Source organism: Rhea pennata, chromosome 14 (assembly GCF_028389875.1).
Source record: "Rhea pennata isolate bPtePen1 chromosome 14, bPtePen1.pri, whole genome shotgun sequence".
NCBI classification, from domain to species: domain Eukaryota; kingdom Metazoa; phylum Chordata; class Aves; order Rheiformes; family Rheidae; genus Rhea; species Rhea pennata.
The window spans coordinates 1,417,878-1,699,606 of NC_084676.1; the positions used below are offsets into that span (position 1 = coordinate 1,417,878).

General features: G+C 48.9%; 16 protein-coding genes and 2 pseudogenes across 20 annotated transcripts in view; all 18 read left to right on the forward strand.

The window, feature by feature from the left end:
• Window positions 1-3,012: 3,012 nt before the first annotated feature.
• Window positions 3,013-5,664, forward strand: LOC134146665 (protocadherin alpha-8-like). Its single transcript, XM_062587103.1, has one exon. It carries the CDS (start codon window positions 3,075-3,077, stop codon window positions 5,574-5,576), a length of 2,502 nt encoding a protein of 833 aa, XP_062443087.1. The 5' UTR covers window positions 3,013-3,074; the 3' UTR covers window positions 5,577-5,664.
• Window positions 5,665-11,246: 5,582 nt separating this feature from the next.
• On the forward strand, window positions 11,247-140,328 carry LOC134146759 (protocadherin alpha-C2-like). 5 transcript variants are annotated; one of them, XM_062587275.1, is made up of 5 exons: window positions 46,747-49,302; window positions 101,902-101,960; window positions 104,223-104,311; window positions 138,418-138,519; window positions 138,959-140,328. In XM_062587275.1, exons 1-5 carry the CDS (start codon window positions 46,753-46,755, stop codon window positions 139,027-139,029), a joined length of 2,871 nt encoding a protein of 956 aa, XP_062443259.1. In that variant the 5' UTR covers window positions 46,747-46,752; the 3' UTR covers window positions 139,030-140,328. The 5 variants fall into 5 exon arrangements, with proteins under 5 accessions (XP_062443258.1, XP_062443259.1, XP_062443257.1 ...); XM_062587274.1 differs by lacking the exon at window positions 46,747-49,302 and adding an exon at window positions 11,247-13,754 and having other exon boundaries at window positions 138,418-140,328; XM_062587273.1 differs by having other exon boundaries at window positions 138,418-140,328.
• Window positions 26,749-29,326, forward strand: LOC134146767 (protocadherin alpha-3-like). Its single transcript, XM_062587293.1, has one exon. The coding sequence runs from the start codon at window positions 26,813-26,815 to the stop codon at window positions 29,324-29,326; it is 2,514 nt and encodes an 837-aa protein (XP_062443277.1). The 5' UTR covers window positions 26,749-26,812.
• On the forward strand, window positions 40,188-43,092 carry LOC134146979 (protocadherin alpha-6-like). Its single transcript, XM_062587675.1, has 2 exons — window positions 40,188-42,860; window positions 43,070-43,092. Exons 1-2 carry the CDS (start codon window positions 40,250-40,252, stop codon window positions 43,090-43,092), a joined length of 2,634 nt encoding a protein of 877 aa, XP_062443659.1. The 5' UTR covers window positions 40,188-40,249.
• Window positions 140,329-184,942: 44,614 nt separating the features above from the next.
• On the forward strand, window positions 184,943-192,175 carry LOC134147055 (protocadherin beta-16-like). The gene is made up of 2 exons (XM_062587794.1): window positions 184,943-187,403; window positions 191,214-192,175. Exons 1-2 carry the CDS (start codon window positions 184,974-184,976, stop codon window positions 191,331-191,333), a joined length of 2,550 nt encoding a protein of 849 aa, XP_062443778.1. The 5' UTR covers window positions 184,943-184,973; the 3' UTR covers window positions 191,334-192,175.
• Window positions 192,176-193,472: 1,297 nt separating this feature from the next.
• On the forward strand, window positions 193,473-195,449 carry LOC134147059 (protocadherin beta-8-like; annotated as a pseudogene).
• Window positions 195,450-197,156: 1,707 nt separating this feature from the next.
• LOC134146650 (protocadherin beta-4-like) lies at window positions 197,157-200,666 on the forward strand. Its single transcript, XM_062587080.1, has one exon. It carries the CDS (start codon window positions 197,329-197,331, stop codon window positions 199,768-199,770), a length of 2,442 nt encoding a protein of 813 aa, XP_062443064.1. The 5' UTR covers window positions 197,157-197,328; the 3' UTR covers window positions 199,771-200,666.
• A 1,033-nt stretch (window positions 200,667-201,699) lies between these two features.
• On the forward strand, window positions 201,700-204,514 carry LOC134146991 (protocadherin gamma-A12-like). The gene has a single exon (XM_062587688.1). The coding sequence runs from the start codon at window positions 202,013-202,015 to the stop codon at window positions 204,512-204,514; it is 2,502 nt and encodes an 833-aa protein (XP_062443672.1). The 5' UTR covers window positions 201,700-202,012.
• An 8,504-nt stretch (window positions 204,515-213,018) lies between these two features.
• On the forward strand, window positions 213,019-216,556 carry LOC134146631 (protocadherin beta-15-like). Its single transcript, XM_062587019.1, has one exon. The coding sequence runs from the start codon at window positions 213,191-213,193 to the stop codon at window positions 215,630-215,632; it is 2,442 nt and encodes an 813-aa protein (XP_062443003.1). The 5' UTR covers window positions 213,019-213,190; the 3' UTR covers window positions 215,633-216,556.
• Window positions 216,557-217,589: 1,033 nt separating this feature from the next.
• On the forward strand, window positions 217,590-228,428 carry LOC134146992 (protocadherin gamma-A12-like). The gene is made up of 2 exons (XM_062587689.1): window positions 217,590-220,344; window positions 228,249-228,428. Exons 1-2 carry the CDS (start codon window positions 217,903-217,905, stop codon window positions 228,426-228,428), a joined length of 2,622 nt encoding a protein of 873 aa, XP_062443673.1. The 5' UTR covers window positions 217,590-217,902.
• Window positions 228,429-228,908: 480 nt separating this feature from the next.
• On the forward strand, window positions 228,909-232,444 carry LOC134146886 (protocadherin beta-15-like). Its single transcript, XM_062587492.1, has one exon. The coding sequence runs from the start codon at window positions 229,081-229,083 to the stop codon at window positions 231,520-231,522; it is 2,442 nt and encodes an 813-aa protein (XP_062443476.1). The 5' UTR covers window positions 228,909-229,080; the 3' UTR covers window positions 231,523-232,444.
• A 689-nt stretch (window positions 232,445-233,133) lies between these two features.
• On the forward strand, window positions 233,134-236,369 carry LOC134146993 (protocadherin gamma-A12-like). The gene has a single exon (XM_062587690.1). The coding sequence runs from the start codon at window positions 233,868-233,870 to the stop codon at window positions 236,367-236,369; it is 2,502 nt and encodes an 833-aa protein (XP_062443674.1). The 5' UTR covers window positions 233,134-233,867.
• Window positions 236,370-244,659: 8,290 nt separating this feature from the next.
• Window positions 244,660-248,194, forward strand: LOC134146649 (protocadherin beta-15-like). Its single transcript, XM_062587079.1, has one exon. It carries the CDS (start codon window positions 244,832-244,834, stop codon window positions 247,271-247,273), a length of 2,442 nt encoding a protein of 813 aa, XP_062443063.1. The 5' UTR covers window positions 244,660-244,831; the 3' UTR covers window positions 247,274-248,194.
• A 781-nt stretch (window positions 248,195-248,975) lies between these two features.
• On the forward strand, window positions 248,976-252,119 carry LOC134146994 (protocadherin gamma-A12-like). The gene has a single exon (XM_062587692.1). It carries the CDS (start codon window positions 249,618-249,620, stop codon window positions 252,117-252,119), a length of 2,502 nt encoding a protein of 833 aa, XP_062443676.1. The 5' UTR covers window positions 248,976-249,617.
• A 6,734-nt stretch (window positions 252,120-258,853) lies between these two features.
• LOC134146677 (protocadherin beta-15-like) lies at window positions 258,854-262,293 on the forward strand (annotated as a pseudogene).
• A 781-nt stretch (window positions 262,294-263,074) lies between these two features.
• On the forward strand, window positions 263,075-276,972 carry LOC134147057 (protocadherin gamma-A12-like). Its single transcript, XM_062587796.1, has 2 exons — window positions 263,075-266,161; window positions 276,917-276,972. Exons 1-2 carry the CDS (start codon window positions 263,717-263,719, stop codon window positions 276,962-276,964), a joined length of 2,493 nt encoding a protein of 830 aa, XP_062443780.1. The 5' UTR covers window positions 263,075-263,716; the 3' UTR covers window positions 276,965-276,972.
• LOC134146980 (protocadherin gamma-B1-like) lies at window positions 271,438-273,945 on the forward strand. The gene has a single exon (XM_062587676.1). It carries the CDS (start codon window positions 271,438-271,440, stop codon window positions 273,943-273,945), a length of 2,508 nt encoding a protein of 835 aa, XP_062443660.1.
• A 4,375-nt stretch (window positions 276,973-281,347) lies between the features above and the next one.
• The window catches only part of LOC134146995 (protocadherin gamma-B5-like), a 2,821-nt gene continuing 2,439 nt past the window's right edge, over window positions 281,348-281,729 (forward strand). Inside the window, exon 1 of the mRNA XM_062587693.1 lies at window positions 281,348-281,729. This exon is cut by the window's right edge and continues 2,439 nt beyond it. Within this exon, the coding sequence (XP_062443677.1) occupies window positions 281,649-281,729 (81 nt within the window). The 5' untranslated portion in view covers window positions 281,348-281,648.

A 281,729-nucleotide genomic window follows, 5' to 3' on the forward strand; every position in this document is an offset into this window, starting at 1 on the left:
TATTAGCTGGGATGTATTGGTTGAGGACCTGCCTTCAGTCACCAGGAGCCCTGCTGAAAGCTTGTCGCTCATGGTTGCTGAGTGGGCCGGTTCCATGTGTCCCATGGTGGTGGGCCATGCTTGTTTTGTGAGCGTGCAGATAAACATGCTGTGATGGTGCCACGGTGCCTGATGGTGAGCACGTGGGTTCCAGCTGGGACAGCATTTCCCCCCAGTGGAACCAGCCCCTTTCCCCATCACCAGCGTGACTTGGGAGATATCTCAGTATTGTGTGCAAGATGCAGACTGCTTCATTCTGATGTCTGTGGGATGCGCAAACCGGGGATGCGTGCCGTCCGTTGGGCACTTCTTTTCTTCTTTATGGAGATGATCTCGAGAGAATGGCGTGCATGTCCAGCTTTCTGTTCTGCTTCTGAATTGCACAGAAGTGGCTATAGGGACGAGTCATTGATTTCAGAGCTTTGAGAAGACATGCACAGTTTGTGCAAATCCCACTTCCACGGAAGTTATCCTTGTTATTGATCACTGGAGAATTCCCTTAGAATGCCTTCTGGAGGAATAATCTGATTTATTTTTCTGAAGAGGCAGCCACTGGCAGAATGTCCAGGTGCCTCCAACTACAAGGGAGGAAGATGTGCCTGACAGGCAGATGTCTCTGTGTTCCCCTTCAGTCATGATATGATTGTTAGGATCGATGTAATGTTGCCCAGGTCATGGCTGTAAGCTTATCCCAGCCGGCAGCACTTGTGAGTGACCTCGTGCCTTCCACGTTGCTTCCTGGCAGTGTGTGAGGGGGTGGTAGGAAGCCCGTGTGATTTAGTGTGGGAGGCTGCCTGGTGTGTTAATCTCAGTGGATGTGGGGGGATTGTGTGTGGATGTTTTGCATGAAAATGCAGATGTGTAACCTTCACGGCTTCTGTTTTGTTGCTTAACAGATGGCTGGTACTAATGGGTGTGAGGCAATGTGTGGGGACACATTGCTGTGGGCAGAGAAATTCCTATTTTGTTGTTGTGGGAGTACTTGCCTTCTTGGAACGATAAGGAGAAGCTGGACAAGCAAAATGCACCTGCAAATGGAAAACGAGGCAAAGGGAAATACCACCTTCCTTGGGGGTGGGGGGAGAGAGAGACCACCAAAAAGAGCTGTGCTTCTCCTCTATGTTTTCACCCTTCTCTGAAGGTCAGCATGCCAAGATATGCTCACATTGTCCTCCTGAAGTAAGCAGTTGTCAGATCTCTTTGGAGTGTCTGTGTGCTCACCCTGTCTCAGGGATGGCTTGCATTTGAAAGGGTGGACAATGCTGTCATGGTCCAGTGGAGACGTTCTTTGTAACATGATCTCCTTGCTCTGTGCTGTGCTTTCTGGTGAAGACGGAGAGTACGTGAAACCGTGGAGCCACATGTGTGTGTCAAATGCAACCTTGCAAGAAGAAGAATTGGTGCCTGCTGCTAGCAGTGATCTTTCAGAAATCAGTCCCATGTGGCTACAGTTGTGGTATAAGCCTCGGTCTGTGCAGTGGATGGAAGTCTTCTCCCAGAGAGGGGGAGTGCCTGCTTTGTGCAGCCTGGAAGCAGGCGGGAGCCCTTTTATTCCTGCTGAGCACAGAGAAGTGAGGACGGGTCAAAGAGGACAGAGCTGAGGGCAGTGTGGTGTCACTGAAGGCCTTCCCAGGCGTGCTCCGTGGTTCTGAATCCAGTGGCAGATGGGGAGAGATTGAGGAGACCGAGGGTCTTCCCTAGAAAAGCAGTTTCCCAAGAGCCCTTTGGAATCCTCAGTACTCAGGGACCTCGTGCAAGCCAAGGTGGGAAAGAGTTAAGAAGAGGCAGGAGAGGTTTTGCCCCAAGTCATGCATGAGCCTCATGTCGAGAATGGCACAGACATTCAGAAAACGCTTTGGAAAAGGGAAGAAAAGAGAAGAGAAATGGAGGGAAGAAGAGAACACAAAGAGGTCGAAAGCGTTTTGAAGAGGCTAGAAGAGAAGGAGTTTTAAGCAGAGGGAAAGGCAGGAGAGGGAAGGAGGAAAAAAGAATTCGCCAACATTAGCGAGCATGATGGCTCTCTGCTGAATACCGCTAGTCACGAAGGAGCTTACCCACCATTCAGAGCAATCGCACTGTGCCAGGGAAGTGATGCCCCGTGGTAAGCGGTGACCCGGAGTTCCCCCGCAGAGGGAAGCAAGACGGAAGTGGGCGATTTCTCACGAGCTCCGTTTTCCTCCTGCATCCCTTCTGGATTTCGCCTCATGGCCCCCTCCTCGCCAAAGGAAGCGGGGGGAGCTCATCGGTCCTCCACAGAGCCTATCACACCATTTAGCAGAAGAACGTTGTTCCGGTGCAGCAGAGCTCGTTGCCGTTCCCTTTGCATCCTCTGCTGTTTTGTTGCAGATCCTGCCCCTTGCCCACGTTTTCCTGCACCGCGTTTGTGCAGCTCCCGCAGGTCTCCGCTTACCGGGAAACGCGGGACTCATGCAGGGTGTACGCCACTGCCGAGCGCTCCTGGCCGGGCTCGAGGCAAAAGGAGCAGGACGCCCGTGGCGCTCGCTGTGCTTCGACTGCATGGGTGCAACGGGCCAGCGCTCGGCCTACGGCGGGGGCGGCAGCACGGAGTGCGCTGTGGGAGGCGAAGGCTGCGGTTAAGGAAGCCTCGCTGGGCGGGAGGCGGCTCAGCGCGGGAAGAGGTGCGCGGGCGGCGGTGGCGTGTCCGCGCCTGGGCAGGCGCGTGGAGCGTCGGGCAGCGGAAGCGGCGGCGCCTGAGCGGAGAGGGGAGGCGGAGGTGCGGTGTGGGGCGTGTGCGGGAGAGGCCGCGGGTGCCGGGGCGCGAGTCGGCGGTGTGGGGCGTTAGGGCCGCAGGCGGTGGCTTTGCCGGCGCACGTTTGGCGTCGGGGCACACGGTGTCGCTGCAGGCTCAGGAACGGCGGCGGCGGCGGCGCGGCGGCTCCGCCCCGGCGCGGCGGAAAGCCCGGCTGTGAGCACGGGGGGAGCGGCAGGGCGCGGGCGGCGGTGCCGGGGAGCCGCGGCGAGCGGCGGCGGTGCCGGGGAGCCGCGCGGGGCCCGTGCGAGTGCCGGCGCCGGCCATGGGCGTGTGCATGCGTGCTGTGCTGCGGGTGCTGGTGCTGCAGGCGGCCTGGGCTCTGGGCGGCGGCCAGCTGCGCTACTCGGTGCCGGAGGAGGCCGAGGGCGGCACGGTGGTGGGTCGCCTGGCGCAGGACCTGGGCCTGGAGGCGGGCGAGCTGGAGGCGCGTCGGCTGCGGCTGGCGGCGAAGGGCCGGCGGGCGAGCGTGGAGGTGAGCGGGGCGAGCGGGGCGCTGGTGGTGAGCTCGCGGCTGGACCGGGAGGAGCTGTGCGGGAAGAGCGCGCCGTGCGCCCTGCGCCTGGAGGTGCTGCTGGAGCGGCCGCTGCGCGTCTTTCACGTGGAGCTGGAGGTCACCGACATCAACGACAACGCGCCGCTCTTCCCCGCCGCCCGCAAAAACCTCAGTGTCGCGGAATTAACAACGCTGCCGGGCTCGCGCTTCCCGCTGGAGGGCGCGTCGGACGCAGATATCGGAGCCAACGCGCAGCTCTCCTACAAACTCAGCCCGAGCGAGCATTTCGCTCTGGATTTACAGAAAATGAATGACGGAAATATGCTACCCGAACTCGTGTTAACGAAAGCTCTGGACCGGGAGGCGATGCCTGTGCACCGGCTGCTGCTGACGGCGAGTGACGGGGGCAGACCGTCGCTGTCGGGCACCATGGAGCTGGTGGTCTCGGTGCTGGATGTGAACGACAACGCGCCCGAGTTCAACCAGTCGGTCTATAAAGTGCAGCTGGCAGAGAACGCTGCAGAGGGGACGCTGGTTTTGCGCTTGAGCGCCACGGATCCTGACGGGGGAACGAACAGCGCGATGACTTACACAGCCACCCACTTCCTGCCACTCCTTGGGAAAGATGTCATTAGCGTGAATCCAAACACGGGAGAGATCAGACTGACGGCGCCCCTGGATTTTGAAGAAGTCAAAGTATTTGACTTCCGCATAGAGGCGAGAGACAAGGGTTCGCCTCCGTTGTCGGGACACTGCAGAGTGGAGCTGGAGGTGCTGGACGTGAACGACAACGCGCCGGAGGTGTGGGTGACGTCGCTGTCGGTGCCGGTGCCGGAGGACGCGGCCCTAGGCACGGTGGTGGCGCTGCTGAGCGTGTCGGACCGGGACTCGGGGGCGAACGGGCGCGTGCGGTGCGCGGTGTGGCCGGCGGCGCCGTTCGGGCTGGTGGCGACGTTCGAGGGCTCGTACTCGCTGGTGCTGCGGGAGGCGCTGGACCGCGAGCGGGTGGCGGAGTACGAGGTGGAGGTGCGGGCGGAGGACGGCGGGGCGCCGCCGCTGCGCGCCAGGCGCGGGCTGCGGGTGCCGGTGTCGGACGTGAACGACAACGCGCCGGCGTTCGCGCAGGCCGTGTACACGGTGCTGGCGCGGGAGAACAACGCGGCGGGCGCGGAGCTGGCGCGGCTGTGGGCGCGGGACCCGGACGAGGCGGGCAACGGGCGCGTGAACTACTCGCTGGCGGAGGGCATGGCCGGGGGGGCGTCGCGCTCGGCGTCGAGCTACGTGTCGGTGGAGGCGGAGAGCGGGCGTCTGTGGGCGCTGCAGCCCTTGGACTACGAGGAGGTGCAGGTGCTGCAGTTCGAGGTGCGCGCGGTGGACGCGGGGGAGCCGGCGCTGTGCGGCAATGCCACGGTGCAGCTCTTCGTCGTGGACGAGAACGACAACGCGCCGGCGCTGCTGCCGCCGGCGGGCGGCGGCGCGGGGCCCTGGGCGGGCGGCGCGTCGGGGTCGGCGTCGGCGGGGCCGTCGGCGTCGGCGTCGCTATGGGCGTGGGCGGCGTCGGGGTGGCCGGCGGGGCAGGTGGTGGCGAAGATCCGCGCGGTGGACGCGGACTCGGGCTACAACGCGTGGCTGCGCTACGAGCTGCGGGAGCCGCGGGGCAAGGGCGCGTTCCGCGTGGGGCTGTACAGCGGCGAGGTGAGCACGGCGCGGGCGCTGGAGGAGGCGGACGGCCCGGGGCAGACGCTGCTCATCGTGGTGCGGGACCACGGCGAGCCGGCGCGCTCGGCCACGGCCACGCTGAGCGTGTCGCTGGGCGAGGGCGGCGAGGCGGCGCTGGCGGCGGCGGGCTCGCCGTCGCCGGGGCTGCGGCCGGCGGCGGGCGCCGAGGGCGGCGGCGGTGGGGCGGCGGCGGCGGCGACGAACGTGTGGCTGGTGGTGGCCATCTGCGCGGTGTCGAGCCTCTTCCTGCTGGCGCTGGTGCTGTACGGGGCGTGGCGGTGGGCGCCGCGGGCGGCCGTGCTCTCGGGGCCCGGGCCGGCGACGCGGGTGTGCGCCAGCGAAGTGGGCAGCTGGTCGTACTCGCAGCGGCAGAGCCGGAGCCTGTGCGTGGCGGACGGCGCGGGCAAGAGCGACCTCATGGTTTTCAGCCCCAACTTCCCGCCGCCCGCCGGCGGCGCGGCGAAGGAGACGCCGCAGGATCTGCCCGCTCTGCTGGACACGGTCAGTGGCACTTTCTTTTCTCCTCCCCTCCCACCCTTCCGCCTGCCCTGACGCTCCTTGCCCGCTTTTGCCTCTGCCTTTCGGCCGGTACTTGGCAGCCTTTTGGTCTGAGCCTCTTGGCACTGCGATGCCCGCTGTGTCTCCCTTCGCTTGCAAAAGCTCTCGGCGTTCAGAGCCGGTGCGTGCTTGGAGAAGGAGTCCGCGCTCTGGAGCGTGGGGCTTGGTGGGATCCCTTCTGCAGAGGTCTTCCCGAGGGTTCTCCCCGGAACGCTTTCTCCTGAGCGTTTCCCATTTCCCGTTCCTGGGAACGGTGCTGCGGGAGGGTGTTCTCGTGGCGTGCGGCGCCGGGAGCTTGCCTCGGCCTCCGGAGGTGTTGGGGTTGTGATGCTGGGGCCTTATCCTTCTCAGAGATGGTTTCCAGCGAGGCATGAGGAGGAGTGTGCCCCTCGGCTCTTTGGTCTGCTGGCTTTCAAATCTGCTGCCTGGTAGCTGTCGCTCACTCTTCCCGAGTTGGGTAGTCGTCTCAGAGAATGAAGTGAGAGCCGCTTGTGGTTGGAGCTGTCTCGGCAGCACCTTCACAAATGTTATTGCCTCCAGTGTGTGGAGTTCCCAGCAACCGTTTGCTGCTTCGATGCCCGTCGTGTAGGTTCTGGCTGAGATGCTCTGCCTATTTGGCACAATCCGTATATTCCTTCAGTAATAGTGTGGCTGTTAGGGTAAGGATCTGCATTAGGCCCAGTCGTGCTGGGAGTGGGAAGCAGAACTGTGGGAGCTGGTTGGTGTTCAGCAATTTCCTGGCACCGTGGCACTGGCGCCGAGTGAGGCCTGGCCATGTGCTGGTTTGAAGGTTGCTCTGAGCAGTGCAGAGCCTTGCCTGAGGGATGTGGAGATGAGTGTGTGTGCGGTAATGTTGGGGGGCAGAAGGTGTCATAACCCAAGAAGGACAGAAAGCCTACTTGTCGTGAGAACCTGTATCCCGGGGTGGGGTGTCGAGGATGCCCAGAGAAGGGCCTAACTCAAGAGAGCTGCTTAGTGATGCTTGCCCAAGACCGTTTTGCAGGCTGCACGAGCCTGGAGAGGCAGCCTGAAAAGGATGCCTGACCTTCATCCTTCAGCTGCAAGTGGGAGACACAACGGAAGTTTTCTTTGGCGGGATTGGCGGGGGGCGGGGGGAGAGAGATCATTGGAGAGCTGTGTCTCCCCTATTGAAGTCCATCTTTCGCTGGGCGTTTTCTTGCTGGGCTTTGTTCAGTGGGACTTGCCAACGAAAGCGTGCCTGGAGTTGTCAGGTGTCTCTGGAGTCTGTCCACACCGACCGTATCTTCGGCTGGTCTCGTATGTCGGGAGGTGGAGTACCCTGTCACGGCATAACAGGGGTGGTGTTTGTAAAAGGATTACCTTGCTCTATTATCCGCTATTCGGTAAGGAAGGAGAGCGCCTGAAACCGCTGAGCTACATCAGTGTCTCAAAGGCAGCCTTACAAAAGGGAAGAGTCTGCGCCTGTGCCTTTTGATCATGGTGAATCAGGAGCCGTGAGTCGTTCCCACGCAAACAGCTTCGTTGTGGAGGCCTCGGCCTTTGCGAAGGTTCGGTGGGAATCAAGAAGGCAGAGGCCTGAGGGCTTTTTCCTGAAGTGCTGCGCGTACTTGGTGCAGGAGTGGAGTCGACATGTAGAAAGCACTAGTAGAAAAGGCGGGATTGGAGACGAGGAAGCGAGAAGTGGGTGTTGTGGACAGGAATGTAACGGCAGGGGATGTTGCGACAAAGAAGGGAAAGGGAGGAAAGGGAAGGGTGGAGAAGAAACTCAGGAGATTGACGTCGTTAACCGACATCACATCCACGTAGTGCCTGCAGTCAGTGCCTAACGAGCTTAGCCTTCATTAGGTGTGAATGGACAATGCCAGGCAGCTGGTGGCCGTAATTAGCGCTGATGGCTCCGTCTTTGATGGTCTGAGGGGGCGGGGAGTGGGGGTGAGGCCCCTGAAGGGCTCCTCGCGGAGGAAAGTTGAGAAAGGGGCGGGTGACTTCTCTCCCTCATTTTCTTTCTTCTTTGCCTTTGCTCGTTCTTCCTTCTGGATTTGTGTTCCCCACCTTCTTAGTCCCCGTCCGCGAGAAGCGGGAGAGAACGAGAACCTCAGCTGTGCCCCACCCAGTGTCTTCTTGCAGCAGACGTGGTTCCCGTTCGCTCCGCATCCCTGGTTGTCATCTTGATGGTTTCATTCCTTGTGTGTGTTTTCCTGTGTGCCGTTTGCGCGGCTGTAGTGCAGGTTTCCCCCCTGTGGGGTTCCATGTTGTTACATACTCATGCGTAGCTCTGCCAGAAAGTGTAGTTCTACAGCAGCTTGCACTCGTGTTCGGCTGTGACTCAGTGCTGCAGAATACTTGCACAGTGTCTCGGGACGGACTGCTTTCGACTGCCTGTGTCTGAGTGCCAGGCAAAGCGGAAGTAATTGCGTGCTGCGGCATGCTGCATTGCTTCGACTCTGCAGGCGCACGAAGCCACTCTGCAGTCTACAGAAGGAGTAACAGCTTGAGTTCTATCCTGGGAGGTGAATCTTGTCGTTGAAAAAGCCTCGATTCAAGGACGTTGTTAACATACTTAGTAGTTTATAGGGTGCAGGTGGAAGAGCAAATCTCGAGGTAGGTGGAAGACATGGAAAAGTGTGTTGCTCAATAAGCCAGGGCGTATATGTCAAGGAGCTGCTTTTGGTCAGCAGGAGCCCTGGTGAAAGCTTGTCACTCATGGTTGCTGAGTGGGCCAGTTCCATGTGTCCCATGGTGGTGGGCCGTGCTTGTTTTGTGAGAGTGCAGATAAACATGCTGTGATGGTGCCACGGTGCCTGATGGTGAGCATGTGGGTACCAGCTGGGACAGCATTTCCCCCCAGTGGAACCAGCCCCTTTCCCCATCGCCAGCGTGACTTGGGAGATATCTCAATATTTGAGTGCAAGATGCAGAGACTGCCTCATTCTGGTGTCCGTGTGATGTGCAAACTGGGGCCGTGTGCCATCGGTGTGGGCACTTCTTTTCTCCTGTACGGAGGCGCATTTGACCTCGAGGGAATGACATCAGATGACAAACTTCCTTTCTGCTGCTACCCTTCTCATGGAAGTGGACATAGTGCATACATTTATCGCAGCTCATGAAGAGGGAGCGTGTGGGTATGTTCTGCGGGAAAACACAGGGAGTAACTGTCACGTCTGTTCACATCATCACACACCTGTCACATAAGTCAATGGTTGTGAGGCAATGTGTGGGATCTCATTACTGTGCGTAATGAACTTCTGGCTCTGTTGTTCTGCAAGTGCTTGCCTGTCTGGAAAGACAAGCAGGAACTGGACATGCATCATGCAGCTGCTGTGCAAAAATGAGGAAGAGGAACATGTCTTGCTTGAGGGAGAGAGAGACCACCAAAGAGAGAGACCACTTTTCTTCTTTATGGAGATGACCTCGAGAGAATGGCGTGCATGTCCAGCTTTCTGTTCTGCTTCTGAATTGCACAGAAGTGGCTATAGGGATGAGTCAGTGATGCAGTGATTTCAGAGCTTTGAGAAGACATGCACAGTTTGTGCAAATCACACTTCCACGGAAGTTATCCTTGTTATTGGTCACTGGAGAATTCGCTTAGAATGCCTTCTGGAGGAATAATCTGATTTATTTTTCTGAAGAAGCAGGCAGTGGCAGAACATCCAGGGGCACATTGCTGTGCATACAGAAATTCCTATTTTTTTATTGTGTGAGTACTTGCCTTCTTGGAACGATAAGGAGAAGCTGGACAAGCAAAATGCACCTGCAAATGAAAAACGAGGCAAAGGGAAATACCACCTTCCTTGGGGGAGAGAGAGACCACCAAAAAGAGCCGTGCTTCTCCTCTATGTTTTCACTCTTCTCTGAAGGTCAGCATGCCAAGATATGCTCACATTGTCCTGCTGAAGTAAGTAGTTGTCAGATCTCTTTGGAGTGTCTGTGTGCTCACCCTGTCTCAGGGATGGCTTGCATTTGAAAGGGTGGACAATGCTGTCATGGTCCAGTAGAGACGTTCTTTGTAACATGATCTCCTTGCTCTGTGCTGTGCTTTCTGGTGAAGACGGAGAGTACGTGAAACCGTGGAGCCACATGTGTGTGTCAAATGCAACCTTGCAAGAAGAAGAATTGGTGCCTGCTGCTAGCAGTGATCTTTCAGAAATCAGTCCCATGTGGCTACAGTTGTGGTATAAGCCTCGGTCTGTGCAGTGGATGGAAGTCTTCTCCCAGAGAGGGGGAGTGCCTGCTTTGTGCAGCCTGGAAGCAGGCGGGAGCCCTTTTATTCCTGCTGAGCACAGAGAAGTGAGGGCGGGTCAAAGAGGACAGAGCTGAGGGCAGTGTGGTGTCACTGAAGGCCTTCCCAGGCGTGCTCCGTGGCTCTGAATCCAGTGGCAGATGGGGAGAGATTGAGGAGATCGAGGGACTTCCCTAGAAAAGCAGTTTCCCAAGAGCCCTTTGGAATCCTCAGTACTCAGGGACCTCGTGCAAGCCAAGATGGGAAAGAGTTAAGAAGAGGCAGGAGAGGTTTTGCCCCAAGTCATGCATGAGCCTCATGTCGAGAGCGGCACAGACATTCAGAAAACGCTTTAGAAAAGGGAAGAAAGAAGAGAAATGGAGGGAAGAAGAGAACACGAAGAGGTGGAAAGCGTTTTGAAGAGGCTAGAAGAGAAGGAGTTTTAAGCAGAGGGAAAGGCAGGAGAGGGAAGGAGGAAAAAAGAATTCGATAACATTAGCGAGCATGATGGCTCTCTGCTGAATACCGCTAGTCACGAGGGAGCTTACCCACCATTCAGAGCAATCGCACCGTGCCAGGGAAGTGATGCCCCGTGGTAAGCGGTGACCCGGAGTTCCCCCGCAGAGGGAAGCAAGACGGAAGTGGGCGATTTCTCACGAGCTCCGTTTTCCTCCTGCATTCCTTCTGGATTTCGCCTCATGGCCCCCTCCTCGCCAAAGGAAGCGGGGGGAGCTCATCGGTCCTCCACAGAGCCTATCACACCATTTAGCAGAAGAACGTTGTTCCGGTGCAGCAGAGCTTGTTGCCGTTCCCTTTGCATCCTCTGCTGTTTTGTTGCAGATCCTGCCCCTTGCCCACGTTTTCCTGCACCGCGTTTGTGCAGCTCCCGCAGGTCTCCGCTTACCGGGATACGCGGGACTCATGCAGGGTGTACGCCACTGCCGAGCGCTCCTGGCCGGGCTCGAGGCAAAAGGAGCAGGACGCCCGTGGCGCTCGCTGTGCTTCGACTGCATGGGTGCAACGGGCCAGCGCTCGGCCTACGGCGGGGGCGGCAGCACGGAGTGCGCTGTGGGAGGCGAAGGCTGCGGTTAAGGAAGCCTCGCTGGGCGGGAGGCGGCTCAGCGCGGGAAGAGGTGCGCGGGCGGCGGTGGCGTGTCCGCGCCTGGGCAGGCGCGTGGAGCGTCGGGCAGCGGAAGCGGCGGCACCTGAGCGGAGAGGGGAGGCGGAGGTGCGGTGTGGGGCGTGTGCGGGAGAGGCCGCGGGTGCCGGGGCGCGAGTCGGCGGTGTGGGGCGTGAGGGCCGCAGGCGGCGGCTTTGCCGGCGCGCGTTTGGCGTCGGGGCACACGGTGTCGCTGCAGGCTCAGGAACGGCGGCGGCGGCGGCGCGGCGGCTCCGCCCCGGCGCGGCGGAAAGCCCGGCTGTGAGCACGGGGGGAGCGGCAGGGCGCGGGCGGCGGTGCCGGGGAGCCGCGGCGAGCGGCGGCGGTGCCGGGGAGCCGCGCGGGGCCCGTGCGAGTGCCGGCCATGGGCGTGTGCGTGCGTGCGGTGCTGCGGGTGCTGGTGCTGCAGGCGGCCTGGGCTCTGGGCGGCGGCCAGCTGCGCTACTCGGTGCCGGAGGAGGCCGAGGGCGGCACGGTGGTGGGTCGCCTGGCGCAGGACCTGGGCCTGGAGGCGGGCGAGCTGGAGGCGCGTCGGCTGCGGCTGGTGGCGAAGGGCCGGCGGGCGAGCGTGGAGGTGAGCAGGGCGAGCGGGGCGCTGGTGGTGAGCTCGCGGCTGGACCGGGAGGAGCTGTGCGGGAAGAGCGCGCCGTGCGCCCTGCGCCTGGAGGTGCTGCTGGAGCGGCCGCTGCGCGTCTTTCACGTGGAGCTGGAGGTCACCGACATCAACGACAACGCGCCGCTCTTCCCCGCCGCCCGCAAAAACCTCAGTGTCGCGGAGTCCTTAATGCTGCCGGGATCGCGCTTCCCGCTGGAGGGCGCGTCGGACGCAGATATCGGAGCCAACGCGCAGCTCTCCTACAAACTCAGCCCGAGCGAGCATTTCGCTCTGGATTTACAGAAAATGAATGACGGAAATATGCTACCCGAACTCGTGTTAACGAAGGCTCTGGACCGGGAGGCGATGCCTGTGCACCGGCTGCTGCTGACGGCGAGTGACGGGGGCAGACCGTCGCTGTCGGGCACCATGGAGCTGGTGGTCTCGGTGCTGGATGTGAACGACAACGCGCCCGAGTTCAACCAGTCGGTCTATAAAGTGCAGCTGGCAGAGAACGCTGCAGAGGGGACGCTGGTTTTGCGCTTGAGCGCCACGGATCCTGACGAGGGATCGAACCGCGCAGTGACCTACACAGCCACCCACTTCCTGCCACTCCTTGGGAAAGATGTCATTAGCGTGAATCCAAACACGGGAGAGATCAGACTGACGGCGCCCCTGGATTTTGAAGAAGTCAAAGTATTTGACTTCCGCATAGAGGCGAGAGACAAGGGTTCGCCTCCGTTGTCGGGACACTGCAGAGTGGAGCTGGAGGTGCTGGACGTGAACGACAACGCGCCGGAGGTGTGGGTGACGTCGCTGTCGGTGCCGGTGCCGGAGGACGCGGCCCTAGGCACGGTGGTGGCGCTGCTGAGCGTGTCGGACCGGGACTCGGGGGCGAACGGGCGCGTGCGGTGCGCGGTGTGGCCGGCGGCGCCGTTCGGGCTGGTGGCGACGTTCGAGGGCTCGTACTCGCTGGTGCTGCGGGAGGCGCTGGACCGCGAGCGGGTGGCGGAGTACGAGGTGGAGGTGCGGGCGGAGGACGGCGGGGCGCCGCCGCTGCGCGCCAGGCGCGGGCTGCGGGTGCCGGTGTCGGACGTGAACGACAACGCGCCGGCGTTCGCGCAGGCCGTGTACACGGTGCTGGCGCGGGAGAACAACGCGGCGGGCGCGGAGCTGGCGCGGCTGTGGGCGCGGGATCCGGACGAGGCGGGCAACGGGCGCGTGAGCTACTCGCTGGCGGAGGGCATGGCCGGGGGGGCGTCGCGCTCGGCGTCGAGCTACGTGTCGGTGGAGGCGGAGAGCGGGCGTCTGTGGGCGCTGCAGCCCTTGGACTACGAGGAGGTGCAGGTGCTGCAGTTCGAGGTGCGCGCGGTGGACGCGGGGGAGCCGGCGCTGTGCGGCAACGCCACGGTGCAGCTCTTCGTCGTGGACGAGAACGACAACGCGCCGGCGCTGCTGCCGCCGGCGGGCGGCGGCGCGGGGCCCTGGGCGGGCGGCGCGTCGGGGTCGGCGTCGGCGGGGCCGTCGGCGTCGGCGTCGCTGTGGGCGTGGGCGGCGTGGGGGTCGCCGGCGGGGCAGGTGGTGGCGAAGATCCGCGCGGTGGACGCGGACTCGGGCTACAACGCGTGGCTGCGCTACGAGCTGCGGGAGCCGCGGGGCAAGGGCGCGTTCCGCGTGGGGCTGTACAGCGGCGAGGTGAGCACGGCGCGGGCGCTGGAGGAGGCGGACGGCCCGGGGCAGACGCTGCTCATCGTGGTGCGGGACCACGGCGAGCCGGCGCGCTCGGCCACGGCCACGCTGAGCGTGTCGCTGGGCGAGGGCGGCGAGGCGGCGCTGGCGGCGGCGGGCTCGTCGTCGCCGGGGCTGCGGCCGGCGGCGGGCGCCGAGGGCGGCGGCGGCGGTGGGGCGGCGGCGACGAACGTGTGGCTGGTGGTGGCCATCTGCGCGGTGTCGAGCCTCTTCCTGCTGGCGCTGGTGCTGTACGGGGCGTGGCGGTGGGCGCCGCGGGCGGCCGTGCTCTCGGGGCCCGGGCCGGCGACGCTGGTGTGCGCCAGCGAAGTGGGCAGCTGGTCGTACTCGCAGCGGCAGAGCCGGAGCCTGTGCGTGGCGGACGGCGCGGGCAAGAGCGACCTCATGGTTTTCAGCCCCAACTTCCCGCCGCCCGCCGGCGGCGCGGCGAAGGAGACGCCGCAGGATCTGCCCGCTCTGCTGGACACGGTCAGTGGCACTTTCTTTTCTCCTCCCCTCCCACCCTTCCGCCTGCCCTGACGCTCCTTGCCCGCTTTTGCCTCTGCCTTTCGGCCGGTACTTGGCAGCCTTTTGGTCTGCGCCTCTTGGCACTGCGATGCCCGCTGTGTCTCCCTTCGCTTGCAAAAGCTCTCGGCGTTCAGAGCCGGTGCGTGCTTGGAGAAGGAGTCCGCGCTCTGGAGCGTGGGGCTTGGTGGGATCCCTTCTGCAGAGGTCTTCCCGAGGGTTCTCCCCGGAACGCTTTCTCCTGAGCGTTTCCCATTTCCCGTTCCTGGGAACGGTGCTGCGGGAGGGTGTTCTCGTGGCGTGCGGCGCCGGGAGCTTGCCTCGGCCTCCGGAGGTGTTGGGGTTGTGATGCTGGGGCCTTATCCTTCTCAGAGATGGTTTCCAGCGAGGCATGAGGAGGAGTGTGCCCCTCGGCTCTTTGGTCTGCTGGCTTTCAAATCTGCTGCCTGGTAGCTGTCGCTCACTCTTCCCGAGTTGGGTAGTCGTCTCAGAGAATGAAGTGAGAGCCGCTTGTGGTTGGAGCTGTCTCGGCAGCACCTTCACAAATGTTATTGCCTCCAGTGTGTGGAGTTCCCAGCAACCGTTTGCTGCTTCGATGCCCGTCGTGTAGGTTCTGGCTGAGATGCTCTGCCTATTTGGCACAATCCGTATATTCCTTCAGTAATAGTGTGGCTGTTAGGGTAAGGATCTGCATTAGGCCCAGTCGTGCTGGGAGTGGGAAGCAGAACTGTGGGAGCTGGTTGGTGTTCAGCAATTTCCTGGCACCGTGGCACTGGCGCCGAGAATGCGTAGAGAAGTGCCTAAGTCAAGAGAGCTGCTTAGTGATGCTTTCCCAAGACCGTTTTGCAGGCTGCACGAGCCTGGAGAGGCAGCCTGAAAAGGATGCCTGACCTTCATCCTTCAGCTGCAAGTGGAGAACGAGATACAACGGAAGTTTTGTTTGGCGGGATTGGCGGGATTGACGGGGGGCGGGGGGAGAGAGATCACTGGAGAGCTGTGTCTCCCCTATTGAAATTCATCTTTCGCTGGGCGTTTTCTTGCTGGGCTTTGTTCAGTGGGACTTGCCAACGAAAGCGTGCCTGGAGTTGTCAGGTGTCTCTGGAGTCTGTCCACACCGACCGTATCTTCGGCTGGTCTCGTATGTCGGGAGGTGGAGTACCCTGTCACGGCGTAACAGAGGTGTTGTTTGTAAAAGGATTACCCTGCTCTATTATCCGCTCTTCGGTAAGGAAGGAGAGCGCCTGAAACCGCTGAGCTACATCAGTGTCTCAAAGGCAGCCTTGCAAAAGGGAAGAGTCTGCGCCTGTGCCTGTTGATCATGGTGAATCAGGAGCTTCGTTCCCACGCAAACAGCTTCGTTGTGGAGGCCTCGGTGTTTGCGATGGCTCGGTGGGAATCAAGAAGGCAGAGGCCTGAGGGCTTTTTCCTGAAGTGCTGCGCGTACTTGTTGCAGGAGTGGAGTCGACATGTAGAAAGCACTACAGTGGAAAAGGCGGGATTGGAGACGAGGAAGCGAGAAGAGGGTGTTGTGGACAGGAATGTAACGGCAGGGGATGTTGCGGCCAAAGAGAGGAAAGGAAGGAAAGGGAAGGGAAGGGTGGAAAAGAAACTCAGGAGATTGCCGTCATTAACCGACATCACCTCCATATAGTGCCTGCAGTCAGTGCCTAACGAGCTTAGCCTTCATTAGGTGTGAATGGACAATGCCAGGCAGCTGGTGGCCGTAATTAGCGCTGATGGCTCCGTCTTTGATGGTCTGAGGGGGCGGGGAGTGGGGGTGAGGCCCCTGAAGGGCTCCTCGCGGAGGAAAGTTGAGAAGGGGGTGGGTGACTTCTCTCCCTCATTTTCTTTCTTCTTTGCCTTTGCTCGTTCTTCCTTCTGGATTTGTGTTCCCCACCTTCTTAGTCCCCGTCCGCGAGAAGCGGGAGAGAACGAGAACCTCAGCTGTGCCCCACCCAGTGTCTTCTTGCAGCAGACATGGTTCCCGTTCGCTCCGCATCCCTGGTTGTCATCTTGATGGTTTCATTCCTTGTGTGTTTTTTCCTGTGTGCCGTTTGCGCGGTTGTAGTGCAGGTTTCCCCCCTGTGGGGTTCCATGTTGTTACATACTCATGCGTAGCTCTGCCAGAAAGTGTAGTTCTACCGCAGCTGGCACTCGTGTTCGGCTGTGACTCAGTGCTGCAGAATACTTGCACAGTGTCTCGGGACGGACTGCTTTCGACTGCCTGTGTCTGAGTGCCAGGCAAAGCGGAAGTAATTGCGTGCTGCGGCATGCTGCGTTGCTTCGACTCTGCAGGCGCACGAAGCCACTCTGCAGTCTACAGAAGGAGTAACAGCTTGAGTTCTATCCTGGGAGGTGAATCTTGTCGTTGAAAAAGCCTCGATTCAAGGACGTTGTTAACATGCTTAGTACTTCAAAGGGCGCAGGTGCAAGAGCAAATCTCGAGGTAGGTGGAAGACATGGAAAAGTGTGTTGCTCAGTAAGCGAGGGCATATATGTCGAGGACCTGCCTTTGGTCAGCAGGAGCCCTGGTGAAAGCTTGTCACTCATGGTTGCTGAGTGGGCCAGTTCCAGGTGTCCCGTGGTGGTGGGCCGTGCTTGTTTTGTGAGAGTGCAGATAAACATGCTGTGATGGTGCCACGGTGCCTGGTGGTGAGCATGTGGGTTCCAGCTGGGACAGCATTTCCCCCCAGTGGAACCAGCCCCTTTCCCCATCACCAGCGTGACTTGGGAGATATCTCAGTATTGTGTGCAAGATGCAGACTGCTTCATTCTGATGTCCGTGTGATGTGCAAACTGGGGCCGTGTGCCATCGGTGTGGGCACTTCTTTTCTCCTGTACGGAGGTGCGTTTGACCTCGAGGGAATGACATCAGATGACAAACTTCCTTTCTGCTGCTACCCTTCTCATGGAAGTGGACATAGTGCATACATTTATCGCAGCTCATGAAGTGGGAGCGTGTGGGTATGTTCTGCGGGAAAATGCAGGGGGATAACTGTCACGACTTATGTTAACATCATCACACACCTGTCACAGAAGTGAACGGGTGTGAGGCAATGTGTGGGATCTCATTACTGTGCGTACTGAACCTCTGTCTCTGTTGCTCTGCAAGTGCTTGCCTGTCTGGAAAGATAGGCAGGAACTGGACATGCATCATGCAGCCGCAATCAGAAAATGAGGAAGAGGAACACGTCTTGCCTGAGGGAGAGAGAGACCACTAAAGAGCTGTGGCTGTCCTAATTTTTCACCCTTGTCTGAGCATTTGCACGTCAAATGCCAAATATCTCCAAGGATGGCAATTTGACACCCTCTCTGGGCCCCTGCTCAGCTACCTAGCCACTCTCACCTCAGAGGTTAGTTTCTGTTTACCCAGTCTTTTATCCAGTGCTCCATCACTCTCACAGTAAAGAAGTTCATCCCTATATACAGACAGAGCTTCGTCTGGTTCAGTTTGTGACCGTTCCCTCCTGTCCTGTTGAATGTCACCACTGAGAACAGTTTGGCCCCATCCCCTTGACACCCTCCCTTGAGGTATTTGTAGACATTGATAAGACCCCCTCTCAGTCTTCTCTTCTGCAGGCAAAACAGCCCCAGCTCTTGCAGCCTTTCCTCATAGGGAACATGCTCCACTCCTCTGATCATCTTTGTAGCCCTATGCTGGGCACTCTCTGGGGACTCCATGTCTCTCTTGCTCTGGGGAGCCCAGAACTGGACACAGGACTCGAGATGAGGCCTCACCAAGGCTGGGTAGAGCAGCAGGATCCCCTCCCTCAACCTGATGGTAACACTCTTCATCGTACACCCCAGGATCCCATTGGCCTTCCTGGCCACAAGGGCACATTACTGGCTCATAGTCACCCACCAGGCCTCCCAGGTCCTCCTCTGCAGAGCTGTTTTCCAGCAGGTCAGCCCCCAGCCTGTACTGGTGAATAACTGAAAGGGTTATTCCTCCCTAGCTGCAAAGCCCTGCACTTGCCCTTGTTGAACTTCCTGAGGGTCTTTTCTGCCTAACTGTCCAGATCTCTCTGAATGGCAGCACTGCCTTCTGGTGTATCAGCCACTCCTCCCAGCTTGGTATCCTCAGCAAACTTGCTGAGGAGGCGCTCTGTCCCTTTGTCCATGTCATTGACGAATAAGTTGAAGAAGACTGGCCCCAGTACTGAGCCCTGGGGAACTCCATTAACTACAGGCCTCCAGCTAGACTGTGTGCCAGTGATGACAACCCTCTCAGCTCTACCTTTCAGCCAGTTCTCAATCCACTTCGCTGTCCACTCATGTAACCTTCACTTCTTGAGTTTACCTAAGAGGATGTTATGGGAGACAACGTAAAAAGGCTTGCTGAAGTCGAGGTAGACAACATCAACTGCTCTCCCTTCATCTACACAACCAGTCATTCCGTCGTGGAAGGCTGTCAGATTGGTCAAGTGTGGTTTGCCCTTGACGAATCCATGCTGATTCCTCCCGATCACCTTCTTTACCTCCGTCTGCTTGGAGATGATGTCCAGAACGAGCTGTTCCATCACCTTTGCAGGGATGGAGGTGAGGCTGAGCAGCCGTTTTTTCGTGGGTTCTCCTTCTTGCGCTTTTTGAAGATGGGAGTAACACTGGCTTTCTTCCAGTCCTCGGGCACCTCTCCAGTTCTCCATGACCCTTCAAGGATGATGGAGAGTGGCCTAGCAACAACATCCACCAGCTCCCTCAGTACTCGTGGGTGCATCCCATCAGGGCCCATGGATCTGCAGATGTCAAGTTTGCCCAAAAGATCTCTAACCCGATCCTCCTTGAGCAGAGGAAAGTCTTCCTTTCTCCAGACTTTCTCTCTCCTCTCATGGCTCTGGGATTGGTGAGGGCTACCCTTAGCAGTGAAGACTGAAGCAAAGAAGGCATTGAGTAACTCTGCCTTCTCTGCATCGTTCATCACCAGGGCTCCCACCCCATTCAGGAGCAGGCCCACATTTTCCCCAGTCTTCCTCTTGCTACTGATGTGTCTGAGGAAGCCCTTCTTGTTGTCCTTGACATGCCTTGCCAGGCTTAAATCCAAATGGGCCTTGGCCTTCCTCATTGAATCTCTGCATACTCTGACAACATACTTAGAATCCTCCCAAGTGGCCTGTCCCCTCTTCCACATTCTGTGTACTTTCCTCTTCCATTGGAGTTTTGGCAGGAGCTCCTTGCTCATCCATGCAGGTCTCCTGCCCCCTTTGCTGGACTTGTTTCTCCTTCGGATGCATGCTCTTGAGCTTGGAGGAAGTGATGCTTGAATACTCGCCAGCTCTCCCGGACCCCCCTTCCTCCTGGGGCCTTAAGCCATGGGACTTCTCCCGGTAGGCCTCTGAAGAGGCCAAAGTTGGATCTGCTGAAGTCCAGGGTTGCGATCCTGCTTATTGGCTTGCTTCCTCCATGCAGGATCCTGAATTCCACCATCTCATGGTCACTGCAGCCAAGGCTGCCCCCAACCTTCACATCTGCAACCAGTCCTTCTTTGTGGGTTAGGACAACGTCCATCAGGACACCCCTCCTCATGGCTCCTCCACCACCTGTGTCAAAAAGTCCTAACTGATGCTCTGCAGGAGCCTGCGGGTCTGGCTGTGCCTAGCTGTGTAGTCCTTCCAGCAGATATCGGGGTGGGTGAAATCCCCCATGAGAAGCAGGGCCTGTGATTGTGAGGCTACTTCCAGCTGTCTGTAGAAGGCCTCCTCGACTTCCTCTTCCTGATCAGGTGGCCTGTAGTAGGCACCTGTCGGAGGCGGGCTTGTGGAATCATAAGACGACTCAATATGAGCTAGCAATATGATCCGTTTATTTCAGCAACTTAACCTGCTTATATACCATCGTATGCAGTTCACACGCTCAAGCATCCTGCTGGTTATATCTAATTGGCTTACTACTATAGTTCACGCCGCAAAGCTCTGTGCTATTGGCTATCCACATATTCACTGTCCCATCTCACCAGCCCCTTCATCCTGTTTTTACATAGCATTCATTCTTATTCCCTCATTACTTGTCCTTCAAGGTGTCTCCAAGATTACTCCATATCAGCAAGTCAGGGTTGCTCATTTGTATGGCCTGATATCCATGCTCGTCCAGCCAATTCTCTGCAATTCCCCCATTTTTCTTTTGAGCAACCCAAACTTGTTTAAGAGCCTTGGGAACATCCGCTTAACACAGCTAAATGTAATACAGAGGAATACACCCAGCAAGCACAGCACAACTGCTATCCACAATAGTTCTTTGATCAAACTTAACAACCATCGAGGCAAAGGGCCAAACAAACCCTGTAGCCATCTGTCCAAAAGTCCCTGCTCTTGTTGTATTTTCTTCGTATGATCTTGTAGCCACCGAATCTTCTTGTGGATAGATTCACTGTGATCTGACAGGTTCAAGCAACACATTCCCTCAAAGTCCTCACATCCATGTCCTTGTGCCAATAGGAAAAAATCAATTGCTGCACAATGGCTTACGTTTAGGGATTGATTACAATTGTGAATGCTAAACGGCTTAAAATACTTGATCCAAAAAGTGGGAACTTCTACCAGACACGTCCAAATCTGCTTGTGCCATTGGTATGTGAATTGCATCGGGCTCCTGGCCGGTGATGGCCACCAGCCTATCCTGTCCTTTTCTAATTACTTCCTCTACTTGCTCCAGGCGCGTAACAATACTACACTTCGGTTGGAGAGGGAGAAATATCCATTGCAAAACCGCTATCACATCTCTCCCTCCCCCCCCTTTTCTTTTTGCCACTGCATGATGACTGCACACACTTATGGCCAGATAACAGTACGACAAGCCTATATGGCTCGTCTTCAAACCGACAAGATGCCCACCGTGATGTGACTAAATCCGTTAAGTGCTGTAAACAAGCCTGTTGTGCTGTAGACAAATGGACAGGGGTAGCTGGATCCGAGCCCTTTAATAAGGGGCGAAGAGGCTCCAGCTCCTCGTTTCGAATGCCTACTATGGCCCTGATCCATTGTAAATCTCCCATAAGTTTCTATGCATCCCGTAGGGTGTGGATGGCAGTTGTCAGTGTAACCTTTTGTGGTCTGACCATAGTATCACTGATGTGCCATGCCAAATATTTCCATGGGCTGGTAACCTGTATCTTTTCTGGAGCAACCTGTAATCCTCTGGCCAGTATCGTATCATGCAAATATTTGCTTTGATGGTGTGAAAAGGGAGCAGCCTGGGCTACTAAAATGTCATCCATATAATGATAAATGATTGCTTGTGGCCATGCTTGACGGATGGGCTGCAAGGCGGCCGCTACGAGTAACTGACACATGGTGGAGCTGTTACGCATCCCTCGAGGGAGCACGACCCATTCAAATCACTGACTCGGGGCGGCCTTATTAAGCGCTGGAAGGGAAAAGGCAAATCGAGGTGCATCAACCGGGTGAAGTGGAATTGTGAAAAAAACAATCCTTAAGGTCTACAATCAGAATGTGCCATTCACGTGGAATCATTGTAGGTGCTGGCAGCCCTGGCTGCAGCGCCCCCATTGGCAGCGTTTGCTTGTTTACCTTTCTTAGGTCATGTAACAAATGCCACTTCCCTGATTTTTTTTGGAATAACAAATATAGGTGTGTTCCAAGGACTTGTTGAAGGTTGAATATGCCTGACACATAACTGTTCAGCAACTAATTCATGCGCCCGTTGCAACTGTTCCTGTGTCAGCGGCCACTACTCCACCCACACTGGTTCATTAGTGAGCCAAGTGAGCTTCAGGGGTGTCGGTTGCTTCACAGCGGCCACTGAGAAAAAAACCGAGTCAGGGGTTGCTAAAACAACTCCCCATTGTGTGAGGCACTCCCGTCCCACCAACCCATTGACCCCTTCAGGTAGTGGCAGGATAGTAAGGAGTACCCGGGGCTGCGTTGCTCAAGGATCAGCTCCGCAGGCTGCAAAGTTACCATGGCTTGAGCTGATCCCCCCACACCCGCAACTGCATCTGGAGACGGACGAACTGGCCAGAGTGTGGGCCAAACCGTGGCTGACATGATCGTAACATCAGCTCCTGTGTCCAACAGCAAGCAGAAGTACCGCTGCTCACCGGCATAATTTACTTGCACCGAGACCATCGGTCTACGGTTCATGTTTAGAGTTAGACAAGCCAGCGGGTCGGTACTTCCAAACCCAGCATTCCCCCACTGGGGCAACTCTCGAAGCTGAGCAGGATTGGTCAATTCTGCTAATAACTGTGGAAATGGGATGATCTGGGCAATTTTACTTCCCCTTGGTATAAAAATGGGAGGAGTTAGAGTATATGCTACTATCCAAACTTCACCTGTATAATCAGCATCAAGAACCCCAGGGCATACAATGATGCCCTTCAAGCCGGCCGAGGAGTGGCCTAACAAAAGGCCCCCACTCGATCAGGTGGCTTGTGCCACCCTGTTGGAATTTTTTGTGGCCTGGTGTCAATCAGGGTGATTTCTACTGCTGTTGCCAGGTCGAACCCCAAGCTCCCGGCAGTGGCTGGAGTCCCCCAACCACCGGAGCCAGAGGAGGGGTTATTGTTGTCTGCATGCAACCCCCTTTCGCGCTCCACAAGCCGTTTCCCGACCGCCAACATGCAGCAGAGGCGTGAGTGTCTCTTTGACAGTTCTCACACCACACTTGTGCCTCCCTGCATTATTTCCAGGTGTGGCCCGGTTTCCCACAGCGGAAGCAAGCCCCTAAGTTACGAGGTCTCTTCTGCTGGGTCGGGCCCTGTAAGGCAGCGGCAAGCGCCTGTGTCTGCTGTGCCACTGCTTCTGCAAGCGATTTGCTTTGCTGTTTAACAGCAGCGGCAACCGCCTCAGACACAAACGCAGCTTGCTGCTGGAGGCCAGAATTAGCTGCTCTCTCCAGCATCTGAGAGAGCGTGGCACTCCTAGGCAAGGTGCTTAGCAACATTTTCATTTTCGCATTTGCATTCTCAAACGCAAAAGCACGCAACAACTATTCCTTGACCCCCTCCCCGATCTCGTGAGACGCCTCAATAGACACCACAAGCTTATTGACAAAGGAGTCAAAGGGCTCCTGGACTCCTTGACACAACGTAGCCCAACTGGGTGGCTTCTTTTCCATCGGCACTCTCCACAGCGCGTTTTTAGCTGCTTCAGCAGAGGCGTTGTGGAAATCCACCGGAAACTGCAGTTGTTGAGCAGCGGCAGCATAAATTCCTTTGCCCATCAGCATATCCAAGGTGACATCTCGCAGGGGATCAGTTTATGGCCTCGGCACGTTGACCACCTTGCGACAGCCCTCCTCCCAATATCGTTCCCACAGGAGAAACTGCGCCGGGGTCAACACCAGTTTTGCCACTGAAACACAGTCATCCGGTGTCATGACATTTGATGCAAACAAATACGTAATCATTTGTCATGACGGCTCTCCGTGTAATCCATAGGTAGCAACTGTATTGCGAATTTGCTGCATCAACTTCCACTCGAAAGGGTGATATCTAGCAGTGGCTTGGCCACCTGCATTCGTACCAGTCACAGGGAAGGCAGAGGGAGGAGAGGCAGCGGCGGCCTGCCACTCACCCTCCAAAAGGGCATCGCAGATCACCCCTGACCACCGATGTTGTGTATTCAAGGGCTTTAATTGCACTCCGCCAGAAGAGATAACAAGCACATCACCCACTTCTCCAGCTTGCAAATTGCTCATGTGCCGAGTAACTTCCTCCAACAGATGGTCTGAAGGCCGAGGCCCTGAGCGGCGTGACCGCAGCGAAGGAGGGGGGTCAAGGAAGCGGCCCTCCTCCTCAGGTTCCGCATGCGCACTCCTTGCCCCAGCTGTTTTCCCTTTGTTATCACTATTCTCGTTCTCTGGCAGAGGCGGTGCAGAGGGACGGCAACAAGGGCCCCCTTGGCCTTCGTCCAAACGAGAAGTCTGCCCCTCCTGCTCTGCCTGGCTCTGAGCCGCTTTTGCCCTTATCTCTGCTGCGCTCTCAGCCACAGGAACCTCCATTCCTCCTGCGGAGGACTGGCTCGCAAAAAGCCGTGAGGGAGTAACTGCGGGAGAGGTTTCCGAGGGGCGATCCCCCAGCATTGCCGATGCGGCACATGCGACCCTTTTTTCTGACTGATATTTCTACAGGGCATTAATCACTTCCCGCCAGGTTGCACTCAATTCCTTCGTGATTTTGCTACCATCCAGAGTCTTGTCCCATAGGGTACTGCCAACCTCCTGCCATTCGTCGACACTAAATACCAAGGTGGGTGTCACTTAAATGTCCATGCCCCCTCGCCCACTCACAGAGGGCAAGTAACTTCTTAGTAGAGACGGGCGCCTCTTGCTTAGCGAGGAATTCCATCAATAACTGTATTGCTGCTTCTCGTTCCATCTCTATGGCAAGGATCAGCGGTCTTACTGGCATTCGGAGGGCAGCTGCACGAATTCCTCTTTAGTGCGCACAGGGCCTTTCCTCCAGCTTTCATAGAAAGCAGGTTCACTTATGTCTTCGGGGTCCCTGTTCGGGTGCCACTTGTTGGAGGCGGGCTTGTGGAATCATAAGACGACTCAATATGAGCTAGCAATATGATCTGTTTATTTCAGCAACTTAACCTGCTTATATACCATCGTATGCTGTTCACACGCTCAAGCATCCTGCTGGCTATATCTAATTGGCTTAGTACTATAGTTCACACCGCAAAGCTCTGTGCTATTGGCTATCCACATATTCACTGTCCCATCTCACCAGCCCCTTCATCCTGTTTTTGCATAGCATTCATTCTTATTCCCTCATTACTTGTCCTTCAAGGTGTCTCCAAGGTTACTCCATATCAGCAAGTCAGGGTTGCTCATTTGCATGGCCTGATATCCATGCTTGTCCAGCCAATTCTCTAAAGGCACCCACAACAGTGTCCCCCATGTGAGCCTGCCCTTTAATCCTTACCCATAAGCTCTCTGCTCACTCTTCATCCACCCCTAGGCAGAGCTCGATACATTCCAGTTGCTCTTTCACATGAAGAGCAACTCCACCACCTCACCTGCCTGGCCTGTCTTTCCTAGAAAAGCACGTAACCATCCATGACAAAATTCCCATCATGTGAGCTATCCCACCATGTCTCTGTAACTGCAATGAGACTGTGGCCCTGTGACTGCACACAGATCTCCAGTTCCTCCTGTTTATTCCCCATGCTGCGTTCCTTGGTGTACAGGCATTTCAGAGAGGTAGTTGTGGACACAGGTTTCCCAGAAGGGGTGCAAGGGGATCCCCCATAGCCATGTCTCATATGCCCATCCCCAGCTGCACAGACCCTCTGGAGGCCTCCTGACTTGAGCTCTGTTTTGTTGACTACCCTGTCTTTATAACTGTCCCGTTCCCCCGTCCTACCTAGTTTAAAGCCCTCTTTACCCCACAGGCCAACCTGTTGGCCAAGACATGTATGCCCCACTAAGTGAGGTAGATCCCATCTCTCCCCATCAGCTGTTGATCTTCATCTTCTGAAGAAGAAGGGGAGTGCATGAAGCCATGGAGCCACATGTGTTTTTGTCTCAAGCCCAGCCTTGGGAGAGGGACTAATCTGTGCCTGCTGTTAGCAGTGATCATTCAAAATCAGACCCGTGTGATGACAGTTGTTATGCAAGCCTCAGTAGTTGCAATGGATGGAGGTCTTCTCCCCAAAAGGGAGCAGAAGTACTGGGGGAGATTGCCTGCTGTGCCCAGTCTGCAAGTAGCCAAGAGACCTGTATTGCCTGGTGAGCAGAGAGAAGTGAGGACAAGCCCAGGGGGAGAGAGGCGGGGGCAGGGTCCTGTTGTGAATGGCCTTCCCAGGTGTGCTCTGTGGCTCCGAGTCCACAGGCATATGGTGGGGGAGTGGGGGGATTCTCAGAAACTGCTTTTCGGGGTAATCCTACAGAATCCTCAGTACTCAGGCACCTCGTGCAAGCCAGGATGGGAAGGAATCAGGAAGTGCTAGAGTAGGCTGTGCCTGAAATCTTGCCCAAGCCTCATGTCAAGAATGGCACAGACGTTCGGAAAATGCTTTGGAAAATGGAAGAGAGGAGAAGAGAAATGGAGGGAAGAAGAGAACCCGAAGAGGCAGAAAGCGTTTTGAAGAGGCTAGGAGAGAAGGAGTAGGAAGCAGAGGGAAAGGCAGGAGTTGGAAGGGAGGGGAAACAAATTCACCCACAGGAACAAGCTTGATGGCACTTTGCTGAATACTGTTAATCAGTAAGGAGCTTGCCTCTCGTTTGGAGTGCATGTGCCATGCCAGGGAGCTGATGCCCCGTAGTAAGTGCTGATGGCTCCGTCTGTGATGGTCTTAGCAGCGGAGTGGCAGTGGTCCAAAGTGGTCCGTGGTAAGCAGTGATCCGGAGTTCCCCCGCAGAGGGAAGCAAGACGGAAGTGGGCGATTTCTCACGAGCTCCGTTTTCCTCCTGCATCCCTTCAGGATTTCGCCTCATGGCCCCCTCCTTCGCAAGGAAGCAGGGGGAGATCATCGGTCCCCTACAGAGCCTGTTACACCGTTTAGCAAAGAACGTTATTCCGGATGCAGCAGAGCTCGTTGCCGTTCCCTTTGCATCCTCTGCTGTTTTGTTGCAGATCCTGCCCCTTGCCCACGTTTTCCTGCACCGCGTTTGTGCAGCTCCCGCAGGTCTCCGCTTACCGGGATACGCAGGACTCATGCAGGGTGTACGCCACTGCCGAGCGCTCCTGGCAGGCAGCCGGAGGGCTCGAGGGCTCGAGGCAAAAGGAGCAGGACGCCCGTGGCGCTCGCTGTGCTTCGACTGCATGGGTGCAACGGGCCAGCGCTCGGCCTACGGCGGGGGCGGCAGCACGGAGTGCGCTGTGGGAAGCGAAGGCTGCGGTTAAGGAAGCCTCGCGTTTGGCGTCGGGGCACACGGTGTCGCTGCAGGCTCAGGAACGGCGGCGGCGGCGGCGCGGCGGCTCCGCCCCGGCGCGGCGGAAAGCCCGGCTGTGAGCGCGGGGGGAGCGGCAGGGCGCGGGCGGCGGTGCCGGGGAGCCGCGGCGAGCGGCGGCGGTGCCGGGGAGCCGCGCGGGGCCCGTGCGAGTGCCGGCGCCGGCCATGGGCGTGTGCGTGCGTGCTGTGCTGCGGGTGCTGGTGCTGCAGGCGGCCTGGGCTCTGGGCGGCGGCCAGCTGCGCTACTCGGTGCCGGAGGAGGCCGAGGGCGGCACGGTGGTGGGTCGCCTGGCGCAGGACCTGGGCCTGGAGGCGGGCGAGCTGGAGGCGCGTCGGCTGCGGCTGGTGGCGAAGGGCCGGCGGGCGAGCGTGGAGGTGAGCGGGGCGAGCGGGGCGCTGGTGGTGAGCTCGCGGCTGGACCGGGAGGAGCTGTGCGGGAAGAGCGCGCCGTGCGCCCTGCGCCTGGAGGTGCTGCTGGAGCGGCCGCTGCGCGTCTTTCACGTGGAGCTGGAGGTCACCGACATCAACGACAACGCGCCGCTCTTCCCCGCCGCCCGCAAAAACCTCAGCGTATCGGAGAATTCCCCTCCCGGCTCGCGCTTCCCGCTGGAGGGCGCGTCGGACGCAGATATCGGAGCCAACGCGCAGCTCTCCTACAAACTCAGCCCGAGCGAGCATTTCGCTCTAGAAGTGAAATCCGCGGATGAAAACAGGAAATCGTTATTTCTGGTGCTGTCGAAGGCTCTGGACCGGGAGGCGATGCCTGTGCACCGGCTGCTGCTGACGGCGAGTGACGGGGGCAGACCGTCGCTGTCGGGCACCATGGAGCTGGTGGTCTCGGTGCTGGATGTGAACGACAACGCGCCCGAGTTCAACCAGTCGGTCTATAAAGTGCAGCTGTCAGAGAACGCTGCAGAGGGGACGCTGGTTTTGCGCGTGAGTGCCACGGATCCGGACGAGGGAATGAACAGCGAAGTGACATATACAGTCACTAACGTAATCCCTGGTAGAGGAAAAAACCTGTTCTTGCTAGATCCAAGCACAGGGCAGATGAGGCTCGCGGGTCCCCTGGATTTTGAGGACGTTCGTCTATACGAGATACAAGTGGAAGCGAAAGACAAGGGTTCGCCTCCATTGTCTGGACACTGCAGTGTGGAGCTGGAGGTGCTGGACGTGAACGACAACGCGCCGGAGGTGTGGGTGACGTCGCTGTCGGTGCCGGTGCCGGAGGACGCGGCGCTGGGCACGGTGGTGGCGCTGCTGAGCGTGTCGGACCGGGACTCGGGGGCGAACGGGCGCGTGCGGTGCGCGGTGTGGCCGGCGGCGCCGTTCGGGCTGGTGGCGACGTTCGAGGGCTCGTACTCGCTGGTGCTGCGGGAGGCGCTGGACCGCGAGCGGGTGGCGGAGTACGAGGTGGAGGTGCGGGCGGAGGACGGCGGGGCGCCGCCGCTGCGCGCCAGGCGCGGGCTGCGGGTGCCGGTGTCGGACGTGAACGACAACGCGCCGGCATTCGCGCAGGCCGTGTACACGGTGCTGGCGCGGGAGAACAACGCGGCGGGCGCGGAGCTGGCGCGGCTGTGGGCGCGGGATCCGGACGAGGCGGGCAACGGGCGCGTGAGCTACTCGCTGGCGGAGGGCGTGGCGGGGGGGGCGTCGCGCTCGGCGTCGAGCTACGTGTCGGTGGAGGCAGAGAGCGGGCGTCTGTGGGCGCTGCAGCCCTTGGACTACGAGGAGGTGCAGGTGCTGCAGTTCGAGGTGCGCGCGGTGGACGCGGGGGAGCCGGCGCTGTGCGGCAACGCCACGGTGCAGCTCTTCGTCGTGGACGAGAACGACAACGCGCCGGCGCTGCTGCCGCCGGCGGGCGGCGGCGCGGGGCCCTGGGCGGGCGGCGCGTCGGGGTCGGCGTCGGCGGGGCCGTCGGCGTCGGCGTCGCTGTGGGCGTGGGCGGCGTGGGGGTGGCCGGCGGGGCAGGTGGTGGCGAAGATCCGCGCGGTGGACGCGGACTCGGGCTACAACGCGTGGCTGCGCTACGAGCTGCGGGAGCCGCGGGGCAAGGGCGCGTTCCGCGTGGGGCTGTACAGCGGCGAGGTGAGCACGGCGCGGGCGCTGGAGGAGGCGGACGGCCCGGGGCAGACGCTGCTCATCGTGGTGCGGGACCACGGCGAGCCGGCGCGCTCGGCCACGGCCACGCTGAGCGTGTCGCTGGGCGAGGGCGGCGAGGCGGCGCTGGCGGCGGCGGCGGCGGGCGCGGGCTCATCGTCGTCGGGGCTGCGGCCGGCGGCGGGCGCCGAGGGCGGCGGCGGCGGCGGCGCGGCGGCGACGGCGACGAACGTGTGGCTGGTGGTGGCCATCTGCGCGGTGTCGAGCCTCTTTCTGCTGGCGCTGGTGCTGTACGGGGCGTGGCGGTGTGCGCCGCGGGCGGCCGTGCTCTCGGGGCCCGGGCCGGCGACACTGGTGTGCGCCAGCGAAGTGGGCAGCTGGTCGTACTCGCAGCGGCAGAGCCGGAGCCTGTGCGTGGCGGACGGCGCGGGCAAGAGCGACCTCATGGTTTTCAGCCCCAACTTCCCGCCGCCCGCCGGCGGCGCGGCGAAGGAGACGCCGCAGGATCCGCCCGCTCTGCTGGACACGGTCAGTGGCACTTTCTTTTCTCCTCCCATCCCACCCTTCCGCCTGCCCTGACGCTCCTTGCCCGCTTTTGCCTCTGCCTTTCGGCCGGTACTTGGCAGCTCTTTGGTCTGCGCCTCTTGGCACTGCGATACCCGCTGTGTTTCCCTTCGCTTGCAAACGCTCTCGGCGTTCAGAGCCGGTGCGTGCTTGGAGAAGGAGTCCGTGCTCTGGAGCGTGGGGCTTGGTGGGATCCCTTCTGCAGAGGTCTTCCCGAGGGTTCTCCCCAGAACGCTTTCTCCTGAGCGTTTCCCGTTTCGTTCCTGGGAACGGTGCTGCGGGAGGGTGTTCTCGTGGCGTGCGGCGCCGGGAGCTTGCCTCGGCCTCCGGAGGTGTTGGGGCTGCGATGCTGGGGCCTTATCCTTCTCAGAGATGGTTTCCAGCGAGGCATGAGGAGGAGGGTGCCCCTCGGCTCTTTGAAAGCCAGCAGACCAAATCTGCTGCCTGGTAGCTGTTGCTCGCTCTTCCCGAGTTGGGTAGTCGTCTCAGAGAATGAAATGAGAGCCGCTTGTGGTTGGAGCTGTCTCGGCAGCACCTTCACAAATGTTATTGCCTCCAGTGTGTGGAGTTCCCAGCAACCGTTTGCTGCTTCGATGCCCGTCGTGTAGGTTCTGGCTGAGACGCTCTGCCAGAAGCTGCCTATTTGGCACAATCCGTATATTCCTTTAGTAATAGTGTGGCTGTTAGGGTAAGGATCTGCATTAGGCCCAGTCGTGCTGGGAGTGGGAAGCAGAACTGTGGGAGCTGGTTGGTGTTCAGCAATTTCCTGGCACCGTGGCACTGGCGCCGAGAATGCGTAGAGAAGTGCCTAAGTCAAGAGAGCTGCTTAGTGATGCTTTCCCAAGACCGTTTTGCAGGCTGCACGAGCCTGAAGAGGCAGCCTGAAAAGGATGCCTGACCTTCATCCTTCAGCTGCAAGTGGAGAACGAGATACAACGGAAGTTTTCTTTGGCGGGATTGGCGGGGGGCGGGGGGAGAGAGATCACTGGAGAGCTGTGTCTCCCGTATTGAAATTCATCTTTCGCTGGGCGTTTTCTTGCTGGGCTTTGTTCAGTGGGACTTGCCAACGAAAGCGTGCCTGGAATTGTCAGGTGTCTCTGGAGTCTGTCCACACCGACCGTATCTTCGGCTGGTCTCGTATGTCGGGAGGTGGAGTACCCTGTCACGGCGTAACAGAGGTGTTGTTTGTAAAAGGATTACCCTGCTCTATTATCCGCTCTTCGGTAAGGAAGGAGAGCGCCTGAAACCGCTGAGCTACATCAGTGTCTCAAAGGCAGCCTTGCAAAAGGGAAGAGTCTGCGCCTGTGCCTGTTGATCATGGTGAATCAGGAGCTTCGTTCCCACGCAAACAGCTTCGTTGTGGAGGCCTCGGCGTTTGCGATGGCTCGGTGGGAATCAAGAAGGCAGAGGCCTGAGGGCTTTTTCCTGAAGTGCTGCGCGTACTTGTTGCAGGAGTGGAGTCGACATGTAAAAAGCACTACAGTGGAAAAGGCGGGATTGGAGACGAGGAAGCGAGAAGAGGGTGTTGTGGACAGGAATGTAACGGCAGGGGATGTTGCGGCCAAAGAGAGGAAAGGAAGGAAAGGGAAGGGAAGGGTGGAAAAGAAACTCAGGAGATTGCCGTCATTAACCGACATCACCTCCATATAGTGCCTGCAGTCAGTGCCTAACGAGCTTAGCCTTCATTAGGTGTGAATGGACAATGCCAGGCAGCTGGTGGCCGTAATTAGCGCTGATGGCTCCGTCTTTGATGGTCTGAGGGGGCGGGGAGTGGGGGTGAGGCCCCTGAAGGGCTCCTCGCGGAGGAAAGTTGAGAAGGGGGTGGGTGACTTCTCTCCCTCATTTTCTTTCTTCTTTGCCTTTGCTCGTTCTTCCTTCTGGATTTGTGTTCCCCACCTTCTTAGTCCCCGTCCGCGAGAAGCGGGAGAGAACGAGAACCTCAGCTGTGCCCCACCCAGTGTCTTCTTGCAGCAGACATGGTTCCCGTTCGCTCCGCATCCCTGGTTGTCATCTTGATGGTTTCATTCCATGTGTGTTTTTTCCTGTGTGCCGTTTGCGCGGCTGTAGTGCAGGTTTCCCCCCTGTGGGATTCCATGTTGTTACATACTCATGCGTAGCTCTGCCAGAAAGTGTAGTTCTACCGCAGCTGGCACTCGTGTTCGGCTGTGACTCAGTGCTGCAGAATACTTGCACAGTGTCTCGGGACGGACTGCTTTCGACTGCCTGTGTCTGAGTGCCAGGCAAAGCGGAAGTAATTGCATGCTGCCACATGCTGCATTGCTTCGACTCTGCAGGCACACGAAGCCACTCTGCTGTCTACAGAAGGAGTAACAGCTTGAGTTCTATCCTGGGAGGTGAATCTTGTCGTTGAAAAAGCCTCGATTCAAGGACGTTGTTAACATACTTAGTAGTTTATAGGGTGCAGGTGGAAGAGCAAATTTCGAGGTAGGTGAAAGACACAGGGAAAATGTGTTCCTCAATAAGCCAGGGCGTATGAGTCGAGGAGCTGCCTTTGGTCCCCTTGAGCCCTGGTGAAAGCTGGTCACTCATGGTTGCTGTTCAGCTACATAGCCACTCTCACCTCAGAGGTTTTTTTCTGTTTACCCAGTCCCTTATCCTTGGTCTCACTGTTGCACACTGTAGCCCTAGTTTTGAAGAGAGCTGCCATGCGGCCCTGCAGTCCTCTCTTGCTGAGTATGGAGAGCTGCTGCTCCAACAGAAGCTGTTCCAGACTCTGATCATGCTGCCAGCTGAAACAAACCTCTTCCAATTCTTCTCCCTGCAATTTCAAATTTTTTACCTAGGGAAGAGAAGTGTCCTCACCATTCAGGCTGTTGGTGAACCTTGCATTCAGATAATGCAAAATCAAGTCCTTTCTTTCCTTTCCTTTTTTCCCCCTCTCTCAATATTCTTGGAATCTGTAGCACTTTGGTGGCCTCTGAACCCTAAGGGGATGTGTGCATGGAGTTATCAGACATAGGCCAGATCATGTTTCAGAATGACAACTGCGTAGTTGAGAGACTATACAAAAACTTTGCAAACTTCATGTTTGTTTCTGTCCACACTCACCTTGTCTCAGGCTGGGCTTGTCTTTCAAAGGGTGGATCAATCAAAGCCTAGTAGGGATGTTCTTTGCAGTGTGACTTCCTTGCCTTGTGCTAAACTTTCTGATCACAGAATCACAGGATGGCAGAAGTTGGAAGGGACCTCTGGAGATCACCTAGTCCTACCTGCTTGCTCAAGCAGGGTCACCGAGAGAATGTTAGACAGGATTGCATCCAGGCAGCTTTTGAATATCTCCAGAGAAGGAGGCTCCACAACCTCTCCGGGCATCCTGTTCCAGTGCTCCAGCACTCTCATGGTAAAGAAGTTCTTCCTCATGGTCAGGCAGAACTCCCTGTGGTTCAAGTTTGTGCCTGTTGCCTCTTGTCCTGTTGAATGTCTCCACTGAAAATAGTTTAGCCCTATGCTGGGCACTCTCTGGGAGCTCCATGTCTCTCTTGCTCTGGGGAGCCCAGAACTGGACACAGGACTCGAGGTGAGGCCTCACCAAGGCTGCGTAGAGCGGCAGGATCCCCTCCCTCCACCTGCTGGCAACACTCTTCATCGTACACCCCAGGATCCCATTGGCCTTCCTGGCCACAAGGGCACATTACCGGCTCATGGTCAACTTGTCCACCAGGCCTCCCAGGTGCTTCTCTGCAGAGCTGCTTTCCAGCAGGTCAGCCCCCAGCCTGTACTGGTGAATAACTGAAAGCGTTATTCCTCCCTAGCTGCAAAGCCCTGCACTTGCCCTTGTTGAACGTCATGAACTTCTCCTCTGACCAAATGTCCAGCCTGTCCAGATCTCTCTGAATGGCAGCACTGCCTTCTGGTGTATCAGCCACTCCTCCCAGCTTGGTATGCTCAGCAAACTTGCTGAGGAGGCGCTCTGTCCCTTTGTCCATGTCATTGATGAATAAGTTGAAGAATACTGGCCCCAGTACTGAGCCCTGGGGAACTCCATTAACTACAGGCCTCCAGCTAGACTGTGTGCCAGTGATGACAACCCTCTGAGCTCTACCTTTCAGGAAGTTCTCAATCCACCTCACTGTCCACTCATGTAACCTGCACTTCTTGAGCTTGCCTAGGAGGATGTTATGGGAGACAACGTAAAAAGGCTTGCTGAAGTCGAGGTAGACAACATCAACTGCTCTCCCTTCATCTACACAACCAGTCATTCCGTCGTGGAAGGCTGTCAGATTGGTTAAGTGTGGTTTGCCCTTGGTGAATCCATGCTGATTCCTCCCGATCACCTTCTTTACCTCCGTCTGCTTGGAGATGATGTCCAGAACGAGCTGTTCCATCACCTTTGCAGGGATGGAGGTGAGGCTGACCAGCCGTTTTTTCGTGGGTTCTCCTTCTTGCGCTTTTTGAAGATGGGAGTAACACTGGCTTTCTTCCAGTCCTCGGGCACCTCTCCAGTTCTCCACGACCTTTCAAGGATGATGGAGAGTGGCCTAGCAACAACATCCACCAGCTCCCTCAGTACTCGTGGGTGCATCCATCAGGGCCCATGGATCTGCAGATGTCAAGTTTGCCCAAAAGATCTCTAACCCGATCCTCCTTGAGCAGAGGAAAGTCTTCCTTTCTCCAGACTTTCTCTCTCCTCTCACAGCTCTGGGATTGGTGAGGGCTACCCTTAGCAGTGAAGACTGAAGCAAAGAAGGCATTGAGTAACTCTGCCTTCTCTGCATCGTTCATCACCAGGGCTCCCACCCCATTCAGGAGCAGGCCCACATTTTCCCCAGTCTTCCTCTTGCTACTGATGTGTCTGAGGAAGCCCTTCTTGTTGTCCTTGACATGCCTTGCCAGGCTTAATTCCAAATGGGCCTTGGCCTTCCTCGTTGAATCTCTGCATACTCTGACAGCATTCTCAGAATCCTCCCAAGTGACCTGTCCCCTCTTCCACATTCTTTCCTCTTCTGTTGGAGTTTTGGCAGGAGCTCCTTGCTCATCCATGCAGGTCTCCTGCCCCCTTTGCTGGACTTGTTTCTCCTTCGGATGCATGCTCTTGAGCTTGGAGGAAGTGATGCTTGAATACTCGCCAGCTCTCCCGGACCCCCCTTCCTCCTGGGGCCTTAAGCCGTGGGACTCCTCCCGGTAGGCCTCTGAAGAGGCCAAAGTCCGATCTCCTCAAGTCCAGGGTTGCAATACTGCTTATTGGCTTGCTTCCTCCATGCAGGATCCTGAATTCCACTATCTCATGGTCAGCGCAGCCAAGGCTGCCCCTAACCTTCACATCTCCAACCAGTCCTTCTTTGGTAATACAAGGTCCATCAGGACACCCCTCCTCATGGCTCCTCCACCACCTGTGTCAAAAAGTCCTAATTGATGCTCTGCAGGAGCCTGCGGGACTGTCTGTGCCTAGCTGTGTAGTCCTTCCAGCAGATATCGGGGTGGTTGAAGTCCCCCATGAGAAGCAGGGCCTGTGATTGTGAGGCTACTTCCAGCTGTGTGTAGAAGGCCTCCTCGACTTCCTCTTCCTGATCAGGTGGCCTGTAGTAGGCACCCACAACAGTGTCCCCCATGTGAGCCTGCCCTTTAATCCTTACCCATAAGCTCTCTGCTCACTCTTCATCCACCCCTAGGCAGAGCTCGATACATTCCAGTTGCTCTTTCACATGAAGAGCAACTCCACCACCTCATCTTCCTGGCCTGTCTTTCCTAAAGCATGTAGCCATCCATGACAAAATTCCCATCATGCGAGCTATCCCACCATGTCTCTGTAACTGCAATGAGATTGTGGCCCTGTGACTGCACACAGATCTCCAGTTCCTCCTGTTTATTCCCCATGGTGCATTTGTTGGTGTACAGGCATTTCAGAGAGGTAGTTGTGGACACAGGTTTCCCAGGAGGGGTGCAAGGGGATCCCCCATAGCCATGTCTCATATGCCCATCCCCGGCTGCACAGACCCTCTGGAGGCCTCCTGACTTGAGCTCTGTTTTGTTGACTACCCTGTCTTTATAACTGTCCCGTTCCCCCGTCCCACCTAGTTTAAAGCCCTCTTTACCCCACAGGCCAACCTGTTGGCCAAGACATGTATGCCCCACTAAGTGAGGTAGATCCCATCTCTCCCCATCAGCTGTTGATCTTCATCTTCTGAAGAAGAAGGGGAGTGCATGAAGCCACGGAGCCACATGTGTTTTTGTCTCAAGCCCAGCCTTGGGAGAGGGACTAATCTGTGCCTGCTGTTAGCAGTGATCATTCAGAAATCAGTCTCGTGTGATGACAGTTGTTATGCAAGCCTCAGTAGTTGCAATGGATGGAGGTCTTCTCCCCAAAAGGGAGCAGAAGTACTGGGGGAGATTGCCTGCTGTGCCCAGTCTGCAAGTAGCCAAGAGACCTGTATTGCCTGGTGAGCAGAGAGAAGTGAGGACAAGCCCAGGAGGGGAGAGGCGGGGGCAGGGTCCTGTTGTGAATGGCCTTCCCAGGTGTGCTCTGTGGCTCCGAGTCCACAGGCACATGGTGGGGGAGTGGGGGGATTGCCCCGAAAAGCAGTTTCTGAGAGTCCTCCAGAATCCTCAGTACTCACGCACCTCGTGCAAGACATGATGGGAAGGAGTCAGGAAGAGGCAGGGACTGCAGGGGTTTCCTCAAGTCATGTGTGAGTCTTAGGTGAGGAGTGGTGCAGACGAAAGAAAGAGGAGGAGGAATGGAGGGAAGAGGAGAATGTGGAGGGGTGGAAAGCATTTGGAAGAGGTTTAGAAGGGAAGGAATAGGAAGGTGAGGGAAAGGGGAAAAACATATTCGCCCACATGCACAAACATGATGGCTTGCTCTAGTCCCAAATGACCTTACCCTTCATCACATGTGAGTGTGCCATGCCAGGGAGCTGATCCCCCATAGTAAGTGGTGATGGTTCTGCCTGTGATGGTGTCAGCCATTGAGGTGGAGGCAATCTGAGAGCTCCTCACAGAGGGTAGGTGAGTATGAAGTGAGCTATTTCTCATGGGCTCTGCTATGCTCCTGCATCCCTTCTGGTTTTTGACTTATGTCCCCCTCCTCACCAAAGGAAGCAGGTGAAGCACGTTTTTTCACTGCAGAATCCATTGTATCATTCAGGAGCAGAAGGTAACCTCCTGTGCTTGTTACTCATGGTGGAGCATGAGCTATGAATCCTTCCCATGCAAACATCCTAGTTGTGGAAGCATCAGTCATTGCCAAGGCTCAATGAATTTCAAAGAGGAAGATTCCTGGGAGCTTTTCCCTGAAGTCCTGCTCATACTTCTTAGTCCCCATCCATGAGAACTGGGAGAGAACCTCAGGTCTTCCCTCCAGAGTCTGTTGTTCCAGCAGACATTGTTCACATTTGTGCTACATGCTTGGTTGTTCTCTTGACGATTTTATTTCTTGCATGTGTTTTCCTGCATGCTGTTTGTGTGACTGTGCCAGAAGTTTCCCGCTCTCGAGTTACATACTGCTATATACTCATGCGTAACTGTGTCACAAGATGTAGTTCTACTGCAGCTGGCACTCATGTTCAGCTATATTTTAGTGGTAAAGGACACTGTCTCGAGACATACTGTTTCCAGTGCCTCTGTGTGGGTTCCAGGCAAAGCAGAAGTAATCATGTGCTGTTACATACTGCCTTACCTTGACTCTGCAGGTGCAAGATGTCACTCCTCCATCTGCATAAAGAGCAACAGATTGACTTTTATCTTGAGAGGTGAATCTTGTCATTGAAAAAGCCCCGACTCAATGATGCTGTTAACATGCTCTTGTAGTTTACAGGGTGCCAGTGGAATAGCCAATCTCAAGGTAGGTGGAAGGCACAGGGAAAGTATGTTGATCTATTAGCTGGGATGTATTGGTTGAGGACCTCCCTTCAGTCACCAGGAGCCCTGCTGAAAGCTTGTCACTCATGGTTGCTGAGTGGGCCAGTTCCATGTGTCCCGTGGTGGTGGGCCGTGCTTGTTTTGTGAGAGTGCAGATAAACATGCTGTGATGGTGCCACGGTGCCTGATGGTGAGCATGTGGGTTCCAGCTGGGACAGCATTTCCCCCCAGTGGAACCAGCCCCTTTCCCCATCACCAGCGTGACTTGGGAGATATCTCAGTATTGTGTGCAAGATGCAGACTGCTTCATTCTGATGTCTGTGGGATGTGCAAACCGGGGATGCGTGCCGTCCGTTGGGCACTTCTTTTCTTCTTTATGGAGATGACCTCGAGAGAAGAGAGAATGGCATGCATGCTCAGCTTTCTGTTCTGCTTCTGAATTGCACAGAAGTGGCTATAGGAACAAGTCAGGGATGCAGTGATTTCAGAGCTTTGAGAAGACATGCACAGTTTGTGCAAATCCCACTTCCACGGAAGTTATCCTTGTTATTGATCACTGGAGAATTCCCTTAGAATGCCTTCTGGAGGAATAATCTGTTTTATTTTTCTGAAGAAGCAGGCAGTGGCAGAATGTCCAGGTGCCTCCAACTACAAGGGAGGAAGATGTGCCCGACAGGCAGATGTCTCTGTGTTCCCGTTCAGTCGTGATATGATTGTTAGGATCGATGTAATGTTGCCCAGGTCATGGCTGTAAGCTTATCCCAGCCGGCAGAACTTGTGAGTGACCTCGTGCCTTCCACGTCGCTTCCCGGCAGAATGTGAGGGGGTGGTAGGAAGCCCGTGTGATTTAGTGTGGGAGGCTGCCTGGTGTGTTAATCTCAGTGGATGTGGGGGGAGTGTGTGTGGATGTTTTGCATGAAAATGCAGGCGTGTAACCTTCACGGCTTCTGTTTTGTTGCTTAACAGATAGCAGGTACTAATGGGTGTGAGGCAATGTGTGGGGACACATTGCTGTGGGCAGAGAAATTCCTATATTGTTGTTGTGGGAGTACTTGCCTTCTTGGAATGATAAGGAGAAGCTGGACAAGCAAAATGCACCTGCAAATGGAAAACGAGGCAAAGGGAAATACCACCTTCCTTGGGGGTGGGGGGAGAGAGAGACCACCAAAAAGAGCCGTGCTTCTCCTCTATGTTTTCACCCTTCTCTGAAGGTCAGCATGCCAAGATATGCTCACATTGTCCTGCTGAAGTAAGCAGTTGTCAGATCTCTTTGGAGTGTCTGTGTGCTCACCCTGTCTCAGGGATGGCTTGTATTTGAAAGGGTGGACAATGCTGTCATGGTCCAGTGGAGACGTTCTTTGTAACATGATCTCCTTGCTCTGTGCTGTGCTTTCTGGTGAAGACGGAGAGTACGTGAAACCGTGGAACCACATGTGTGTGTCAAATGCAACCTTGCAAGAAGAAGAATTGGTGCCTGCTGCTAGCAGTGATCTTTCAGAAATCAGTCCCATGTGGCTACAGTTGTGGTATAAGCCTCGGTCTGTGCAGTGGATGGAAGTCTTCTCCCAGAGAGGGGGAGTGCCTGCTTTGTGCAGCCTGGAAGCAGGCGGGAGCCCTTTTATTCCTGCTGAGCACAGAGAAGTGAGGGCGGGTCAAAGAGGACAGAGCTGAGGGCAGTGTGGTGTCACTGAAGGCCTTCCCAGGCGTGCTCCGTGGCTCTGAATCCAGTGGCAGATGGGGAGAGATTGAGGAGACCGAGGGACTTCCCCAGAAAAGCAGTTTCCCGAGAGCCCTTCGGAATCCTCAGTACTCAGGGACCTCGTGCAAGCCAAGATGGGAAAGAGTTAAGAAGAGGCAGGAGAGGTTTTGCCCCAAGTCATGCATGAGCCTCATGTCGAGAGTGGCACAGACATTCAGAAAACGCTTTGGAAAAGGGAAGAAAGGAGAAGAGAAATGGAGGGAAGAAGAGAACACAAAGAGGTGGAAAGCGTTTTGAAGAAGCTAGAAGAGAAGGAGTAGGAAGCAGAGGGAAAGGCAGGAGAGGGAAGGAGGAAAAAAGAATTCGCCAACATTAGCGAGCATGATGGCTCTCTGCTGAATACCGCTAGTCACGAAGGAGCTTACCCACCATTCAGAGCAATCGCACCGTGCCAGGGAAGTGATGCCCCGTGGTAAGCGGTGATCCGGAGTTCCCCCGCAGAGGAAAGCAAGACGGAAGTGGGCGATTTCTCACGAACTCCGTTTTCCTCCTGCATCCCTTCTGGATTTCGCCTCATGGCCCCCTCCTCGCCAAAGGAAGCGGGGGGAGCTCATCGGTCCTCCACAGAGCCTATCACACCATTTAGCAGAAGAACGTTGTTCCGGTGCAGCAGAGCTCGTTGCCGTTCCCTTTGCATCCTCTGCTGTTTTGTTGCAGATCCTGCCCCTTGCCCACGTTTTCCTGCACCGCGTTTGTGCAGCTCCCGCAGGTCTCCGCTTACCGGGATACGCGGGACTCATGCAGGGTGTACGCCACTGCCGAGTGCTCCTGGCAGGCAGCCGGAGGGCTCGAGGGCTCGAGGCAAAAGGAGCAGGACGCCCATGGCGCTCGCTGTGCTTCGACTGCATGGGTGCAACGGGCCAGCGCTCGGCCTACGGCGGGGGCGGCAGCACGGAGTGCGCTGTGGGAGGCGAAGGCTGCGGTTAAGGAAGCCTCGCTGGGCGGGAGGCGGCTCAGCGCGGGAAGAGGTGCGCGGGCGGCGGTGGCGTGTCCGCGCCTGGGCAGGCGCGTGGAGCGTCGGGCAGCGGAAGCGGCGGCGCCTGAGCGGAGAGGGGAAGTGGAGGTGCGGTGTGGGGCGTGTGCGGGAGAGGCCGCGGGTGCCGGGGCGCGAGTCGGCGGTGTGGGGCGTGAGGGCCGCAGGCGGCGGCTTTGCCGGCGCGCGTTTGGCGTCGGGGCACACGGTGTCGCTGCAGGCTCAGGAACGGCGGCGGCGGCGGCGCGGCTCCGCCCCGGCGCGGCGGAAAGCCCGGCTGTGAGCGCCGGGGGAGCGGCAGGGCGCGGGCGGCGGTGCCGGGGAGCCGCGGCGAGCGGCGGCGGTGCCGGGGAGCCGCGCGGGGCCCGTGCGAGTGCCGGCGCCGGCCATGGGCGTGTGCGTGCGTGCGGTGCTGCGGGTGCTGGTGCTGCAGGCGGCCTGGGCGCTGGGAGGCGGCCAGCTGCGCTACTCGGTGCCGGAGGAGGCCGAGGGCGGCACGGTGGTGGGTCGCCTGGCGCAGGACCTGGGCCTGGAGGCGGGCGAGCTGGAGGCGCGTCGGCTGCGGCTGGCGGCGAAGGGCCGGCGGGCGAGCGTGGAGGTGAGCGGGGCGAGCGGGGCGCTGGTGGTGAGCTCGCGGCTGGACCGGGAGGAGCTGTGCGGGAAGAGCGCGCCGTGCGCCCTGCGCCTGGAGGTGCTGCTGGAGCGGCCGCTGCGCGTCTTTCACGTGGAGCTGGAGGTCACCGACATCAACGACAACGCGCCGCTCTTCCCCGCCGCCCGCAAAAACCTCAGTGTCGCGGAGTCCTTAACGTTGCCGGGCTCGCGCTTCCCGCTGGAGGGCGCGTCGGACGCAGATATCGGAGCCAACGCGCAGCTCTCCTACAAACTCAGCCCGAGCGAGCATTTCGCTCTGGAGAGGCAGAAAACCGAAGAGGACGGTGAATCGTTATTTCTGGTGCTGTCGAAGGCTCTGGACCGGGAGGCGATGCCTGTGCACCGGCTGCTGCTGACGGCGAGTGACGGGGGCAGACCGTCGCTGTCGGGCACCATGGAGCTGGTGGTCTCGGTGCTGGATGTGAACGACAACGCACCCGAGTTCAACCAGTCGGTCTATAAAGTGCAGCTGGTGGAAAACAGGGAAGCGGGAACGTTAGTGATGAGAGTGGAAGCCACGGATCGCGATGAGGGAACGAACAGCGATATTTCATATGTCCTCCGAAGTATTTTTCCTGTGGACAGGAGGGACGTGTTCAGAGTCGACAGGAACAGTGGGGAGATCAGTCTTAGAGAACAGCTGGATTTTGAAGACGTTCCCCTCTATCGTCTGCAAGTGGATGCAGAGGACAGGGGAAACCCCCCGCTGTCCGGTCACTGCAAAGTAGTGGTGGAGGTGCTGGACGTGAACGACAACGCGCCGGAGGTGTGGGTGACGTCGCTGTCGGTGCCGGTGCCGGAGGACGCGGCGCTGGGCACGGTGGTTGCGCTGTTGAGCGTGTCGGACCGGGACTCGGGGGCGAACGGGCGCGTGCGGTGCGCGGTGTGGCCGGCGGCGCCGTTCGGGCTGGTGGCGACGTTCGAGGGCTCGTACTCGCTGGTGCTGCGGGAGGCGCTGGACCGTGAGCGGGTGGCGGAGTACGAGGTGGAGGTGCGGGCGGAGGACGGCGGGGCGCCGCCGCTGCGGGCGAGGCGCGGGCTGCGGGTGCCGGTGTCGGACGTGAACGACAACGCGCCGGCGTTCGCGCAGGCCGTGTACACGGTGCTGGCGCGGGAGAACAACGCGGCGGGCGCGGAGCTGGCGCGGCTGTGGGCGCGGGACCCGGACGAGGCGGGCAACGGGCGCGTGAGCTACTCGCTGGCGGAGGGCGTGGCGGGGGGGGCGTCGCGCTCGGCGTCGAGCTACGTGTCGGTGGAGGCGGAGAGCGGGCGTCTGTGGGCGCTGCAGCCCTTGGACTACGAGGAGGTGCAGGTGCTGCAGTTCGAGGTGCGCGCGGTGGACGCGGGGGAGCCGGCGCTGTGCGGCAACGCCACGGTGCAGCTCTTCGTCGTGGACGAGAACGACAACGCGCCGGCGCTGCTGCCGCCGGCGGGCGGCGGCGCGGGGCCCTGGGCGGGCGGCGCGTCGGGGTCGGCGTCGGCGGGGCCGTCGGCGTCGGCGTCGCTGTGGGCGTGGGCGGCGTGGGGGTGGCCGGCGGGGCAGGTGGTGGCGAAGATCCGCGCGGTGGACGCGGACTCGGGCTACAACGCGTGGCTGCGCTACGAGCTGCGGGAGCCGCGGGGCAAGGGCGCGTTCCGCGTGGGGCTGTACAGCGGCGAGGTGAGCACGGCGCGGGCGCTGGAGGAGGCGGACGGCCCGGGGCAGACGCTGCTCATCGTGGTGCGGGACCACGGCGAGCCGGCGCGCTCGGCCACGGCCACGCTGAGCGTGTCGCTGGGCGAGGGCGGCGAGGCGGCGCTGGCGGCGGCGGCGGCGGGCGCGGGCTCGTCGTCGTCGGGGCTGCGGCCGGCGGCGGGCGCCGAGGGCGGCGGCGGCGGCGCGGCGGCGACGGCGACGAACGTGTGGCTGGTGGTGGCCATCTGCGCGGTGTCGAGCCTCTTCCTGCTGGCGCTGGTGCTGTACGGGGCGTGGCGGTGTGCGCCGCGGGCGGCCGTGCTCTCGGGGCCCGGGCCGGCGACGCTGGTGTGCGCCAGCGAAGTGGGCAGCTGGTCGTACTCGCAGCGGCAGAGCCGGAGCCTGTGCGTGGCGGACGGCGCGGGCAAGAGCGACCTCATGGTTTTCAGCCCCAACTTCCCGCCGCCCGCCGGCGGCGCGGCGAAGGAGACGCCGCAGGATCCGCCCGCTCTGCTGGACACGGTCAGTGGCACTTTCTTTTCTGCTGCTTCTCACCTCTGCGTCTCCCGGAAGCTCCTTCTTATTTCTTGGCTCTGCCTTTCGGCAGCGCCTCTCGGAGCCGCGGTCGGCCCCCGGCGCCTGCGGGGGGCCAGTACTTGGCAGCTCTTTGGTCTGCGCCTCTTGGCACTGCGATGCCCGCTGTGTCTCCCTTCGCTTGCAAACGCTCTCGGCGTTCAGAGCCGGTGCGCGCTTGTAGAAGGAGTCCGCACTCTGGAGCGTGGGGCTTGGTGGGATTTTTTTTTTTTTTTTTTTTTTTTACAAAATTTCTATACCGTGAAGTGTTTCGCATGACGGTTTCCCTTTCTGTTCTTGACTAAGATGTTATTGGAAAGCAGGCGTAGGCTCCTACGGCCTGTAGAATCTCCTAGGGATTTTTTTGTTTTGTTTTTGTTTGCTTTTGCTTTTGCTTTTCTTGGTGGAAGACCTATAAGTGAACCGAGATCTGGAGCATGATCTGGGATGAAAAGGGCGTTTGGAAGCCTCCGGTGCTATCCCCGTGCTTAAAGTGGATCTAACTTTGAAGTTGGATGAGGTTGCTGAGGATGTTGTCCATTCTAGTTCTGCATATCATGTCTCACTGTCATTCTCCATCTACCCCTGCTTGTGAAGAGCTCTGCCGTGTGCCCTCCTCAGTCATTTCTTTTTGAATATGAGGAATTATTCCTCAAAGAGAAGTTCCCCCCTTTAGTGTTTTGATCAGTTTGATGGCCATCTCTGAAAGCACTATTCTTGCTCTTCTCTTTATCGTATTTAGAAGATGATGAACTGCACGCACAATTCAAACTCTCGTTGAACCTTGAATTTGCCTCATGTGGAATGAAACTCTTTGTTTTCTTCTCTCCGTTCTCAGAAAGCTTACTCTTTTGATGTTCTCTGAGGACTGAGGTGACATACCTATGTTGCTGTCTTTCCTATGCAAAAGATGTAATTTCAGAGTGGTATAGGCTTAGCTCAGAGCTCGTGTTAAATTCTGTAGATGACAGATTCTTTTCCTCATTCACTCGTTTTTACACTGTCTTTCATGGAAAATCATGTACCATTTTCCCACTCAGTACTTCAGTGTTGTAAATCTTTTTTTTTTTTGCAGTTTTTCACAGAAGACCCCCCTTATAACGCTACTCAGTGAGGTAATATCTGCTGAAATCTTCCTCACGTTGCTCTCCATGCCTTTTCTAGATCTTTTCCTGGAGACATTATATGACAGAAGCCCGAGAAAAAAAGTCTCAACCAAACTCCAGTGATGACTTTCTGATTTTGCTCAAGTGACCAGCCTCGGTCTTTCTGCCACCTGTGTTGTTATATTATACTTCCTAGTGCCTCTTTTAGCCTCCTTTCATTTTGTGTGGAGTGCCTTCATTTGTATACATTCTCCTGTTTTGCAAGTAGGCCAGTTCTAATGGATATTTTATTTTTGGCTGATGATGCTCCCACAGAATGCCTATTTCCGGTCTTCTTGCTTACTGAGAGCATCATACTCCTCCTCTTGTTTCATTCCCTCTTTCATTCATGCAATGTGCCCTCTGTTGTTACTTTATGCTTTTATTCCTCCCCTTGCACGGCATGTATGTGTTCTTGACACACTACACAATTACTTTGTAGGTGGAACAGGTAATGGGACTATTTCATATTTCCAAGTATGAAGTTCATGTACTTTGTAATACAAAGTGGTTCTACCAGAAGAGTGCAAACCAAGAGAAGTGTAAGAGACCCGTAGCTGTATTGCCATATTAAGCAGGATGTATTGCTAGAGGACTTGTTCCTAGTGAAGGAATTCCTTTATAGAGACACTTCACTCATATTTCTTGACTGAATTCTTTCCAAGTAACCTGCTATGGTAGTCATTGTATTTTCTTTTCCTGAGAGTTATTAAAAAAATCGGTATTTTTTAAATCTGTGCCTTATGTTGATCATGTAGACATCAGCTTGGACAACACTTGAAACTCCCCATTCCCCTGTAAAGAGCATGACTTAACTTTCCTCTCTGAGGACATAGGTGAGTAATTGTGAGGTGCGAGCCAATGTTGCGAAGCATTGTTGGCTGTTTGATTTCAGAATTTGTGCCTCTCATCATCCTTGTGGGTAGTTGTCTTCTAGGCTCTTGAGCTGAGGTTTACCCGTTGAGAATGTCTTGAGTTTTCAGGTTTTATTGTGATTGCTGTTATTGTGGAAGTGGATATAGGATTACTGGCAATAATGCAAAGAACTGAGCCCATTGACAAAAACTGCTTTTTTTTCTAGATGCACTTCCTTGGAAATCATTGACAACTATCACTGATAATTGCCCTTTGAACTTTTTATATGGCTGAGACCTGGAAATAAACCAAGACTACTGTTAGAACAGCTGTATGGATAAAAGTGTAATTAGAGATAATCTGTTTGTCAGACAGACATGTTTGTGTTAGCATTTAGTATCTTTATTTTTGTGCAACCTCATGTTGCATGGCTAATGTTTCTTTGCTAGAACGAGCAAGTAATTTGTGTATGAAATCATCCATCTCGTGTTTCTGCCTGGCCTATGTGGCAGGGTGGCAGCAAGCTTGCACAGTAGTGTAGAGAAAGGGTTGGAAGGGGCTCTGATGTCTTTATCTCGGGGGGTGTGGTGGGAGTTTGGGGAGATGTTTTCAGACAAGCAATACCTTGCCTAAGCAGTGGTGTAACCTTTGGGGGGTTCTGCTTGGTTATGTGGTGTGTGGATCGCTTTAATGAATGAGGGGCATCCGGCAAGGACTAATTTCCACTAGAAATAGAAATAATCTTGCTTTGTTGTATGATGCATGCATGCTTACCTAGAAAGGTAAGAACTTCACTTTTATTGTGCAACTACAAGTGGGAAACAAAACTCGTAGGAAGTACTTCATTGAGGCACATAAAGATTAGTAGAGAGCTGTGGTTCTACTTTGTTATTTCACTCTTCAAGGATGTGTGCAATCTGGGCTATGTTAAGTTAAGGAGATCCTGCTGGAGTTGAGACACTGAAGTAGTGTATGTACAGATGGTGTTTGAGCATCATAAAATACTGTGCATACAATATTTCAAAGACTGAAACCACTGTTACAGTCTTAGAGAGATATTATTTGTAATAGGATGTCCTTGCTCTGTTATTTGGTGTTTGAAAAGCAGGGGGAGTGTATAGAATCGCTTGACGTCACCACTGGCACTAAGTAATAAGAAAGTAAACAATTTATTCTTGTTTTTAGCGACAAACCCTAGGTACAAATCATCTTCTGAAGACCTTGGTCCTTGTATGGATGGAGACCCCAAAGTGTGATCTTCAACAGTACAGGAAGCAGAGATGCAGGGGGAACCTGTATGCTTTGCAAAGAATGACAGAAGCCAGAACACTTTGTTACACTGCCAGAGGAATGTGCAGTGAAGACAAAGTCAAGGGGAGCAGAAGTGGTGGAGGCTGTTTTCAGTGAAGGCCGCCTCAGGTTCAATCCCTTGCACAGTATCTCTGAGTGCACAGGCATCTGGAAGAAGAGAACTTACAGGAAAAGGAGCTCCTAAGAGAGCACCAGACTTCAGAAATGACCTTATGGAAGGCTTGATGGAGAACAGGAACTATCAGGGATGAGGTCTTCTGTCTGAAACCACGGACATGCTTCATGTCAAGAGAGCTGTAGGCAGTTAGTAAACATTTGGTAAGTACTGGTCAATGATGCACCATTTAAGAAAAGAAAAGGAAAGAAGGGGAAAGAAAAAGACGTAAGATCTGCAGACTCGTGTTCGGCAGAGGGAGAAGTTCTGAAGGGAGATAGAGGAGCTCCCCGGCCCGAGCGGGCACGGCAACATCCTGTCCTTCCTCAGTGTGGGCTCAGCTTCGGAAGAGCAGGAAGCCGGCGGGAGAGTCCTCTTGCAGGAGGCGGAGCCGGTGTCGGACACAGAGTGTCGCTGTCGCCCGCGAAAGCGCCGCGAGCCGTGTGGAAGGAGGCGGCTCCTCCCGAGCCGCTAACACCGCTGCCCGTCAGCGGCCGGGGCCGGCGGAGCACGGATGAGGCGGCATGGGGTGGCGTAGGCGCCTGCGGCGGGGAGCCGCGGCGCCGGTGCCAGGGAGCCGCGCGGGGCCTGTGCGAGTGCCGGCGCCGGCCATGGGCGTGTGCGTGCGTGCGGTGCTGCGGGTGCTGGTGCTGCAGGCGGCCTGGGCGCTGGGAGGCGGCCAGCTGCGCTACTCGGTGCCGGAGGAGGCCGAGGGCGGCACGGTGGTGGGTCGCCTGGCGCAGGACCTGGGCCTGGAGGCGGGCGAGCTGGAGGCGCGTCGGCTGCGGCTGGCGGCGAAGGGCCGGCGGGCGAGCGTGGAGGTGAGCGGGGCGAGCGGGGCGCTGGTGGTGAGCTCGCGGCTGGACCGGGAGGAGCTGTGCGGGAAGAGCGCGCCGTGCGCCCTGCGCCTGGAGGTGCTGCTGGAGCGGCCGCTGCGCGTCTTTCACGTGGAGCTGGAGGTCACCGACATCAACGACAACGCGCCGCTCTTCCCCGCCGCCCGCAAAAACCTCAGTGTCGCGGAGTCCTTAACGTTGCCGGGCTCGCGCTTCCCGCTGGAGGGCGCGTCGGACGCAGATATCGGAGCCAACGCGCAGCTCTCCTACAAACTCAGCCCGAGCGAGCATTTCGCTCTGGAGCTGCAAAAGAACGAGAAGTACAGTGAATCGTTATTTCTGGTGCTGTCGAAGGCTCTGGACCGGGAGGCGATGCCTGTGCACCGGCTGCTGCTGACGGCGAGTGACGGGGGCAGACCGTCGCTGTCGGGCACCATGGAGCTGGTGGTCTTGGTGCTGGATGTGAACGACAACGCACCCGAGTTCAACCAGTCGGTCTATAGTGCGCATTTATCAGAAGATGCCTCAGAGGGGACACTGGTGTTGTGCGTGAGCGCCACGGATCCGGATGAGGGAATTAACCATGAAATGGCGTACACAGTCAAAAACGTAAATCCTGAAAGTGGAATGGACCTGTTCGCATTAGATCCGAGCACAGGGCAGATGAGGCTCGCGGGTCCCCTGGATTTTGAGGACATTCGTCTGTACGAGATACAAGTGGAAGCGAAAGACCGGGGTTCGCCTCCGTTGTCGGGACACTGCAAGGCGGTGGTGGAGGTGCTGGACGTGAACGACAACGCGCCGGAGGTGTGGGTGACGTCGCTGTCGGTGCCGGTGCCGGAGGACGCGGCGCTGGGCACGGTGGTGGCGCTGCTGAGCGTGTCGGACCGGGACTCGGGGGCGAACGGGCGCGTGCGGTGCGCGGTGTGGCCGGCGGCGCCGTTCGGGCTGGTGGCGACGTTCGAGGGCTCGTACTCGCTGGTGCTGCGGGAGGCGCTGGACCGTGAGCGGGTGGCGGAGTACGAGGTGGAGGTGCGGGCGGAGGACGGCGGGGCGCCGCCGCTGCGGGCGAGGCGCGGGCTGCGGGTGCCGGTGTCGGACGTGAACGACAACGCGCCGGCGTTCGCGCAGGCCGTGTACACGGTGCTGGCGCGGGAGAACAACGCGGCGGGCGCGGAGCTGGCGCGGCTGTGGGCGCGGGACCCGGACGAGGCGGGCAACGGGCGCGTGAGCTACTCGCTGGCGGAGGGCGTGGCGGGGGGGGCGTCGCGCTCGGCGTCGAGCTACGTGTCGGTGGAGGCGGAGAGCGGGCGTCTGTGGGCGCTGCAGCCCTTGGACTACGAGGAGGTGCAGGTGCTGCAGTTCGAGGTGCGCGCGGTGGACGCGGGGGAGCCGGCGCTGTGCGGCAACGCCACGGTGCAGCTCTTCGTCGTGGACGAGAACGACAACGCGCCGGCGCTGCTGCCGCCGGCGGGCGGCGGCGCGGGGCCCTGGGCGGGCGGCGCGTCGGGGTCGGCGTCGGCGGGGCCGTCGGCGTCGGCGTCGCTGTGGGCGTGGGCGGCGTGGGGGTGGCCGGCGGGGCAGGTGGTGGCGAAGATCCGCGCGGTGGACGCGGACTCGGGCTACAACGCGTGGCTGCGCTACGAGCTGCGGGAGCCGCGGGGCAAGGGCGCGTTCCGCGTGGGGCTGTACAGCGGCGAGGTGAGCACGGCGCGGGCGCTGGAGGAGGCGGACGGCCCGGGGCAGACGCTGCTCATCGTGGTGCGGGACCACGGCGAGCCGGCGCGCTCGGCCACGGCCACGCTGAGCGTGTCGCTGGGCGAGGGCGGCGAGGCGGCGCTGGCGGCGGCGGCGGCGGGCGCGGGCTCGTCGTCGTCGGGGCTGCGGCCGGCGGCGGGCGCCGAGGGCGGCGGCGGCGGCGCGGCGGCGACGGCGACGAACGTGTGGCTGGTGGTGGCCATCTGCGCGGTGTCGAGCCTCTTCCTGCTGGCGCTGGTGCTGTACGGGGCGTGGCGGTGGGCGCCGCGGGCGGCCGTGCTCTCGGGGCCCGGGCCGGCGACGCTGGTGTGCGCCAGCGAAGTGGGCAGCTGGTCGTACTCGCAGCGGCAGAGCCGGAGCCTGTGCGTGGCGGACGGCGCGGGCAAGAGCGACCTCATGGTTTTCAGCCCCAACTTCCCGCCGCCCGCCGGCGGCGCGGCGAAGGAGACGCCGCAGGATCCGCCCGCTCTGCTGGACACGGTCAGTGGCACTTTCTTTTCTGCTGCTTCTCACCTCCGCGTCTCCCGGAAGCTCCTTCTTATTTCTTGGCTCTGCCTTTCGGCAGCGCCTCTCGGAGCCGCGGTCGGCCCCCGGCGCCTGCGGGGGGCCAGTACTTGGCAGCTCTTTGGTCTGCGCCTCTTGGCACTGCGATGCCCGCTGTGTCTCCCTTCGCTTGCAAACGCTCTCGGCGTTCTGAGCCGGTGCGCGCTTGTAGAAGGAGTCCGCACTCTGGAGCGTGGGGCTTGGTGGGATTTTTTTTTTTTTTTTTTTTTTTTTTACAAAATTTCTATACCGTGAAGTGTTTCGCATGACGGTTTCCCTTTCTGTTCTTGACTAAGATGTTATTGGAAAGCAGGCGTAGGCTCCTACGGCCTGTAGAATCTCCTAGGGATTTTTTTGTTTTGTTTTTGTTTGCTTTTGCTTTTGCTTTTCTTGGTGGAAGACCTATAAGTGAACCGAGATCTGGAGCATGATCTGGGATGAAAAGGGCGTTTGGAAGCCTCCGGTGCTATCCCCGTGCTTAAAGTGGATCTAACTTTGAAGTTGGATGAGGTTGCTGAGGATGTTGTCCATTCTAGTTCTGCATATCATGTCTCACTGTCATTCTCCATCTACCCCTGCTTGTGAAGAGCTCTGCCGTGTGCCCTCCTCAGTCATTTCTTTTTGAATATGAGGAATTATTCCTCAAAGAGAAGTTCCCCCCTTTAGTGTTTTGATCAGTTTGATGGCCATCTCTGAAAGCACTATTCTTGCTCTTCTCTTTATCGTATTTAGAAGATGATGAACTGCACGCACAATTCAAACTCTCGTTGAACCTTGAATTTGCCTCATGTGGAATGAAACTCTTTGTTTTCTTCTCTCCGTTCTCAGAAAGCTTACTCTTTTGATGTTCTCTGAGGACTGAGGTGACATACCTATGTTGCTGTCTTTCCTATGCAAAAGATGTAATTTCAGAGTGGTATAGGCTTAGCTCAGAGCTCGTGTTAAATTCTGTAGATGACAGATTCTTTTCCTCATTCACTCGTTTTTACACTGTCTTTCATGGAAAATCATGTACCATTTTCCCACTCAGTACTTCAGTGTTGTAAATCTTTTTTTTTTTTGCAGTTTTTCACAGAAGACCCCCCTTATAACGCTACTCAGTGAGGTAATATCTGCTGAAATCTTCCTCACGTTGCTCTCCATGCCTTTTCTAGATCTTTTCCTGGAGACATTATATGACAGAAGCCCGAGAAAAAAAGTCTCAACCAAACTCCAGTGATGACTTTCTGATTTTGCTCAAGTGACCAGCCTCGGTCTTTCTGCCACCTGTGTTGTTATATTATACTTCCTAGTGCCTCTTTTAGCCTCCTTTCATTTTGTGTGGAGTGCCTTCATTTGTATACATTCTCCTGTTTTGCATGTAGGCCAGTTCTAATGGATATTTTATTTTTGGCTGATGATGCTCCCACAGAATGCCGATTTCCGGTCTTCTTGCTTACTGAGAGCATCATACTCCTCCTCTTGTTTCATTCCCTCTTTCATTCATGCAATGTGCCCTCTGTTGTTACTTTATGCTTTTTATGCGACCTCATGGTTTTCAACCCCAACTTCCCGCCTCCATCAGGGAATGGTGTTACTGGGAAAGAGCAATCACTATTCCCACATTCGTCAGGCGTGGTAAGTGCGCTCGTTTGTTTTTCTGGTCCAGAGTGTTTTCTTTCCTAGCAGTTTTTTTTTCTCATTACGAGTCTTTTGGGAAGAAAAGCATCTTTGATGATGTATATTTTTTTGAAAGTGTAGTCCGACCCCGTTTTTGCTGTTGTATGTAGTTGGAGTGGTCCAAATTTATAACCCTGTTTTTGGTCTTAGAACTGCCCCCTTTTCCGGTTTCTCGTGTTGTAAAACATTTTTCTTTGACATTTAATAGTTCGGAAGACGTTACTGTTTATTCTTTTTTGACGCACTATGTTTTCGGGAAGCATCGCTCTTTCTAAGTCTTATTTGCTATGGTGTATTTGGTGAAATGTGTGTTTAGCGTTTTAAGGTTTTTATCTTGTACACGGTATTGAGTGCCCATGGAGTAAGGTTAGTCAGTCTGTTATTTTACCTTATTAGTGTCTACTCTGTTGGCCTTGCTCTCAAGCTGACCCCACTCGTCAGGCTGATCAAAGATAGGTTATTTATTATGTTCGAATCCACTGTGATTGCGATAGGTTTTAATGACGAATGTGCCTATATGCGTCACCGTTTATTCTTATCTTACTGGTTGAGAAACTCGCTGGGTGGTTTACCTTGCTAATCTCATGGAGGTGGAACACCTTGAAATACTATTATGGTCTGAAGTGAGGGGAAGAAGTGTTGAAGGTCCTTAATGGTGTGTTGTCCTTGGAAAGATCTCGTATAACTGATGTAATTCTCGTTGCAACGCTAAGAAACGGAGATCGTGTGACTTCCGGAGAGGTCAACACTGTCAGTACTTTTATATGATCGATTTTCGCGGCTCGTGTTCAAGTCGCGAAAGTCATGCGTTTAGATAACTACCACAGTTTTGGGAAAACGTGATCCTGACCACTCATATTTCTCTTGAGAACACTTATTTTGCTGGTTCTTATAGCAACAGATCTCACTTAGGTAAAGAACATAGCTTAAAAATCAAAGTCACATATCGATAATTCCAAATTGACAGGAATGTTGCTTATAGGTAAACCAAAATTCAGGTAAAGAAGGTGGATGTCAGCTTTATATAAATTCTCAGGGACCAGATATCTCCTGTGGATCCATAGAAAATGTCAGTGCGTCCCATCAGTTTAATTTTCATTCTTGAGTTTCTTTTACATCACTTTAAAAAGACTTAAAGTTCGACTTCTTTGTATATTTGTTGGAAATTTTATTCGAAGACTCCTCTGACCACATCCGATAGGTGATGTGCATACGGAGAGAGATGCTGATCGCTTTTTAATTAGGTGTGAATCACTTGTCTGTGAGCAGCAAGGGTTATCACAGTGCTGTAGAAGTGTTAGGATGTTTTTTTTAATTCGTAAGGCTCCGACAGAAGGCAGGGAAAAAAAATGAGATTTCAGACTTGGTGGAGATTGTTTTTCCCTGATTTAAGAAGGTTTTACTAACTCTAGAAAAGGTTGCCGAACCAATTCCCGTCCGAGAGAGCCTCACAGCTAGTGCGGAAATGAAGAAAACGCGATCCGCCACCGCGGAGGTGGTGGGGAGTCACTTGTTTCCGCGGGCTGAGATTAAAAGAGATGATATGGAATCTCTTAATGCCGATCAATTAGGGGTAAGAAAAGATTTGTGTTGTCTGAAGAGACTCGCGTAATTCCACATATTTCTTTGGTTTCACTATGACCACTAGAATAAACTGAGGATCGGAGGAGACCCTACAGTGATACGAAATATTGCTGCATGTTTCTAAAAGAAACCCGGAAGCATTAACTTCAGAAATAAACTTCATGAATGCTTTACTTCGTAGTATATTCTGGGAAGAAGTCGTTAACAGAAGATAGAAGAGACTGGCGCAAGATCGTCAGTCTCTGCCAGACCAGGCTCTCTTCATTTCAGAGGCTGTCACCGTTGCCGCATGTGGTTTTGGAAAATGATTCTGATTAATGACGACTGACGCACGATGTAGTCGTGTTGTTGGGAGTCATGGGTTTTTGACAGGGGTAGCTAATGTCGGGGCTTAGAGCTCGAGCTGCGGCTATTGCTGGGCGCGCTGTAGCCGTTCATCAGTAGGTGGCTCCTTGAGCCGGAAAATTGGAGCGGAACTGGCCGTAGAGAGCGGCTGCTGCAGCGCTCCGCACCGATTTGCAGGCAGGAGGCTGTTTCGCAGCTGCGGAAGCGGGAATTTTGCAGGGAAATGCCGAGCGCCGCTGCGGGAAGATACCGCCACTGGGTGCGCAGCTTGGAGCCGCGCTTTTGCACACGTAGTACCTGTCATTCGTACCCTCTGTCGCTGGTGTCCCCCGGCATCTCCCACAAAGCTCGGTGGTCTCTGAGAGGGGTAAATAGACCAGTCGCAGACCTCAGGGGGAATAGACGCGTGTTCTTGCCTGAAATTTAGTGGATGGCACGGTGCTAGTGTTTCTATTGCTTGATGTAGGTCATGAAGATCTTTAGGAGGATGCTGAAATCTAAAAATCCTCTGCGTGCGAGACTTATTCTCACGGGCTTATTATAGTAACCTCAGTTCCTACTGTGCCCACGTCGCAACTCCAAGCTCTCATGATTTGCCGAAGGGCATTCTGGCATCGGTACCCGCTCTGCCAGCAGTCACAGTCTGCCTGCGCGGAAGGGGGAGGTTGGCTCGGAGCCTCCTGCTGCGGTGACAGCAGCAGATCAGCCCCAGCCCTGCAATCAACACGGAGGGAAGCGCGAGGCGGTGGGGCTGAGCGTTGCACGGGAGACGCAGCCGGGCGCGGGAGATGGCTCAGTCCCACTGGCTGCAGCCCGGGGGAAGCAGCGGGTGCTACAGCCACGCCGAGTCCCGAGCGAAAGAGCCCAGTGTTCCGGGGCGCTCGGGTTGTCGTCACCTTTGCGTTCACTGTTGTCCGAGGGAGCCCATGTGGGGAAGGCGATAGCGGGGTCCCTGTACCTCCATCGGCAGCTATTAAACCCTTTCTCCGCGCCGGCATTTCGGGCTCGGTCCTAGGAGGAGCCCCTGCACTTGCCCCAGTCGTCTTCAGACCGCAGGCAGATCCCGTTTTCTGACGGACCCCTGTGACACCGTCAGTATGCAAACTGTTTTTATGCACCTTTCCGGGTGGAGATCAAAGCTGGGGCTCCCTGCTTGTCCGGGAACAGCTGTCCATGCCGCCGCGGAGTGCTCATCCATTCACCTCAACGGAGAAACTGCAGGGCTGTTGCTGCATCTGCTTTCCCGGGCGGATCTAGCTTCTTCTGATGTCTCACCTCTCCCGGGAGACACTCTGCTGCCGCGGAAGCGCCCTGTTTCTGGTTTAGCATCAACGGGGGCCCTCCGTTGTGGTGGGGACCCTCGGAGAAACGGGGCAAGTTCTGTTGCTCGCATTTTCCCTAACCTCAATACAGATCTAGAGATGTCTGTGATCTGCAGACCTCCCCCAGAGATGCCGATCCGCGTTTGCGTGGCCTTCGATGGCCATGAGGATAATGAGGCGTTAAAATAATAACGTAAATGATGGTATTCAAACACGTGGGACCCTTCGTATGGTGCAGCCATGTCCTTCAGAGCCCCGAGATAATCCGGTTTGATCATTCCTCTTTGTTTTCTGCCTTTGATCGCCTACCAGCTTCTTCGGGCCGCTGCCATTGATTCAAGCACAGTGCGCACGGCTGGAGAAATGACGTCTTACAGCTGAAAACAGGGATGATTGGCTGAGAATGTAAGACGGGGCGGGAGAAAAGAGGACGTAGGAGATTCTCAGGGCTCAGAGGCAGTGTAATTGCAACGATGCAATAGCCTATTGGGTGGGAGCACAGGGAAGAACCGCTCTGTGAGCACGTCGAGGAGCAGAAGATTATAGAGGGATTGTGTAGCGGTGGGTGAGACCGCGGAGGTCCCGGAACACGCCCTCGGAGTCGCAAAAAGTTTGATTCCTCGGCGACTCGGGCCAAAATAGCCTGGTGGGTGGGTAAACTGGAGGGAAGGGAATAGGAAACGTTTCAGAGAGGGCAAATTGAAGGCAAAGGCGACATCAGAGATAAGAGATTTTAAAAAGTGGTTACAATATCCGCTGTGATGAGTTACCAAGGGAGGCGTCTATGTTTAAAGGTATTTGATATGGCTCGTGCAGATAACCTAATTAGGGAAAGAGACTGGGCATGGCAAGGAGATCCCTAAGGTTTTGGACCATGAAGTGACAGGACCTGTAAGTGGTGACACGGAAGAGCGGCCGAACAAGAGCGAGAGCGGACATCCTTGAGGCACTGGGCATCTGAGTGTGAGAGGCGAGACGCCGGGCAGCTGGATGTTGGAGACTGAGAGCAAACTATATATGCGTGTGTGTGTGAGGGGGAAATTGCTCTGTGGTGCACGAACAGGCCCGGGAGTCTCCCGGGCACAGCAGGCACTTCACGCACGGAGCAAGGCTGGGGTCTGCACTCGTCTACCTCCATTGGATAGCGGCGTCACTCTCTTCAGAGCACGAGTGGCTGAGTTGTAATTGGCCGTAGATATTAATATTGCTAAGAGTTTTATTTTTGTGTGACCCAGAATTTTCCCGTGAGCAGGGAACCCGTGCAGTCAACCCGTGCAGACACTCGTCCGGTCTGAACCGGAAAGGAAGCGTGGCGGGAATGGGAGGAGTGGTTGTGTACTAAAACAGTGTTGGCAATACTTATGTTCCAGTGATCAATAGCTTATGACTTCCGGGGATATCACTCTCTTTCAACAGCAGAGAGTGGAAGGAAACAACAGGACAAAAGATGTCAAAATTTAAAAGCAGGACTGTAACGTTATGAAAAAGAGAATTGTAGGCAGGACTCATTAGACAGATGTCAGGCAACACTACAGAAGAAAAGGAGGAGATGTAGTGGAAAGCTGAAGAAATTATCTCATATGATAAATGAGTAGTAAATGAGCAAATTAACAAGTAAAAAATCGGTGAAGGTTGCCAAATACTTCTAAAAGATTAGTAAATCTTGTAGAGAGGCAAATGTACAATCACTTTAACTGTTTGTAGCCTTTGTTCACTGATCATCCAGCCAATGTTTCAGGTACTAGTGTGCATAACCACAGCCTTTTAATTCAAATATTAGGATTAAAAAAAATCTACCTTTGAAGTGAGTCTGTCCCTTCGATGAGAGGAACTTGGGCCCAAGATTCCTGGGTGAGTAGAGCGTGTGTATTATAGCTGTATATGCATCTAGGTATAATAACACTGCTCCAGTTTTCCCAGAAGGATATATTTATCTTTGCTATTGGCCAAGGCTAAGGAAAAACTTTAGGTGTCTTCCCTTTGACTTCAGTAAGTGATATTATGTTGGTCCAGCATGTTTATAGTAGCTGCACATCATTATAGAGAAGTAAGAACAGTGTCTTTTTCCATATTATAGAGGACATTACATTCTGATAGATGGGAAGTCTGGGGGAATTTAGGGCAGGGGGGTCTAGATGGTAATTTTATGGTGACTAAGTGGGAAGTGAGAATTAGGATTTCTACAGTTAGTGTGTGGGGGGGGAAGTCCAGGTAAACAGCATGCTGTAAATATGGTATATATGTTATATACTGCATCCAACGGCCCACTGGCCAAATTTACAAGGTCTTTGAGTTAAGTCAGAGACAAACCACCCACGCAGCTCTTACAGGTGCTGTAGCATCAATGCAATAAGTGGAAAATACAACCTTCAAATATTTCCAGGAGAGCTGAGAATCTTAATAATCTCAAACACTTGTGCTGCGGTGGACCAAGGCTTGCTCTAGTGCCGATAGGATAGGAACCTCTCTTGGAGGTTTTGCTGAGTTAAGGATACAGACAGATGTATCGAATTTTTATTTAATGAATCATTTCTGGCTGTGCTCCTAGTTTTCTCCTATTTTTAGAAGCACTGACAGTTTGTGTAATTGAAATGCTCTTTTTTCACTGGCCTGGAAATTTTCAGCTGCATGAAATAAGTAGAAGCAGCCAGTGTGAGAATGGTTAAGGTCTGCCTTTGCAGCATGTTTATACCCTCTTCCTTTTGATTGATCAGGATCTCATGATAATAGGCTATCATAGGCAATCGGGAAGTTTTCATGGGCTGAAAGAAAACACTAAAAATTGCTGCGGGAAGGAAGTGACCCATTCTTTTAAGAAAGGTATTTTTGAAATGCATTCTGCCTTCTCCCACACCGTCAGCGAGCAGTGGCTATCTACACCTTCGGTGCAGGAAGTCGGGGGAGTTGGAGAGCTTTGATCTCCACGCCCGGTCTGTTATATCTTGGTGGTTTCTGCTTGTTTCTCGTCAGTATTCCTGAGCGAGAAATCTAAACCTAATCCTAAATACCAGACCTCCCTGACTTTGGTACCTACTTCTGTGCAAGTAACTCGACTGCTGCAGCTTCCCAGTTTCTCCCTGCTTACCCAAGCTGTCCCAGTCCTGCTCTGGCGCGTTGGATGGGAGCTCTTCTGTGGTTGCAGGTGATCACATTGGGGCAGTCAGACGAGAGACACTTTTTCTGCAATAATCGGAGTTATTTTATCTTGTGCAGAAAGAGAACCAGGCAAGAGTTTTATTATATTGTTGTCATCTTTATTATTTTTATTATCTGCATTATTTTTAATATTTTTGCTTAAAAGAGCAGGCACGACTGCCTGCTTTAATCGTGCTCTTAAACCCCCTCTGGGAGATCTTGTGCTCAGCCGGAGTGTGCTGGGACTGCGCTGACCCCTGTTTAGCCGATGCCTGTCACTTCTCATAAGCGTTTCCCTTCCACCCCGGTACTCCGACAGCGTGAGACGGGCGCATCCTCTCGCTGGCTCTTCTGCGAATATGCAAAGACCCACGAGAGGGGGGGAGCGCGTCTTCTCTGCATCTCTCGCTCACGGAAACACGTTCATGCTGCAGACTTGGGGGCCGAGAGGCCCCTCGCACCTCCCTAGGGGCCTTAAAGAGAAAGGAGAAGGGGAGGGGGGAAGAAAGCCGAGAAGCCGGCCGGCGTTTTTCTCAGGCGCGTGGGCTCCGCAGCCCCTTCCCCGCGGCGCGGTGCAGCTCGCAGCGCGGCCTCTGGGTGGCGCCGCCGCCGCGGGCCGCCGCGGCGTGTAGCCGGCGCGCTCGGCCGCCGGGCCGGCACAGCGAGCGGCGGCGGCGGGCGCAGCGGAGCTGCCGGCTCTCCGCGCTCGGCTGCCGGCGGCGCGGGGGAGCCGCGGCGGGGCTGGGGCGCTCCCTTTACCTGCGGCGAACTTTTTCGCCTTTCCGTCGGTGCACCCTCGCGCCAGTTCCTTTTGCACTGGAAACTTCAGGTCTTCGCTGAAATATTGGATTATGTTACTGCTGAGACGGTCTGCAGGGAGCTGAGCCAGGGGAGGAAGAATGCGGGTCTATTTAATGGTCTTCTGCCTTATTTCCTGCACTGTGAACGGGCAAATAGTGTATTCCATCACCGAGGAAACGGAACGTGGAGTGTCTGTTGGAAATATAGCAAAAGATTTAGGAATAAATGCGGCTACACTTTCATCCAGGAAATTTCGCATGATCTCCGGTTCAAGTAAGCAATATTTTAATATAGATGTAAGCACTGGGGCTCTATCTATTAAGGAGCCCATAGATAGAGAGCAGGTTTGCGAATTAAAGTCTACCTGTTTTCTGAATTATGAACTTGTGCTAGAAAACCCTCTAGAGCTTTATAGGATGGAATTTAAAGTCCTGGACATAAATGACAACTCCCCCAGCTTTCCCTTAAGTGAATATCACGTAAATGTGGCTGAGTTCCTCTCACCTGGGGCACGGTTTACACTCCCCACTGCTCAAGATTCTGATGAAGGTTCCAACAGTGTCCAGAATTATACTCTGAGCCCTGATGAACATTTCTATTTGGAAATGCAGACACACGGGGATGGGAGTAAGTATCCTGAACTGGTGCTGGACAAAGCTTTAGACAGGGAGCAGCAAGCCACTCACAGACTTACCCTTACAGCCAAAGATGGTGGGAATCCCCCAAAGTCTGGTGACGTCCAGGTCATTGTGACTGTGCTGGATACCAATGACAATGCACCGGAATTTGAACACTCTGTCTACAGGGCGAGTATCTTGGAAAACTCCCCCAATGGCACTTTGGTAGTCCGAGTTCATGCCACAGACTTGGACGAAGGTCCAAATGGAGAAGTCAGGTATTTATTTAGCAATAGCACTGCTGCTGATCTACAGCAAATGTTCTTAATTCACCCTCACACCGGCGAGGTGACAGTCAATGGCATTTTAGCTGTTCAGAGACCTCTTCTTGAGATGCTTATTGAGGCAAGGGATAAAGGGACATTTGGCATGTCCAGCACAGCTAAGCTGCTGGTGGAAATCACTGATGTGAACAATCATGCCCCAGAGATAACAATTGCATCCCTTTCTAGTCCCATCCCCGAAGATGCTGTGCCTGGCACTGTGATAGCTCTTCTGAGTATTATGGATAAAGACCCTGGGGAGAATGGGAAGATAACCTGCCAGATCCCTGATAACCTTCCCTTCCAGCTAAAACCTTCCCTTGAAAACTACTACAGCTTGGTCACTAGTGGGCTTCTGGACCGAGAGGTGATTAGTGAGTACAACATCACTGTTACTGCCACAGACCTGGGATCCCCTCCCATTACCACTCAGAAGATCCTTTTGGTGCAGATTTCTGATGTGAATGACAACCCCCCTGTCTTCACTGCTGACACATGTGACATTTCTGTGGAGGAGAACAATCCACTTGGTGCTTTTCTCTACCAGGTTTCAGCATCTGACCCTGATGTGGGGGAAAATGGACGGGTCTCTTATGCACTCAGGAACTCCACAGTTGCAGGCAGTGCCCTGACCAGTTTTTTATCTGTGAGCTTGGTCAATGGTAGCATCTATGCAAAGCGTGCCTTTGATTTTGAGCAGCTTAGGAGCTTCCATTTCCAAGTGGAAGCCAAGGACAATGGGTCACCAGCCTTGAGCACTGCCATAACTGTGAATGTTTACATCTCAGACCAAAATGACAATGCTCCAGCCATCCTGTATCCCACCAGCCAGAACGGCTCAGTGGCTGTGGAAATTGTGCCGCGCCTGGCTGATGAGGATTACCTGGTGACCAAAGTGGTGGCAGATGATGATGACAATGCACAGAATGCCTGGCTTTCCTATCACCTTGCCCAGTCCTCTGATTCCACACTGTTCCGCTTGGTACCTCACTCTGGTGAGCTGCGCACTACACGCTCCATGCGCTCCACTGACTTTCTCAAGCACAAGGTGGTTGTAGTAGTGCAGGACCATGGGGACCCACCACTCTCTTCTACTGTGACTGTGGGCATCCTGCTGGCTGACTCCCTGCCCCAGGCACTGCCTGACTTTGATGACAGTGGGGAGCCACCACCACTGCTCAACACCACAAACCTCTACTTGATTGTTTCCATTGCCTGTGTCTCCTGTGTCTTTGCAGCATTCCTCCTCTTCCTTGCTTTGGCACGGTTGTGCCACTGCCGGACTTCCCACCACCATGGATGCTGCAGCTGCTGCCACTGCTGCCCAGTGGATGAGTATGAGAAGTATTGCTACAATGTGCGCATGCTTCCCAGCTCTCACCTCACAACAGATATGCTGGAATTTGCTGGTGTGGGCAAACTGACTCATACCTACTTGTACAGGGCGTCTGTAGGCTTTGGACCTGATAATGGCAGCATCCCAAATGGTGATACTGGGAACCTCCCCAGTGGCTCAGAGTTAAAAATGCCAGGACCTTCCATCCAAGTGCAGCAGGTCCAAAGTGATCACTTGAGTGCTGTTCTTGTGGTAAGTATTTACTGCTTTTTTGCTCCCTGGCACATGACCCCAAGTCTACACTGGACTGATGTCAGTGTGGAAGAAGGTACGGACACTATTTGTTGGCAGGAGAGCAGGTGGCATTTCATGGCATCTAAAGGAAACTTCAGGACCCTTTAATATATTTTCTAAAGCTGAGAACTGACTCAGAAACTGTAGGCAGAGCATGCACATGGGTTGGCAAAAGAAAATTTCTCTCATCAGCATTTAGGATATGCAGACATAGCTGGAAGGTGTAAGTGAAAGTTAAATACCTTGTAAGTTCATCTGTCCTATTCAGACAGCTAGGTAGGGGTGGCATAAGAGTCCCCTCTAGCTTCTGATTCATGTGAAGCTTACACACTGTATGGAGACTATGATTTTCTACTTAATGAGATTTTTCCAATGAGAGGTGAGTAGTCCGCTAAGCCAAGATGTTGTTCTACAGTGCCTAGGCTAGGCCTTGTGGTGGAATAGCAGGAATTCAATATTTAGCACCAATTTTGGAAAATGTTGAAATGTTCCTTGCAGTTCTCATCTTTCCCTTTCAAAGCAACCTGCAGGCTTTGTGAAACTAAAAAGAAAAGTCTGTTCTGCTCCTCTGACTAAGCTGGTTTATTCCTAATAGTCTGATGGATGACTTTGCATGAAAAAATGTCCCAGTGTACTCATACTGCAGGACTACAAGGTAGGATATGTGTGTAGTTCTCATCTGCTGGGTGTCACTGGGTCATTTCTCCAAAATTCAATTTTCCTATACACATAATAACATTGGTGATACTTTTTTAATGCATGTTGTGAGTCTTGTTTGCATTTTTGTGAAATTTGTAGGTGCTTTGTGTGTGGACTACCCAAGTTCACAAGTATGCATAAGGGTAGTTGTGTAATCAGTGGTTATGTGCCTGAAAAACACCACTGTGAATGTGAGCTGGATATATAGCTCAGGTAATGCTGTTCCTTTGATTTGGCTTATATCATAAGTTTTTGTGACTTTTCTAAAAGAGCATGATTTTTCTCAGTTACACCAACTTTGGATGCCACAGTTTAAGCCATTTTGAAAGACCTTGAACATCAGGGAACAACTTCTGAAACCAGATGTTTTGGTATGTATCAAGTTCCAATCCCCCAAGTTAGGGATAATCGGATGCTGGCACTTCTAGGTCTATGGAATTGTGACCAATGCAGGCTTTGTCAAGGCCAGTACTCTGTAGTAATAGCTAAAGCAGATGTTTTCAAGGCAAATGTAAGAACCCATAGTAGATATCTGTTCCCCACTGTTGTTCTTATGCTAATTTATAATCATTAAAGATTGTCCTAATCCTATAATCTTGAGGTTTATTTTTATCTGAGATCATTATAATTAGTTTTTTTTATAGTTGAGGGTTCTTAATACATGGAAATGCCCAGTTCCCCTTTGAACTTTGATGTATGGGTAGCTTCAGTGATTTCTTTGGATAATCAAATACGTATTCAACTATACAGTATCTGGAAAAAAATAAACAGACTTCCTTTTTACTTATCAATTTCCAGGTCATAATTTCATTACCTTTTCCCTTCTTGAAAAGATTCTTGATCCAGTCTCAACTACACAGTTGTTTTACTGCGATTTCTCTTATTTTTCTGATGGCCAGGTGAATGTGGCTTTTTGGTCTCTCTTTCTACCCTTTTCTGAACCCCTTCCAATTCTACAGATAAATTGTAGTGACAGGCAAAGATCCTCTCTCAAACATTTACAATTTGATTTATTCATTGTGGTCTATATAGTATTTAATCAAGGTCATAATCAGTCTCAAGTTCTGCAGTGACAGAGGGTTGCATGTTTCATAGGTACCTCGCTATGCAAAGGGGAGCATGCAGCAAATCAAGGTCAAAAAAGCAGAATTTTCAATGCCTCTTGGTCAGAAATTGTAGCCTTCAAGAAAATAGCATTTGGCAGTATCAGAAGAAGAATTTTGGTCAAGTGCATTTGGCAATATAATTGTTTGTTTATTTTGAGGACCTAAAAAATATCCAACTCTACACCTTCAAAATGGGACATTAAAAGCCTTTTTAGCCCTCTTAACTTGGAGAGTGTCTGCAAGAACGTTGGTAATATCTTAGAGCCACTTCCTTGGCTGGAGAGCAGTACATAGCTGGAAAACGTGTATGAAAACAGAGGTGGCATAAAAAACTGGAACAACAAAATTTTATGTTTCTATGATCAAGATCTTGACACTCAGGTTGTTAGGACATTATTGGATTAAACAAGAACAAAAATGGAAATTTATCCCTGATCTCTATAACTGGAACAACCAAAATGTGTCCCATTGAATCTCATTGTATTTCCTTGGTGGTGGGGGAGACAAATCCCAGAAATCACCTTTCACAATTCTTTCTGCTCGAACAGAGATGGGGTAAGCATAGGTGTAACCCTCATGGAAAGTCCAAAGGCCATGCATTAGCTAAGCAGAAGAGTGCAAAGGAACACAGGCAGAGACTGTGAGGCTTTATTTATCCTTAGAGACAAAGTGATGTTAGTTATCATTAGTTTGGTGCTGATGATCACAAGGGTTAGTTTGCTGAAAGATCAACTATATGTGTGTTGTAAGTTATATATTTCTAGAATTTGCAAGTCATTAAAGGGTGCTTATATTAAAATAACCAGAAGAGGACAGAAGCAGTAGTTTGTGCACTTTCATTTCTACACATGCTTTAGATTTGCTAATGCTTTATATAAAATAAAGTAGAATCATGTTAAAGACATACCAGGGAATTGTCTCCTGTGATTGGAAGTTGGAAAGAAAACTATCATTCATTCCTGAAAAATATTCCTTAGTCCAAATTCCTGTGGACTTAGATGTGATTTCTATGTAGAAAGTTCAATAATTTCATTAATGAGGAAATGTGTACTCATTGTATATTAAAATGGGAGGATTATCATTTTTGGATATTTATCAATAGACATTTCAGAAAAAAATAAAAAATATAAGCTTGATTATAAAATAAATTTTGACTTCAAGTGCTTTCACACTGACTTATTCAGTGTTACAAAAAGATAAACATGTATCACCCTCTGAACTTCTGATGGGGTTCATTGTACGGCTCCCTGAAAATATACATGTAACAAAAATAAAGCATGAAATATTTAAAACCTACTGGGAGCAGCTCCATAATTACAATTTGAGCAGAACTTAAATCCCTGACTTTTACAATATATTTAGTATTACAGTTTTTAGTACCCAGAAAATATTAAAAAAGAATTACATATAATAGGAGTTAATTGAAGTTCCACGAATGAAAATTAAATGTATTTTTAAGATTCAGGTTGGTTTCTTTATTGATGATTCTCTGTTGCTACTGAATTAAATGCTAGGCTTGAATGGTATTTACTCAGAAAAAAGAGACTTCTGTGCTTTTGCATTTTCTGTTTAGGTTAGAGCTAAAAATAGAACTATGTATGGCTGTATTAGCAGTATAGTAAACTGTAACTGTATATATTTCAGTGTCTTGCTGCATTTTTATGTGATGTAACATATGTGACAGCTAACTGAAAAATATATTACACTGCTATGCTACTACGCTGTGTTACAGACAAGGCATTAGTGGGATTACACATTGAAGTATGGATAAGTTCACTGAGTAAATGTTTCCATGATCTTGGGGTAACCGCAGCTTTTTACAGCCTTTTCTTTTGTATGCTCATTTTTTGTCCATTGTGCTAGACAAGACTTGCAAGATATTTGCACATTCAAAGTGTAGTGACCTCTCTGTGCTTTTACATACCATATTTAGGTTACATCCAAAAATAGAGACAACCCTAGCGACAGAGAATATTTCTTGCTAAACTGCAATAAGAGTGGAATCATTTTATTCAATGTGGCATGCATGTCAAGACAAAAACGGATGCACTTTCATTTTGACAGTGGCATGTGATCTAGGCTGAACTGCTGTAGGCAAAGCATCGATGGCTTACTCACGCAAGTAAAGATCCAGCATGTGAGTATAGTCTCCCTATATCTGGTTCTGATGAGAATGTGCTAAATGTAATGGTAAAGCACCTTCCCACCTTCTTCTGTCTGCAGTGCTAAGAACCTTTCCTAAGACTGTGGTCTTATGCCCACATTGTAAGACTTCAGATGAGTAAGCAGATTTCCTGGCTACTGAAATTACTCTCTGACCGCTGCCAAGAAAACCCTAGAAAGAGTAATGGTCAAAGAAAATTTAACAAGGGAAAACACTGTAGATTTCTTTCTTTTTGACTGCTCCAATTACCTTTTGCAAAGAAAGGTCCTGCATCAGTGTTCATTTAGTGAACAGAGTGTCTAGGAAGGCTTCAAATGCCTAAGTTGAAACCTTGCGTGTCTGATGTCTGCCTCTGAGTACTATTTTTAGAATTAGCAAAAGGGAAAGTGACAGAAAGAATAGCTTGAGACAAAGGGCTTCAGGGAATGTGGAGAGTAATGTAACTGTATTTAGAGATGCATGATAGCAAAGGGAAATCATGAGCTGGATAGACTAAAGTTTAGATGAGGAGCTGGGCTGAGGGAAGGGAAGAGAGGGACTGACTGGGCAATCAGACTTGGGATTTTGTTAAAAACCGTGTAGGAAAAGCCCACAGTAAGTGCATGTGTGAGCAGTAATTCTTTTTAACAATAGACCATAGGACAAGAAAACAGCTTTTTGTGTATCAGATAACATTCTTAAATCTTTAAATCCTTAAACTTTTATTCTTAAACTCCTTTTAACTGTAAAATTCACCGACAGTTTTGTGCTCACTGTTCCTTTTGGAAAACTGTTCCTCTAAGGCTTTGAAGAGTTCTTCTAACATCCTTTCATCTTCTAGCATCTTTATTTGCTATTTGTATTTGTATTTTATCACCCTCTTTGGTGCTTGCTTTCTTCATAAAGTTTCGAAAGCAACCACATCCTTTTTTTCAGTCTTTGTTTGACTAAGTTAAACAAATCATTTTAGTCTTTTTTCTAAGGTATCTCTGCACTTGCCTGATCATGCTAATATTCCTTCTCTGCATCTGTTCTTGCTTTGCAGACATGTATTTCTTGCAAATACGTGACCAGAATCATACGCAATATTTCAGACAAAGTGCTTTGTACAAAGTGATGTGAGTGCTTCCCTATCTCTGCTAGAAATATGAGGGCAGTTACCTTCTCCATAGTTGTAACACATAGATTGCTCAGAAGATTATTGCAAGACTTTTTTTAGGGGGAGCACAAAGGGCAGGGAGGTGGTTCCTAAGATAGTGGTTCTTCTGCCTACCTTCAGTCACCTAAATATTTGTTGGCTGAACTTTAGATATTAAAAAATCATTGCCACCTGCTGAGATCAACTCATCTGTCTGTCTTACACATAAAATAAATGGTCTCTTTTCGCTAAGTATTGAGAAGATTTACAAATGGCACTCAGATTACAGGCCTGATTTCTAAAAGGTTACGTTGTATGAGTAGCATCCTATGGGACTTCCAACTTTGAGTTGTTAGATGCCATCTATTTCTGTGACAGACCTCAAGTTGTTCTTCCAGTGAATGATGCCATCCAACTTGTGTATTCCACAAATGTTATTAGAACAGCCCAACTTCTTCTGCCATCATTACAGTTTTCAATGTAGCAGTGTATTGAATGTTTTACTGGTTACAGAATAAATGAGATTGATTTTTTAATATTCATTAAAGAGATTCTAAGATCAGCCTAGTAAATATTTGTCTTTGACTAATCTATAAAAATTTAGTTCCTTTTCAATGTACTTTCATCTCTTATTTATTCTTTCTTTTCAAATTCATTCCGAATCTATGTGAATTTTAGTTCCTTTTCAGCATACTTACATCTTGTATTTGTTCTTTTCCACAAAATTTGTTCTAAACAGGCAGGCTAATAGGCTTGTAGACATGTAAGTTGAATTTTAACTTTCTTAATTATGTGCATTGTATTTATTTCTTTCCAATCTGATTATTTTACTCCAGACTCAATAGTTTTATTGGGGAAAACAAACAAACAAAAAACCCCCCAAAACTTCAATCCCATGGTTTCCTGGTTTCATTCCCCCCCTCCCCCTTTTTTTTCCTAATCTCAAATAGAGGTAGTGGAGATTTCAGGATACTGACATTTCAGCGTTTTGCTTCTACCTTGGTGATAACAGTTTCCATTTCCTAAGAGTCATCATTTATAGCTACTTTGCTGTGTAGTCACAATCATATTGAAAATGGAGGAAAATACACATTTATTGTCATAAGTTAGGATGATGTCTCAAGAGAAAGATTTCTTTCTCTTCTTCCTTTCTCTTTCCTCTCCCTCTCTCTCTCCCTCTCTCTCTCTCTTTCTCTCTCTCTCTCTCTCACACACACACACTTTTTATGTAGTAGAGAAAGCTTTGCTACTATCTTCCATTTCTTTGTACATTTTGACTTTTCTTTTGAGTTTTCTTTGCCAGTGAAAATTTTCTTTTCCTTCCCCTGCCCCCCATCTTACTGGCTTCTTTGCTTATTTGTGTTATAACTATTGCAGAAGCAGTGTATCCTGTTTTCTCTAATACTCTTTACAAAGATTTTGCTTTGCAGTGAAAGCTCCAGAACTTTTGCATTGACTTAGAGACAGCAGACATTCTCCATGTTCATACTCTTAAATGTTTCACTTCTCTGTTTCAGTAATAAGTGGCCACTCTTTTATTTATTATTTTGCTTAATTTAAATGGAATTAACCTCTTCTGCATTTAATCTGAGATTTGTTTTCTGTGACTATATTTGTTCCTTCTTTCCCTATTTCATGTACATTGTATGGTCTTTACACACACTTTTTCTTTTTTCTTCTTCCCTGATGTGGTATCATTACCCTATTCAGTACTAAGATGTCTTGTGATACAGTGAGAAAGTGGAGTTACATGGTGAAGGAACCTTGTGTTCAAAAGATAGCTTGTTCGATTATTGCAGAAGTTGAATATGTGCACTAGATGAACTACAGGACCACAGGAGGGAAGGGAAGGTCTTCCGCTGGGTGAGAAGAGCTGAGGTCTACTCTAGAGAACTAGGTTACAAATCTTATGCTGACATTTGGTTTCAGTATGCTGAATGAGTTAAGGTAGCTCCAAATTGTGCTTCATATTCTAGATTCCTAGTTTGAGACCTTGAAATTTGCCCTGTAAACGTACTGAACACTGACAATGACATCTAATGTCAACTGGCATTACATTTTGAATGCATAAAATACATTATAAAACTAATTCATTTGAAAAAGGTAGGCATTACAAATGTAGACAAAATTTTGTATGGATTATTGACCTTAATAGCTCCGTGCCTCAGTTTCCCATTTTAAAATGGAAGTAATAATATTCCAGAAAAGCATTGTGAGAATAAATTCACTGACATGGTGGAGTAAATCTTACAGCAGATCCTTTCATTTCTACAATGAAGCTTTCCAGGTGATATTTAACACAGTTCCAGTCCATCAAGTTGAACAAAACTAAAATCTGTGAAAACTGGAAACTTCACAGGTAAGAGACTCCTGTAAAACTTTCACTTGGAGCTTTTTATAGCTAATAGTCTGCATTTGATCCATCTTTCTCTGCTGTGTCAGTATTGATTGCAACAGACAGGCAGCATTCTGATTTAGACGTGGCCTGGGAGGGACATGCCTTTGGAAAAAGAAGGATATTTCCACATCTGAGAAGCAGAAATTTATAGGAGACTCTGTTACCTGAAGAGTGGAGGGGATCATCTTGCCAATGAGACTAGTTAGATTATCTATGTTTAACAGTGGGCAAATGGTGCTACAATATTGGTCAATGTCCTGCGGGAATTTTGGAAGAAAAATAAAGTAAACAGATGAGGTATTTCCTTCCATGGAGTAGACTGTGTTTGACAATATTGCGTTCCTACCAGTGTGGTGCAAGTCAAAGTATCTTTGTTGGAGATATTGTTAGCTTACTCAGAGAGAGTAAGAGTTAACAGCAGTGTGAACAAATATATAATTTTCCAAGGTTTTATATCTCTGGATTTTTTGAAGACAACATTGTGGAAGCACAGACATTCATGCAAAATATAAATATATAACACTTCATATTATATATCATTCAATTTTAAATGAAAGTTTCTAGGAGAGATTGATATATTTGTATATGCTCCTTAATACTGTACTGTAAAATCTGCTAATATTTTCAGCAAATTGTAAACTACATTTATTTGAATAGAATTCTAACGCTTTTTCATTTGCTCTTTGAAAGGTCTGTTTGAATATTTTAATAGGGCAGGATGATTTGGCAGAACACTGAAAGTTCCTGGAAGAATAATTTCTTAACAAATCTCCAAAAAATCATGCCAAAAATATTTTTGAGGACATTTTGGAATAGTAATTATGAAAAATTTATTGCCATATTTGAGAGGGAGCAGCTATATGAAGACCATTTGACTTTCATAGGCAGTTTCACAGCTTTAACGTGGTATTTCAAGGGGGCAGTTACAGAAGAGATTTTTTTTTTGAACAATTCAGAGGCTGAAATTTGCTCACACAGATTTGAAACTATATTTCCAAGTAGCTAGCAAATTAATACATAAGCATGTTCACAGAGAATTCATAAAAGAAAAAAATGTTACATTTACTGTGTATATGCGACAGATATTTCACTGGGAATGAAAATTAAAAAGAAATCTTGTATGGAAGGATCAAGTCAATTCATATCACAGAGCTTCAAAAATCCCTTGTCTTTTTTTCCCTCAGGGGACTGACTGAATTGATGATCTGAGTAGCATTCACTGCCCAGCAAGAATCTTTCATACTGTGTCAGAAATAGATGCTTTGTGGCTAATAGCAGTAATATTGCATTGTACGCAAACAGCCTTAGCAAAACCTTTGGAGACCCTGTCCTCTTCACAGGCTACTTCTGGGCATCCACTTTCTCCTGTCACAGCAGTAACAGGCTGCTAGGCTTTTTGAACCCTTCTATAACTGGATGTCCTTCTTCATCTCTCTAGTTCTACCCTAGGTACAGTTCTGCTGAACCTGGTAAAAGTTTAATCTAGATCACATGTGAAGTTAAGCTTGCCTTGTTACTACAAAAGGCCTGGCTACTTTTTGTAGCTCCCCAGTCCTCTACAGCTTAGGTTCAGCTTTGCTGCAAAATTTCTGACCCAAAAGCAGAATAATAATTCATTTGTCTCATTTTTCTACCGAATGATAACTTATAAACCTCTGTGACAGTTAGTTATGCTTTGAGTTAAAAAAAAATTTTTTTTGAAAACATTTAAAGTAGTTGTCTTTCAATTTTATATGAAAGTCTTTGGTTTGTGCAGTCAGCTCTCCAGTGTTAAGGAGATGGGGCTTCCCACATATATAGGTAATATAAACATTATAGGACATCTTAGGCTGTGCAGTATAAAGGAATAAAGGCACTTGTATCCACAGCCAGCATAGCAGATTGGCAAGGCTGTTCTAGAGCTTGAGCTGAGACAGGTCTGAAATCCCTGCTCTGAGCTCATCTGTGCTCCAGTCTTCAGAAGCCATCTGAGTCCAGGGCTCCCTGTATGTAGCTGTATCTGAGCCAATGAATCCTGCTGGACCAAACTCTCTGTGCAAACTGAAGCCTGGTTTCTACAACAGTGACAAAGTTCACTTCCCGGTGAATAAATCATGTGTCCATAAAGAAGAATACATTGTGAAGACTATATCAAAGAACTTGCTCTGCCTCCTTGATGCTCCTCATTAATGTGCGTGCTTCTAAAACATCTTCTCTTATCACAGGGAAAATCCTTTGCAGAAGGTAGTTAATTGTGTCAAACTGGTTTCAATGAATGATATCAATTTATACAAACTAAGATACTTGCCTCCTAATATATGACTAGAATACTCTGTACATCTTAATACCTTCTGATAATTGAAGTGCCTCCATGTTTATAACTGTTACCATCTGCTGATTTTTGGTAACTGTTACAATTTTGCTGGAGCTGTCTTTAAAGTGGATAATCTAAAACAAATAAGAGTATTACAGACTTGGATAGTATATTCTATGGATACACTGGAAGTGTACTAGTACAGGAGGATGTTTATTGGTAAAGACTGGGTATTTAGTTCTGGTACAACGAGTTAACCTTTAAAAGGATTATTACAAAGATACTAGACTTGTAATTTGTTGAGATCTAAGAAAGTGAGGGTGGGAGGGAAACCCAGTACTGTGAATCAGGTAGTTGAGGGAATGCTAGAAGATACCCCTATTCAATACATTATCTTTATAGCAAATTTGTGCTTTTCTTTTTGAGGAAATTATTACTGATTCATGAAACAATACAGGCCCAATGTAATGAAAGAAATACTACTAAGAGCGCAGTTTTTTGAGGACTCTCTGAAATCTGTGGTTAATCAAAAGAATCAGAATGAAGTCCAACAGTAGATCTGAAAGGTGTGGGAAGAAAGCCCATAGGAATTAAGACATTCAATTTAGACTTGTAAGGCAAAGAAAATGGCAGCAGAACAGCAGAAAGACTTGATGTTAGCAGAGGCATTTGGAGAATAAAAGTAGATCTGAAAAATGTAGCCAGTGGAAAATGAATATCTGAGAAAGAAGGTGGATTAAGAAAAAAGTTTGTACTTTCCAGTCTTTGAGCAGTCTCTGTAAGACACCCTAATGCATTCTTGTTCCTTCAGTCCTTCTCCAAATTCATCTCTGTTTTGACCTGTTACCTCTTCCATTCTTTCTTGGGCTTTGCTCAGCCTGACGGTTATTTTCTCCTGGAAACCTTGTTTAGTGACTTTTCATTTTCTTTCTTTTTCTATCAAATCTAACTTTTAGAAATCAAACACCTTTGTGTTACTATTTTGCAAAATCAAGGTTTATGATGGTCATTTAAGAACCTTGAGGCTGGTGTTTCCAAGAGGTCTTTTGTTGTTGCTCATGCTTTGCCAGTTCCTTGCTAGGAGACAGAACTGAGCAAGGTAGTTTCTCAGCTGAATGGGCTCTTCACCTTTTGAACTGTACAAATTTCCTGCCTCAGGAATGTATTTGAAATAGGTATTAGACTCAGTTTTCTACCAAACAGCTGTATGGCAATTGGTGCAATATCCTTAAGATTATAGCTGTTTGTACCGCGCACTGTTAAATTCACAGAAACGTGATCAGACCTATATAAATGAAGCATGAGGATATTTCAATATAAGCCAAATTTCAGACTTTTTATCTTATGAGACCTCACACATCCATTCCTTTAGTAGAGGAATGTGCTGGCTGTGCCCTGCTCTGCAGAGGTATGTGATGAAGAGGGAGAAATTGTTCCCTATGGGATTCCTGGTGGGTAAAATACTCTTGGGCCTTCCCTCCATACTTATGATCTGTCTGTGTTCCCCGATACCAGTGGCTTGAGGCCAACTGACTGCGTTGCACAAGTGGGAGAGAGTGCAGAGCTGGGTTGCAAAAGTGAGAAACGTGGTGCTGAAATGTAGGCAGAAGCTTGAGGATTGCACAGAGGGAGTTAAAATTTTATGAACGTTTGTTTTGTTGTGACTTGACAAGTTTAAGCCTGTCATTTATCCTAATCAAGAAAATAACTGTAAAACAGAAAAACATTATGAAGTTATGGGTTTTAGCAAAACCAATAGCTTTCATGTTAGTCCCTAAAGTGTGGACCAAATGTGCAGGTCTATACAAAACAATGCTCCTGGTAATTGTTGCTCAAACAATAGTAGTGCACTAGAGATTTTAAGGCAAATGAGACTGGAAAAATGGGTTAACATGATAAAAGTTTTCAACCACTGGATACTCCGAGAGTATGTTCTATCTTCAGGATCTGTGGGGTCAAGAAACTTCTATATGAAAATCTACACACCATAGATTTTTACCAGAGTTAATTGATGTTTGTATGTATTCTGTGTGTGTGTCTTTTTTGAGGAGAAAAGAAAAAAGTATAAAGCTTGATTAGCTGTTTGCTCAGACAAACTTTTCTGTATTTTCTGTAGTTACATGACTGAAGATTAGTAATAAGAGCTCAAAATAGCTGGCATTTGGTTCGACCTAGAGCTACAGAATATGATGAACTTTGTTTAATACAAAATAGGAAACCAATGAACATTAATAAGCACCAGTAAAGATGCTGTTCAAGGTAAATGTTAACTGTTTGGTGACCGAATCTTGTGAAAAGGCATGGATCTTGCAAAGAGCATCAGGACGTTAATTGATGAAACAGGGCTTCTAACCATTTTGTACTCTAAGCTTGGATAATTCCTTGAACAATGCAGGCTGAGCGTTTTTTTGTTGACAGTTTTCAGATTTAGTAGCCAGAATACCATTGGCTTTCATTATCCATCTCCTCATCCAAAAATGGGACAAAAAAAGGATAGCTAAAATTTGTTCAAATAATCTTAATTCTGCTCTATATCTTAGTCTGCTCTCTATCTCAAAATAGGTTTAGATCATGAGAAAACTGGTAATATTTCAGGAATCATTTATTAAAAAGCAATGTTTTAAGTATATTTCCTCATGTTGACTTATTTTTTTTCTTTATAAAGTCCTAGTCTCATGGAGCATGATCTATACCAATTATATCATCTATATATTCCTTCAAGTAAATCTTTTAAAGGGCTTTTTTTTGGGGGGGGGGTTAGAGGGGTATTGGGTGACTCTGCATACCCTAAAGATATTACAACTTTAAAAGTGTTGTTTTCAAAGTAATATTGCTGGGAAGGAAACCTGGTGTAAAATGTTTCCTCCTCAGATCAGAGAAGCTATGACTACCTTCCTGTCTTGCCTTTTTGGGGCTGGTGAGGTAAAATTATCCTAGTAAAAGATTTGTCTAATCTGAGTTGCCTGTTGGAATTCCTTTAAAGGATTTAGGGTAATTGGTTTAGGATTGCTATTTGCACTTTCCTCTTTCTTTCCTCTTTGTTTTAGTTTTATTATGTATTTTCTAGGGGTTAGAGTTAGTGAATTCCTATCTCCTCTTTAATGACCCCACACTTCTCTGTAGGACATTCAGTCTCTTTAATGCATCTCACCTTATCTGTAAAACTACAAGAAAAATTAACTTGAGCTAATGCAGAACATGGAGAGATGCCAGTTTTATCAGGGTCAGAAAGGAGCTGTAGAGTACAGGTCAGCACTGAAGAATATCATTTTGGAGTTCTTAGTGACAACTTTTTATATTGCAACCATGTATTTCAGGGAAAAGCTTTTCTTCACTTGAGTTGCTGAAAGAGGAACCAGATATTTTTGGATAAAATCTGAACTGAAGCATGAGGCACTGGAGCTGTAACTTCCCACTGTATGAATGAATAGTTTATAACTAGGTAGATCTCTTCTGTGTTTTTTATATTATCATCTTGGAAATGGGTCATTATTCTTTAATTTAGGTAATTTAGATTCTTGGAAAAAGTCAGAAGACATCTAATAGCAGAATTAAACTAGATAAAACAACAACAACAACAACAAACACTGGGGGGGGGGGGGAATCTAACAGCAATTTTCCACTACCTAAAAGGCATTGCAGAGGTGACAGAGCCAGAATCTTTGTAGAGGTGCACTGTAAGAGACTGTGAGGAAGTGGTCACAAAGTGCCACAAGGGAAATTCTCTCTGGCCAAGAGGAAGAAATTCTTCCTTGTGAGAATGGTGCAGCCCAGAGAGGGGACCCAGAGAGGTGATGGCCTCTCCATCCCTGAAGATACTCAAAGCTTGATTGGATACCTAGAAGAACTAGAGACATGTTCAGGTCCTTTCCACATTTTTTGTTTGTTTGTTTTTTGTTTTTTGTTTTTTGTTTTTTGTTTTTTGTTTTTTTGGTGTGTGTGTGATTCTGTGAATTATGACAAAATACAGTTAAAGTTATAACCTTTCAGAAAATAATGCGTTATTCCATTCTCAAAAATTCTATTGAGATGTTTACAGTGGCTCCTACACTATGGTATATTTCCTATAATATGGGATATTTCCCATACTAAAGCCCTGCTTGGCCATGCAATAAATACCATACAGACTATACCTACCCAGCTTCACCTGAAGCTTTGGTATCTCAATCAGCTTCATACTTTTAACTGTAATCTTAAGTTCTTTACTGAAAAAATCTTTTACAATAGCATAGACATTTTCCTTTACTAGAAGACTTTTTTTTTCCCAATAGCTCAGTCCCCACAAGAAGATATATATTTTTTAACCTGTATCTTCAGATACATGTAATTGAGATGTATAGCAAATATCTATATTTTCTCCCATTTCTCCTTATAATATGAGGGTTCCCTGGATGAAACAGCACTATATAAATGTTGAACCTAGTTGTATAGTTGAAAAAGCTGTTGACTGTGTCCACTTGGGGTTCTAGGATACTTGGAAAGAAGAAAAGAGGAGAGGTGCTTCAAGGTCTAGTGTCCTAATTCAGTGGGAAGTTGTGGAAATTGCTTTACTCCAACTATTGATTACTGGTTTACTATATAAGAATCTCTAGCTCATATGCACCTTTTACAAGGAAATCTTAGTCTCAAGTATATTTAAATGTATTTTCTGCCTGGAAATTCATAGGTTCTATTACTCTGTCTTGAACTAGTTGTTAACTCTGTCCAAGCAAAGCCTCAATACAAAGGAGTTAGAGGCAATCATTGTAACATAGTAGCTTTTTATATGCACTGTTTGAAAAAACAATGATGAATCTCGTCAGGAAACTGATTAAAGAAAATGTCTGTTTTCATACATAATATATACTGAATAATTTCATCTTTTAAATATGGCCTGATTTGAATGGATATGTTCTGTTATTGGTTTTTGCTTCTACTGGATGACATTTTGTGAAAACGCTGAAAGCAGTGCTCCAGAGGGAGACAAATTAATGGGATAGAGATTCCTGACAGATTATAAATACCAGTAAGACAGAAGAACAAAGGAGTGTGTGTGTGTGTGTGTGTGTGTGTGTTTCTTTTTTCTTTGTGCATTTAGATTAAATGTCATTCTAATTTAATGTAAAATTCAGTTTACTGGAAAGAATTACTAATACTCCAAAATGAGCCTGTATCTACCTAGAGCCAAGCCCCTATTGTATCATTGAGACTAGCTGGGAGGTAGCTTTGTTGGTATCAACTACATCTGTCCTTCCAAACTGAAGTTATTAAGGAGTGTTTTAACTTCTTTTCACTTCTGCCAGATAGCAAGGATGTTTTTGGAATAATTCACAAATATCTCATTTGAAATACGTAAATTATATATTTCCTTTTTAATGATTTTCTGATTGCTTGTCTATTGCAATCAACATTCTAATTAATTTCACTAGAATTTCTTCACACGTGGTAGTCTAAACAATCTTTTAGTCACTAGTAAAAGGTGGGGAAAGAAAGAAAAGTTTGAACACTTGCAAACATATTTCACCTCACTTCATAGCCTAGGAGTTTTCATCTGAGATTACACTGTCCTAAGACCCATGGAGAAGTTTAGCTTTTCAACAGAGCCAGCATTCAAGGTAAAAGAGCTTGCAGCTTGTCAGGACTGTCATCAGTGTTCTTCTCCCATTAGAAAAGGAAGATGGTCTTTTGTTTAATGGCACAGAACTTGCTTCTGAACTTGAACGTGAAGCATTTGGCTTTCCATCTCATGAGTCTAAAGCATCAGAAAAGGCAAAACTACTATATTTCAGCAAACTTTAAATGCTCCTATTTCTTTCTAACTGGTCTTTTAGAACAAAAGGCAAGTTAGAACAAAAGTAGCAGAAAACTAGATTTACAATAGCTATTATTCTGTTCTGAAAACATTGCCACATTTTTTTTCCTCATTTGTATAAAATGTATTGGATCTAAATATATTGTAATCTGGACATAAGGAATTTTGGTGTGCATTCTGGTAAATCTTCATAACTTTTTGCCATTTAAAATGCACTAAAAATCCCCCCAAAAGCATATGTTATACTACCTCTTATACTTCCTCTCTGTATATCAAGGGTTTCCAGTCAGCTTCACTGAACTAGGAAAATTATCCTTTTTATCAGCCAGATTACTATAAAAATAGACTGTTCTAAGTATGTGTTTGGCTGCTAATACATATGGCCAAGTTCATCTCCAATAAAGCTGGGAGAAGTTTTTGTCTGTCTGAAAGATGGTATTTACTAACTATTATAAATAGTGTCTGATCACTCAATACCTCACATTTTAATGTAATTTTAATTCTTTAGAAAAGGATGTTTTTCAAAACACTTTCACAGAGAGAAACTGGACAGTAGTAATCACTGTATGTAATAGCATCTTGTGTTTGACATGAATTTTCTTCTAATAGCAAACCTATATTATATCTATGGATGAAATTTTGCTCCAAGCAGAGGCTAAACCAATGTGCCATTCTGCAACTCTGTCCCTTTATATGGAATGGAGTAACAGATGGGAGGAGTTTCAAAAATGTGAGCAACTTCCCAATTATTCTTCTCTGTTTAATGAAAACAATTACATGTTTTTAACTAGAAGCTGTGAACTCTTCCGTGTTTCCCGTTCTACCCATTACTGACTGAATGAAACCCTTCCAGTGTTTCTGTTGTGTTCATACTACTGCTTGCTGTTAAAGTTGCCTGGTGCTATTCTGTATAAAACCCTCTAGCCAATTGTGGTGATACTGTATGTGATGTATGTGAGCTATGGATTGTCTGTTAGACAAGTTCAGCTGAACAGTTTGGTGATTCCTCAGACTGAGGGTAGTGAAAATTTTGTCTTGCTACAATAAAAAAGAGACTGATTTCTTACTTTAAAAAGCCTTACTAAGCCATCCTTTGGAAAAGACACTTGGTATTTGTTATGAAGTGGTCTCTGTGTGATGTTTGATCACTATTAAATCTGTCCAAGTTGGCTGAGTTGTAAGCATTTGAGAATTCTTGTTCATTGTACTTGGTAGATATTTGCAAGAACTGGAAAGCTCACTCTGAGCCCTGCCAGCACAGAGGCATGTTTAGCCAAGAGCTGGCAGGACCTTCCTGCAATTTCAGTTGTATATGATTGTGATCTAGACCACAGTTGGGGGTGGAGTTGAGGATGGAGACTGAGGACAGACAGAATGGGAACAATGAAAAATCAATGACCAGCTTAGGACCTGGTTTCAGGGAAGGGGAGGATCTCTAATTTCAATCAAGAAAGTATAAACACTGGACAGAAAGAGCCCAAAGGTCTTCACATGCAGGGCACTAAGCTGAGTCCTGGAAGACAGGATCAGTTCTTTGTTCTTCTGCATGGTTTTGACATATCTCTGCAAGTTATTGTCACAATGTAAACTGATGTCTTTAGAAGAAAGACCATTCATTTCGGCATCAGCAAAGAACTTGATAACACATAGGAAACTATTAAAGAAGCTAAAGATGATGGTGATTAATAAAGAAATTGAAGATGCTAAAGAGTTGACTTTAAATTGCTGTGGTTGATGCAAGAATGGAAACTTTTTATCCAGAGGGATATTTTGAAAGCGGATACTTACAAAAAACCATGGCAGAAAAAGCATGTGTTCTGTTTAGCACAGAGTTTAAAAGTGCAGTTGTGACATGTGAAAGGCTGGCATGTCCTGCAGAAAGAAATACACGGCTTTGAGGATTCAGATGAAAAGGAGTACAATGATGGGGGCAGATTTTTTTTTTTTTTTTTTTTAATCTTCTGTATGTGGGAACTCATAAGTGGACATGAGTTCATGACTTGGGGAGGAAAACACAAAAAAAAGAACTTCTGGTTGCAAGATTGCTCATTAACTGTCAGTAAGAGACCTCCATCAGTAAGAAGGTGTATCAGTCAAGATAATTTTAATGGACCTTGGGGAGTATTGGCAACAATTATACAATGAATGGCAAGACCTGTTCTTTCTACCTGTGCTCAGAAAGGATAGACTGAATTATTAGAGATACTGAGAAGGGTCATGTGAGTGAGGAAAGAAGAATGTGTCATGTGAGTGTGCATTAAAAGGGCTAGAGCTGTTTAGCAAATACTGTTTTATTCTCTAGGAGGAACTCCTTTAGCTACTTAAGCTTAAGGCCAATGCTTCTCAGAAATAGGCATAAAATAACCATGATACATGTAGAATGAAAAGAGAAAAAAGATCCTAATAACTTGAGCCTTACATTGGGGTTCAGAATTTGTGTGTTTGGGTTATATAGCCTTAGATTTTTATTTTAGGATAATTGCTAAACAAATACCCAATAATTAGAAACATATAAAGGGAATATTTGCACCTGGAGTGGAGACAGTATTTTAGAGAGATTCTAGCAAGACTGAAAGGTGTAAAGGCTTTTGTATTGCAGAAGTGTAAACAAACAAAACCTCAAAAATATTAACATTTGGCAGCATGCTCAGTGTGGGTTGTTTATGTGCCAGAATTCTTGCACAAAAGATTGAAAAAGAACTGCTAGTCTTTGGTGAAGATCAAATGTCAAGCTTACTCCTAGTGTATTTACAGTATGGCGATAACATGGTGGTATTTTTGAAGGGTTAGGTACCTAAATGGTAGAAATGCAGATTAAGTTGTCCCTAGTTGTCCCTCTCTGTCTTACCAAGCTTCTATTTGGCTCTTTCTCCTTTCATCTTGTCCCTCTCAGTCCTTATACCTCTCATCTTACCGTTTGTTCAGATCTAGTTCCTACTACTGGAAATGCTTGCATATTTTAACCCTTAACTATTTGTTTTAAAATGTATAAAACCGTAGGAAAGGGATCAGAATCAGGGTCTCCTGTTCCTAGGTATGTGCACTTACCAGGGCACAACACTAGGCTGCCTTTCTGATATCATGAATAGAATTTGTTGCCTGGAGACTGGCTCTGCTGATGGTTGGGGAATGTGGCCTTCTTCTCAGTGGAATGGACTTGATGGCTTCTAAGCTCTGTGCCTTCCACCACTGTTCAGTGTGTCATAGAAAACCAGAAAGGGGCACTGGTGCTTCTGCTGGACATTGTTTCCGGTAAAACCTGAAGTTAAAATGTTATTCCTAACTCTGTGGCCAGTATTAGTTTGTATTCCAAATGCTCATTCCTGAAATCTGTTTCCAAATTATGACAGTTCGAAAACATTAAATGAGAAGGATCATACTGAGATGTTTCAAGTGTGTCAGGTTGTTGAGAACAATATTTTGACTAGTATTATGATAGGGGATTGAATTTACCGGTTACGCTTAATATCATTATCTCCTCTTAATACTCTAATTCTCACATGTCCTACTTCGGTATCTCTGTTCAAGGATGGAAGAAATACACTGAATTTTGTTCAGTTGTTTAAAGCTAGATGTCTGGTGTTATTTGAGATGTACAACGGCTACTGAGCCCTTAGGCTCAACCTGTAAGGTTGGCAAATGTGACACAGGACCTATGGGAGATCTGTGCCCTTCTAGAAGGGCAGATGAGCACCAGGCAGGATATGCAGCATCAGAAAATTGTTGTTTGCTGTTGGAGGAACATATACATATGATATGGAGTTTTCCTCAGCACAAAAGAATTAGTTTGTAAATGCATAATGCAAATCTGCATTAATAATGTAGTGCTATGTGGTGCTAAACATCAAATATGTTATAGCTTTCACAAGGATATTTTATTATGTCAACCACTTTGACCTATTCAGTTCCAACTTCTATACTGAGGAAAGAAATGCTGAAATCTTACTAAAGTCAAAACATGAATATTTGGTGTTGCCTAAGTTTTAAGAAACTTGGAGATAAGTTTGAAAACAGATTTGCTTGGTGTACACTTTAAAAAAGTTTTATCCCTTTAGCACCCATTACAAGTAATAAATTATACATTGCATTGCATGTACTTTCTTCCTTGATAATATCCAAGTATACTTTGCAGTAGTGCTTTAAACCTCACCATAGCCATTTGAGCCAGATATTGCTGACTTCTTAGGGACAAATCAAGAGACATGCAAAAAATTATGAAGCCCTTGATGTAACAGTGAATAGGACCTGGTTCTCCTGACTTCTGGCTTCTATAACATGATCAGTTGCTTCTATCACCATCCCCCTTTTGTCTTGCCTCATAATTTGAAAAGCCTCAACTCAGGTCCAGGGAGCTTTCTTCCTTTTGTTGCTACATGAGACCAACTGCTTCTCATTCCTTCCTTTGGGCTTCTGGATTATAATCTCCTCTCCCCCTATCTTCTTTCTGCCCTTCTCTCTGCTGCCCCCTTTAGACATTCTGTCATAGATGCTCTCACTTACTAGAAATCAGAGGTGAACTTGTTGCACTGATGAAGCTGAAAAGAGCTATCTCACCATTTCTGAACCTTGGCATACAGGGCATAACAGGGCAGCTGCAGTCAGTAGCTTTCTGTTGTTATTCTTACTAATTTGATAACTGTTGCACCTATAGGCGGGCCTGTCAGCCTGTAAACAGAGGACTTCTCATGTCACATTGGCAAATTCTTTATCAATACCGTATGTGATATTGTGGCTTTCATATTTCCATTGGCCACTGCCTCTTTCTCTGCTGCTGTTCTCATTCTGGTAGTGAGCTGAGAGGCATTGCAAGCTACTCACATCCATCTCCCTCCTGCTCTGTTCCTTGCAATACATCCAGCCATCTGCATCCAGTCCTCTACTCCAGCAGCAACAGCAACAGTGAATGCTGGAGACTGTGAGAAACTGTGGAGAACAGAGCAGGAGCTGGTGTTGATGTCTGTATGTGGGTAGAGAAGCAGATCTGGGGTAGAGTTGGCATTGGTTTTGCCCTTTGAACCTTTCTCAAAGCCTGTCTGGGCTGCAAAAGTTACTGCTGCCTGTTCTTCTTTAGGCCTCTCCACAGCCTTTCTTTTCTGGTTCCTCCCAGCATCTTCTGCACGTTGTTATGTCTCATCCTTTCAGGCTGAACACTTAGCCTCTCAAAATCTGGCCTACTTGTGTACAAACACTGTCTCATAAAGAAAATTTTCAAATTTATATGCAGGAAATGGGTATAACAAGACTGAATGCAAGATCTTATGGAAGGGAAAACTGATATTATTCTGCAGGTTTCCTCACTCTCACTCATTCTCTCATAAATTTTGCTAACTTGCACTTACATACTCCCAGGGACCAACTCATGTGCCCCATAGCCTGACCAGTATCACCAGATACTGGTGATATGTGACAGAGAAGACAAGGGACAATGGTTATTGTGTTTCTTGGGTTCTTCTTCACTGATGACAGTGGACTGATTTGGGACTTGCCTTTGATACTCTTTAGGAATGGGATGTTTGGGAATTTTTGCCCCCCCCCCTTGCCCCATTTTTTTGTCTAATCACCTCACAAGTATTAGGAAAAGTTTTTGAATTTCACAGTTTTCCCAATATCCTCCTCTGGATACTTTTAATGCTCCAGTCCTTTTCTCCATCTTCTTGATACTTTTTCTTAAGTCATTTTGTTCCGCTTCTTCGTCTGAATGAAAATCAGTTAATGCATACCTTTGTTCTTATTCCTTTTTTTTTGCTGTTTTTGTGTGCTTTCACACACACTCACACACACACACACACTTGCATTCGTATTTCATTTATACTCATTTTAATATTTTTCTGAAAAATCTTTACATGTTGAAAGATACATGGGCACAGATAACATGAACTACAGAAAGGAAAGACTTGGATTAGTTATGGGCAATGCATTCAAGCTATTGGTACAGTGTTAGCAAGAAGGGAGAAGCAAAATTGTTCCTGGGTTTATGTATAGACATTATTGATAGATCATATTCTGGCAGTTTATCAGGTACTACTTGTAAGTGTGTAGTTAGAGTTCTGTTCTCTATGCCATTCTGGTAACCTTATTAAAGGGAAAACATAACTGAGACTGTAAAGGAGCAGTGAAGGGCATAAAATGGCTGGAACATAAATTACAAGTAAAAGTTAAAAAAAAATAGTGTTGGCATGTCTCTTCAAAAAAGAGAGGTGAGGGGCAAGGCATAAGGTGTGGGATGCCCCAAAAGAAATGCAAAGGTATAATGAAGTCATTGGCAATTGGCAGAGGATATTATTCAGAGTCAAATGCTGCTCCTGGTTCTGCTGAGTAGGGAGATCGATGGGACTCGTCCTGAGGTCAGAGAGTATCATCAAAAGCTAGGGTAGTAGAATTTTGCTCATCGTGTATGTGGTTATACGCTAAAAATAGTCCAAACAACACAGTTTGGGCAGATGGATTTTTTATGAGGATTTGAAGTAAAATCTTCTAAGCTCAGAAATGCCTGCTGAGAATTAGCAAACAAAATAAAATATTTGCCTGCCCTACTTTTCCTGCTCAACCATTTCTGTACGGATATATTAGATACAGAAAGCAGTGGAGCAGCAGCCATTACACTACTGTTCTCATAAAAATCCTCAAAGAATTAGTGTCTTTTATGTGGCCTATGCTCTTATCTACTCCTTCCTTTTTTATGGCTCTTCTCAGTTGCTTTTTAGAATAGTTTAAAAGTTTTCATTTTCTGTCCGTGCGTTAAGACCATAGTACATGTATAAGAACTGAAGGCAAAGACCTGCAGCTGAGAGTGTAGTAACAGGGCTGACAAGAGAATGGAGGACAACTGGCAAAGTTGCAGGGCAAAATTGTTCCCATCTATGCTAAAAGCTGGGCAGATTCGGGAACAGAATTTTCATCAATCATTTGATCATGAGATGGAGCTAAACACGCAGAGGTTCCCTCCACACCACATCTGTCTCTTCTACTGTGGAAGATGTGCTAAATGCAAACTGTACACAACTTGTTTTTTTTTGTGGCAAACTCTGGAAGCCCAGAGCAACACCTTTTTAACTCTTTGGATTGTCCATCCTTTCTGTAGCCAAGAACCTACATGATATATAAGCAATTCTGCCTACTTTGGGCTGGAGAAGGTATCACGATGGTGGCGGAGCCTCTAGCTGTGGAAGGCGTGGGAGTTGTGTTTATGAGCACAACAGCCAGAGGTAATGATTTCACTCAGTTTTGTGTCTCAAAAAGCATAGCTCAAATAATTTATTTTCATGGCAAATTTGACATTGGCTTTTTCCAACATCAAGAAAACAGCAATTAAGTAACTAATTCTAAAATGCAACCCTGAAAAGGAAAATAATTCCTACACTGTTAAACTCTACTTAGTTATAATTTATTTTATTAATTTGAGAAATTGCTGACATTTAGGGCAGCTCTATAGAAATCAGTACTGTAATATTTTGGGTCTGATTTTTGTATTCATAAAATCTGTCTTTCATCACTTCAGTGCTGCTTTACATAGTTAGCTTCAAGAGCAAGTTGTGACTTGCTACTATGTTAGAATATCATGGTCATTTTGAATAGACATTTTTAGCTCAGTGCTAACCTCCCATACAGCCTTGTAGTAGAGATACGCCGTGGAGGAAGAAAGGACAGAACTGTGATTCTCAGCAGTTGGGGAAATCTAGACCAATCTGAAGGCTGCTTTGTTATAAGCACTGGCTGATCCATGTCTACGTTGTGCAAGTTGGATCTCTACTTGTGTCTTGGGCTGTCTAGAGTGGCTGCAGGCTGTATATTGAATGTATATTTAAATTCATCCTTTTATAGAGAATAAGCACAAAACATTTAAGCAACATTTAAGCTGTCAAAATGGTACTGAGGTTGCGTGTAGGTCTGCTTTGCAGAGAAAATCCATCTGGTATTAGGAGCCCAGTTCAATAGGTTAATGCATGTTTCAGAGTTGTAAAAAGTACAGTTCTTTAAAACATCAGAAAGTGGAATGGCAGCAGGTGTGAGGGATGACTCTGCTTTTTCTCTTTTTGGGGGAAGGGTGGCTTTATTCAGCAGATTTACTACATTTTAGGTAGCCTGAAGATGTGTTAAGAGTTGATAAGCTATGCATTTCAGTGACAGATTCTCTGAATATCAAAAGCATGAGTTAAATCGCCATTGTGAGTGTTTATCCTGTCATTCAATGCATTAACATGGCAGCTCTCAAGAAGAAAGGAGATCTTCACAATGTCTTTTTGTACAGTTTGGTATCTCCAAATTGAATATGATATTATCTAGATATAGGACTCAAGAAATTAAATGCAAGCAAACATTAAGCTTAATTTCAGTATGACTTGAATTTATCTCTTTTTAATATACTTCCATGAATTAGGATAACTCATGGAAATAACTGCCCTTAGGAAATGCAACAAACACAGAGAAGTTGTTAGATAAGCAGTAGACCAAGAATGAAAAATGCAAAGGAAGGAGAAAGCATTGACATTCCAAAAAAGCAAAATTTGATCTCGCACTAGAGTACAGTTTGTAGTTAGGGCATGGAGAGATGATACTTTTAACATGCTCAAAGGCAAACTAAGGTCATTGTTAAAACAATGTAACCGCAAGGCCTAGAAAACCTACAATGTTGCCAGCTCTTGTTTTAGGTGCGGAATATGAAGTTTCAGATTTAGGTAGTCAACCAGTAAGATACTTTGGAGTAAGCAGGGAGTAGAAGTAAAGTTAATATATGTAACTCATACTGTTTTTAAAACTTTCAGGCAGTGGCTATACAGCACTTATCTGCTTGGATAGATAGACTCTTTTATGATGTATCTCTAAACTCTTTTGCTAACTAATGAGGCACTGATAGGCTTTAAAGAAAATGCTCTCAATCTTTCTCACTAAAGAAGGTGACTGTTCCTCATATTACTCCTTGCCTGTACTTTAGTCTCTAGGTATCTATTTTTATGCCTAGGTCTCTGTTTCCATTGGTTCAGTGCCACTGTTTGGTGCTTGGCTTTCTACTTTACTTGAGATGTGTAGACAAAATGAAGGAAAAAAGAGACAGCAGCAGCCCTTACCAGCAACATTTTGGAACACTGTAAATTTCTTTTTCATCCAGAAGGACACACACAAAAGTCCTAGAATACTGAGAGAGAAGAAATGTGGTAAAGCAGCATAATGAGAGGAATTGAGAGGATGCCTGAATAAAAATAGAGAGATGATTGAAAGTGGAGTAAGAAATGGACTAACAGTAGAAGATGCAAGAGAAGGAAGAGTGTAAGAGAGAAAGAAGCTGAGAAACAGAGCAAGGAAGATAGTGAACAAAAGGGAAACATAAGGAATATTCACTGGAAAGAGAGGAGCTGGAGAAAGGGGTGGACCAAAATGAAGTAAAAGAGGATAGTACAAATAAAACTTGGAAAGCTGATGTTAAGCTGTGATTAGAAGTAGAAAAAGAAACACATATGGAACAGATACTTAGGAAGATGAATAGAGAGACAAGAAGAGAAAGACAGATTTAACAGTCATACTGTGAACAACAGAGAACATAGGCAATTTTATAGCTGTCAGTCCAATAGGATGTCCAACTGGGAGAGCTCAGGAGTCATCACTAGAGACTTACAGATTGATAGGACCATCCAACCCTGCAGAAGATCTTATTTAATAGGATAACTAAAGCAACATGCAGTTCACTGAGCTGAATTTTAGTGGTGATAGTTTGAGTTATAAGAATCACAGCCTGCAGAGAAGAGTGGCAAAGATTGTGGCTCTGGAGAGAGATGTAATGGTGATGAGGGAAAACACACTAACCAGAAACTTCAAGAGAACATTTGGCAGTAAAAATAGCACTTCAGGATTTGTGATGACTTTACAAAACTGAAAGTTATTTTGGTGGTGTCCAAGGCTTTAATGTCCTCTCATTTAGAATGGCACAGATTGTGACATTATGGTCACATAATGCTTACTGGAAGGACTTTGCAGCCATCAGAAAAATATAGCAGAAGATAAAATTAATCAGAAGTATCCAACCCTAACTTTCATACAAAAAGTAAGAAATAATTGAATGTACACTGGGGACTAGGAGCAAAGAAATGTAATTTGTATTCACCTCTAGTATATGTGTTCCGTCTGTGATTTGTCTGAATTCAGGTTAACAACATAGATACCTCTCCATGCCCCGAGCCACCACCTTTTTTCTCTGCATAGCATTTTCTAAAACAACAGTATTGTACTTACTGAACATGAGAAAAGAAATTGTGACCTAAATACAAGCATGATTTTGTTTGGCTGTTTAGCAGCCTGGATTCCCATAACAGCAATGCTTAAAATAGTCTGGCTTGAGATGTCTGTGATACAAAGGAAATTCTTACCAGGTAGATTCATACCAATGACAGTGATGGATTCATGGAAAGATATGAAATAACAGAGTCAATCAAACTGAGCAAACAGGCATAGTTCCTGTCTATTTTAAACAAAGGAGATGCAAATTACATGTAAAAAGATAACTTGTTAACAAGAAATTCAAGTGCTGAAGATGACTGGAACATGGGAACAAAGAAGATAGATCTAGAAATAAAAAATGACATTACCCCAGGGACTGATTTTTGCAGTATTTTTAGGAAGAGTGGGAATCCTCTGTCCTCAGAAAAATGTCATACAGAGAAAACAGAGACCATATGCTGAAAAAGACTTTTCAGCTGCTGTTTAAGGGTTTTCTCAGTGACTCTGTTCTGACTTTGCTGAACCTCCTCATTCATATTTCAGGATCTCTGAGCTCAAGTGGCAAAATAGAGCCTGATGGAAAAATATCAGGCAGAAAGCTACTGTAGGTTATGAATCCCTTTCATGCCTGTCTTTGTGTTGCCTTACCTTCTTTAAGTAGTATTCTCCTGTTAAGATAGTACTTGAGACATACAAATTCACCAGGAACAGCTCAAGGCTCTGTACATATTCTCCTTTCGGAAAGGGGATGATTTGGAGTAAGTAGGGTGCAAGAGAATGTAGGAATCCCAAGAGAGCCATATGAGAGTTGGGGCTGGACTGAGGAACTAATGTGAGCGTCTCTTCAAATCTTTTTCTTTTTTCTTTTTTTTTTTTTTTTTCCTGTAGATCTTAAGAGTACCTGTGGCCTAGAAGATAGTGCTGCAGTGCAATACCTGACTGGGCAAGTGGTATATAGGAATGTTCACAAGTTTGAGTCATTTCCTTACAGTTTTGAGTATTGTCTTCTACTGTGGTTGATGTAATCTGGCCTGTGAATGATGGTTCCCGCTTTCCTCTGGACTTGATTTAATTCTGAGTAAGGCAGACAAATTGTAGGCCCACGTGTGTGCATGCATGCACACATATATGCACATATGCAGAAATAAAATCCAGATTTTTCTAGAGAATGACACAGCTTGCTTGCTTGTTAATGACTAAGCTATATGAATTCTCTAGACTTGTCTTAATGATTTTTGCACACTTTTATTTGTAAGGAGAATCTGTGTGAGCCAAGAGCATTTATATAGTGCACAAGTAGTTTTTTGTTGCTAAAAACCCCTACGTGCTGACAAAACTACGTGCGAAAGTCTAGAGACTGATCCCTGGCATTGTTGACTTCTTGTCAGCTTAGAATGGAGCTACATCATGATGTTGAGTCATTGGATCTTATATTTAAGGGATGTGATTTACTGAAGGTGAAGTTATTTAAAAAGAAGTGAGATGTCTTTTCATATGTTGCAGTTCCCTGGAGTTCTTCGGTTAATATGTTGTACAGTCACATCTTTCTCCTTTTGCTGTGACCCTCATATAAATAACCAGAGGATGGATTCTGTACGATGGTCTGCAATGAAGTAAATTGAACACAGTTTAGCAAATGCAGGTGATTGGAGTAATGTTAAATAAAAGCATTCCTGATACAAGTGGAATTTGAAAAGGATGAATTTTCAAACCCTATGTATCTTCAGAGCTAGATCTGTGTATAATTATATCTTTCCTGAGAGAAAGATCTACTGAGAAATGTTGTTTAGGCTTTCACTGCATTACACTGCTGCTAATTCAGGCATATCTATGTGTATAACTGTTTCAGTTGAGAATGTGAGTGTTTTTTATACTGAAATGGTTATATTGCTACAGTCTCTAGCACAGATATATACCATTATCTTAGTACTTTATCCTGATACAACTTATTTTTCATCTACAGTAACTGATAAAATTAATGTATTCTTTGCTACACCCATATATTTATATTCTTTTTAAAGGTCTTGTACGATCTACCTCAACCAAGCTAATTAAAGTCATGTGATTTTTGTATGTCAGTAAATCCCGATGGGCCTGCATATGTAGCTATTGCATTCAGGCAATATCCAATCACTTCAGGCTTAGCAGGCTTATAAGCAAATGCATATTTGGTCCCAGTATGATTTTTTAGCTTTTGTTTGTTTGTCTTTGTTTTATTATAACATTTAATCAGACCAGAATAAGTTTCAATATCTCATTTATAAACTGTTTGTAATTGTAATTATATAAGGCTAATATTTTCAGAAAACCTGTAACAGTGCTACAGTAACCAGCCAAGCTATGAGATTAATTTGTAAAATGGAAATCAACGTGCTGTTTTATTGATGTTATAAAAGTTCCAGAAGAGGCCAGAAGCCAAACGATACCGTTCGGAAAGTGGGAGGTGAAAAGTCAAAGAACATAGGATTTAGACACATGTTGTTTGATGGGAATGCATATATTATGATGTATGTAATAGAATGGCTCAGTTAAATATGTGTTATTCCTATTTGATTTTACATTCCGTGATGTTTTGCCAAACTTTGGATGTGTACTGTCCTATTTGTCCAGAGAGATGAGATGAGATGTGAGGTGAGATGAAGCAAGGTAACATGTAAACAGTGAGTAGGGGCAAGTTTTCAGCATTCATCAGCTTCACTTGCTGAGGAAGCTGGCTGGTATATACTAGCATGGAGCGTGAGCATGTATTAGAGGAGGAAATCATTGGTGTCTAGGAGCAAAGTAAAAGGGACGATTCTGCAATGATATTAAAATCTCCTAGATATGATTGCTGTATTTTGTTCACACACTATGGGTAAAATCAACTAGTGGCGAGAAGAGCATTACCTGCAGAGATGGGTTTTGGTTTTCCGTTGCCTCTTAGCATGGACGTTGGCCGTTTCCAGAAGAGCCTCTGCTAAGCATGTTCCTTGAAGGTGCCTGTTAGACATCCCTGCTGCCTGTTTTCACACAGTGTTTTTGTGATTTTTTGGTCTTTTACTCATGATCAGTACACTTTTTACAGGACTTCATGGCTACACACTGTTTGGAGGTGTGGGGCAGAAATGGTTGTGGGCTGTTTGAACAAAGCCATTATTTGGTTGTATGGAAAACTGAGGGTGTATCCCTTCAGACTTGTGTTTTGTATGATGACTGCAAGTTGTTTTGAGACACAGCTATCTAATCCATGTGTATGAGTATTGCTATCGCTATCCATTCCAAAATGACAACAAATATGAATTTGGGCATTTAGCAGGCTTTTGCACAGGGATCTCAGGGCATTTTGCTCCAATTCTGTGATTATCATGATCGTGAAGGTGGTGTTTAGGCAAAGAACCAAGGACTTTTCCCTTTCTTTCTTCTTCTTTTTTTCTTTTTTCTTTTCTCTCTCTTTTATTTTTTTTTTTTAGGTGTTTGGCTCCCATTTAGGCAACTGGATGAAACAGGCAGCTTTCCAGATGTGCTAGGCACTTGGCTGCTTAATCTGCCCTTCTTGCTCTCACAGAGATACATTTGTCCTACTTAAAAATATAAGCAGGGTTGGGTGGTTCCACAGCAATATTTGCAGACCCTTGGATACTGGACATATGTGAATAAATATAAAGGTAATTACTTAGGCCACCAAAAATAGTCTGAGAAGTAAATAAACTCATCAGCCCCCCCCCCAAAAAAAATAGAGTAATCTTGCTCTTAATGTTGCTCTGATAATAGGGCCATTGATAAAAGCTGATAGACTGGATTCTTAGCCATGTTGAGCCATGCAATTAAGGCATTTTTTTCTGGGGTTTATGCACCAGGTACATTATAATAAAAGCTTTGGGGATGTATAGCCTAAGGTGGTGCTGTCAGAAGTCACCCCACATGGTGATGGATGTCCAGCCCGACTAAGGATGAGAGATACTTTAGCTGGATATTGTGGTCCCCAGCCTCCTTGACAGACCAGCTCAATCCAGGAAAGATTCACCAGTCATCCCAAAAGACTTCATGGGGCACGCAAGGACAGAAGAACAGGAAAACTAAAATCCTAGCAGAAAAGCAATTTCTGCACTAGGTAATAGGTACAACATAGTTGCACCCCTGGAGGACCATGTCCTTTGATTTGTCTTATTAAATATGTCAGGTTAGTGATTCAGATGCTGTATGAATGAATGTTTAAGTTTATTGTCAGGAGTTGTAGCATCGTGGTAAAACTTACAGCAGCCTCAGTGCACAGCTTGGCTGCCCCACCCCCACCCACACTGCCGAGTTTCTTCAGTTACCTAGCCCTTTTTTTTTGCTGTTTGTCCACTATGAGGGTGGAAGAGGAAGAAGCAGTAATGGGAAACCAGATAATACTGTACTGCTCCATCTTCTCTTCAACTGCTTTTGATCACCTTGAGCCTGTCTGTTGCACTGGATGAGAAACCAAAGCCCACCTTAAATACTCATAATTCATGGGTGTGACTTGCAGAATTTACCCAGTGGAGCTGCTGTCGGAGCATGGCTGCTGCAGCAAGGGTGTGAGAGAAACTGTTGGGGAGGAAGGTGAAAGTGTGGCAAGAGGGGCCACGGAGGCTGGGCAGGAGGACCGTGCTGCAGCAGGCATGAATCTCCGAGGGAGCAGAGGGGCAGATCTCCAAGAAGGTCATCAGACTTACTGCAGCAACACGGAAACGGCACCAGCGAAGGCACCAGACCTGGCTGGAGGCCCATTTTCTTCGGAGCCCTGCGCTGATTTAACCCTCCCCGGCGGATGCGTTTTTGCAGTGCAGCAGCAGGTCCAGAAGGGGTTGGCGGCCCTCCCCCCGCGCCGCCGTGGCTTCAGCAGCCAGGCCGCGGCGGAGGCGAGCGGGGCCGGGGCGCCACGCCGCCCGCACTGCCGTGCCGGGGCAGCCGCCCGCGGCGTGGGCGGGCAGGAGCCGCCCGCGCCCCTCCCGTCGCGGGGGCGGCCCCCCGCCACCGGGCGCCTACCGGGAGAGACGGGGCCCGGCGCAACACGTGGGTGAGGACGGTGTTGCCGGGGAAGGGGGTGGGGTGGGTGTCGGCCTCGCTTTCCCCGGGAAGCCGGGAAAGGGGCTCTCGGTGCAGCGTGGGGCAGTTGTGCCCGGCCCCGGGGAGGAAGAGGAGGGCTCGCCCCCGAAGGCCCCCCGCCCCAGCCGGCCTCGGTGTCGCTGTTCCCTGCCCAGGTGCTGAACCGAAGCCAGCCGCGGCTTAGCGTCCTCCCCCGCCTCCTTCAGCGCAGCAGCTGGAGCAGGAGAAAGCGGATCCAGCGATTCCCCGTCCCTCCTCCTTCTTCCTCTTCCTCCTCCTCCTCCTCCTCCTCCTCCTCCTCCTCCTCCCCCCCCCCCCTCCCCCGAGCCGCCGGAGGGAGAGAGGCCGGAGCCGCCGTCTCGGGCAACGGGCGAGCATGGGCCGGGCGGCGGCGCGGCCGGCGGCGGAGCCTGGGGAGGCGGCGGCGGGGCCGGAGGCGGCCGGTGACTGCAGCTCGCCGCTTGCATGAGGCGACCGGGAGCCGGTGGCGGGGCTTGAGGCCGAGCCAGGGCCAAGGCCGGGCTCCGGAGCTCCCCACCTCCGGCCATGGCAGCGGCTGCCTGGCAGAGCCGCAGCGGGGCGGCGGCACTGGGCCTGCTGCTCCTGCTGCTGGGTCTCTGCGCCGGGCGGGCAGCCGGCGGGCAGCTCCGCTACTCGGTGCGGGAGGAGCTGCCGCACGGTGCCTTCGTGGGCAACGTGGCGAGCGACCTGGGTGTGGATCCACGGCGGCTGGCGGCACGGGGAGCGCGGCTCACCTCGGGCAGTGGCCGGCAGTACCTGGAGCTGGAACTGGACCGCGGAGTGCTGCTGGTGCGGGAACGTGTGGACAGGGAGGCGCTCTGTGAGTTGAGCCCCTCCTGCTTTCTCAGCCTGGAGCTGGTCATTGAGCAGCCCATCGAGGTGCACAACGTGGAGGTGGAGGTGCTGGACATCAACGACAACGCACCTCGCTTCCCCCGCCAGGACTATCAGCTGGACATCAGTGAGTCTGCGGTGCCCGGGGCTCGCTTTCACATCGAGAGTGCCCAGGACCCTGATGTGGGCACCAACTCTGTGCAGAGCTACCAGCTCAGCCCCAGCCACCACTTTGCCCTGGACCTCAAAGGCTTCCAGCGGGGGAGCAAACTGCTGGAGCTGGTGCTGCAGCAGCCGCTGGACAGGGAACAGAGTGCTCTGCAGCAGCTGGTGCTCACTGCTGTGGATGGTGGGAATCCTCCCAAGTCTGGCACGGCCCAGATATCTGTACGGGTTGTGGACACCAATGACAACCCACCTGCCTTTGACCGCTCCACCTACACTGTGAGGCTCCTGGAGAATGCCCCACCTGGCACACTAGTGGTCAAACTCAATGCCTCAGACCCTGACGAGGGTTCCAATGGGGATGTGATCTACTCCTTTGGGAGCTACACCCCACAGAAGGTGAGACAGCTTTTCAGTGTGGATCCACACTCGGGGGAGGTGCGGGTTAATGGTACCTTGGACTATGAAGAGGCATCATCCTATGAAATCTATGTGCAAGCCACTGACCAGGGCCCTGTCTCCATGGCTGGGCACTGCAAAGTGTTGGTCAACATTGTGGATGCCAATGATAATGTTCCTGAGGTGGTTCTGACTTCCCTGTACAGCCCAGTTCCAGAGGATGCAAAGGCAGGAACTGTGGTGGCCCTGATGAGTGTCACTGACCAGGACTCAGGACTGAACAAGCAGGTGAGTCTACGTATCCCCCCTGGCCTCCCCTTCACACTCAACTCCTTCAAGAACTCCTACACCCTGATCACTCAGGGTAACCTGGACCGTGAAAAGGCAGCATCCTTCAACATCACAGTTACAGCTACTGACTCTGGGAGCCCCCCTCTCTCCTCCCAGAAGGTGATCCATGTGGAGATCTCTGACATCAATGACAATCCCCCACACTTTGAGGAACCTGTCTACTCAGTTTACATACCTGAGAACAACCCCCTTGGGGTCTTGCTATGCACAGTCAAAGCCACCGACCCAGATGTTGCTGAAAATGCCTATGTATCCTATTCTCTACTGGATGGGGATATTGAAGGGCTACCTGTCACCTCCTATGTTTCCATTAAATCTGATAATGGCAACATATATGCAGTCTACTCCTTTGACTATGAGACACTAAGGGAGTTCCAAGTGGTTGTCCAGGCTCAGGATGCTGGGATCCCACCATTGAGCAGCACTGTTCCTGTCCACATTTACGTCATGGACGAGAATGACCATGCTCCACAGATTCTGTATCCTACCTCAACCAACAATTCAGCAGCCCTAGAGATGATCCCGCGCTCGGCAAATGCAGGATATTTGGTAACCAAAGTTATAGCCATTGATGGGGATTCAGGACAAAATGCCTGGTTGTTCTACCGTCTGGTACAAACATCAAATTCGGATCTATTCAGGGTGGAGCTCCATAGTGGGGAGATTAGGACTACTCGCAAATTGGGGAAGAGAACACATCTACTTTCAACTTGACAGTGGAGGTGAGAGACAATGGAGAGCCAGCAATGTCCTCATCAGTGGCCATCGCAATTGCCGTGGTGGACAGAGTTTCCAAAATCATCCCTGACACGAGAAGGCATGTTAAAAGTACAAGGAATTACTCAGAAATCACTCTTTATCTCATTATTGCTTTGAGCGCCATCTCCTTCGTTTTCCTTTTCACGATTATTGGGCTTACTATTATCAAGTGCTACAGATACAGTCTGTATGGGGACTCTTGCTGTGCAGGTTTTTGTGGGGTAAGAGAACGGTGCCCTGCTGAAATGTACAAACAGGCCAACAACAACATCGATGCTAGGTTGCCCCATGGTTTAAAAGTGCAGCCCCATTTCATTGAAGTGAGGGGCAATGGGTCTCTCACTAAGACCTACTGCTATAAGGCATGCCTAACTGCAGGATCAGGAAGTGACACTTTTATGTTTTACAATACTTGTGGCCCAACAGGAACTGGTCCCTCTGCAGTGATGACTGAGAGGCATCTGACAGGACAGAGTGGGCAGAGTGCACAAAACCTGATCATACTTAAAAATGACTCCATTACTCCTAACGAGGTGAGGCTACACTGATAACGGCCAGTGGTCTGGGCAAATTTATACTTAAGAGGAGATTCAAACTGAAAAGCTCAGAGTCCTTGTATTCCCTTTTGCATTTACTGACAAACAACTACAAAACTCATCTCTAAGGAATTTTAATCTGTGCAATGCATTTTGTTTCTAGGTAAATACTGGGGCTTTCAGGGTCCATTTGGTAAGTTCAGCATATGTGTCTATTATCAGCTATTCATTTCTTTCTTGTAGTATATGTTAAATAGAGTGTTGCCTTTTTCTCTTAGAGATCTAAAATTGCCTGCTGCCACAGAGCACTAGGATATGACACATGTGGTCTTACATTTTTAATGCTAAAGCTAGTATTGTGGGAAAAAAATAAAAAGAGATTAGCCAGGAAATCAAGAGGCTACTTTATGGCAATTATAGATATTTGCAACTTTATTGATTTCATACCTAAGCAAAGTTGTTGGAGCTAGATCATTACAATAATACATGTTGGTTACTAATGTGGGTATATTTCAGTTGTCTAAAAACTGAAGTCTCTCTTTCAATAATATTTGTTTTACATGATGCTAAGTTTTACACTTTCTGGACTGTGACAATCCAGTGACATCTTTCTAGAGCATCATAGCAAGTTACAATCATTATGTTACAGTGCAACAACTTCTAACCTGCTGTGTTGCTATTGAAAATTGTTTAATCCCTATGGTCTGACCAGCAGTATATTAACCTTTTCAATGTTTTCCCATGGTGAGAAATTAATGGTTGCTTTCTGAAAAGCATACAGCCAGTCTGCAGTTGGTGTATAGGTTTTATACTCTGTACAGTTTCATCTTTACAGATATTGGAGCCAAACCCAGAAACACTCACCTGGAGAGAATAATTCTGGCTGGCAAAAGGAAAATTTTGCAATTACTCTGTATTATGTGTATGCCAGGACTGTGGCAGGCATGAAGTCAGTTTGTGCGTTAATGTGTAGTATGTATCCAGGCATGGGGAAGTGAAGGGAATTATTGTGGTGGGATGGAGAGGAGCCTGACTTGTGTGTACTTGCACAGAAATATGATTTACTTCTTTATTTATTTATGGTTATTTATTTATTCATAGTTATTCCCATACGAAGATGTTAGCATCTTTTACAACTGGTATTTAAAAATATACAGATCCTAAGGATTAGTAAGGCTTCCACAAAAATGCTTTTATGGAAGAGTGATCTTCCACTTAAAAATCACTGCAGTGTTTTTCTATAAATCACAGTGGTGTGGTATAGGGGACCTTTTTCTGTATTTTTTTTGTACCTCGAATTCACTTTAGTTATAATGTACTGGACAAATTAATCAATATTGATGTAGTTATTAACATCTGCTATAGATACAGTTTTCAAAAATGCTTAGAATCTGCTTGATCAGAGGAGGGTATGTGAGACATACTGTGTAAGCATGTGTGGAGGGGAATCATAGAGTGGAATATATACCTTAAATCTGAATTTCTGAAAAAAATAGAAGGACAATCATTGAAAATAATTTTACTTTGTATTTAAGATCAGTAGGAAATTAGTTTTGTAGATTCCTATCACACTTTAAGGAATCAGTCTGTTGAATGCAATGAAGTAGCAAATTTTCAAAACCCCAATGCAGGTCAGGCAACGTCAGCTTTGGCAGCCTAAACTTGGAGTTCAAAAGCAGAGAAATGTTTAGAACAAACATATGAATACCTGCCTATGAGGAGTTATGATCCAGAAGAGAAATCAATTATTCAAGTAGTTCTGTATCATCTAAATAGAGGTGTAATTCCAACAACTACTACTTATCACAAGCGCTTTTCTCAGGTCTTTTGTTATTAAACTGGCTTATGGTAGTATGTGCCATGAAGGTATATCAGTGTCAGGCATGTGTGAGAAAATAGATGCAGGTAATGGCATTACTAATTACTAATTCCTAGCTAATTATGTACTACAAAATCATGTGTTTCCCTTGTTTCAAGCTCAACATGTACGCTGTACACGCCATCCATTGCTTAGCAACATCAAAGCATACTTTTTAAAGATAATGATCTTTTTGTTACTAGATCTTCAGACAAATGTGTTTTTCTTATTTACTGTGAGTTCATACCAGTCTTTAAAGGCCTATGCTTTCACCTATAAAGCATAACAACAAGCATTACTCTACCTTGCAATGATTTACATAGCTAATCTCTGATGTGTGTGTTACTTTTGAAAAACGTAAACAGGTCTTTCTTTATGACAATTTTTGGAATTCTTATGTTAAGTAGTCAGTAAAGAGAATGGGACCAGCTGAAAGGGCTTCATATGTATGCATACCATGCATGACAATATCTCTTGGGTTTCACAGAGACTACTATTTTGCAAATGCTGTTTCACAATCTCAGAATATCTCAAAGTTATTTGGGAATAATCTCCTAACATTTTATGCAATAAGGTCTTGGTCCTTTTCATATTTAATAGTTAAGGTCAAAGCTGCTAGCAATTACTCTATGCTAAGTTCGGACTAACTTCATTTGGTTGTTACACGAATGCTTTGGGAAAAAAATCAATGTATTAAGGTCAGGTAGGGAATTCTTTGTATCTGTTGATGTGCTGTTTTCTGTGTAGTTATTTTGGTTTGTACTGTGTAATGTCATAATTGTATAACGGTGGCTTATTTCTGCAAGACAGCCCGTGCTTCTGCATTCACCTTGTTTGCCTCTATGATCCTTCATAGGTTTATAAGTATATCTCAGACAAAATGTGTTTTGTAAAGGAAGAGTACTAGTATGTGCACCAAAAAACTTAGAAACAGTTATTGGTGGCATGAGTCTAGTGATAAGGGTCAGAATGCAGGGTCAATGAGTATCATGCTGTAGTTAACTAGATCATTACAACAGGATGACCAGGCAGGCAATAGAGGAACATCTCACATTGGAAAAAAAAATTAAGAATGCGAAAGTATTGTGGCTTTGTTGGTGGCACCATTTATGTCTAGCCTGTATTCTTGCCTTTTTTTTGGGGGGGGGGGGAGGCAGTGTGATTTCACTGCTAGTCACTGCTGCAGTGATGATCTGTCATTTTCAGCAATGGTTTCAGTACTTTAATCTGGAGTTCCTTTCCCTCTCATGCCTGTGGAGACACTGGGTAGTTTGAGTAGTATCTGTTCCTTGGCCTGTCTTTTCAACTCTGCCATTTTCTTCTTACCTTCTCTGTAGTTAAGCTTGTTTATTATGTCTTGTTTCTCATTGCAACCTTCTCCCTTTGATGCAGGAAGGAACAATCAGACTGACATATGGTTTAACTGAAGTTTCCTGCCCCAGAAGGCAGCCTGGCACATTCGTAATAATGAGCAGGCATTCCAGATCCTTGACAGAAGTAGATACAAGCTCTTCTGACTGTAGATTTCCTTTTACTACCATTCTGTGTGGCTATTGTGTGACTTAAAAAATACAGTTGCATGTGATACTCGTAACTAACTTTGCATGGTGATTTGTGCACACTTTTAAGGAAGAACTAAAGCTGTAAGACCCAGGAATTCATTGGCATTTTACATTTTTTTAAGCACACTGCTTTACTTCTGGCCTCTTCCCCATATTTTGCACTTCAAAGTCAGCTAGCTAAATACATGAAGAGAACCAAACAGCGTTTGAATTGAACACATCTTGATACTGCTTTTAAAAGCAAGCATGTTTTGAAGTGTCTAAATCTAGTAAGCCTGTAACACTGTCCGGAGCAATCTCTCTGAGAGATTTCCCACATGGGCTTTAAAGGTATTAATGGTGGAATATCTTACAATCTCAGTTCAAGAACTTAAGCCTTTAAGAAATTCTTCAGCCTCACTGACATTGTAAAGGTTAACTATAAATGTTTGTTCTTTTGTTTAGCCATGGTATCTGAACCTTTTCTCCTCTATCGGGTCAGTGCTCTGTGCTTCAGGGAAGTCAGAGTGTTAATCTGGGGGTTACTGCTATGTCAGCAGAAATTTACATCCAATATTAAGCAGACAAAGCAGATTTCCTTCTCCTGTAACTCATTAAATAACTTTACAGAAGCATTTACCTGTTCACTTAACTTTACTTTTTTCAGAGTTAGGAATGCAAATGATCACTGCTAGGAAGCAAACCTGTAGGCTACTGAGTTATGGCTTTTTTCTATTTCCATTCTGATTTCTTGTATGAAAAAACTATGTTCAGACTATAAATAGTTTGTTGTCAATATTGAATTAATCATAAGCATTTATAGTAGGGAATCAGCAACAGAAATCAGTTATCCCGCAGCTGTCAGCGTAGTCTCACTAGAAAATAACCAGAGCTGTATGCAGTTGGGGATTTTGAAAGGCCTTTTATTATTGCTTCGAAGTTGGTATATTTGATAAGTATACCTTGTCATTCTGTTGTATGTTTGTGTGGAAATAGGAAGAGAGTGAGATGCTTTTAGCAGTCTCATCATCTTGTAACTGTTTATAAATGTTTGATTCACACTTTCCTACCTCAGGCCAGCCCTGTAGTCAATGGGAGACTTTGCATGATTTTCATGAGTATGGGATCAAGCCAACATCCAAAGTTTTAAATCTTTCCTTCTGTTCCAATGACAAATCCTTAAAATGTTAAAATATTAACTAAAAAGGGTACTGAGCAGAATGGTTTTAGCATTATATTTTCAATTAAATTTTATCTCAGTGAACCAGTGAAATTCTTAAACTAACTCATCCTGTGTAATTTAAAAATAATTCAGTGAAATTCTGCATGAGCTTTTCTGTTACTAAAGTGACTTGATTTTGTGTTATACATTCACTTCGCTTATCAAACTTTTAAATAGGGTTGGTTGTTTATGACTAATCACATTAATGCTTGTGGTTCTGTGGTTGGAAGAAAGGAACCCTGGTGCCTGGGAACCAGGATGGAGGAAGCTGTTGTCATGAAGTTTTTCAAAAAGTGCATTGGCAACCACTACTATAGGCACCTGGATAGATTTTTGACATCTCTCAAGTGCGATGTTGTGTGCTCTTTCTAAGTTAGAAAAACGTGTATGATGGGAGGAACAGGAAGTGGTTGATTGTTTCTGTGCTGGATTGCAAGATTTCCCGCACCTCCAATGATGAGTGGAAAAGACAGGACCTCTAGATTTGATACATGGCCTCCAAAAATCTCTGGGGGAGATGGCAGTCTAAGATTAATTTGAAGTTAGTAGATTGGTTGGCAGGTGGCAAACTGTGCCTTATAATGAGCTGGACACTGCAGAGGTAAAAGGCACAGTATTAGTTCATCAGCATTGTGTGACCTAGCAAACACATGAGGATGTACATCTGGGAAGAGGATGGAGAACTTCAGAGTCTGTATCCCTTTTTGTCCTTCCTCCCTGTACTCACACTTCCTGGCCACCCTCTCAGCTGTACTTTGTCCTGTATTGACTTACTACACAGCTATACTGCTCATACCAAAGCCTGTGACAGGGACTTTGCAGAGGAACAAAGCTGCAAAATAGTGAGCTGCACATCTTTCATTGCAAAAATGAGGAAATGGGCTTTCCCCTGCCTCCCCACCTCAACTGGCAGTTCCTCTGCTGTAAGGGAAACCCCAGCAGAGGAAAAGCCAAATCTTCTGGTGTCAGCACCCTTCATACAGTAAGACAAATTGGAGGGAGAGACTGATTAGTGTATAGTGTTTTCTGTCCACTTTAGTTGGCTATTACTATGTGGTAAACTTCAGCGTTGCCCTAATATTCTTGGGACTGTGGCCAAAATGGAATGCACCAGAAAGTACTGGAACCATAACAGGCTCCTTCTCAAGCCAATTTCTGTTAAACTCAGCAGAAGCTGAGCATAACAAGGGACTGGGACTTTCCAGAGAAGCAAATTGCTGGCACAGATGTTTAATGTGTGGTTGCAAGTAGCAGCTTCTTCCCTTTTGTGTAACTCTTACCATAAAAAATGCCAAGATGCACATCATCCAAGAGCATCTCACACTTAGTACTGGACCCAGAAAATATAGTGATAGAGCAATGGTGCAAGTTGTAATTATTCCATTTTTATTTGAATAAAACCTATTGATCCAGGGAAGAGCATTTGCTAAACCTCAAGAGGAAAAGCAGAGCTGGCTTTAAATAATTCAGGGCATTCAATGTTTTTTTAAATTCTCTTTCACCTAATGGGACCAAATTCATTTTTTGGCTGCCTCCAATGGCTTGAAGAGAATTACACCATTATTATTATATATTATTTGTGTGTTTGGCCCTGTAGAAGATGCACCAGGAATGAGTATAGTCGATTATATCCCTGGACTTACAGTTTTGACCTAAGCGCCTGAAGTTAAGCACCAATTGTAATATTGCATAAAAGGAATGTCTTGAAAATCCCAAGAAACAACCATGCAATGTGTGTAAGAGTTCTATGTAAGTGCTTAATTTTGCAGCATCTCGGTTTGCATTCATTGGCTGTAGCTGAAAATTATTGTGGCGGTCTCATGACAATATAAATGAGATTTTCTGGAGTAATTTTTGATCATCAAGGAATTTCTTAGTTATCTCTTCATTTAGCAACTCATTCTACAGCAGTTCAACATATTTTGAGGTGTATTGGTCAAAGGTAGTGCTGGCTTCCCCCCCCCCCCTTCTCCTATACCCTTTCATGAATATGGAAAATGTTTTAGTTCTTCATTTTATGAAAGAACATGTCTGCCTTTGATAAAAGACTTGCTGCAGTCTGCAGATCTGATAAAATCTAGTATAGTCCTCTGCAGTCCACTAAACTCTAGCAGAAACCTCTCAGCCCACATGCTCCCTTTGCAGAGGACTGCAGTTTATATGTACTCATGCAAATGCTATCCAGTGCAGGAACTCAAGTTTCCTCACTTTATCAGGTAAACAAGCAGGATGTGTATTCTGGGTTTATGATCTTTTAATCCTTCTTTTCCCAGAGGGTTTCTGAATATGCAAAATAATTGTCTGCCAATTTTCAACATCTAATGTCTTTCCGCACAGATCATCTGTAGTCAAAGGTCTTGGCATTTAAACAATTTTTCTGTTGTATAGATGATCTCTGTGTGTCCATTTAAAAGATTCTTTAGATTTGTAGAAGGATTTGGCAGCTCTGAATGTTGACAAAAATTGAGTAACTCCATTTAGACCCTCTTGTCACAATGGAGCCTTTAGGATTTATTCAGACAATAGTGACAAGACTAGCCAGATACACAGGTTTTTCAGCATGTTTAGCACACATTAACAATGTTTTCTTTGGCTTTTGTTTCTACAGCCAAAACACCCTAATCCTGACTGGCGTTACTCTGCGTCCCTAAGGGCAGGAATGCAAAGGTATGTGTTGTGCTTCCTAATATGAAGGGGAATTCTGCCTGTGTCCTCTGTAAAAAGGACTGCCTTCTTTCTGTCAGGCTCCTCTGGTGGCCTAGACTGATGATATCTGTACGCTGAGACAGAAAGCACCTGAGTTCTGCTGCTGTCTCTTTCAATTTACAAATGTTACAGATTCATTTTGACTGCATCTTATGCTATAACGGTGCTTCTGTAGATCTGCATGTTTGTGTTGTTTACTTCCTACTTTTTTATATGTTGGCTGTCAAGACATAATTGCTACAATTATTGCATTATTTAACTGTGATTGTACACTTCATGTTTACTTTAAAGCTCCCTGTTGTCATCAATGCTGATATGTTTCAATAGTCTGTCTGCAGCATTGATGCATTTTCCATCTTACTGTCTCTCATTACCATAAATGTACACTGCTCCTGCAGGCATTTTATTAACAACATGGTGCAATCAAGGTGATTAACACAGTTAAAAGGACATTTTGAGGATATAAAACTCAGATTTTCAAAGAAGGTAAAGTAAAGTCATTTCCAAATGTCCTTATGTCTTTAAAAATCCCTGCCTAACATCCTAGTCTCTGCTATAATTTGCTACTCAGTACATCTGAAAAAAATATATATATATATATATATAAGCCATTTTTACAGAGCCTAGCTAAAATAATGTTTTTTTCCCTCTTCTTGAGAAAATTAGCAAAGTGGTCTTATTTTCACATGTAATCTGATGTGATTAACAAGATTGCATTACATGCTTAGAAACTAAAAGGCTGCAAAAATTCCTAATAACACTGAAGTTCAGGACTTCATGTTTTTCCCAAAATTTTTGGTGTAATGGGGCTGTGGCTGTCACCTTTTATCCATTATTGTTCTCCATTATAGAGCTGAAGACAGGCACTCCCCCACCCCCCGAGACCGTTCAGGAGTTTCTGTGCTTTCTGTGGGTGAGGGCACACTGCATCCTTGCAGCTAACTTTGGTCTGCTGTGTGAAAAGGAACATAAGCTTCAGAGACTAGAAGGAAAAGAAGGAGAGTTTGATTCTGTGGCCTGTTGGGCAGAAAAAAACCTGGGTTTATTGATTTTTTTTCTTTTATATTCCTGCCTTTTTTTTTTTTTTTTTTTTTTTTTTTTGATTCCTGACTGCTTACTGCAAAATAAATAAAGGATCCAGAAACAGGAATTCTTCTGCCTACCTGAGCATCTTCTCTACCAATCCACTTAGTCAGATGTCCTCTTGTGTATTCTCAATCTGGCCCCGTGGACTGACATTCCTTTCTAAAAGGAGTTCAAGATTTTGCCTGAAGTTACTCGTACAATAAATTAAAAGTCAAAGCTCATTTAAACCAATTGGTCCCACAGGCAGGGAAGCTAATGAAGCCTTTCTGAGAAACTGTGTCTGTGTCCTCTGTTCTCTCAAATCAGCAGCTCCTATCCCTCCCTGAAATCTCAGTATTTGAGACTTTGTGATCTGCTCAGCTGCTGATTTTCATATAAACAGTAGGAATTTTTTATAATTAAGACCATTGACATATGTCAAATTGGGTGAAATTGTAAATGAAGTTCAACACGGAGAGTGGAAATGAACTGAGAGGCAGATGAGCAGAGACAGGGACAGAGAGCACAGTCACAGAATCTTATTTCTCTTAGGAATCACACATAAATAAGCACCTAGTTTTGCATTAAAAAATAGCATATATTTTCTTTCCTTTCATATAAGGATGCTGATTAGCATGCAGCAATTGCAATGGTGCTTTCAAAGCCACATGCTCACCATGCAGCCCTGTAAAATTTAACGTGTAGTTACTGCATTTGAGAAGATGAATTTCTTTTTCTGAATTGCTCACCAAAAACATACAGTAACCCAGGAAAGCAGGGTGTGTTAGAGTAGCACACTTACAGAAGCTCAGAACTAACTGAACAAATTTTTTGTTATTCATTTTATTCATCATAAAAACAAAGACTTACTTGCCAGCAACTTCCAATCAGTTAAAGCAAAACGGCTTGGACATATGTTTGTTTTATGAATTATACCACAACTGTGTTTTAGTAAATAATCAAAAGTGATTTTTGCAAGTCAAGATAGCTAGTTTTCCCATGATCCAACAGAATTTGTTAGCATGATGCGATATTGTAGTGGTACTTGCACAGTGACAAACAATTATAACATTTTGAAGAACAGCTAGGAAGGGGAGTGCTATAAAACTTAGGGCAGATGGAGACTTTATAATCTAACTATGATATATGCTTATTCAGTGCTGTGCATATGGAGGAGGCAGGAGTCTTACGTGGAGGACCAGGAGGGCCTGATCAGCAGTGGCCGACAATCTCCAGTGCTACTCCAGGTAAGGGTGTGAGACTATAGCATATAAAGGAAGAAATGATGTGTACTGAAATACACTTCCTAAGCATCAGTCTTAGTTTTTTTTCTGCTTTGTCTCTCTCAGCAAAGTCTTTTTAAATTTATCTGTGGACTCAAAATAGCGTGGAGTAATTAAGCAAAAATACCTCTTTCTTTAGTTAGTTGTAGATAAGCACTGTAGCTGAGAATCCTTAATTCTAGCTCTGACCCCGCCTTTGGAGGATACTGGTTTGTGTAATCAAAGGGAATCATTCAGATTCAAAATTCCCATGATTTGGTCTAGAGTTGATTGCCCTTCATTTAAAAAGTGAGGGCACTTTGGGTAGGAAATTCATCAGTTCCGAAATTCATCAGTTCTCCTTTTGCTGTTTTTAAAAACGCAGTAAGTCTATTTGAATGCCTATTTTCTACCTGCCTTGGTGAAATGAGACCTATTTTTGCCAACAATTTTCATTTACTCGTACACCATAAAGGAAACAAGACAATTATTTGCTCATCAGAATAAATGACCAAAATACATTTTACAATGTAGTATCTTCATTTTTTTCCCTTGTTCAGTCACTGGCTGACTAATTCAAAACAGCCAATAAGAACTGACAAAGGGTCTTCGTTTAGTTAAGAAAAATCACCCATCATTTTTACAGTGGAGGTAATAAAATATTCTCACTTTTTATTTTAGAGCAGAAATGATATAGCAACATAGACATGGACAACATATATCTTGTTGTTACACTAGCAGTTACACTAAGATGCAGTGCTACCTTTCAAAAATTTCATTTTGTGATTCATATAAAAATTGTATTTGACAACCAAAATATGTGTGGTCCACTCAGATGAGAATCAACAAAATTGACAATACATATAGAAGAAGTCATTTACCTGCCTGCTTGGCTAAATATGGGGAAATCTTTAGGCTTCAAGCAGGACTTTTGGGAAACAAAAATGAAACGAAATCCTACAGTTTGTTGAGAATGAGGAACAGAGATAACTGCATTAACCCTGGAATAGGCCAGATGGTGGGAGTAGATTGTTTCCCCTCTTTCTGTGGAATGAGACACCATGCTTGACATCAATAGAACTGCTCACTGGAGTAGCCGGTCACTGGTGTGATCAGCCCTTTCACAGTCATGTCCAAACAAGAACAACGAGATAACTCAAAAAAGGTCTCCCCTCAGTGGATGCCCCACTTAGGGTTGTAACCCCTGTGTGACAGCTGTGTGAGCACTGTGAGTCCTCCAGAAGGTGAATCACAGTTGACAGAGTGATCAAAGCTATTTCTCCTGACATGTTATTTGCATCTGAATAGAATTACACCTGTGTCCTGATAACTCCACTCAACTGAGGAGTGATGCTGGTATTACCGATCTGGGTCAAAGGCCCAGAAGTGGGGTCTCCAGCAGAAAAAATGTAAAGCCACTTTATTAAATCATTTTAGGTGCAAAAATTTCTCTTGGCTTAAATGAGAATTTTACCTGGATGAAAGATTGAGGAGTAACTTCAGGATTTGCATTGGTATTGGTATTGCAGAAGGGTTATCTGCATAAACAGATTTGGAAACTAGACATAATTGGCCCCTAGGCTATAACTACCTAGTTATCTTGTGCTCTTCCTTCTGTTGCAGGCTTTGAAGGAAGACACAGCTTGTTCACATTATGTAACTGTTATGTGTGTAACTGTTGAGCATGCATTTGAAAATGTCACCACAAACACACTCTAACCTTAGCAAGAGGTTTCCCTCCCTTAACAAGAGGTTTCAGCTCCACTAGTCACCTTGAACTGAGCACTTAGTACATTACCTCATACAAAACTCAGTGTCGCTGCAAAAATTCACCCAGATACTTGCTGGCTGGTAATACCAATTTCTAAGGACCCAGAAGTATTTGGTAAGGTAGAATGTATATTTTTCAGAAGCTTTATTGCCATTTGGGTCTTAGAGCTCTGTTCCTCTAATGGGATTCCTCTGTGCTATTCTTTTCGGGTCTAATCATTTTAGTCTTACCTTAGGAATCTAAACATCTCCAGGTCTGAGTAGCAGCATTAGCCTTTGACTTCGGTTGCTCTTTCCTACTCGTGGCCATGCTAGTAAATGAAGCACTATGCAGTGAATATGTATCTGCCACACACACTGCTCTATTTGTGTTGGTGGTTATGAAGAGTTGAAAAATGTATTTTAATGTTAAATCATAACTTGAGTCCATCATCATGGATCACATTTTCAACAATTTATTGTGCTAGTTTAGATGATTCTATCTCCAGCTTGCCACAAATATTTGTTTCAATGGTTCTCTATTTTTACTGCGTAGGTTCATGACTTGTGATGTTTTTCATCAGGTTAACATACACAACAGATGCTATTCAGTAGAAATTCAGCTCATTAAAGGCCAATCTAGTGATAGCATCATTAAAGCTTTTGCTCTTGACATATCATTTGCATCTGAATATTTACACCTGTGTCCAAATAAACTCGAAAATAAGCTCTTCGTTATCTCTGTTATCATCCGCATATGTGGCAGCTTTAGGTCTCCATTTCTGATTGCTATAAACCACTTCCAAATCTGTTCTGTGCACATGTTCCACGCAGTTGTTTTAGTCAGTTGATTACTCCCAAACACTTTGTCATTAAACAATTCATTTAATTTAACAAGCTGCAAAAGTAGTGGATAAGATGCCTCACAGAGACAGATTCAGAAAGTGAATCCAAAGATGATGTCATAGGAATGCTTTAAGAAGGATGAACAAGTCAAGTGTTAAACCAGTAAATTCTTAATTCCTAAGACATCACTTTGCTTGATCATCATATGTTGTATCAGCAAATATACTTTCTCCAAGCAAAACCTAGTCTGCATTTGCACTGACAATACTTCCATTGATTTTATGGGATATTTTACCCATGCAGTGGAGCAGATCTTGATCTGGTATTTTAAAATTGTCTTTACATTTTCTTATGCACCAGTTTAATTGTTTGTTGGCTCGTGGTCAGGACCTGTCCAAACAAGGTGGGGCAAGAAGACTCAAACTTCCCTTGGGTAGAAGATAGCATTGGGTCCAGCTGTGTGGGGCATCTCATTTGCCCCATATGCTGCATGGTCAGTCTAGGATCCACAGACAGGGTTCTAATTTTGGGTCTACAGCATCTGAGATATTTGGTAATTATTTCAGACTTTCTATAGGCGATCACTTATTTGTATAACCTTTATGTTCTGAGTGCCTAACACAGAATAATTGTAGCCTTATTTTCAGAAATGCTGGAAGCTTGTAATTGAAACTAAAATCAATGGGACTTAAAATCAATGCTCTAAACATACAACACTGAAGATTTTGGAAGAAATTAGACCTATGTAAAATTCAGAAATCAGAATTAGTGGGCATTAGATAAATCTACCTGTATTTCTCTGTGCTCCAGGTTCAAATCTACAACACAGAACTGATAATGCAATTTGTTTCAAAAAACATTCTGAAGATGTATTCATGGCACACACAACCCTCAGGAGAATTTTAAGGTTTTGTGAAGAAAAAACAACCATAAGGAATTTTTAAGTCCTCTCTTTGATATAGGCTTTATGTGTATGCAGAAAGTAAGGCACTAGGCTACACATTCACATACAGGAAAAAATAGATTTCCATTCAAAGAATGCCGTGAATGAATGAGAAAAGGGTGTTGTGAAAAAAAATTGCATTTGAAATATGCAGGTGTCTAAGGGAAGACCATGGTTGAAATACTGGTATTTGTGGTACCATGAAGTCCATGGCAAAAATCCCACTGACTTCAAGGAAACCAGGATTCCAGTGCCTTTTCATCTGAATACACACTGTGGGCTGAATTAAGGTTGCATAGGCAAATGCAGTCCTAAGATATGATAATTTTGTGCTTCTGATTTTGCAGTAGCAATATTCTTCTAGGTATTTCTGTCCTTTTTGTTGCCTTTTATAAAATTACTTTAAATGTAACCAGCTGTGGAAAGGAGATGTTAGATTTGATTTTTTTAAAGCACGCTTAAGAAAAATGAAATTATATTGTGTGGTAATCTATGGATCTCAACATGGGTAGTCCTCTGTACTTGAAATTCACAGCACATACGTTGATTGCTTTGGCTAAGTAACTGGTAGTAGTAGTAGGCTGCTATTCCTTAAACAAGAGAGGCAGTTTAACAGTAGGTTTCATAGCTGCTTGTAAAGGCAAGGGAATATTGTAACTAAAGAACTCAGAGTTTAGGTCTGGTTTTGAAGTGGACAGTTCATAGGCATATACATATATATATACATACACACACACACACATAACCTTCATATAAAGATATGTATGTCCTCATGCCCCATTACCCCAATTCTGACTCTTTCAATGCTTGTCCTCTGAAGTTTGTCTCTACCACAGCTTTCTTCTCTTTATTCACTGTTTTTCCTGCAGTTCCTTGCGTCTTAACTCTCTGATCTTCTCATTTTTTGCAATGCTGCTTAAAGATCTTCCATGTCTGCATGCTCTCAGACTGTCCTGAGAGACTGTCTGTGCTCTTAGGTTTTACGCTTCGTACCACAGTTGGTCTGGAATAGATTTCTGTAACTGAAGATACTTCATGCTCTAACCAGCTACCATGCAGAGGAGGTCAGTAAGTGGATGGAGCATGTGCTGTGGAACAAATGATAATTGCTGAAAAATAGAATTAAAACTAGCTATAAATACAGCAAATTAACAAAATGATCTGAAAGTATTCTGTGAAGAAATAAAAGGTGAGGGGATACTTGGATGGATTCTGAGGAAAGTGTCTAAGAACAATGTGGTCAGAGAGAATGCCTTGGAAGGAGAAGGAAATATTATAATAATCTAGTGTAAGTTTCTGCATAGCATAGTTCCATGTTTCACATGGTAACTTGTATGTCAAGCAAATTAATTCTGGCTGAACAAGACCATTCCTTCAGAAAGATGTACTTTCTTGCAACGGAACAAAATGAGAACGGCCCAGGTGACAGATGGAGACATTAGTGTAAGCACAATAAAAGCCAGAAAAATGGGACTGAGAGATCTGAGAAGGGAAATCTAAGTGCATAGAGAAGGGGAAAAAGCTGAGAATATACAGGTGAGCAGAGAGGATCTGGGAGAGAGGGGAAAAAACATTAGAAAATGATGATAGAAGTTCTACGGGTGGCAGATGGCATTGGGAATGGGACAGAGTAGTAGACCCTTAAGTGACAACTGATAATAGGTCCCTGCGAAATAAAGGTGGCACACCAAGATTGGTTAATAGATTCTGAGAAAGGGGAAAGAAAGCTGAATTGAGGTTGGCTTTTCTTTCCACTGAATGCAATGTTTTGGTCTCTCTGTATCTTTGAATTCATTTAGCATCACTGCAGAAGAGAATGAATGATTTTTTAGTTGGACCCTGCTACAGCAGTCAGATTTCTTGAAATTCAGTAGGCATAACACTCCTGTAATAGCTCACTGGGAGGCCACAGTGTTGTCACAAGGATCTTGGTTTCTGAAATGTCTTTCTAAAAATTATGTTTAAAGAGAAAGAACCCAGGAAAATAATAACTCAGAGTGTTAGGAAACCTCACGTGTAACTTACTTCATATTATATAGCTTTGTGTTGTGTTGTAAATTGAGAATTCTTTCTAAATATCAGTGAGTTTCCATCCACCTTCTTCAAATGACTTTCCTTATTTATAGAAAAACAGCTAATTAAAGCTCCTCAGCTAGCACAGCAGTCATTAAAGAGAATATGCAGGGGCTGTAAGTGCTACTTCTTTCAGACTACTAAAGGTTAATTTACAAATAACAGCACAGAAGGCTGGTCTGGTTTAGCTTTATCAGTTTATGATTAAGGCTGTAAAACGTAATAGCCAATCAGCAACCCAGAATATATTACTGGGATCATGATTTGTTCTATAATGTTGCAGTTGTTTAAAATGGAAAGAGCTAGAAAGTGCAGCTGTGCACATTTGTGTCCTGCATAGTGATTTTCGTTAATAACCAATTTTCCACATAATTTCATAATTCTTACTTCCAAGACCATATACACCTATGTATCAAAATATCCATTCTAAGAACTTATCTTTCTGGTCTTAGAAGCATTGCCTGAATGATAACATATGTAATATTTTAAAGGAGAATATAAGAAGTACAGAACAGCCAAGTCATTCATGTTGTTTGCAAAAATCAGTTTTTGAATCAAGGATCAATAAATGCTCAAAATGAAAGTTATAAGAAGTTTAATCTGATCTTAAGCCTACATAGTAAAGTATCATAAAGATTTGGTTCATGGCCTAAGGTAATCACATAAAAAATCATCCCCATAAAGCGCACTAAAATCATTATTTACAACTGCAGTATCTCTGCCAGCTCAGCAGAGTCTGAAAAAGGAAATCGTGCTGATTTTCTCATATAGGATCTGGAGCAGTGAGACTGTACTTAAATAGGAATAATCTGCTAGTACTATATAAGACTTAAATCCTTTCCTTTTAATTTATGTTTTGACCTTGGTCATTGAAATCGCGAGTCAGCTCCATCTAGTTGCTTAAGCCTTCGTGGTGATGCTTAGTCATCAGAGTTTTTCCCCCATTCCCAGAACACTTTATTCCCAGGACACTCCTGGCACACCTCCCATTCCTCTGTTTTCCACTTCCTTTTCCTCCATTTTTACCTCTTCAATGTTACCTATCTGGTTTGCCAAGTGTGCATATCTCTCTTCCATATTCCTCTTTGGAATTTGTTTATTCCTTTCACCTAATCACTCTGGTCCCTTCCTACTCATCTTCCCTGTGTGTCTCCCCTCTATATTGTTATTTCGTGAGCACTCAAAAGCAGGTCACTGGCTTGGCCACACATGACCTTTGCTATATTTCACATCGAACTAAGGCTCTCTAGTAATAAATGCTTCTCATTTCTGACAGCCCGCTGGAAGTTGGAGAAGGCTGAGAATTTCAGATGCTGTTTGGTCTGAAGAAAAGCATTTGAAATTGGAAAGATTTTTCAAAAAACATGTCAGAAAGATTTAAATATTTATATGGTAGATGCAACTTGACATTCTGATTATTATTTTAAAGAAGCCAGTGATCTTTCTGACCAGGAGCACACACTGCTTCACCAGATGCAAAACATGGTTGAAACAGCAGTTTGGGCTCTCAGAATTTGCAGCCACGATTAAGAAAATGAATAGACTAATTTAGATTTCTGTTTAGCTGAGTGAGTAAGCAATGAAAGAGGAGAAGACATTGTATTTTGCAGAAACTGCAGTCATGATCTACCTAATGTTAAATTTACTTTCTCTTATTTTGCTATTCTCCTCTTAGACCTAAATAAACCCCATAATTTCCTTGAAATTACATATGTGATCCTTATGGCATGGCCTATTATTTTTCAGTGGAGGATACAAACTAAATCAGATGACACAGATGAGAGATTTAAGAATGTGAGATATCTTTGTCCTTGAAGGATTATTGTAAAAAAGAGGACTCTTCAAAATCTGAAAAAGGCTAATCCTGGGCACTTCAAATTTGTGTAATCTGTTTGTCTTGAAAAGATTTGATATATTTGACTAAGCTTTTTAATTCATTTTGTCCATGAAAGGGACTGGCCTTGGAAGAGTCTATATTTTCATAGACTGTGGAGAATTCTTAATTCAACCTGCTGCAAAGATTTACAGAAAAAAAAATAACCTTTCTCCTTAGCTCTGGCCAGTGCTGAATGTATCTGTGCATCATGTAATTTAATCAAAGTAAAAGCCCTGTGCATGAAAACCCTTTCATTCAGATTAGGGATGTGTTTGTCCCTGACTGGAAGCAGCTGTGATGATGACCGTGTCTCAGTTATGGTCTTCACATAGGATGATTGTTCTAGTGCAAATTTCTTAAAGATTCATGTAAGACTAGTAGCTGCATATGAGATACTAATAATACAAGACACTTGCAAACTTTCTAAATCCCGTAAAAGCTAAAGTGACAAGAGATAAGAGGCTAGTGGCTTTCTAGGACTGAATAGTGTGAACTAGATGTTCCCAAACTGTGGACAAAAGCTGCTGCTGCTGCCAGAGGAGATAAGAGACTGTATGTAGGCAATTACCAGCTGCACTAGGAAAAAAAGCAGTAGTTTCAAACTTGGTACAAGTCACAGCACCTGTACATAGCCAGTCAGCCTGGAAACTTCATTTCTGGCTCCAGATATTACAATAATGGAAAACAGGGAACTCAGGGCAGGTGCTGAGATGTGGCTGCAGACACATGGGAGGAGGGCAGCTGGCAGAGGGGAGGGCTCACGGTTGGAGAGTGGTGATGCAGAGCTGTGCTTTACATTAGCTGCTGTGTTTCTATCAGGGCTTTTCTGGGCAGAAATACTAGTGCAGGAGCTATGGGGTGCGTGCATGGTGAAACCAAAACATCTGGGAACTGGCAGGCTTCCTGCAGGTGAACAGCCGAACCAGCGTCTTCAGACATGGGCTTACTGTTCAGTGTGAAATGGAGCAGTGTGTGCAGAGTGAACAGGGGATTCAAACCTGTATGATGAACCCTTAGGGATCAAACATGCAAACGACCAGTTTCAGAACTGGCGTTCAGTGCAGACCCTTATGTTAGCTTATATCTGCTAGGCCATTGCCAAGCAGGGTCTAGCTGGCTAGGAGAACACGTAAGTGACAGTAACTCCTCACCTACTCCATTTATCCTTTCCTAAAACATCCCTTTGCGCTTTCAAAATGGAAGTTACAGCTGCACCTGAAGAACGCTTCCCTTTTGCTAGCTCATTTGAAGAACACGGAAATATCTCTTGCAATGTACTTGATTTTGATTATTGATAATTTTATTATCTCTATAATTGCCAGTAATTGCTTAACTAGTCAGATACCAAACACTCCAGATACTCAGCAGGTTTTGCTTCCTGATTAACCTAGTGTGTAGAAGTTATTTATAGCCCAAATGATGGTGGGAGCAAGCAAAAATAGGCAGAACCCTTCTTTAAGAAGTAAAAATTAGATTTGGCAGACAATTTAATTGATTACTGAGCATCTGGAAGGAAATTCTTTTGTAATTAAAAATTATGCCCAACTTTAAAATCTAAGCAACTTTTGTACTTATCTGACTGTCTGTGGCCCTAGGCTTGTCCTTCTTTGTGTTCCTGAGAACATTACCAGTGATTTCATGTCTTGCATGCCTATGGGTAAAATTCTGCAGCTATGTAGAAGACAAGAATTTTGTTTCCTGTGCCTATTATTTTCCCAGAGGTTTCAAAAATAAATAAACAAATAAATAAACAATCACTCTCTTGCAGCTATACTACCTTGGGTTATGATCTTGTCAGAACTTATAAGGTAAACAAATATTTATCTGGTCAGTACTTGGGGGAGTTGATGGTAATCAAATTGTTTCCAGATGAGCTTGCAGCTGCTTTGTCCCTGTTGTGTCTCCCTTTTCTGATTGTTTTTCTCTCCACCAATGTACTTACTGCTGTGGTCTTAATTTCTTTCTTTTTAGATTTTTTTAAAGGAAAAAATACTAAAATAAATGTTAAATTGACCTATGATATTCATGATTCCAGAGAAATTTCAACCCTACTATCTCTTTCATGTGTATGCAATTCACTATCTGATAAAAAATAGGCAAATAAAAAAAGCAAGCTCCTTTTTCTGAGAAATTTTGATCTAGAATATAGTTATATCTTAACTGATGGAAGAAGCAGAGGATAAGGGAGGACAGACTACTTTGTGGTATTAAATCCTCCTCTAACAGGTATCTGCCTATGTGCAGCACTTTGCTGCACATAACAGCCTGCATAACTGCAGGCTGCATAACAGCACATAAGGGCCATGAATGTATTTTTCATGTGTTTATTTTTGTAGTCTGCCCATCCTAACAGATAGAATTGGGCATTGCTTCAGTAGCAGTTATTAATGTTGCACTGTGGCAGTGCCTCTCAGTCAGACGGCCCCCTACAAAGTCCATACAAACAGCAAAAAAAACCAAGCCTTGCCTTAAGGAATTTGCCATTTACATGACCAAGAGAGACCAAGTCTGAGAAAATAAGGGAAATAAAACAATCATTATCCCGTTAAAAATAAACAAACAAACAAAAAGAGCAAGACATAGAAAAAAATCAAAATGATTTTCGTCTCAGAACTCCCTCTGGCAAAGCCAAGGACTGGCTCAACATCTGCCCTCCCCACAACACTCCTGTTGCAGCAGGGGTAAGGAAAGAATAGCAGAGCTTTAAGCAAGTTTCTGATGCTGTCCTTCCTCACACCTTTCCAGCTTGCTGAGCCATAAAGAGCCCTTTAGGTCAGGGCTTCCTGAGCACTATGTGATTGTTGTCTCAGCCTTTCTGTTTCACTGCTGTGCTTGCAGGCCCTTCACATGCAGTGTCAGACCTTCAGTAGCTCTGAAGTCCTGCTTTTAAAGAGTCAGGCAGACGCTGCTTCAGATTCTCCTTGGCCATTACATTTCTGTGGTTTGCACCTCCCTGATCTCCTTGCCCTATTTCTGCTGAAGTGGGACTGGCAAAGCAGAGCTATGCAGACTAGAGCAAAAGATGGAGCTCCACTAAAATTTCTATTTTTCCTGCATGTACACTGACTATTTACATAACACTGGCCAAGAGATGCTGAATTTCGTGTGAGATCTAAACTCTTATTCAGACACTCAGTCATTACTTGTGTACTCAGAGGGTGTAATGAGGGATGTGAAACAGTAATAACAGCATGCAGATGCATCCTCTTCATTATGGGGATTTAATTCTCAGAAAAATCAAGGCTCTAGCTGTGGATGAAATGAATCTGAATGCAGCTTCTCAGCTCCTGTCTTGTGTGATTACAGTCACCCATCCCTAAAAGCATTCCCTCTTGGCATGCACACACAGCTTAGAAGTTAAATGGGTTGACTAGGAAGGGGGGGGGAACAAAAAAAAAAAAAAAACTTTGGTCTTGTGGAAATTGTGCTTCTATGTTTGTGCTGAGAAAAACGTGTGCTGCTTCTGCTTGCACAGGTTCAGAGAAGCAGGGGAGACCTTTGTAGCCTGTGGTATCTTGTGTGGAGCCTGCACACCCTAGCTCAGCATGCAAGCTGTGCCACAATCAGATGCCAAGAGGGGACCAAATGCAAAACTGAATACAGCTAGTGCTACCAAGGAGGCAGGAGCTAGAACAGGATTCACTGGCTATATTTGGAACACGGTGAAACTAGACAGCTTATATTTTGACCAAATTTGTTACTAAGAAAAGATAGAGTGCTTCATCTGTTGCCGTTAGTGGCCCTGTTCTGTCAGCTGTTGGGAAGGCAAGTAAGGGGTATGGCTTGGGAAGCAACTCCTGCACTTGCAGGATGGGTTCACAGGCTCTCTTGAGATGTTTACCATTCTGTTGCATAGACAGGGGTGGGATTTGAGGGGCTGTAAAGTGAGTTCAGGCTGCAAGTAAAGGTCAAGCCTCACACAAGTAATACTAGAGTGCACTTAACTCAGCCTGCTGACTGGGCTGGGAGTGGCGATGTTTGAGTACCTGATTATGCAGCTAATCTTCTTAGGCTCCTTTAGACTATTAATGGCAGGAGAGGTCCTTCCCTCTTCCCTCTGTGCATTCCTCCCTGGAGCTATTAGACCTAGCTGATGCATTTTTCCTCTAGCTATACCTTCTTACCCTGTAATCTCACCTCCTTGGCCTAAAGCCTGGTTCTATAAATTGCTGTCCAAGTAGTTTCAGTTTTTTAACTTCTAGGTTTTTAACACTTCTAGGTTTTTTTAGGGAGTCACTTGGAAATCAAGAAACCATGGGCTGAGCTCAAAAATAATCAAGAAATTCCTGAACCTTCTTCAATTCTTTTGATTTAATTTTCTAGTCTTTTTATTGTACACAGATCACTTGAATATGGTAGCTGAGGTTAAGAGAAGAACAGGATGTGGTAAGATTTGGAACAAAATCAGAGGGTTTGAACAAAGGTAGTAGTGGAAAGAGCTGTATTAAAATATTAATATTTAAAAATTCAAATATTAATATTTTAAAATGCACACTGGAAAATGTCCTATCCCATCTTCCCTTCAAACACTGCACACAAACTTTAAAACATTTAATTTAAGACATAAAATCCAGCCTGGAATTTTGATTGCAAAGGAATGTTATACCTTAAACACCTCTCAGGATCTGCAGTTGCAAATTACATTCCCCTCCCTTCTGCTGTCACTTCATCACTATCCCACACTGTATTGCTTTTCAGTGATCCTGTATGCTCCCAGTAGCAACTGCCTGTCATTTTATAGGTAAATCAACATGCATTCCTATAGCAGTATTTAAGTAGTAATAATTACTAACCGCAGGAACTGACTACTTTGTTTTCAGTGTTACTAGTACCATTTCTAAATGCTCTTGTTGTCATCTCAGACAGTACAAGCAGACAGACAGAGTAACTGTAATCAGTGTCTTTCCAAACACCTGGAGTTGAATGTATCCCGTCACATACAGAGGGTAAGCTGGCCCAACAAAATATCCTGCAACTGCAGCACAAATAGGCCATCAGAAGGCATGCAGTAATAAAAGGAGTGTGCTAGCACCACGGCACTCTTTAGGTTTCCAAGCAGGTTGTTCTCTCTAGTTATTGTGCATTACGTCATCTCTTCATGGCAATAATTACCTGTGCTCGGTAGGTTATTATCTTGCCATGCAAATTTATTGTAAGGAGGTAGCAGAGGGTAGGTAGCAGAGGTATGACTGGAAACGGAGAAATGAAAATAAATGAATAGCATTATTCTCAGATGCCTTATCTGCCTCAGTTATTCCCAGACTTCACAGCAGTTGGCATAAGTAAAGCACTCTGGACAACATCACCATCTACTTTCCCTCCTGCTGTTTAGCTTATTTCCTTCAGGTCAAGAAAGGTTAGAGATTTTTCGCAAAGATCACATACTGTTGTTCAACCCTGGCTCCCTGTCTTTACCTCTCTGAAGAATACAGGTGCAGTTACATAGTAAAACTGTTTTCAGCAGTTAAGCTTGGAGGCATAACAAAGCACGTTCCTGTTGTTCTAAACTGTAAATCGCTATATCCATCCCAGTGTACAGACTTTCAAACCCCAGCTAAGTGTAAGAGAGCTGGCAAAGGAACTACTCACCTCTAGGCTCACAGACAAAATAATTTGATGGGCCTAATCCAATTCCCCATCGGCAATTTATCACATCAAAGGAAACACCATCACAACTGACACTAACTGGCAGTCCCAGCAGAAAGGCTGGTGGCCTAAATCCATACAGGTCCTCTTCTGATCTCTTCTGAGGCATGTTGGCTAGGCAGCATGATAGGAAGCTTGGATCATTTCTGCCAGCCTTGTATCTGTTATCAGCGTAACGTGATTTTTCATCCATGAATGCTGATTTTATGTTTGTTCATGTCTTGATGTCTTTTTGTGAATCTTCAAGTTATATACCAAATCTAATTTACAAAGCTTAATCTTTATCAGGATTTACAATTAGCATCCTTATTCCTGGCTAGTATTTCTCTTTATGCAGGTCCCAGATGATGAGCAGTTGTAATAGACAGGATAGAAACTGCATGTAGGTCTTTCATAGCTTTGAACTGAGGTCAGCCCTGGGTGGAGATCTTCTTTGATGATAATTTCACTGTAATTTATGAATTTTTCTTTCCATTTGTTCATTTCACCTGATTAATTTGAATTACCTTTTATTTTAAAAGTTTGTTACAGTTCTTTAATGTAGACTGAAAGTCACCAGAGACTGGAATGCATATAGAAGTGAATAGAGGTATTTCTGCCTACAGTGTTGTTTGCTACATATAAAGCTTCCAGGCAGGCCTTAGAGCACATTACATTTATATATTTTTTAAAAAAGATAGAAAGAGGCATTTAAAGAGTCTAAAATATCTCTTTGAAAGGAGCTGCAACAAACCTATGTTAAACAAGTCCTTAGCACAAAATTGCTGCTAAGTGTGCCTGCAGAGTTGCTAGGAAACTGTAACAAAAAAATCTCTTCTTTGTTAAGTACATAGAAATATCTCAAGCATGGCAAAATTTTACCGCTATTCCTCTTTTCCTTGTTATTAATGTGACAACGTATATGGAGGCTAGAGAGAGGAGAGAGGCTGTATAAAGAAGAGCTTGGAGGGGGTACATGGAGGTTGATCTCTGTTTCTATGTTTGTAGTCCTACCACTATTGCAGGCTTAGTGCAAATAATTTTTGTTAAAAGACAGACAGTTTCCAGCTTGATACTTCCATGCTCTTATCCACTTTGTACCCCAAGAAACAAGGTGGCAGCTGGCAAAGAAGATAGTGAGACCTGTAGTAAGGAAGAGCTTGTGATTAATCACTAGATAAAACACCATTTCAGGCAGACTGTGTAGACCGTATGAATGGGCTTCGTGTAGTTCCGTATCAGCTTATACCAGTCAAAGTCCGTGCTTTTTTGGTTTTGCTTTATCTTTTAGTGCTTGCCGTATGATCCAGTCCTCTCTCAAAGCAGCACTGGGTTTGTTCTGATTATACAATTAGCCAGTTAAGGCAGCTGATCTGGCTGAAGAGACTTTTTGTGTAGGTTTGGTTTTCAACTCAACTACCTGATGATGAGAACTAGTACTGGCACAAAGACAAACAGATCAGACTTTTTTCAGTTGTGCAGAACTGCATGTTCAGAACAAAGGATTATTGTGCTTATAGAGAAACAACCTTGTGAATATATAGCAGGCAGAGGAAACAAGAACTGATCTTGCTGTAGAGTTGATCATAAAAGACAATGAAGAGGAAAGGAAGATAACGGTTTTCATTATTTCAGTGAGAAGAACACAAACAATGAATAAGATACTTTTTCCAAGATTAGTGAAGCATTTGATAAGAGGGTTGAGAAGCATAGTAACCCTCTGACAGAATGAATTCTCATAATTCGTTATTCTCATAATAACGTTATTAATTTACTTGAGATGAAGAAGTAGAATATTGAATAGAGGAAGCTAGAACTCCAACACTGGAGACAATGAATTCCAAAAGTAGGGATGAGGTAGACAGACTACCTCTACGCTATGCTTAGGTTATGCTCAGCATGCACAAATCCTCCATACTACAATGATTTTGGAAAAATACTGACCATTTCTCCCATTTATGCTGCCTGGTTTGCCTAAGGTCAACCTCAGAAGAATAAGCCAGTGATTTTAGTTCAGCTTTAGGGCCACTGCAAAATAATAATAATAATAAGATAAGATAAGATAAGATAAAAAGTCTTTAGCAAAATGCATACAGATAGTGAAGTGCTGTGTTGCTTAGGAGAAGGGTAGGAATTTTCACAGCTTTGAACACAGAACTAGTATATCAGCTCAGCTTGTAAGAAACTAAGAATCAGAACAGAAACAGAGGGTGAATTTGCTTTTACCCAAACTTCAGTCATCTACAGTGTAAATGACAGCATCCAAGTTGGTCACCCAAACTCCTGAGCTGGACAACCAAATTCCAGTGGAAAGAAATGACGTGTTTACGTTTGGTTTGTTACTTCCTAGAACAGATGGCTGAAACAGATCAGGTGAATTATGCCCACCAAGTTTCTATTTCACTATTATTCAAGGAGCGTATATGACTAGCTGAAATGTTGAGATCTGTGTTTTAGACAAAGGCCAAAATACACAGAGGCATGACATCTGCATTCTTAGTTAAGGCAAAGAAGTTTGCCCTGTGTTGGGGAAGACAAGCTGCATAAAACACAATATAAAGAAACAGATCTACTCTGAGTCTGGATTCTGTAGCTATCAGGGAGAAGTAAGGGCAAGCATACGCAGTGCCTGATGATGTGGAAACTTGCAGTGGAGACCTGTAGTATGATTTTAGCAGATCCAGACATTATCAGTGGATACACTTGTTAGAAGAGAGCTGCCAGGCATTCAGCTGCTGTACTTGCAGCTAGTCTATTCGATCAATGACCAATTCAATTTCAGATGGATTGTGCTGCCAGCTGCAATACAATCAGCCACACAGATAAGCAGCAATATTGAATTGGAAAACATGACCAAATGCTGGTGTTGTATAACAGGACTATTTAATGGCTAGTGGGCAATTGCAGGCTATCTAGAAGAAACCCACTAACCATGAGACACTATTGCTTGGAACTTATCATAGCTGGCAGGGTAAATCTTGGATGTGATTGCAGTATTGCATCAGCATATTCACAAGAAGAGAGAAAGAAGTCATGGTGGGTTCCACCTACCCTTCTCACATACTCTAAGGATATGTCAATATCCAGTGCATAGTGCTGATGCTGAAATAGTAGGATTTTTTTTTATGTCTTTGATCTTCAGTTTTGGATGCACAGCTATTCACTTTTTATGTATTGGGTTAGTAGTTAAGATCAGCTCAGATGCTGATGAAGCTGATGAATAGGTATTCTAATAGAGCACAGCTTGCTTTTTGCTCTGCCAGATGTTGAGTTTGTGGCCTTTCGGTCTCTGAACAAAGCAGTTCTACATTCACAGGGAAGCTAAGGAGACTAGAGTGGATTGTTTGTGTTTTGAGTGGCCTCTATAACTTTGAGGAAAGGCAAACTTTGCAGGTTTTTCAGAAACTGAACTTGTGGTCTGAGACTGCAATTTTATGCCATTTTATAAATATGAAAAATACGTAACATAGGTTAAAGTAGGCCAAATATTTGATTGCTGAAACAAATTCAGTATTTGTGAAAGGTGGCAAATTGCTCCACCAAGCAGTAAGGTTTACTATTTATTGCAGTGGGGAAGAGGTGGGTAGCAATTTGTCTCTTCTTTACAGACCTACTTGGGGCTTCTCTTTGACCTGAAAGAACCACATTTAGCAGCTGCTGGCTCTTTCCTATCTCATTCTTTAATCCCTCTGCTGAGGTTGTAAATAAGAGGAAAAAAATGCAGTTACTGTTATCTGTGGTGTGGAGCTTTTATCCATCCAGCACTTGACAGAGACCCACCAGGATATATGAGGTACATGAGGGGACATCAGTGAAAGGCTCCAAGTCATATTAATCACCAAAACCTCTAAAGGTTTTGAGAGAGTAAATGTTCAGTTGGGATTTCAGAATAACTAAGGTACACCTTTCTGCTGAGATAACAGTTTGAATGTACAAATAGAGTTTCTAGATGAGAATGTCATTGCCTAATCGGGAGAAACATATTCAGGTCATGTGCCAGATACAGTTATGCAGGATAGCAGTGTAGGTCCACACAGCCTTTAGGGAAGCAGCATAATACCGGAATCCTGAAAAAGAATCCAGAGACCAGCACATAAATCTGAAGGAAGCCATCAGAAGATATTTTTCTGTCTTGCAAACCACAATTATTGATTACTCAGTCCTGTGATTCTGAGATGTGAGTTCTTCATTGACTGGATGTACATTTATGAAGGCAGTTGCTCTCTCCATAGCAGTAGTGCATGACATGTTCTGTTTGTCACAGATGCTTGGGTAAGAGAGAGCACCTGTTATTAAATTCATGATGGTGTAGAGAACAGGATGGATAAACAGACCATGAAATTGCATTGCGCCTGTCCTGTGCTGCCAAACACTCAAAAATTAAGCCTCAGATAGAGATCATTTTTAAACTCTGATTTTTTTGAAAACAGAGAATGAGTTCTTTTTATTTGCTTTCTGATGCATGAATGGTCAAGAATAACTTTTTATCCCTATGAAGTCTGAGATTTTCACACAACTACATAACTGCTGAGATTTAAGTAAAGTGACAAATTTTCTCATAATTGACAGGGTGAATAGGCATGATATGGTCCCATGGTGCAAAGACTAGAGACTCAAAAATCCCATGTGAGCAGAAAAAGCTAGATGTGGAAGCTCAGGCTGCAGCTTATGCTCTTTCTTTAGTTGTGATTAAAACACAACAGTCATGAGGGAACAAATTGGACTCCATTCTGTGTGTGTATAAACTTCAGTGCACTATGGCAGTGCCACCTGCTCAGAGTTTTTTCTTTTTTAATGCAGCTTTTGTACTGAATAGAGAACGGAGTTACCTGGGGAAAAGCAGTAAACTTGCATATATGCTTATGATAGCTGAGGATTAGGAGGGAGGAAATGGGTGACTCAGGTTTGCTTCTGAAGAGAAACACTAAAGCAAAGCTGGTTCCTAAGAGCAGGGAACAGGAAGAATATTTGGGAAGAGTATGCAACTGATTTCTGTGTGGGGTGGGGAAAAATAGTGTTTACTGTCTCAACAAGACTCTGCAAGTTCGGCTGCAGATGTAGATGTAATTGTCTAAACAGGTGATTTTGGGCCCCAATTGGGCCTTTGACCCATGAGTTTATCTCAATTTCTTCAGTAAGGGGGAAAAAATCATCGCAACTGGCACCATTTGATATTGCGAGATGAGCGATTGGGACCCTAAAGAAGAGAGCAGCTGAGCATTTCACAGATTCTATTTTCACTATTTATAAACAGTTCTTTAGCTGGCATTTTTCTTGCCTCCACTCTCTCACATTTTATTCTCTTTATTGTGTACATAGATCCCTAAAAATATTTATGGGCCAAAGTAAAAGTTCTATCCGAAAAAATCAGTAATGTCATCGTAATTCATCTTCATCGTTTGTTCCTCTCAGGTACTACAGTCAAGGCCATGCAGTTTGTGTCAGTATTTGCTACAGAGCTTAAATATTTGTCCTCTCTCCATATATTTTTGCTTCCTGAAGATGTAACATCAACTCTAAGCAACTAGCAGATCAGCTCATGCACACAGAGATACAAATCCCTTTGCCTGTTCACTGAGTTGCCTCACAAGAGATATAAATTGGGTAGTTGATGATGCAAAAAAAAGTTGATAGTTGCTTGCCTCAGATCTACACATATAATTATCCTGTTTTTACATGAAGAGATATTAAATGTTAGTATTAGTTTCTGTAAATGTGCACACAGGTTTTTGAACACAAAATCCTGACTTGTGGTTCTCTTTGTTGAGTGGAGTGAACTAGATCAAACACAGTATTTTAAAGCATCCTTTAGCTGTCTTTCCTCCTCACTACACAGTTTATGTGCTTTGACTGCACTTTCTCTAGTCTATAAGCCACTGCAGAAATTTCAGCCACTGAGCAGCTGCGTGCATGCTTGAATAAGAGTTCACTATTACAAGTGTCAGCAGGAGAAGATATAAATAGAGCTTTTTTTCCTCCTTGTTGTCATGGTACTGTGTTTCTGTTGGATACCCCAAGTCACACATGGCCATTTCTTCTTCAAGTCTAGTATATACTAGGGATATAGGGAATACATATAATATATATATATAATATAATATATATATATATATATATAATATATAGTATATAGGGAATACATTTAAACTGTGTTTAGTGCTACAGTTTTGGTTCATACAGAGAATTTGATAAAAGGTATGGATTGCAGCGATTTACATGTAGTGCTTAGTGGGACAAGATATGTCAAGATGAATGAATTGCCGATCTTGCTGCTGTCCAGACTGCAGTGTTGATTCTCTGGCAATTGGTCTTTTGCTGCAGAAATTGCCTTTATCATCTCCGATGAGGAAATATATTGAAATAGCTGACAAAAATCCCCTTTTATAGAACTGTTAAGTTTCAGTCTGAGCATGAAGTTCTTTTGGCGTTGTGCTGCTCTGCTGACACATGCAGATCTCACATCTGCAATGAAGAGCTGCTGCTGTTGCCACATCATGAACCAAATGCAGCTGTCTAGCAGATCTGGAGATCTGGTGGATCAGTTGGTTTGCCTGACCCTTGGAATTCCTGACTGGAGAGGAACAGCTTTCCTAGGTATAGCAAGAATATGCATCTGTCATCATGTGAACTGTCATGTGTGATTGGCATCACACATTAGGATCCCTTGAATCTGAGTGGTCTTCATTTATTAAGATGTACTAGCACAGATCAGCAATGTGCCCTTGTGGCCAAGAAGGCCAATGGTATCCTGGGGTGCATTAGGAAGAGTGCTGCCAGCAGGTCAAGGGAAGTGATCCTGCCCCTCTACTCAGCCCTGGGGAGGCCTCATCTCGAGTCCTGTGTCCAGTTCTGGGCTCCCCAGTACAAGAGAGACATGGAGCTACTGGAAAGAGTCCAGCATAGGGCTACAAAGATGATCAGAGGGCTGGAGCACCTGCCCTATGAGGAAAGGCTGTGAGAGCTGGGCCTCTTCAGCCTGGGGAAGAGAAGACTGAGGGGGGGGGGATCTTATCAATGTGTATAAGTACCTGAAGGGAGGGTGTCAAGGGGATGAGGTCAAACTCTTTTCAGTTGTCCCATGTGACAGGACAAGAGGCAATGGGCAGGAATTGAAGCACAGGAAGTTCCACCTGAACATGAGGGGGAATTTCTTCACTGTGAGAGTGACAGAGCGCTGGAACAAGTTGACCAGAGAGGTTATGGCGTCTCCTTCTCTGGAGATATTCAAGGCCTCCTGGATGCAACGTTGTTTACCATGCTGTAGGTGACCCTGCTGAGTGGGGAGGTTGGACTAGATGATCTCCAGAGGTCCCTTCCAACCATACTGATTCTATGATTCTATGACAAAATACTCATTAAGCTACTATTCCACATATAGAGTTCATGATGTAACAAGTCCACTTTCCTCCATAATCTTGCCTGGTAGCTGTGAGACTGAGGAAAGACACTGGGAAAATCGAATCTGAGGTGAGGTTTTTTTTTTTGAGGTGGGAGAAGGTTTGGCCTGCTCCAAGAAGTGTAAGGACTGGTACAGGATGTCCTTGTTGCATACAAATTGGATTTAATAATATAGTCTCACTTCACTTTTCCAACTCAAGTCAATCATTAAATTGTTCTCAAGAGACAGCCGTCTCATTTTGTCTACAGTTCCTAAAAGAAACTTTGTCTTTGCATTGCCTATGTTCATGTCTGTTAAAGGACTACTGTGGGTAGTAGTAAATCACAATTTATGCCAAAAATAAGATAAGAATAAGATAAGATAAGAATCTGCATATCCTCCCTTACACTGCTTTGCTTTCGGATAAAGGACTACCCTGCATGGTGCTCCATCTGCTGCTATTCAGAGAGGTGCCAATATTACAGTTTGGCATACAGAAGGCTGCTACTTCATGTTAGTCTCTGTTGCTATCAGACATTGGTGTCTGCCTTGTTCTGAGTGCATTTACACGTAGAGTGTTCATAGAATAATTAAGATGCTAGTCAGTCATCTCCTTAAAAATCAAATGACATTTCAAAACAAATGAACCAATTTTATATGCGTGTGTACACATATACATAAAATTACAATGGGAAACAAAAGATTAAAGGTTAATTCAGTGTTTAAATATTTAAAAATATATTCTACATGTAGATCCTCCCAGATGTTAGCACAAAATTCCTTTTCATGTGAAGGATTCAAGAAGAAACAGTATTACCTTTAGCTGCTGTAATTGTTAAGATCTTTTGAATACCTATATTCTCTGATGGCTTGTCCTGGGCATAGGACAAGTTTTCTGGAAGGAAAATAACTATAATATCAATCCACACATAATCTGCCTGTGATTTTCTCCCTGCCATTTGATTTAAAGGAATCACAACCACAAGAAATGTGAATTGTTAAAATTTTAATCAAGATAAGATTTTTTTCTAATTCAGCCTCCATTAAGCAATAATGTAGAAATAAAGTGCATTTTCCTTACTCTGCTGTCAAACATCTGTTGTACAACCACTGTACTTTATGTGCAAAAATTCATTTTCCAAATTTGATCTTCATGTCCATTTTAAGTCATTCCTTCCACTTTTAATATTTCCTTTGGACAAGTGAAATGGTAGGCATATTATAAAAATATCTTTCTGATACTTTGCTGAGAGTGTTTGAGTAATGCCTTTCTTGAAAGAGACTTCATTAGCATGCAAATGAGTGGTTCACAAGTATAAAGTAAAGCATCATTTTCTGTGGAAGGAAAAGCTTGATACATTTCTGTAGCGAGGGAGCACCTCTTAGCCAAAAGTCTGTCTGGGACTGTAAAATTAAAATCTAAACAATTAAAATATAAAGTAGGTCATTTATTAACTCTTAAACTGGGATTATAAGGGTGAGTCTTTGCATAACAGGCTCTATTCTGAAAAGGTTAGAGCAATCACAAAGTAACAAAAATGACTCTATCTGGTTTTCTTAAACATGTTAAGTATTGAAATCTTTACAATTGCTATCCGATGAGTGTTTAAGAAAGAGACTGTAGGGCTGGAAACAGCGTAATGGAAGGGATCTGCGTCTTTCTTAAAATGGCTGTTGCAGTGCAATGCCGTTCGTTTTAAGCAACCAACAGTATTGATTTCACCTTTACTTAAATAACCATACTTTTAAAATCTGTAACAGTATATTATTTACCCTCAGGTAATCTCTTTGTTAAATATATTTTGTTTCAGCGTTATATGGTCTTTACAGTGCATTGTTTAGCAGTTTGTAGTTCATGTGATCAAATTCATATCAAGCATTGAACAAATTAGGAGGTGCATAAATACATTTAAATCATCTTTCAGTAGCGAACCAGAGCGTAACTGCACAAAGATCTATTAACTTCAGTAGAATTACACAGGTACACATCTGCTGAGAACCTAATGAAAAATTTTCACAAAAAGGTGCAAGTAGGTACTGTCTTCTCAATTAACAGAGGAGCCTTTTAGCTGCAGGGAAAGGCAAATGGGTAGAAGCTTTGGAGCCAAGCCATAGTATTTCCAGATTTCCAGCTCCCAGTGTGGTCAATCTGGGTCAGCTCGTCAGTACAGAAATAATCTCCTTTAAAAGGTTAAAACACAGATGACTGCAAGTTAACATAATATTTGGATTCGTCTACAATCCAAGAAGTCTTCAAAGTATGGGCCTTGAGACTCCCTGAAAGAGCCAAACTATTCCTGCAGTAGGAGGATGAATGTGGGGTGTCTTCTCAAGGTCATTTCCATTTTCTCCTCAGAGTTTTAATGGATTCTGAAAAAACAGAGAAATTTTATAGCGTGCTTATCCAGGGGGCTTATCATATTGTATTAGCAGTTACCCATCACATTTAATTAAGTTTCCTTTTTAGCTGATGTGAAATGTTATAATATTAGCTCCATTCATCTCATATCAGTAAAAAGGAAAAATAATGGGATATGATTCTAACAGGAGATGATAGGAAGCTGTAATGCAAAATGCATATTGTGCAAGGAACAGGGAAGTGCAACTGCCAGGTTCTGTTTTGAGGTCTGCAATATCTTCATCTTCACAGACAGGGTGCAGTTTTCTGTGGAAGGTGTTGAAGTAACACACCTGTCTTAGGCCAGGTTGCTGGCTAGCACTCATATCAGTGAGAATCAAAATAGACATCAGTTAGTATTTACTTAATTGGCTTTCAGAGGAGGATAACATTACAGAGGTACTGCGATAAACTAGCCAGAGTAGGTCAGCTGAAGGATTTGGTAGATCTAAATTGATTTCAAACACCTGTACAGTACAGTTTATTAAAAAAAAAATCCTATGAAGAAAAGAAAACCAAACTAGACTAAATAATAATAATAATATCCTTCCTTCCTCTTTATAGTTCACAAACAGAAAAGGCTAGCTTCAGCCTTGATTCTTGAAAAAACAGTAAAATTACCCTTTTATTTGTAATCACAGCCACAGGGAGCCAGGGAAACAAATTCCAAATCTGAAGTTCTGTGCACAGAGCTGCATCTAACCTCTGAGACCAGACACTGCATTTTTCACTCTCTGAAGCTTTGTGCATTTTTTTAAAAGAAGAACCAAACAGAAAGCTTCACACTGCAGTCATCTAGCCTGGAGATTATGATGGTTTGGGCTGCTGGGATGAGAACCATATAGGAGAGGAAGAATTGAAGCCTGTAACCTAAATGTAGGATGAAAAAAAAGTGTTATCTCTGAAGACTATTTCTTCAGAATCTGTGATCTATTACTATGTTATTCTTGCTAAACATACACATTCAGTACTAAAAGCACTGAAATAAACATGTCCCTTTTTTTCTCACTACCACTTCAATTGTCCAACTAATTAGTTTAAAAGCAAGTTCTGTTTTGCAAGACTAAAATTGATGCTGCAGGGTTCCTTAGTTATTGCCTTTCTGTTAATTTGTTCAACTAAATAATTAAATAATTCAGTTAAAAAGATGGGATTTCTTTTACCTACCAGCATTGGGTTTTAACAGCCATGCTGAGCTCTTTCCTCTCTATGCACCAATAATAATATGGACTCTGCTAAAGGAGGTGCCTATCTGCAGCAGGTTTTCACAGCTGTAAAGATTGATGGACGTGAATAAAAACATGCTAGCCATTATCAGGAGGTCTGATGTGGATTATATGGTAGGAACATCTAATCTTGTCTTCCATCTTCCCTTCAGGCTAACCTGAATTCCCCTGACCTTCAGGTTTCCTGCTTTGGGGAATCAGTCACAGGCAGTCATAGAAATAGTGGCTGTAATGGCCACAGACAGGAGTCGAAGTTATGGATCTTACGATCACCCCATAGAAGCAGAGTGGCCTCCAGTGGTAGGAGGAGGCCACATAGATAGCATGACTGTGTTCTCAGATTCAGTTCAGTAGCTCATCTAGCAGAGAATATAGAGGGGCTGTCTGCAGAATGCAGTTACATGCTGCAGCACCAGCCAGCAAACTCTGCTCCATCTGTGCTGCCTCCTTTTCCCCTTCATAGTAGGATTTATGATGTTCTATGAGCCTGTTGTCCTTTGCATAAAGGTGCTTATATGCAATAATTAAATTATTTTTTTGTGAAAATTTGACAGAACACAGTAACCAGAACTAGCTTTCCATAATAGAAAGCACGCAGTGCACTAATCTGTTCCTAGCGTTTGGATCTCTGGCTTCTGAAATGGCTTTTGTTTTCCTTGCAGTAGCTCACACTCTTTATCGTGGAGGCAGCACCCTTACACAGTACCAGTCAAATGAAAGCAGTTACAACACAATCTCCATAGACAGAGGGTCCTGTATGTGTCTTAAACTTTTGTAGACAATCTACATCTTTATTTATATGCCTCCCAGTCTCATTCTCTTCCTTTTTGTTCACCTAAGATTGAGTCCTGGAGTGGTGGCTTAGTCTTCCATTACTGAACTCTACCTGGTCTTTCCTCAAAAAGCTCTGCAAATTTGCTTATGCTTAGTTGATTTATAATGTAGATTGGAGAGGAAGTATCGTAAATCTGCCTAAATAGGAACACAAAATAAAGCTGAGCTTTCCCCCCTGCCTCCCTGCCTCCACCTGTATGAATTATTATCCTTCTGTCTGCCGAGTGTCTCCTGGAGCTAAGGGAGACCTCAGTAATCCACTGTGCAGGCCTTGCACATAAAATCAATAACCACATGATAACAACAGGAAACAAAAAAAATACTTCAAAAGAAGACAAGGCTGGAGCTAGCAAATACAAGCATCCATACTCAAATCATTTTGAGTATTACATTTCCTTTTCAATATGTTTGAGTTGTTTTACTTTGAATAAATGACTTTGTGTTTGCAGGTAGTGAGAGATGTATTTGCTCATAATAACTGCTAAGAAGCTGGTTTAATGTAACAAAATATAGGAACTTATATAGGTGTTATTCTTAAAGCTAAAACCTAAATTGCATTCCCGCCAACTGAAAATTAGAAAAAAATGAAATCAATACTGGCTTTTCATCACAGTAAATATAACAAAATAACAGAGTACCTTGAAGTTAAGATAGCAGCAACTTCTGATATTTTGAACTTCAAATTGCAGAGCAAATGATGCTGAGGGCTGCATAGTAAAACCCAGGAACAGCAGGAAGGATCAGTTTTTGCAGAGATACATAGAGCAAAGCTCTCAAGCATGTTTTTAGGTCCCTACCTAAATTGACCTGGTTTTCAGGTGTGTCAAGCAAATTCAGGAATTGGGGGGGGGGGGGGAAGAACTGGGGATGTTTCAGAGAAACATCAGCCACTGTCTCCACCAGCGGACTTGAGGCCACTTTGGCCACTAGCAGGTGGGAGCCATTGGGCTTGTCAGCAGGTGGGCTTGCCATGGTCAGCCCCATAGGGCCCTGCAAGTGGCGGCAGAGCAGGGAAGTGGACTCAAACAGGGGGAGCAGATCCACCACCGGGCCCAAGGGGAAGGAACATCCCAAGCTGGCTTGGCAATCCCCACCCAGCATACATGTGGCTGTAGCCAGGGGTTAGAGAGAGAGAAGCTCCTCCACCACCACATATACACACACACAGCTCCGATGTCCCTGCATTACTCAGTACCCTGTTTGCATCAAAACAAGGGCACAATGGTTGGTGCTCTGACTGCTCATGCTGTATTTATAAAGTGCATTTATAAGATGAAAATCATGGAGTTTTAAGTATGAATTCTTAAAAATCGTTACCATGGGCCTGTAGACTTTGCCAAAAGCACAAATAAAAATCTATGTACCACAGGCTGCAGGAGCTGTCTCCCTCGACAACTCCTGCATGTGATGCAAATATTCGTATGCTGCATCCCCCAGAGTCCAGCATCTGATTGCTGCTGGAAGGACAATACAGAGCAGCCTAGATGTGTCTGTGCAGTTTCAGTGAGGCAGCAGATAAAGGTGTAGTTCTCAGTTTGGTGAGGAAAAGGTTAACGCTTTTGCTGAGTAAGAAGTAACAGACAAATTCTGCCAGTGGGAGCAGGGATGGCTGTAGGTACAGCATTAGAAAGATGTTACCTGAGAAGGTTGATGGCTTTGCTGGTGGAAAAGCCTCTTTTTGTGAAGAGAGAGTGATAAGAGCTTGGGGCTGCAGAAGCCTTACTCTGCTTGCCTGCTCAGCAACTGTGAGAAGCCATTTACCCTGTGTTGTGCTCTGGCCACAGGAGGTCTGTACGAACAAGCAAGTCCATCTTTTGCTTTTAAACATCTCAGAATATGCAGGCAGAGCTACTTGGTATCTGAGACAACTTTAATACACAGACATATAAGATTGTTTTCTTATTATGAGATAAATCATCACTATTTAAATTAAATTTAAATGTCAGCATGAGCAGTAACCTGAGACTGAACGGGAAGTGACTCCCATGCCTGCCCCCTGCTTTGTAGCTGGATGCTGGAGCAGTGGGGGGTTAGGGATCTCACACAACATATGTGCTATAATTACCCTGTTTAATGTTACTGACTTTAAATCCAGGCAAGGGATTAAAGATATAGACTCTTTGATGAGGAGAACATTTCATTTTTTCATTCCTTTTGTCTCTAAATCATTGATCAGAACAGGTCAAACAGATGGCAGGGCAGAGAGCAAGAATTATTTATGTGTTTTTCCTTTAAGATTCTCTATAAGATTCCCTTTAAGATGAAATGGTCCTTAGAGATGGCTGAGACTGTTTGTCAAACTGGTAGTTAAAATGGTTCAGCTTTGTTCTGGCTGAATCATTTCCCCATCTTTCAGTTCAGTATCTGTCACTTTTAATGCTGATGATGGATTTTAACTTGCTTTTTTGATTTGTTGTTCTTTTTTTAAAAAAAAAAAAAAAAAAAAAAAAGATTAAATGGGCATTTTAATCCAGAAAAGGCTTAGGAAAGATCAGTGAAGCCAAAATGTCTGCAGAGATCCTCAGAATGACACAGAGAGGGTTTTTCAGTGCATGCTGCTTGTATTTGATGTGCTGCTTCGGAATCAGTTCAGAATGTCAGACTCTTTATGACAGTGAATATTCATTATGCCTGCCAGAGGCAGAAGCTACACTCAGCACAGCATCAGCAGAGAAGGCATGGAAGGGAGAAATCAGGTTAACAACTAGCTTTCTCTGCAATTTGTTTTCTGCTTATAGCCTGATCTCCATTTTAAATAAATTCATTTAATAATTGTATTGCTACTGTGACCTGGGGACGGAAGGATCTGTGATTAATGACAAGGGCTATTTCTAAGCTCATAGTGGTTTTAGTTGGCGTGTTCTGGTGGCTAGAAAAATTATTCAAAGAGATTTCATTTGAATTCAATAATACTAGATGGTTTGATTGAAAGCTCTTGTCTAAATGACCTCTTCAGTCCATAAGCCACCAAATTTTTAGAGACAAAGTGGTGAATGAGGAAGGGTGGAACAGAATGAAAGCAAGCTGCTGTCTTGGCTGAGTATGTCACATCATCAGAAACGTCTCCACAGGGAGACAAAGCTGCACAGAAATGCCTCCCTGCTTTCCCCCTTCACCAGGGGCACATCTGTTCTCACACTGACTTAGTCGTCTTCTGACAAAGGTTCTTTAGGAAAGCAGAAGAGAAAACATACATGACACTCATAATGTATGGTCAGCTTGCATTAGCGGAAGTGAGCACCACCTGTTCCTAGTAAACACCAGATTGTAGCTTTGGGGCTATACAGGGACAGGAAGATCACACATAGCCCCTCAAAAGAGAGTATTGTCACTGGGATTAAAAGCACTGCACTCTTTACCTAGACTTGATACAGTATTGATTTATGGGCTGAATGATGCGATGTTCTGAGAAGGCATTTTTCCCCAACCGTAGAATACATCTCGATTTCACACTGTTTGTACTGATCACTCAGCATTTTGACTTTATTCCACTTACATATCAGCTCATATGGTTTACAAGCTGATGAAAGGCAACTCTTCAACTGAGTGCATTCACAAATTTTGCCTTTGAAAAGACAGCACTGTAAATCTCAGTGACAGACCCGTATTTCAGAGTCTTTCCACAGAATGTTATTCAAGACCCAATCTGCAGCTATCATTGCTGTCCTGACTGATATGTGGCCTTCTAAGGAGTGGAAATGAAGCATCCTTTACAGTATTACTGATTTCACTCAGGTATTTTTGAACAGATGGCGCCAATGCCTGCCTAAACACACAGAGAGATCAGGGCCGAGAAAGTGGCCACATCTTGCAAATCGTTGAACAGGATTTTTATGACTGTCACTATTAAAGAGATTAGTTTCCTACTTTTTTTTTTTTTTTTTTTTTTTTTTTTTTTTTGAGTATTCTGGCATGATCTTCGGTAAAACATCCCCCAAGCCATGATGTTGCTTGCTTTGCTTCTGAGCTTACACTTTGAGAGAGCTTCTGAGAGCACTTTGCATTAACCACCCAAGAATTAGTTGTCTAGTTTAAATTGGCTGTCTGGGCATTATTTGTAGCTAATGAAGCAAGGCAAGACAGCTCCAGGAGAGAGAGGACAGGGACACAGATAATTCATTCTATCTAAAAAAATACACATTTAAACTAGGTCAGTTGAACCACTGCCTGAGGGTGATTATCTATAGACTGTATTGAGAACTAGATTATATGGTTTAGACTAGATACCTACTATTTAGGTGGCTGAAGGTAGGATGGGGAAACCTCACTCTCTGTATTACATCTAAGAAAAAAAAAAAAAAAAGAATAGAGGCCCACAATGTAGGTACTAGTTAACTTTTAGGGATCCCATTCCTTGTAGTATGTGCCTGGACTCCCTGTACCCAGCATGGGGAAAGTTGAAAGCTGATTATCTTTGAAAAATCTGTACACTGAGATCAGGACTACTTAGAGCACAGAAAAGAGAAGCACTGTGCTCAGCAGGCAATTCATCCCACCTACAACCTGCTCCCTTTCTGAGATCTTTGAGTTTATGACACCTGCATGGCACTGGGTTTTTATAGGACTTGTTGAATATAGGCTTACTGAATGTAATTTGTGTGCTTTTCAAGTCATGTGAGAGGTAGAAGGCTGCAGCATATGACCCATAAGTGCTTCTGGAAGAAAAAAAGTAGCTATATACTATATCCTACTGATTCAAGCTTTCAGCTAGTTGCTATTAGAATGTGGTTTTGCATCTATGTCTGCCTGTTCATTTCAGGTAACAGCCACTGGATAGAAAAATAAGTATTTTAAAGTCCTTTCTTCGCAACTAAACATATGAACTACTCAACATCAATCTCTCTTTTTGTAGCTCTCTCTCAGAAGTATGCTAAGACACTTGTATTTTGATCAGAGCACAAAAAGATGGAAGAGGTGAAAAGTTCATCCTTCATTTTAGTATGCAGACACAGAGATGAAGACGCATAAGGTGCTACAGATTCCTAGATTCTGGCTCTGGTGCATGCATACATTTTAAAAATGAATTATTTGGCCATTGAACGTGAAGGCTGCCATATTCCTTCAGAATAAGACAAGGAGGCAGGGGAGCAGCCCCTAAAGTAACCTATTGTGAAACATCAAAAAGTGGCCAGTCTGTACTTTTGTGTTGACCTTGACAAAAACCTGTTTAGCTCAAGGAGGAAGAGAAAAGAAGTATAGCATTTTAAATTAAGTAGTATAAATATAGGAGGAGGATTTACTTTATATAGATATTTCTCTAAGTTTAATAAACAACTTTAAAGCATTTAGTTAGAGCCAGAAAATAGGCAAGAGAAGCATAACTAATCTTGTTAAATGTAAAATAGCATTTAAATGGAAAGTTTTTGTTCTTAAATTCCCACTGATTAGAAACAGAATAGCTGTTTAAGGGGGCTTTGGAAACTAGAAGGTAAGTGACATTTATCCTTGATCTGAAATGCCTAAACGTACAGCACTGTTGGTACAGCTGAACTGTGACCTTCCAACCTGCCAATCCAGATAAACACACATGTTATCAGATAAATCAAGCAGAAATTAAATTTCCTGAGAAGACTGCTGAAGCTCCACTCTTAGGAAATGATGATTATTAACTCATTATGTTCTGTCTGTCTCTGTCTTTTTGTACGTGACTTCTCCACACAGCTGTAAGCGTAATTAGTTTCCTTTGGCTTAGTGAGTATTAAGGAGTATTAATATGTTTAGTTTATAACAACAATAAACATATTAAAGGACCAGGAAAAATCACAGAAATGTAGGCAAACCCTTTAGTTTTTTGTTTGACAGAATCCTGATTCCAGAGTAGATATGATGGGTTTGTTGAGTTTGGTTGCATTATATCAGAAGGATTTGTGATAAACGCTTCTAACTTCATCTGGTGAGTGGATTTGTCTAGGCAGAACCAGATTAAAGGGTCAGTGTCCTGTTTTGAATTAGATTTCAATAATGCAGCAGACGTGTATATGCACCCTGTTAGGCTTGTGATAGTTTTCATGCAAAGAAAAAAAGACACTGTACCTCAAGGATACTTGTATCCTTAAATGGGTCTTGCAGGTTATCATATTTATGTGGTAAGATGGTTAATATAAAATCATTGTCATTGCCTCATGTCCTAGTAAAGTCAAATGGCACTGTGGTCCATAGAGCATTGTAACCCTATACACTTCAAAGCAGTTTCTAGACTATTCACTGTTAGAGGATTCTCCCCAGCCCAGAACAAGGAGAGTTCAAAACTGATTAGAGGGGCTTTTTAGCTGTTCCTCCGCCAGCAACAGGAAAAGAGCAGTGGATCTGGGCCAGTGTTATTTGGAATAAGTGCTGCATGGTGTTGTTGGGAAGGAGAAAGGTCTTATTGTCAAATAGGGCTTAATTTATTCTGTACAGTGTGAAAGCTCATATTTTTATATTGCTGAAGATCGACAATAGATTCATAGTTTGGAAATAGGCCAAGACACACAATGTTCAGCTAAGTAACTTATTATTTCAAAGAAACAATGAAATATACCTGGCCAAAATACTTTATTTAACAGAAATGAAAATATTTTACTTAACAGAAATGAAGGCTGAAAGTTCGTATTAATGTATTGGGTAGGAAAGGACTTGTTAGGATGTAGCCATTATCAACAACAAACATTTAAAAACCCTGAAATTGATAGGTAAGGCTATTAAAAATTAAGAAAAGCTACAATTTACAAAAAAAATATAGTAAGTTCCATGTTAACAATAACTTTAAAAAGAAATTTGAGAATAGAAAGATTAAAGTAACAACTTCACCAGTTCCTGGGGAGAATATAAACTCCAAGTCAAATCTTCATCGCTGAAAACAGGTTTAAGGGAAAAAGAAGTGTACAGGCTCTTCTATTCCTTAATTAAACATTACATTGTAAAAACAGTCATATCCCCTTTTTACAAAGATTGCATATGACAAATACATTATAGAGGTGGCCTCAAAGATAGTTCTGATGTATCGTGTATACAGAATCCTTTGGGTCTGGAACATGAATATACTGCATAAGTATGAAAAACAAAGCTCAAAAGGAATCATGCTTTCCAGAGATGTTTGTTTTGTTACTAGACAGGAGAAAGATTGTCAAGTCCTCTTTAGTTATTTAATTATGAAAGCCTTCTGTTTGCATGTATGACATACATGTTATTTCATGAAATAGGTAATTGTATGAACAACATTACAGAAAATAGAGAATCATAAAACAAGAATCAGCAGTACAGGAGATGCTGTTCGTTTCATGGAACGATTGCTAAAGTGAATGCAATGAACTCCTTTACCACTACAGTGGTGTAGAACAGTCAGTACATGAGGTTCATTGGATAGCATCTTCTGGTTTGGCAAACACTGGAGATCTCCCCCTAGACTGTGTACTGTGGTTCCTCTTCCTGCCCTTCCTCACCAGTGAGAGACCAAGGATTCCTACTCTGTTTGTTTTCCTCATTCCTGTGCACTGTCTCCTCTTCCAACCCTATGTGGAAAACCGTCTGTACTCTTTTCCCAAGCTTTCTTCATAGTGAAAAAGCTCTTCCTGTTTGGAAGAGCTTTACCTATTCAACAAGACAGCACTGATGCAAACAGGATGATGTTGAGACTTAATCAGATCTGTGGAGCTGGCACTGTGCACGCAGTATTGCAAACATTGGTGTGTAGGCAGTTACAAGTATGCCAGGTCGTATATTTGTAGTATTGCACTTTTAGAGTGTAGAGAAGAACATTCCCATCAGATCTGAGGGCTTTAGAATTAATTTATAAGCATCGAGTTTTCCCCTAAGCAGAATCCTTTAAGTACTTAAAAAGATACAAAAAAGTGAATATGTGGTACCTATTCAAAACTGGGAGTTATTTTAAGTTACAAAAACTCTCAAAGTTTAAGAAAAAATAAAACAGCTACTTTTTAAGACTTTCCTTATCACAGAAGAACACATCGTGTGCCATATCTCATTACACTAGAAAATTGCTGTTGTTAGAGTAACACACACAAAAAAAATCAATCTGACTGGCTCAATCTTGGAAAAATCAGGGAAGTAAGATTAAAATCTTGCTTCATAATGCAAGCCTAAAGTTAGTGACAGAGCTTCATTTTATATTTGCCTATGTAAAATACTGTGACTCTGTGATTCTGCCATGCCTATTCACAGAAAAAAACAGCAAGCTCTAGTGTTTCTTAACCTTGATACTGTTGTACTACAACAGGAAAAAAAGAAAAGAAGCATAATAGTATGGACCTTCCAATTTGAGAATTCACTGCTATATTGCTTTCCTTCCAAACAATTTTTGACAGCTCAACACAGTTTTGGCACTAGCCCTCTCTGTTTCTCCATTTCACATACGATTTAATAATTTAGAAGAATTTTACAAATCTTTTAAAAGAGCCATCACATTCCCTTCCAAAAGGGATCAGGTTGTTAGAGCCTCACCTTGAAAAAGACTGTGAATATTTCTGAGACCAGATCTTGTACCCTAGTTAAAGGAGTTCTGCAGTGTTTCTATGCAGACAATTCAGCTCACTCTCATTTTTGCTCCATGACCTTCTCTGCATATCAGCCGCATTGAATACATACTAGCTTGGTCTCAGGCTCCTTTCTTGGGTGCACCATCTAATTCCCTCCACGGGGAATCCTGAACACAGCTGACAAGATAGTTTGCTAAGGGCCCCAGTATGGATATGCACACTGCCAAGTTTGATTGCCTCTGACTTGACCTGTCAAGTCACAGTCCCAGAAGGCTTAGCACCATCTAACATACCTTTGTGTCATGCAATACACATGCTTGGGTATTGTGCTAAAAAACACCACTTTGATGGCTGCAACACAATGATCTCTATTTCAGACACCTCAAATCCAAAAGAAACATAAAGAATAATTGTATTCAAGGCACCACGTGGGATCCAGCGTGTGTTGGGCCAAGCACTATGTGGGGTGGGTCAGTGTGTACTAGCACTGAACAGTCTGGACCTGAACCAGTCAGTACCACACAGCTGAGCAGCCAGGTTCACACTGCTGCAACCACAGAATCAACACAGACCCAGGCTAAAGCTGTAGCTCTTGAACAGGAATCTGATAGTCACTAGGTGCTTGCTTAATGACGCTTTAAGTTTTTCTTGCTGTTTTTACTTTTTCAGAACCTGAAGCAGGAGAGGTGTCCCCCCCAGTGGGAGCTGGTGTGAACAGCAACAGCTGGACCTTTAAATTTGGACCGGGCAATCCCAAACAAGGTGGTCCTGGTGAGTTGCCAGACAAATTCATTATCCCAGGATCTCCTGCAATCATCTCCATCCGGCAGGAGCCGCCAAACAGCCAAATTGACAAAAGTGACTTCATTACCTTTGGCAAGAAGGAGGAGACCAAGAAAAAGAAGAAAAAGAAGAAGGGAAACAAGACTCAGGAGAAAAAAGAAAAGGGGAACAGCACCACTGAGAACAGTGACCAGTGAGGGGTTTATACTGAAAGAACCCACTTAGCCAGTTTTTGTAATAATGGCAGATTTCTCCTATGTAGCAACTCCCAACTTCTTCCTACTGTTAACAAATTTCCTGTATGTACAGACTTCAGAAAATCAGCAGGAAATTCACAGTGTCTGTCTAAATTGCTTAACAGGTTTTGTCTTAAAAGCTTTATTAAGTCTGGTGTTAACTCTTTTTCTCCACTCTGGCTTGTTTTCAGAATCTAAAAAGCAGACACAAGTTTCCTTTCTCCTACGCCGAAAAGGAGAATCTTCACAGTACAGCCAGTGAGAGGTTGGACTCTCTGCACTGTGGTTCCTGTCCTCCTGTCTTGATGAGACTTATAGACAGGTTTAAAAGTTTTAATATTGTGCACCCTATATCTGATTGGAAATATTTGTGTGCAGATGTCAGCTAGGTGATGTGAGATCAGATTGTAAGATGCAAGAAGAGCTGATAAATATGCAACAGAGGAAACACCTAAAGAACAAAAATGTTCCAAGATGTTCGGGCTGGGGAGGAAATGTCTGAAAGGAGACGACCAGACTTTTCAAATCTAGAGAAGTAGCTGTGTGGGAATACTGAATCCTGTACATGACGTATTGTACACACTCTTGCAAATTAAACCTCACATTTACAGCTCTTTAAGATACCATAAATTATATCTCTTTCCAAGCCATTGGGAATATTGTCCCTTAAAGCCCTGCATTACCCTGGCAAGGCTAGCCCTCAGAGTGTAAGAAGGGCAGGGCTGACATCCCAGGAATGTAACTGACTGTGATGCTCTGTGTCCCTATTTCCACTCTAACATTATTTTGCACATTATGTCTCTGAAAAGGTCAGAGGTTTTCCACGACACATATGCAAAAGAGAGAGAAAAGAAACGTTGACTATGCTATTTGTTGTTTAAGATATTTATTTATAAAGAAATATAGCTGTAAATGTAAAAAAGATGCCCTTTAACCCAAACAGAAGTCAGACTAGAGCCATTATAAATTAAATTGCTGCTATTAAAGTGCTTTAGAAAAATTGCCTGAAACATCTGTATTATATCGGCCACTTGCCAATAACAGCTTTATTCTGTCGGGTCACTTGGGGGCTGCCTCTTGCATGTATTAATAAATACAATAATTTTGTTTTGCATTAATATGCACTTTGAATACACATTTGCAAACAAATTGTCCTATTATGAAGAAACAGAAGCAAACTCCTCACAAATGGATTTACTAACCTGCTAGCTCTGTGCAGTACTTTGGTGTTACCTCCCACACGCCCTTTTCTGATTTTAGTTTTACTTTTATATAAGATTATGAATTGCTGACCCTACTAACACTCATTATGTAAAATTCAAGTACTGTATGTATGCTGTATGCTCTTATAGGAATCCTGAAATATTTATTCTGTGCTTGTGTATGTGAATGTCAATGCAACTATTATTAGGGTGGACTTTAAGCTTTACTGTTGAATGTAAATCCATTATTTCTTTTTTTGTACACTTGTGAGAAGGTGGAGTAGTGTTAATTTTTTAAGCCACTGTTGATTATCAGTTTTTGTGTATGAAACACAAGTAAAATATCTTTCTTAAATCGAGACATGCATGCATTTGGGGATTTATTGGTAAGCATCAGGTAAGCATCAGGGATGTAAATGGAGACTGACTGTGATGGAGAGTGTGGATATAAAGCCAATACATGTTTTTGAAACAGAATATAGCCGATGGGGAATTCCAAGGAGTTTTCTACTTTATTTTACATTCACAGAATAAAGCTCATATGATATTAATTGAAACTGTTTAAGAAACAGTTGTGAAACTACACAGCTCTAAAATTTTTAAGAGTCCTTTTAATCTAAGATCAAAGAGGACAATTGGATTTCTTGAGACATGCCCTGCATATTTTAAGTTCTCAAACTGCTGACAGTTCAGAATAGGCCAATTACCATTCATTTTTAAAACCTGCAGCAAGTCTTAAGACATCACCGAAGGTAAGACTTTAATAAAAGAACTTCATGTCTCAAAGTATGACCGTTATGAATCACAAATGGCCTTGTGGTTTATTTAGAATTTTCTTTTGCTACTAGTCTCATATTACTGGCAATTAAAAAAAACTGTTACTTGAGAAAGACATTCACTGATTCAGTTTTGCAGGCTAGCCAAGAAGAAAAAGTATAAGGTGTGCGGGTGGAGGGGGGATGCTATTAATTTTTCAGCCTTGCAAATGATGTGCACGGGTCTTATGTGAGTACAATTAACTTTTTTTCCTTGTGGTGACCTAAAGCAAGAGTTCATAAACTGGAGTTACAGTGTTAATTTGAACACATAAAAGGATGCTGCTGTGTTATACTATAGATCAGAAAGTAGTTCTCATCAATGCCTCTGGCAAAAAATGCACGACATAGATTTAACGCTTACAGGAATCTTTAACATTTTATTTCTTTTTGCTTTTGATTGAATAAATTGACCAAAGGTAGAAGAGAGTAGGGGAAAAGTAATAAAAATTTGCACTTATTATTTTTGTTGATCTGTTTTATCATGATTTTCAAGATTTTTGCTAGCAGTCTCATCTTTCCACTTCGTATCTTTTGGATGCTTGTATTTTCCTTTATACAGGCCAGTCTGATTCTTCCATTTTCCATCAATGTTCTGGTTTGAAGGCTTTCTTCTCTCAGAACAGGTAAAGAGCTGTAGCATGTCTCTGATCTGCCCATTTTAACACAAAATTACATTTGTCAGTGCTGGCATTGACGCAGATGCTTACTGCAGGAAGTCTACGTAAAACCGCTTGGATTGCCTGGTAAGGAAAAGCAGAATACATGAAGATAAGCATTCCTGTATGGAGGTCTGATAGAACAGAGAACAAACTCCCAGAGAAGGGAGGAAAGGGCTGGAGATGCTTTTGTTGGAATTCTTTAAAATAAGGCTGAATTGCAGCTGTGAAACATACGTTATACAGGTTCACTCTGTATTTTCAGGAGACTGAATCAGATGCCTCACCACATTTTTTAAACATTTTTCTGTTTTTGAACCCTTTACCACAACTGGAATGCTGAGATGTCTGAAGTGAAATTTGGCTATTTCAAAACTAGTATGCAAATGATACCATTAGCATCTTCGGTTTCAGATGTCCATGAAGAGAAGAGAAATGTGATTTACTGAATTAATTATTTTTGGAGGACTATGTGTTGGGAATCAGACTCTGGATAACACATTCTTCCAGGCAGTTTGGGGGTTTAGCATTTAAAAAATACCCAGCAATGAGAATCAAGAATCAGAAGTGGCCAAGAATAATAGTAACCAAGAAACAAAATTTTCTTTTATCCTCTTGCTGACAATAAAATGAGCAAGACAAAAGTACATTGCACAATTTTTTAAAAAGGAAAAGAGCTTTTTTTTAAAAAAAAACAGTTGATTCCACAGTGCTAAACTGTGAATATATTGTTTTTGGAAATGTGGTTTTTACGCATATAAGGTCAGTGGTCACAATCAATGGATTTTTATTACAGTTAAGACGGAGTTATGTTGCATATTAATTATATCCTGTCATTATGAAGATTTCTCATTTTTTTTAGACTTGCAAGACAGTCTTGTGTAGTTTCTTTCTGCTCTGTATTTAGGTCAGGATATCACAGGACAGTCAATTAAAATTTTCCACTGATCTTATGTAAGGGGAAGAATGTAGCACCCAAAATGCATTTCTCAAATTTTATACATACAAATCTATTATGGAATTAATTGCAGTCAATTTTGATAACTTTTAGGATCATTTTTAATTTCACCTTCCTCTTCATTCCCTTTATGTATTTGAAGAACCACTTCCATTTTTGGAAGAAGCTGTTAGGTTGTTAATTGACTTTCTCCCCAAGAGATATGTGAGTAAGCTGCCTTTATAGAACAGTGCTTACTAGTACATAATAAACTGACTAAAATTTATATAATGTATGTCATTCATATTGGTCAGATCTGAGGTTTAAAAGTCTTAAGATTCCTGTAAATAGTATTTCCTCCAGAAAAAATTCTTATTTTGTTAGCTGCCTAATCTATATGTAACGTATTTAGGTACAAAATGAGTCCACGATTCTTCCTGCTTCATTTCACCAAAAACTTTGGTTAAAAAGAGCTTTCTGTTCTTCTAAAATTGTCTGTTCTTTAAATGCAATTACATTCTCAAAATGTAAAGTCAATTACTACCTTTCTTTTGCACATTTGGCCTTGCTTATCTTAGTCTAGGTTGTGGCCAAGCCTGTGTCAACAACTGGGTAAAATAGAATGTATGCAATCTTCCTTTCTTTATCCCATCCTGCCCTAGCAGCAATTTTGTGGATCTCCTGTAAGGAAGGCAGTGGAAGGTACTCAGCCATTCTCCTTATTCGAGTCTTAAGGAATTAGTAAGATTCCTTGGTTATGCTGTTACTCAGTTACTACTGCTTGTTCCTTGACACAGAGCTCTACTTTTTTAAAATGGTACCAAGAGTCCGATGTCCTCTTAATGCCTCTGCAAATATTCAGAAGTATCACTTTGATCAATAGGTTGTCTTTAGTGATTAAGTGTACACGGAAGACCTTCATTTTTTTTCCTTCAAATCTCTCTGAAGGAGAAATGAGTGAACAGCCGAACAGCATTTTAATATCATCATATATAGTTAAATCTGCATGAAGCAATTATATGCCCTGGAATGCATAGGACAGACTGAGGACTGCAAGAGATGCATTAATAAATTGTGTACATAAAACTTATGTATGACGCTCGCACACATTTGAGTGGCTAGCTTTGCACAGTACTCATACAACAAATTGGACATGCTAGAAGTGCACAGTGTAGCTATAACAAAATAAATGCTGTGACCATGACCTTGTGCTACTTAAACCAACATACCAGAAAATCAATATAGCTAGCATACAAATTAGCTTTCCATAAGCTGTGGGTATGAAAATGCCATACTCTCAACTCTCCTGAGTTCTTTCTGCTCTCTGTGGTGTCCATCTCTCGTTAAAGGATCCATTGGCATTAGAGGATCCACTTGTAGATGTGTGTATATTTCTATATATTTTGTGACATAGTTATGTTGTTATACAGGATGCTGCAACACCTATTGCCAGGAGTCTCCTTCCTTCAAAAACCATCTGGACACAATCCTGGGCAATGTGCTCTAGGTGACCCTACTTAGAGAACTAATAAAGAATCCTTCAGCACGAAGTACCAGAGAATTGGTTCTGCCATATGATGAATAAAGCACACCTTACACTGTACTGTAGATTCCCTTTCACATCCTCAAACTGCCCTGAAGCAAAGACTCTGACACTGAGGTTTTAACATCAAAAGATAACACAGAGATAGTGCAGTAATCATCTCTCATAATTCACACTGTTTGACTGCTCTTAAAAATGTTTGCCTAACAGTAATGTCCAGAGCCATGTAGTTGTTGTCTGAATAAAGATAGTAAGTAACTCACCAGCATTTAACAGCTGATGTCTACAGTGTATTATAACACAAATGTGCCAGGCTTGAAAATCAGATTTCCAAACTGGGACCCTGACGAAGGATTGGAAGTGTTAAATTGATCTTCATACAAGGTACAACAGCTGTAAGTCTGTTGTCACTCTCACCACTCAACTCACTTGTACCTCAGCTTGATGAGCTGCAAGGGGAAGAAGGGTTGTGTGATGAAGACACCCTATATATGCTGTCATATGGGAAATGTTATCCTACAGTGTTATCATTGGGATGAGGCATATAGATCAAGTGCTCAGTACATCTATAGGGCATTATGTCGTGTGAAAGCTGAAAGCCCTTTTCACCAGTGTGCCAAGCAGACACCCCATTCCAGCATGATGGCCCAATAAACAGGACAAACAGCTGAAATCTGTGAGAGATTTCAGCATTCAAGAAGACAGCAACAATCCACTGTCAATGTGTGAGAGGGACAAAGCAGTGCAAAAGCCTGAACACCACCTGCGTCTTGTACTGAATGTGAGTTCCGGATAAGTTGCCCTATGAACTTGTCAATGAGTTCATCAGTGACAGGGTACTACATCTGATCTGGGGCTTCAACACTGAAACGGGATAATGTTAGAGCTGGTCCTGGTGGTCATGTTTCAGCTGAGTTCTTGCTATCGGAAAATCCTTTGGTGATGCTTTATAGAGGCTTGGCACCCCTTGAGCAGCAGAGAGAATTAGAAAGTTCTTGCCCATTAATTTTAGGAAAGGTGCTGCACAGAAAACATGACAAGACACAGCAGTTATTACAACAAACCAATCGCAGCCACTCCAGACTTTAATCCTGTAAAAGTTTTTCTGTTACAATAAATCCTTATCCTTTGCTGAGACTCTAATTCCTCTCAGTGCAGTCTCAGTGGGAAAAATGTTGGGGGGGAGAAAAGACTAAAAATGGGTTCAGATGAAATTCTATGCTACAGTTAAGCCTCCAGTGCATCATAGCTCTACTTTAGGAGCAAATGAATCACTCCCTCCCTTGAAAAATTTCTTTCCTTTGGTGTCTAAAGAAGCTAAAGTCTCTCTATCTATGTCCGCTCCACTCAGGTCCCAAGAGCAGCTATGAACTGAACCATTTCTGGTTCTGACACCTACCATACTGGGAAATAAACCTGAAGGCAAAATGCACCAGTCCTCCAGGTTTGTCTACACTGTCAAAGTCATTGCAGGCTGATGTCTACCTTCCTCTCCATCATCAACAGCGAAAGTAGCTTTAGGCTCAGTAAGGGTCTAGGATGTCATTATTATGGGCTGAGAAAATGGCTCAGACCTTGCCTAGACCAGGCCTGACTCTTCCCAGATACTGTGAACCCCACCTGCAGGCAACTTCAGCTGACTGTGTGGCCTCATGGTGACAGGACGAGGGGGCTCAGAATTGCTGAACTTGCTCTCAAGCACCTGCCTTGCAATGTGGAAATCACATGAAGTGCAGGATCTAGTGTACGTTAGATAATGGGCAAGTCTGCAAATGTAAAATTCTGGTCATCTTAGGCAGTATTTAGATACTGATATTTGAGAAAGTGATTAAGAATGCTCATAATGGGTAAATCAAAAAAAAAAAAAAAAAAAAAAAAAAAAAAAAAAAAAAGATTTACCTAACCCCAAGGTTTGTAAATCTCACTAAACCAGCTACTTCTAGACTCATGCAGTTCCCTAGATGGCTGAATTTAGGTGATCATCAAACATCACAAAAGTTGCCTTGATCTTTCCAAAACCACATGTAACCATCTCTTGTTAACCCACCTCATTGCAGTCGCAATATAAATGCAATATAGACAATAAGGTGTATCTTACTCTGAAGGGCTAATGCACTAAGAATTGGTGGAAGCAAATACCTTCCTCTGTTCTTAGGGAGGAAATTATACAAAAGTGGTGAAATCAGTTTTATTTTATCTGAGAGCTCCTCTCATACACACAATGGAAGGCCTCTGCTGTCCGATACAGTTAGATTCTTACTAGCAGTGCAAGCAGGGAGAAGGGGAGAAAAATCAGGCCTCTCAGACATATATTAACAAGGAAGCATTCAGATATTGTGTGGGTGAATCCTTCTGCAACACTAGAAGATACGAGACTTAACATGTAACAGGTCAACCCAGTGCACTAAATGCACTTACTTTCAGTCAGAGGGAGGGACTGCTTTACTTATAGATCTTGCTAATGGCCCCCTGGCTCAAGCACGCTTTCAAAATGAACAGCCTGTGTCAGCCACAAAGTTGTCAAATATGCTGTTTGGCTGATGGCAAGAACTGCTGACCTGTGAGTTGTATTGCTCCAGTTGTTCATACCTAAGCAGAATTAAAATTCCTATCAGGTATCTTTGCTGAGTGCCTTTTGTGCACTGCTGGGCTCCCTGTGTGAACAGACCAAGCCAAATTATGTAAGTGCAAGTGTTCATTAGTGTGCGCACAGCCTGATGTAAAACATACTCTAAGTAAATCAAACTGCAAGTAACAGGATATTGCAGTTACTATAATGCCAAAGCTTTCACAACCTGATCAATGTTGATGGTGCAGTTAGCTCTGCATTGATTAACTTGTGAAGTAAAACCCCTGCAGCAAGTTCACCATGAACTGCTTGGTGCCACAATGTCTGCAACTGTATAAAATAATAAATAGGTCACAGGCAAATGACAAATGTAACCATGCACAGCCCAAAGTGTATGCTATGCAATAAACACTTGCAGGCCTGCTATACACTCTGCAAGGTAAATACTAGAAAGGTGCTGAGTCCTGTTAAGACTTGTTCTACTTTAACATGGAGGGATGCAGTAAAATTTCTTAGCCTCAGAGACTCTAGTCCAGGCTCTCTGACCTTGCTTCTCATATCTGTATCATTGCCTGTGGATGCCTGTGGGCTTTGGGCTACTGGTACCTGCCCTGTGTAAAGACATTGAGCTGGCTATGAAAAGCAGATGTGCTGCCAATCAATGATGAGATTATGATGGCAAGCAAGTCAAATACCCTGATGCTCACTCGCTTGTATGGCAGGCAGTGATATACCTCAGCCTGCACTGAATCTGCATGTTTTCTGCTTTTCCCCCTCCTTCCATCCCCAGGTCTCTTCGTATCTCTGCAGGTGTCCATCTGCATCAGGGGCAACAAGACAAGATTTGGGGTGCCAGTTCTCTCCTCTGATAAGGCAGCTCAACCGCAAGTCCTATGTCCTCTTATAAAAGCATATGGGAGATTATTTCTTTCTCTTTCCTATATACTGTCAAAACGGAGGATTCGGTGGTGAAAATCATACACTACCTCTTCCTGTCTTAGTTCAGCTCCCATAGCTGTCTCCAATAACTCGTCTTAAAATGTTGAATTGGGTAAATTCAGTGAGACTGAATTTGTATCCGTGTCCAGACTCACTTTCAAAATAGAGAGACTATACAAATTCTTTCTACCTTTACCTATGTTTGCTTTTCTTTGCTCTCCTACCCATGTACCCATCTCAAGCTCAATTTCAGAAAACTATTTAGTATGTTTTGAAAGCCCATTTACCTCCCTTTCTGGCAACTGATAGCTCACAGCTTTTCAGTGGTTTAAACAGGCAAATGGACCAAGAACTGACAAAGACAAAGAAAATAAACATCTCCCAAACCCATGTACAGGCTGTCCTGATCCTTTCCTGGCATCCATGACCAGCACTTATATATCTAAGGGCAATTTTAGCTGACATACTGTGCCTAAGCATCCTATGAAACTGATTAGCTAACTAGCTCAGAGACCTTTTTAATACGATGGCTGTTATGGATATGATTCCCCTAGTCAGATGCATGACCTGATCACGTAAGGTGATGTCTTTGGCAGTGGTGAAGTATATGTGTTTCAGTTGTTCCTCATGTTCCCAAACAATTCAGGTCAGTCTGTATAACTGACATGGCTGTATCATTTTCTGTTCAAATAATATGTGAACTAGATATTTTCCCTTAAATAATTTTGTATTTTCTTCCAGATTACTGATTTAGCAGCACTTGATGAAGAAACAATCCCCTCAAGACTCCCAGAGACACATTTTTTTTTTTGATGAAAATTTTCTATTTGTAGTTACTGGCCTCATATCTGTTGTAAGATTTTCAGTAGCAGATAATTTACAGCTCTATTATGTATGATCTGTGTTGTGCAAAGCTAAGAAACACAAACTGATTTTCTTTTGTTAGTATAGTTTCCTTTATAAATTAAACTTATGATCATTAAAAGAATTTGCATTGCATTTATGTGACAAGACCTATTTTACATAAAACCATCATTTCAGTCATCACCATCTGCACAGTATATCACTCTTCCCTTAAATTTTCCCAGCACAAATTTCAGGTCCTTTGTCCTATAGTTTTCTAGGTTAGGCCATTTATCCTCTTTCACTGGTTTTTCTCCAGTGTTCCAGGAGGTGATAAAAATTATCAGCTTCTGAAGGGCCTTGAGCCAATTCTTTTGTTATTCTTGAATGAAGTTATCAATCTAACCTACAATCAGCTCCAAGCTGATTTATCCACACAGAAATGTAAGGACATGTAAATAGAAACACTATGCCATATCCTTCATGATGCTATAATGCAGATTTCAGTGCTGTTCTGCATTGAAATTCTTGTGCATTTTAAGCAAGTGATTGGCCTATTCGAAACAACAATTTTTGTCATTAGCTGCACTGAGAACAAGACTTCTTTTGCCTCAGTCTCCAAACTTTGCCCTGAAGAGAGATATTAATGCTCATTTGTTGCTCTTTGTGTTTTGTTTGTATTGACTATAATCTCATCACAGCAGAGATTTATTGCATGCTTAACATAGTAGAACAAAAATTTGAAAGGAATGTTCTGGGCCAATACTTTAATAAAATAATAATTGTTAATGAAAATCATTAGAAACCTGACCAAAACTGCTCTAATTATATCTAGTCATTTCTCATCCCCTTCAAGGTTCTGTAGAATGAAACACACATAGCATCACCATGCTTACATCTTATCTCATAAACAGATACATTTTAGAAGTGTTTCACTCAGGTTGCAATGAAGTGCAGTATTCAATATCATGCCTCTGGCAAATGCAGTTCGGTGTATGTAGGGAAATGTCACAAATCCAGTTGTCAAGGTATTGCACATGCTGCAGTGAACTGAACCATAAATCCTACTTTCAAGTATTTGGATTTTCCAGACCCTGGTTAAAAAAAAAAGAAAGAAACAAAGAAAGAAAGAAAAAAGAAAGAAATTCTGCAGTGGCTTCATTTTCATCTTGCTTACATAATCAATACAATTCTTCTAAATTGTTTGGTTTAATACTACATTGCATGCATGACACGCTATTTTTTTTCTCCAGAGCCTTGATTTTCCTATTCACAGAAAATAGCCTCATAGAAAGTGTCAAGACAGAGGCTGGTTGTTTTGGGCAACAATTAGAGAAGAACTGGAGCTTTTGACACATGAAAAGAAATAGGAAGAAGTTGTGAATTAGTGAGCTTTTCTGCAAACTTGAACAAAAATGAAATAGTTAAAAATATTGATGTTCAAAATACAAATGTTACGTTTCAACATCTTCAGCTCTTCGAGATCTGGCAATTCACACTCCTCTGCCTGGCTGGTGACTTATAATAATACCATCAAAATATAGACATGCTTGTGTCTGTCATCTTCTGTATGACAAAGATAAGCATCAAATAGCAGGAATAAAAGAGAAACTTTTATCTTGCAATAGGGAAATGGCACAAGTTCTTTCACCAGCCTCTAGCTTTTAACTACAATGAAATGCAATGTGCCACTACAGAAGTTATAGAAAAGTTTGCATTTGTTTTGGCAAATTTTGCATTTGTATTTGCTGACACATTTTGAAAACTGTGTATTATGTACTTTGTTCTCCTCAGTCAATGGAAGATATTCCCTGTCACAGTCACGTATATGGACTTCCTCAAATACGTCCATCAAGGTGAATGTCTTTGCACTATCTTCTTATTTTTCTCCTTTTTTTTGATAGTAGATTACTATGACCTACGATGAATGAGGCTAAGAAAAGGCATAGTTAGATATGAAGCATTAGTAGGCACTATTTCTTTTCCACCTGAGCAACATTAATAATAAGCATCTGCTCTTTTTGCATTCCTACTGTGGGCAGTGACCACATCAGAGCCTATCACATGTACATGTGAGTGCAAGAAATGGTCAGAAACTGAGAATTTTAGGTAGCCACATGTTAAAGAAATAGGTCCAGCACTTTCAGAAAGCATTTAGTAATCCCACTGAACATACGCTGTCTAGGTGTTTTCTGTGGGAGATCCCAAAATAAACAGTGAAAAAATTCATTTTACATATCTTTAATGAAAATATACTTTTGTCCATAACAGTGAATCTGGAAATTGAATATTATTTGTAATAAAAGAACTGCTCAGCTGAGCTTATTATTTTGATTGAGGCTAGAATTTCTGTGTTTCTTACTAACCTAGTGCCTGTGTTTTGTGACTTTGAAATTTGATCCCTTAATGATTTATCTACCATACTTCTCATTCGTGCTATTTTTAAAGGACAACACGTTATTTTACAAATGATTTTGCCATTTAAAAGGCAAGTAAGCTTCTTTTAATACACAGCTTAATTTGTTTCAGAGTCAGGTTATTCCATGTTCAAAATGCCCAGTCAAAATTCTGGGCATTAAGCACACAGGAAAGTAATTTGGTCACAGAAAGAGAGAGAGAGAACATCTATTAATAAATGTTTGGAGGCTCTAAATCTAAGGACCTAATAGATATTTCTGTGTAGGATAGCAGCATAATTTTGCCTATGAACTTGAAGTTCCTTTATTAGGTTCTTGAATCCCAGGATAACTATTTTTCAAGCTTATGAAGATCTATTTCTAACACTTAAAAAGATAGAAACATAATTGAATGAATCTGGCACATTCTGATGAGGAAGATGCGTCGGTCACAAAATATTTCATTGTAGCTCTGTTAAAACAAGGGACTAAACTTCAAACATATATGTGCTTCAAATAAACAAAGATACAAAAGATTTAGTCACAGTGCCTTCATCTATATAAAGAGAACTTCCTCCCATTTGCAGGTCTGAAGCTTCTCCCTTGTTTTCCTGCAGTTTGCCTTTCACTTAGAGCCCTGCAACTTCCACCTCTACCTCCAGGCTTCAGGGTAGTACTGGAATCCTCAGGGCTTTGCACCGGTTCGATACGAAAAACGTTGTTAGGTCTTGTTTGCTGGGTTTTGTTGTGGGAGACGATTGCCACTGATGGGTGAACCGCCCTTCCTTTTCCAGCCCCTCGCTTTGTACCTTTAGTCTGTAACTTTAGACTAGCAAACGCAGAGCTCGGTAGATAACGATAGGAGACAATGGCCACTTGAACAACCAATAAACATTACCCAGTGATGCAGAGCACAAAGCTTAACGGCCAATTAGTGCTGCAACAGCTGCACCTGATCAAAGCCCGCTCCAATCAACACTATTAGCCTAATGAGGGAGACAGCCAATGGGGAGATTGAGTGGGGTTTAATGAAACCATTTTGTTAGTGTGGGAAAATTAGAGGACTACTGCATCAGAGAGGTTGTTTGACTGTTGGGGAGAGTTCTCCTTTCTCCCTCCTTTTGCTTTCCTCCCTCTCAGTTTTTTTAATTTGTTTTTGTCTAGTGATGACTTCTGCTGCTAGGGTTCATGTGTGCTGTCAGCTGTGGATGCTATAAGTAAACCTATATGCATGTAAGTCTGTTTTAATACTTGCTTTGCTATATTGTTAAGCTCCTACTATAACATTAAATGTTGGGATTACTATAACGTTAAATATTATGAAGATGTTTAAATAGTTCCTTCCTCCCCTAAACCTTTTTCTGGTAAATAAATGCATTGTATTACTTAAGTTACTCCTTTTAACAGAGACTCTCAGTCTTTCTTGCTTAGGCCCTTAAGTTGCAAATTGTTCTTAAAGTAAAATTACAGATGGGAACTTATCCTACTGAAACCTCCAATATTCAGTTAGTGGTTCTCAAACTTTTCAGGTTAATCTCTTCCTTTTTTTCTCTCCTCTGTAATGTGTTTTGATTATCCCTAGAGCTATGCCCACACAAATGCAGACATATGAGTCTCTCAGAAAAATAAAGACTGCAAGACTGTAAACTACTAATTCAAACAACTATCTGAAATATAGTTACTAAAGTTTTGAACGAAGCTCCTGTTTTTTAGTGTAATGAATACTTGTCTCAAGTGCCCTGTCCAAAATACAGGTAGCCTTTTCTAGAGAAGATGAAGCATTCCAAATATCTGAGGCCTGAATGTAGCTGTAGCCAAATTGGAGACCAGTTGTACTCACGGTAGTAAGAGCTCAATAAGCAGAATATAATTAATATTGGCTTGTTTCGATCTCAAACACTAATTCTGCATAACTAGAAAAAAGTGTTCAAGTTTTTTTTTGTACCTAGTGTCCTAGTAAAAATAATACTGCCATTGCTATGAATAGGCCTCAGGCTCTATCCAAACTGTGCCTTATAATAACTGTGCCAGACTCCAGTCCTTACCTGTTAGGATAACACACGCTCGCTGTGTGAAGTGGAGCTTGAACTAGGTGTCTTTCATTTTACATACATGATTTAAATATGAGACAGCAGTAAAGGCCTTGAAATAGGATTCTATGTTGAAACAGGACCCCCAGAATTATGGAGAACTTGCTAGTGGTCAACTACTGGTTATTAAAGAAAGTTGAAGAGGGAGGACAAAGAAATAGCAGCAGCTATTCAAAACTTAAAAATAGAACAAACAAACAAATAGACAAGCAACAGGCCAGGACACTTGCAGCAGCCTGGGAAAGTAACACTCTCAGCCTTCTTCGGAAGGTGAGGGCTAAGAACTCTCTAAAGACTGAAACACGTTAAAAGAGAATATATTAAATTTGGAGGATGGTGGAGAAATAATTTGCACACTTAGCTTCCAGATTCCACTGTAAAGAGTTCTCAGATCTGACCCCTTCATCTCAAGGACTGAGAACATCAAGGACAGGGCAGCTGTCCCTAATTGTATGACATCTCTTTCTTAGTTTGACAGTCTTGTCCTAAATTAGCTGCAAGTGTACAATGCCAACTGCTTTGCATATGCAGTGATAATTATTAACAATGAGTAGGAACTATCATTGGTAATATGAATTGTTAATGAATATCAGGCTGATTAAGTAGAGAGATTAAGTTTAAAGCTGCCTGAACTTACCTGTTTTCTAAACATTCTTGTCATAGCAATCTCTAATTCCTTAACTAATACAGATGTATTCAGTTGAACATGGCAAGAGGACTTGCAAGAAACTTTATTCTCAGAAGATAAATTACAGAATCACAGAATGGGTGGTGTTGGAAGGGACCTCTGGAGACCTTCTAGTCCAATCTCCCTGCTCAAGCAGGGTCACCTAGAGCATCTTAGACAGAATTGCATCCAGGGGGGTTTTGAATGCCTCCAGAGAGGGAGACTCTGCAACCTCCCTGGGCAACCTGTTCCAGTGCTCTGTCACTCTCTTCCTTATGGTCAGGTGGAACATCCTGTGTTTCAGTTTGTGCCTGTTACCTCTTGTCCTGTCACATGGCAGTACTGAAAAGAGTTTGTCCCCATCCCCTTGACATCCTCCCTTCAGGTACTTATACGCATTGATAAGATCTCTTCTCAGCCTTCTCTTCTCCAGGCTGAACAGGTCCAGCTCTTGCAGCTGTTCCTCGTAGGGCAGATCTGAAGTCCTCTGATCATCTTTGTAGCCCTAAAGAATAAAAGCATAATATGCAAGCATGTATTTCATGTTACAAAGGACAAATGAGAAACAGATAGATGGGATTTAGAAAGCTATGAGTGGGACTCATCTCATTTGCAAAGTTGGCAGCATGGATGTCTCTATCTGATCTAATCTCTGAGTCTCCTTTCAAATTCAGTGGAGGGAAATAAACTCTTCTGAAATTCTAGTGGTTTGTCCTATCTCTGAATGAGATCAGGTGACCCTTGAGAAGGTCTTCTAGTCTATTGAAGACAACACACTTGTAGGAGTATACCCATCACGTCTGCTGTTCTTTGGAGTCTTTCTTGGAGCACATGTGCTTGCATTGCTTTTGCATTAAAATGGCTTCCAGGCAAGAGTAGAAATAAATGTAGAGAGACAGATGTTGGAATTCAAGGACTAGGGAAAACTCTGGAGCTGTATTTTTTTCTACAGATCATGCACAGGTTGAAGTCATGTTTAAATTTTGTATCAGCTGTGTATTGCTGACTCAGTCCCCCAAAAATGCTATTTCTGGATGTATTAATTCTACTATGGCCTCCCTGACCTGCTGTATCACTCATGAATGTGGTGCAGCATGTCTTTTGGGGTTTAAAAGCTAACTTGTTATAGATGAGGGAAATACAAATACAGTAAGAAAATATTTGCCCCCCACACACCACATACACACCTTTTTCCTCCCTGTTACCTAGCTAGCAGTGTATCTTTAGATTCTCTAAATGATTCTAGCTCCTAAAGACTAATACACTGGCCCACCCACATCAAGACTGTGTTGGATTTCTTCCAGCCTGTGTGGGTCTGAAGGTGTTCTTCCAATTCTCTCATACCAGTTTTATGGAACTCAGTCCTATTACCATGGAAAAAGGTAAGAGAGCATGGAACCCAGCCTGTCCTGTTGCTATTGATGAGCTCTTGCTGCTTTCTCTCTGAATTAATAATTTCAAGCACTAGGGAAAAGCTGAAGACTTCTGGATTGTAACAGGTTGTTCCTTGTCATAGTAAAGGGACTGACAGTCAGTTAACTGGGTTGTCCAGCACTCATTTTCTGTCTAGGCCCAGAAAAACTACAGACACTTCCAAAACAGTCTATAAACAGCTCACACTTGTTGGTGGTTTCTGTGCTCACCTGCAGTGGGAGGAGTCACTTTTTTTTTTTTTTTTTTTTTTTTTTTTTTTTTTTTTTTTACATTACAGTGGTGTGCGAAAAGCATTGCATAACTTAAACTGCTCCTATTAGGTATACAATGTCTTTAAGATCACCTGATGGAATAAACCAGAGTTACATATACAAACTTTGAAATTCTCAGTCATGAGTTACACCAGCTAAAACACAAGCCAGCTCTGTTAGTGCAGTATCCTTGGTGTCTCATCATTGTTCTGACTGGTGCAGGGGTCAGCTTTACTGTGTTTGTAATCCTTTTTGTGTGGGTTTTTTTTTTTGGGGGGGGGGGGGAAGGAGTAGGGGGAGTGGGAGAGTAGCTCTTTATCATGAAATCTAGTTAAGTAAATACAGACAAATGGTCTTTTCTTTTTGCATTTCTACACTGTTGTAATAATATCTGATGGATATTCTTTCATGCCCATTATTGCTTAACATTAGGCTTGTGGTTACAAGCCCATGAGTTAGTTGAAAGTTAAGTATTCTCATTTTACTGCATGCATCAATGATTACTTGTTAGAAAAATGTTCTTGTGATATACCTGCTGTTTTGAAAGGAATTGTTGAAATAGATTTAAACCTCTGTGCAAGCAAGCATATAATACATTTTTAAAACTCTAGTTCTATTTATTATTGGCAGTCACACAATGTAAGTGCTTTAATATGGCAAGTGAAAAGAAATTATGAAAATTCTAAACTACAAAGGTCACTATCACAATTCAATATATTTAACTTTACTCAAAACACTTGTCTAGATCATGGAGGACTTCTACAAAATTGAAACAAAAAATCCAATATTCTTAAATCTACAAAATTCGCTATTCTTCTACCAAATTAAAATCTAATAAAACATTCTAGCCATATTATATGTTGTGAGAGATCAGTGTTGCCTTTTGTCAGATCTTGGGGGAGATGAATTCAACATGCAGGTCACCAAGAAAAAATATCATAATAACTTCTTCTAATTTGAAAAGGTAATCGTATCAAAGCAGTGCAGTAAACAAGAATTCACTAAGCATCATATGAGGAGAAATAGGATTTTTAAGGTAAACAAGACAAACAACAAAAGTTTTTCCACAGTTGCGAATTTCAAGGTATTGATTATCTATAACATTCATGGACTCCATATATGCTGCATCATTCCTATATTTTAGTTATTACTTCACACACACAAGAATTGTGGAAAATTGAGAAGATCAGTATCAAAAATACTATGGCAAGCTGTCAACAAACTGATAGACTGCTCCAGCAGGATCTCTCCTGAAATAACTTCTTTTTTTGGTTCACAATGAAACACTCATCAAATACTACTGTTAATGGCCCTTGTTGGAATGTGTTAATGGTTGGTTATATCAGGGATGACTGGAATATACTCAATGTATCATTTACCAAACTTTTAAATAAGACTCTCACAAGGATTCTTGCTAATTTTGCTATCAAAATGCTCATCAGTGAGGCTGGATGAAGTCTTTTCCTGTATCATTCTGTGTACAATATATGTAAATACAGTGGTAAAATTACATTAAAGATGCAAGAGAAGATTACAGACCCTCTACCCCTACGTTGCTGCTTCTGCAATAGAATAAATATGTTGATCTTATTCATGACACCTCAGCCAAAACTGTTCTTAAAATTTGCCGTTAAAGGAAACTTTACTGCCTCCTCAGATAGCCTGTTTCAGAGCTTAACTCTCCTTATAGTAGCAAGTTTTTTTTATAATGTGTAACCTAAATCCTCTTTACTGCAAATTAAGCTGATTACTTCTTGTCTTGCTCCAGAGGACATGGAGAATAATTGATTGCTATCTTCTTTATTATAACCTTTGAAGTATTGAAAGACTCTTCAGCCTTTACCTTATCCTATCAACATCCTTATTTGAAAAATTCCAATTCTTTCATCCTTTCTTTAAAAGTTGTATTTTTGAATATATCATTGTCACTGTTGGATGTTTTCCAAGATGTCCATGCTGCTTAAAATGCTATGCACAAAGCAGGAACCAAGTTATCACTACTAACAAATACAGCAGGATGATTACCCACCTTGTCTTACCCACAATACCTCTGATAACATATCTCTGCTTTTATGATTATGTATTTCTTCAGATATTAGTGAAAAAGCTGTATAGAATTGGGTCTATAGCAGACTTCTGTAGTAGTAGACATGAAATGTCAAAGACCGGCAGTAAATTGTAGCATAAATGCTTAATCTCTCTCTCTCTCTCTCTCTCTCTCTCTCTCTCTCTCTCTCTCTCTCTCTCTCTCTCTCTTTTTTTTTTTTCCCCACCAGTCAGCTGTAGGTACTTTACGGTGATTTAATCTTAACCATTTTTTTAGGGTGTAATCAGGTTGGTTTTTCCTGTGTGAGGATTGTGTGTACTTGGGGAAGGGGCATCAGAGATAGACAATTGCATCATTAAAGCTGACTGTCTAAATAGCACAATAAAGCATACTGTGAAAAAGAAAATGAGGCCTGGAAGGATTTTTTTCAAAGATTTGCCAGAGAATCTGGAGGAAGAAAAGAGAAACACTAGCAGAGAGTTAGTGGAGTCATACAGTATGTTGAGAAATAAATTTTGAGAAGAAACGCACTTCTGTCTAGTCGGGAGCAGATCTGACTTGAAGGAGAAATTGGAAAGAAGGAAGACAGTATTAGGACTCTTTGCAGACTCACTAAACAACAGAAGATTAAAAGCAACAGAAATGTTTGGGAAATAGGCCATAATTCTTGATATGGGATGAATGGTTTTGCAAGGAAGGGCTAAATACCCAGAGGGAACAGAGGCCAGAAATCTCAATGCTGTAACAGAGAAGGAACACTGTGTAATAGGAGACTGAAGGCAAGGGGGCAGAGGATGCACAGCCGGGTGAAGGGGAAAAGAGCAATAGGAGATAATAGGTGTACTTTTTATCTTCTCTGAAAAAAAAAGTCAGTCTCTATAGCAGCAATATGGAAATTAGGATGGATTATGCATGGTGCAAGCTCAAATTCACATAGCCATTTTCAGAATTGGTTTGCTAAGCCAGAGAGTTTATAAGGAGTTTAACCCTCTGAGAAACTATATTAATTTTCTTTTCTTTTTTTTTTTTTTTTTTTTTTTCTGTCTGCTAACTGTTAATGAGAACTAATATCAGCAGAAGACAGTATTAGGAGTTGTACCTCTATAGGAAGGACAGAAAAAACTTATTGGATAATCACTTTCTGTAACAGAAATCTCTCCTTTTATGTGCTCTCTTTCTATGTCAGAGCATCTGGGATTTCCTTGTACAGGGATTGTCGTTTAAGATCCTTGTAATCAAGGGTGACAGTGCCATGGGGTAAGTCAGGCTCACTGGTGCCCATGTGACTGCATGTACCAGTGCACAATAAAGACCTTTTTACTGCACAGCTCACAACATCTCTTATGTGTAAATCAGTCTGTTTTGCTGACACCTCCTTCATTGTGCATGATTTTATTGCTCAAGGGCATTTTCTTCTTCTTCAGAGAAGACTATGCCTGCCTTCATTTTGATGCTTCACTGTGATTTGTTTGTGTTTAAGAGCTATGAGCTGGATTTTAATTTGAATTCACTGAAGCCTACCTTTAGGTAGTCCTTACCTGCTTTATGGAGCACCAATCACCATAAACTGTCTCTGTATGCAAGAACCAACTAGCTGTAAGAAAGGTCAATGCTTTTTAGTCATGTAAGAATATACAAAGGCAGACAGGTTCCTTTTTTAAAAAATGTTATTTATAAGTGTTCCAGGCATTTAACTAAGCTACAGAGATGTTCTGGACAAATAGGAAGTTTTGCCCACCATTTCTGGCACAGGTTATGTGGAGAACTGCATGAGGGATCTGAAGTAGATAAAAGTCAGGAATAAGGAAGGGATATTCAAACAGAGATGATGTGGTCAGACTGTACCTTTTTCACATCTGTATTGTGGCTCTATACCATATGTCGTAATGCATGTCAAGAGCCGTAACAAGGAGAACCCAGAAGTGGTGAGCCGCCGCCTTCTTCTTCTTCTTCTTCTTTTTTTTTTTTTTTTTTTTTAACATCTAAGAGAAGAAGAAGAAGGAAAAACTTTCTAGTTGCATCCCAGCTACAACACATCTCCCTCCCTGGGGCTTGGGTTTGGTGAGCCAGTACAGTTAGAAAGCTGTGGCTGGCTGGTTACCAAGACTGTGCAAGTAATTTATGGCCCATGTTTCCATATAGGAAAATATGTCCAGGTTGGTGCCCTCAACTGTGACTTTTGCTTATTGACCTTTATGCAGTACTGCACAATCCCTTCTTCAGGTCTGTTGACCAATAGCTATTCCCATATTTATGTAAATAGTTGATGTGAATACTAATCATCAGCTGGAGGCATTAGTGGCATAGAAGTACTGCTTCTCTGGCTTCCTCCTTTCAATCACAAATCACTTCTGAAAGTGGATTTATGCATCTTTTACCCTGAGCCAGAACATTGGCAGTGGCTGTATGATGCAATGCAGCTTTCACACATGTACTCTATGTGCATATGGACAAATGCTACTCTAACATGCGACTTTTAAAACATTTTACAATGTGTGTGGAGCTAGAGGATTAAACTTTCCAAACATTGCTTTAAGTTGTTATTACATTTTCTTAGCAAGGAACCTACAATCTTCCTTTCTGTCTATGAAATGACCTCAATATCAGCCTGACAGAGATGGATGTTTTGTTTTCTTGCTGCCAAATTGAAAGCCCCGAGATTCTGCAAATTGAATTCAGAATGTTATTGCACAGAATCAGTGTGGTCCCAGCTCTGATCTTCAGAACAGATAACAGTCAAAGTCTGCATTTAATTTCCTCCAAAATATAGGGCTCTTTTCAAGTGACCATTGTAACAAATTACTTTGCTATAAACATGGTTGCTGGTAAAATAGATGATGAATTCTTTAACTTGCACATTCTTTATTATTCTTTTGATGTTATCTAAAGTGACTGCCTATGTTCTTTCAACCTTAAACTCTTATCTAGAAATACATTTTGGATCTACACAACCAGCTTGACAATATCGGCTAAAGTACAGTTTTGGGACAAAAGTCGCCAAACTTAGTCTCTTTCAGGCTAAGGGGAGAGGTGAGTTTTAGAGCTGAGGAGCATTCACTGAAGATGTTTTGCAACAAGCAATGACCTGTAGTTCTGTTAGAACTGCTTCCTGGTAGTACAGAGGTCATAGCTGACATAAGCTACCAAAGGACTGTACGAGAAGATCAGCAGTCTTTTTAGGTTATGATTACAGTCCTTGCATTCAGTGAAGCATGGAGTGTGTTCCCTCCTGTTAATCCCTGGCATATTAACCACACTAAAAACTACATGGAAAGGGTAGGTAGGTAGACACTGATTCATTTCCTGTCTGTGATATGCAGGCAGAAAAAGATTAAAAACACAGAAAGTCTGTTTTTTTCTGATGTTTTATTGAAGAAACAGTGCCTATTAGTATATTCTCTCTGTAGTAATGCATCGTTGTTTGTTCTCATCCTTCCCACCACCATCCCCGACCTCCCAACTGGGACGATAACTATAAGCGTAACTGGCCACATCATAAGAAACAAACAATAGTCAGAAAAGGAAACATTCAAACCGAGTTCTTGTGGGGTACTTTAACCACCCTGATATTTGCTGGCAGGATACTGCAGCAGGACAGAAGCAATCCAGGAGGTTTCTGAAGTGTATTGATGCTAACTGCTGAACACAGATGATTGAGCAGTTGAGGTGCTCTGCTGAACCTGAAACAAACAAGGAAGACCTGCTTGGGAATGTGAAGGCTGAGGGTAGCCTTAGCTGTAAAGGTGATGGGATGTTGGAATTCTGGATACTACAGTGAAGGAACTAGGCAAAAAGAATCATAATCCCAGACTTCAGGAGAGCACAATTTAGCCTGTTCAGGGACCTGCTTAGAATAATCCTATGGCAGACAGTTCCAGAGAGAAGACAGGTTCAGGAGAGCTGGTTAATATTCAAGGGGCACTTCCTTCCAGCTCAAGAATAGTCCATTTCAATGAGCAGAAATCAAGTAAAGCTGGTAGAAAGCCTGCATGGATGAGCAAGGAGGTCCTGACTAAACTCAAACATTAAAAGGAATTGTATGAGAGGGGTGAAGCAGGGACAAGCGGTTCAGGAGGAATATAGAGACACTGTCTGAGTGTGTAGGAGTGGACTTAGAAAAGCCAAAGCCCATCTGGAATTAAATCTGGTGAGATGTGTGAAGGGCATCTAGAAAGGCTTCTACAAATGCGTTGACATCAAAAGGAAGGCTAGAGAAAATGTGCGCCTGCTGCTGAATGTGGCAGGGGCTTTGATGATAAAGGACATGGAAAAGACTGGGATCCCCACTGCCTTCTTTGCCTTAGCCTGACTGGTAAAACCAGCCTTTAGAAATCCCAGGTCCCTGAGACTAGTGGGAAAGTCAGGAGCAATCAAGATTTACCCATCAGGTTAAAAAACATTTAAGTAACATGAACATACCCAGCTCAATGGGTCTTGATGGAACGTACCCGTAAGTGTTGAGGGAATTGGCTGATGTCACTGCAAAGCCACTCTTAATTACCTTATTACCTTTGAAAGGCTGCAGCAATTGGGGGTGGTTCCTGAAGACTGAGAGAAAGTAAATATCACTACTATCTTCAAGAAGAGCAAGAAGGAGGATCTGGGGATCATCACTCTGGGAAGCTGATGGAGCAAATAATCCTCTTGAAAACCAGTTATGAAGGACAAGAAGGTGACTGGGAGTAGCCAGCATGGATTTGTGAAGGGAAAATTATACTTGACCTAACTGATAGCTTCTATAATCAGATGACTAGCTCAGTGGATGAGGGAAGAGCAGTAGATGTTGTTCATTTTGTCTTTAGCAAGGCTTTCAACAGTCTCCTGTAACTCCCTCATAGATAAATTGAAGAAGTATGGCTCAGATTACTAATTAGTGAGATGAATTGAAAACTAACTGCACTGCTGGGCAAAAGGGAATGTGATCAGCAGTATGACATCCAGCTGGAGACCAGTCACTAGGAATGTAGTCACCAGGAGTCAATATTGGGGCAAATACTGTTTAATAGTTTCATTAATGACCTGCATAATGGGACAGAATGCACCTTCATCAACTTTGCAGATAACAAAAAACAGAAAGGAGCATCAGATACACCATATGGTTGTGCTGTTCTTCAGAGGAATTTTGACAGGCTGGAAAAATGGGATGACAGGGATCTCATGAAGTTCAGCAAAGGGAAATGTAAAGTTCTGCACTTGAGGAGTAGTAACCCTATGCATTGGTACAAACTGTAGCTGACAAACTGAAAAGTAGCTTTGCAGAGGACCAGGGAATCTGGGTGGACAGCGGTTTGAACATGAGCCAAGAATATGCCCTTGTAGCAAGGAAGACCAACAGTATTCCGGGTTGCATTAGAAAGAGTGTTGCAACCAGCAGGTTGAGGGAGGTGATTATTCCCCTCTTCTCAGCACTGCTGAGACCACATCTGAAGTGCTGTGCCCATTTCTGGGCTCCCCTGTACAAGAGAAACATGGACCTATTAGAGTGAGTCCAGCAAAGGGGCACAAAGGTAATTAAGGGATTGGCACATCTGACATATGAAAAGAGTCTGAGAGAGCTGGGATTGTTCAGCCTGGAAAAGAGAAGGCTCCAGGAAAAAATATCCATGTGAATAAATACCTAATGGAAGGGAGCAAAGGAGGTGGAGCCAGACTCCTCTCAGTGGTGATCAGTGTACAAAACAATGAGCACAAACTGAAATACAGGAAATTCTCTTTAAATATGAAAAAAGTACTTTTTTTTTTATTTAACTGCAAGGGTAATTGAGAAGTGGAGCAAGTTGTCCAGAGAAGTTGAGGATTAAGATATTTAAAACCCAACTGGCCAAGTGCCGGAGAAACCTACTGTAGCTGACCCTACTTTGAGCAGGGTGGTTGGACTAGATGATCTCAGAGGTCCCTTCCAACCTCAAGCATTCTGTGATTCTGTGAACAATGGGGAAAATGCTTCCCAATAAAGTAAATGCACTGTTAGCTCCCAAGGAGAAAAGACAAGACAAGACCAGAACCAAAGAAGCAGTGATCACCTTTAAGTAGTGTACAGTTCAGGCACATTTAGGTAAAAGATGGGCCAGTAAAACATGAGAAGTCAGTTTAACTGAGTGAAATGGGTGTAGTCTTCCTCAGCCACTAGCTGACCAAAATATATGGGGCTAGGTAGGTATAGGTGATTTGATGGAGCTGAGCCAACTAAAATCTATTCTAAACATTATCTTTCCATTTTGTTTATTTCATTTAAAATCCAGGAATTCTTTTCCTTTTGTAAGCTTTTCATACTGCATATACCCTAATCATTAACTTTCTAATTTAACAGTATGCAGTACTGTGTCAAATCATTTTTATGTCCACAGTTTCCTTCTATGATATTTATCACTGTGAAATATTCTGTCAGGTTTGCTAAGAACAGTCTCTCATGTGTGAATCCTACTGAGCCAAACTCTCCTTAATTAAATCATAACAGTCCAGTGACCTACTTCATCTCAGCTTAATGGTGTCCTCTGTTACCCTTCCAGTCTTAGATTTGCATTTTATTGCTTCTTGTATTTTCCCTAGCTTAAAAGACAGGTGTTACATTAGAGTCTTTCTAAATATCCACTTGCTTCCAGAAGGGTACTAAACTCATATGCTGAAAGCATCCCAGTTCTTCTGGAACTTGCCTCAGGATTTTGGGATGGAGGCTTTCTCATTTTGCACAGTTGCTTAGTCTTCAAATATTATTTTTCTTTTTTTCTTTCTTTTTTTTTTTTTTTTTTTTTTTTTTGTATTCTATATGGCAAGTCTCCTGTTGCCCTCAGTAGGTTTTCTTTTCTAAAATAACACCATCTGTTAATGGGAAAAGTGACTTACTTCAATGATTATACGTTTATTAGTAGTTCCATGGGTCTTCTTGTTCCTCATGTAGTTCAAATACTATTGTCAGTTATTAACTGATGGTTACTTCTGAACAGCAAGCCATGAGCTTTTAGTAAGGAAGTATATAGTCTGGGCAAAAATAAGAAAGTTCAAAAACATTATATACCTGCTGATGTTCAAAATATCTGGTGGCACAATCTTTCTTCACCTTATGATGACTATTTAACAAGTGATATGTATAGTACAAGGTGTAACTACAGGGCAGAGACAAAACACTCGATATTTCTTACTCATACCTTTCCTTCTCTTTCTACATCTAGAGGCAATTAAAGTCAAAGTTAAACCTGGATTCCTGTATTTGGAACACTATTTTTTTTGTGCAACTACAACACTGCCTCTTAAATTTTGGATACTTCTCTGTAAACTTAAAATTTCTCTACTATAGTTTACAGTTGAGAAAAAGAATTTGAAGGAGAAATGATTAAGTAGGTTGAAAATATTGGTCACTCTTTCATGATCTCTATATTTTTCTGTGTTGCTCCAGGATATTCACAAAATCTGCTATAACCAATTTTAGAATATGCTTTTATATGGAAATTGTATACAGATTTGCAGAGATCTATATGAAAATAAACTCCAACAGTTCCTCAACATACTGCCCATCTCTGCCCTAAGCCATTTTGTGTACATGCTTAGTTTGGTAACCCTGTGCCTCTGCAAAGATTTCTGTGTTCATTGTTGGCACACTTTTGATTTTTGCAGACTCATATCTCACCTCCTGATCTTCTCCATAAGCTATACTTATTTAACTCTCTTTCCTCACATTTAATTTCCTCCAAGCCTTTTATCAGTTGATAATATTTCTCTGGATTGGCTAAGTTTATGAACACCTCACATTTGAGCTACCCTGCGTGATGTGGCCATCAGTTTCTTATAAAACGGATATTATAAAAACAGAGAAAAATACAAATCAGTCAGAATTACATGTGGACCTATGAACTTCAGTTAATTAAACATACTACAAAAGCTTCATGTGTGCTGTTTAGAAAATAGGAAGCTTATTTGAAGTTCATTGTACTGAAAAGAAAGAGATGCAACAGGTATATTTGAACTTGTCTTTACAAATTATACTGTATGGTGTAAAGAAATATATGAATAAAGCAGCAAGTGATGGTACAGGAAATTGCCAAAGTACGTAACTGACTTGCAGAGTATATTGTCTTTTACCTTACATCTTCTCCCAAGACAGTTCAGCTAAAACCAAGTTAACAGTCCAGAGTACATGTTACTTTTAAGAGTATTTCAGAAATCCTTCAAGTGATCAACATTTACTGAGCTGGCAAGATAAATAAGAAAGTTATTCAAATAGGAAATAACAAAAATTACACGAATTTTACCTTACAAGGGAAAATGATTTTTGAATTTTCATTTTCTTTGGACTTTACAAACCCACAATTATTAGCAGAAGTAGCAGGAACAGTAGGAATTTTACAGTAGAAAGATCACCTCAGAAAGCCTATCCTGGGACTAAAACTGTATCTTTCTAGATAGCTACAAACACAAACAAAAATATGACCATTTTTCCAAGCCAGTATTCCAAGTAATAATTAACAATGTTTGAGAAATCTGATATCTTCAATTTCATCTATCTTTAGTGATCGTATGTTTCCCTCCACTCTTGTGTTGTCAGATCTCAAAGTAACTTTTAATACAATAAATTATTTCAAAAACTTTAAGCAAAGAAGAGTCTTCTGAGAGATCATCTTCTTGCCTCATATAATGTGGACTGCACTGTGGGTTTCTGAAAAAGGGTTTCTGCCTGAGATATTCTGTTCTTTTCTATATGTGTCCAGAACTCTGACGCCTTCAGTCTCTCTTCTTAAGACCTTACATACAATTAACTCAGGTTAATAGATTCTCTGAGGCATTCTGTAACAGTGATATAATCTCTGAAATGTCAAGAGTTTAACAAAACAAAAAGGGAAGTTGTGTAGTCAGAGATTTGGAAGATGGCTGCTTTGGAGTCCTTACAAACTTTCACTTTCAAACTTTCAAGTTTCACTGATGACTCTTGGGACAGGCATGTGAGACCTCTTGGTACAAGAAAGATATGGATGATATCTTGGAGCATGAGCTGTCCCTGAATATTAAAACTAAGCTCACCATTACTTTCACCATTGATTTGGGAAAATGAGCTGTTTTATTACAGAAGTCACATACTCCTTTTACAAGTTTCTTGTGATTATCATGACTTAGCCAGAAAAAGTCTTTTGGAATCATCCTTCTTAGAGACCTTTCATATTCTTGCATAATGAGAGAATGTAGAGGTAGGATAAGCACAAAGTTAGCATAGAGTTCATCAAATATGATTTTACTGGTAACTTAAAAGGACTGCAGTGCTCTCTTTGCTCCCATCACTATCCAATGCGGTACACACATGTCAGCTGCATTCTGTTTAGGCTCAGAGGAGAATGTAATAAATAAGGGATCCCAAGGATACTTTGGAATGAAGATAAGTTAGTGGATTTGGCATGAATAGATCTGATGGAGGGCTATTACCTGGAGAGAGTAGGTTCTTTAAGAAGGAACCTACAGATTAAGCATTGTTATCTCAGTCTAGAGGGAAAAATGGCATTACAATAGAATTGAAAGGCAGAAAAAGACTCTGTGGACATCTCTTCGAAGAAGTCATCAAAACTAACAGGTATTCATGAGCTGCTGTTACTTGGTTTCTCCTGAAATAAAGGAGGGAGCTGTGGAGCTCCACCCCTCCAAGTGTATGAACAGGTCGACTTTACCTTGTGATCAGTGGTATCAGTGACATATGATACACATCAAGTGAAGAAATTTATTTTCTGTCTTTGTCAGGAGCTGGAAGATCATCAACAATGAAGATCATTCAGCAGGTGAAAAAATCTCATATGAGGTGACTTATGATAAAACCTTGCCCAGAATCTGAAGGAGGGACTGGGAAAGTGCCTGCTTGCTTTACTGATCTGTGCTGAAAAAAGGGGAACAACTGCCATGAGGAAATCCCTCTAAAGTATGAGGCTGGTATACGCTTCCAGTTACTACTATTAGGGAGAATGTAAAAGGAATACTAAAAGTAAAACTAGGATATTACTTCACTCTGCCAATCCTGAATTTATATTCAGGTCCGTTGAAAATTTCTACCAGCTGTCAGGCACCACAAGATCTTTGAAACATTTTTAATTTGTGCTAGGAAATAAACTGGGTCTTCTCAGAGTTGAGGAAAAGCTCCTCAGCTCCATCCTCTGGGAATACCCAGAAAAGAAAGATGATGAATTATTATGTCTCTTCTCTCAGTGTGCTTTATCACTACCCTGCAAGTACAGCAGGAAATAAATACACACCTTGGTCCTCAGGTGTCCCTCAAAATTTGCTCAGTGTCATAGTTTTTCTCATTTCTTTCAGATTTTGTCATTACTCAGAACTTGTTGTCTGAATTTCTCACAATGCACCGGATTGTGTCTGAGCATACTTTCCATATTTTGCAGAAATTCATCATCTCCTGCAAGTTGCTTCTTACACCTTCCTTCTCTAGTACTGTTCTTTTTTTCATCACAATCTTCCCTTAGGATAGGTTATTACTTTATTTATAAATTCCGTTGTCTGAGGAGTAGACTTGTGGGTGAATCTTGATCTCTAAGGAGCAAAGGGAAAGCCGGTACTACAGTTGATGTTTTTTAAAGTAGATGTCAAGTTCTGTGCCATTGGTATAGGTCTGTTATTGCAAAGGATGTGCCAGGTGGTTAGTTCTATGCAGAGACATAATGCGTCTTAAAGAAACACCCAATACCTTTCAAAAACTAGCTCCAGATTTACCTTGTGCTTATAAGGAACTGGCATGCTCATGTAGCTTAACTTCAGACCTACTTCATTATTCTGACTTTGATGATGTGTTCTGAATATCAGAATGGTGCCCAACTTTGGAAAGAGTGTGAGAAAAAGAGCACAGAGAAAGAGAAAAGGAAATGGAGATAAGCAGAAAAAAGAAAGAAAATATGGAGAACATTGGAAGAGTGAAGAGCTGAATGAATAATGCGGAAGGGAACAACATTCAATAGGAAAAAATAAATGCAATATTAATTTTATATATGAAGCTCCTCCTTTCTGTAAACTGAACTCCACGGTAGCCTCTTTCTTTAACCCACTGTGCAGCTTACTCAGCCTGCTTGATAAAGTGTATAAAGTTCTCTTTTTTTTTAATTACAAACAAAAAACTTTCATATATCTGAACTTGTTTTAGGATGCCACAAGCAAATCAAAAGATTTGAAAAATCCTCACTTTGTTCAATCCAAATTGAAGGCAGGCTCCCCTCTGCTTCTGTCATGTCTAATCCCAATGGAGACATTAACAGTATTGTTCACCAGCAAGAACTACTCTTCCTGTCCAAAGATTGCTCATCGGATTCTATTTACATTTTTGGACAAGGGTGTTTGTGCTCTTCTGGTGTGCGGAGTTTTTCTGTCTTTACCCTGCTCTCCAGGTTTTTCTGTGTGTAAAATAAAAATGTGCACTGTGTAGGTTAAGCAGCTCTACAGACCTATATTGGAATAAAGGCCAGAGTTAACATCTAGGCACCGTAGGTGAATAAGGTGCCCAGAGGGTAAGCAATCATGAGATGGCAAACACTAAAACTCTTCTGCATCACTAACCTATTAAAAGCAATCCAAACAGTTCTCTTTCGTTACCACCTTATATCCCAGCCTATTTTAACCATATCCTAGTCACATTTCTTAGAAACTTCTGCTCAGTACCTCTCTTCTATGATGCTGAGGTTCTCTGTAACCAGTGTTTGTTTATATGAGGATGATTTGTATGTCTCTCTAAATTGTTCCATTATAAATTAATCCATACGTAATTACAAAGGATTCCTGGACTTATTACAAGAATGGGAGTAGATGATGAAATGTGGAACTGATTTTACACTCCTGAGTGAATTTAGGTCACTGTTAAGCAGAGACCCCCCCAGTAAGAGTGTTATCAAATGGAAAGAAAGTGCTCTGAGGGCAGCAAAATATACTATAAATCGGTGTTGAGCTTCTAATCGTAACTACTGCTTGACACTATAACACTACTTGAGATCAGGATTAGTAAATGTTCAGTTTTGTGGATGAAAGAAATATTAGAGATAAAAAAAGAATTATAAAAGAAACTTCCCTGAAATATTTATTGAAACAAATTGAAGATTATGAGGATTGGCAAGATTCACATAATATAGTCCAAAAATAGTTGTGGTGGCTGAAGTTTCACCCAAGTTTTATGCTCTCTATCGTTCTACAGTTCTATAGTTCTATTATTGTTATTATTATCTTCTGGAAATGGAGAATGAGCAGTAGGAGTTTGTACTACTAATGAAATAGGTACATTCTTTTAGCTCCACTGGCAACTAGGATGACAGTTTATAAAGAAGAAATGGAGAACCAGCTTCTGAAACCAGGAAGAAACTTCATTAATTCAAAGAGAATCTTTATGAGCTTTTTTAGACTTTACAGAATCTTTAGAAACTGGGACTGTAACTGGTAGGAGATTGGGATACATGTACTGGCTTGACACAGGTTCCTGCATTTTTAGGAAGCTAAAGCTCACAGAATTTTGAGCAGTGGTTTTTTATATAAAAGCAGCAATATATAAAATCTAGTACTGTTCCTCAGAAACAAATGATGTCTTGTTTAAGATGAGAGACATGGTGTAACCAAGGAACTCCAGGGTATGAATCAAGGATTACTGGGATATTAAAAACAACTGAAATTTAAAAGAGCAGAAATATGAAACTCGCTTTCAGTTACACAGCACTCACAGGCACTCTGTGTCAGAGACTATACCTAGATTGACCGTGGGGAGGGGGAGTGAAAAGTCACTTGGTCCTCTCTTCTTCTGGACCCACTTGACCAGATCAGAGCATCTCCAAATACCTTCTCTGCTAGATTTTCCTTGTTGCAGCTGAATATGCTGCGCTGCAGCATGAAGTCATATACAGGGCATCTGACTGGTCTCTTTCAAGTCTGTTATTTGTGTAAAAGACAGAATCTTCCATATACTCTGCGGGTGCCTCATGCTTTCTAACTTCATTGGACACGCAAAACAATACCCAGAACATCAATCTGGGAAATGAGTTTTCCCCTGGGAAGCATTTTCTGGCTCTTTCCCTAGATTGAAGAAATGCGTCTATAGGTTCTGCTTGGATGATGCTGCAAGAAGTATTGCTGTTGGAGACGGCCTACACCTGTTATGTGGCATGATGGACAGAGGGGTTGGTTACCAGGACAGGAGATTTATTGGTAAGGAAAGTTGTCATTCCTCAGAACTGAAAAAGAGAACTAGTGAAGAGCCATTCTGATGGCTCATAGTGAATGTCAGGATTGTTTGTGACTTCGTAGAAGAATCCTCCAAGAAACATAGGAGTAGTTTCGAACCAGTAACAGTTTCAGGTGAGTCAGCAGATGAGAAGCAGAGCAGAAAATATCCCCAGGCAAGCCAGCTCTAGAGGTCAGCCTAGCATAGCTGCGCTTACCCTTACTGCAGAGCACAGCACACATTGGCTGTAAGAAGCACTATAAACCGAAGTGCAGAAGGGGCAAGGTCATTTGAGGGGGCTGGGCATTCGAGTACATCTGTCCACCTCTGCCTAACAAACCAAGCATGCTGAATACTGAGATGGTAAGAGAAAAAGAGGCAGGCCCAGGGATTTAAAAGCAACTCTTGCTGGTCCAGGCAGATGCTCTTGTTGCATGCTCACTTTAAACCAATACAAACTGCCTTTTTGTCTGTGCTTAGTGCAAAATCTGGGGCAAGTTCATTCCTACAGAAGATTCCTCATACTGATCCACAATTTTATCATGTGCAGACTGTATCACTGCTGTAAGAAACCCATCATGGACCATGAACAAACCAAGAAATCAGATAGCTAACATCAAGAGCACAAGCTTTTATTACTAGAGCTGAAAGAAAATAACTTGATTAAACTGAAGGAACCTATTTATGCTCTATAAGAAGCTACTTGAAGGGCAATTACAAAGATGATAAAACCAAATCCTCCTTAATAGAGGCACATAATATTATAGTGGAACAGCAGCAACTTGCAGTTTGGGAGTAAAACAAACTAGAATTATAACACTGAACTTCAGGAAATCAGATTTCAACTGCTTAAGCAATCATCTTGGCAAGATCTCGTGGGAGACTGCTGTGGAGAGCAAACGATTGAGGACAACCCATTAATCTTCAAGGAAAACCTTCTCATAGCACAAGAAAGGGCCTTTCCAATGTGCAGGAAGTCAAGCAAGCATGGTAGAAGCCAGCATGGATGAGGAGGGAATTCCTGACTAAGCTCAAACGCAAAAGAAAATAAGCAAAGTGTATAAGTGCAGTCAGGCTACTCAGAAGGAATATAAAGACCAGGCTTGAGCATGCAGGGGTGGAGTTAGGGTAGCTGAAGTTGAGCTGAAATTGAACTGAGGAATATAAAAGGCAGCAAGAAGGCTTCTAGAAGTACATTGATAGCAAAAGGAAAGCTAAGGAAAATATGGGCCAAGTGCTCAATGGGGCAAGGGATGTAGTGACAAAAGACATGTCAAAAGCAGTCCTATCCCAGTTAAGGCAGACTCAGCTCATATTTTGCTTTAAAAATAATGATGTAATTGCAGGATTTAAGAAGCCAATGTTTACCATCTGACTGAACACAAATCAAATATGTTCCTAATACAACCAAAAAAATGCGATTTCTGTTGCCAGAAAACACCGTTTCTGATAAGGGTCAGACTGAATTTGAATGAGAAAATCTGTATAACATATCACATCATTGATATTTATCTTCTGAAGGCCCATCATTTCAGAATATAAAGGCACTAGCTGAGCAGAGCAGCAACTAAGGCCAACATCTGGCCATGCAGGTGTATCTCAACTAATTATTCTGTTGGTATGTCTGAAATTGAATAGACAGAGTAGGGTTGGCCCTAGAGCTTTCAGAGGAGAAATAGTATCAAAATGACATACAGCTAGGGGATCAGGAGGATGTCTACTTTTCAGAAGATAATTGGAATTGAAAAGTGGTGCTTCCAAAATAGCAAAAGGCAGGAAAACACTACTAACACACATATATGCAGTTGCTGTGGGGCCACACAGAGGTTTTCCCAGAGGTGATCGTATCATTTGAAAGAATTCTGTGGGAGGCAGAGTCACAGAAAGCAACATCTGAGGCTCACATATGTCTCCAGCAGAAGGAAAGAAACTTGTGTTTGTTTCCAAAGGTCTAAAGCATGATCTTTGTTTTCTCTTTGTCATTTCAGTAATTTTTGCAAAGCTCTCTAGCTCTATTTAACTCTATTAGCGGCATAAAGGAGAATAGAAATTGAATTCCATCTGTTGTATTTTTTTAAATGTAATTCCAGGGAATTTAATGTCAATTTTTTAAAAAATAGATAATTTTGAAAGCTAATAATTATTCAAGACTTGGGAAGTAAATGTGGGGACATCAAATATCGAAAACATGATATATAACTGGAAGCAAGTTAGATACAAATGGATAATTCTCACAGATACAGGAGGAATTTTGTGATCATCTGATCTGTTCAGTGCATGACATACATACATCACATATTCTTATCCACTGATTCCTACAGCAAGATCACTTGTGACAGAATTGTAACCTATGTTTAGAAAGACTTCTACTATTGACTTGAAAGTGTCAAATGAGAGGTAACTAACATGTCTTGGCCGTGTCCCCTTGCTGTTATAAACTGTGCCATATTCCTTAATTTCTTTAAATTTCCAGATGATAACAAGGACATGTCAGAAGTGCTTGCTAGATTAAACAGCACTTTAATAGATGTCTTTTCACGAGTCTGATCAAATTACCTATAGCCTTTCCCTTTGATAAGCTGGAGAATGGAGATTTTTCATGCTGTGTCCTGTTCTCTACACCAATTATCATTCTCACTGTTCTTCCCTGAACTATTAACATTTTTGAAGTGCACATATGGAGACAATGTTCCCATAGCTGATATCAAGGAAATGCTATATTTCTATTCAATATTCTTCTGTAATAATCCATGCATCATATTAGTCTTCACAGTGGTGTTCAAAAACTGCCTAGAGAAATTTTCTGTCTGTCAGAATCCTATGTTTTATGGAATACTGTCTCCTGTTTGTCTGTATAATTCTTTGCTTCAGCAGGCATGATGCTGTGATTTATTGTATTAAAAAGTGCCTTGCTTGATTGTGTCTGCCATACCAAGCAATCCACAGATCAGTGAACTGATCATTGGCTCTCTTTTTTTGCTTATCGCCATGCCAATGTTTTATCATCTAAACAATGAACAAATGTATGTTTTCACTGTCATTATATCCTCAGATCATTTTAAAAAAAGATGATCTTATCTATACAGGTAAGAAAAAAACCTGTATAGGCCAAGCCAGCCTCCTGACATGCTTTGTATGCAGGTTTCCTTTTGGTTGTCACAGTGCAATTATTTGATACATCCACACTAATTGCAGTGAGACTATCAGGCAGATTTAATTCTATTCAGTATGTGCCATTTTGATTCTCCATGCAGTTGGTTTTTTTCACTTTTTTTATCTGGATGTTAGAGAAATAAAGCCAAAAGTGTTACAAAAGTCTGATTATATTATATCAACAGTACAGACTCTGTTATCATTCATATTAGTAATCTTGCCAGAGAACAATATCAGATCTTTTTGACATAACCTATTTTCCGTTAAGCTGCATGGTCCTCATTAGTCACACGATGAGATTTTAAGCTATTGCCACACAATGAGAGCAGTATCTAGAAGAAAATAATGAAAAAGGTATACCACAGTAAGAATGGGGAAGGGGGAGTTGGTTTATATGTGCCTTCTACCTCCAGTTGATTGATGACCTCTACTTTCACTTGCTTGACTTCTGTTTTGCTACACTTTTGCCATTGTGCCCTGGCCCATTAACCACGGTTTAGACACAACAGCTCAGACTACATTGCCTGCTAATTTGTAGTCCAGTCCATACAAAGCAGTAACCGGCATATCCACCAAGGGTGGAAGAAACACAGGACCTGTGCAAGGCCAGAGTCCTGAAACTGATGAACAAGGCCAGATATCTTAATCGTATGCACATATATATACTATACATATACACTATGAAGATATGTGCCATATGGCATCTTAGATCGCACTAGACAACTATTTTTAAGCACCTGAATGTCACTCACTGTGCACACTCTGTCCTGTAAATGTGCCCTCATCAGCACCTTCAGGATCTTTTCTGCCATCTTTTTGTTATATATATCTAGTGGGAAGTGTTGATTAATGAAGACTGGATAACTAGGACTCTATTTGTTTAGCATTTAACATTAGTAAAAGTAATTCATACTCTATCTGCTGAGCATTGATGTAATAAATATATATATCTGTTCCTGTCATAGTATCTGAAACCCTGGTTTTACCCTCAGAATGGCTGATGACTGTCAACAGGGAATAGAGATGGGTTTTTCATATATTCAAGTACACAGACTTAGGCTTGGGTTTGGGACTAAAAAGTTTAAGTCACGGGACATGTTTCTTATTCACACAGACAGCCTATAGCAATTCTTAACCTTCTCAGCATCATCCATGGCTGTTGTACTGACAGTTTTAGATAACTTCTTTTTTTAGCTACCTAGACTAATACATCAAGTAATCAAACAAGATAGACAAAAGTGATTAAATGAGGAAACAAATATTTAGTGGTGAACTGATGTCTGCAAAGGAATATAATCCCTGTTTAGACAGTAAGGTTGAGAACCCCTCCAGCCCCATGCTAGAGTTTCTGTAACCAGACAGTCAAAGGTGAGTTTGAACCCTGTTAAGCATCTTAAAAGTAGAAAGGTATTAGAGAAAAGCAAGTGGATCATACAATATTCTCTTCTTTTTAGGTTTTAAAATAAAGCATTGCATTTTGCATAGGAGCACTGTATTTTGCATAGGTTCTGCATAACATCTGTCATTTAAATGCCACTGATCCCAGCCCCTTTTGAAAGATAATCATAGAACCACAAACTTCTGGATCCCAACTGATCATATAAAGCAAGGTTGCATGTTATTGCCAGGACACATGTACATGGCAGAGGTAGAATTTTGTGGGCTCACAAAACTCTAAAGTTAAAAAGCTAAAGCTTTTAAGCAGTATAAGTATCTCCAAGTTCAGGAGATGCTGAGCAGGGCTTTGGGGGTTGCATTTTTTTAAATGGGTTCTTTATTTCCAATAAAAGCATGTTTTAAGCAGCCTTTCCTCATATGGGCCTTGAAAGCTAGTCCTGACTATGTAAAAGATTATTGGTGAGGCTGAACAAGACAGGCATTTTCTATAGATGCAATTCTCTTCAGCAGTGGAAGTATTATGTAGCTGCCTAATTTGGAGCATGTAAATTCATTTTCTTCTTCTGTAACATAGTATAGAATACATTGCACATTTATGTTTCATATCCTTGTGTAATAGTCTCTTATCTGCCAAACTAGAGAACTAAAATTATACAGCCTGAGAAAAAGTTAAACAATAAACTGATTCTGAGCAGAATTTAAATTGTACTGTGAAGTGCAGACTTGGTTTCTTTATTTATTTAGCACAAAATCTTTTTAACAGGAAGAAGAAAAAAATGGAACAAAAATTGTTTTGCTTGTGCCTTAAGAATATAAATAGGATTTTTTCAGGGATGCAAGACATACTTGCTTCTTAAAACTAAACTAGTTCACTGTACTTTGGCTGAAACACCTTGATGTGGAACCCCTCCATATCACTGATCTCATTTTAAAAACTTAGTTTAAACTTGTTAAGATATAGTTTCTTTAAAACAGATAAATTAGCCATAGATGAATCTGTGAATTCTACTTTAAATTGAGGTATGTGGTCAGGAATATATATGTATTCCCAATTGAGATTTGTTTCACTTTAAACATGTTTCTCTATCTCTTTTCTCTGTTTTCTGTAAACATTGGAACAGAAAACAAACATGTAATGAAAGTTCACACACTGCTTTAGACACGTTTAAAATGATTATAAATATTTTCAGCATCTGGCTTAAAAGGGAAGGAACTACGAGATTATTCAGCCCTGGTCTCTCCTTTGACAAGCTCTGCTTCCCAGGCTTTAAGCCGACTTCTGGGAGATCACGTTTCCAGGTGGCCTGCAGTCCAAGTGCTGGGGGGAACCAACACACTGCTCAATACCACATTAGTTTCATTTTTTGATCTGTGGCAGGGGCCTTAGGGTTTCCATGGGATCCTGTGGACTGCTCCACGATCTACCTCCCCTCCCAAATACAGCTTGGTCCGGAGTACTGGGTCCTCCCTGAAAGTCTCACTGCATCCCTAGTGACCTTTTAATTCCCATTTATCTTCAGCCTCTTGCTCTGAGCCTAAAACTCTCTCAGTCTGAGCTTATTCCCCTAAATCTGAGTGTGCTCCCGTTTTCCCCCAGGCACTGCACACCGTAATGGGAGCCAGCTCCTGTGGATAACGATGCCAAGCCCTGGCTCAGTGAGAGAAAGGCGACCAGTCTCTTACCTGGCAAATGAAAATCAAAGGGACCTGCCCTAGCCGAAACCGGGGAGCTGGCAGAGCCCAGTTCTCTGCAAGCCGTTTTTTGACGCTCCTTTCCGTGACTTGCAAATTCGCTGCTCTTTTTTTCTTTCCTCGGTGGCGGCCTCCCTCCACTGGCGCGAAGCGGGATTTGCAGCGCAATATCCTCTGCCAGCCGAGCCGAGCCGAGGCAGGGACGAAGCCACAAATCCAACACCCGCTGCCTGTAGTTCGCTCGTCTCTGGGCTGACCCGCGCTGGTCCAGCCAGCCCAGGGAAGGGGAAGGGGGGGTGAACTTGCTGGTGGACCTTAAACTCCATTTCATCGAACCCTAGGGTTAGCTGTGTGCGGGTCTCATCACCTTCTTGGCTGCACTTCATCAGATACTATTTTTAAATGTGAGAGTGGTCATGGAGTCCTGGCTGCTTTCCATTAGCGAGTCCTCCCCATCACTGCTGTGGTCCAGTAATTTTAATACAAAAGGATAAAATGTTCAGATGGAAGAATCTTAACATAAGAGGAATACTGCACCTACCCATGTATAAGATTTTCATAAAGTGAATTAGCCATGATGTACTTTTACCAGCACCTGTTAAATAAATTGTTTTCATACCTGTTTGCTTTATCATTTCTCAATAATAGCTGTATATATGCATCGATCATTAGGTTCATGTTCAGTTTTTCATTGCCATTGTTTGTCCACTCCATGAGTAAATGTGATATTGGGGTGAGTAAGTGTTTGTTGACTAAAGGGTGAATAAGGCCTTTCTAGATTTCTCCTTATAGGATGGATGTTTCCTGTCCTGGAAGGCTCCTTTACTTCGCTGAGTATCCACATATAACATCGGATAGCAATGCAGAGCATGTCAAAACATCCTTCAAAAATAAAGATGGCTTTGCACAACTCACCTTTGTAAAGATACAACAGATATTAAACAAGATGGTGAAGATACCAGGACATCTCAGGATAATCAGAGCCTAAACCTCACTACTTTGTGTCAAAGATGTGACAGAAAGTTCATTCGTCATCCGGCTTTGCTAGAAATGGTTTAGTTGTATCTGAGACACAAGGGTTATCCTGTGATGCAGGAGGGCGCCTGGTTTGCAGTTGCTGCTGAAACTGTAACCTGAGAAATCCCCCTCCATGTTTCTGATGCTAGAAATAGTGGCTTTAAGAGATTTCTTGCAGACATAAGAGATTTTCCAAAAGGTGATACTGGAGGAACCACTAAAGACTTTTTAGAAGCCAGCATTTATGTCCTTACTTTCAAGGTGAGAGAAGAAAATCAAACAATTACGTCTTCTAAATGTGACTGTAATGTGACAGCTCCTGTTCAGAAGATATGTACTGCTTGTGTCTTTCATAGTCGGATTTGGGAGCAATAGGGACAGGTAGGCAGAGGCAAGAAGACTGGAGATGCTGACACGGCATGGGAAAATCAATCAGGATGCATTCTGTGTCTTTTTCTGAGGTTCATTATGGAAGCTGTCAAAAAGATACTGAGACTTACAGCTGACGGTAGAAAAGCAGAAGAAAGGCTTCATGAAAAACCTTCCCCCCCCCAGCATCTTCCCCAGGTGGGAACTCTCTGCTGCTTCTGTAGAGCATAGGCCAGATTTCTCTTTTGTTGGGGTCAAATTGTCTTTGTCATTTAGTTGGAACAATACCAGCCACTTAGTTGTGAACTGCTGGATTGGTCATTTATCTTCAGATGCACTAGACAAAGAGAAGTGGAGATAATCCTTTAACACTGACCAATCTCCATGTTCACCTGTGACTGGAACAAATGTGACAGCTCCTGGCACCTTTGATCTCTCTGTCTTCCCAAGAGAGCCTCAGTTCGGAAGCTCTGTTTTCCTCCTGGGCAGTGACCAAGCTGTTCATGAGGTTGTGCTTAAATCAGATTTCCATTGAACTCTCAATTAGATAGCACTGAACTAGGTGTTTCCACCTTATGTTTTCATAGTCAATGTTTTCCACTTAGTGTTTTCATACTTGCTGAGAATTAAGTCCAAGAGTTACAGGATCTGGGAAACTAGCTTGAAGATGGGCCTAGCCTTGCATCAAGAGACTGAAAAGGTAGAGCACAGCTATCTGCCTTTTTCCAGACACTACATCCTGTAAAGCTGATTAGGATCCCCTTGATTTGCTGCTACATTTTCTAATTTTCTTGCTCCCCAAGAGGCAAGTGAGACTCTGAGGGAGAAAGATGGAAAAGAAGGAATCCTGTGCCTTGGGTTCAACACTGAGAACCTGAGAAGGACAGACACAAACCGGAAGGACTGTGTCTCGACCTGTCTTCCTCTTCCTTCCTCCTCTGTTTCGTTGTTTTGTTTCTTCCTTCTTTCTGTACACTTCAGCTCCTTTCTGACTTATTCTCATGTTTTCACTTGAAACTACATCCACTGCCCTTCCTGCTTTTCTCTGTAAGTCCCATATTCTGGCTGATTGGACCTCATTTTTTGTTTGGTGATGGCCATTCTAATTCTTTACTGACAGGCTCTATACTGACAGACTCCTCACAGATTGCTTTCAAAACAGATCCTATATGTATTCCTCTGTCTTCATCCTACTTGATCAGTCCTGTCAAAGCAACGGGTTGATACTCATCTTCTCTTGGCCTCTTTCCCTCCTCTAACTGCTGCTCATTCCTCCTGCTCTCTCTTTTCCCATTTCATTTGCAAATCTTCTTCTCAGTCCATGCCCCATTTCTCTCCTCAAACAGCACTTCAAAATTAGTCTTTCCCAAACCGACATCTTCTCAAATCCTATATTCACTTACTGGTCCATCCATTAAAAAGAACGAAAGAAAGGTGGGGGGGAGGTCTTATTTCCATGCCCAGAACAGCATAAGCCTGTCTTTCTCTCCTTTCCTTATTATATCACTTGACTGTCTTCCTTCAATCTCTCCAACTCTCCTTCTTGCAGAATTGCAGAAGGAGAGTTGCAAATTGCAGAAATATTTGTCCAAAAGCTGTAAGCGCCTTGCCCTTGTTCCAGTGATGCCTTTCTGTCTCTGAATTCTCTTTTCAAACCTATCCAAATGTCACTTACAAATCATCTTATTTTCTTCTGTCTGTTGCTTCATGAAAAGCATGTGAACTGTTGATTCAGTGGGCTGTTGATCCAAGTCCAAGACTGTTCATACAGTGGACTTGAATTACTTAACATCCTTGTGCTGCTTGTAGGTTCTTCAAGTGATTTTTGATAAGTATTTCCTCCTAGTCAACTGGAGGGAAAGGGAGACATAAAGCTCAATAGATGGTATTTTCCTCACAGAATAAGTCGACAGAGGATTAGAGATTAAAGTACTAACTGTGGGCCACTTGAATCTTCAGGGTATGAGAACACACTGTTCTAGGAATTTCTGAAGAAATCTCCCTACAATATGTTTGAACTAAAAGTGAGGTTGAAGATGGAAAAGCTGGATCCCACTGAGCAAAAAGTTTAGGAGGATGAGAATAATTACTTGGTTTACTAATATGATTGCCTTTTGAAGCTAAATGTTGAACCTGAGAAGGACTTGCTTTCAAATGGGAAGTACTGAGGTTGTCATGGCTAAAGATAAGACAGCTGTTGTTTCTTTTCTCCAAAAGAAGTAGGAGGGCAAAGATGTGTTTAGATGTCTTCCAGGTGTCTTTTGGCCAGGGTAACCTTCAGTGGCTGGAGATAACATCTACCAGAATGTCACTGAGAAGGTATATACTCTTAGAGTATGTAAAATAGAATTTTCCTTTATTCTCCAAAGTTGTAAGGTATGCAGCGGAGATTTTAGAGCATGGATCCTCATAAACAGCTGTTAGTAGAAAGGAGGTGCAGTTATGTAGGAGGAAATGTGCTAATATTAATACTGAACTGGTTCTTAAATTCAGATTACTTTAGGCAAGAACATACAAGAGTTAGAGGTCTCCTTATAAAAATAAAATATCCAAATATTTGAGCCTGGTGCAATCAGTCTGAGCTTTATGATGTCTAGAATATTTATCTTATTTCTGGAAGATATTCTGAGCAAAGTTGCTACATTTACCAATGTCTTCATTAGGCATATTTAACAGAAGGTCTATGTAGGATGACTTCTAGATCTTTCACATTAGCCTGTACTGTTAATGCCAGATCAAATGTCTCAATAAGTGACAAGAAAGTGAGTCTATTTGCTAAATACTTCAAGTGGGAAATATATTTCATAATTCGCTCTGGAAATAGCCCAAACGTAATGGCAGCAACCCGCACTGAAAGCCCCAGATGCAGGCACGCCTGTGTAGTTCCTGTTCTGGACGCTCAGTGCCGCTGTCGGCCAGCGCTGTGCGTCTACTGCTGTTGCTGCGCAGGGAATTAGCAAACAAGGAGGGACCAGCGAGAACCAGTCAGACGTTATCTGACTGATACTAGCTGAGAGCCTGGCTGAAATAACCTGGCTGGACCGGAATTGCCCTGGTTCAAAGCCTTTCTAAGGGCTCTGCTGGGAATAACCTCATCGAAAACCGCCTGGAAATGGAAGAGCACAACGCACAACTGAGGGTGTGGAGTAGGGAGAAAATCGCCCAGGCTCTGTCCCCAGCCCGCTGATGCGACTCTCTGCTCATGGAAAATTTGTAAGGATTTCGCCGAAGCTTTGTGGTGGCTCAGGCAGAGCCTGTTGGTTGGTAAGCACCGAGTTAATACCGGGAGAAACAAACGTTTACATTTAACAGAGTAATGTGGATTAGCTGGAGCGAATGAGGGTGGGGGGAAGCTTTTTTCTCTCTCCAGAATCGAATCACAAATGGGACACGTACCAACTGTATTTACAGTGAAAATGGAGACCTCGAAGATGGGAAAGAGTTCTGCCAGCTTTCCTCATGTCTGCATCCGGCTGAGTGCTCAAGGCAGCAATTCCTCCCGGGTGCTGGGAATCAAAGCGCTAGCTGAGTGTTAAAGACGAGAGAAGAAACCCGCTCTGGGAACTGATTGTGAAAACAATTGTTCTCTCTTCTTTTCTTGGGTTTGGAAATCCATAATGACGTGCGAAAGTATCTGTGTTTTTGGTATGAAGGCAATTGCACCTCCCAGGTAAAGCTATCTGCAGCGTGTGGCCGAAGAGGACGATCAAAAGCGGCGTTTTAACAACAATTGAACTGATTGCGCCAGGGATGGGAAGGCGTCTTTATCCGGCGGGGAAAATCTGGGAAAAGAACATGGACTGTGACTGATGAGATTTTACTCAGCAGATCGGAATTCCCAACTAGAAGAGCACGAAGAGGATTTTGGAAACTGGAATTGCTCAGGCTGCAGAATTGGGAGAAGAAGGTCTTGCAAAATGATTTTTTTTTTCTTTTTAGGATCTCCATGTTCTGAAATACAGAGATATCACAGGAACTGAGCAGAATATGTTACTGTAGCTCTTTTTTAGGGTCAAGATGTAAATCTCTGGATAGGGAGGAAAACAGGTCTTCAGTCATTTAAGACTTCTTTCTTAAGTTAAATAAATCATAACTCATTCAAAAATTCAAAGAAATCCAAAACATCACCGTGTGCTGAAGGAGATAGTGAATTCTCTGGCAACATTAAAACACATTATATATCATATTTTGGCTGTAATTCCTACGTTACATTAAAAGACAATGTATCCTGGCCTGTCAGTACAGGTACTTCCTGTTTTCCTCTAGAACATGTCAATATTATTTTTGCAACCCAGTGGAAAATATCAGCATTAGTTATCTGGTGATGCATAGGAAGTGACTCACTTCATTTCCTCTAAAATGAGAAAGAATATGAGCTTCATTCTAAGAGCAGCACCTTCTAATGTGCCAAGATACATTGCTAAGAGTGTCGTTGTTAGGGTCACTGTTCCTGTTACATCTTCTTGACCGAGTCGGCTGAAGGACAACATCTCCCACCCGAAATGAGGGGAGCATGTTACCTGGTTACTATAGAGATGGTTTGTGCTCATAGAGATTCTTCTCAGACTGTTCCGTGCAGCGTACCACACATTACCAGGGCTTCAGTAGTGAGATGAGAGCCCCCGAAGTGATACCAAGAGATCAGGTAGCAGTCAAGAAAGGGCACCTTCCCCTCTCTAAGAGGCCAAAAGGAGAGCAGAAGCACTGGTGAGGGTGCAAAGGGAATGGATTTCAGGTGTTAGCTATTTTTGCAGCCCGTGAATGGGGAGAGGAGTCGCACTCTCAATGCAGCCTGCGAATGTACCGGGCTTGAGATCGCTTTTACAACAAGCTTCTGTCATGTTGCCGTTGATGATAGAAACTCGAGAGTCGAACACATTCCCCCTTATATCTTTAGTCAGAAAGGAGAAGGAAGAAAGGAAGAAAGGAAGAAAGGAAGGGAGGGAGGAAAGAAGGAAGAACTGACCTGGCTTTTGATATGATTTAGCCTTTAGAGCCTCTCACGGTTTGAAGTCAACGGGATATAAGGAAGAAATCACACACACACACACACACACACACACACACACAAAATCACATCTGTGAAAAGTTACCTAGTATCTAATATTCTGGGTAATCCTAAAGTCAACCTTGACTGTCACTCTTTCTCCCAACAGGAAGTTTCTTTTAAAAAATCTACAAAATTTACAAATAATCTGAGTTTCTCAGACTTCACCTGGTGAATATATTTTGACGGGGTCTACCCTGTTAGCAAACTAAAAGAAGAAAAATAACATGTAGGAAATTAAAAGAAAGCTGTCAAAATCGAGGTGATTAGTATATTTCATACATTAAAAATATCTGTACGTTAAACGTGCATTTGCGCTGGCGGGGGGCGGGGGGGGAGGCAGCCAGAACTCAGCGGTGGATACCGAGGAGCCATCGGGAGGTAACCCAATTCTCAGGATTGGCAATTAAACCCTAGGTCTTTATCCAGTCTCCGACCCGGATCTTGGGTCAAGCTCATCAAGCCATTGCTCAAACACGATCAGCTCTTTTTACCCCCCCTCCCCACCATTTTCCCATTTGTTCCTCCTCCATAACTGCTGACTCCTTCTGTTCCTCGAATTTGATCCTCCCACTGATCATCCCTTAATAAACTAAACTTTTTAGATTAACCCAGTCCGCCTCAAACAAACGTCCATAATCAGTTTGCTATTTCCTATGGACGGGTCCTGATAATCCACGATATTTTTTTTTCCTCCCCCTTCGTCGTCTCGTTTACAAAGTTTCCGGTTGAATCTCTTTGAGGTTACACTTGAGCGGTTCCTTTAATGGCCCATCGATCAGTATGTTAAGGGCACTGGTCTTTGTCATCGTCTTCGTCTGCTCCTTCTCGTTAGGGTTTGTGTATCTGGGTGTTTAATTTATGACCTCTCCTGTTATGTTAAACAGCTTTTGTATCTTTACACAGCCGTTAAGTATCCTTACACAGATGAAGTCCAGCTTTGATCTCTGAGTGCATTGTCCTTTAAGGTATTTCTAAGCCCGTGTGGTGAATATCAGAACAGAAAGAACTGTATCTCTCCAAAATATGAAAGTAGTTTGCAACATTTCGATTTTTTGACTAGGAAAGGGGACATTTTTCACGGACGTAGGAGCGCTGTGTCGTACAATCACGCATCTCAGGACGGATGGAAGAACCAGGCAGATCAGCAGGTAGCAGGGGAGAGTATTTTTGTCAGTTCACAGAGATACTTGTTGAGGTCTTAATATTTGGGAGATGGAGAAGTGTAAGAGTCCTACAACCTTTGAGTGAGGTGTGATACAAATGTGGGGAAAACTGCATTACAGTGATCTATTAGAGTGATTAGTTATAATGATTTTACTGTGATGGTGAGCTCTTGTCATAAGAGTTTGCTTCCAGGAGCTTTCCCTATAAATTCCATGGCACCAGCTCTTCTGTTCAATAGCAGAGATTCTCTGGCCCGCCCCACTTGCTAAATGATCTACGGTGATTCTTTAGAGGAGAAGAAATTGAAAATACAGTAACGTATACTGTGGAAGTGGTAGATTTTACAAATCCTACGCAACATAAAGGGAAAACACAAGCTATTTCTGAAGAGCTTTCTGAAGAGCTCCCCACTGTGAGATAGCAAACTCCTATATACAAGGAGTAAGTCTGCTTCCAAACAAAGACGAGTATTTACATTACAGTGGTTCAGGTCGGCACGAAGAGTGCAGATTTAAGCAGTAAACTCAAAATGTCAGCACTTTCCCCGAATGTGAAAGGCAAAGGAAAGATTCGCCCTTGCGACGCTGGGTGGGGCTGTTGGCCACGGACCGGAAGGTTTCTCTGCCCACACCAGTTATTCAGTCAGCAGCAAGCAGGATATAGGGAGACAGAAAAGCCGATCGAGCTGCTCGGGAAGGGCGGCGGGGTGCAGAGTTTGGGAGGCTCCGGGGGGGTTCAGAAATAGTGTCTCGCCGCAGGATTCCCGGGAAACACCGCTCTGCTTTGGACGCTGTGTAAAAATGCTGAGAACCACAGAGGATGCCCCGAAAGGATGGTTTTCCTGGAAACTGATGGCGAGCAGAGGCATCAAAAGGCAAGTGAGCTTGTTTATTCTCTGTGTATGCGTCTGTCAAACCGGGTCTGAAACCCTGCGCTATACTCTGGCAGAGGAAATGGAGAAGGACTCCTTTGTGGCCAACGTTGCAAAGGACCTGGGGGTTTCTCTCAGCCAGCTCGCTGCTCGCAAGGCCCGCGTTGTATCCGAGGGGAACGAGCAGTATTTCCTGCTGAATCAAGACACGGGAGTCCTGACAGTGAAGGAAACGCTAGACAGAGAGGAGATCTGTCCACAGAGCGATATCTGCACACTCTTCTTTAAGATATTCTTTGAAAATCCATTGCAACTGATACGAGGGGAAGTGGAGATTCTTGACATAAATGACAACTCCCCTGTATTCCTAGAAAAGGAGATGGTTCTAGAGATTCTGGAAACGGCATCTCCGGGGTCTCGTTTCCCTTTGGAAAGTGCCAGAGACACTGACGTGGGGAGCAACGGCCTGCAAAAATACAGCCTCGGGCCCAACTCACATTTTTCTCTAGATCTTGGGACCGGAAAGGATGGGGGGAAATACGCAGAGCTTGTACTACAGCAGCACCTGGACCGCGAAGACCAGCCAGAAGTAAATTTGCTTCTCATCGCCACTGACGGGGGCTCACCTCCCAGGTCAGGCACGGCTCAGGTCCGGATCGTGGTGCTGGATGCCAATGACAATAATCCTGTCTTTGGTCGGGAAGTCTATGAGGTACGCCTGGCCGAAAACAGCCCGCCGGAGCAGCTAGTGGTTAGAGTCGCGGCTGAGGATCCCGATGAAGGGTCCAATGGCAAAGTGCGATATGCCTTCACTCAAACGTCAGAGCGGTCTCGCCACCTCTTTCAGCTGAACCCTGCCACCGGTGAGATATGGATCTCGGGCAACCTGGACTTCGAGGAAGCAAAAAGCCATGAGATGGTGGTGAGAGGCACCGATGGTGGGGGGCTGTCTGCGCATTGCAAAGTGCACGTGGAGGTCCTGGATGTGAACGACAACGCCCCAGAGATAGCACTTACCTCCATCTCCGCCTCCATTCCCGAGGACGCCCCACCCCGAACCGTGGTGGCCTTGTTCAAAGTGCGAGATCGAGACTCTGGAGACAACGGGAGAACGGAGTGTGCGATCAATGAGGACTTGCCCTTCGGTCTCACAGCCACTTTCGACAATTACTACGAGCTGCGGACAGACGCGGCCCTGGACAGGGAGAGAGCGGCGGAATACAACATCACCATCACGGCCATGGACTGGGGCACACCGCGGCTGAGTTCTGAGGAAAGCATCTTCGTGCAGATATCTGATGTGAACGACAACCCCCCGGAGTTCACAAAGGCAGTTTACACCATGTCAGTGAAGGAGAACAACAGCCCAATGCTCCGAATCGGCAGCGTGAACGCGACGGATGCTGACACGGGGAAAAACGCCCGCGTGAGCTACGCGCTGGTGTGGGAGCAGGGAAAGAAGTCCAATGTGTCAGTCAACTCGGAGAATGGGGAACTTTATATCCTCCGTCCACTGGACTACGAGGAGGTGCGCGCCTTCCAGGTAGCCGTGCGTGCCGTTGACGGCGGCTCGCCGCCGCTCAGCACCGAGGCGCTGGTGCGTGTGGAGGTGCGGGACGAGAACGACAACGCGCCCGTCGTGCTGCACCCGCTGCCCAACAGCAGCGCGGCGGTGGGCGAGCTGGTGCCGCGCCGGGCACAGGCCGGCTACCTGGTGGCCAAGGTGGTGGCGGTGGACGCGGACTCGGGGCAGAACGCGTGGCTCTCCTACGAGCTGGCCAAGGCCACGGAGCCGGGGCTCTTCCGCGTGGGGCTGCACAGCGGCGAGGTGCGCACGGCGCGGGCCGTGTCGGAGCGCGACGCGGCCCGGCAGAGACTCGTGGTGCTTGTGAGAGACAGCGGGCAGCCGCCGCGCTCCTCCACCGTCACCCTCAGCCTCGCCCTAGTGGAGGGCTTTTCTGAAGCCCACCTGCGAGTCAGCGAGGAGGTGCCCGCCGACGACCCCGACGCGCCACTGACGCCGTACCTCATCATCTGCTTGTCCTCCGTGTCGGCACTGTTCCTGATCACCGTGGTGGCCATTGTGGTTGTGAAGGTGCGGCGGGCCAGGGGGAGGGAGGCAGAGACAGGGCCCGCTTTCCCGAAGATTGCCGGGGAAGGTAGCTCCGGCTCCCTGCCTCGCAGCTACGTGTACGATGTCTGCTTCGCTGCCGGGACTATCAACAGCGAGTTCCGGTTCCTCAGGCCCCTCTTCCCCTGTTTCCCAGCCGGACTGCCCCCCGGTCCAGGAGACCAGCGGAGCTCTGTGTGTTCGCAAGACGTGGCCAGCCTCAGGGAAGAAGGTGACTGGACAGCACAGGTAAGGGACCTGCGCGGGGCAAGGCTCCAGGGAGGGAGGTGGATGGAGCAAAGGGAAGGGTGGGGGAGGTGTTATCGTTGACTATGGGTGCGGCACAGAGGGGAGTAGCAAACAGGCGGAGCTGGTGCAGCAGGAATCCCTGGAGAGAAGGCATGGGCCGGAGACGGTCTCACAGGCGCTGGTGGAGGCTTACCATGGAGATCTGGCACGGCCCAGCTGCACTCCAAGTGCTGGATTACTGAACTTTTCTGCATCCGCTCTGTCGAGGTATAAAGCAGGATGTAAATGGAAAACAGCTTTCCCAGGACTATTGTCACTAAAGTGGAAATAAGTGACCCGGATCACAGCGCCACTGCAGATACCCGGAAGATCCTCTGATTATTTGCACTAGATAAAGTCTCTGGTGTCATCCGAATGGTGGGCAATTGGATCATGAGAAGACGAGGCCTGTGGAATGGATATATGAGCCACCGACAGATGAAGTAGAAGGTGGGGCATCTGTCCATGCACTGCAAAGAGCCCGTGGTGATCCAGGGCAGGAATGATACTGCTCCCAAAGAGACGGCCTCCCTGGGACGGTGGTGGTCCTGTCCGAGTGAACAAGCAGGACTCCGGGTACAATAATATGGTGGGCTGCCCTATCGTTGACAACATCCTCCAACAGCTATTCGAAGCTGGGGTGGTTATCGGTGCTGGTGGTGGAACTGACTTGAGGCAGTGTTAAGGAAATTTCCAGTATACTCTGATTTTGCAGAAAAAGAACGTGCAAAGTCGCAAGCCCTGCAAGCAGAATATCTTCTCTGACCTTACCTTAGCCCTGTTTTTCTTGCAAAGTTGAAGAACTACAAAGAAACACGTTTAATCCAGCCAAGAGTACAAAAGTTGTTCAAAGGTAACACCGGAAGAGGTGTAAAAATTGGGTCAAATAAGGCTGGTACGGATCTCGTACTGTAACATGGCAAGGGGACTGGCAGAACTAAGAATCGTGGCTAGACCTGGTTAGTTATGTAAACTAAAGTATTGAACACGTAATAACATATTATCACTTTAAAATTGTAACAAAAAGCTACTCGAGGTCCCTTCTTGTGTTCCCAGCCAAGAGACACCTTATTTCCAGCAACAAAACTTTAAAAAATTAGAAATCTGGTTCCTGCTGCTCATTACCGCTGCCCACAACCGAAAGCAAGAGAACAGATAATTTTGAGAGCTGAAAGCCAGAGCGTTCTACAAGTTACTGAAAGCCACAGAGCACACCTCTGCCATTAACATCCATTGTATTTTTGTCATATATATTAATAATATTGGCCGGTTAGATGTGGAAATCTGGGCTTTGTAATGCATCCTCCCTGTTCGTTCCTGATCCACTCAAGCGCTCATGAAAAGCACCAGCAACCCTGTCCATAGTGCTGCTATGAAGATCCCTTGTCACTGATCTTGGGCATGGGGCAGTTTCACTGTCTGGGGTCCCACAGACTTTCATTTTCTCTGACGGGAGCAGAGCACCTGCTTGCAGCATCGCATTAGCCTTGAAAGCACGAAAGAGAGTCCTTAGGAGAAATAAATGCTTTCATTACGAGTGCCATTGCATTGCACAAAGATCTTTCATTTCTAGTAGTTTTCTGTTATTGCTGTTCCTTCCCATTTCCATTTGGTTCAGATGGGTACACTCTCGTACTCTCTTCTCTCCCAGTTATCCTCTTAAGAAGACTCTGCAAACTGCTATTCTTGTCTCCTCAAGCTGTGTCATATCCAGCAAGAAAAGTTAATGGCTAACTAAGGAAAAACAAACCGGAGCTGCTTAGCGATTTGCAGGACATGCCTGCCGTTTAGAGACGTCTCTGTGGGCTCAGTAGAATACGAAAAACAATTAGGAATCTGATCTTATCTCTTTTTGAGTAATCTTAGCGAATCTCTTCTTTCTTTTTTTTCCCCGAGGGTAGTTTGCAGCTTGTATAGTTGATGCCTATTTCCAGATTTAAAAAGTCCAAGGACAAAAGAGAGAGAAAAAAGGTATCTGATCCCCCCACCTACAAGCTGCGCCTTGAATCTGCCATGTGAATATCTTCAATTCCATGCATTCAATCTTAGATGTCATCTTTCTCGGTCCAACGTCTGCCATTCACCACTATTGGCCCACAAATGCTATGAATTTCTCTGTCCTCCAGTGGAGGTTGCAGTGGCTGGAATGATGACAATCAGTGGACAAGGGGCAAGAGATTGGGGAGATGTGGCCCAAAGGCAGCTGAAAGCTGCCAAGGAAGAGGACGAACCAGAAGGACAAGGGAGAAATGCTGAGAGAAGTCGAGAAGTAACGCAGCCCAACTCATCTCTGTGGCATCTATTGTTAAGAGCTGAGATAAGAGAGATATCAGTGTTGTGCACAGGAGTTTTAAAATAGTAACAAAGGTTGTAACGTCCTGCTGCAGGGAGCCCAAATCCTTCATAGTGAGCACTTTGCTCTTTTATCACCAAAACCTCCTGCTATCTGTGGCAACAAGAAAAACAGTCTGTAAAAATATACACCACCTGAAAGGAAAGGTCAGATCCTGCAGCTGATCTCAGTGACTCTAAGAAGAATAGTTGTTTTAGTCTCAGCAAATACTTAAAATGTTCTCTCACTGTGGGATTTCCTGATGGTTTCTTGAAGTAAATATTTGTACATTTGGGAGTATGTTTAAACTTACAATGTCCTCTAGTATTTGTATGTTGCATATGTCCTGAATAAATTTAATAACACTCGTCATTAAATTCTGTTGTGCTACATAAAAAAAAGAACGATTCCAGTTTTGCTTTGCTCTACGGAGCAAGGTGTTAGTAGGGGATATTAATTTTCTTAGGCCGATCTATCACAATTTAGTTTCCTACCAGTAGGATAGCCACATCCTCCGCAAGAAAGTACCTCACGTCCAACCCAGTGGATAGCCGTTGCATAGCCAATACTGATCAGCCAAAAGCTGTTAGTGGGCCAAGACACAGCTGCTGCAAGGGAGTAAAGGGATTGGGAAGGGCACGGTGGAAGCTAATGGACATCAGAAGAGGTCTCTTTCTTGCAGCATTTCTCCTCCCTCTGGGCTGCATACCCCAGTGTTTGCAGCGTTTACGCAGTTGAAGGGACTTAAGGTTTCCAGGCATGATGCAAAGTAGGCGCCTGATATGGGTCATTTCTGAGGTTCCCTTTAATCTCTTGACTGTTTAAAAGAGCATGAGCAGACTACAGATGGTAGTTAAAAGAGCTCCTGTGACTTCTCTGTCTCTCCTTGTTCTAGAATCAAGTCTAGGTTCCCTTTTAACTCGAATTTCAGAGTTTTGGGGGATCCAGCTACCTCGTGCATTTCATGAGAGTCCACATAACAAACAGCTATGACAGTGAAGACTCCCATATATCCTGTCATGGTCACCCCACAGCATCGCCCTGTTTAATAGCCACTGAGGCAGGGAAGTCTTCTATGCAAATGCCTCGGTGGGAAATGAGGATTCACCTCGAGACATCAATATTAAATCGAATTATTTCTTTTTTATGAAAGTGATTTTTTTTTTAGGATCTTCTCATGAAACAGTGCTCCCTCCCCCATCCCAGACTCATAAATGGTTTTCAGTAGTTCCCTTAGGATGTCCATAATAAGGAGGATATGTTCAGGCTTTAGCTTTGCCCTGTTAGGATCAAAGAGACTCTGCTGCCCACCTTCACTTTTGTCTCTGGGTAGAGAAGAGTACCAAGGTATAAGGCATATCTGGAAACCAGTGCGCTTCTCACTGACTTCTGCTTACTTTCAGCCTTCAAATTACAGACCTCTACTCTGTTCTTTGCAGGGCAGAGCTTCCCACTCTGAAGACACGGGTCCCAGGCCAGTGGAAGCAGACTGCGCTGCTAACAAGGTTATAGGGTTAAAGGATATTCCCGATCAAAACCCTTGGCTCACCCATCAGTAGATGAGGACAAGAACAAGCATGTCTGTCTGCACCATTTAAAGCCATCATGGAGAAACCAGAACCAAGAGACATAACATACACCAAAAAGAAATACCAAGAAGGCACAAGTCGTCTCTGCAAGAGAGCAAGGACACTCTCCTCTTATGTAGTATTTTGTTCACTTAGGTATTTTACAACTGTGATATGGATGGAGGAAAACTGTGTCGCATGCTGATTACACCTTTCTTGATGTATGATTGTGGGACTGCTGCTGCATCTGAATATCAAGGGAAATATGAAAACCAAAAGGAGATCTTCAAGGGTAATTTTTCCTTCATATGTTTTCTATATTTTTTTCCTTATGGAGGGGGTTCTGTAATACTGTCTTAATTTTCAGCAGTCTGCTAAATGCCACCCCAAACATTTGTTAAATGACATGAAGTAATACGTGCAAACAAACTCTTTAATAACAAGCAGAAGTTGATTACGTTAGAAACGGCTGACCTTAACACACTTTGCCTATTAGACCAAGACTTTACAGATTTTCCACATTATAAAACGTGGATGATGAAGACTGCATTCCTTTTTTTTTCACAATATGAAATTGAATAGTTATAGAGCATTTCAGGATAGTTGAGTGTAAGGTGGTAGAGAATTAGAAGTAGTATTAGTGGTTTTACAGCAAAATAGGTTATAGCTTCTATAACAAAGATAAGGCACTGTAAAATGCAGTGAGTCTGGAAACTTTTTATCTTCTTTTGCTTTCATTACTCGGTACTGAAATACGAATTCATGTGATATTTCCTGTTGCTCACACGTTTTTAAGAGTCAAATGTCTGATGAAAAAACCAATAAAACCTACTTGCTGGATCTGCCTCGGGTGAGTGTTCTGTTTCAGTCTGTGTTTGCTGCTGTTCGCTGCAGAGAGGCTTCCAGTCCATGAATGTGGTGTTAAAGCAGTGACTTTTAACGGTACTTCTCAGCTCAGCAGAAGGGCGATCAGCAGTTGTTAGGTATGGGAGGAAGGAACTGTGCTAGGAGTTAAGGGGCTCTAACGAGCTTCTCTGAAGTGCCTCTGAAGTCACCTGTCACAGCCACTGCCAAGGAAATAGCCTCACTAAGAGCAGTATTGCAGGAATAAACCAGAGCATTTTAGATTGGATTTTATGCCGGAGAAATCAGGTCATCCTGAAGAAGGCTGTGCTCAGGAGCCACAATAGGAAGGAGGGAGTTTGTCTGAGCCATGAGAGTCCTCCGCTGAGACTCAAGATGCAAGAGATGCTGCCCGGAAGCCGCTTTTCACGAGGGCTCTCGGCTTAAGGGGCTGTGAATCAGCAAAAAATCTCTATCCATTTCAGAAATCATCCCAAGAATTACTATCATCAGCTACATAGTCATCATTGGAACGGTTCATGGACCAGCTCGCTTTAGATACTGGGCAGCTATATCAATATACAGTTTTTTAGTTAAACAGCCTTCAGGGAGGACTCAGCACCTTGTGCTGCCTGCCCAGACGGTTCCTCCCATCTCTGCTGATTTTAATGGAAGGAAAGAACCTGTATGGCAGTCAGATAGACTTTCCATCAGCTCTGATAATGCCAGTGTCTCCAACCCACCATCCACGGATCACAGACACCTGCGGATGATATGACAGGAATCTGCCTCTAAACTCAGAAGTTCAGCTTCGCAGAAGCTATTACTATTTATTTTTTGGGAGGGAGGTCAATCTCATCCACATTAAATTTATTGAGTAACCTAAGTGATGCACTTGCAGTTATAAGGCATAATATTCATCAGTCAGTGTCTAACCGTCTGACAGGTGTGTAGGCAGTTAAATCCATACGCTCTGAGCTTTGAGTAGAGGAATCGAGCAGTCCGTTTTCTCGGCTTTGCACTCAGAAAATATCCCCGTCGGCCGCCTGGTGCCGCTGCTGACCGCGAAGGCGCGGAGGCGCCGCGCAGCTCCTGACCGCCGCCGCCGCCTCTGCGGGGCTCGGCCAGGCGGGGCGGATCGCGGCGGCTGCACCGCCCTGAGGCTGCTCTGTTCGGGGGACGCCAGACTGAGATCCCTGCCCGCTAGATCGGCGGAGGGGCATCGGGAGCTCCCGCTCAGCTCATAGAGGGAGGAGAGCGCTTCAGCTAGGCAAAAATGGAGCTGAGAAAGAGCGAGAAACCACTCCCAGGGCGAGCGATGCCTCTGATCCTGCTCCTCTGTGTGTCGGGGGTGAGTGGAGAAACCGCCCGGTACTCTGTGCCTGAAGAGGCAGAGAGAGGCTTCTTTGTGGCGAATATCGCGAAGGATTTGGGACTCACGGCTGAAGAATTACTGACTCGCCAGGCCCGGCTCGTACCTGAAGGAAATGGGCACTATTTACAGCTGAACCAGCATACTGGGGATTTGGTGGTGCAAGAAAGGATGGATCGAGAGGTGCTGTGCGGGCAGAGTGAGCCTTGCCTGGTGCGATTCCAGGTGCTGCTAGAGAGTCCACTTCAGTCCTTCCGTGCCGAGGTAAGCATCACTGATATAAACGATCATGCTCCCATGTTCTTAAGCAATGAGATGATTTTAAGGATCCCAGAAACTGCAATGCCAGGAGCTCGATTTTTGTTGGAAAGTGCTTATGACCCAGATGTGGGGAATAACAGTCTCCATCATTATAACATCAGCTCCAATGACTATTTCCGTATTTCCACACGGAGGAGGAATGATGGCAGGCGCTATGCTGAGCTGGTCCTGGACCGAGCCCTGGACAGGGAGGAGCGGGCAGAAGTCACTTTAAGCTTCACGGCTGTGGATGGCGGGTCTCCACCGCGGTCTGCTACAGCCCTGATCCACGTGCAAGTTCTGGATGTAAACGACAACGTCCCAGTATTCACCAAGAGTCTGTATAAAGTCCGAGTGTTTGAAAATAGCACTAAAGACACCTTAGTGGTGGCAGTGTCTGCTAGCGATTTAGACGCAGGAATGAATGGGGAAATAGCGTACTCCATCATTCAGAATTCAGAGGAGAATCATCAGACTTTTAAAATAAATCCTAAGACAGGGGACATTCGACTCAAAAAGACAGTGGATTATGAAGAAACAAAGACTTACGAGATAGATGTCCAGGCCACAGATGGAGGGGGCCTGTCTACGCACTGCAAGGTTCTGGTGGAGGTCGTCGATGTGAATGACAATGCCCCCGAGGTGACCATCACTTCTCTGACGAGCCCCCTCTCGGAAGCAGCCCCGCCGCAGACCGTGGTGGCCTTGTTCAGTGTGCGAGACCGGGACTCGGGGGACAACGGCAGGACGAGCTGCGAGCTGCTGGGCGAAGTGCCTTTCAGTATCACGGCGCTGGCGGCAGGCTCGTACGCGCTAGTGACGACGGAGGCGCTGGACCGGGAACGCGAGGCCGCGTACAACATTACTGTGCGGGCCCGCGATGCGGGGGCCCCCGCACTCTCTATGGCACAGACGCTACTCGTGCGGCTTTCGGACGTGAATGACAACGCGCCCACCTTCACCCAGGCCTCCTACACCATGGTGCTGCACGAGAACGAGCCCGCGGGGACAAGCCTGGGCCGCGTGAGCGCAACGGACACCGACACAGGGAAAAACGCCCGCGTGAGCTACGCGCTGGTACCGTCTGCGCTCGGCGTGCCCTCCTTAGTGTCGGTCGACGCTGAGAGCGGAGCCGTGCGAGCGATGCGTCCACTGGACTACGAGGAGGTGCGCGCCTTCCAGGTAGCCGTGCGTGCCGTTGACGGCGGCTCGCCGCCGCTCAGCACCGAGGCGCTGGTGCGCGTGGAGGTGCGGGACGAGAACGACAACGCGCCCGTCGTGCTGCACCCGCTGCCCAACAGCAGCGCGGCGGTGGGCGAGCTGGTGCCGCGCCGGGCACAGGCCGGCTACCTGGTGGCCAAGGTGGTGGCGGTGGACGCGGACTCGGGGCAGAACGCGTGGCTCTCCTACGAGCTGGCCAAGGCCACGGAGCCGGGGCTCTTCCGCGTGGGGCTGCACAGCGGCGAGGTGCGCACGGCGCGGGCCGTGTCGGAGCGCGACGCGGCCCGGCAGAGACTCGTGGTGCTTGTGAGAGACAGCGGGCAGCCGCCGCGCTCCTCCACCGTCACCCTCAGCCTCGCCCTAGTGGAGGGCTTTTCGGACGCCTTCCTGCAGCTTTCCCACGCTCCTGTGAGCAGGCCAGAGGCGGAGGAGGAGGAGAATCTGCTAGTCACCTACCTCATCGCTTCCTTGTGCTCCATCTCGTCTCTCTTCCTCTTATTCATCGTCGCCTTTTCAGGTGCGAAGGTCTGCAACGGTCGACTATGGGGAGGACGTTCACCTCCCTCTGCCCACTGCTACGCTGATGGTGATTTCTCCAGTAGTTTTGTGGACATGGCCGGCATGGCTACTCTGTCGCGGGGTTACCGCTACGAAGTATGCTTGACTACTGGCTCAGGGAACAGCGGATTCAAGTTCCTAAGACCCGTCCTCCCGAGTCCACCTCCTCCACAAAGCTGCTCTGAGATGGAAGCGGGCAAGGATGAAGAAATTCTGTCCCGCTCACAACCAACTTGTGAAAGTGAAGTTAATCAGGTGAGAACAACTTCACCGTATGTTTAGTTGCTCCTCCCCGCATGCAAATTGGAATATGGGGACGCGTTTACAAGTAAGCCTTCCTGGAACAGTGCTTCTCATCCTTAGAGCAAGACCGGCGATTAGATTCAGTGCCAGTGCTGTGCTGTAATATATATTGCCTATCTAACGTTAGCTCTGTGGTGTGTTGATTTCTCTGCTTCGGGTAACTTACGAGATCCCGTGACTTTAAAGCAAAAGTATTCCACATTGACCTTCACCCTAATGTTTTCGGTGACGGAGCTTCAGTGTCTATTTCGCGATAACTGTGGTAAGGCAAATGACTGTAGACACTGAAACCCCAAGAGACCAACGGGGAGAGTATGAGGGCTTTTGCTGTATTCGCAGTGAAGATGAAAAGTCTGATTACTTCCAACAGAAGATTCTGGGTATTTCGGGTGAAAACGCGCGGGAGTGCCTTAGTCATGCTTTCAGACTGCAGCAACGCGTTTCCCTTTAAGATCTTTTTTTTCTTTCAACAATACTGTTTTGGTTACCCAGTCTGAAATGGAGAATGCATATCTCTACAGCCAAGAATATCGCGTACTTCCCGCCCACTGCGCATGCGTGGCGGAGAACAACGCGGCGGGCGCGGCGGTGCTGCGCGTCCGCACGCGGGACGTGGACGCGGGCGCCAACGGGTGCGTGAGCTACTGGCTGGCGGGCGGCAGCGCGGGCGAGGCGGCGGCGGCGCCCTACGTGCCGGTGGAGGCGCGGAGCGGCGCACTGTACGCGCAGCGCTCCTTCGACTAGGAGCAGTGCCGCGAGTTCGGGTGCTCTGCCACGGAGCCTTCTCCTTCTCTTCCTTCTCCTTCTTTCTCCTTCTCATTTTTCCCTTTCCCTTTTGGGTTCCCTTTCCAATTCACCTTTCCCTTTTCCCCTTGCCCTGCCCCTGCCCTTTTTCCTTCTCCGGTCGGAGCTCTACCCTTTGGTGCGAGGAAGCCCTCACCGTGCGCCAGGCGCAGGAACAGGGAGTCCGCAAAGCCTGTGAGCCCCCTTCGGGTTTCCCCGCTGACCGCCGCGGCCGCTCTGCCGCGCTTGCCCAGCGGCGCCTCGGGCTCGCGGCGGCTCGGCCGGGCTCGGGCGGCGGCGCGGGGCGGGCGAGCGCTCGGCCGGGCCGGCGGCAGCAGTCCCCGCCGCGGGCCGCAGGGTGGTGCTGTTGGCCAAGGCGGAGCTGCCGCGGCGCTGCGGCGCGGGGAGGCGGCGGCGGCGGCGGGCGGGGCGGCTGGCGGTGCTCGGAGCGAGCCGCTGCCGGGCCACCTCGGCCGCCCTCGGCGCCGCGGAGCGGACTCGGCGAGCAGGGGCGCCCGCCCGCGAGGCTGCCGGCTTTCCGAGCGCGAATTGCCCCGGAGGAGCGGGCAGCGATCCGCGAGACGCGGCGCGTCCGCCGAGCCCGGCATGGCGTCTGCAAGGCAAGTGCTTTGTCTCTGTGCTTTTCTGTGCGTGCCGCAGGCTCGCTCCGAGCCCGTTCGCTACTCCGTCGCCGAGGAGAGGGAGAGCGGCTCCCTGGTGGCTCATGTCGCCAAGGACGTGGGGCTGGACGTGGCGCAGCTGCGGGCTCGCGAGGCCCGCCTTGTTTCGGAGGACAGCCGGCAGTATTTTCGCTTAGACCCCCGCACCGGCCGCCTGGCAGTTAGGGAGAGGATCGATCGGGAGGAGATTTGCGGCCAGGCCGTCACGTGCACCGTCCCCTTTGAGTTACTGCTGGCCAACCCGCTGCAGTTCTTTCGCATCGAAGTGGCCGTAGAGGATATCAATGACCACGCGCCAGTTTTCCCGGAGGAACAAGTGACTTTTAAGATCCCGGAAACGAGCGATCCGGGGTCCCGTTTCCCGCTGGAGGGGGCTCGGGACCTAGATGTTGGCAGCAACAGCCTGCAGGCCTACAGCATCGCTCCCGAGAACGAGCATTTCAGCGTCTTTTTCCTGAGTCACAATGAAGGCGACAGTTCTGTCGAATTAGTCCTGGAAAAGGCGCTGGACAGAGAGGAGCAAGAGGAGATTGCTTTCAGCCTGATTGCCACGGACGGGGGCTCTCCGCCCCGCAGCGGGACGGCCCAGGTCCGCATCCTTGTCCTGGATGCAAATGACAACGCTCCCGTCTTCACGCAGGAACGGTACAGAGGACAGATTTTGGAAAATGCCCCGGAGGACTCGGTGGTTCTCCGTGTGGTCGCAACTGACGCGGATGCGGGGGTTAACGGGGAGATATCGTACTCGTTCAGTCAAGCGGTGGGGCACAGCCCCTCGGCATTCAAGATCGACCCGCTGAGTGGTGAAATTCGTGTCAGCCAGCCTCTGGATTTCGAAGCGGCGGAGAAACACGAGCTCAGCGTGCGCGCCACTGACGGCGGGGGTCTCTCCGCGCTCTGCAGGGTGGTGGTGGAGGTGGCGGATGTGAACGACAACGCGCCGGAGCTAGTGGTGAGTTCCTTCAGCAGCCCCCTGGCCGAGAGCGCCTTGCCCGGGACGGTGGTGGGCCTCTTTGTCGTTAAGGACCGGGACGCCGGGGACAACGGGAAGGTCGTCTGTTCGCTGCAGGAGCAGCCGGCTTTCTCGCTGAGGCCCGCCTACAAGAATTACTACGAGCTGGTGACAGCGAGCGCCCTGGACCGGGAGGAGACGGCGCAGTACGTCCTCGCCGTCACGGCGGCCGACGCGGGGTCCCCGCCCCTCACGACCACGCAGACCTTCACGGTGGACATCTCCGACGTCAACGACAACGCGCCCGTCTTCAACCAGACGTCGTACACCATGTACGTGCGTGAGAACAACGAGCCGTCCGCGCTCGTCGGGGCCGTCCAGGCCGCGGACCGGGACGTGGGGCCCAACGCCAAGGTGACCTATTCGCTGGCGCCGGGCCGCCCCGCGGAGCGGGGCCCGCGCTCCTACGTCTCCGTGAACTCCGAGAACGGGAACGTGTTTGTGCTGCGGCCGCTGGACTACGAGCAGCTGAGGCAGCTGGAGGTGGTGGTGAGCGCCGCCGACTCGGGCTCGCCGCCCCTCAGCGCCAACGTCACCGTCCGCGTCCTGGTGGTGGACGAAAACGACAACGCGCCCGTGGTCCTGCACCCGGCGCAGGACAGCTCGCCGCCGTCCAGCGAGCTGGTGCCCACGTCGGCCGAGGCGGGCTACCTCGTCACCAAAGTGGTGGCCGTCGACGCCGACTCGGGGCAGAACGCGTGGCTTTCGTACCACCTGCTCAAGGCAACGGACCCCGGGCTCTTCGCCGTGGGGACCCAAAGCGGGGAGGTGCGGCTGAGGAGGCCGCTGACGGAGAGGGACGCCGTGAAGCAGAAGCTGGTCGTCCTGGTGCGGGACAACGGGCGGCCGCCGCTGTCCGCCACCGCGGCGCTGGGCGCGCTGCTGCTCGATGGCTTCTCGGACGCGCACATGCCGCGCAGCGGCCTGGCCGCGGAGGACGAGGGCGGCTCCCTGACGCTTTATTTAATCCTCTCGCTGGCCTTCGTCTCGATCCTCTTCCTCGCTTCGGCCGCAGCCTTCGTCGCTTGCAAGGTGTGCAAGAGGAAGGCGCTGAAAGAGGGCCCCGTGCTTTACGGCCCCGGCGACTTCCAGAGCAGCCTGGCCGACGCAGCCGGCACGGCGACTCTGCCGCACGCCTACTGCTACGAGGTCAGCCTCACAACGAGCTCGGGCAGCAGCGAGTTCAAATTCCTGAAGCCGGTCCTCGCCGGCCTGCCGCCGCAGCGCTGCGGCACGGCCGCGGGCGCGGCCGGCGAAGCGGATCTCGCCGGGGGCTTCCCCCCAGCCGGGGACCCGCGCCCGCAGAGCCATGGGACGCTGCCGGCGGGACCGTTCAGCAGGCTGGCCTTCGAGTAGCGCCACGGGAGCAAATCAACGGCTTGATGCCTCCCTCCCCAAACGGCGTGCAATGCCCTCACTTGGCTGACCGTGGATATGCTGCCGCCACCAGCCCCTCCAGGAAAGAAAAAAGAAAAAAGAAAAAAGAAAGAAAAAGAAACTAAAAGTTGTCTTCCTCAATTTGTTCCTAATTATTTAATTGTTTTCCTTTCTTCTGTGGTCGTTTCTGAAGTGCTTGCGGGGCAGAGTTAATTCTGGAGTGTCCCATTCAGCCCTTGATGACTCTTGGAAGTCCTCACATCAATCCCTTTTGAATCGCCCTCTTCCACCTTATCAGTCGGTAGAGGTAGTTTTGTGCGGGTGCAGATGACTCAGCTTGTCGGGGGAGATTAATAAAACGCCCAGCCAGGTCTCTCTCGTACCCGAAATTGGTGGGTGTGGGCGGGGAGGGAGGGAGGCGATGTCCTGGAAGTCGCTTCGGAGAGATAGCAGGATTCGTGATGCCGGGATAGACTGTAACAATACCAAACCGTGCAAAGGGTTTAAATCTGAGCGGATGGTTGTAGAGAAACTGCGCGTGTCTCTTCAGGGCTTTCCTCTGAAGTTAGAACTGACGTGAAGGGCCGATGCTGTATTCATCGTCGCAAGCTCTGCAATCTCCCCCCCAACCCCCCACACACACACGCCCCCTAATTTTCCTTTCTGTATGCTAACTCTCTGTTATCGGTGTTTTCCGCATGCTCTGAACACTGGGGCTGCCACTCGCAATGTATGAATGCCTTGTGTGAGCGATGACTGTGGAGCACTAAGTGTTCTGAAACCCTGGCGTTGCATGCAATTGGCGTTACAAAGTGGAAAAGTGTAAGCGTCCTTTGGTAATAGAAAACAATAAAAATATAAACATAATTAAAAAATCTCTCGGGGGCCATTCCTGCAATAAAATATAACTGGTATGCGGCAGCAGCTGTGGCCACATATTTCCATCATTCGACCCTCCATAAAAGACCCAGAGTGTGAGGGTTTGTTTGTGGTGCGGGGAAGGGGCTGCGAAAGATCTGAGTTCAATGGGCCTGTTTAGCCTGGAGAAGAGAAGACTGTGTGTGTGTGTTGGAGGGAAGATCTTATTAATGTCTATAAGTATCTGAAGGGAGGGTGTCAAGGGGAAGGTGCCGAACTCTTTCCAGCTGTCCCATGCAAAAAGACAAGAGGCAACAGGCAAAAACTGAACAGCAGGAAGTTCGCCTGAACGTGAGGAGGAATTTCTTCACTGTGAGAGTGACAGAGCACTGGAGCAGGTCGCCTGCTTGAGAAGGGGGGTTGCACTCGATGATCCCCAGAGGTCCCTTCCAACCTTAGCGATTCCGTGATTCTGTGAGCACCACGGGCTATCGGCCCTACACCTGCCGTGGCCCTGCGCATGCAAAGGCGCCTGGAAGTCAGAGAGGTGCTGCTCCAGAGCCCCGCTTGTCCTTAGCGACGTGCTGGAGCGAAGGCGCCGTGTGAGCACGTGGGCTCCACAGACAGCTGTACCTAGAATGGCAGCTGTAGGACCTTACCTACAGAGGTACACACAAATGCGTTATTTAGAAACGTGTCTGGATTTAGAGGTGTCGGCGGGTTCATAGGAGGGGGCATCTCAGAGACACACGGGTTCCTTTTCCTTTTAATGGTCGTGTGTTATAATACAGAGAGTGCCTGCAGAAAGCAAAAGCCTGTATTTTCTCCCCCACGAGACGGCCACGCTGCTGCTGCAGCCTGTCTTGCCCAGGTTCCTGTTGCGCCTGAAACTCCTTCCCCTCACATCCGACCATGCCCTTTCTGCACCGTTGCTCAAGTCTTTGAATGCTGCTGGAAGTTGTTTGGAATCTGACGTGTAGATCTGCGGAGCATGGTGGGGTGAAGACGCGGCTGAATCGTGAAGGTGTGCTCTCGCGTCTCGGTGCAGTATCGTGAAGCGTGTTGTAAGCCGAGATTCGCATATGCGCATAAGAACGAGCGGAGAGGAGCGGAGCAGCGATTAGCTTTGCCGGCGCTAGAGCGCTGCAGTGATTCCTGGAGGCTGCAAGTGTCGCTGTCTGCTCACGATGGGCCGCTCGGCAGCCCGAGAGCGCGAGAAGAGAAGCGAGCCCGAGAGAGAGGAGCCGCCGGAGTGCAAGGACAGCGCAGGAAAGAGCAGGGTGCGGTCGGAGCCGGCTTGTGCTGTTGGCAGTGGAGATTCAGCCGGGAGGAGAGCGGCGGAAGCGGTGGCCCGAGCTTTGAAATGTGGCCGCGAGAGAGGCGCCGGGACCGCCGAGGGCGAGCGCTGCTGTGGTGCGCCTGGGTGGCGGCGTGGGAGCTGGCGCGGGGGCAGCTGCGCTACTCGGTGCCCGAGGAGATGCAGAAGGGCTCTTTCGTGGGCGACGTGGCCAAGGACCTGGCGCTGGAGCTGGCGGCGCTCCGCGACCGCGGCGCCCGTGTAGTGTCCGAAGGTAGGAGTCAGTATTTTGCTCTGCATGAGAAGACCGGCCATTTAGTGACGGCGGCACGGATAGACAGAGAGCAGGTCTGCGAAGCCGCGGATGGGTGTGTGCTGCGCTGTGAGGTGATAGTGGAGGGCGAAATGAAGGTTTATGCCATCGAAGTGGAAATCAGGGACATTAATGACAACGCGCCCAGCTTCCGAGAGGCAGAACCGCAAGTGAAAGTGAGCGAAATAACAGCTCCGGGATCACGTTTTCCTCTGGCTGAGGCTCACGACCCGGACAGCCGGAGCAATTCCGTGCAGCGCTACGAGCTGAGCGGCGACGAGCACTTCTCCCTGGCCGTGCAGACGGCACCCGATGGGGAGGAGCGTCCCGAGCTGGTGCTGGCGAAGGCGCTGGACCGGGAGGAAAGCGCCTTTCACGACCTGGTGCTCAGGGCGGTGGACGGCGGGGAGCCGGCGCGCACGGGCACGGCGCGGATCCGCGTGGTCGTGCTGGACGCGAACGACAACGCGCCGGTGTTCAGCCAGGCGGTGTACACGGTGCGCGTGCGGGAGGACGTGCCCGTGGGCTCCACGCTGCTCACCGTGAGGGCCACCGATGCCGACGACGGGCTGAACGGAGAGGTGAAATACTCATTTCAAAAGATTTCAGTGAAAGCATCGGAAATATTCCAACTGGACGCCGAAACGGGAGCGATCACCCTTGTTAGGAGCCTGGACTTCGAAGAAGGCGATTCCTACGAACTGGAAGTGGAGGCAAAGGACGGTGGGGGCCTTTTCGACACAGCCAAAGTCGTGATCGCGGTGACTGACGTGAACGACAACGCGCCCGAGATCTCCGTGCGGTCGCTGGTGAGCGCGGTGTCCGAGGACTCTCCGGCCGGGACGGTGGTGGCCCTGCTGCACGTGCAGGACCGGGACTCGGGGGCGAACGGGGAGGTGAGGTGCTCGCTGGGCGCGGGGCTGCCGTTCCGCCTGCGGAGCTCGCTGGGCAGCTACTACAGCGTGGTGACGGCGAGGGAGCTGGACCGCGAGGAGGTGTCGGAGTACAACGTGACGGTGCGAGCGACGGACAGCGGGTCGCCGGCGCTGTGGAGCAGCGCGGTGCTGCCGCTGCGGGTGCTGGACGTGAACGACAACGCGCCGGTGTTCGCGGAGGCGCGCTACAGCGCCCGGCTGCGCGAGAACAACGCCAAGGGCGCGCTGGTGCTGCGGGTGCGGGCGGCGGACGCGGACTGGGGGCAGAACGCGCGTGTGCGGTACCGGCTGTGGGAGGGGCAGGTGCGGGGCGCGCCGCTCTCGTCGTACGTGTCGGTGCACGCGGAGACGGGCGCGCTGTACGCGCTGCGCTCCTTCGACTACGAGGAGGTGCGCGAGGTGGGGCTGTGGGTGCAGGCGGAGGACGGGGGCGCGCCGGCGCTGAGCAGCAACGTGTCGGTGCGGCTCTTCATCGTGGACGAGAACGACAACGCGCCGCAGGTGCTGTACCCGCCACCGGCGGCAGCAGCAGCAGCGGGTCCGGGCTTGGGCTGGACGGGCGTGGAGCTGGCGCCGCGCTCGGCGGAGCCCGGGGCGCTGGTGGCCAAGGTGGTGGCGGTGGACGCGGACTCGGGGCAGAACGCGTGGCTCTCCTACGAGCTGGCCAAGGCCACGGAGCCGGGGCTCTTCCGCGTGGGGCTGCACAGCGGCGAGGTGCGCACGGCGCGGTCCCCGCTGGCGCGCGACGCGCTGCGGCAGAGCCTGGTGGTGGTGGTGAAGGACCACGGGCAGCCGGCGCTGTCGGCCACGGCCACGCTGACGGTGGTGCTGGCCGAGAGCGTGGCCGAGCTGCTCTCGGAGCTGGGCGGCGCGGCGGCGCCGGGCGAGCCCCCCGGCAGCCTGACGCGCTGGCTGGTGGTGGCCGTGGCGGCCGTGTGCTGCCTCTTCCTCGCCTTCCTGCTGGCGCTGCTGGCGCTGCACCTGCGGCGCTGGCGCCGCTCACGGCTGCTGGCGGTGGGCGGCGGCGCCTTGCGCGCCGTCCCGGCCTCGCCCTTCGTGGGCATCGACGGCGTCCGCGCCTTCCTGCACTCCTACTCGCACGAGGTCTCGCTCACGGCCGGCTCGCGCAAGAGCCAGCTCCGCTCCCCGGGCGCCAGCTGCTCCAACACGCTCACGCCCGCGCCGCCGCCCGACCAGTGCGCTGCGCTGCTGCCCCAGGAGCCCTCGAGCGCCGCCGACCACAGCGGAGACGCCCTGCTGGTGAGTCCCTCGAGCGAGACTGTTACGCGGCTTTTATGCTACGCTGTGGTGCTGCTCTAGACTTCTCCAGACCCCCGCTTCCCTCTCTGTGCGGGGCTTTCTTTGTGCTGGGAGCCCGCGGGCACCGATACGTTGTTTGCCAACATCTCTTGCTCAGCTGCAACAGAGGCTGCTCGTTCGTTTGCTCGTTCGTTTTGCTGCGGCGTTACACTTTGTGTGAAGTGCAGGAGATGTGAGTGCGCTTTTGTGTTCGATACTGTTTTTGCCTGGGGAGTAGCCGTCAACGCTGTGTTAGGAGAAGAGGTGCCTCTCTTGGAAAGAGCACGTGTCCTTTCTAAAAGCAGGACCTTAAACCGTGTCTTTAAGCAGATAGATTGTCCGGCGACCCAGTCTTTGCTGTAGGACTGCGCATCTTTTACTTCAGCCTGGCACAGTTTACAGGCTTTGGCATCTGTGTGTTCCATCATAACAGTGTGGTGAGCCTGCAGCTGTACCTCCCTTTTGTGTGAGTGTGTGCACGCTGGTGCATCGTGTGGAGAAATGGTGCGAGCAGCTGCAGTTTGGATGGTGAGAATTTGAACATTATGAGGTTCAAAGACAATCTTACAAGTTATAAAAGTGTTGAGGGGAGTGGTGGGGGAGCTCTGCTGAGGGACTGCTGAAGGGTTAGTGGTTGGCTTCATTCCCCTTCTGCCTGGGAAGGCCTCCTGTCTCCCTCTTATCTACTAGATACCTTTATCTGTACCTTTATTTGTACGGGCTGTGAGTGTTTTAATCTAAATTATTATGCCGTGATTCCCTCATTTCTGGAGGTTTCAAATGACAGCCGTGTTGGTTACCATGACCTGAAGCTAAGCCTCAGTGTACCTGATAATGGGCTGGAACTGCATGACAGGAGGAGCAGTTTGCATATCTACTGTAAAAGCTGAAAGCCACGGAAAGCATGTTGGCTTAACGTGTCTCAGCGTTAAACACTCTTGCTTGTGGCATAGGTAGGGCCAAAAGCCAGACACCTATGCATCACGGAAAGTATGTGCAGGCAGTGCAAGGAGAGGGGCAGGCTGGATTAGGAAGAGGAAGGTAGGTGGGTGAGCAGTGCAGTTGGCTGGGAATGCTTGGATTGAACATTTTGCACCAAGGCCTGTGACAGTTGTGCTCAGACCCTGTTATTGCTACCCTTAAAGGTGGCAAAAGTCCTCTGAGGAGTGTGTCTTCAGGCAATAACTCCGTGTTTATGGAAGGGCTGCATGCTAGAATGCCTAACAATGTGTGTGGGAAATCTTAATGCATGCAGCATGGGGAACAAACAGGGGGAGCTGGAGATCTGTGTGCAATCTCAGGGCCGTGATCTCATTGCAGTCATGGAGACGTGGTGGGATAGCTCACATGACTGGAATGTTGCCATGGATGGGTATGTGCTTTTCAGGAGAGACAGGCCAGGAAGGCAAGGTGGTGGAGTTGCTCTTTATGTGAGAGAGCAACTCAAATGCATCGAGCTCTGCCTAGGCGGGGAGGAGGAGGAGGCATTTGAGGGCTTATGGGTGAAGATCAAAGGGCAGGCTAGCATGGGGGACACTGTTGTGGGAGTCTACTGCAGGCCACCTGACCAGGCAGAGAAAGTTGATGAGGCCTTCTGTAGACAGCTGGAGGCAGTCTCACAATCACAGGCCCTGGTTCTTGTGGGGGACTTCAACCACCCTGACATCTGCTGGAAGGACTACACAGCAAGGCACAAACAGTCCAGGAGGCTCCTGCAGAGCATTGATGATCACCTCTCGTCACAAATGGTGGAGGAGCGTACGAGGAAGGGTGTCCTGCTGGACCTTGTCCTTACCAACAGAGAGGGACTAGTCAGAGGTGTGAAGGTTGGGGGCAGCCTTGGCTGCAGTGACCGTGAGATGGTGGAGTTCAGAATGCAGCAGGAAAGAACTAAGGCAACAAGCAGGATTGGAACCCTGGACTTCAGGAGAGTGGACTTTGGGCTTTTCAGAGACATAATTGGTGGAGTCTCGTGAGTTAAGGCCCTAGAAGGAAGGGGGCTCCAGGAGAGCTGGCAAGTATTCAAGCATCACTTCTTCCAAGCTCAAGAGCGGTGCATCCCTATGAGTAAGAAGTGCAGCCAAAGGGGCAGGAGACCTGCATGGGTGAGCAAGGAGCTCTTGGCCAAATTCAGACAGAAGAAGAAAACACACAGACTGTGGAAGAGCGGACAGGCTCCTTGGGAGAATTATAGGACTGCAGTCAGAGTATGTAGAGATGTAGTGAGGAAGGCTAAGGCCCAGTTGGAGTTGAGTCTTGAAAGGGATGTCAAGGACAATAGGAAGGGCTTCTTCAAATACAGCAGCAGCAAGAGGAGGACTAGGGAAAATGTGGGCCCGCTACTGAATGGGGCAGGGGCCCTGTTGAAAAGGAATAGGGAGAAGGCAGAGTTACTGAATGCCTTCTTTGCTTCAGTCTTCACTGCTAAAGACAGCCCTCCTGATTCCTGCAGCCTGGACATGAGGGAGAAAGTCTGGAGAAGGGAAGACTTTCCTTTGGTTGAGGAGGATAGGATTAGAGACCTTCTGGGCAGGCTAGATATCCAGAGATCCATTGGCCCACAGGTGCGTGGGATGCACGCATGGGTACTGAGGGAGCTGGCGGATGTTGTTGCCAAGCCGCTCTCCATCATCTTTGAAAGGTCCTGGAGAACTGGAGAGGTTCCTGAGGACTGGAAGACAGCCAATGTCACTCTAGTCTTCAAGAAGGGCAAGGAGGAGGACCCAGACAACTATAGGCCAGTCAGCCTCACCTCCATCCCTGGAAAGGTGATGGAACAGCTCATTCTAGATGTCATCTGCAGACATACAGAGGAAAAGAAGGTGATCGGGAGTAGTCAGCATGGATTCACCAAGGGGAAATCCTGCTTAACCAATCTGATAACCTTCTATGATGGAATGACTGGCTGGTTAGATGAGGGGAGAGCAGTGCACATTGTGTACCTTGACTTCAGCAAGGCTTTCGACGCTGTCTCCCATACTGTCCTCCTAGAAAAGCTCAGGAAGTGTGGGTTAGACGAGTGGACAGTGAGGTGGATTAAGAACTGGCTGAAAGGCAGAGCTCAGAGGGTTGTCATCAGTGGTGTGGAGTCTAGTTGGAGGCCTGTGGCTAGTGGCGTCCCCCAGGGCTCAGTTCTGTGTCCCATCCTGTTCAACTTTTTCATCAATGATCTGGATGAGGGGACAGAGTGCCTCCTCAGCAAGTTTGTGGATGATACCAAGCTGGGAGGAGTGGCCGACACACCTGAGGGCTGTGCTGCCATTCAGAGAGACCTGGACAGGCTGGAGAGTTGGGCAGAGGGGAACCTCCTGAGGTTCAACAAGGGCAAGTGCAGAGTCCTGCACCTAGGGAGAAATAACCCTAGGCACCAGTACAAGCTGGGGGCTCACCTTCTGGAGAGCAGCTCTGCAGAGAAAGACCTGGGAGTGCTGGTGGACGACAGATTGACCATGAGCCAGCAATGTGCCCTTGTGGCCAAGAAGGCCAATGGTATCCTGGGCTGCATTAGGAAGAGTGCTGCCAGCAGGTCGAGGGAGATGATCCTGCCCCTCTACTCAGCCCTGGGGAGGCCTCATCTCAAGTACTGTGTCCAGTTGTGGGCTCCCCAGGACAAGGGAGACATGGAGCTGCTGGAGAGAGTCCAGCGTAGGGCTACAAAGATGATCAGAGGGCTGGAGCATCTGCCCTACGAGGAAAGGCTGCGCAAGCTGGGCCTCCTCAGCCTGGGGAAGAGAAGACTGAGGGGGGGATCTTATCAATGTGTACAAGTTCCTGAAGGGAGGGTGTCAAGGGGATGGGGACAAAATCCTGTGACAGGACAAGAGGCAATGGGCAGAAATTGAAGCACAGGAAGTTCCGCCTGAACATGAGGGGGAACTTCTTCACTGTGAGAGTGACAGAGCACTGGACCAGGTTGCCTAGAGAGGTTGTGGAATCTCCTTCTCTGGAGATCTTCAAGGCCCGCCTGGATGCAGCCCTGTCTACCATGCTCTGGGTGACCCTGCTGAGTGGGGAGGTTGGACTAGATGATCTCCAGAGGTCCCTTCCAACCTCACTGATTCTAGGATTCTATGATTTACACTTATGGCTTCACAGGCATAGAGGTGGAGCAGGCCACCTAGCATAAAATGTGTGGGAGCTCATGCAAGTCTCTGGAAATGAGGGAAAGGGCTCTCCCCTTCTGTGTAAGCCAAAGCAATCATTTGGGGCCTAGCTTGCAACCGGAGGCCTCACTGGCTTGCAGGGGCTCTGGGGGTGAATTTTCAAGGCAGACTTGTGGGAAAACAGCTGTGAATTACCGTAGTGAAGCACTTGCCTCACTGGGGTCCCCTGCAGGCATTGGCTGTGTACATTGATAACCAAAACGGAATGAGAAATCTGAGGTGCTGCTTTGTGAGGAGGAACTTGGGGAGAACACTTGCATATGCCACCACCAATTGCTTACTCCAAAAGGTAAGTGGGAGGTTAACAGGCATGACTGCCTACCCTCTGGCACCTCTGATACCCCTCTTTACAGCTGGCCGCACACTAACACAGTATGGTCTGGTGCAGAGTGCTTCTGGCAAAGAAGCACGTGGCTTCCTCTTGGTGTGGCGTCCTGCATTCCATCCCGGGGCTGCAACTAGGCCTTCTCCAACGGCAGAAGGAAGGCCACAGTTGCTGGCAGGCATACTTTGAGCACACGAGCAGTGTGTTAAAATGTGAGATCGTTGTTATGGTGGGCCTCGAGCTGCAGAGATTTCAGCCAAGCCCACCTCAACGGCTTTATGGACAGAACCAGAGTCAGTGTCAGGCTGTGCTCAGAACCTGCTGTGTTTTGCACCTGCCTTTTCTCTGCCAACCAGGTACAGAGGTAGAGGGAAGGAGCAAGTTTAAGGAGCGGTTCAGTTATATTGGTATGGTATCATGTGTGTTATCCCTGGTGCCCAGCTTTCTCAGTCAGCATTACTTGTCGCTTTTGCTCTAAGCAGCAGCTCATTAGGGTTCCTCACACACAAATACAATGGGTGCACATGGTCTTGTTCCTGCCGGCTAACTGCTGAATTATTTTGGCCGTGTTAGGGTTGGCATGGAGCGTGGGGCATGTGCGTGTACTTTGCTTTTGCACTGCCTTTAGCTTGGGCCAGGTATTCAACGAATGTGCTGGGTCGTAACTCATTTCATTGCCTTTTGCTTAGGATTCAGGTATTCCTGTGAATGTTAGCTTTGGGGGAGAGATATACGATCTTGTTAGTGGCGCATCTTGCACCTTCTTCAGGAGATGTGCTTGAGAAGGATGAGGCTGTCTTTAAGCAGAGACTTCAGTGACCTAGCTGCCCATCGTTCACATACTTCCAAACCTGTGGGTTTCCTCCTAAGAACAAGTTGGGCAGGTGAATGTCCCCATAGGTCGATGTTGTGATTCTGATGCGTGTCACAAAGAAATGGTTTGTCCGGCTGGTCCTTTAATGATATACATTTACAACATATGAGGGCCAAAGACCACCACACATGTTGTAAAGGGTTGTAAAGAGATGAGACTCGAGTGGACTGTGCATGAGGAGCTACTGGGGGACGCCATGAGATGTGTGGAGGAGAGCATGTGAATGCTGTCTAATTAAAAGTGGAGGTGAATGGACATCTTAGGGGTTTTTGGTTACTTTAGGAAGTAACTGGGTAGTACATCTGGTAACTCTGCTGACTTTGACAAGGCGGGGCTACAAAAGGGCCATGTTGATGGCTGAGCACTTTCCTACCTTGTTGCCCGGTGCATTTTTAGGCAAATAGAAGAACTGATCTTGTGTAGGCACAGGGCAGGTGAAAGAGTTTGCAGTAACGTGAAAGTTCTAATTGTCTTAGTATATTTGGCACGCAGTTGTCATTGTATGCAAGTTTGTTGTTCGTTTTTGCCTTAATTACGCTGGGGAGCTGTGGCTCTGGTCTGTGTTGTGAGGTTTGTGAGGAGCCTCCTTTCATGTTTGTGACTTACTCGATACCATTCTTCTGTGCCTCTTACAAGCGACATAGTCCAAAATAATAACCTATGGCTCCATCATGTCGGTATGTTTCCTGCTCTTTCCTTTTCTTTTTTGGAATTGAGCTTTGGATTGAGCTTCAAGCCTTGCTTGCTCCAAGTCTTCCTACTTCATGCTTGTGGAGTGGGCCTTTGTTCTTGGACCTGCCAGGGTTGTTTTGCAGCAAACACTTAATTGCCTGGACAAGCTGCCAACGACCTGAAGGCAGAATTTTATGGAAGAGGAAAATGGAGCAGAGAAGCTCCATCAGGATCTCTCATAACACTGACATTCAGAGGCCTCCTATATGACATTCACACTTATGCCCTCACAGGCGCAGGAGAGGAGCAGGCCACGTAGCACCAGAACTCGTGGGAGCTGAGGAACATTTCTGAAAAGGAACATCCCCCACGCCCTCCCCTATAGACCACAGCAAGAAATCAGGGTCTAGCATGCAACTTGGGGCCTCCCTGACTTCCAGGTGCCTGGGGAGTGCTTTCTAAGGCAGAGGTGTGGCAAAGCAACTGTGAAAAGGCATTGCATCTGGCAATGTGCTAACACAGTACCACGCGGTGCCGAGTGCTTCTGGCAACTACCAGCTACTCCTGGGCTCTTCTTACCTCTCAGAGGATTTAGAGGCACAGCCCGAGCCTGCCTCTCAGGGTGCCATCCCGCATTGCAGTCCAGGGCTGGAAGCAGGCCTTCTCCAACAGCAGAAGGAAGGCCACAGCTGCAGGCAGGAATACTTTCAGCCTGGGCTGGCCAGAGAGAAGGACTTTTGCTTGGAAGCTCCCCAAAGCATACAGAGTCTCTAGCCAAACAGTGAGAGATGGTTGAGATGGCAGACCTCGAGCTGCAGAGAGTTCAACCAAGTTCAACCACCCCAGCAGCTTTATGGACAGAATGGCAGGCTGTGCTCCGGGCAAAGATCCTGCTCTGTTTTGTACTTGCCTTTTCTCTGCCAACCAGGTGTGGAAGAACAGAAAAGGAGCAAGCTTAATAAGCAGCTCAGTAAGGTTAGGAGGGAGTCACACATGTTGCCTTCGGGGTCCATAATTCTCAAACAAATACGATTTGCTCTTTCGTCTTGATGAACAAAACGCAGAACAACCCCCTGACACATACGTGAGCAAACAGGTGAACCTCGGACACGGTGGAAAGTGTTCACAGGCCTGCCAGAAAAGCATGGAGCAGAGCCTGCAAATGAGAAAGAGCAACAGTCTGGTCTTCCAAGATTTCCTACCTCCTCTCTCCTTTCCTTGCCACTAAGCACCGGGCTTTTCCAGAATTCAGGCAGCTTGCCTGAAGTAGAGGCAGAAAAGTGCGCCTTCCCACTCACCTTTCCGGACTGGGCATATGTTCCATGCCGCACAGAAGCAAGCTCAGTCATCACCCTGTCGCACATAGGTCGAGGCGCCGGGGCTGCCGCAGGCTCCTGCGGGGCGGCTGCTCGTTCGCGCAGCGCCGGGCGGGCGGCACAGGCACAGGCACAAAGCCCCGCGGGGAGGGCGGCAACGACGGAGCGGCAGGCGGGAGAGGCGGCGAGCGGTGCAGTCCACTCGTCCCCGCCGCCACTCTCACCCTACTGGAGGACAGTATGCGAGGACTAAGCCAGGCGCGGCGAGGGACTCTTCGCGCAGAGGAAGGAGAGCAGCCAGCCGATCGGCGGAGATCAGCAGCAGCTGGGGCGGCCCCGGGATCGCTGCCCCGCGCCGGGGTCCCGGCACAGCCAGAAGCGCTCGGCGGGGCTAGGGCAGCGCTGCTGTGCGCTTGGCTGCTCTCCTCGGGCTGCCGGGCGGCGCCGGAGCGGCTGCTCAGCTACCGCCTCACTGACATCGCGTCCTTCCCGCCCACCGCGCCTGCGTGGCGGAGAACAACGCGGCGGGCGCGGCGGTGCTGCGCGTCCGCACGCGGGACGCGGACGCGGGCGCCAACGGGCGCGTGAGCTACTGGCTGGCGGGCGGCAGCGCGGGCGAGGCGGCGGCGTCGGCGCCCTACGTGTCGGTGGAGGCGCGGAGCGGCGCGCTGTACACGCAGCGCTCCTTCGACTAGGAGCAGTGCCGCGAGTTCGGGTGCTCTGCCACGGAGCCTTCTCCTTCTCTTCCTTCTCCTTCTTTCTCCTTCTCATTTTTCCCTTTCCCTTTTGGGTTCCCTTTCCAATTCACCTTTCCCTTTTCCCCTTGCCCTGCCCCTGCCCTTTTTCCTTCTCCGGTCGGAGCTCTACCCTTCGGTGCGAGGAAGCCCTCACCGTGCGCCAGGCGCAGGAACAGGGAGTGCGCAAAGCCTGTGAGCCCCCTTCGAGTTTCCCCGCTGACCGCCGCGGCCGCTCTGCCGCGCTTGCCCAGCGGCGCCCCGGGCTCGCGGCTCGCGGCGGCTCGGCCGGGCTCGGGCGGCGGCGCGGGGCGGGCGAGCGCTCGGCCGGGCCGGCGGCAGCAGTCCCCGCCGCGGGCCGCAGGGTGGTGCTGTTGGCCAAGGCGGCGCTGCCGCGGCGCTGCGGCGCGGGGAGGCGGCGGCGGCGGCGGGCGGGGCGGCTGGCGGTGCTCGGAGCGAGCCGCTGCCGGGCCACCTCGGCCGCCCTCGGCGCCGCGGAGCGGACTCGGCGAGCAGGGGCGCCCGCCCGCGAGGCTGCCGGCTTTCCGAGCGCGAATTGCCCCGGAGGAGCGGGCAGCGATCCGCGAGACGCGGCGCGTCCGCCGAGCCCGGCATGGCGTCTGCAAGGCAAGTGCTTTGTCTCTGTGCTTTTCTGTGCGTGCCGCAGGCTCGCTCCGAGCCCGTTCGCTACTCCGTCGCCGAGGAGAGGGAGAGCGGCTCCCTGGTGGCTCATGTCGCCAAGGACGTGGGGCTGGACGTGGCGCAGCTGCGGGCTCGCGAGGCCCGCCTTGTTTCGGAGGACAGCCGGCAGTATTTTCGCTTAGACCCCCGCACCGGCCGCCTGGCAGTTAGGGAGAGGATCGATCGGGAGGAGATCTGCGGCCAGGCCGTCACGTGCACCGTCCCCTTTGAGTTACTGCTGGCCAACCCGCTGCAGTTCTTTCGCATCGAAGTGGCCGTAGAGGATATCAATGACCACGCGCCAGTTTTCCCGGAGGAACAAGTGACTTTTAAGATCCCGGAAACGAGCGATCCGGGGTCCCGTTTCCCGCTGGAGGGGGCTCGGGACCTAGATGTTGGCAGCAACAGCCTGCAGGCCTACAGCATCGCTCCCGAGAACGAGCATTTCAGCGTCTCTTTACGCAGTCTCAGTGAAGGCAGCAGGTCGGTCGAATTAGTCCTGGAAAAGGCGCTGGACAGAGAGGAGCAAGAGGAGATTGCTTTCAGCCTGATTGCCACGGACGGGGGCTCTCCGCCCCGCAGCGGGACGGCCCAGGTCCGCATCCTTGTCCTAGACGCAAATGACAACGCTCCCGTCTTCACGCAGGAGCTGTACAGAGGACAGATTTTGGAAAATGCCCCGGAGGACTCGGTGGTTCTCCGTGTGGTCGCAACTGACGCGGATGCGGGGGTTAACGGGGAGATATCATACTCGTTCAGTCAAGCGGTGGGGCACAGCCCCTCGGCATTCAAGATCGACCCGCTGAGTGGTGAAATTCGTGTCAGCCAGCCTCTGGATTTCGAAGCGGCGGAGAAACACGAGCTCAGCGTGCGCGCCACTGACGGCGGGGGTCTCTCCGCGCTCTGCAGGGTGGTGGTGGAGGTGGCGGATGTGAACGACAACGCGCCGGAGCTAGTGGTGAGTTCCTTCAGCAGCCCCCTGGCCGAGAGCGCCTTGCCCGGGACGGTGGTGGGCCTCTTTGTCGTTAAGGACCGGGACGCCGGGGACAACGGGAAGGTCGTCTGTTCGCTGCAGGAGCAGCCGGCTTTCTCGCTGAGGCCCGCCTACAAGAATTACTACGAGCTGGTGACAGCGAGCGCCCTGGACCGGGAGGAGACGGCGCAGTACGTCCTCGCCGTCACGGCGGCCGACGCGGGGTCCCCGCCCCTCACGACCACGCAGACCTTCACGGTGGACATCTCCGACGTCAACGACAACGGGCCCGTCTTCAACCAGACGTCGTACACCATGTACGTGCGTGAGAACAACGAGCCGTCCGCGCTCGTCGGGGCCGTCCAGGCCGCGGACCGGGACGTGGGGCCCAACGCCAAGGTGACCTATTCGCTGGCGCCGGGCCGCCCCGCGGAGCGGGGCCCGCGCTCCTACGTCTCCGTGAACTCCGAGAACGGGAACGTGTTTGTGCTGCGGCCGCTGGACTACGAGCAGCTGAGGCAGCTGGAGGTGGTGGTGAGCGCCGCCGACTCGGGCTCGCCGCCCCTCAGCGCCAACGTCACCGTCCGCGTCCTGGTGGTGGACGAAAACGACAACGCGCCCGTGGTCCTGCACCCGGCGCAGGACAGCTCGCCGCCGTCCAGCGAGCTGGTGCCCACGTCGGCCGAGGCGGGCTACCTCGTCACCAAAGTGGTGGCCGTCGACGCCGACTCGGGGCAGAACGCGTGGCTTTCGTACCACCTGCTCAAGGCAACGGACCCCGGGCTCTTCGCCGTGGGGACCCAAAGCGGGGAGGTGCGGCTGAGGAGGCCGCTGACGGAGAGGGACGCCGTGAAGCAGAAGCTGGTCGTCCTGGTGCGGGACAACGGGCGGCCGCCGCTGTCCGCCACCGCGGCGCTGGGCGCGCTGCTGCTCGATGGCTTCTCGGACGCGCACATGCCGCGCAGCGGCCTGGCCGCGGAGGACGAGGGCGGCTCCCTGACGCTTTATTTAATCCTCTCGCTGGCCTTCGTCTCGATCCTCTTCCTCGCTTCGGCCGCAGCCTTCGTCGCTTGCAAGGTGTGCAAGAGGAAGGCGCTGAAAGAGGGCCCCGTGCTTTACGGCCCCGGCGACTTCCAGAGCAGCCTGGCCGACGCAGCCGGCACGGCGACTCTGCCGCACGCCTACTGCTACGAGGTCAGCCTCACAACGGGCTCGGGCAGCAGCGAGTTCAAGTTCCTGAAGCCGGTCCTCGCCGGCCTGCCGCCGCAGCGCTGCGGCACGGCCGCGGGCGCGGCCGGCGAAGAGGATCTCGCCGGGGACTTCCCCCCCGCCGGGGACCCGCGTCCGCAGAGCCATGGGACGCTGCCGGCGGGACCGTTCAGCAGGCTGGCCTTCGAGTAGCGCCACGGGAGCAAATCAACGGCTTGATGCCTCCCTCCCCAAACGGCGTGCAATGCCCTCACTTGGCTGACCGTGGATTTGCTGCCGCCACCAGCCCCACCAGGAAAAAAAAAAAAAAAAAAAAGAAAAGAAAGAAAGAAAGAAAGAAAGAAAAAAGAAAGAAAAAGAAACTAAAAGTTGTCTTCCTCAATTTGTTCCTAATTATTTAATTGTTTTCCTTTCTTCTGTGGTCGTTTCTGAAGTGCTTGCGGGGCAGAATTAATTCTGGAGTGTCCCATTCAGCCCTTGATGACTCTTGGAAGTCCTCACATCCATCCCTTTTGAATCGCCCTCTTCCACCTTATCAGTCGGTAGAGGTAGTTTTGTGCGGGTGCAGATGACTCAGCTTGTCGGGGGAGATTAATAAAACGCCCAGCCAGGTCTCCCTCGTACCCGAAATTGGTGAGTGTGGGCGGGGAGGGAGGGAGGCGATGTCCTGGAAGTCGCTTCGGAGAGATAGCAGGATTCGTGATGCCGGGATAGACTGTAACAATACCAAACCGTGCAAAGGGTTTAAATCTGAGCGGATGGTTGTAGAGAAACTGCGCGTGTCTCTTCAGGGCTTTCCTCTGAAGTTAGAACTGACGTGAAGGGCCGATGCTGTATTCATCGTCGCAAGCTCTGCAATCTCCCCCCCAACCCCACACACACACACGCCCCCTAATTTTCCTTTCTGTATGCTAACTCTCTGTTATCGGTGTTTTCCGCATGCTCTGAACACTGGGGCTGCCACTCGCAATGTATGAATGCCTTGTGTGAGCGATGACTGTGGAGCACTAAGTGTTCTGAAACCCTGGCGTTGCATGCAATTGGCGTTACAAAGTGGAAAAGTGTAAGCGTCCTTTGGTAATAGAAAACAATAAAAATATAAACATAATTAAAAAATCTCTCGGGGGCCATTCCTGCAATAAAATATAACTGGTATGCGGCAGCAGCTGTGGCCACATATTTCCATCATTCGACCCTCCATAAAAGACCCAGAGTGTGAGGGTTTGTTTGTGGTGCGGGGAAGGGGCTGCGAAAGATCTGAGTTCAATGGGCCTGTTTAGCCTGGAGAAGAGAAGACTGTGTGTGTGTGTTGGAGGGAAGATCTTATTAATGTCTATAAGTATCTGAAGGGAGGGTGTCAAGGGGAAGGTGCCGAACTCTTTCCAGCTGTCCCATGCAAAAAGACAAGAGGCAACAGGCAAAAACTGAACAGCAGGAAGTTCGCCTGAACGTGAGGAGGAATTTCTTCACTGTGAGAGTGACAGAGCACTGGAGCAGGTCGCCTGCTTGAGAAGGGGGGTTGCACTCGATGATCCCCAGAGGTCCCTTCCAACCTTAGCGATTCCGTGATTCTGTGAGCACCACGGGCTATCGGCCCTACACCTGCCGTGGCCCTGCGCATGCAAAGGCGCCTGGAAGTCAGAGAGGTGCTGCTCCAGAGCCCCGCTTGTCCTTAGCGACGTGCTGGAGCGAAGGCGCCGTGTGAGCACGTGGGCTCCACAGACAGCTGTACCTAGAATGGCAGCTGTAGGACCTTACCTACAGAGGTACACACAAATGCGTTATTTAGAAACGTGTCTGGATTTAGAGGTGTCGGCGGGTTCATAGGAGGGGGCATCTCAGAGACACACGGGTTCCTTTTCCTTTTAATGGTCGTGTGTTATAATACAGAGAGTGCCTGCAGAAAGCAAAAGCCTGTATTTTCTCCCCCACGAGACGGCCACGCTGCTGCTGCAGCCTGTCTTGCCCAGGTTCCTGTTGCGCCTGAAACTCCTTCCCCTCACATCCGACCATGCCCTTTCTGCACCGTTGCTCAAGTCTTTGAATGCTGCTGGAAGTTGTTTGGAATCTGACGTGTAGATCTGCGGAGCATGGTGGGGTGAAGACGCGGCTGAATCGTGAAGGTGTGCTCTCGCGTCTCGGTGCAGTATCGTGAAGCGTGTTGTAAGCCGAGATTCGCATATGCGCATAAGAACGAGCGGAGAGGAGCGGAGCAGCGATTAGCTTTGCCGGCGCTAGAGCGCTGCAGTGATTCCTGGAGGCTGCAAGTGTCGCTGTCTGCTCACGATGGGCCGCTCGGCAGCCCGAGAGCGCGAGAAGAGAAGCGAGCCCGAGAGAGAGGAGCCGCCGGAGTGCAAGGACAGCGCAGGAAAGAGCAGGGTGCGGTCGGAGCCGGCTTGTGCTGTTGGCAGTGGAGATTCAGCCGGGAGGAGAGCGGCGGAAGCGGTGGCCCGAGCTTTGAAATGTGGCCGCGAGAGAGGCGCCGGGACCGCCGAGGGCGAGCGCTGCTGTGGTGCGCCTGGGTGGCGGCGTGGGAGCTGGCGCGGGGGCAGCTGCGCTACTCGGTGCCCGAGGAGATGCAGAAGGGCTCTTTCGTGGGCGACGTGGCCAAGGACCTGGCGCTGGAGCTGGCGGCGCTCCGCGACCGCGGCGCCCGTGTAGTGTCCGAAGGTAGGAGTCAGTATTTTGCTCTGCATGAGAAGACCGGCCATTTAGTGACGGCGGCACGGATAGACAGAGAGCAGGTCTGCGAAGCCGCGGATGGGTGTGTGCTGCGCTGTGAGGTGATAGTGGAGGGCGAAATGAAGGTTTATGCCATCGAAGTGGAAATCAGGGACATTAATGACAACGCGCCCAGCTTCCGAGAGGCAGAACCGCAAGTGAAAGTGAGCGAAATAACAGCTCCGGGATCACGTTTTCCTCTGGCTGAGGCTCACGACCCGGACAGCCGGAGCAATTCCGTGCAGCGCTACGAGCTGAGCGGCGACGAGCACTTCTCCCTGGCCGTGCAGACGGCACCCGATGGGGAGGAGCGTCCCGAGCTGGTGCTGGCGAAGGCGCTGGACCGGGAGGAAAGCGCCTTTCACGACCTGGTGCTCAGGGCGGTGGACGGCGGGGAGCCGGCGCGCACGGGCACGGCGCGGATCCGCGTGGTCGTGCTGGACGCGAACGACAACGCGCCGGTGTTCAGCCAGGCGGTGTACACGGTGCGCGTGCGGGAGGACGTGCCCGTGGGCTCCACGCTGCTCACCGTGAGGGCCACCGATGCCGACGACGGGCTGAACGGAGAGGTGAAATACTCATTTCAAAAGATTTCAGTGAAAGCATCGGAAATATTCCAACTGGACGCCGAAACGGGAGCGATCACCCTTGTTAGGAGCCTGGACTTCGAAGAAGGCGATTCCTACGAACTGGAAGTGGAGGCAAAGGACGGTGGGGGCCTTTTCGACACAGCCAAAGTCGTGATCGCGGTGACTGACGTGAACGACAACGCGCCCGAGATCTCCGTGCGGTCGCTGGTGAGCGCGGTGTCCGAGGACTCTCCGGCCGGGACGGTGGTGGCCCTGCTGCACGTGCAGGACCGGGACTCGGGGGCGAACGGGGAGGTGAGGTGCTCGCTGGGCGCGGGGCTGCCGTTCCGCCTGCGGAGCTCGCTGGGCAGCTACTACAGCGTGGTGACGGCGAGGGAGCTGGACCGCGAGGAGGTGTCGGAGTACAACGTGACGGTGCGAGCGACGGACAGCGGGTCGCCGGCGCTGTGGAGCAGCGCGGTGCTGCCGCTGCGGGTGCTGGACGTGAACGACAACGCGCCGGTGTTCGCGGAGGCGCGCTACAGCGCCCGGCTGCGCGAGAACAACGCCAAGGGCGCGCTGGTGCTGCGGGTGCGGGCGGCGGACGCGGACTGGGGGCAGAACGCGCGTGTGCGGTACCGGCTGTGGGAGGGGCAGGTGCGGGGCGCGCCGCTCTCGTCGTACGTGTCGGTGCACGCGGAGACGGGCGCGCTGTACGCGCTGCGCTCCTTCGACTACGAGGAGGTGCGCGAGGTGGGGCTGTGGGTGCAGGCGGAGGACGGGGGCGCGCCGGCGCTGAGCAGCAACGTGTCGGTGCGGCTCTTCATCGTGGACGAGAACGACAACGCGCCGCAGGTGCTGTACCCGCCACCGGCGGCAGCAGCAGCAGCGGGTCCGGGCTTGGGCTGGACGGGCGTGGAGCTGGCGCCGCGCTCGGCGGAGCCCGGGGCGCTGGTGGCCAAGGTGGTGGCGGTGGACGCGGACTCGGGGCAGAACGCGTGGCTCTCCTACGAGCTGGCCAAGGCCACGGAGCCGGGGCTCTTCCGCGTGGGGCTGCACAGCGGCGAGGTGCGCACGGCGCGGTCCCCGCTGGCGCGCGACGCGCTGCGGCAGAGCCTGGTGGTGGTGGTGAAGGACCACGGGCAGCCGGCGCTGTCGGCCACGGCCACGCTGACGGTGGTGCTGGCCGAGAGCGTGGCCGAGCTGCTCTCGGAGCTGGGCGGCGCGGCGGCGCCGGGCGAGCCCCCCGGCAGCCTGACGCGCTGGCTGGTGGTGGCCGTGGCGGCCGTGTGCTGCCTCTTCCTCGCCTTCCTGCTGGCGCTGCTGGCGCTGCACCTGCGGCGCTGGCGCCGCTCACGGCTGCTGGCGGTGGGCGGCGGCGCCTTGCGCGCCGTCCCGGCCTCGCCCTTCGTGGGCATCGACGGCGTCCGCGCCTTCCTGCACTCCTACTCGCACGAGGTCTCGCTCACGGCCGGCTCGCGCAAGAGCCAGCTCCGCTCCCCGGGCGCCAGCTGCTCCAACACGCTCACGCCCGCGCCGCCGCCCGACCAGTGCGCTGCGCTGCTGCCCCAGGAGCCCTCGAGCGCCGCCGACCACAGCGGAGACGCCCTGCTGGTGAGTCCCTCGAGCGAGACTGTTACGCGGCTTTTATGCTACGCTGTGGTGCTGCTCTAGACTTCTCCAGACCCCCGCTTCCCTCTCTGTGCGGGGCTTTCTTTGTGCTGGGAGCCCGCGGGCACCGATACGTTGTTTGCCAACATCTCTTGCTCAGCTGCAACAGAGGCTGCTCGTTCGTTTGCTCGTTCGTTTTGCTGCGGCGTTACACTTTGTGTGAAGTGCAGGAGATGTGAGTGCGCTTTTGTGTTCGATACTGTTTTTGCCTGGGGAGTAGCCGTCAACGCTGTGTTAGGAGAAGAGGTGCCTCTCTTGGAAAGAGCACGTGTCCTTTCTAAAAGCAGGACCTTAAACCGTGTCTTTAAGCAGATAGATTGTCCGGCGACCCAGTCTTTGCTGTAGGACTGCGCATCTTTTACTTCAGCCTGGCACAGTTTACAGGCTTTGGCATCTGTGTGTTCCATCATAACAGTGTGGTGAGCCTGCAGCTGTACCTCCCTTTTGTGTGAGTGTGTGCACGCTGGTGCATCGTGTGGAGAAATGGTGCGAGCAGCTGCAGTTTGGATGGTGAGAATTTGAACATTATGAGGTTCAAAGACAATCTTACAAGTTATAAAAGTGTTGAGGGGAGTGGTGGGGGAGCTCTGCTGAGGGACTGCTGAAGGGTTAGTGGTTGGCTTCATTCCCCTTCTGCCTGGGAAGGCCTCCTGTCTCCCTCTTATCTACTAGATACCTTTATCTGTACCTTTATTTGTACGGGCTGTGAGTGTTTTAATCTAAATTATTATGCCGTGATTCCCTCATTTCTGGAGGTTTCAAATGACAGCCGTGTTGGTTACCATGACCTGAAGCTAAGCCTCAGTGTACCTGATAATGGGCTGGAACTGCATGACAGGAGGAGCAGTTTGCATATCTACTGTAAAAGCTGAAAGCCACGGAAAGCATGTTGGCTTAACGTGTCTCAGCGTTAAACACTCTTGCTTGTGGCATAGGTAGGGCCAAAAGCCAGACACCTATGCATCACGGAAAGTATGTGCAGGCAGTGCAAGGAGAGGGGCAGGCTGGATTAGGAAGAGGAAGGTAGGTGGGTGAGCAGTGCAGTTGGCTGGGAATGCTTGGATTGAACATTTTGCACCAAGGCCTGTGACAGTTGTGCTCAGACCCTGTTATTGCTACCCTTAAAGGTGGCAAAAGTCCTCTGAGGAGTGTGTCTTCAGGCAATAACTCCGTGTTTATGGAAGGGCTGCATGCTAGAATGCCTAACAATGTGTGTGGGAAATCTTAATGCATGCAGCATGGGGAACAAACAGGGGGAGCTGGAGATCTGTGTGCAATCTCAGGGCCGTGATCTCATTGCAGTCATGGAGACGTGGTGGGATAGCTCACATGACTGGAATGTTGCCATGGATGGGTATGTGCTTTTCAGGAGAGACAGGCCAGGAAGGCAAGGTGGTGGAGTTGCTCTTTATGTGAGAGAGCAACTCAAATGCATCGAGCTCTGCCTAGGCGGGGAGGAGGAGGAGGCATTTGAGGGCTTATGGGTGAAGATCAAAGGGCAGGCTAGCATGGGGGACACTGTTGTGGGAGTCTACTGCAGGCCACCTGACCAGGCAGAGAAAGTTGATGAGGCCTTCTGTAGACAGCTGGAGGCAGTCTCACAATCACAGGCCCTGGTTCTTGTGGGGGACTTCAACCACCCTGACATCTGCTGGAAGGACTACACAGCAAGGCACAAACAGTCCAGGAGGCTCCTGCAGAGCATTGATGATCACCTCTCGTCACAAATGGTGGAGGAGCGTACGAGGAAGGGTGTCCTGCTGGACCTTGTCCTTACCAACAGAGAGGGACTAGTCAGAGGTGTGAAGGTTGGGGGCAGCCTTGGCTGCAGTGACCGTGAGATGGTGGAGTTCAGAATGCAGCAGGAAAGAACTAAGGCAACAAGCAGGATTGGAACCCTGGACTTCAGGAGAGTGGACTTTGGGCTTTTCAGAGACATAATTGGTGGAGTCTCGTGAGTTAAGGCCCTAGAAGGAAGGGGGCTCCAGGAGAGCTGGCAAGTATTCAAGCATCACTTCTTCCAAGCTCAAGAGCGGTGCATCCCTATGAGTAAGAAGTGCAGCCAAAGGGGCAGGAGACCTGCATGGGTGAGCAAGGAGCTCTTGGCCAAATTCAGACAGAAGAAGAAAACACACAGACTGTGGAAGAGCGGACAGGCTCCTTGGGAGAATTATAGGACTGCAGTCAGAGTATGTAGAGATGTAGTGAGGAAGGCTAAGGCCCAGTTGGAGTTGAGTCTTGAAAGGGATGTCAAGGACAATAGGAAGGGCTTCTTCAAATACAGCAGCAGCAAGAGGAGGACTAGGGAAAATGTGGGCCCGCTACTGAATGGGGCAGGGGCCCTGTTGAAAAGGAATAGGGAGAAGGCAGAGTTACTGAATGCCTTCTTTGCTTCAGTCTTCACTGCTAAAGACAGCCCTCCTGATTCCTGCAGCCTGGACATGAGGGAGAAAGTCTGGAGAAGGGAAGACTTTCCTTTGGTTGAGGAGGATAGGATTAGAGACCTTCTGGGCAGGCTAGATATCCAGAGATCCATTGGCCCACAGGTGCGTGGGATGCACGCATGGGTACTGAGGGAGCTGGCGGATGTTGTTGCCAAGCCGCTCTCCATCATCTTTGAAAGGTCCTGGAGAACTGGAGAGGTTCCTGAGGACTGGAAGACAGCCAATGTCACTCTAGTCTTCAAGAAGGGCAAGGAGGAGGACCCAGACAACTATAGGCCAGTCAGCCTCACCTCCATCCCTGGAAAGGTGATGGAACAGCTCATTCTAGATGTCATCTGCAGACATACAGAGGAAAAGAAGGTGATCGGGAGTAGTCAGCATGGATTCACCAAGGGGAAATCCTGCTTAACCAATCTGATAACCTTCTATGATGGAATGACTGGCTGGTTAGATGAGGGGAGAGCAGTGCACATTGTGTACCTTGACTTCAGCAAGGCTTTCGACGCTGTCTCCCATACTGTCCTCCTAGAAAAGCTCAGGAAGTGTGGGTTAGACGAGTGGACAGTGAGGTGGATTAAGAACTGGCTGAAAGGCAGAGCTCAGAGGGTTGTCATCAGTGGTGTGGAGTCTAGTTGGAGGCCTGTGGCTAGTGGCGTCCCCCAGGGCTCAGTTCTGTGTCCCATCCTGTTCAACTTTTTCATCAATGATCTGGATGAGGGGACAGAGTGCCTCCTCAGCAAGTTTGTGGATGATACCAAGCTGGGAGGAGTGGCCGACACACCTGAGGGCTGTGCTGCCATTCAGAGAGACCTGGACAGGCTGGAGAGTTGGGCAGAGGGGAACCTCCTGAGGTTCAACAAGGGCAAGTGCAGAGTCCTGCACCTAGGGAGAAATAACCCTAGGCACCAGTACAAGCTGGGGGCTCACCTTCTGGAGAGCAGCTCTGCAGAGAAAGACCTGGGAGTGCTGGTGGACGACAGATTGACCATGAGCCAGCAATGTGCCCTTGTGGCCAAGAAGGCCAATGGTATCCTGGGCTGCATTAGGAAGAGTGCTGCCAGCAGGTCGAGGGAGATGATCCTGCCCCTCTACTCAGCCCTGGGGAGGCCTCATCTCAAGTACTGTGTCCAGTTGTGGGCTCCCCAGGACAAGGGAGACATGGAGCTGCTGGAGAGAGTCCAGCGTAGGGCTACAAAGATGATCAGAGGGCTGGAGCATCTGCCCTACGAGGAAAGGCTGCGCAAGCTGGGCCTCCTCAGCCTGGGGAAGAGAAGACTGAGGGGGGGATCTTATCAATGTGTACAAGTTCCTGAAGGGAGGGTGTCAAGGGGATGGGGACAAAATCCTGTGACAGGACAAGAGGCAATGGGCAGAAATTGAAGCACAGGAAGTTCCGCCTGAACATGAGGGGGAACTTCTTCACTGTGAGAGTGACAGAGCACTGGACCAGGTTGCCTAGAGAGGTTGTGGAATCTCCTTCTCTGGAGATCTTCAAGGCCCGCCTGGATGCAGCCCTGTCTACCATGCTCTGGGTGACCCTGCTGAGTGGGGAGGTTGGACTAGATGATCTCCAGAGGTCCCTTCCAACCTCACTGATTCTAGGATTCTATGATTTACACTTATGGCTTCACAGGCATAGAGGTGGAGCAGGCCACCTAGCATAAAATGTGTGGGAGCTCATGCAAGTCTCTGGAAATGAGGGAAAGGGCTCTCCCCTTCTGTGTAAGCCAAAGCAATCATTTGGGGCCTAGCTTGCAACCGGAGGCCTCACTGGCTTGCAGGGGCTCTGGGGGTGAATTTTCAAGGCAGACTTGTGGGAAAACAGCTGTGAATTACCGTAGTGAAGCACTTGCCTCACTGGGGTCCCCTGCAGGCATTGGCTGTGTACATTGATAACCAAAACGGAATGAGAAATCTGAGGTGCTGCTTTGTGAGGAGGAACTTGGGGAGAACACTTGCATATGCCACCACCAATTGCTTACTCCAAAAGGTAAGTGGGAGGTTAACAGGCATGACTGCCTACCCTCTGGCACCTCTGATACCCCTCTTTACAGCTGGCCGCACACTAACACAGTATGGTCTGGTGCAGAGTGCTTCTGGCAAAGAAGCACGTGGCTTCCTCTTGGTGTGGCGTCCTGCATTCCATCCCGGGGCTGCAACTAGGCCTTCTCCAACGGCAGAAGGAAGGCCACAGTTGCTGGCAGGCATACTTTGAGCACACGAGCAGTGTGTTAAAATGTGAGATCGTTGTTATGGTGGGCCTCGAGCTGCAGAGATTTCAGCCAAGCCCACCTCAACGGCTTTATGGACAGAACCAGAGTCAGTGTCAGGCTGTGCTCAGAACCTGCTGTGTTTTGCACCTGCCTTTTCTCTGCCAACCAGGTACAGAGGTAGAGGGAAGGAGCAAGTTTAAGGAGCGGTTCAGTTATATTGGTATGGTATCATGTGTGTTATCCCTGGTGCCCAGCTTTCTCAGTCAGCATTACTTGTCGCTTTTGCTCTAAGCAGCAGCTCATTAGGGTTCCTCACACACAAATACAATGGGTGCACATGGTCTTGTTCCTGCCGGCTAACTGCTGAATTATTTTGGCCGTGTTAGGGTTGGCATGGAGCGTGGGGCATGTGCGTGTACTTTGCTTTTGCACTGCCTTTAGCTTGGGCCAGGTATTCAACGAATGTGCTGGGTCGTAACTCATTTCATTGCCTTTTGCTTAGGATTCAGGTATTCCTGTGAATGTTAGCTTTGGGGGAGAGATATACGATCTTGTTAGTGGCGCATCTTGCACCTTCTTCAGGAGATGTGCTTGAGAAGGATGAGGCTGTCTTTAAGCAGAGACTTCAGTGACCTAGCTGCCCATCGTTCACATACTTCCAAACCTGTGGGTTTCCTCCTAAGAACAAGTTGGGCAGGTGAATGTCCCCATAGGTCGATGTTGTGATTCTGATGCGTGTCACAAAGAAATGGTTTGTCCGGCTGGTCCTTTAATGATATACATTTACAACATATGAGGGCCAAAGACCACCACACATGTTGTAAAGGGTTGTAAAGAGATGAGACTCGAGTGGACTGTGCATGAGGAGCTACTGGGGGACGCCATGAGATGTGTGGAGGAGAGCATGTGAATGCTGTCTAATTAAAAGTGGAGGTGAATGGACATCTTAGGGGTTTTTGGTTACTTTAGGAAGTAACTGGGTAGTACATCTGGTAACTCTGCTGACTTTGACAAGGCGGGGCTACAAAAGGGCCATGTTGATGGCTGAGCACTTTCCTACCTTGTTGCCCGGTGCATTTTTAGGCAAATAGAAGAACTGATCTTGTGTAGGCACAGGGCAGGTGAAAGAGTTTGCAGTAACGTGAAAGTTCTAATTGTCTTAGTATATTTGGCACGCAGTTGTCATTGTATGCAAGTTTGTTGTTCGTTTTTGCCTTAATTACGCTGGGGAGCTGTGGCTCTGGTCTGTGTTGTGAGGTTTGTGAGGAGCCTCCTTTCATGTTTGTGACTTACTCGATACCATTCTTCTGTGCCTCTTACAAGCGACATAGTCCAAAATAATAACCTATGGCTCCATCATGTCGGTATGTTTCCTGCTCTTTCCTTTTCTTTTTTGGAATTGAGCTTTGGATTGAGCTTCAAGCCTTGCTTGCTCCAAGTCTTCCTACTTCATGCTTGTGGAGTGGGCCTTTGTTCTTGGACCTGCCAGGGTTGTTTTGCAGCAAACACTTAATTGCCTGGACAAGCTGCCAACGACCTGAAGGCAGAATTTTATGGAAGAGGAAAATGGAGCAGAGAAGCTCCATCAGGATCTCTCATAACACTGACATTCAGAGGCCTCCTATATGACATTCACACTTATGCCCTCACAGGCGCAGGAGAGGAGCAGGCCACGTAGCACCAGAACTCGTGGGAGCTGAGGAACATTTCTGAAAAGGAACATCCCCCACGCCCTCCCCTATAGACCACAGCAAGAAATCAGGGTCTAGCATGCAACTTGGGGCCTCCCTGACTTCCAGGTGCCTGGGGAGTGCTTTCTAAGGCAGAGGTGTGGCAAAGCAACTGTGAAAAGGCATTGCATCTGGCAATGTGCTAACACAGTACCACGCGGTGCCGAGTGCTTCTGGCAACTACCAGCTACTCCTGGGCTCTTCTTACCTCTCAGAGGATTTAGAGGCACAGCCCGAGCCTGCCTCTCAGGGTGCCATCCCGCATTGCAGTCCAGGGCTGGAAGCAGGCCTTCTCCAACAGCAGAAGGAAGGCCACAGCTGCAGGCAGGAATACTTTCAGCCTGGGCTGGCCAGAGAGAAGGACTTTTGCTTGGAAGCTCCCCAAAGCATACAGAGTCTCTAGCCAAACAGTGAGAGATGGTTGAGATGGCAGACCTCGAGCTGCAGAGAGTTCAACCAAGTTCAACCACCCCAGCAGCTTTATGGACAGAATGGCAGGCTGTGCTCCGGGCAAAGATCCTGCTCTGTTTTGTACTTGCCTTTTCTCTGCCAACCAGGTGTGGAAGAACAGAAAAGGAGCAAGCTTAATAAGCAGCTCAGTAAGGTTAGGAGGGAGTCACACATGTTGCCTTCGGGGTCCATAATTCTCAAACAAATACGATTTGCTCTTTCGTCTTGATGAACAAAACGCAGAACAACCCCCTGACACATACGTGAGCAAACAGGTGAACCTCGGACACGGTGGAAAGTGTTCACAGGCCTGCCAGAAAAGCATGGAGCAGAGCCTGCAAATGAGAAAGAGCAACAGTCTGGTCTTCCAAGATTTCCTACCTCCTCTCTCCTTTCCTTGCCACTAAGCACCGGGCTTTTCCAGAATTCAGGCAGCTTGCCTGAAGTAGAGGCAGAAAAGTGCGCCTTCCCACTCACCTTTCCGGACTGGGCATATGTTCCATGCCGCACAGAAGCAAGCTCAGTCATCACCCTGTCGCACATAGGTCGAGGCGCCGGGGCTGCCGCAGGCTCCTGCGGGGCGGCTGCTCGTTCGCGCAGCGCCGGGCGGGCGGCACAGGCACAGGCACAAAGCCCCGCGGGGAGGGCGGCAACGACGGAGCGGCAGGCGGGAGAGGCGGCGAGCGGTGCAGTCCACTCGTCCCCGCCGCCACTCTCACCCTACTGGAGGACAGTATGCGAGGACTAAGCCAGGCGCGGCGAGGGACTCTTCGCGCAGAGGAAGGAGAGCAGCCAGCCGATCGGCGGAGATCAGCAGCAGCTGGGGCGGCCCCGGGATCGCTGCCCCGCGCCGGGGTCCCGGCACAGCCAGAAGCGCTCGGCGGGGCTAGGGCAGCGCTGCTGTGCGCTTGGCTGCTCTCCTCGGGCTGCCGGGCGGCGCCGGAGCGGCTGCTCAGCTACCGCCTCACTGACATCGCGTCCTTCCCGCCCACCGCGCCTGCGTGGCGGAGAACAACGCGGCGGGCGCGGCGGTGCTGCGCGTCCGCACGCGGGACGCGGACGCGGGCGCCAACGGGCGCGTGAGCTACTGGCTGGCGGGCGGCAGCGCGGGCGAGGCGGCGGCGTCGGCGCCCTACGTGTCGGTGGAGGCGCGGAGCGGCGCGCTGTACACGCAGCGCTCCTTCGACTAGGAGCAGTGCCGCGAGTTCGGGTGCTCTGCCACGGAGCCTTCTCCTTCTCTTCCTTCTCCTTCTTTCTCCTTCTCATTTTTCCCTTTCCCTTTTGGGTTCCCTTTCCAATTCACCTTTCCCTTTTCCCCTTGCCCTGCCCCTGCCCTTTTTCCTTCTCCGGTCGGAGCTCTACCCTTCGGTGCGAGGAAGCCCTCACCGTGCGCCAGGCGCAGGAACAGGGAGTGCGCAAAGCCTGTGAGCCCCCTTCGAGTTTCCCCGCTGACCGCCGCGGCCGCTCTGCCGCGCTTGCCCAGCGGCGCCCCGGGCTCGCGGCTCGCGGCGGCTCGGCCGGGCTCGGGCGGCGGCGCGGGGCGGGCGAGCGCTCGGCCGGGCCGGCGGCAGCAGTCCCCGCCGCGGGCCGCAGGGTGGTGCTGTTGGCCAAGGCGGCGCTGCCGCGGCGCTGCGGCGCGGGGAGGCGGCGGCGGCGGCGGGCGGGGCGGCTGGCGGTGCTCGGAGCGAGCCGCTGCCGGGCCACCTCGGCCGCCCTCGGCGCCGCGGAGCGGACTCGGCGAGCAGGGGCGCCCGCCCGCGAGGCTGCCGGCTTTCCGAGCGCGAATTGCCCCGGAGGAGCGGGCAGCGATCCGCGAGACGCGGCGCGTCCGCCGAGCCCGGCATGGCGTCTGCAAGGCAAGTGCTTTGTCTCTGTGCTTTTCTGTGCGTGCCGCAGGCTCGCTCCGAGCCCGTTCGCTACTCCGTCGCCGAGGAGAGGGAGAGCGGCTCCCTGGTGGCTCATGTCGCCAAGGACGTGGGGCTGGACGTGGCGCAGCTGCGGGCTCGCGAGGCCCGCCTTGTTTCGGAGGACAGCCGGCAGTATTTTCGCTTAGACCCCCGCACCGGCCGCCTGGCAGTTAGGGAGAGGATCGATCGGGAGGAGATCTGCGGCCAGGCCGTCACGTGCACCGTCCCCTTTGAGTTACTGCTGGCCAACCCGCTGCAGTTCTTTCGCATCGAAGTGGCCGTAGAGGATATCAATGACCACGCGCCAGTTTTCCCGGAGGAACAAGTGACTTTTAAGATCCCGGAAACGAGCGATCCGGGGTCCCGTTTCCCGCTGGAGGGGGCTCGGGACCTAGATGTTGGCAGCAACAGCCTGCAGGCCTACAGCATCGCTCCCGAGAACGAGCATTTCAGCGTCTCTTTACGCAGTCTCAGTGAAGGCAGCAGGTCGGTCGAATTAGTCCTGGAAAAGGCGCTGGACAGAGAGGAGCAAGAGGAGATTGCTTTCAGCCTGATTGCCACGGACGGGGGCTCTCCGCCCCGCAGCGGGACGGCCCAGGTCCGCATCCTTGTCCTAGACGCAAATGACAACGCTCCCGTCTTCACGCAGGAGCTGTACAGAGGACAGATTTTGGAAAATGCCCCGGAGGACTCGGTGGTTCTCCGTGTGGTCGCAACTGACGCGGATGCGGGGGTTAACGGGGAGATATCATACTCGTTCAGTCAAGCGGTGGGGCACAGCCCCTCGGCATTCAAGATCGACCCGCTGAGTGGTGAAATTCGTGTCAGCCAGCCTCTGGATTTCGAAGCGGCGGAGAAACACGAGCTCAGCGTGCGCGCCACTGACGGCGGGGGTCTCTCCGCGCTCTGCAGGGTGGTGGTGGAGGTGGCGGATGTGAACGACAACGCGCCGGAGCTAGTGGTGAGTTCCTTCAGCAGCCCCCTGGCCGAGAGCGCCTTGCCCGGGACGGTGGTGGGCCTCTTTGTCGTTAAGGACCGGGACGCCGGGGACAACGGGAAGGTCGTCTGTTCGCTGCAGGAGCAGCCGGCTTTCTCGCTGAGGCCCGCCTACAAGAATTACTACGAGCTGGTGACAGCGAGCGCCCTGGACCGGGAGGAGACGGCGCAGTACGTCCTCGCCGTCACGGCGGCCGACGCGGGGTCCCCGCCCCTCACGACCACGCAGACCTTCACGGTGGACATCTCCGACGTCAACGACAACGGGCCCGTCTTCAACCAGACGTCGTACACCATGTACGTGCGTGAGAACAACGAGCCGTCCGCGCTCGTCGGGGCCGTCCAGGCCGCGGACCGGGACGTGGGGCCCAACGCCAAGGTGACCTATTCGCTGGCGCCGGGCCGCCCCGCGGAGCGGGGCCCGCGCTCCTACGTCTCCGTGAACTCCGAGAACGGGAACGTGTTTGTGCTGCGGCCGCTGGACTACGAGCAGCTGAGGCAGCTGGAGGTGGTGGTGAGCGCCGCCGACTCGGGCTCGCCGCCCCTCAGCGCCAACGTCACCGTCCGCGTCCTGGTGGTGGACGAAAACGACAACGCGCCCGTGGTCCTGCACCCGGCGCAGGACAGCTCGCCGCCGTCCAGCGAGCTGGTGCCCACGTCGGCCGAGGCGGGCTACCTCGTCACCAAAGTGGTGGCCGTCGACGCCGACTCGGGGCAGAACGCGTGGCTTTCGTACCACCTGCTCAAGGCAACGGACCCCGGGCTCTTCGCCGTGGGGACCCAAAGCGGGGAGGTGCGGCTGAGGAGGCCGCTGACGGAGAGGGACGCCGTGAAGCAGAAGCTGGTCGTCCTGGTGCGGGACAACGGGCGGCCGCCGCTGTCCGCCACCGCGGCGCTGGGCGCGCTGCTGCTCGATGGCTTCTCGGACGCGCACATGCCGCGCAGCGGCCTGGCCGCGGAGGACGAGGGCGGCTCCCTGACGCTTTATTTAATCCTCTCGCTGGCCTTCGTCTCGATCCTCTTCCTCGCTTCGGCCGCAGCCTTCGTCGCTTGCAAGGTGTGCAAGAGGAAGGCGCTGAAAGAGGGCCCCGTGCTTTACGGCCCCGGCGACTTCCAGAGCAGCCTGGCCGACGCAGCCGGCACGGCGACTCTGCCGCACGCCTACTGCTACGAGGTCAGCCTCACAACGGGCTCGGGCAGCAGCGAGTTCAAGTTCCTGAAGCCGGTCCTCGCCGGCCTGCCGCCGCAGCGCTGCGGCACGGCCGCGGGCGCGGCCGGCGAAGAGGATCTCGCCGGGGACTTCCCCCCCGCCGGGGACCCGCGTCCGCAGAGCCATGGGACGCTGCCGGCGGGACCGTTCAGCAGGCTGGCCTTCGAGTAGCGCCACGGGAGCAAATCAACGGCTTGATGCCTCCCTCCCCAAACGGCGTGCAATGCCCTCACTTGGCTGACCGTGGATTTGCTGCCGCCACCAGCCCCACCAGGAAAAAAAAAAAAAAAGAAAAAGAAAGAAAGAAAGAAAGAAAGAAAGAAAAAAGAAAGAAAAAGAAACTAAAAGTTGTCTTCCTCAATTTGTTCCTAATTATTTAATTGTTTTCCTTTCTTCTGTGGTCGTTTCTGAAGTGCTTGCGGGGCAGAATTAATTCTGGAGTGTCCCATTCAGCCCTTGATGACTCTTGGAAGTCCTCACATCCATCCCTTTTGAATCGCCCTCTTCCACCTTATCAGTCGGTAGAGGTAGTTTTGTGCGGGTGCAGATGACTCAGCTTGTCGGGGGAGATTAATAAAACGCCCAGCCAGGTCTCCCTCGTACCCGAAATTGGTGAGTGTGGGCGGGGAGGGAGGGAGGCGATGTCCTGGAAGTCGCTTCGGAGAGATAGCAGGATTCGTGATGCCGGGATAGACTGTAACAATACCAAACCGTGCAAAGGGTTTAAATCTGAGCGGATGGTTGTAGAGAAACTGCGCGTGTCTCTTCAGGGCTTTCCTCTGAAGTTAGAACTGACGTGAAGGGCCGATGCTGTATTCGTCGTCGCAAGCTCTGCAATCTCCCCCCCCCACACACACACACGCCCCCTAATTTTCCTTTCTGTATGCTAACTCTCTGTTATCGGTGTTTTCCCCGTGCTCTGAACATCGGGGCTGCCACTCGCAATGTATGAATGCCTTGTGTGAGCGATGACTGTGGAGCACTAAGTGTTCTGAAACCCTGGCGTTGTATGCAATTGCCGCTACAAAGTGGAAAAGTGTAAGCGTCCTTTGGCAATAGAAAACAATAAAAATATAAACATAATTAAAAAATCTCTCGGGGGCCATTCCTGCAATAAAATATAACTGGTATGCGGCAGCAGCTGTGGCCACGTATTTCCATCATTCCACCCTCCATAAAAGAACCAAGGTGTGAGGGTTTTTTGTGGTGCGGGGAAGGGGCTGCAGAAGACCTGAGTTCAATGGGCCTATTTAGCCTGGAGAAGAGAAGATTGTGTTTCTGTGTGGGAGAGATCTTCTCAATGTCTAAAAGTACCTGAAGGGAGGGTGTCAAGGGGAAGGTGCCGAACTCTTTCCAGCTGTCCCATGCAAAAAGACAAGAGGCAACAGGCAAAAACTGAACGGCAGGAAGCTCGCCTGAACGTGAGGAGGAATTTCTTCACTGTGAGAGTGACAGAGCACTGGAGCAGGTCGCCCAGACAGGTTGTGGAGTCTCCTGCTCTGGAGATATTCAAAGCCCGCCTGGATGCAACCCCGTCTACCATGCTCTAGGTGACCCTGCTTGAGAAGGGGGGTTGCACTCGATGATCCCCAGAGGTCCCTTCCAACCTTAGCGATTCCGTGATTCTGTGAGCACCACGGGCTATCGGCCCTACACCTGCCGTGGCCCTGCGCATGCAAAGGCGCCTGGAAGTCAGAGAGGTGCTGCTCCAGAGCCCCGCTTGTCCTTAGCCATGTGCTGGAGCGAAGGCGCAGTGTGAGCACGTGGGCTCCACAGGCAGCTGTACCTAGAATGGCAGCTGTAGGACCTTACCTACAGAGGTACACACAAATGCGTTATTTAGAAACGTGTCTGGATTTAGAGGTGTCGGCGGGTTCATAGGAGGGGGCATCTCAGAGACACACGGGTTCCTTTTCCTTTTAATGGTCGTGTGTTATAATACAGAGAGTGCCTGCAGAAAGCAAAAGCCTGTATTTTCTCCCCCACGAGACGGCCACGCTGCTGCTGCAGCCTGTCTTGCCCAGGTTCCTGTTGCGCCTGAAACTCCTTCCCCTCACATCCGACCATGCCCTTTCTGCACCGTTGCTCAAGTCTTTGAATGCTGCTGGAAGTTGTTTGGAATCTGACGTGTAGATCTGCGGAGCATGGTGGGGTGAAGACACGGCTGAATCGTGAAGGTGTGCTCTCGCGTCTCGGTGCAGTATCGTGAAGCGTGTTGTAAGCCGAGATTCGCATATGCGCATAAGAACGAGCGGAGAGGAGCGGAGCAGCGATTAGCTTTGCCGGCGCTAGAGCGCTGCAGTGATTCCTGGAGGCTGCAAGTGTCGCTGTCTGCTCACGATGGGCCGCTCGGCAGCCCGAGAGCGCGAGAAGAGAAGCGAGCCCGAGAGAGAGGAGCCGCCGGAGTGCAAGGACAGCGCAGGAAAGAGCAGGGTGCGGTCGGAGCCGGCTTGTGCTGTTGGCAGTGGAGATTCAGCCGGGAGGAGAGCGGCGGAAGCGGTGGCCCGAGCTTTGAAATGTGGCCGCGAGAGAGGCGCCGGGACCGCCGAGGGCGAGCGTTGCTGTGGTGCGCCTGGGTGGCGGCGTGGGAGCTGGCGCGGGGGCAGCTGCGCTACTCGGTGCCCGAGGAGATGCAGAAGGGCTCTTTCGTGGGCGACGTGGCCAAGGACCTGGCGCTGGAGCTGGCGGCGCTCCGCGACCGCGGCGCCCGTGTAGTGTCCGAAGGTAGGAGTCAGTATTTTGCTCTGCATGAGAAGACCGGCCATTTAGTGACGGCGGCACGGATAGACAGAGAGCAGGTCTGCGAAGCCGCGGATGGGTGTGTGCTGCGCTGTGAGGTGATAGTGGAGGGCGAAATGAAGGTTTATGCCATCGAAGTGGAAATCAGGGACATTAATGACAACGCGCCCAGCTTCCGAGAGGCAGAAAGGCAGCTGAGAGTGAGTGAGACAACAGCACCGGGATCACGGTTTTCCCTGGCTGAGGCTCACGACCCGGACAGCGGGAGCAATTCCGTGCAGCGCTACGAGCTGAGCGGCGACGAGCACTTCTCCCTGGCCGTGCAGACGGCACCCGATGGGGAGGAGCGTCCCGAGCTGGTGCTGGCGAAGGCGCTGGACCGGGAGGAAAGCGCCTTTCACGACCTGGTGCTCAGGGCGGTGGACGGCGGGGAGCCGGCGCGCACGGGCACGGCGCGGATCCGCGTGGTCGTGCTGGACGCGAACGACAACGCGCCGGTGTTCAGCCAGGCGGTGTACACGGTGCGCGTGCGGGAGGACGTGCCCGTGGGCTCCACGCTGCTCACCGTGAGGGCCACCGATGCCGACGACGGGCTGAACGGAGAGGTGAAATACATTTTTAAGAAAATCTCCGACACGGCATCGGAAATTTTCCAGCTGGACCCTGAGACAGGGGAACTCTCTCTCATGCTTGAATTGGACTTCGAACAAGCTTCCTCATATGAAGTGGAGGTGCAAGCACGAGATGGCGGGGACCTTTCCGACACAGCAAAGGTCGTGATCGCGGTGACTGACGTGAACGACAACGCGCCCGAGATCTCCGTGCGGTCGCTGGTGGGCGCGATATCCGAGGACTCTCCGGCCGGGACGGTGGTGGCCCTGCTGCACGTGCAGGACCGGGACTCGGGGGCGAACGGGGAGGTGAGGTGCTCGCTGGGCGCGGGGCTGCCGTTCCGCCTGCGGAGCTCGCTGGGCAGCTACTACAGCGTGGTGACGGCGAGGGAGCTGGACCGCGAGGAGGTGTCGGAGTACAACGTGACGGTGCGGGCGACGGACGGCGGGTCGCCGGCGCTGTGGAGCAGCGCGGTGCTGCCGCTGCGGGTGCTGGACGTGAACGACAACGCGCCGGTGTTCGCGGAGGCGCGCTACAGCGCCCGGCTGCGCGAGAACAACGCCAAGGGCGCGCTGGTGCTGCGGGTGCGGGCGGCGGACGCGGACTGGGGGCAGAACGCGCGCGTGCGGTACCGGCTGTGGGAGGGGCAGGTGCGGGGCGCGCCGCTCTCGTCGTACGTGTCGGTGCACGCGGAGACGGGCGCGCTGTACGCGCTGCGCTCCTTCGACTACGAGGAGGTGCGCGAGGTGGGGCTGTGGGTGCAGGCGGAGGACGGGGGCGCGCCGGCGCTGAGCAGCAACGTGTCGGTGCGGCTCTTCATCGTGGACGAGAACGACAACGCGCCGCAGGTGCTGTACCCGCCACCGGCGGCAGCAGCAGCAGCGGGTCCGGGCTTGGGCTGGACGGGCGTGGAGCTGGCGCCGCGCTCGGCGGAGCCCGGGGCGCTGGTGGCCAAGGTGGTGGCGGTGGACGCGGACTCGGGGCAGAACGCGTGGCTCTCCTACGAGCTGGCCAAGGCCACGGAGCCGGGGCTCTTCCGCGTGGGGCTGCACAGCGGCGAGGTGCGCACGGCGCGGTCCCCGCTGGCGCGCGACGCGCTGCGGCAGAGCCTGGTGGTGGTGGTGAAGGACCACGGGCAGCCGGCGCTGTCGGCCACGGCCACGCTGACGGTGGTGCTGGCCGAGAGCGTGGCCGAGCTGCTCTCGGAGCTGGGCGGCGCGGCTTCGCCGGGAGAGCCCCCCGGCAGCCCGACGCGCTGGCTGGTGGTGGCCGTGGCGGCCGTGTGCTGCCTCTTCCTCGCCTTCCTGCTGGCGCTGCTGGCGCTGCACCTGCGGCGCTGGCGCCGCTCACGGCTGCTGGCAGCGGGCGGCGGCACCTTGCGCGCCGTCCCGGCCTCGCCCTTCGTGGGCATCGACGGCGTCCGCGCCTTCCTGCACTCCTACTCGCACGAGGTCTCGCTCACGGCCGGCTCGCGCAAGAGCCAGCTCCGCTCCCCGGGCGCCAGCTGCTCCAACACGCTCACGCCCGCGCCGCCGCCCGACCAGTGCGCTGCGCTGCTGCCCCAGGAGCCCTCGAGCGCCGCCGACCACAGCGGAGACGCCCTGCTGGTGAGTCCCTCGAGCGAGACTGTTACGCGGCTTTTATGCTACGCTGTGGTGCTGCTCTAGACTTCTCCAGACCCCCGCTTCCCTCTCTGTGCGGGGCTTTCTTTGTGCTGGGAGCCAGGCCCGCGGGCACCGATACGTTGTTTGCCAACGTCTCTTGCTCAGCTGCAACAGAGGCTGCTCGTTCGTTTGCTTTCGTTTTGCTGCGGCGTTAGACTTCGTGTGAAGTGCAGGAGATGTGAGTGCGCTTTTGTGTTCGACACTGTTTTTGCCTGGGGAGTAGCCGTCAACGCTGTGTTAGGAGAAGAGGTGCCTCTCTTGGAAAGAGCACGTGTCCTTTCTAAAAGCAGGACCTTAAACAGTGTCTTTAAGCGGATAGATTGTCCGGCGACCCAGTCTTTGCTGTAGGACTGCGCATCTTTTACTTCAGCCTGGCACAGTTTACAGGCTTTGGCATCTGTGTGTTCCATCATAACAGTGTGGTGAGCCTGCAGCTGTACCTCCCTTTTGTGTGAGTGTGTGCACGCTGGTGCATCATGTGGAGAAATGGTGCGAGCAGCTGCAGTTTGGATGGTGAGAATTTGAACATTATGAGGTTCAAAGACAACCTTACAAGTTATAAAGGTGTTGAGAGGGGAGGTGGGGGAGCTCTGCTGAGGGACTGCTGAAGGGTTAGTGATTGGCTGCGTTCCCCTTTTGCCTTAGTTATTACATGAAGCAAACAGTTGAGGCATCAGGCAATCTCAGCTCCTGCTGCCTAATGGGCTTCCCTCTGTACTGGCAGCTCTGGGAGAGGCCTCCTGTCTCCCTCTTATCTACCAGATACCTTTATCTGTACCTTTATTTATACAGGCTGTTAGTGCTGTAGTCTGAGTTATTATGCTGTGATTCCCTCATTTCTGGAGGTTTCAAATGACAGCCGTGTTGGTTACCATGACCTGAAGCTAAGCCTCAGTGTACCTGATAATAGGCTGTAAATGCATGACAGGAGGAGCAGTTTGCATATCTACCGTAAAAAGCCATGGAAAGCATGTTGGCTTAACGTGTCTCAGCGTTAAACGGTCTTGCTTGTGGCATATGTAGGGCCAAAAGCCAGACACCTATGCATCAAGGAAATCTATACATTTTGCACCAAGTCCTGTGACAGTTGTGCTCAGACCCTGTTATTGCTACCCTTAAAAGTGGCAAAAGTCCTCTGAGGAGTGTCTTCAGGCAATAACTCCGTGTTCATGGAAGGGCTGCATGACTAGAATGCCTAACAATGTGTGTGGGAAATCTCACTTTCTCACTTGTATGGCCTTGTGTTTCACCACAGTTGCATTTAGGTGTTTCTAGGCTCAAGCTGTCTTCAGGCTTTCTTTGCTGGAAGTCCTCCTAGTTCACCTGTATGGAGTGGGCTTTTTCTCTTGAATCTGCACGGGTTGTTTTGCAGGGACCTCTTTAATTCTGCAGACAAGCTCCCAACCACCTGAAGACAGAACTGTATGTTGGAAGGAAAGCAGAGAAGCTCAGCTAGAATCTCTCATTATCTCTCATGCCACTGGAATGTACACCAATGCACACAGCATGGGGAACAAACAGGGGGAGCTGGAGATCTGTGTGCGATCTCAGGGCCATGATCTCATTGCAGTCATGGAGACGTGGTGGGATAGCTCACATGACTGGAATGCTGCCATGGATGGCTATGTGCTTTTCAGGAGAGACAGGCCAGGAAGGCAAGGTGGTGGAGTTGCTCTTTATGTGAGAGAGCAACTCAAACGCATTGAGCTCTGCCTAGGCGGGGAGGAGGAGGAGGCAGTTGAGAGCTTATGGGTGAAGATCAAAGGGCAGGCTAGCATGGGGGACACTGTTGTGGGAGTCTACTGCAGGCCACCTGACCAGGCAGAGAAAGTTGATGAGGCCTTCTGTAGACAGCTGGAGGTAGTCTCACAATCACAGGCCCTGGTTCTTGTGGGGGACTTCAACCACCCTGACATCTGCTGGAAGGACTACACAGCAAGGCACAAACAGTCCAGGAGGCTCCTGCAGAGCATTGATGATCACCTCTCGTCACAAATGGTGGAGGAGCGTACGAGGAAGGGTGTCCTGCTGGACCTTGTCCTTACCAACAGAGAGGGACTAGTCAGAGGTGTGAAGGTTGGGGGCAGCCTTGGCTGCAGTGACCGTGAGATGGTGGAGTTCAGGATGTGGCAGGAAAGAACTAAGGCAACAAGCAGGATTGGAACCCTGGACTTCAGGAGAGTGGACTTTGGGCTTTTCAGAGACATAATTGGTGGAGTCTCGTGAGTTAAGGCCCTAGAAGGAAGGGGGCTCCAGGAGAGCTGGCAAGTATTCAAGCATCACTTCCTCCAAGCTCAAGAGCGGTGCATCCCTATGAGTAAGAAGTGCAGCCAAAGGGGCAGGAGACCTGCATGGGTGAGCAAGGAGCTCTTGGCCAAATTCAGACAGAAGAAGAAAACACACAGACTGTGGAAGAGCGGACAGGCTCCTTGGGAGAATTATAGGACTGCAGTCAGAGTATGTAGAGATGTGGTGAGGAAGGCTAAGGCCCAGCCGGAATTTAGTCTTGCAAGGGATGTCAAGGACAATAGGAAGGGCTTCTTCAAATACAGCAGCAGCAAGAGGAGGACTAGGGAAAATGTGGGCCCGCTACTGAATGGGGCAGGGGCCCTGTTGAAAAGGGATACGGAGAAGGCAGAGTTACTGAATGCCTTCTTTGCTTCAGTCTTCACTGCTAAGGACAGCCCTCTTGATTCCTGCAGCCTGGACATGAGGGAGAAAGTCTGGAGAAGGGAAGACTTTCCTTTGGTTGAGGAGGATAGGATTAGAGACCTTCTGGGCAGGCTAGATATCCAGAGATCCATGGACCCACAGGTGCATGGGATGCACCCATGGGTACTGAGGGAGCTGGTGGATGTTGTTGCCAAGCCGCTCTCCATCATCTTTGAAAGGTCCTGGAGAACTGGAGAGGTTCCTGAGGACTGGAAGACAGCCAATGTCACTCTAGTCTTCAAGAAGGGCAAGGAGGAGGACCCAGACAACTATAGGCCAGTCAGCCTCACCTCCATCCCTGGAAAGGTGATGGAACAGCTCATTCTAGATGTCATCTGCAGACATACAGAGGAAAAGAAGGTGATCGGGAGTAGTCAGCATGGATTCACCAAGGGGAAATCCTGCTTAACCAATCTGATAGCCTTCTATGATGGAATGACTGGCTGGTTAGATGAGGGGAGAGCAGTGCACATTGTGTACCTTGACTTCAGCAAGGCTTTCGACGCTGTCTCCCATACCGTCCTCCTAGAAAAGCTCAGGAAGTGTGGGTTAGACGAGTGGACAGTGAGGTGGATTAAGAACTGGCTGAAAGGCAGAGCTCAGAGGGTTGTCATCAGTGGTGTGGAGTCTAGTTGGAGGCCTGTGGCTAGTGGCGTCCCCCAGGGCTCAGTTCTGTGTCCCATCCTGTTCAACTTTTTCATCAATGATCTGGATGAGGGGACAGAGTGCCTCCTCAGCAAGTTTGTGGATGATACCAAGCTGGGAGGAGTGGCTGACACACCTGAGGGCTGTGCTGCCATTCAGAGAGACCTGGGCAGGCTGGAGAGTTGGGCAGAGGGGAACCTCCTGAGGTTCAACAAGGGCAAGTGCAGAGTCCTGCACCTAGGGAGAAATAACCCTAGGCACCAGTACAAGCTGGGGGCTCACCTTCTGGAGAGCAGCTCTGCAGAGAAAGACCTGGGAGTGCTGGTGGACGACAGATTGACCATGAGCCAGCAATGTGCCCTTGTGGCCAAGAAGGCCAATGGTATCCTGGGCTGCATTAGGAAGAGTCGAGTCGATGCCAGCAGGTCGAGGGAGGTGATCCTGTCCCTCTACTCAGCCCTGGGGAGGCCTCATCCCAAGTACTGTGTCCAGTTGTGGGCTCCCCAGGACAAGGGAGACATGGAGCTGCTGGAGAGAGTCCAGCGTAGGGCTACAAAGATGATCAGAGGGCTGGAGCATCTGCCCTACGAGGAAAGGCTGCGCAAGCTGGGCCTCCTCAGCCTGGGGAAGAGAAGACTGAGGGGGGGATCTTATCAATGTGTACAAGTTCCTGAAGGGAGGGTGTCAAGGGGATGGGGACAAAATCCTGTGACAGGACAAGAGGCAATGGGCAGGAATTGAAGCACAGGAAGTTCCGCCTGAACATGAGGGGGAACTTCTTCACTGTGAGAGTGACAGAGCACTGGACCAGGTTGCCTAGAGAGGTTGTGGAGTCTCCTTCTCTGGAGATCTTCAAGGCCCACCTGGATGCAGCCCTGTCTACCATGCTCTGGGTGACCCTGCTGAGTGGGGAGGTTGGACTAGATGATCTCCAGAGGTCCCTTCCAACCTCACTGATTCTAGGATTCTATGATTTACACTTATGGCTTCACAGGCATAGAGGAGGAGCAGGCCACCTAGCATAAAATGTGTGGGAGCTCATGCAAGTCTCTGGAAATGAGGGAAAGGGCTCTCCCCTTCTGTGTAAGCCAAAGCAATCATTTGGGGCCTAGCTTGCAACCGGAGGCCTCACTGGCTTGCAGGGGCTCTGGGGGTGAATTTTCAAGGCAGACTTGTGGGAAAACAGCTGTGAATTACCGTAGTGAAGCACTTGCCTCACTGGGGTCCCCTGCAGGCATTGGCTGTGTACATTGATAACCAAAAAGGAATGAGAAATCTGAGGTGCTGCTTTGTGAGAAGGAACTTGGGGAGAACACTTGTATATGCCGCCACCAATTGCTTACTCCAAACGGTAAGTGGGAGGTAAACAGGAACAACTGCCTACCCTCTGGCACCTCTGATACCCCTCTTTACAGCTGGCCGCACACTAACACAGTATGGTCTGGTGCAGAGTGCTTCTGGCAAAGAAGCACGTGGCTTCCTCTTGGTGTGGCGTCCTGCTTTCCATCCCGGGGCTGCAACTAGGCCTTCTCCAACGGCAGAAGGAAGGCCACAGTTGCTGGCAGGCATACTTTGAGCACACGAGCAGTGTGTTAAAATGTGAGATCGTTGTTATGGTGGGCCTCGAGCTGCAGAGATTTCAGCCAAGCCCACCTCAACGGCTTTATGGACAGAACCAGAGTCAGTGTCAGGCTGTGCTCAGAACCTGCTGTGTTTTGCACTTGTCTTTTCTCTGCCAACCAGGTACAGAGGTAGAGGGAAGGAGCAAGTTTAAGGAGCGGTTCAGTTATATTGGTATGGTATCATGTGTGTTATCCCTGGTGCCCAGCTTTCTCAGTCAGCATTACTTGTCGCTTTTGCTCTAAGCAGCAGCTCATTAGGGTTCCTCACACACAAATACAATGGGTGCACATGGTCTTGTTCCTGCCGGCTAACTGCTGAATTATTTTGGCCGTGTTAGGGTTGGCATGGAGCGTGGGGCATGTGCGTGTACTTTGCTTTTGCACTGCCTTTAGCTTGGGCCAGGTATTCAACGAATGTGCTGGGTCGTAACTCATTTCATTGCCTTTTGCTTGGGATTCAAGTATTCCTGTGAATGTTAGCTTTGGGGGAGAGATGTACAATCTTGTTAGTGGCGCATCTTGCACCTTCTTCAGGAGATGTGCTTGAGAAGGATGAGGCTGTCTTTAAGCAGAGACTTCAGTGACCTAGCTGCCCATCATTCACATACTTCCAAACCTGTGGGTTTCCTCCTAAGAACAAGTTGGGCAGGTGAATGTCCCCATAGGTCGATGCTGTGATTCTGATGCGTGTCACAAAGAAATGGTTTGTCCGGCTGGTCCTTTAATGATATACATTTACAACATATGAGGGCCAAAGACCACCACACATGTTGTAAAGGGTTGTAAAGAGATGAGACTCGAGTGGATTGTGCATGAGGAGCTACTGGGGGACGCCATGAGATGTGTGGAGGAGAGCATGTGAATGCTGTCTAATTAAAAGTGGAGGTGAATGGACATCTTAGGGGTTTTTGGTTACTTCAGGAAGTAACTGGGTAGTACATCTGGTAACTCTGCTGACTTTGACAAGGCGGGGCTACAAAAGGGCCACGTTGATGGCTGAGCACTTTCCTACCTTGTTGCCTGGTGCATTTTTAGGCAAATAGAAGAACTGATCTTGTGTAGGCACAGGGCAGGTGAAAGAGTTTGCAGTAGCGTGAAAGTTCTAATTGTCTTAGTATATTTGGCACGCAGTTGTCATTGTATGCAAGTTTGTTGTTCGTTTTTGCCTTAATTACGCTGGGGAGCTGTGGCTCTGGTCTGTGTTGTGAGGTTTGTGAGGAGCCTCCTTTCATGTTTGTGACTTACTCGATACCGTTCTTCTGTGCCTCTTACAAGCGACATAGTCCAAAATAATAACCTATGGCTCCATCATGTCGGTATGTTTCCTGCTCTTTCCTTTTCTTTTTTGGAATTGAGCTTTGGATTGAGCTTCAAGCCTTGCTTGCTCCAAGTCTTCCTGCGTCACTCTTGTGGAGTGGGCCTTTGTTCTTGGACCTGCCAGGGTTGTTTTGCAGCAAACACTTAATTGCGTGGACAAGCTGCCAACGACCTGAAGGCAGAATTTTATGGCAGAGGAAAATGGAGCAGAGAAGCTCCATCAGGATCTCTCATAACACTGACATTCAGAGGCCTCCTATATGACATTCACACTTATGCCCTCACAGGCGCAGGAGAGGAGCAGGCCACGTAGCACCAGAACTCGTGGGAGCTGAGGAACATTTCTGAAAAGGAACATCCCCCACGCCCTCCCCTATAGACCACAGCAAGAAATCAGGGTCTAGCATGCAACTTGGGGCCTCCCTGACTTCCAGGTGCCTGGGGAGTGCTTTCTAAGGCAGAGGTGTGGCAAAGCAACTGTGAAAAGGCATTGCATCTGGCAATGTGCTAACACAGTACCATGCAGTGCCGAGTGCTTCTGGCAACTACCAGCTACTCCTGGGCTCTTCTTACCTCTCAGAGGATTTAGAGGCACAGCCCGAGCCTGCCTCTCAGGGTGCCATCCTGCATTGCAGCCCAGGGCTGGAAACAGGCCTTCTCCAACAGCAGAAGGAAGGCCACAGCTGCAGGCAGGAATACTTTCAGCTGAACGTGATCTCCCAAGATGGGCTGGCCAGAGAGAAGGACTTTTGCTTGGAAGCTCCCCAAAGCATACAGAGTCCCTAGCCAAACAGTGAGAGATGGTTGAGATGGCAGACCTCGAGCTGCAGAGAGTTCAACCAAGTTCAACCACCCCAGCAGCTTTATGGACAGAATGGCAGGCTGTGCTCCGGGCAAAGATCCTACTCTGTTTTGTACTTGCCTTTTCTCTGCCAACCAGGTATGGAAGAACAGAAAAGGAGCAAGCTTAATAAGCAGCTCAGTAAGGTTAGGAGGGAGTCACACATGTTGCCTTCGGGGTCCATAATTCTCAAACAAATACGATTTGCTCTTTCGTCTTTATGAACAAAACGCAGAAAAAAAACCTGACACATACGTCCACTAGTCCCCGCCGCCACTCTCACCCTGCTGGAGAACAGTTTGCGAGGACTAAGCGCAGGCGTGGCGAGGGACTCTCCGCGCAGAGGAAGGAGAGCAGCCAGCCGATCCGCGGACATCAGCAGCGCTGCTGTGCGTTTGGCTGCTCTCCTCGGGCTGCTGGGCGGCGCCGGAGCGGCTGCTCAGCTACCGCCTCACTGACATCGCGTCCTTCCCGCCCACCGCGCCTGCGTGGCGGAGAACAACGCGGCGGGCGCGGCGGTGCTGCGCGTCCGCACGCGGGACGCGGACGCGGGCGCCAACGGGCGCGTGAGCTACTGGCTGGCGGGCGGCAGCGCGGGCGAGGCGGCGGCGTCGGCGCCCTACGTGTCGGTGGAGGCGCGGAGCGGCGCGCTGTACACGCAGCGCTCCTTCGACTAGGAGCAGTGCCGCGAGTTCGGGTGCTCTGCCACGGAGCCTTCTCCTTCTCTTCCTTCTCCTTCTTTCTCCTTCTCATTTTTCCCTTTCCCTTTTGGGTTCCCTTTCCAATTCACCTTTCCCTTTTCCCCTTGCCCTGCCCCTGCCCTTTTTCCTTCTCCGGTCGGAGCTCTACCTTTTGATGCGAGGAAGCCCTCACCGTGCGCCAGGCGCAGGAACAGGGAGTCCGCAAAGCCTGTGAGCCCCCTTCGGGTTTCCCCGCTGACCGCCGCGGCCGCTCTGCCGCGCTTGCCCAGCGGCGCCTCGGGCTCGCGGCGGCTCGGCCGGGCTCGGGCGGCGGCGCGGGGCGGGCGAGCGCTCGGCCGGGCCGGCGGCAGCAGTCCCCGCCGCGGGCCGCAGGGTGGTGCTGTTGGCCAAGGCGGCGCTGCCGCGGCGCTGCGGCGCGGGGAGGCGGCGGCGGCGGCGGCGGCGGGCGGGGCGGCTGGCGGTGCTCGGAGCGAGCCGCTGCCGGGCCACCTCGGCCGCCCTCGGCGCCGCGGAGCGGACTCGGCGAGCAGGGGCGCCCGCCCGCGAGGCTGCCGGCTTTCCGAGCGCGAATTGCCCCGGAGGAGCGGGCAGCGATCCGCGAGACGCGGCGCGTCCGCCGAGCCCGGCATGGCGTCTGCAAGGCAAGTGCTTTGTCTCTGTGCTTTTCTGTGCGTGCCGCAGGCTCGCTCCGAGCCCGTTCGCTACTCCGTCGCCGAGGAGAGGGAGAGCGGCTCCCTGGTGGCTCATGTCGCCAAGGACGTGGGGCTGGACGTGGCGCAGCTGCGGGCTCGCGAGGCCCGCCTTGTTTCGGAGGACAGCCGGCAGTATTTTCGCTTAGACCCCCGCACCGGCCGCCTGGCAGTTAGGGAGAGGATCGATCGGGAGGAGATTTGCGGCCAGGCCGTCACGTGCACCGTCCCCTTTGAGTTACTGCTGGCCAACCCGCTGCAGTTCTTTCGCATCGAAGTGGCCGTAGAGGATATCAATGACCACGCGCCAGTTTTCCCGGAGGAACAAGTGACTTTTAAGATCCCGGAAACGAGCGATCCGGGGTCCCGTTTCCCGCTGGAGGGGGCTCGGGACCTAGATGTTGGCAGCAACAGCCTGCAGGCCTACAGCATCACTCCCGAGAACGAACATTTCAGCGTCTCTTTGGGGAGTCAGAGTAGGGGGGGAAGGTCGGTCGAATTAGTCCTGGAAAAGGCGCTGGACAGAGAGGAGCAAGAGGAGATTGCTTTCAGCCTGATTGCCACGGACGGGGGCTCTCCGCCCCGCAGCGGGACGGCCCAGGTCCGCATCCTTGTCCTGGACGTAAATGACAACGCTCCCGTCTTCACGCAGGAGCTGTACGATGGACAGATTTTGGAAAATGCCCCGGAGGACTCGGTGGTTCTCCGTGTGGTCGCAACTGACGCGGATGCGGGGGTTAACGGGGAGATATCGTACTCGTTCAGTCAAGCGGTGGGGCACAGCCCCTCGGCATTCAAGATCGACCCGCTGAGTGGTGAAATTCGTGTCAGCCAGCCTCTGGATTTCGAAGCGGCGGAGAAACACGAGCTCAGCGTGCGCGCCACTGACGGCGGGGGTCTCTCCGCGCTCTGCAGGGTGGTGGTGGAGGTGGCGGATGTGAACGACAACGCGCCGGAGCTAGTGGTGAGTTCCTTCAGCAGCCCCCTGGCCGAGAGCGCCTTGCCCGGGACGGTGGTGGGCCTCTTTGTCGTTAAGGACCGGGACGCCGGGGACAACGGGAAGGTCGTCTGTTCGCTGCAGGAGCAGCCGGCTTTCTCGCTGAGGCCCGCCTACAAGAATTACTACGAGCTGGTGACAGCGAGCGCCCTGGACCGGGAGGAGACGGCGCAGTACGTCCTCGCCGTCACGGCGGCCGACGCGGGGTCCCCGCCCCTCACGACCACGCAGACCTTCACGGTGGACATCTCCGACGTCAACGACAACGCGCCCGTCTTCAACCAGACGTCGTACACCATGTACGTGCGTGAGAACAACGAGCCGTCCGCGCTCGTCGGGGCCGTCCAGGCCGCGGACCGGGACGTGGGGCCCAACGCCAAGGTGACCTATTCGCTGGCGCCGGGCCGCCCCGCGGAGCGGGGCCCGCGCTCCTACGTCTCCGTGAACTCCGAGAACGGGAACGTGTTTGTGCTGCGGCCGCTGGACTACGAGCAGCTGAGGCAGCTGGAGGTGGTGGTGAGCGCCGCCGACTCGGGCTCGCCGCCCCTCAGCGCCAACGTCACCGTCCGCGTCCTGGTGGTGGACGAAAACGACAACGCGCCCGTGGTCCTGCACCCGGCGCAGGACAGCTCGCCGCCGTCCAGCGAGCTGGTGCCCACGTCGGCCGAGGCGGGCTACCTCGTCACCAAAGTGGTGGCCGTCGACGCCGACTCGGGGCAGAACGCGTGGCTTTCGTACCACCTGCTCAAGGCAACGGACCCCGGGCTCTTCGCCGTGGGGACCCAAAGCGGGGAGGTGCGGCTGAGGAGGCCGCTGACGGAGAGGGACGCCGTGAAGCAGAAGCTGGTCGTCCTGGTGCGGGACAACGGGCGGCCGCCGCTGTCCGCCACCGCGGCGCTGGGCGCGCTGCTGCTCGATGGCTTCTCGGACGCGCACATGCCGCGCAGCGGCCTGGCCGCGGAGGACGAGGGCGGCTCCCTGACGCTTTATTTAATCCTCTCGCTGGCCTTCGTCTCGATCCTCTTCCTCGCTTCGGCCGCAGCCTTCGTCGCTTGCAAGGTGTGCAAGAGGAAGGCGCTGAAAGAGGGCCCCGTGCTTTACGGCCCCGGCGACTTCCAGAGCAGCCTGGCCGACGCAGCCGGCACGGCGACTCTGCCGCACGCCTACTGCTACGAGGTCAGCCTCACAACGGGCTCGGGCAGCAGCGAGTTCAAGTTCCTGAAGCCGGTCCTCGCCGGCCTGCCGCCGCAGCGCTGCGGCACGGCCGCGGGCGCGGCCGGCGAAGAGGATCTCGCCGGGGACTTCCCCCCCGCCGGGGACCCGCGTCCGCAGAGCCATGGGACGCTGCCGGCGGGACCGTTCAGCAGGCTGGCCTTCGAGTAGCGCCACGGGAGCAAATCAACGGCTTGATGCCTCCCTCCCCAAACGGCGTGCAATGCCCTCACTTGGCTGACCGTGGATTTGCTGCCGCCACCAGCCCCACCAGGAAAAAAAAAAAAAAAGAAAAAGAAAGAAAGAAAGAAAGAAAGAAAGAAAAAAGAAAGAAAAAGAAACTAAAAGTTGTCTTCCTCAATTTGTTCCTAATTATTTAATTGTTTTCCTTTCTTCTGTGGTCGTTTCTGAAGTGCTTGCGGGGCAGAATTAATTCTGGAGTGTCCCATTCAGCCCTTGATGACTCTTGGAAGTCCTCACATCCATCCCTTTTGAATCGCCCTCTTCCACCTTATCAGTCGGTAGAGGTAGTTTTGTGCGGGTGCAGATGACTCAGCTTGTCGGGGGAGATTAATAAAACGCCCAGCCAGGTCTCCCTCGTACCCGAAACTGGTGGGTGTGGGCGGGGAGGGAGGGAGGCGATGTCCTGGAAGTCGCTTCGGAGAGATAGCAGGATTCGTGATGCCGGGATAGACTGTAACAATACCAAACCGTGCAAAGGGTTTAAATCTGAGCGGATGGTTGTAGAGAAACTGCGCGTGTCTCTTCAGGGCTTTCCTCTGAAGTTAGAACTGACGTGAAGGGCCGATGCTGTATTCGTCGTCGCAAGCTCTGCAATCTCCCCCCCCCCACACACACACGCCCCCTAATTTTCCTTTCTGTATGCTAACTCTCTGTTATCGGTGTTTTCCCCGTGCTCTGAACATCGGGGCTGCCACTCGCAATGTATGAATGCCTTGTGTGAGCGATGACTGTGGAGCACTAAGTGTTCTGAAACCCTGGCGTTGTATGCAATTGCCGCTACAAAGTGGAAAAGTGTAAGCGTCCTTTGGCAATAGAAAACAATAAAAATATAAACATAATTAAAAAATCTCTCGGGGGCCATTCCTGCAATAAAATATAACTGGTATGCGGCAGCAGCTGTGGCCACGTATTTCCATCATTCCACCCTCCATAAAAGAACCAAGGTGTGAGGGTTTTTTGTGGTGCGGGGAAGGGGCTGCAGAAGACCTGAGTTCAATGGGCCTATTTAGCCTGGAGAAGAGAAGATTGTGTTTCTGTGTGGGAGAGATCTTCTCAATGTCTAAAAGTACCTGAAGGGAGGGTGTCAAGGGGAAGGTGCCGAACTCTTTCCAGCTGTCCCATGCAAAAAGACAAGAGGCAACAGGCAAAAACTGAACGGCAGGAAGTTCGCCTGAACGTGAGGAGGAATTTCTTCACTGTGAGAGTGACAGAGCACTGGAGCAGGTCGCCCAGACAGGTTGTGGAGTCTCCTGCTCTGGAGATATTCAAAGCCCGCCTGGATACAACCCCGTCTACCATGCTCTAGGTGACCCTGCTTGAGAAGGGGGGTTGCACTCGATGATCCCCAGAGGTCCCTTCCAACCTTAGCGATTCCGTGATTCTGTGAGCACCACGGGCTATCGGCCCTACACCTGCCGTGGCCCTGCGCATGCAAAGGCGCCTGGAAGTCAGAGAGGTGCTGCTCCAGAGCCCCGCTTGTCCTTAGCGACGTGCTGGAGCGAAGGCGCAGTGTGAGCACGTGGGCTCCACAGACAGCTGTACCTAGAATGGCAGCTGTAGGACCTTACCTACAGAGGTACACACAAATGCGTTATTTAGAAACGTGTCTGGATTTAGAGGTGTCGGCGGGTTCATAGGAGGGGGCATCTCAGAGACACACGGGTTCCTTTTCCTTTTAATGGTCGTGTGTTATAATACAGAGAGTGCCTGCAGAAAGCAAAAGCCTGTATTTTCTCCCCCACGAGACGGCCACGCTGCTGCTGCAGCCTGTCTTGCCCAGGTTCCTGTTGCGCCTGAAACTCCTTCCCCTCACATCCGACCATGCCCTTTCTGCACCGTTGCTCAAGTCTTTGAATGCTGCTGGAAGTTGTTTGGAATCTGACGTGTAGATCTGCGGAGCATGGTGGGGTGAAGACACGGCTGAATCGTGAAGGTGTGCTCTCGCGTCTCGGTGCAGTATCGTGAAGCGTGTTGTAAGCCGAGATTCGCATATGCGCATAAGAACGAGCGGAGAGGAGCGGAGCAGCGATTAGCTTTGCCGGCGCTAGAGCGCTGCAGTGATTCCTGGAGGCTGCAAGTGTCGCTGTCTGCTCACGATGGGCCGCTCGGCAGCCCGAGAGCGCGAGAAGAGAAGCGAGCCCGAGAGAGAGGAGCCGCCGGAGTGCAAGGACAGCGCAGGAAAGAGCAGGGTGCGGTCGGAGCCGGCTTGTGCTGTTGGCAGTGGAGATTCAGCCGGGAGGAGAGCGGCGGAAGCGGTGGCCCGAGCTTTGAAATGTGGCCGCGAGAGAGGCGCCGGGACCGCCGAGGGCGAGCGCTGCTGTGGTGCGCCTGGGTGGCGGCGTGGGAGCTGGCGCGGGGGCAGCTGCGCTACTCGGTGCCCGAGGAGATGCAGAAGGGCTCTTTCGTGGGCGACGTGGCCAAGGACCTGGCGCTGGAGCTGGCGGCGCTCCGCGACCGCGGCGCCCGTGTAGTGTCCGAAGGTAGGAGTCAGTATTTTGCTCTGCATGAGAAGACCGGCCATTTAGTGACGGCGGCACGGATAGACAGAGAGCAGGTCTGCGAAGCCGCGGATGGGTGTATGCTGCGCTGTGAGGTGATAGTGGAGGGCGAAATGAAGGTTTATGCCATCGAAGTGGAAATCAGGGACATTAATGACAACGCGCCCAGCTTCCGAGAGGCAGAAAGGCAGCTGAGAGTGAGTGAGACAACAGCACCGGGATCACGGTTTTCCCTGGCTGAGGCTCACGACCCGGACAGCGGGAGCAATTCCGTGCAGCGCTACGAGCTGAGCGGCGACGAGCACTTCTCCCTGGCCGTGCAGACGGCACCCGATGGGGAGGAGCGTCCCGAGCTGGTGCTGGCGAAGGCGCTGGACCGGGAGGAAAGCGCCTTTCACGACCTGGTGCTCAGGGCGGTGGACGGCGGGGAGCCGGCGCGCACGGGCACGGCGCGGATCCGCGTGGTCGTGCTGGACGCGAACGACAACGCGCCGGTGTTCAGCCAGGCGGTGTACACGGTGCGCGTGCGGGAGGACGTGCCCGTGGGCTCCACGCTGCTCACCGTGAGGGCCACCGATGCCGACGACGGGCTGAACGGAGAGGTGAAATACATTTTTAAGAAAATCTCCGACACGGCATCGGAAATTTTCCAGCTGGACCCTGAGACAGGGGAACTCTCTCTCATGCTTGAATTGGACTTCGAACAAGCTTCCTCATATGAAGTGGAGGTGCAAGCACGAGATGGCGGGGACCTTTCCGACACAGCAAAGGTCGTGATCGCGGTGACTGACGTGAACGACAACGCGCCCGAGATCTCCGTGCGGTCGCTGGTGGGCGCGATATCCGAGGACTCTCCGGCCGGGACGGTGGTGGCCCTGCTGCACGTGCAGGACCGGGACTCGGGGGCGAACGGGGAGGTGAGGTGCTCGCTGGGCGCGGGGCTGCCGTTCCGCCTGCGGAGCTCGCTGGGCAGCTACTACGGCGTGGTGACGGCGAGGGAGCTGGACCGCGAGGAGGTGTCGGAGTACAACGTGACGGTGCGGGCGACGGACGGCGGGTCGCCGGCGCTGTGGAGCAGCGCGGTGCTGCCGCTGCGGGTGCTGGACGTGAACGACAACGCGCCGGTGTTCGCGGAGGCGCGCTACAGCGCCCGGCTGCGCGAGAACAACGCCAAGGGCGCGCTGGTGCTGCGGGTGCGGGCGGCGGACGCGGACTGGGGGCAGAACGCGCGCGTGCGGTACCGGCTGTGGGAGGGGCAGGTGCGGGGCGCGCCGCTCTCGTCGTACGTGTCGGTGCACGCGGAGACGGGCGCGCTGTACGCGCTGCGCTCCTTCGACTACGAGGAGGTGCGCGAGGTGGGGCTGTGGGTGCAGGCGGAGGACGGGGGCGCGCCGGCGCTGAGCAGCAACGTGTCGGTGCGGCTCTTCATCGTGGACGAGAACGACAACGCGCCGCAGGTGCTGTACCCGCCACCGGCGGCAGCAGCAGCAGCGGGTCCGGGCTTGGGCTGGACGGGCGTGGAGCTGGCGCCGCGCTCGGCGGAGCCCGGGGCGCTGGTGGCCAAGGTGGTGGCGGTGGACGCGGACTCGGGGCAGAACGCGTGGCTCTCCTACGAGCTGGCCAAGGCCACGGAGCCGGGGCTCTTCCGCGTGGGGCTGCACAGCGGCGAGGTGCGCACGGCGCGGTCCCCGCTGGCGCGCGACGCGCTGCGGCAGAGCCTGGTGGTGGTGGTGAAGGACCACGGGCAGCCGGCGCTGTCGGCCACGGCCACGCTGACGGTGGTGCTGGCCGAGAGCGTGGCCGAGCTGCTCTCGGAGCTGGGCGGCGCGGCGGCGCCGGGCGAGCCCCCCGGCAGCCTGACGCGCTGGCTGGTGGTGGCCGTGGCGGCCGTGTGCTGCCTCTTCCTCGCCTTCCTGCTGGCGCTGCTGGCGCTGCACCTGCGGCGCTGGCGCCGCTCACGGCTGCTGGCGGTGGGCGGCGGCGCCTTGCGCGCCGTCCCGGCCTCGCCCTTCGTGGGCATCGACGGCGTCCGCGCCTTCCTGCACTCCTACTCGCACGAGGTCTCGCTCACGGCCGGCTCGCGCAAGAGCCAGCTCCGCTCCCCGGGCGCCAGCTGCTCCAACACGCTCACGCCCGCGCCGCCGCCCGACCAGTGCGCTGCGCTGCTGCCCCAGGAGCCCTCGAGCGCCGCCGACCACAGCGGAGACGCCCTGCTGGTGAGTCCCTCGAGCGAGACTGTTACGCGGCTTTTATGCTACGCTGTGGTGCTGCTCTAGACTTCTCCAGACCCCCGCTTCCCTCTCTGTGCGGGGCTTTCTTTGTGCTGGGAGCCAGGCCCGCGGGCACCGATACGTTGTTTGCCAACGTCTCTTGCTCAGCTGCAACAGAGGCTGCTCGTTCGTTTGCTTTCGTTTTGCTGCGGCGTTAGACTTCGTGTGAAGTGCAGGAGATGTGAGTGCGCTTTTGTGTTCGACACTGTTTTTGCCTGGGGAGTAGCCGTCAACGCTGTGTTAGGAGAAGAGGTGCCTCTCTTGGAAAGAGCACGTGTCCTTTCTAAAAGCAGGACCTTAAACAGTGTCTTTAAGCGGATAGATTGTCCGGCGACCCAGTCTTTGCTGTAGGACTGCGCATCTTTTACTTCAGCCTGGCACAGTTTACAGGCTTTGGCATCTGTGTGTTCCATCATAACAGTGTGGTGAGCCTGCAGCTGTACCTCCCTTTTGTGTGAGTGTGTGCACGCTGGTGCATCATGTGGAGAAATGGTGCGAGCAGCTGCTGTTTGGATGGTGAGAATTTGAACATTATGAGGTTCAAAGACAACCTTACAAGTTATAAAGGTGTTGAGAGGGGAGGTGGGGGAGCTCTGCTGAGGGACTGCTGAAGGGTTAGTGATTGGCTGCGTTCCCCTTTTGCCTTAGTTATTACATGAAGCAAACAGTTGAGGCATCAGGCAATCTCAGCTCCTGCTGCCTAATGGGCTTCCCTCTGTACTGGCAGCTCTGGGAGAGGCCTCCTGTCTCCCTCTTATCTACCAGATACCTTTATCTGTACCTTTATTTATACAGGCTGTTAGTGCTGTAGTCTGAGTTATTATGCTGTGATTCCCTCATTTCTGGAGGTTTCAAATGACAGCCGTGTTGGTTACCATGACCTGAAGCTAAGCCTCAGTGTACCTGATAATAGGCTGTAAATGCATGACAGGAGGAGCAGTTTGCATATCTACCGTAAAAAGCCATGGAAAGCATGTTGGCTTAACGTGTCTCAGCGTTAAACGGTCTTGCTTGTGGCATAGGTAGGGCCAAAAGCCAGACATCTATGCATCAAGGAAATCTATACATTTTGCACCAAGTCCTGTGACAGTTGTGCTCAGACCCTGTTATTGCTACCCTTAAAAGTGGCAAAAGTCCTCTGAGGAGTGTCTTCAGGCAATAACTCCGTGTTTATGGAAGGGCTGCATGACTAGAATGCCTAACAATGTGTGTGGGAAATCTCACTTTCTCACTTGTATGGCCTTGTGTTTCACCACAGTTGCATTTAGGTGTTTCTAGGCTCAAGCTGTCTTCAGGCTTTCTTTGCTGGAAGTCCTCCTAGTTCACCTGTATGGAGTGGGCTTTTTCTCTTGAATCTGCACGGGTTGTTTTGCAGGGACCTCTTTAATTCTGCAGACAAGCTCCCAACCACCTGAAGACAGAACTGTATGTTGGAAGGAAAGCAGAGAAGCTCAGCTAGAATCTCTCATTATCTCTCATGCCACTGGAATGTACACCAATGCACACAGCATGGGGAACAAACAGGGGGAGCTGGAGATCTGTGTGCGATCTCAGGGCCATGATCTCATTGCAGTCATGGAGACGTGGTGGGATAGCTCACATGACTGGAATGCTGCCATGGATGGCTATGTGCTTTTCAGGAGAGACAGGCCAGGAAGGCAAGGTGGTGGAGTTGCTCTTTATGTGAGAGAGCAACTCAAATGCATTGAGCTCTGCCTAGGCGGGGAGGAGGAGGAGGCAGTTGAGAGCTTATGGGTGAAGATCAAAGGGCAGGCTAGCATGGGGGACACTGTTGTGGGAGTCTACTGCAGGCCACCTGACCAGGCAGAGAAAGTTGATGAGGCCTTCTGTAGACAGCTGGAGGTAGTCTCACAATCACAGGCCCTGGTTCTTGTGGGGGACTTCAACCACCCTGACATCTGCTGGAAGGAGTACACAGCAAGGCACAAACAGTCCAGGAGGCTCCTGCAGAGCATTGATGATCACCTCTCGTCACAAATGGTGGAGGAGCGTACGAGGAAGGGTGTCCTGCTGGACCTTGTCCTTACCAACAGAGAGGGACTAGTCAGAGGTGTGAAGGTTGGGGGCAGCCTTGGCTGCAGTGACCGTGAGATGGTGGAGTTCAGGATGTGGCAGGAAAGAACTAAGGCAACAAGCAGGATTGGAACCCTGGACTTCAGGAGAGTGGACTTTGGGCTTTTCAGAGACATAATTGGTGGAGTCTCGTGAGTTAAGGCCCTAGAAGGAAGGGGGCTCCAGGAGAGCTGGCAAGTATTCAAGCATCACTTCCTCCAAGCTCAAGAGCGGTGCATCCCTATGAGTAAGAAGTGCAGCCAAAGGGGCAGGAGACCTGCATGGGTGAGCAAGGAGCTCTTGGCCAAATTCAGACAGAAGAAGAAAACACACAGACTGTGGAAGAGCGGACAGGCTCCTTGGGAGAATTATAGGACTGCAGTCAGAGTATGTAGAGATGTGGTGAGGAAGGCTAAGGCCCAGCCGGAATTTAGTCTTGCAAGGGATGTCAAGGACAATAGGAAGGGCTTCTTCAAATACAGCAGCAGCAAGAGGAGGACTAGGGAAAATGTGGGCCCGCTACTGAATGGGGCAGGGGCCCTGTTGAAAAGGGATACGGAGAAGGCAGAGTTACTGAATGCCTTCTTTGCTTCAGTCTTCACTGCTAAGGACAGCCCTCTTGATTCCTGCAGCCTGGACATGAGGGAGAAAGTCTGGAGAAGGGAAGACTTTCCTTTGGTTGAGGAGGATAGGATTAGAGACCTTCTGGGCAGGCTAGATATCCAGAGATCCATGGACCCACAGGTGCATGGGATGCACCCATGGGTACTGAGGGAGCTGGTGGATGTTGTTGCCAAGCCGCTCTCCATCATCTTTGAAAGGTCCTGGAGAACTGGAGAGGTTCCTGAGGACTGGAAGACAGCCAATGTCACTCTAGTCTTCAAGAAGGGCAAGGAGGAGGACCCAGACAACTATAGGCCAGTCAGCCTCACCTCCATCCCTGGAAAGGTGATGGAACAGCTCATTCTAGATGTCATCTGCAGACATACAGAGGAAAAGAAGGTGATCGGGAGTAGTCAGCATGGATTCACCAAGGGGAAATCCTGCTTAACCAATCTGATAGCCTTCTATGATGGAATGACTGGCTGGTTAGATGAGGGGAGAGCAGTGCACATTGTGTACCTTGACTTCAGCAAGGCTTTCGACGCTGTCTCCCATACCGTCCTCCTAGAAAAGCTCAGGAAGTGTGGGTTAGACGAGTGGACAGTGAGGTGGATTAAGAACTGGCTGAAAGGCAGAGCTCAGAGGGTTGTCATCAGTGGTGTGGAGTCTAGTTGGAGGCCTGTGGCTAGTGGCGTCCCCCAGGGCTCAGTTCTGTGTCCCATCCTGTTCAACTTTTTCATCAATGATCTGGATGAGGGGACAGAGTGCCTCCTCAGCAAGTTTGTGGATGATACCAAGCTGGGAGGAGTGGCTGACACACCTGAGGGCTGTGCTGCCATTCAGAGAGACCTGGGCAGGCTGGAGAGTTGGGCAGAGGGGAACCTCCTGAGGTTCAACAAGGGCAAGTGCAGAGTCCTGCACCTAGGGAGAAATAACCCTAGGCACCAGTACAAGCTGGGGGCTCACCTTCTGGAGAGCAGCTCTGCAGAGAAAGACCTGGGAGTGCTGGTGGACGACAGATTGACCATGAGCCAGCAATGTGCCCTTGTGGCCAAGAAGGCCAATGGTATCCTGGGCTGCATTAGGAAGAGTCGAGTCGATGCCAGCAGGTCGAGGGAGGTGATCCTGTCCCTCTACTCAGCCCTGGGGAGGCCTCATCCCAAGTACTGTGTCCAGTTGTGGGCTCCCCAGGACAAGGGAGACATGGAGCTGCTGGAGAGAGTCCAGCGTAGGGCTACAAAGATGATCAGAGGGCTGGAGCATCTGCCCTACGAGGAAAGGCTGCGCAAGCTGGGCCTCCTCAGCCTGGGGAAGAGAAGACTGAGGGGGGGATCTTATCAATGTGTACAAGTTCCTGAAGGGAGGGTGTCAAGGGGATGGGGACAAAATCCTGTGACAGGACAAGAGGCAATGGGCAGGAATTGAAGCACAGGAAGTTCCGCCTGAACATGAGGGGGAACTTCTTCACTGTGAGAGTGACAGAGCACTGGACCAGGTTGCCTAGAGAGGTTGTGGAGTCTCCTTCTCTGGAGATCTTCAAGGCCCACCTGGATGCAGCCCTGTCTACCATGCTCTGGGTGACCCTGCTGAGTGGGGAGGTTGGACTAGATGATCTCCAGAGGTCCCTTCCAACCTCACTGATTCTAGGATTCTATGATTTACACTTATGGCTTCACAGGCATAGAGGTGGAGCAGGCCACCTAGCATAAAATGTGTGGGAGCTCATGCAAGTCTCTGGAAATGAGGGAAAGGGCTCTCCCCTTCTGTGTAAGCCAAAGCAATCATTTGGGGCCTAGCTTGCAACCGGAGGCCTCACTGGCTTGCAGGGGCTCTGGGGGTGAATTTTCAAGGCAGACTTGTGGGAAAACAGCTGTGAATTACCGTAGTGAAGCACTTGCCTCACTGGGGTCCCCTGCAGGCATTGGCTGTGTACATTGATAACCAAAACGGAATGAGAAATCTGAGGTGCTGCTTTGTGAGAAGGAACTTGGGGAGAACACTTGTATATGCCGCCACCAATTGCTTACTCCAAAAGGTAAGTGGGAGGTAAACAGGAACAACTGCCTACCCTCTGGCACCTCTGATACCCCTCTTTACAGCTGGCCGCACACTAACACGGTATGGTCTGGTGCAGAGTGCTTCTGGCAAAGAAGCACGTGGCTTCCTCTTGGTGTGGCGTCCTGCATTCCATCCCGGGGCTGCAACTAGGCCTTCTCCAGCGGCAGAAGGAAGGCCACAGTTGCTGGCAGGCATACTTTGAGCACACGAGCAGTGTGTTAAAATGTGAGATCGTTGTTATGGTGGGCCTCGAGCTGCAGAGATTTCAGCCAAGCCCACCTCAATGGCTTTATGGACAGAACCAGAGTCAGTGTCAGGCTGTGCTCAGAACCTGCTGTGTTTTGCACTTGTCTTTTCTCTGCCAACCAGGTACAGAGGTAGAGGGAAGGAGCAAGTTTAAGGAGCGGTTCAGTTATATTGGTATGGTATCATGTGTGTTATCCCTGGTGCCCAGCTTTCTCAGTCAGCATTACTTGTCGCTTTTGCTCTAAGCAGCGGCTCATTAGGGTTCCTCACACACAAATACGATGGGTGCACATGGTCTTGTTCCTGCCGGCTAACTGCTGAATTATTTTGGCCGTGTTAGGGTTGGCATGGAGCGTGGGGCATGTGCGTGTACTTTGCTTTTGCACTGCCTTTAGCTTGGGCCAGGTATTCAACGAATGTGCTGGGTCGTAACTCATTTCATTGCCTTTTGCTTAGGATTCAGGTATTCCTGTGAATGTTAGCTTTGGGGGAGAGATGTACAATCTTGTTAGTGGCGCATCTTACACCTTCTTCAGATGTGCTTGAGAAGGATGAGACTGTCTTTAAGCAGAGACTTCAGTGACCTAGCTGCTACTGTGTTTTGTACTTGCCTTTTCTCTGCCAACCAGGTATGGAAGAACAGAAAAGGAGCAAGCTTAATAAGCAGCTCAGTAAGGTTAGCAGAGAGTCACACATGTTGCCTTCGGGGTCCATAATTCTCAAACAAATACGATTTGCTCTTTTGTCTTTATGAACAAAACGCAGAAAAAAATCCTGACACATACGTCCACTAGTCCCCGCCGCCACTCTCACCCTGCTGGAGAACAGTTTGCGAGGACTAAGCGCAGGCGTGGCGAGGGACTCTCCGCGCAGAGGAAGGAGAGCAGCCAGCCGATCCGCGGACATCAGCAGCGCTGCTGTGCGTTTGGCTGCTCTCCTCGGGCTGCTGGGCGGCGCCGGAGCGGCTGCTCAGCTACCGCCTCACTGACATCGCGTCCTTCCCGCCCACCGCGCCTGCGTGGCGGAGAACAACGCGGCGGGCGCGGCGGTGCTGCGCGTCCGCACGCGGGACGCGGACGCGGGCGCCAACGGGCGCGTGAGCTACTGGCTGGCGGGCGGCAGCGCGGGCGAGGCGGCGGCGGCGCCCTACGTGTCGGTGGAGGCGCGGAGCGGCGCGCTGTACACGCAGCGCTCCTTCGACTAGGAGCAGTGCCGCGAGTTCGGGTGCTCTGCCACGGAGCCTTCTCCTTCTCTTCCTTCTCCTTCTTTCTCCTTCTCATTTTTCCCTTTCCCTTTTGGGTTCCCTTTCCAATTCACCTTTCCCTTTTCCCCTTGCCCTGCCCCTGCCCTTTTTCCTTCTCCAGTCGGAGCTCTACCTTTTGATGCGAGGAAGCCCTCACCGTGCGCCAGGCGCAGGAACAGGGAGTCCGCAAAGCCTGTGAGCCCCCTTCGGGTTTCCCCGCTGACCGCCGCGGCCGCTCTGCCGCGCTTGCCCAGCGGCGCCCCGGGCTCGCGGCTCGCGGCGGCTCGGCCGGGCTCGGGCGGCGGCGCGGGGCGGGCGAGCGCTCGGCCGGGCCGGCGGCAGCAGTCCCCGCCGCGGGCCGCAGGGTGGTGCTGTTGGCCAAGGCGGCGCTGCCGCGGCGCTGCGGCGCGGGGAGGCGGCGGCGGCGGCGGGCGGGGCGGCTGGCGGTGCTCGGAGCGAGCCGCTGCCGGGCCACCTCGGCCGCCCTCGGCGCCGCGGAGCGGACTCGGCGAGCAGGGGCGCCCGCCCGCGAGGCTGCCGGCTTTCCGAGCGCGAATTGCCCCGGAGGAGCGGGCAGCGATCCGCGAGACGCGGCGCGTCCGCCGAGCCCGGCATGGCGTCTGCAAGGCAAGTGCTTTGTCTCTGTGCTTTTCTGTGCGTGCCGCAGGCTACTCCGTCGCCGAGGAGAGGGAGAGCGGCTCCCTGGTGGCTCATGTCGCCAAGGACGTGGGGCTGGACGTGGCGCAGCTGCGGGCTCGCGAGGCCCGCCTTGTTTCGGAGGACAGCCGGCAGTATTTTCGCTTAGACCCCCGCACCGGCCGCCTGGCAGTTAGGGAGAGGATCGATCGGGAGGAGATCTGCGGCCAGGCCGTCACGTGCACCGTCCCCTTTGAGTTACTGCTGGCCAACCCGCTGCAGTTCTTTCGCATCGAAGTGGCCGTAGAGGATATCAATGACCACGCGCCAGTTTTCCCGGAGGAACAAGTGACTTTTAAGATCCCGGAAACGAGCGATCCGGGGTCCCGTTTCCCGCTGGAGGGGGCTCGGGACCTAGATGTTGGCAGCAACAGCCTGCAGGCCTACAGCATCACTCCCGAGAACGAGCATTTCAGCGTCTTTTTCCTGAGTCACAATGAAGGCGACAGTTCTGCCGAATTAGTCCTGGAAAAGGCGCTGGACAGAGAGGAGCAAGAGGAGATTGCTTTCAGCCTGATTGCCACAGACGGGGGCTCTCCGCCCTGCAGCGGGACGGCCCAGGTCCGCATCCTTGTCCTGGACGTAAATGACAACGCTCCCGTCTTCACTCAGGAACGTTACAGAGGACAGATTTTGGAAAATGCCCCGGAGGACTCGGTGGTTCTCCGTGTGGTCGCAACTGACGCGGATGCGGGGGTTAACGGGGAGATATCATACTCGTTCAGTCAAGCGGTGGGGCACAGCCCCTCGGCATTCAAGATCGACCCGCTGAGTGGTGAAATTCGTGTCAGCCAGCCTCTGGATTTCGAAGCGGCGGAGAAACACGAGCTCAGCGTGCGCGCCACTGACGGCGGGGGTCTCTCCGCGCTCTGCAGGGTGGTGGTGGAGGTGGCGGATGTGAACGACAACGCGCCGGAGCTAGTGGTGAGTTCCTTCAGCAGCCCCCTGGCCGAGAGCGCCTTGCCCGGGACGGTGGTGGGCCTCTTTGTCGTTAAGGACCGGGACGCCGGGGACAACGGGAAGGTCGTCTGTTCGCTGCAGGAGCAGCCGGCTTTCTCGCTGAGGCCCGCCTACAAGAATTACTACGAGCTGGTGACAGCGAGCGCCCTGGACCGGGAGGAGACGGCGCAGTACGTCCTCGCCGTCACGGCGGCCGACGCGGGGTCCCCGCCCCTCACGACCACGCAGACCTTCACGGTGGACATCTCCGACGTCAACGACAACGCGCCCGTCTTCAACCAGACGTCGTACACCATGTACGTGCGTGAGAACAACGAGCCGTCCGCGCTCGTCGGGGCCGTCCAGGCCGCGGACCGGGACGTGGGGCCCAACGCCAAGGTGACCTATTCGCTGGCGCCGGGCCGCCCCGCGGAGCGGGGCCCGCGCTCCTACGTCTCCGTGAACTCCGAGAACGGGAACGTGTTTGTGCTGCGGCCGCTGGACTACGAGCAGCTGAGGCAGCTGGAGGTGGTGGTGAGCGCCGCCGACTCGGGCTCGCCGCCCCTCAGCGCCAACGTCACCGTCCGCGTCCTGGTGGTGGACGAAAACGACAACGCGCCCGTGGTCCTGCACCCGGCGCAGGACAGCTCGCCGCCGTCCAGCGAGCTGGTGCCCACGTCGGCCGAGGCGGGCTACCTCGTCACCAAAGTGGTGGCCGTCGACGCCGACTCGGGGCAGAACGCGTGGCTTTCGTACCACCTGCTCAAGGCAACGGACCCCGGGCTCTTCGCCGTGGGGACCCAAAGCGGGGAGGTGCGGCTGAGGAGGCCGCTGACGGAGAGGGACGCCGTGAAGCAGAAGCTGGTCGTCCTGGTGCGGGACAACGGGCGGCCGCCGCTGTCCGCCACCGCGGCGCTGGGCGCGCTGCTGCTCGATGGCTTCTCGGACGCGCACATGCCGCGCAGCGGCCTGGCCGCGGAGGACGAGGGCGGCTCCCTGACGCTTTATTTAATCCTCTCGCTGGCCTTCGTCTCGATCCTCTTCCTCGCTTCGGCCGCAGCCTTCGTCGCTTGCAAGGTGTGCAAGAGGAAGGCGCTGAAAGAGGGCCCCGTGCTTTACGGCCCCGGCGACTTCCAGAGCAGCCTGGCCGACGCAGCCGGCACGGCGACTCTGCCGCACGCCTACTGCTACGAGGTCAGCCTCACAACGGGCTCGGGCAGCAGCGAGTTCAAATTCCTGAAGCCGGTCCTCGCCGGCCTGCCGCCGCAGCGCTGCGGCACGGCCGCGGGCGCGGCCGGCGAAGAGGATCTCGCCGGGGACTTCCCCCCCGCCGGGGACCCGCGTCCGCAGAGCCATGGGACGCTGCCGGCGGGACCGTTCAGCAGGCTGGCCTTCGAGTAGCGCCACGGGAGCAAATCAACGGCTTGATGCCTCCCTCCCCAAACGGCGTGCAATGCCCTCACTTGGCTGACCGTGGATTTGCTGCCGCCACCAGCCCCACCAGGAAAAAAAAAAAAAAAAAGAAAGAAAGAAAGAAAGAAAGAAAGAAAAAAGAAAGAAAAAGAAACTAAAAGTTGTCTTCCTCAATTTGTTCCTAATTATTTAATTGTTTTCCTTTCTTCTGTGGTCGTTTCTGAAGTGCTTGCGGGGCAGAATTAATTCTGGAGTGTCCCATTCAGCCCTTGATGACTCTTGGAAGTCCTCACATCCATCCCTTTTGAATCGCCCTCTTCCACCTTATCAGTCGGTAGAGGTAGTTTTGTGCGGGTGCAGATGACTCAGCTTGTCGGGGGAGATTAATAAAACGCCCAGCCAGGTCTCCCTCGTACCCGAAACTGGTGGGTGTGGGCGGGGAGGGAGGGAGGCGATGTCCTGGAAGTCGCTTCGGAGAGATAGCAGGATTCGTGATGCCGGGATAGACTGTAACAATACCAAACCGTGCAAAGGGTTTAAATCTGAGCGGATGGTTGTAGAGAAACTGCGCGTGTCTCTTCAGGGCTTTCCTCTGAAGTTAGAACTGACGTGAAGGGCCGATGCTGTATTCGTCGTCGCAAGCTCTGCAATCTCCCCCCCCACACACACACACACACGCCCCCTAATTTTCCTTTCTGTATGCTAACTCTCTGTTATCGGTGTTTTCCCCGTGCTCTGAACATCGGGGCTGCCACTCGCAATGTATGAATGCCTTGTGTGAGCGATGACTGTGGAGCACTAAGTGTTCTGAAACCCTGGCGTTGTATGCAATTGCCGCTACAAAGTGGAAAAGTGTAAGCGTCCTTTGGCAATAGAAAACAATAAAAATATAAACATAATTAAAAAATCTCTCGGGGGCCATTCCTGCAATAAAATATAACTGGTATGCGGCAGCAGCTGTGGCCACGTATTTCCATCATTCCACCCTCCATAAAAGAACCAAGGTGTGAGGGTTTTTTGTGGTGCGGGGAAGGGGCTGCAGAAGACCTGAGTTCAATGGGCCTATTTAGCCTGGAGAAGAGAAGATTGTGTTTCTGTGTGGGAGAGATCTTCTCAATGTCTAAAAGTACCTGAAGGGAGGGTGTCAAGGGGAAGGTGCCGAACTCTTTCCAGCTGTCCCATGCAAAAAGACAAGAGGCAACAGGCAAAAACTGAACGGCAGGAAGTTCGCCTGAACGTGAGGAGGAATTTCTTCACTGTGAGAGTGACAGAGCACTGGAGCAGGTCGCCCAGACAGGTTGTGGAGTCTCCTGCTCTGGAGATATTCAAAGCCCGCCTGGATACAACCCCGTCTACCATGCTCTAGGTGACCCTGCTTGAGAAGGGGGGTTGCACTCGATGATCCCCAGAGGTCCCTTCCAACCTTAGCGATTCCGTGATTCTGTGAGCACCACGGGCTATCGGCCCTACACCTGCCGTGGCCCTGCGCATGCAAAGGCGCCTGGAAGTCAGAGAGGTGCTGCTCCAGAGCCCCGCTTGTCCTTAGCGACGTGCTGGAGCGAAGGCGCAGTGTGAGCACGTGGGCTCCACAGACAGCTGTACCTAGAATGGCAGCTGTAGGACCTTACCTACAGAGGTACACACAAATGCGTTATTTAGAAACGTGTCTGGATTTAGAGGTGTCGGCGGGTTCATAGGAGGGGGCATCTCAGAGACACACGGGTTCCTTTTCCTTTTAATGGTCGTGTGTTATAATACAGAGAGTGCCTGCAGAAAGCAAAAGCCTGTATTTTCTCCCCCACGAGACGGCCACGCTGCTGCTGCAGCCTGTCTTGCCCAGGTTCCTGTTGCGCCTGAAACTCCTTCCCCTCACATCCGACCATGCCCTTTCTGCACCGTTGCTCAAGTCTTTGAATGCTGCTGGAAGTTGTTTGGAATCTGACGTGTAGATCTGCGGAGCATGGTGGGGTGAAGACACGGCTGAATCGTGAAGGTGTGCTCTCGCGTCTCGGTGCAGTATCGTGAAGCGTGTTGTAAGCCGAGATTCGCATATGCGCATAAGAACGAGCGGAGAGGAGCGGAGCAGCGATTAGCTTTGCCGGCGCTAGAGCGCTGCAGTGATTCCTGGAGGCTGCAAGTGTCGCTGTCTGCTCACGATGGGCCGCTCGGCAGCCCGAGAGCGCGAGAAGAGAAGCGAGCCCGAGAGAGAGGAGCCGCCGGAGTGCAAGGACAGCGCAGGAAAGAGCAGGGTGCGGTCGGAGCCGGCTTGTGCTGTTGGCAGTGGAGATTCAGCCGGGAGGAGAGCGGCGGAAGCGGTGGCCCGAGCTTTGAAATGTGGCCGCGAGAGAGGCGCCGGGACCGCCGAGGGCGAGCGCTGCTGTGGTGCGCCTGGGTGGCGGCGTGGGAGCTGGCGCGGGGGCAGCTGCGCTACTCGGTGCCCGAGGAGATGCAGAAGGGCTCTTTCGTGGGCGACGTGGCCAAGGACCTGGCGCTGGAGCTGGCGGCGCTCCGCGACCGCGGCGCCCGTGTAGTGTCCGAAGGTAGGAGTCAGTATTTTGCTCTGCATGAGAAGACCGGCCATTTAGTGACGGCGGCACGGATAGACAGAGAGCAGGTCTGCAGGCGGCTGCTGGAGAAATGTGTGCTGCACTGTGAGGTGATAGTGGAGGGCGAAATGAAGGTTTATGCCATCGAAGTGGAAGTCAGGGACATTAATGATAACGCGCCCGTTTTCAAGGAAGTGCAGATGGAGGAAAAAATGAGCGAGACAACAGCTCCGGGATCACGTTTTCCTCTGGCTGAGGCTCACGACCCGGACAGCGGGAGCAATTCCGTGCAGCGCTACGAGCTGAGCGGCGACGAGCACTTCTCCCTGGCCGTGCAGACGGCACCCGATGGGGAGAAGCGTCCCGAGCTGGTGCTGGCGAAGGCGCTGGACCGGGAGGAAAGCGCCTTTCACGACCTGGTGCTCAGGGCGGTGGACGGCGGGGAGCCGGCGCGCACGGGCACGGCGCGGATCCGCGTGGTCGTGCTGGACGCGAACGACAACGCGCCGGTGTTCAGCCAGGCGGTGTACACGGTGCGCGTGCGGGAGGACGTGCCCGTGGGCTCCACGCTGCTCACCGTGAGGGCCACCGATGCCGACGACGGGCTGAACGGAGAGGTGAAATACTCACTGAAGAAAGGCACGGACATGGCATCAGACATGTTCCGGCTGGACACGGAAACGGGAGCGATCACCCTTGTTAGGAGCCTGGACTTCGAAGAAGGCGATTCCTACGAACTGGGGGTGCAAGCGAAGGACGGCGGCGGCCTTTCTGACACAGCAAAAGTCGTGATCGCGGTGACTGACGTGAACGACAACGCGCCCGAGATCTCCGTGCGGTCGCTGGTGAGCGCGGTGTCCGAGGACTCTCCGGCCGGGACGGTGGTGGCCCTGCTGCACGTGCAGGACCGGGACTCGGGGTCGAACGGGGAGGTGAGGTGCTCGCTGGGCGCGGGGCTGCCGTTCCGCCTGCGGAGCTCGCTGGGCAGCTACTACAGCGTGGTGACAGCGAGGGAGCTGGACCGCGAGGAGGTGTCGGAGTACAACGTGACGGTGCGGGCGACGGACGGCGGGTCGCCGGCGCTGTGGAGCAGCGCGGTGCTGCCGCTGCGGGTGCTGGACGTGAACGACAACGCGCCGGTGTTCGCGGAGGCGCGCTACAGCGCCCGGCTGCGCGAGAACAACGCCAAGGGCGCGCTGGTGCTGCGGGTGCGGGCGGCGGACGCGGACTGGGGGCAGAACGCGCGTGTGCGGTACCGGCTGTGGGAGGGGCAGGTGCGGGGCGCGCCGCTCTCGTCGTACGTGTCGGTGCACGCGGAGACGGGCGCGCTGTACGCGCTGTGCTCCTTCGACTACGAGGAGGTGCGCGAGGTGGGGCTGTGGGTGCAGGCGGAGGACGGGGGCGCGCCGGCGCTGAGCAGCAACGTGTCGGTGCGGCTCTTCATCGTGGACGAGAACGACAACGCGCCGCAGGTGCTGTACCCGCCACCGGCGGCAGCAGCAGCAGCGGGTCCGGGCTTGGGCTGGACGGGCGTGGAGCTGGCGCCGCGCTCGGCGGAGCCCGGGGCGCTGGTGGCCAAGGTGGTGGCGGTGGACGCGGACTCGGGGCAGAACGCGTGGCTCTCCTACGAGCTGGCCAAGGCCACGGAGCCGGGGCTCTTCCGCGTGGGGCTGCACAGCGGCGAGGTGTACACGGCGCGGTCCCCGCTGGCGCGCGACGCGCTGCGGCAGAGCCTGGTGGTGGTGGTGAAGGACCACGGGCAGCCGGCGCTGTCGGCCACGGCCACGCTGACGGTGGTGCTGGCCGAGAGCGTGGCCGAGCTGCTCTCGGAGCTGGGCGGCGTGGCGGCGCCGGGCGAGCCCCCCGGCAGCCTGACGCGCTGGCTGGTGGTGGCCGTGGCGGCCGTGTGCTGCCTCTTCCTCGCCTTCCTGCTGGCGCTGCTGGCGCTGCACCTGCGGCGCTGGCGCCGCTCGCGGCTGCTGGCGGCGGACGGCGGCGCCTTGCGCGCCGTCCCGGCCTCGCCCTTCGTGGGCATCGACAGCGTCCGCGCCTTCCTGCACTCCTACTCGCACGAGGTCTCGCTCACGGCCGGCTCGCGCAAGAGCCAGCTCCGCTCCCCGGGCGCCAGCTGCTCCAACACGCTCACGCCCGCGCCGCCGCCCGACCAGTGCGCTGCGCTGCTGCCCCAGGAGCCCTCGAGCGCCGCCGGCCACAGCGGAGACGCCCTGCTGGTGAGTCCCTCGAGCGAGACTGTTACGCGGCTTTTATGCTACGCTGTGGTGCTGCTCTAGACTTCTCCAGACCCCCGCTTCCCTCTCTGTGCGGGACTTTCTTTGTGCTGGGAGCCAGGCCCGCGGGCACCGATACGTTGTTTGCCAACGTCTCTTGCTCAGCTGCAACAGAGGCTGCTCGTTCGTTTGCTAGTTCGTTTTGCTGCGGCGTTAGACTTCGTGTGAAGTGCAGGAGATGTGAGTGCGCTTTTGTGTTCGACACTGTTTTTGCCTGGGGAGTAGCCGTCAACGCTGTGTTAGGAGAAGAGGTGCCTCTCTTGGAAAGAGCACGTGTTCTTTCTAAAAGCAGGACCTTAAACAGTGTCTTTAAGCGGATAGATTGTCCGGCGACACAGTCTTTGCTGTAGGACTGCGCATCTTTTACTTCAGCCTGGCACAGTTTACAGGCTTTGGCATCTGTGTGTTCCATCATAACAGTGTGGTGAGCCTGCAGCTGTACCTCCCTTTTGTGTGAGTGTGTGCACGCTGGTGCATCATGTGGAGAAATGGTGCGAGCAGCTGCTGTTTGGATGGTGAGAATTTGAACATTATGAGGTTCAAAGACAACCTTACAAGTTATAAAGGTGTTGAGAGGGGAGGTGGGGGAGTTCTGCTGAGGGACTGCTGAAGGGTTAGTGGTTGGCTTCATTCCCCTTCTGCCTGGGAAGGCCTCCTGTCTCCCTCTTATCTACCAGATACCTTTATTTGTATGGGCTGTGAGTGTTGTAATCTAAATTATTATGCTGTGATTCCCTCATTTTTGGAGGTTTCAAATGACAGCTGTGTTGGTTACCATGACCTGAAGCTAAGCCTCAGTGTACCTGATAATGGGCTGGAAATGCATGACAGGAAGAGCAATTTGCATATCTACCGTAAAAGCTGAAAGCCATGGAAAGCATGTTGGCTTAACGTGTCTCAGCGTTAAACGGTCTTGCTTGTGGCATAGGTAGGGCCAAAAGCCAGACATCTATGCGTCAAGGAAAGTATGTGCAGGCAGTGCAAGGAGAGGGGCAGGCTGGATTAGGAAGAGGAAGGTAGGTGGGTGAGCAGTGCAGTTGGCTGGGAATGCTTGGATTGAACATTTTGCACCACGTCCTGTGACAGCTGTGCTCAGACTCTGTTATTGCTACCCTTAAAGGTGGCAAAAGTCCTCTGAGGAGTGTGACTTCAAGCAATAACTCTGTATTTATGGAAGGACTGCATGGCTAGAATGCCTAACAATGTGTGTGGGAAATCTCACTTTCTCACTTGCATGGCCTTGTGTTTCACCACAGTTGCATTTAGGTGTTCCCAGGCTCGAGCTGTCTTCAGGCTTTCTTTGCTGGAAGTCCTCCTAGTTCACCTGTATGGAGTGGGCTTTTTCTTTTGAACCTGCACGGGTTGTTTTGCAAGGACCTCTTTAATTCTGCAGACAAGCTCCCAGCCACCTGAAGACAGAACTGTATGTTGGAAGGAAAGCAGAGAAGCTCAACTAGAATCTCTCATTATCTCTCATGCCACTGAGATTTACACTTATGGCTTCACAGGCGTAGAGGACGAGCAGGCCGCCTAGCATAAAATGTGTGGGAGCTCATGCAAGTCTCTGGAAATGAGGGAAAGCTCTCTCCCCTTCTATGTAGGCCAAAGCAATCATTTGGGGCCTAGCTTGCAACCGGAGGCCTCACTGGCTTGCAGGGGCTCTGGGGGTGGATTTTCAAGGCAGACTTGTGGCAAAACAGCTGTGAATTACCGCAGTGAAGCACTTGCCTCACTGGGGTCCCCTGCAGGCATTGGCTGTGTACATTGATAACCAAAAAGGAATGAGAAATCTGAGGTGCTGCTTTGTGAGAAGGAACTTGGGGAGAACACTTGTATATGCCGCCACCAATTGCTTACTCCAAAAGGTAAGTGGGAGGTTAACAGGCACAACTGCCTACCCTCTGGCACGTCTGATACCCCTCTTTACAGCTGGCCACACACTAACGCGGTATGGTCTGGTGCAGAGTGCTTCTGGCAAAGAAGCACGTGGCTTCCTCTTGGTGTGGCGTCCTGCATTCCATCCCGGGGCTGCAACTAGGCCTTCTCCAACGGCAGAAGGAAGGCCACAGCTACAAGCAGGAATACTTTCAGTTGAACATGACCTCTTAAGATAGCCTTTCCTTAAAAGCTCCCAAAGCACACAGGCAGTGTGTTAAAACCGAACAATGTGTGATCGTTGTTATGGTGCTCCTCAAGCTGCAGAGATTTCAGCCAAGTCCACCGCAGAGGCTTTATGGACAATAGGAGTCAGTGTCAGGCTGTGCTCAAGGCAAAGAACCTACTGTGTTTTGTACTTGCCTTTTTTCTTCCAACCAGATATAGAGGTAGAGAAAAAGAATAAATTTAAGTAATTCAGTTAGAAATACGGTGTCATGTGTGTTTGCTTTAATTCAATTTTTCTCAATATTATTTTCTATTTTCTTTTGAAAAACAAGATACAGAAATAATTCAGACAAATATATAAGCAAAAGCTCGGACAAGTTGAAAAATATTTGCAGACCTTTTAAAAAATCATAGAACCAGAAATGCAAAAGAGGAACAATTTGTTTTTCCAAGATTTCCTACTATTTCTCTCTTTTTCTTGCAACTAATCACAGGGCTTTACCAAAATTGATCGGGCTTACTTTCACTTCTGAATGTATGGGAGGTTAAAAATCATGCTCTCAGCTACATTTCCTTCTTAGTATGTAACAAGAACTGAAAATACCTGACAAGGTGTAATATTGCTTTGAAAAGTCTTCTTAAGCTATGAAATCATTGTATTAGTGACTAGATCTTTGGGTTGGATATAATAGTACTTATCTTTTCTTTTTTTAATGTGTGTTATTGAACTGCAGAGTGTATTGATCTGAATATGGATGGCAAAATATTTTAAAACAGAGTATGATTCACCACTATCTGTTCATCGTGTTTCTAATTTTAGTGTGTGGGGAACAAGAGAAAATCAGGTATCTTACCTCTTGTTTTCCATAGAGTATTAGAATATTTTTACCTACAAGACGTGCCAGTCTGTGCCATTTGAAGATACGTCTTCAACACAGGTTATCCTCAAAATAGCTTGCTTTATTTCCTTACTGATGTTTTGGCCTAGATTGCACAGGCTTCTTCAGACTTCAAAAATACAGCAAATGAGTAAGATTATGTTGCTCTATTATTTGTTATTCTGCCACTTAACCCAGCAGTACACTTTTGGAATTTAAAATTAAGCAGAATAAACTAATGAGACATAAATCCAACTGTTTTTTAGTTCAGAATGGGGTTGTTGAGAGAAAGTAATATGGTAAGATTTCAGGGGAAGGTCTGCAAAGTTTTCTCATGCAGATCCTAGTCCTTCTCATAATATTATGACTTTGTACATGTCCTTTTGCATGTGATGGCTACATGAGCTTTGACATGAGCTTATGCTGCAGATGAACAAACATTGTGTCCCTTATCACTTCCCACTGCTATCTGTAAGATACTAAATCATTTGTGTTATGAGGGTGGGAAAAAAGCATTTCCCTCTTCGATGTAGGCTGGTTCGCATCTATGTGGTCTTGGAACCTGACTGTACTGTGGCTGACAGGCTGGGGTACAAAGGGGAGAGAGCATTCAGGAGCTAGAAGGGATCACTTCCTCTTAGAAAACCGCCATCTCAAAGGTGTTCTTGGGTGCAGGATGCATGAAAATCTGCATCTGAGTTGTATTTGGCAACTCTGCACATAGTCTCTGATAGGAGGCTTTGAAATGACCCTGGCATATTTCAGCAGAGTCCTCCAATCCCTACACATCTACACCCTCTCTGTGCTCCCTTGACCACATATGCACATGCTCACATGCCTGCTACCCTCTTGACCCTTCCTGAAAAAGTTAAAATCCAAATCACATACTCAGTGGGATGGACTGTGTGTTTGTTACTGACTTGTGCACAGCTGCACATTTGAGGGAAAAGGAATTATTTTCCCCTGATTTCTAGTGACATCTTATTGAGGTGGGGAGTGGTCTTCTGATCAATACCTACAAAGACTCAGTACTGGTGTATATACTGGAGCTCAACCACCAGTTGGATGATGTGGAGGGTTTTTTTTCTTCATGTTCTCTGTGTAAAGGGGCTGTGGCAATACAGTTCTCCATCAGACCTTTCCTTCTTCACCAGGAAGACATGCTTTTTAATGCACAGGTGAGACATAATGACTCTTCTTGAGGATGTGATCTTTTTCCTGTGATTTCCACATGAAACAGTCACCGTCAGTGACCTTTTCCAGGAAAGTTTCTTAAGATTTGGGTTCTGTCGCAGTAAAGCCTGACTAAGTCAGGAGAGGACAATGTAGTTCGTCGAAGAGACACAGATACTGGATTAGGATGTATGGTACTGATATGATGATGCTGGGTTTTGAGGTAAGAAATGTTGAAAGAGATGGGATTCGGTCTCTTGTGACCACTATGCTTTTTTCAGGTGTTGGCATTCCCAGTTCTGCTCGAGTATCAGTGACCATCTACTTTCTTTCAAACTGGGAAAGAAATCTGGCACCCACCTGTTAGCTCAGGATTTCCCAGCTATCAAAACTCAAACCACTATTTCCATGCAGTACTTCAGCGATTGGGACCACCTGCCTGTTTTGTCTTTTTTTTTTTTTTTTTTTTTTTTTTTTTTTTTTTCATGACAGTGAAGGCACACAGTGATGGGTACACTGCACCACTCTGTCCCAAGACATCTCTCAGGGCAATGTGCGTGCAGAGAGCAGGGATCCTAGTTTTCTCTGAGCAAGACAGAGAAAGGATTTGTCTTGCAGAAATCTTCAAGGTGGAGGGAAGTCAGCTTTAGATTTATCTAGCTTCACATGTTCCACAGATACAGCTTTTCTTTTTCGTGCTGCTGACATATCCGTATTATACAATCTACTTTTGAGTATTTTTTTTAAGGAAGTATTTAACTGGAGCTTCGAGCTGTTCACTTTACCTCGGACGCTGCGGTTCTCAGACATGGACTCAGGGTGTCACTGTTGGCCAACGCGGAGCAGCAGCTTTTGTCACCGGCGCCTCCCCGGTTCTGGGTGTGCCCACAGCGCTGCTCCGTAACGGGGCTCAGAGAGAAAGGCAGCAAGGTCCCGGCCGTGCTCCGACCCATCCGCCGCCCCGCAACTGGCGTTACATGTATTTATTTCCCTTACGGATTGTGTCAGCTGATCGGGGAGCCTAATTTCATACCGTCTGCAGAATACCGCTCAGCAAAGCGACAAATGGAAGTCAGATCGGTAGCGCAGCGGCGGGCAGCAGCCAGGCACGTCGCGCTGCTGGCCGTGCTGCTGCCGGTGTGCTGCCGGGCGGCGCCGGAGCGGCTGCGCTATGCGATTCCCGAGGAGACGGGCAGCGGCTCCCTGGTGGGGCCGCTGGCGCGGGACCTGGGGCTGAGCCGGACAGACCTGCCGGCGCGGAAGCTCCGCATTGTTTCGGGTGATGAAAAGCAATACTTTTCTCTCGGAGACGATAATGGAAGCCTGCGTGTGAATGAGAGGATAGACCGGGAGGATATCTGCGGGGACATGTCGCCCTGTGCCCTCAGTTTGGAAGCGATCGTAGAAAACCCATTCAATATATTTCCTGTGAGCGTTACTATTCAGGATATCAATGACAACGCGCCACGATTCGGCAGAGAATTTGTGGACCTAGAAATAGTAGAATCCACACCTCCAGGAGCGAGATTCCCACTGGGGAGTGCTAGAGACCCCGACATCGGTACTAACTCACTGCAAAACTACCATCTTACCACCAATCCACTATTTTCTTTAGTAGTGAAGGAGAGTCCCGATGGCAAGAAACAAGCGGAACTGCTACTGGAGAAACAGCTGGATAGAGAAAACCAAGAAAATCACCATTTGATACTGACAGCTGAGGATGGTGGGGATCCAGTCAGATCCGGGACTGCACACATTAGGATTAATGTGACCGACGCCAACGACAATCCCCCAGTTTTCACTGAGGAGATCTACAAGGTCCAACTGGAGGAAAACTTGCCTGAGGGCTCCTTAGCTTTCCGGGTGGAAGCTACTGACAGTGACGAAGGTACAAACGGAGAAATTATCTACTCTTTCAGTGATATCGGAAACAGAGCTCGCCAACTTCTCAGTCTAGACCCCAGAACAGGGGACATCAAGGTAAGTGGCACATTAGATTTTGAAGAGGCGAAATATTACGAGGCGACTGTTGAAGCCAAAGACGGAGGTGGGCTGAGTGGGCACGCCAAAGTCCACATAGACATTCTAGACGTGAACGACAACTCCCCGGCAATTTCCCTCCTGCCTATTTTGAACCCAATACCCGAAGACTCGGCTCCAGGCACAGTTGTAGCAGTTATCAATGTTCGCGACAGGGACTCTGGCGACAACGGAGATGTGAACTGTTACATCGACGGCGATCTGCCTTTTGGACTAGAATCAGCTTCCAAACATTCCTACAAACTAGTAACTCAAAACAGCCTGGACAGAGAAAAAACCTCTGATTACAATATCACAATCACTGCCAACGACGGCGGGAGCCCGGCGCTCTGCAGCCGCACGACGCTGGCGCTGGCCGTGTCGGACGTGAACGACAACGCGCCGGTGTTCGAGGAAGCGGCCTACAGCGCCTACGTGGCGGAGAACAACGCGGCGGGCGCGGCGGTGCTGCGCGTCCGCGCGCGGGACGCGGACGCGGGCGCCAACGGGCGCGTGAGCTACTGGCTGGCGGGTGGCAGCGCGGGCGAGGCGGCGGCGGCGCCCTACGTGTCGGTGGAGGCGCGGAGCGGCGCGCTGTACGCGCAGCGCTCCTTCGACTACGAGCAGTGCCGCGAGTTCGCCGTGGAGGTGAGGGCGCAGGACGGCGGGTCGCCGGCGCGCAGCTCGACGGCGACGGTGCGCGTCTTCGTGCTGGACCTCAACGACAACGCGCCGCAGGTGCTGTGGCCGGCGGCGGCGGCGAGCCCCGGCGCGGGCCCGTTCGAGGTGGTGCCGCGGTCGGCCGAGGCGGGCTACCTGGTGGCCAAGGTGGTGGCGGTGGACGCGGACGCGGGGCGCAACGCGTGGCTGTCGTACGAGCTGCTGCAGGCGACGGAGCCGGCGCTCTTCCGGCTGGGGCTGCACAGCGGCGAGGTGCGGACGGCGCGGGCCGTGTCGGAGCGCGACGCGGCCCGGCAGCGCCTCGTGGTGGTGGTGAAGGACCACGGGCAGCCGGCGCTGTCGGCCACGGCCACGCTGCACGTGGTGCTGGCCGAGAGCTTGCAGGAGGCGCTGCCGGCGCTGAGCGAGCGGGCGGCGGGCGCCGAGTCGCCGGCGGATTTGCAGTTCTACCTGGTGCTGGCGCTGGCGCTGCTCTGCGCCTTGTTCGTGCTGAGCGTGGCGCTGGCCGTGGCGGCGCGGGTGCGGCGCGCCGGGCCGCCCGCCGTCCTGCGCTGCCTGGGCGCCGAGCGCTTCGCCGCCGCCGGCCCCGCCTTCCCGGCCGACTTCTGCGAGGGCACCTTGCCCTACTCCTACAACCTGTGCGTGGCGCCGGGCCGCGCCGTCGCCGAGTGCGCCTTGCTGCCGGCCCCGCTCCCCAGCCGCGCCGTCGACGATCTTCTCAGCGGCGACCCGCCCGCGATGCTGACGCCCAGCAGCAGCCGTGCCCCGGCAGAGCCGCCGTCGCACCCCGACGCAGTGCAGGTCTGTAAGCCGACCCCAGCCCTCTTCTCGCACCCTTCCTTATCTTCACACCCCCCGCGTCTGCTCGTTTAGCAGCCTGTGCTGCTTCTCCTCGATTGTATTTGCATCTTAACGAGGAAAGGGGAGCGCCTGTTGAGGCGAATGGATGAACGAACGAATGACTGAGAACAAGCAACACTCCGGTGACGCCTTGCTTTTAGGAGCAGCAAGTGCTCCCGTAGGGTTCTTCTGCTCACAGTTTGGGAGGTATGCCGAGGGGGAACAGACCAGGGCGTAGATCGCGGATCGATGTCAGAGGCAGCAGAGAAATTAGTAACATGAATGTCTGTTGCCACACTGAATGACATGGGGATTTGCCTATGAGAGGCGCGGCGCGGCGCGGCGCGGCGCGGCGCAGGCCCCGCTTCGTTTCCGCACGGGCTCTTCTCGCTCACACTAGTGACTGTGCCGACTGGAGCACGCTTTGCTAAGGCGCAGCTGCTCCAGCGCTTGTTGGCAGATGGGCTTCGACCACGTGCATCTCTGCGTAATGCTTATTGGCTATATTAAAGATAGAAAGGAAGCTCGTGTAAGGTTAGAAAAATGGCCCTTAAGCGGTGTGTGTGTGTTGGTGGGGTGGGGGTGAGAATGAAATGTAATTCACAGCAGCCTCTGAGGTGTGTGGGAAAGCAAAAGTGAAAGGCAGTTTGGGGAGATAAGAGGGACTGCTAATGGGAGGAATTAACAGTTGCAAAGGCTAAGGCAACGACCAGCGAAAGGATCGAGGAGGTGGAGATGTCCTCTGAAGCGCTTGTCCCGAGCGTGGAAGCCCCTGGCGGGAGAGCTATCGTCTGCCCCCCGTGCAATGAGGTCTGTAAGCCTGCACATTCCTCTACGTCCGAGTACACCACATGAAACCTTTTTTGTGCGATGTGGGTTTGGGGGCTGAAGGAATAGCCCCTTGTAACTGAGAGAAGGCAGTGACGTGGTATTTCCCGTAGGCTGGTAGCTGTCAATGTTTTCCGAGGTTGCTCGTGCTAGTTTCCATTTATGCCTTTATAGCTCACTTGATCAGCGTAGGCTGCTCAGCTGGTAAGGAAGGGTGGAAGCTTGTGCTACAGCTCTTACTTCCCGTGCTGATCGACGCGGGTACCGAGGCACCCGACTACGACAGCCTATGCGTTCCTGAAATACCGCGACCGGTATTTCCTCCTGCGACCCGCGTTTTAGGGAGGATCTTCGTTGCTGGGATGTACTGTCAGTCGTGATTTCGGGAACGAATGCGATGGGTAGCGTTCCGGTACGGGGCTGTCCTGACCTGCAGGAAGGTAGCCAGCCACCCGTACCAGAGTATCCGAGGAGCTCATGGCGCTCCTTGCTTCTCGCTGTACGCTGAGAGGGGTGAAATGTTTCCTTTCGGGACTGGGCTCCCAGGGGTGCTTCAGATGAGTGAGGGAGGTTCCCTCTCCTGTTTGAAGCGAAGCCGTGGGAACGTTTTCGTTCCCCGGGTGTGTTGCAGTCTGCAGCAGCTGCTCCGAGTTCTGCCTCGGGAGGCAGGAGGCTGCTGATCTCTTTGGCTCCCCTTGAGGCACCTCTTATCTCGGCAAGTGCCTGTAAACGGCCAGCTCTCTGAGCTTTAGCGTGTGCTGCCGCTGTGAGCTCTCCCTCGAGAGGGGAGATGTGAAGACAAACACTCAGACAAAAGGGTGATCGCTGGAGAGTGCTTGCTTGCGTGGTCCTTTCCAACCTCGGATGGCATAAGCTGCGGAGAGACTGCAAAGGAGAAGAGTCTACGCCTAGAGGGAAATACTGGCCAGCTGCCAATCCGTTGTAAAGGACGGCAGCCGGACGTGTTTCTTCTGTCCTTGACGTCTGAGGCTGGATCCCCGTTACTCTGGGTCCATGCTCTCTGTTCCAGAGAGCCGAGTGGCTGCTGGGAGTTGCTAGCATTCGTGTTACAGATGTTCCACGTTCTTTCGGACATGTGCTTTAGGCAGATGAGACTCTCTTTAAGCAACCTGGCACGACCCAGCGTTTTGCCTTAGGTGCTCATTGTTTGTGTCCTTTTTTTTTTTTTTTTGCCCTTTCCCATGCCAAGTAGATCTTTTTTTATAGCGTGATGATACTTTCCCTCTTCTCTCTTTGCCAAGGGATCCTGTATGGTGGTACTGAGAAGTAGAATGTCACCAAGCATGGTCCTTTTGTCCCTAATGTGAGCATAGTGTTGTTTAATGAATTTTGCTTGGCGGTCTTACGAACGGTAGGGAATGATAAGACCTCCTCAGGTATTTCATATTGAAGAGTCCTTATTTCACTTCTTCTGTGCCATGTGGCATCCTGTCCCTTCCTTTAGCAGCTCCCGCTTGTAGTGCAGCTTCTTCTTTCAGTGCTGATTATTTGAAATCTGGGCAAGCATTTTGTTAGCTGTAGGACATCCTGTAATCCAAACAATGCTGGAGGAAGGGGTGAGAAAGTCTGCATTTCTCTTAATGTGTTGCTTCTGAATGACTTTGCTGACCACAAAAGCCTGCTCGCATAGCAACTTTCTTGGTTGTCTTATTGCAGGTTCCTGTTACCCGCAGGGTGGTACTGGTCCATTTGCTTTACTGTTCATCTTGTAGACAGTGGTGACGTTAGAAGAAGAGGTAAATTAAAGCTGAGGGTATGGCTGTACTTGGGCCTAAGGTCCCTGAACTTTGTCGTGTGCTGTGCTGATACTAATTATAACACAAGTATTTAAGCAGAGTGAGATTCCATGTAAAGATATGCTCGCTAGGTAAGTGACCCCTTTGTGTGTCTTACTCTGTCTACAGCAGAGTGTGAGCATTTGTTGGTGAGGAAGAACTTAGTGATGGGGAAGAGTGTGTTCACAGGGAACCTTTCTGTCCCTTCCTGGCAGAACGGTGTGAAGGTTTGTTCCCAGAGAGTAGGAGGTTTCTTTGCTGATGATGGCAGAGGTTTATGACATTGTGCACGCCAGGGCACCGGTGTCTCTGTTGCAGCCAACTCTGGCCTTGGCTAAGGAGGAATACAGGGGACTGGGTTGATTTGACTCTGTTCCTAGGTGCTGAGGACCAGCATCATCTGGGGAAGGTGCTTGGAAAAGGAGTGAAGCTTGTGGTGTGTTCCGAGCCTGACCATCGCTCTTGCCTCGGTGGTGGGGAAACAAGGCAAGAAGAGTCTTTGTGGGGGCAATGCATTCCCTGGTTGTGCCTAAGATTCAAAGAGAAGAGCCGTCACCTCAAGGAGTGCGGGAGCTGACTGTAGAGAGAATGTAGACTTCTTGTGGCTCTACAGCATTGTGATAAATCCTCCTGATATCACTGTATGGAAGAGACATGAAAGGTTGAGGTATGACCTGGAGTCCTTTACCTGTGTTGGGTATCTCTTCCACATGTTCTTGTCTCAGAATGTTCATCACCTTAAATGTTAATTGGTGGGTAGTGACAGAAAGGTGACTGTGACATATCAGAATGTAGTGTGTGTTTTCCATTTGGGAAGTACTGCTACCTCCTTCCTAGGTGTGCCTGTGTATTACTGGTTACCTGCTGGAATGTTCTGCTTTGAGAGAACAGTGAGTTTCAACCTGTAGATGGGGTAAGGGGCTGGAACAGCAAAATCACTGCTTGCTAAAATTCAAATTGTGAAGTGTATGTGCATATGACACAGGTACCCCTTGACCTAAGCAGGGAATCACCATTGTGCCCTTCCTAAGGTGCTTTCCTATGTATTGTGAGTGGAGATGAACAACTGTATGTTTACAGAGGGCAGCCTATCCTTAGGCCTGGAAAGTATGGGTGAAGCGTGCAAAAGCAAGCTGGAGTACGGTTCCCAGTAGGGAGTGGAGCCCGTGATGTCCTTATGAGAGGACAGAATGCCTTCTTAGTTCTTCGGAGAATTGGAGAGCGCTTGTGTCCAGTCGATATCACTGTCTCAGTGGACCTGAGAGGTCGGAGGCAACGCACTACAGTGAACACTGCGCCAGCCTAGAGACGTGCTCTAAAATCAATCAATACACCTGCTGCTTATGAAAGATGTATGTTTCAGTTTTGGTTTCTTCAAGCCTTTATCAGGTGGGAGTTGAGTGACGGCTCTACCAGTTCCTGGAGATTGCATCTCTCCCGTTCTCTTCAGGCCTCCAACGGACACTGTCGGAAGAGCTTTTGTGGTTTCTTGGGTTTGATTTTTTGATGGCAGGTCCCGTGTCACTGAAGGCTTCTGAACACTTGCCTCTCTGTGGGAATGTGGTCACACTGGCATCCTCTACATGCGTCCAGCTTTAGCGTGTTGATGTGACCCACAATGTGTGGATGCACTAGGTACTCAGGAACCCGAGAGCAGTGGAAGGTTGCTTGTTTATTATGAGGTCTGGGTCAAAGGTGGGCATAGTGAGCACTCACGCAGGTACTGAGACCGGGAGCACTTAGGCCACATTTATAGTGCATAACGTCTTGTGATACCTCTCATGATCTTCAGCTTACAGTACAGCTTCTTTTGTGACTGGTAGTGACTTGGAAGAGGTAGCTCACTAGTAGAATACCCTATACCCCAAGTACTGTAAGAGTTCTTCACGGTGGAAGGAATGTGTTGCCCTTCATAATTACGTGAAGAGAGCTCGCACACTTTGAGTGGTGATGCTACGATGCGGCAGGGACTGCAGTATGCATAGCACGATGTGTCCTGAGAGAAGAAGGTGAGACGTGGATTCCAGGGAATATGAGGGTTTTTGGATGGGGAGAAGTCCCTTCCTGGCAGAACGGTGTGAACCTTTGTTCCCAGAGAGTGGGAGGATTCTTTGCTGATGTAGATTCAGGCTTTTGATGCAGTGCACGCTAGAGCAGAAGTCTGTTGCAGCTAATTCTGGCCTTGGCTTAGGAGAGATGAAAGTTCAAAAAGAGCTTCTATGAGGCCACGTAGTTGCTTCATCACATGCACCTTTGTAGCACCGTGTTGAAGGCAGGCTGAAGAATTCTGTTTGTGTAGATGTAGGGGAGGTTGCAGAGTTGTCTGAATTATAATTTTAAACGAATACAAGGTGAGTGTGAACACTGGTCGTAGATGTAATATTCCACCCACAGCTGTGGTTTCATCCGGTCTTATTTTCTGTGAAGTGTGGCTGAGGAAATGTGGCTATGGCCTATGCCGTGAGCATTGTGAGGAGCCTCCTCAGTGGATGTTGCTTACTAGATACCTTTACTATATACCTCCTACAAGCAATATAAACTACAATATCAGGGCATGATTCCTTCATTTCAGTGTGCTTCAAATTCCAGCCTTGGTTGTGGTTGTCACCTAAAGCCAGGCCTCAAAGTGTCTGACCATGGTTTAAAGGAGATGTAAATGCTCTAAATGTACGCGTGGAGGAGCAGTTTCCATAGATATCTTAAACGTTTTCAGCTGAAAACAGGAAGACTCTGATGAACACGCTTGCTTAGTATGTCACGCAGTGCTCTCGCCTATTGCTTGTGCACGGCCTAAAGTCAGATGTTCTCGATGCTGCAAGTAAAGGGTCGTCAGGCAGTGCATTGACGGTGAGAGGCTGGGTGTGAAAGTGGGGATAGGTGGGTCAGCGGTGCTTTTGGCTAGGCAATATATTGATTTCATGCCTTGTGCCACCGCCCGTGGCAGTTATGCTAGGTCTCTGTTGTCCCATCCTTAAAGGCGGTGACAGTCCTCTGAAGAATGTGTCTTCAGGCAGTAATGTTGTATGTACAAAGGTGCTGCTTGACTAGAATGCCTCGTAATTCCTGTGTGAAACCTCATTCTTCTACCCGTACGACCTTTTAACACCAGGATGGAGAGTCTCATCACAGTTGCATGTAGCTTTCCCAGGCCTGAGCCACCTTCAAGCTGAGTTTGCTAGATGTCTTCCTAGGTCACATTTACAGAACGGGCTGTTGCTTTGGAACCTGTCAGTGTTGTTTTGCAGCGAACACTTAATTCCCTAGACAAGCTTGCAGCCACCTGAAGACTGAATTCTTCCCCGTGAGGAAGACAAAGCTGAGCAGCTAAACCAGCATCTCCCATACATGCTGTTCTATCCCCCACGAGACTTAGGCTCCGGCGGAGGCCTGCAATAAGCCTTCTGGCTTCCTAGGCGCAGGAGGAAGCAGGCCGTATGGTACACAAATCCACGCACAGGGATGAACACTTGTGAAAACAGACCCCTTCCTATCTAGCCCAACATAAGAATTCAGGGCCTGGCTTGCAACTTGAGGTCTCACTGACCTTCCAGATGCTCTGTGGGTGCCTTTTTAGGCAGAGCTGTGGCAAAACAGCTGTAAATCACACATGTGAAATACATGCCTCCAAGGGGCCAGTTGGAGGTTTCGGAATCACTAATCCTCAAAAATGATAGCGAGATCTGAGCTACTGCTTTGTGATAAACGAGATCTCTTTACTGCACATGCCTGTCACCTCTGATGCCTCTCCTTCAAGCTGGCCACACACTAATGTGGTATAGTCTGGTGCAGAGTGCTTCTAGGAAATACCAGCTACTTCTGGGTTGCTCTGATCTCTTAGAGGCCTGTGGACACATGGCCTGCCTCTCGGTGTGCCATCCTGCATTGCCCAGGACTGGAACCAGGCCTTCTCAAGTGGCAGAAGGAAGGTCACAGTTGCAGGCAGAAGTAATTCCAGCTGAATAGGATAGCCTAAGCCTGGATAAGGCCTGGTAACAGGACTTTTGCCTAGAAGCTCCCCAAGGCAACAAGGTCTCAGGCATAACAGTGTGAAATCATTTTTACAGCAGACCTCAGACTGCAGAGTTTCAGCCAAGCGTACCCTGAGCTTTTTATGGACAGCGCTAAGAATCAGCATCAGGATGTGCTTAGGGCAAACAATCTACGTTGTAGATTGGCCAGCCTGGTACTGATATAGAAAAAGAGCAAGTTTAATAGGCAGCTCAGTTATGTTAGTATGCTAACACGTACGATACCTTTAGGGTCCTTTCTTCTCAATCAATATTATTTGCTTATAAAAAGGAAAGAACAAACCTCAGGCACCTACATATAAAAGTAAGGTGAGACTTAGACAAGCTGGAAAGCGTTTGGAGGCCTGCCATAAAATCACGGACCTGATTCCCAAACTGAGAAGGAGGAATAGCTTGGTCTTCTAAGATTTCCTACTCCTTCTCCCTTTTGCTTGCAACTAAGCACAGCGCTTTACCAGACTGGTGTGGCTTACCGGAAATAGAAGTGTGAAATATTCAGACGAGCCCCTTCCCAACCTGGGCATGCGTTTCATCCTCTGCATGAGAAATCTTATTTATCACTCTGTCCTATTTATTTCTTTCTTTGCCTTCGTCCCGAGTCAGGGAATGAGTCACACTCACAGAGACGGAAGAAGGGAAAGAAAAAGAACAAAAAATACTGACATAGGGTTATTGCTTTCAAAGTCTTCTCAAGCTATGAAATCATTGTACGGGTCTGTTGCTTTTACTATCCTGTAGTGGATAACTACAGTAGTGAAGAAATACCTCGTTGTGCGAGTGCGAGCCGGCTGCAGTGGCGGCGCGGGGACTCCGGGTGCCGCTGTTGCCCGATGCGAAGCGCCGCCGCAGCCGCCGCCGCAGACGGAGCCGGAGCCGGAGCCGGAGCCGGAGCCGCCGCAGCCTCCCGCGGGGCGGCTGCTCGCTCGCGCAGTGCCCGCCTCGGAGCCGGAAGAGCGGAGCGGAGCAGAGGCGGACTGGGTCTCGCCGCGCCGGTCGACCTGTGAGCCAGCTGCGGGGGATCTGCAGAGCAGGGCGGCGTCGGAGGACGGGAGGCGAGGCGCGGCGAAGGCGGCGAGCGGCGGGGATGGGAGCGAGGCAGGGAGCGCAGCGGCGGGCAGCAGCCGGGCACGTCGCGCTGCTGGCCGTGCTGCTGCCGGTGTGCTGC

Excerpts from the sequence above, each read along its gene's own strand:
- LOC134146665 (XM_062587103.1), top strand. The coding sequence starts at position 3,075 with ATGGGCGTGTGCATGCGTGCTGTGCTGCGGGTGCTGGTGCTGCAGGCG.
- LOC134146767 (XM_062587293.1), top strand. The coding sequence starts at position 26,813 with ATGGGCGTGTGCGTGCGTGCTGTGCTGCGGGTGCTGGTGCTGCAGGCG.
- LOC134146979 (XM_062587675.1), top strand. The coding sequence starts at position 40,250 with ATGGGCGTGTGCGTGCGTGCGGTGCTGCGGGTGCTGGTGCTGCAGGCG. Across the intron at positions 42,861-43,069 it reads CAGTACTTGGCAGCTCTTTG|ATGTTATTGGAAAGCAGGCG; the intron begins GTCTGCGCCTCT and ends TTCTTGACTAAG.
- LOC134146759 (XM_062587273.1), top strand. The coding sequence starts at position 46,753 with ATGGGGTGGCGTAGGCGCCTGCGGCGGGGAGCCGCGGCGCCGGTGCCA. Across the intron at positions 49,303-101,901 it reads CGCCCGCTCTGCTGGACACG|CCAAAACACCCTAATCCTGA; the intron begins GTCAGTGGCACT and ends TTGTTTCTACAG. Across the intron at positions 104,312-138,417 it reads AATCTCCAGTGCTACTCCAG|AACCTGAAGCAGGAGAGGTG; the intron begins GTAAGGGTGTGA and ends TTACTTTTTCAG.
- LOC134147055 (XM_062587794.1), top strand. The coding sequence starts at position 184,974 with ATGCTGAGAACCACAGAGGATGCCCCGAAAGGATGGTTTTCCTGGAAA. Across the intron at positions 187,404-191,213 it reads AAGGTGACTGGACAGCACAG|GGCAGAGCTTCCCACTCTGA; the intron begins GTAAGGGACCTG and ends TGTTCTTTGCAG.
- LOC134146650 (XM_062587080.1), top strand. The coding sequence starts at position 197,329 with ATGGCGTCTGCAAGGCAAGTGCTTTGTCTCTGTGCTTTTCTGTGCGTG.
- LOC134146991 (XM_062587688.1), top strand. The coding sequence starts at position 202,013 with ATGTGGCCGCGAGAGAGGCGCCGGGACCGCCGAGGGCGAGCGCTGCTG.
- LOC134146631 (XM_062587019.1), top strand. The coding sequence starts at position 213,191 with ATGGCGTCTGCAAGGCAAGTGCTTTGTCTCTGTGCTTTTCTGTGCGTG.
- LOC134146992 (XM_062587689.1), top strand. The coding sequence starts at position 217,903 with ATGTGGCCGCGAGAGAGGCGCCGGGACCGCCGAGGGCGAGCGCTGCTG. Across the intron at positions 220,345-228,248 it reads ACAGCGGAGACGCCCTGCTG|AACAACGCGGCGGGCGCGGC; the intron begins GTGAGTCCCTCG and ends TGCGTGGCGGAG.
- LOC134146886 (XM_062587492.1), top strand. The coding sequence starts at position 229,081 with ATGGCGTCTGCAAGGCAAGTGCTTTGTCTCTGTGCTTTTCTGTGCGTG.
- LOC134146993 (XM_062587690.1), top strand. The coding sequence starts at position 233,868 with ATGTGGCCGCGAGAGAGGCGCCGGGACCGCCGAGGGCGAGCGTTGCTG.
- LOC134146649 (XM_062587079.1), top strand. The coding sequence starts at position 244,832 with ATGGCGTCTGCAAGGCAAGTGCTTTGTCTCTGTGCTTTTCTGTGCGTG.
- LOC134146994 (XM_062587692.1), top strand. The coding sequence starts at position 249,618 with ATGTGGCCGCGAGAGAGGCGCCGGGACCGCCGAGGGCGAGCGCTGCTG.
- LOC134147057 (XM_062587796.1), top strand. The coding sequence starts at position 263,717 with ATGTGGCCGCGAGAGAGGCGCCGGGACCGCCGAGGGCGAGCGCTGCTG. Across the intron at positions 266,162-276,916 it reads ACAGCGGAGACGCCCTGCTG|GTGCTGAGGACCAGCATCAT; the intron begins GTGAGTCCCTCG and ends CTCTGTTCCTAG.
- LOC134146980 (XM_062587676.1), top strand. The coding sequence starts at position 271,438 with ATGGAAGTCAGATCGGTAGCGCAGCGGCGGGCAGCAGCCAGGCACGTC.